The following is a 203,271-nucleotide window of genomic DNA, read 5'->3' on the forward strand; positions in this document are numbered from 1 at the left end:
CATGGAGCAAGGGAATTGCAGGCAGTTCCATCCCTTTCTATCAAACAGTAATCAGGAGGAGACCAAGGCAATGGAATCAGTCAAGGAGTTAGTGCTGCAGTCCTAACCAAATGTTGTGCCTAGAGTTTGAGCTCCTAGTTTTTCCTTGTTCCCTCCTTAAGTTGCCGAGGGTACCTCTTAACTTTGAGACCCTGATGCATATGTTGGTCACATCCTGACTTCACGGGGAGATGAAATCCACTTGGGAACCATCATCAGGTTTGAATGGTGCTCCAGAGACGGAATGACTCCGCTCTTGGCCAGTGCCTTGAATCAGGGACCACTTCCCGCCCCTTCAGAGAGGGCAATTCATTATGCCAAGGGGGTTGCATGGATCTAGCTGTTCTACTAAGAGATATTAAACTGAGGCAATGGGGTCTTGTTGATCCTTTCTGACAGAGCACATTCAGATTATTTCAAACAGTCACAGATTTACTTTAGAAGACTCAAGAAACAAAGTTAGCAGGCTTGAATCAAAGCAACAGAGTCTAACCACAGCTTGTTATCCCTCATATCCACACCCTCCTTGGTCTACAGAGCAAGATGAGCAATAGAGGCTACAAGTATTACCCTGGGACACATCTTCCCACAGCCCAAACCCTGTTAACTGACATAGCTGCTGAAAACTATATACGGTCTTATATCCCATAATACACATGGGGTGCGTTATTCCACTCAGTGCATCTACATTCACCTCTTCTCCATTTTAATAACCTCACTAGGGTCACAGTGACTTTAAAGATGTCTGATCAAACACAGCGGTGTCAGAATACTCCAACCTTATCAATGCCTTCTCATCACCGAGGCTAAACATGCCTATCTCAGTGCTTTATGGACTTACTACTTAATTAGCCAGCCTGCTCCCCTCCTTCAGGGGAGACAGCAGCCTTCCCAAGGCAGCATGTCAGGCTGTATTTTTCTATCACAAATTAGAAGTAAATCTCCCTGCCAACGGGCTGATTGATGGCATCAGTCTACTGTGCACAGCAATATTTTGCAGGGGACAAATTCAAAACGATCAATTGGAGATTCTTTACATAAAAGTTGGCTAAGCTGTGAAACTTTCTGCCACAGGACACTGTGGGTGCTGAAAATGTGTATGGGTACAAATGGAATAGGACAAATCATCTTCTTGGTTGGAGTAAGAAAGGGTCTTAGCTTCTGCCCTGTTCCCTCGAAAGATGAACATGTGCTGCAATGACAGGACCTAAGCCTTGGTGACCAGAGGTAGCCCTTGCTAACCTCAGATAGCGAGGCCTATCTGTAAGAACCTGACTGTGCAATATTCCTGTATTTCTTACTGAAAATATTTTACCTAGGAAAAGATTACAGAACCAGCTAGAGAGAGAGATCATGTAAAGGGCAAGGACTTTTTAACTTTTAATTTATATCTGTCATTTTTAAAATCCCCCATTACCCTGGGGTACAACAATACAATTGTTACAGAGCTCAACTGCTCGGAGATTGAAGCCAGCTGAAGCCAAGACTGTCAAAGTAGAAGACTTAGGGAGGTGACAATAGCACCGAGGTTCCTTTCCTTTTGCCAGAGGGACCACAGAGAGGCAGAGAAGCCCAAAATGAGCAGTGCTGTTGTGGTACACCTTCAGCAGTTGATGTCCATAGGAACCACAGTCTGCTTTTCCCCGCTCCTTTGCAGCCTAGCAAGTACATAGCAGAAAAAAAATAGGACCGCCAGAGTAAAGCACAATATACCTCTCTGTTTCTTTTCTTATATAGTGATGAGAACCATTTTTAAACAATCTCAATGACTCTTATGCTTTGAAATAGTTCCCTAGCAGCCCTGGGCAATCAGTGAAATTTATCAGAACTGGTGTGTAAAATCTGTCATTTTCCTTCTGATCCCCATGAAGTCTTGGATGTTATGGGAGGGATGCCTCCTAATCAGGCTCTGTGGCATTTCTACACCAGCTTCATCTGCATTCTGTATTTGTAATTCCCTAATACTAACTTGCTGAGCCACACAACAAATTCTCATCACTTTTTGATGAGTAAGCGGAGGACAGCAGAGGTGGAAGATTCATTAGGCTCCACAGTATGTCAGAGTAATAGCAAGGTGAACAATTTCTCTACATCTAGCTGATACAGTTATCTTGTTCGTATGATCAAAAGCTTGTATGAAGGAAAAATGACCAGCACTGTAACTTGATGTCTTTTTCTCCCCTTGACCAAATGCACAGGCACCCTTTTACAGCTACAGTGGAGTCACGGTTCAAACTCATACTTCTGCAGCTGTAAGATGCCTTGACAATTCTGCCACAACATCCCATTAGGAGGCTCTGTAAGACTCTCTTCTACTTCTCCAGAATCAGAAATACCCAGCTATAACAGAATAGCATGGAGATAGAAACATCCTGGAACTTGTCAGCATTTTTGTTAGTCTAAGTAGGGACTTTGTGCCACAGATCATAACCTCACTTGAACAGCGACATTAAAGAGCTTCCATTATTCATTGAAATTCCCAGGTGTCATTTACAACCAGGAGGCTGAGAACTCAAAACCAACCACCGAATTGCTCTGGGAAGCGCTGCTCAAAATAGGGTTCTAGCAGCTCTTGGAATTGCAGCTCAGCGTTCCAGGGTAGACAGTGCAGGTGCTTTCAAAGGCATGGCCTCGGGTGAGTATGAGGGAGTGCCAGAGGAAGGGTTAATTCACGCGGGAAAAGCAAGCTGTCACAGCTGACATCCGAACATCTCAGTCCATGCAATATGAGTAGCTGGCATGATTGCAGCCACATTTCCAGCTGCAATTTCACTAGGCAGTGTGACCAAGAAGTAATTCAATGCAGCTGCCAAGGTCTCTGGGTATTGATACTAAGTGATTATTCCAGGCTTTCATGCAACAGTTGCATTTCTCAAATGAGATGACAACAAAACGAGTCAGAAGAGTGAGAGTAGTCTCCAATTTTGGGCAGTCATTTGGGGGCTCTCTTTTATACAAGCTGCTTCCCCATTTGCTTAGGAATGTTTTTTCCTCTTAAACAATATATTAACTTCCCCAAGCCAATTTAACAAGTCTCATGTGATATGATGGAGAAGAAATCAATAACATGCTTACTTGACAATGTCTTTTGAAGGGCATCTACAGCAGCACATGTATGAATGTACAGTGTCAGGAGCCAGCACATGAGTACTGTCCCTCAGTAGGTATGACACATGCAGTCAGAAGCACTTCTGTTCAAGCACATACATGCACAAAATAGAGCTACTTTTCTGCCACGTCTTCACTAATACTCTTTCCAATTCCAGAGAGTAAGACCTCATACGAATTAAGAAGTCGCAAGTAGTGTCAGGTGCCACCAGGCTGAAGGAGCAATGCATTTTTTACACACGTTTACTTTAGAAATAATAAATTGCCCATGAAATAAGCCACTTCATTTAGCCTCTAGAAGTTCATTCTGAATATTCAAAAAACGCATACAGACTGGGAATAGCCGTTTCGGGCTTCCTCATCCTGCCCAGACCACTCTGGATGGCCACTCTGGAAAGTTTGATTGACACTGATGCAAACCGCAATGTTTTTAGACTGAGTAACTCTACGCTTCCAAAAAGTGGAGGAGCCTCATGGCTTTCTCCAAATGCTTTATGGGTACGAAGTGGAAAGAAATGAAAATGCTCTCCATGGTTTTCGTTGGTCACATGTGCAGAGTGCCTTTGCAGTGACCAGCTATTATCTACATGCATGTGGCATTAACATGAAGTTTCAGCTGTGTGTAATAATAGCTGCTTGTTAAATAAAAGCTCTTGCTTGTTATTTTAATAGTAAAAGTAAGAATTCCTGCTGTCTCATACAGAGACTTTTCAAATTCTGTCACATTCCTGAGACAAAAAAATTGCATAGGCAAAAGGCCTGAAGTAGCTGCTTAATGTTTTTTTCAGCTCTAGCTATGAAGTGTCATTGGAGAAACATAATGAAAGGACATCTTAGTAATCTGATTAATAATACAAATGCACAACTTAAAATGTATTCCTAGCTGCATGATGAAGTGGGCATAGTGAGCTCAAATTATAAGCAAATTTCCTATAAATATTCTTTGGAAAAATGGTGGTTGATTAGTCTCCTACTCTTGCCATGTTTGAAGAGCTGGACAGGAAATTCAGCACTGGTGGCTGCAGTGTACTATCCACAGTGTAGGCAGGACTCCTTGCTTTAACTACATGCCTGAACTATAGATTCTCTTGCATCATTACCAGTAGGGCTGTACTGCTCGCTAGATGTAGGTCCACATTTTGCCGGTATAAATTTAACTAAGGAAATGCAACAGAAAAGCTCTTATACACAGGTCGCATTTGAAAAGGAAGGACAATGTTCCCTTGAACAACGAGAAGGAAGCAATTACATTATTCAGTGCACTATTCAGTGAAGTTTCCATAACCTAACAGTAATAGTCACTGTGGCTTGATAAGGTTGCTACGTCATGGCTGCCAAATGCAATGCACACCAATAGCACTGAATGCTATAATTAATAATAAATGTTATTTATTCATAGCAATAAAAACATTAAATAAACAGTTAATAACAACTGGATTGATATTTCATCCTATGGCAGAAAACATTTCAAGTTTTACTTTTCTATTTTTTTTTTTTTTGTTATGTGACATAATCTTAGCATGTACGTGACCCTGTAGAAATTTACAAAAATAAGACATCCCTCTGATGTTACTTGCAGTCTGAAACCCGTTAGGTTAAAATGTGACCAAGTCTTTCATTGCACAGATGAAAATTTGCTTCACAGGATGCTGTTCAGAGCATGTAACATATAGAAGAACCAAAAAAACCCTACAAGTAAAAGGTGTCATCACATTCATATCAACTAATGAGGCTACTCATAAAACTAAAAGGGCTTAGTTCAGTGTTTTATTATTATTCACACAGTTACAGTTTCATAAGTCATAAATAATGGCAATGCAGAACTTGAATGGTGACATTTATCACGCAAGCAGGTCTATTCCTTTCTGCTTGCTCTTCAGATTTATTAAATAGATTTATCTAACAACAGTATCTATGCTTCTTTTTGTTCCCCCTCAATTTAAGCGTCGTGACATCCTGCATATTACTCTGATATACTTGTTAATCTCAGGTGTGTTGTGAGGGAGGAAGGCAATAAAAATCTATAGCTTCTCAGTCCACAAAAAGCGTGCCCGGTACTGCATTCATCCCACATAGGTCTTTATAAATAAGTAAAAATAGGGCTTTGTTGTTGTTCTTTTGTGTTTAATATTTTATGGTTTATGATTTTTCTCTCCCATCCCCATAGCTCATCAGTTCTGGATTTTTTCATGTTCTTTTGTGGAATTTAAAACGTCTGGTAATGCCACTTTGTTTACATCAGGGACCACAATATTTAATGGCTGAAATCAAGTTTTATCAATAGATAGAAAGAGTTCAGGAAATCTGTAAAAGAGAAAAAAGTGAAAAATCAATGCTCTTTGGTTGAATTCTCCTTTCAGAAACCTTTTTCACTTGTGAAGTTTTGAAAAGATCATTAAAAACATTAACTTAGAAGCAAAATTTTAAACTAGGCAGGTTAAATTAAAAGACTTTCACTTGTGATCAGCCTTCCGCACTGCAATTAGACGCACATATTTATGAAATCTTTGTCGAGCTGGACTCTACGTTAGTTGTTTTCTATGCTCTCAAATCAGACCAGCTTTCACACTTTTGAGACAGCACCAAGTATTATATCCTGTTGTAGCCAAGTACAATTATTTCTCTCTGAAAAATCTCATTGTGAAAAACAGCTCAGAAAGACTGCATTCCTTATGTTTTATTATTTCATCCTATAGTTTGTTCCTTACTGCCACGTTTCACACAAGTTTGAAACTAGACATAACAATTATAACAACGCACTAAAAATATCTCTATTTTAGTTTCAAGATAGAACCAATTTGGTAACTAAAAAAAGGAAATAACAATAAGTGGGGAATACAACGCAAGATGTCTTTCCAAACGTCTTTTTGTTGGCACATGAAGTATTCTCTTCCTAGTATATAATAGATATCTGTCACACATTGCAGAGATGGGAAGAGCGCTATGCATCCATCCCAAATTCCAGGAACAGAACAAATTGGACTTGCCAGGGAATGCCATGCATTTATTTGCTCGCTAAGAAAGGCGAATGCTTATGGCTTCCTTTCATTCCTACTGAGAGCCAGATGGTCTCATCTTGTAACTTTTATTCATGTAGTTTAGTATTTCCTTCCCATGGTAAAAGATGACTCCAAACGCAGGGCAAATTGCAGTATTATTACCACAGTGAAAACAGAAGTACTGTTTACGGTTCTAAGGACAGAAATGACAGCTTGAGTGGTAGATAAAATATTAATTTAGCACTTTTTCAGTAATAGCAATTCTGATCTCAGAAAAATAAAGTTGCCAGAATTTGCTGCCCAGGCAGAGGGTGAACATTCACATTTGGTAAACGAAGTAAGAATACCGAAGGCATTAGTATCTCAGCCCTGCATTTCAACAGATAAGAAATGGTGCACAACAGTGCTCCCCTGAGGCTGTAAGCACAAAGTATTGAATGTGCAATGTGAACCCTACCAGACATGCTGCAGAATCAACACTGACACCAATCACTGGACTCTCGAAAACTAAGATTAATATTCTCATTAAATCCTATAATACAGTGTCTGTATAATGGGAACCTCATTGCCCATTAGTTCCTGTTTACCAGAAAATAATGGTGCTTATCAGAAGAGACCACTTTGCCCTTAACTGGGAGAAGAAATTGTATAAGTAGAGTTTGCCTTATGTTCCATACCCCTCCCTCTCTCCTTCGACTGTACTCACATTTAAGGACACATTATCTTCTTGTTGATGTAAGGGGGTTATGTATGTAGCTACCATTAATGGTAATGAGAATTGCTTCTGTTAATCTGCCATGCGCTGATAGTAAGATAATAGCCTACTTATTAAGAATGAAGGCCAGAACAGGAGCTGCACTGAAAGTGAGCAGCATATTGTCTCTGTGGGAGTCATTTGTAAATGTTAACGGATTGCTCTGAAGTATCTACAGTTGATGATTAAAAAAAAAAGTTAGCAATGGTATATAACGTGCTCTCCCGACATTTAGCTCCAACCATTACAAAGCAGCTCCACATGCTCTTTTCATATCATCTAATATGCCTTCACCTTTAGAGAGTATTGTTGGATAGCAATTAATGGAAATCATCCTCTGCTATCAAGTGAAATGAGCGCTCTATGGTTTCATACTGTTCCCCACAGACCAATGCCTACAAGAGCCTGATCTTACAACCTTACATCATTTAAGCAGTCTCAGGTGCCTAGCCTGAGAGTTCACAGAAACTGCTTGCGAACTAAATGTGTGGAAGAGACTTACAGTGCTGAGCCCCATAGTTTGATACAATTCAGTTTTACAACCAACATCTGCTCAGAGAAGGCCAGCGCTAAAACATCAAGTGTCAGTTTTTCCATTTAGCACTGAACTGAATGAGTAAGTGAATATAGAAGGTAGAAGTTCACAGCTGAGGTTTCGTTCTGTTTGGCTTGCTTTGAAACGGACCCGTTCTTCCCCCCTCAAAGTCTGAGGGTTTAACGTTCTTAAAGGTATATTTTACCAAAAGTAGGCTTTTGAAATAAAAGTCTTGACCCAGAAGGAGTTTAATTAGTTTCAACAGCATGTCTGATTAGCACCTTCTGTTTAAACCCACAGATATAACTTTCATGTGAGACAATTCCACCCCCCCCAATATTCTCCAAGAAGTTTTTGCGGTTTTTCCCCCCACGTTTTTATGCATTACGACTCTTACCACAGGCGCCACGTTATCTTTTGGTCCCTCTTCACCCCCACAACCACAGTTCAGTAACGACGAGTTTCTCAGGTTTCCTCAACCCTCGGCTCTCGCCGCTACGCCCGCTCAGAAAACACCCCAGAGACGACGCGCACGAAGCACCACAGCTGCCGGGCCCCTGCCCTGCTCTATACCCCGCTAACTTTAAGCCCGTCTCATGATTTTGGGGGGCCTGACTGCTCCCTTCCGCCCTCTGGAAAAGCCCATCCCGGGGTTTCCCCCCCGGCAGCTGCCGGCTGCGGCTGGCGCTGGGCGGCGCGTTACCAACCTGCCTCTCCAGCTCTGACCCGACGGGATTTTTCTCTCACTCTGTCGCCGTGCGCCCGCGTCCCCCCGCTCCTGGGTCTGCCGGGACAGGCCGTATCTCCTATAGGGCCAAAAGAAAACGGGAAGAGATCAGCTTTCCCGCAATTTTGGCCTCCCCCCAGCCTCGGACCCCCTCGGCGACGCCGCACGGCCTCAGCGCCCGGCGGCCTCCCCCTCGCGCCTCAGCTCCCCCGCCACACGGCTCCGCCTCGGCGCCGCCTGGGCAGCGGCCATCCCCTTCCCTCCACGTCTCGCAGCCTCGCCCAGCACCTCTCCGCCTCCCTCCCCGCCAGCGTCGCCGTCCGCCCGGCCCGGCCCGGCCCGGCCCGCCGCCTCCGCCCGCCTTCCCGCCGGGCGCCAGCGGGTTAACGCCGGCACCCACAATGCCTCGCGGCCCTGCAACGTCGCCGGTCATGGCGGGGGCAGCGGCTGCGCCGTGAGGAGCCGGGCGGGACCCGGAGCCGGCGGGGCCGCGTCAGGACTGTCGCTGAGGCCGGTGCGTTACCGGGCCGCGACGCGGCTCCGCCGGCCGCGCCTGAGTTGCGCCCAGCCGGTCCCGCCGCCCGGCCCGGCTCCTTCGCACCTGTTGGGGCGCGGGCGGGGGGGGGGAATCTTCCTTCCCCCCATCTTCAGCTTCGGGGCTGCCTCCCCTCTCCTCAGCGTGGGCTGCTGGGGGGGGGTCCCGGCTCTCCACGGGTCTCTGGCCGCGGCGGGGGGGGGGGGGGGGGGCGTCCACCCTCCCCGTCAGCGAGAGGGGCAGGCGGCTCTGCCGGCAGCTCCCTTTGGGGAGGGGGGCGGGCTGCGTTCGTGGGGCCTCAGCTCGGCCTGGCCCGCCGGGGGGGGGGGGGGCTCGATTCCAGCGCCCCCCGCTCGTGTTTTTATGAAGGAAAATCCCTTAAAGGGAGGCAGGAGGTGCAGGGGGAGAGTGTGCCTAGGTGGCATGGGGGCGGGGAGAGCAAACGGCGGCGGCGTTTTGTCCTAACTTTTGTTCACAGTATCTTCCCCCCCTTTCTATTTTCTTTATCCCTCTCTCTCTCTCTTCTCTCTTCCCCCCAACCCCCCCCCCCCTTCTCTCCTAGAAAGGAGAAGCTGATGTGTTCCCTGTGAACCTGGCCATGTTCTGAAACCCTTCTCCAGGACCAATCTCAGAGCTGGGTGCCTTAGCTCAGGGGTTTTCTGGAAGAAAATCGTCAACCTCTCGTCCTTCGTGAAGTTTTTGGTAAGCTGGCAGTGCTCCTTAGCATGGAAAGGCATCGGATGGCTAAAAGCAGATTGAATGCTGCGTTCGTAAAAAAAAGCTGAACTATGTTTCCAAGTGAACCGTGCCTGCTCCGTGCAGATGGATGGCAGTGTTTTGCTCAAAACTTTTCTTCAGAGAAAAGGCCGAAAAAAAGCCTTTTTGCGTTGGTGAGACTCAGGGATACAGCAGGCACATGAAATCATGCTGATCATTTTGCATGGTTAATCTGCATAGATTGAACTGCAAAACTCTTTACAAGTCAGCTGTGTGAATTTGCTGTTACATCAGAGGATGAAAGTCCCTTTAGAGCTCATTTAAACTTAAAGTATGTAGTGCCGTATTTGCCGTATTTACTTACTTTTAGCAAGCTAAAGATTCTGAATGCAGATATTCATATAGCGCACATGTAATTTTTACTCTGCGAGCAGATTGTTTGGTTGGGAGATGAAAGTTTACGGTCCTGATCTGTCTGAACGTACTTGGAACCCTTATCCCGGAGCATCTGTGTTCCTCGGAGAAAACTTATTCCCAAACTGTGCATTCTCTTTACTGCTCCTGTCCGCTTACATTGGATCAAAACAACAATTTAAGGTGTCCACACACAGTTGTTTTCAGTCTTCTCTACCTGTGATCTAAGATGCAGCAGGGGTTCTGTGCCCAGTTAGCTACCACAGCTCAGCTGATGGATGGTAAACCATGATGACTTAATCACTTATGATTTTGTGGCCAAACCTAGTTAAAAATAGACTAGGCACCTTGGCCTATTGCTAGACAAGTCAGAATGCCTTACCTGCTGTTACAGTGCTTAGAGCTTGCCCCTGCCCCCCGCCTTCATTTCCAAATGATTTGTCACAGGGAGGATGGTGGAGGAGCAGAGAGAAAGGTGGGAAGCTGGTGGGCTTGGTTTCCTGCTCCTTTTCTTGGATGAAGCGCTGTGACTGAAGCTCTGCCTTCTCATCAGAAACAGTAGGAGGTTTGGTTAGGGAGGTTGGTGCTTCTGGAATAGGGCATATGTTCACATTATAGTTGGCCAAAGGTCTTTTGATGAAAGCTTTTCATATGAAAAAGCCGATTTGTTAACATGAAACTTATTATTGGAAGCTTTTCAGCTCTCTTCTGGTAGAAAGATAACCACAGTCATGAACAGACTTTCTTACTGAGGAAGAATACGTAGCTCTGAGCAGGTGATAGCTGTGGCTGCTGATGGCAGGAAAATTAATAATGGTTAAGGAAAATTCAAAGGCAATTGCCTGTTCTGTCAGCTTTGAGTTAAAGATTCTCTCTCTTTGTAAATACACAAATGGTCTGAGTATTGGCTGTTGTAGGATGGGTGTCTCTTTCTACCCTACAGAATACTGAAAATTCCTGGCCCATGCTGAATGGGAATGGGAAATATGTTTTCCTGTTCAGCTCTAGTAATGATCGTTTGCCATTGAGCCTGCAAGGCTTTACAGTGTAGTCAGTCTCTTATTCATTACTCCAAATGAAAAGCTGCTTTAACAACCTGAGGAAATGGAGGAAAAAATTGTAATAGTGCTTTAAAAAAAGAAGAGCAATAAGGAGAACAAATGGCCAGCCAAAGAGAGGGACCCTGTGGCATACGTCAAGCGTTGTAAGTCGTTATCAAAATACAACCTTGCGGAAGGCGAATTAGCAGACAAAGAGACGCGAACCAAACTGGCAAAGAGGAAGGCCCAAAGTATATTTAATTCTCTACCAACTGGTTAAGTTGTCAAGTTATTTACTTAATTTCTATTCAAAGTGAAGAGGGAGATTTTTCCCTTTTCCTACTAGTGACAAAAAGTAGAATCGAAGGCCTGGACTTTGATTTGAGCAAGTGTGTGTTACGGTTTCTGTTTAGAATACAAACGAGCACGTTTTATATGTAGTGATATCTCCCTCCTCACATGCATATGGGTAAGCCATATACAATTAAACACTGTTTTTGGAAAAAGTGTATTTCGTTAAACAAGGGGTTACTTGCCATGCTTTTTTTTACTTTTATGAAAGTTACACAATTTCCATCTGACTACTGATAAAAATAATCCCATTCAGTTTTAATTTGATGCAGGATGACTAGAAAATTTTGTTTATTAAGCATTAGTTATAGCATAACTTAGTAATATTTTCAGTTTAAAACACATACTTTTTCACAGATAATCTGTTTTTTAAAACACAAATTAATTCCGATTAAAGGGTGGCGTATCCTAAACTTTAATGATAAGTTTAACAATAAAACATTGTCCCTTAAACTACACAGAATTAAATGCTTGTCAGTGAAGGAGTGTATGCTTTAGATAAAAGGCAGTGATTTCTGCCACCAAAAATTCTTTTTTTCAACAGCAATAATATTTAACTGCAATTTTGAGCTTATTTCTTTCTGAATGATGTTGGCTTAGCTGGTGATCCGTATAATACTGTTTGCACTGTTTCATTGTAACACTGTGTTCTGTGGTTGTAGTTCATAGGAAGGCTGTGTTTTGGGTTAGAGATGTCTAATAAATAGATATTGTCAATTTTGTACAAATTTAGAGTTGGAATTTTCCTACCTGTAGAATCTTTCTTTTTAAAATAGTCTTCCTTTTCTGTTGAAAGATATGTTCTCCTGGTATCTTCTAACAGATGATGGTAATTATATGTAATACCTAATCCTTTACCTTCTAGAAGTATTGCATGATCGTTAATGCTGTTGATAATTTAAGGACTTAAAACTGTTTACTCAAACAGCAAAGTGAATAATTGTCAAAGACTTTCATAAAATTTAAAGTGTTTCTTTCTTCAGTTTTATGAAGGCTACATTTAGTCTGTACTATTTCTAGTCAGCCTGGCGACTTCTCTGTTTTTTACTGCATCTTAGAAGCTCCTTTTCTGGAGTAGAAGTCAAAGGGTTGCCTGTAAATAAAAGAGAAAAAAATGATGATATTTAAAGCTTATTTAAGCACTGTGCAACCAAATTAGCTGAAAACTTGAATTCATTGTTTTTTATCTAACCTGCAGTCTTGTACTGCATGCTAAATGCTGTATTTCTTTTGACCATGAATGTTTTATATCCTTCAGTTTTTCCAGGATATGTACTGAGTGAATCACATTGTTTTCTTAATGTGACTTTTATCTGTAGCTTGAAATTTCTCTCTGCTGCTATGTTTCATGCCTCATAAAAATGAGAATAAGGTGATATGATCCGCCAACCAGACATGACTTTGTCAGAATTTCAATTCTATTTTATGTAATAGGTCCCGATAAATGTGCTGTTTTCTTGGAATGTAATGGATAAGGAGACTCAACACTTCTGCAAAAACAATTTTTTTTAAATCTTCTAATAAAGTGCACTTTTAGCAGTCTGTTCGGTACTCTAAGTGTAAGAGTCTCTGCTATTCGTTGGTTAGGTCTATTCAGTTCTATGCCTATGATCCGTGGAATCGCAAAGGGTTATCAGTCTGTTCCAGCAAAGGTAGTGGATGGGTCGGAAAGCAGCATCAGTAAATGTCGGTCCTGATACCTCAAACACCGCAGCAGAATCTCCGTATTTAGCTTCCCTCTGCTTTTTCACGTATGACTTAATTAAACCTTGTCAGTGCATGAGGTAGGATGACTACATGTCAAAATGTACAAAGCAAATGGAAAAATAAAATTGTGGTGATGGTTTTTCTTGCAGTTGATTGTGATTCAGTGGTTTAGATTGTAAATGCTTTTCTATCGGTATCATCCCTATATCGTACTGAACATCTTATCTCTATCAAATCCTATAAAATGATTTAGTTTTGTGTTTTTCTTTTTCCTCCCTTTGTAGAACCATGGCAAGTCCAAGGACAAGGAAAGTTCTTAAGGAAGTCAGAGCACAAGATGAGAACAATGTGAGATATTTACATATGCTCTTGTTTGGATTAGTTTTATAGCATTGAATTTCAGTTTTGTCTACTCCAGACATACGTTGCTGCCCACTAGAGCTAATCTGTTTATAGCACTGGTGTGGCTAACTAATGGTAACGCATACATTTGGATATCTCGCATTTGTGTTAGTTTTAGTAACTTTAATTCATATTTGTATTATGATGCATGGTTGCATATTTGGCGCAGGTCTTCCAGAGAGTCTAGTAATGCTATAAGCCTTAACAGTTTGTCAAACTGTTAAGTGATGTCTTGGGCATAGCTTAGTATAAAATGGTCTATTTAAAGAAGCTTGTTTATACTCCACCTTAAATGTGATAGTCCACGGACAAGTTCATTTTAATTTATATTCATGCATTGATCGCTGTGGGTACCCACAGAAATTTTTTATAACCCTGTTTGAAATTGTCTTTATGGGGAGTTACACCTACAGGATGTAATATTAAACCCTGAATGGTGATTGCAATCATAAGAATGTAAGATTTTGTGTGTTGTATCAGTAGTAAAGATTTTTAAGAAAAGCTCCCTTTAGATTTGCTGTCATCTGTGGAGTTTACTGTCAAACCATAGTATGACTGAGTGCATGTTTCAAAGTTAGATGTTGTGTCTTTATTTTGCAAAGGAGGCTTTAAGAAGTCTATTGGGTTATTTTTTCCTCCTTAAAAACAATGTGAAAATGAAATCAAGATGACTTCTTTGCTGATTCATTTCAATTTGCTTGTCTGTGTTTTCTTACTGGTTTTTGGTGCCTGGTTCAGACAACAATTTTGTAATATGAGTCAGGCAGGTTAATGAGCATTTCTTTCCATGAACTATAAAAAAAAAAATATTTAAAGGAAGCTTCAGCTCTCAGGGAAGATGTTTTTGAATAGTGAGAATTCTAAAAATTCTCCATTCTGGATTTATTTTCTGTATGTAACATCTTGATGATTTGACTTTTTGAGTTGTGCGTTGAAAGCTTCACATAGATAAGCGATGATCGAGTGTTAGAGATAATTGTTTCTCTCTCACAGGTCTGTTTTGAATGTGGTGCATTTAACCCCCAGTGGGTGAGTGTGACCTATGGAATTTGGATCTGTCTTGAATGCTCAGGAAAACACCGAGGCTTGGGAGTTCACCTCAGGTCAGCCTTTCAGGCAAACACTGAACTGGGTTACCTTGGGATGTATTGTGGCTGTGAACAGAATGTATTGTTTTGGAAAGGCATTGAGTGTCCCAGTTCCAGTATTTCACAGGCAGTTTTGCTTCATGCTCCTCTCCAAAGTGTGCTTTGCTCTCTGTGTCCTTTCTGTGATTAATTTGGGCATGTGCTGCATTGGTATAGCTCCAGAAAGTAGTTCCAGAAAGTAACACCTCTATCTTCATACTGCGGGTTGTACTGCAGAATCCGGAAAACATAGCATTAGTTTAGTCCTCCTTCATTTGTGTACTTTTTTACCTTCCCCCCCCCCCTTTTTTTTTTTAAAAGAACCTTGTATAATCTTATTGAGAAAAACTAGTAGTACTAGAGCAATCTAAGATTTGAGCAAAAACAGTCATAGTATGATTGCAATATATTTCTGTAGTGTGTGCACGTGTATAAAACAGTTTTATTCCGTTCCAGAGATTTTTTTGGTAATATAAATGATAGCTCCTGTTTATTCCAAGAAAAATACTCAAATGAGCCAGGAAATTATGGAATAAGAACTATTATGTGTTCCAGAGACGCCACGGTCTATAATAGGGGCAGAACGTGGGACAGTTACTCAAATGAGAAAGGGAAAGAAAGTCCAGAAGGGAGATCACCAAAGCAAGGAGGCCATTCAGAAGTATGTGCTTTGCTTTTTAAAAGGTGATTTGAAGTTTCTTAGTGAGTTGAAATTGCCTAAGAAATGAGTTTGGAGCTATTCCATGTGTTATATGAAAGAAAATACAAAGTAGTGAAACAAAGGAAGATGTGATGAAGGGTGATTATTTAGGGACCGAAAGACAGAAATCAGTCAAGATACAAGTTTTATAGAGCCTTGATGAGGATGATGTCTCATTTATTTTTCTTCTATGACCTTGTATTGAAACATTAACAACAGGGCCCCCCTCCCTTTTTTTTTTTTTTAAATGTAGTTTAATGAGCAGTAACAAGAATTTATAGCCCAAAACAGAGCTGAGATGTTAACTGCAGTTATAAAGGCCCTCGAATGAGGTCATAACAGATGCTGCAGTGTACCTACTTAAGACAGTTGAGTTATCAAGTACCTAGTGGTCATTCTGAGCAGAAGCATGGAGTGAGGGAAGGGAAAGGACATGAAAGGGGAGGTATCCTTGGTGATCCCCTAAGTGTAACTGTGCAAAATAAAGGACATGAGAAAACTACAGAATAAAAAAGGTTGGGAAAGCTTTCTTTTGTATGATGGGTTAGGTCAATTTCCAGGCTTGTAGAAGAAAGCAGCTTTTTTGTCAGTTGTCTTTGTAGGCCATCTTCTTTAATTGCCTGTGTAGGCATGATTTTAGCTTGTTTCAGTGAGGATTTGACCTTCTTGTTATGAGGCTCTTTCTTTCTATACTTTGAGAGTGATTCTAACATTTACATACCTTCAGTCTTTGAGATGAGTTGCAATAATATCAGTTCCTACTGTTTTAGCAGGATATAGCTTAACAAGCTGTGGATTTTTTTAACTAATTTTCAGTTTCGTACGCTCTGTAACTATGGACAAATGGAAGGATATTGAGCTGGAGAAAATGAAGGCTGGAGGTAACAGTAAATTTCGAGAGTTCTTGGAGTCTCAAGATGACTACGATCCCTGCTGGTCAATGCAAGAGAAATACAACAGCAAAGCTGCAGCTCTTTTTAGAGATCAGGTAAATCTAGTTGTATAGCTACGTGCATCCTCATCCCCTTCTATCTGAAATTGTCCAGGTACTTCATTAAGTGCTTAAAAAAGAAGAAGGAAAAAAAAAAAGTAACAACCTTTTGAACCTTTGCAATGATTCTTGGTAGGGGTAAGTCTCAGAGCTACTCTTCTCAACTCTTGAGTTTTTTTTTTTTCTCAACTCAACTCTTGAGTTTTTTTTTTCCTTTAGAAACTTTCTTTTCAGCCTTTGGCTGAGGTGACTTAGTTTCTTGTTGCTGTAATTTGCTGTGACTAGTTAGACAGTGGAGCTGTCTTAATTTACAATCAACAGTTTACTATTTCAGCAGTACAGTCTTATCCAAAATGGTTGCTGATAAATTTGTATCTGGTAACAAAACGGTAAATTAATTTGCCACATACAGGCGGGTCTCTAAACAGTAAATTAATTACGTAATGGCATTATCATTTCAAGGAGGTTAGGAATTTGAAAAAATTGAATGTCAAAGTATTCGAACTTAGGAGCTTGGAGACTGTACAAAGATATTGTATTTTTATGCTGACCGTACCATTGAAGCGTTAAGAAGTTGTACTCTGTGCTCAATAGAGTACTCGCATAGCTTTGGTTTGTCGTCTGTGTTGTCTCTTTGCTGCTTTAGAAGTTGCTAGGTACCAGAGACTGCTTGTTGAAAGCAGAGTGTCTTGGTGAAAGCAAAGAATTCTTAAGTTCTGTACTGCGTAGGCCTTTTTAGTATTAAAAATGGTGAACTATGGAGTTTTTTGTAGTAAAGCCTTTGGAGAGATCACGTTTAAGTCCTTTCTTTGAAGGAGACAGAGAGAATGTTTTAGTGTGGTTATATGCTTTTGCCTGGGCATGATAGGATACAGCCACCTCCGTCTCTCCATTATTCTGTGATGAGTGCCTATATCCCGTTGTTAATCCAGCCTTTCTTCTTCAAACCTAACTTGCCTTTTTAAAAAAGTTGCTTACAACCACCTGAAATAAAAACAGTATTCAATTCAACATTATTAGCCTCAGATTCAACAAAATTTCAGTTTCCTTTGAAAACAAATGAATTGAACTTTGTAACTGGCGGTGAATTGGAAAATCAACTTGTTTTACAGGTTTAGTTTATAATTTGTGTGAAAATCTGGACCCCCTGACATTCTGCTCTTTTTCCTACCACGTTTAGGTAGCTACTGTAGCTGAAGGCAAGGAGTGGTCCCTTGAAACTTCTCCTGCAAAGAACTGGACCCCGCCACAGCCGAAAATGTCTTTCTCTTCAGCTCATCGGTATGTCTTCCTGTTATCTAATGTTAATATAGCCATAGCAGTATCAAACCCTGATGCTGGAATGTCTGTTGGTTTTATTTTGTTGATAGTGTTGTTTTAGCAAGCTTTTTTTTTTTCTGGTGAATTTAAGGACTCTGAGGTAGCAGAGCTTTAATTTCTATAATCAGTCCATCCCCCTTCCCCGGCCTTTCCTGAATCTTAAAAACTGTGGCAGAGACAAGTGAGCCGGAGCAGAGGGCAAGCCCAAGCTTTTTTTTGACTTCTTGCCTTGTAACGCACCTGAGATTAGTCATTGTGTCAGTTGTGCTTAGCGTGTCACAGACATGCCTTAAATACAATGCTGTTCCAGTTTATGATTGATTACCAAAGAAGTGACATTCTTTTCTGTATGGATTTAATTGCTAGTGGGGCATCAAGGCTAGAATGAAGCAGTCTTGTTTTTTCTCCTTTTGCATGCTTGTTTTTTATTCTTTGCAATAAAGAATCAAGCTAACTGAAAAAGCAATCATAAATCAGATGAACGAGTGCTTTGTGCCTGGCCATCATCCAGCAAGTTCAGTGGGCTTACTGTAGCCTGAGTAACACTGTCTGTCTGGGTCTACTGTTGCTTTATTCATTCAATACTCTAGTGGCTTTTAGTGGTTACATTAAAGTTCCCTACGTGATAGACCAAAGAAATAATCAGTTTTGCACCTGCTTTTGTGATGATACATGGCAAGCTGCAGTGCGGACCTAGTGGTTTTTGCTTTACATAGTTTGAGTGTTTTAAATCTTTCATTTCAGTAGTTCTGCTGGACAATCTCAGAATGCAACTGCCTCATCTGACAAGGCTTTTGAAGACTGGTTAAATGATGATGTCAACTCCTATCAAGGGTAATGCAGTATTTATTAACTTAACTTTTTGTGTGCCTTGTCCTCCGGCTCAGGCATAACCTCCTGGTCTACGCTACAGCTACATGGTGGTGATTTTGATTCACTCAGCCTAGGTAAACAGTTATATCTCATTTACTGTTGAAAAAAAAATTGATAATATGTGATAAGGGAGAAGATGAAGGAAGGTGCCTTTTAATGCCTTTGTGTAACAAGGAAATGTTTGAATAGTGCTGAAAAAAGGGCTTGTAAATCAAAATGTTGCTGTGGTGAGCTCCAAACTAGGAAGTTTTTAGTGTATATAGTGTAATGGCTTGAACTGGGATATTTGTAATGCTAACGCTAATTTCTTCTCTGTGCCTCTCCTACTCACGTTTTCATATAAGATTTACTTCAGATTTCTGATCTGAGTGATCTCTCAAACTACTAGAGATTTTAATTTGCATAGGGGACGCTTTCATTTGCAAGGGTTCACTGGTGACCCTTGGTGGTGGTATATTTTTATGATACAGATGGTTTTATATTTTGAATGCTAGGTATTTTTGGAATTTGCACATGCAGATATCAGCACTGCCAGACTTTTTCTTCTGAGTGTATTTTAAAGGCTATTAAACAGTTGTCATTCTTTCATGCTTGGTATTATTAGTTTTAATGAATGCATACTAATAAAGATGCTATTTATTCGTTTTCTTATGGTAGTAGCCAAGAGAATCGCTACGTGGGGTTTGGGAACACAGTAACCCCTCCAAAAAAGGAAGATGACTTCCTGAATAATGCTATGTCTTCACTGTACTCGGTAAGGAACTATTCTAAGCTTTCTGTGAACTGAAGCACCATTTTATGGGAATATAAATGGAGAGTACAAGCTGTAGACTGCAAGCAGGTACAGAGTGAATGTAGAGTAATAGTGGTATTCTCAAAGAGTGAGGAAAAATACTGGAGAACTTTAGAAGAAGAAATGAAGGGAAAAGTTTGAAACTTAAGCAGGTTAACTGGTATCCTCATTTCCTTATTTTTATGAACTGATATATAGCAATGAATTAAGATCTAATACTCAACAGGACTAGGAAAAAAAAGTAGTGACACAATGAAAATAGTTGCATTGATAACGCTGTGAGATTAACCATCTTAGGTGTGTTCAATAGAAAACAACTGAAATGTGTGCGTATATGGGTGCCAGAAGTACTGGGCAGTGATGAAAGTATTCTAAGTACTTGTGGTAGGACACGAGGAGATATCGGCATATGGCTGAACAGTTGTCACGATTGAAGTAGAGGTACTAAAAAATGCATTGTTTAAGGAAAATGGGAAAAAAGTCAGAGCTACTCAGGTGCATATTGGTGCTGTGATATGCTGCAAAGTAATAGGACAGACAACATTTGGGATTCAGAGTCGCTTTGAAATATAGAGGATTTCTACTGGTTTAGTGTCAGGAGTCTTCTGAAGAGTCTGAGCATATGATTTGGATATAGAAAGCAGTCTCTTTCTTACTGTCCATGGAAGTTGTTATGGATGTTTACTAATCTTTAGAGAAATTAGGCTTTGGAACAGACTTTTGGGAGGGATCAGTGGTGACCAAAAAAATGTAAATGTTTTCCAAATGTATCTGGTAAAATTAAAGAAAGGGTTTAAAAATGCTTGTAGTATCAAGGAAAGGACTCGTTTATTTTACCCATGGAGCCCTTTGCAATACTGTATTCCAACAGACCAGGGAGGCATGTGAGAAATACTGGGGTTTTTTTTATTATTATTATTTTATCACTGACACAATTTTTAAATACTTGCTTCAGTTATGGTAGAATAAAATCTGAATATCCACACCAAACTCCATGTTGTGTTTTTACGTAATAATTTCACTAGAACATAATAGAAAAAAGGAATGCTGAGCCATGGAATACTATTCCAAATGGTCCTACAAAATGCTTAGCCTGTATAGCTTTGCTGGATCTTTTCTAGGTTTTTCATCGATTGTGGGCCACAGAATTAAGGTTAGAAAATACATCCATAACCTACTGTGAATGTACTAAGACAGCAAAGGAGAGAGGACACTATTGTCTAAGTTACTGTCAACCATTATTTGAATATACAGTCTCACTGAAACATGATTAAAATGCCCTCTTGTGACCACAGATACATACTACAGTGTAATTTTAAGACATTATTATGGTGAAATTTATCTGCATACATAATTCATCCTGGTGAGGAAAACAATTTTCCTTCTACTGTGTATGATCATTTTTCCCACATATGCTATATATACATATGCACATTTATTTTCTGCTACTGCATATCAGAAGGAACGTTTTCTATAAAAGTCTCACTGACTAGTCTATCCAAATGATTTTGTAAAGAACAGATAATTTCAATTTAGGTTTGTTTTGAGTATCTTCAGACTGCACTCACCAAAAAAACTACAAGAAGTATCACTCTGCCATTTGCACATTGGTGACGTAATTATCATGGCAAGCTGAGGAGAGACTAGTAATGAAGAGACTTTATAAAGTATATTTTGCTAGTGTTTTTTTTTGTTTGTTTTAAGATGAAGGAAAAACATTTTTCCCTCTAGGTGGAATGAATAGATATGTGGAGTGTTTCATTGCTTGTGTGTATGCAAGTAAATAATGGAAGTTCATTGTAATATTGCAGTTCAATGAGAGACTAATGGTTCTTACTCTCACCAGTGGGTAGTTCTCATGACTACAGGACAAGTTGTACTGCAGAACGTTTTTACTTAATTTACCATGCATTCGTGAACGTTATGAATAATAATTGTAAACAGTCAATATTGAGTACTGCATTTTCACTTTCTTTTAAAGGGATGGAGCAGTTTTACAACTGGAGCTAGCAAGATTGCCTCAGCTGCTAAAGAGGGTGTAAGTAAACAAAATCTATTTCAGTGTAATTCTTGCAAATTCAAAGAGACTCTATTAATGTGATCTGAAATCTAATAGACGTATATCTTTAAAAGTATCACCAAGGCAAACTAATTTTTTTTTTTTGTATGTATGTCTTTGCCTATCGTATATAAAAACACATGCCCAGTGAATGCACTTCTCTGCCTTAACTGTGTCTCGTGTTTCTGGATTGGGATTTCCGTTAACTTGTCTGCTGGATATAAGCATTGCAAAAGAACTCAACTGGCATTTTTATACTGACTTTATAAATAAAAGAATTATTTTTGGAGCAGAAATTTGTCTGTGCCCAGTAAAGCCAAATCGCGTTTTTCAGCAGGAATTTAATATCAATTGACAAGTTGATGGCTTTTTCCTTTTCTTCCTTTGGCTTCTCTTGAACTGTGACATTTTATCCCCTCAGTTAGAAGGCTTGTTAGGCAGAGGCTGTACTAGGAAGGATGTTCTGTGAAAAACTAGGGCAAGGTCTCTGCACTGTGTGTTCTGACAAATTTGCGCACTTAGTTACATGACTCACTTATAGACTGAAACCAGAAGAAGTAAAAATTTTTCATATTTTAAGTAGATGATGGTGGAAAGAAATGAAGTAATTTTAGTGAAAATTACTATTTTTTTTTTTTAAAGTTCTACTTAGTAGTCTTCCGATCTTTCATGAACGTTAACAGTTACCTCTTAAGAAAGATACTTAAGTGTACATTATGAGGCATAAATTTTGATGCTCATTTGTGTAGGCTAACTAAGGTCTGACCTAGATTGAGGGAACCTTTCTTACGACACGGGTGAGAATGACTGATGCTTCCCAGGACAATCTGGAATACCAAAGCAATTAATAAGAATATTGCCCATTCAATGTGAAATTCTAGGAAAGGTCTATTCAACTTACAGGGTCATGCACCACTTCTAAATTTGTTTTTTTTACTAGGAATAAAGCCTATGGTTAATTTAAACTTTAATATATTTGCTTCTGTTCACAGGCTACCAGATTTGGATCTCAAGCAAGTCAAAAGGTGATTATAAATTTAGCTGTGCTTTACTGATAGTAGCTGGCTATAAATGTCATGCATTTACCCGCACCAATTGATTTAGATTTGATCATCAAGAGACCAATGTGTTTATCCTTCATGGTACATAATGATATTTTAGGATGTCATCTGAAAGAATTTAGATTTTATTTGCATGGAGATTACAATCAACTGCCATAAACATATTAAGCAGGAAACAAATAGTGGTAGTTCTGCTGTTTACATAACTGTAGGGGGTATTTGATAGGCAGTAAAATTAAATGCTTTAATTCATGTTTGCAGCCATAAAATATGCTGGTGATTTTATTTTTGTGAAGCTTGAATGTGGTCTATCTGAATTAGTTTTCTGCTCTAGGTTATTCAGCGGAATGCAAGCCATCATTCCATTGCTAAATCCTAATAGTATATTATAAATGTAATCTGCTTAATATTATTAGAGTTAACTTGCCTGCGTGTTTTTAAAAAAGTGACAACTATATTCTCTTTCAAACTAAGATAAGCAGAGAGACAGTCAGACCTGAATTATGCAGAGCTCTGGCATTAGCAAGATCTGTTTACATTGAAAACTTTTAAATTAAAATGCAGAAATCTATAAACAGGATTCTTCACGTGCCACTGTTCCGAGTGAGAGAGGGCTTATATATATTCATATATGTTATAGGGAATTTTACTCTGAACTGAGAGTCGTCTTGTACATATAGCATTAGCCTGGCATGCTTCCCCATAAGCATAGGATACAATTGCTCAAAACAAATACAAAACTGCAGGAGTTGGTGTTCGAACACCAACTGCCGTAGGATATCAGTATTCCACATAGCAAGCCAAACTTCCGCGTGTTTTGCAGGATTAACAAAAATGTCTTGTGTAAGCACACAAACCTGATGCTTAGAAGCTTTAGAATATTTGCTGCTTGGCTTATGTAAGAAAAGTGTAGTGTTCTACGAGCCATCCTTTTTCACTACGTCCAGCAGTTTGCTTTTTAGAAACTTGTCCTTCCTTTAGTATTATCAGCATTTGTATGCATCTGTAAATATAGTATGAAGTGTAAAAGCTCATCACAGCTACTGACAAGAACCTCAGCAGCATGTTGCTAAGCCCTGTTACTGTAGCTTAAATTTTGTTCCTGAAACATCTGATCTGTTGCTCTGTAGCACGAATATAACCTCTCTTTGATGTAATACGTTGATTAAAAGTGTATTTGATGTCCACTGGCCAAATGTATTCACTGTTTGTCTTGTCAGTAGATGTTAAAATTTGAAAAGGTTCATGCTACTTAACTTGCCTGAAAAAAATGCTTCTAGTTTTTTGCTAAAAGCTGCTTCTTCTACCTTCCTTGCTCTTTCTTTTTTGCTGTCTGGGTAAAGTTTTGGGGCTACAAGCAGCAGCCAGAGCCGGTAACGCCCTCACGTATATTCTCATGCATGGACTCCTTGTCACTGTTCGTGCTAAATATGTGCATTTGCTCTTGAGCTGTCTTTTTTGCCTTAAGTCAAATCTGTTTAGAATAATGTTGTGTGTTTCATACAGTAATGTTTCTTCAAACCTACTTTAAAATGGGTTAAATTGGATAGAGATATCCAAGCTCTGCACTCTCAGAAGGCATTCTGTACTTCTGCCCATGCTTTTCATAAGCACTGGTGATTTCGAGATCTCCTTTTGCATGTCTGATTCGGGAATGCTGTGTACCAAGAATTATACTGGGGTGTTGTTTGAAGGCAGACTCTGTAAGAAGTACCCCATTATGTAGTGTCTGTAGCGGTGGGTAAGATGCTATTCTAACTTCAACAACGATAAATATGAAGTGATTCAAAAGGGAACACAGTTTTATCCAAATCTCCCTTTTCTGCATTTACAAAACTATGCGATTGAGTAAATGGGATTATGGGAGACTTCTCCCTGATTCTAGCAATGACTTCACTTAGCACACCTCCACTATTAGATTTATTGTATTCAACTTTTTGTTAAGTAAGATAAGCAGTTAATTTATCACATTTAATAGACTCTGCTGCGTTATTTCTCATCTTTGGAAAATCCTGTTCAATCCCCTTTGTTGTTTTTCTTGAACACTTTTAGCCTGACTTCCTATGGAAAAAAAAACCTTATGTGATTTGATTTCACGTTTCTTACAAGGTTGAAACAGGGTTACCTTTATCCTTGGCCTTCTCAGATAGCTTTCAAATTGTTAAGGAGTAAAAATATTGGAGATAGTGGTAGTTGGGTAGAGGGCAGATCCTAGCAGCACTGTGGCTGAGGGAAGGACTTTTTAGACACCTGGGAATCTGGGGAGGAAACACGTTCACATATGCTCCATCCCGAGGAGGAACTCAGTGAAGGCTCGTACCCTAACCAATGGTAGTCAGTCACATACCATGCAAACCTGTAGGAAGCTAAACTTCATTAGTCCCTGTGCTAATGGGTGGTAACGGTGTTTGTCTTGCAAGCACTGGTTAGGCCGTTTGGACTAATCAGTGGGCTAATTTAGAAATTAATCAGTAGAATATATTTGCCAATTCTGAAGAAAAGCAACTATTACAGGCTTATTATGGTAGTAGGTAAAGAAATGATTTCACATGAAGCATTTGCAAACCCTGCTGTCCTTGTCAATATGATTATTTTATAAAAATCATTTTGTAATATAGACTATGGACTTGGGTTTTTGTAAGCTTGCCTCTGAAGTACAACGACCTTATGCATCTTTCTTCTGGATTGTTAGGAATATCTGAATTTCATTGTTTTCTCTCCCTGCAAACCTGGAGGCAGCAAAAAAGTTGTAAAAATCTTCTGTCACAACTTTGACTCTTGTGTATTGCCTAGAAACAGAGCTGGATTGCTGTTAATAGATGACATCAGCAGCCTTACAAGACAGAAGAACTGGTGAAAAATTGGAGCTGAAAAGGCCTAATCCTATGAGTAATCCCATTAATTAGAAAAAGTAAGGGTGGGAGAGGTTGATTTTTCTCAAACATTCAGCTGCAGATATTAGCAAAGAGCCCACCTTCCAGGTTGTTGCTGACTGAAACATTGCTTCTGCTTCCAGTGCAAGGTCAGACTTTGCTTGGGCACTGGGCATTTCCCCCAATCTGTGGCCATGTGCATCTGTTTTGAAATTTGTTTTCTTGTAATGTTTTCTGCAGCACTTTTCTGTATGTGCTTTCAGCTCATTCTGCTTGTACGAATCAAAGCTTCAGGCTTTATGTGTTTTTGGAGATACTGCTAAGAAACTCATCTGCAGGGAATGTTGGCTGTGTTTTTTTTATAAAGGAAAATATAACTGACTTTGTTTTTTGTTTTGCTTTTAAATAGGCATCAGAGTTAGGTCAGACATTAAATGAAAATGTTCTCAAACCTGCACAGGAAAAGGTAACTTTGGAACTAGTAAATTACTTACAGAACATGATTATGATGCCTTGGGGAGTGATTGTTTCCTCCCATGATAACTATCCAGTTTGTCGATGCATCCTTCCGTTTTTATATACTAGCACAGTAGCAGAGGGGAAACATCAAATAATTCAGTGTTAATATAGTAGGAAAGAAATGTTAATGGGGCATATTTTCCCCCACCAATCTTACCTATGTCCACAAAAGTCTTATCTCTTACTTTCTTTCCCCGTTAGGTAGTCTTTCATAGATATTGTCCTTTCAGTGGTGGACACCTTACATGGATAGAGAAATCAGTCATAAACTTTTTATTACTGATATCTTTGAGTATTACGTTCAAAGTGTTTCTCCCATCTGCCTACCAGTGTTGTTTTTTTTTAATTCAGCCCAGTGTCTTTGAGCCCCATTAGATCATCTGCTGCCACACCAGGGGCAGTAGAACTTGGAGCAATATGTATATTTAAGATGAATAGGGACAATTTATTAATACAAATAATATGTTATTGTAACTTTTATTTAGTATTCTTTCAAAATCTTATGTTAATCTGTTAATATCAAGGTTTTCATGCATTCATAAGCAAAGTATGCTCTAAAGTAACATTAGTCATTCTCATTGCTTTGTTGTTTCTAGGAAACCAAAATAGTCTGAAGTCGATCTTTTTTTGTCTTCCTTTTACAATTGTTAATGACCGCAAACATGTAGCTAATGGCACTTTCAACAGTACTGAATGGAGAGCACACATTATATTAATCTGGGTAAATATTGATCAGTGGTCAGCATAAAAAAGCAAGGCAGTTGGTCCTCCTAAGTGACTAATAATAGCTGATTTTTACCTGTTTTAGTCAAAAGATTCTCCAGTGTCAAATGTTGCCTTCCTGTTTCGTATGTTAAAAGAAATCACTCTCTACGTACACACGCGCACACACAACACACGCGCACACACACACACTGTTACATCTTACACATTTGGCATGGATTTGTTCTGTGCTTCTAGAATTTTTTGGATTAACTCCAAGATTTTGATAATACCTTTTCTGAGGATGTGGTGATCTTAATTACCTACATATCTTTTCCAAAATACATTGGTTTTGATAAAGCAGACTAATTTTGTTTTCATAAGAAAATCAATGCTATCACTTTGGAATATGGATTAATTTTCAATTTGAAAAGTATGATTTAATCACCTCAGAAAATAATTTCTTTTGCATTATATTTGTTAATTCAACTTTCTTTACATAGCATCTCAAATCACAGGAGAAAAGTCTAATTGGTTTCCTATTCCCTAGAATTATCCACAGTTTATTTTAGAGTGCTTAGATATATTATTTTTAGCATACATTTCATTGAGCTGACTTAGATTTTGTAGCACTATTTAATGAGAAATGTTGCACCCTACTTTAAAAAAAAAAAAAAAAAGGGGGGGGGAGGAGGGGAGAGCGTATTTCCCTTAGGATGTTGTGTTGCAAGTTCTAAATAAGTGTTACGTTCTAAAGTATGTATTCAGTGATGGCCTGGCACATGTGATTATAAAGTCACTTGCTTTGGAATGACTGTAGGTTATTAGCTGGTGAAGGACACCAAATTTCAGAGCCCTTTTAATATTTACATAAGCATTTATAAAAGATAATATAGATCCGATAGGCTTTTAATTTTGCTGCTTTTAACCTCCCCCAAACAGTTTTTTTTTTTTTTAATGCAATAAAATATATTCCTTATAAAAGTTAAATTTGGAGGGTTTTTTTAAGCCAATGTGTTTGATTTTAATGTTTAGTGTTAATGTAATGATACCTTCCTCAAACTCTAGATATTTCAGTAGAAAATTCCCATAAACATCAAAGGACTGAGATTCACCCCATTAGACAGGCTTTATGGATTTTATTTTCTTAGCCTTGTTATTTGAATTAAGTATATTTTGATTCACCTTTTAAAAATTTTTTTATTTTTAGCTCTTACCATAAGTAAGCTTGTTTTAAGGTGTCACAATACTTTGTTTTATGATTAATTACTAATACTTTGATTCATGTAGGTGAAAGAGGGGAAAATTTTTGAGGAGGTCACCGTGGGGGTATCACAGTTGGCCAGCAAGGTATGAAGTGGCCTGCTTGCCTTTGAGGAGGCCAAACACCAAGCCAGTCTCCATATTCCTAAGTTTTTTTTACTGAAAGAAAACCCCAAGGCAGCTTTAGTCTCTGCATATGTTGAACGCAGTTAAGTTTTGACATTGTAGTTTTCAATGTGCAATACTTGTGCTTTAGTATTGAAGAAGTCTATACAGATATGATGTAATCGTCACAATGGCTGCACTGATGTGAAGTTGTGAGACAGTTGGTGTCCCAAACACAAAAGGGAACCGTCTGCTAGAGAATATGGAGACAGCTTGCATTATTTTTGTACAGTTAAACTTACTAATGTTTTGAATCTTTCTTTGTCTTTGTTCTTTTGCTATCATTATTTGGTAATGTGGTAAGTGCTCTCTGCAGTACTCTGTTCTCAGCAACTGTAGAATCTAATGTGTGGTTTGATAACTTCTGTGGTATTACATAGGAGGGCCTATCTTTCTAGCGCAGTGAATGTCGACACCGGAAGCCGTATCATGTGCCATTTTAGTGTCTTACTTTATTCAAATATTTGTAACATTTAAGTTCTTACGAGGTCTTTTTTTACTTAAAGCCTGCCAACTTTTCTGGGACCCATCCTTAGTATTTGTGACTTAGAATAGTGACTTCCATTGATGTCACTTCAGAATTCATGTTTCTAGCACAACGCCAATCTGACATATCCCCAGACGGATTCCTTTAGCAGTCATATTTATTCTAGAACTTCACTTTTGGCCTGTTGCATGAGCACTGAAATAAAACTACTGAAAATGTGTGAAAGCAGTTTTGTAAAACAACTTAAATGTAATCTAATCGCATACGTTGTAATACTTCTTGGTAACGTCGGAGCACTAATACTGTCATTACGTTGCTTAAGATGGACTCTAAGTTCTTAAAAATTATTATGCTCTAGTAATTTAAAAGATCTAGACAGTCTTCCTAATCTGAATTTTTCATATTAGCACACTTTAAGTTTTTTCTGCTTACAAAAACATCCTTAAGTAGTTTCTCCTCATGTGCCTCATGTATATAGCTCAGTGACTGAGGCCTCTAACTTTTACATTTGACAGAGCATCCATACAAAGCTGGTTAGGAAACACATGGCAGTGCAAATCAGCTTTCAAACTAGTGAAAAGGTACTTTAGTGAGCGGAACTGGAGCTTATTTGATTTCAGAGCACCTGCTACTTACGTGCTGAAGTGGGTGCATCCAGCTGAAACAAGTTCTAAAAATGTAGAGAGTCTATTTCTGCTGACTCTGTCCGGCTTTTATAGTAGTGCACAATACCTGGGAAATACTACTATTATGAGTTGCTAATATTTAGCAATTTATGCAAGGAGTAGTTCCAGCATTTTTGTCAAGAAAGCTTAGGACAGAATTCAAAGCTGTTACTGACAACAGTGGGTGAAAAAGCTGAGCTTGACCTACTTTTTCACATCTTCCAGCAACACAGTGCTGTCAAATGTATTTTCTTTACATCAACCTTTTAATTCCTCATCAAAAATATTAATGCCTGGTGAGTGAAATTTTTTGATGAAATATGTTATCTTCATTTCAACAAGTGGAGGAATGTGTGGTGGTTTTTGCTGTTTGGGTGATTAGAGCAGATGTTGGTTCTGTCCAGATAAACAGTGTCCTTTTTCTCTAGGTTCAGGGAGTTGGAAGTAAGGGATGGCGAGACGTCACCACTTTCTTTTCTGGCAAAACAGATGATAATTGTGAAAGGTATTTTTTTTTAATTATTGTTTTCTCTGTCCCTTTAAACACATAGTTTCAACTCTTGTACGTTCCCTGTAATATAGGAGTTGCAGGTAATTTTTAAATCTGAAGAAATTATTCTGCCTCTTGGGACTACTTTGCTAGTAGTCCTTCTGTATGTAATACACAGGCATATAAAGCTCGACTCAGTCAAACTGTTTATTTATGCCAGTTGTTAAACTGAGAGTAAATAGAGTACTGCATCTATGTTTTGAATGCATGCCAAATGCCCCCCCCCCCGCCCTTACTATTTTAGACTATGACCAAAATCTGTGAATTGGAGTACAAGCTTATGCCGCTCTGAGCAATACATCTAGTTTTTCTGCCTTTATCTTCGTTTTTTGTTTGCGCAAAGGATAGTAGCATTATCATTTTCTTTGTTTATGGTCATTTATGTCATAACTGATTTTTTTCCTCCTCCCTTTTCTTGTCTCCCATAAAAGACCAGCTGAGGGAGACAGCTACCAGAACAGTGGAGGGGAGGGCTACCAGAACAATGCTGTAGATCAAAGCTTCTGGGAGACCTTTGGCAACTCAGACCCACCAAAAGCTCATAAATCTCCGAGCAGTGAGAGCTGGACGTATGTGGACAATTCCACAGAGAAGAAGAGCTCCGATAGCTGGGACGTGTGGGGTTCAGGAACAGTCTCCAACAACAAGAACAGTAACAGCGACAGCTGGGAAAATTGGGAGACCAACTGGGAAAACACAGGAGGGGAGAGCAAGACTAAAAAGCCTCCTAAGGCAACAAAAAAGGCATCTTCAGCTGATGATGGGTGGGATAACCAGAACTGGTAGAACTCTGTTAACCCTGTTTTGCACAGCTAGGGAAAGGAGGCTATGCTGGCTGATTGAGGGGAGAGAGTTTCACATACAGTTTGATTATCTTGGTTGACCGTACTGGTCTATTACTTTTGTGCTTCCTTCCCATTCATTCTCCTTTCTTCTATCCAAGTTTAGGGAAAAAAAATAGTGTCTGAATCCTGTTACTATGTAAAGATGGCTCTCCCATTTTTAAGAATAACGATAAATATAATCTCCTTGCACTATTGAAGCTGGGTACAGTAACTTTCTTAACAGGGAGGTTCACAGGAAAAAAAAGTGCAAGCACATTTTCATGGCACAACCTTGCATGTGTAGTTTTATAGGTCTTCATCCAGTCTTCATATAATTTGAGATGACCTGAAGTGTTTAATACAAACAAAGGAGAGGGTATATCTTAAAAAGAGAGCCATTAAATAAGCAAATTGCAGTTGCACAGTTCTAGTTCAATGCCTTATGGATTGCTGGGACCACATTACATCTGGCAATTCAAAATGGTATTTAAGATACTTTTTATTGGAGATATGTTTTTAAACTTTATGAGGTGTGAAGACTTTTAAAACTTTTCTCTCCTTAGAAGTAATAAAGAATCTAGAGCCAGATAATGACTTGTAATAACAGTGTGAGCTGCCAAAAGAGATTTAGGATGGCTCTACTTGCCCTTCTTACTCATTTGGTTAAGAGTTTACACAGTGCAGCTTTCCTCCACATGTAATGTAAAGCTGTGAAACTCTCCTTCTTTTTCTGTACTCCTCCCCCAATTTGAGTATTAGTAGAGTCTGTCTTTTCTGTCTGATTTTCTTCCTTCTACCCTTCTATTTCATCTGTCCTGATAAGTTACATCTTTCTTTTCTGCTGCTTATGGCCTTTTGGACGTTTACTTGGCAGCTTGGCAGTGTAGCAAACTTGTTAAAAAATACAGTTAGAAAAAATAGGTGGAAAATATGAGAACATCGGGGAGAGAGGCTGGCAGCAAGCCCCTTTCCAGATGAGTAGATGTCTGGATTTAATAGTCAAACTTAAATTAAGTAGATGTTTTCAAAATTAATCATTAATTTGTCAAACTGTATCTCTCTTTCTATTATGTCTTTCTCCAGATTTTCTTCCTGGACCTTGTTAAAGGAAACACTATTTTGGAAACTTTAGAAAGTTCTTGTCAGCATTAAGGAATGGAATAGGAGATTGTTATGTCACGGTTTTGACCCAACAAACTGGTTTGCATGACACACACACCATAACTTTTGTGGAAAAATTGGGACTCCTGCCTTTAACAGCAAAGGCTTCTTATGTATGCCTACTAGTTCTGTTTTGGGGGGTGGGATAAATAGCTGAAAATAATCAGCTCATTTGAAAACTGTAAATCATGATGTCTTTGTGTGGTCTGCTTTGGTACCAATATGGAGTTCTTTTCTGTGCATCCTGTAAATCTTAAAACATGTCCAAAAAACCTTTTACTTAAATGAGTTAATTGTTCAAGCAAGTGATCAACCTCGGTTGTCCAAGTTATCTCAAGTAATGCTTTATTTCTTTTCCCTTCACAGAGGTTTTCAAGTTTATACTAATAGTCAAAAGTCAAGAGGCCATATAATTGTATTCAGCAGCAAAGACAGAAAGGGAATGGTGAGGGAAATTGAATTACATAGTTTTTAAAGTAACAGTTTTTAAAGATTTACAGTCTGAGTAAGAGCATCTCTGTTTATATCCCTGAATTCTGATCTTGCAGAACCCCTGCTGTCTTTCTATTCATATGATCTTTTAGATGGTCAAAAAAATAATTTTCTAGCTTTCTCTAGCCTTCTCCTACAAAAGTTGGGATTTTTTTTTCTTTTTGCTTCTCCTGATAAAAGCGTTTCTGAATCTAGTGCAGTTGCAGGAGCCAGTACTGCTCATGACCCAAGCACCAGTGTAGGCTGAGCCATGCCAGTTGTGTGAAGCGTCCTTGCTGACACGATGAGCCTGTGGAAGTGACAAAGGCAGGAGAGATCTTAATTTTCAATGCTGCTTGTGGTACTGTTGGAAAACAAGGTTTACAGCCTGATATAAAACAAGGATTTTGTTCTATGTTTTCTTCTGTTCTATGTTTTCTTCTGTTCCAGATATACCTTTGTCATAGCTTAATTGCATGTCATACATGTAACTTTGTATTTTTATGCATACACTTCTGTTGCCTTATTCTTGTCATTTGTCTGCTGCCCAGTACAAAACTGTAAGGCATGTACCCTGAAGGCCATGGTGTGTAATTTATATGAATCGGCACTGCCAAATCCTTGACTGACAGTTAATCTTTGAAGTGTTGCAGTAATGGTGGCGGTGTAATGCATCTGACCGGTTGCATTATCTGACTGCTGATGTCTGTCTGAGGTGATGTGAAGCTGATTCAGCTTCCTGTGTACAAATTTATTACGGTTTCTCTTTCATAAACCTCCTGCAATAGTTTGTAGGAGGATAAGCTTTATTTCAATCCATTCAGTCAATAATACTGTGATGTGTATGTGTACATTCTCCTCAGCTGTGTGTTTAGCCTAGGAGAAAACTGATTTACTTGTACATCACTTGGAGCTGCAACTGGCATTAGCCATTTGTTTGTCGGATGGGTGCTTGTTTTCCCCTTGTTTGTTTTAGGATTTTTGTTTGTTCGTTTGTTTTTTGAGACTTCAGGTTCTGAATTAAACAGCCAGAGTCCTACTAAGGCAAATGTTTTGGAATATCGTTTTTTTTTTTCCAGTTAAGTAGACAGTGACAGAAAAGTTGCCTTCTTTAGGTACTGCTGTTGAGATGCAAGGATACAACTCCCAGAAAGGTGTTAGTGGAAGATACTGAAAAACAATGTAACTCAAGAGCTGGCAGAAACTAAAGCTGCAGTGACAAAGCTAATGTGTCTCAGTTTGACAGGTGAATCAACATTTTTGACTTGTCTGAATCTGAATGATTTACCAAGTCTTCCAGAGGAGATGATGAAATGAGGGCGTTTTCTGTTGCAAAGCCTCCGTTTATTTGATTTTACTCTTTCAAAGAGTAGATGACTAGGATGTTAGGACGTGTCTGCTTTGGAAAGCAGTTTGGTAGGATGTGTACAATCAGGCTGGATGTGTGGAGGGAACGTTTGGGAGTCAGTTTTCATTATGTACTGGATTTTCTTACCCCTTGCTTTTTTTTTTTTTTTTTCCCCTCCTGTCTCCTCAATCATGAGCTCTGTAAACAAAGGCACTGATTATAGCTTGGCAGAGCTGAAGCTGCCTCCCTAAAGGTGTGGCTTATTGATGAGTTTAATTCAGCATCTAGACAGGCAAGGCTCTAGTATTCCTGTACTTCAGTCCTGCACCTTTTAGTAATGCTTTTAAAAGTCATACAAGCAGATTGCTTGGAGTGAGGGCTGCAGGTGAAATAACACCTGGGCAATTGCAACATTTGGGCATTGCAACATTTTTCAAATTTCCTAGTGTTTCAAACTTTGTTTTATTCCTTTGTATGGCTTCAACTTTGGAAGACACAGAGCAGCTGGATTCCTGCCAATAGTCTGAAATCAGAGAAACTTCAAGACATTCAAATTGAGTGCCACTTGCAAAGGAGAAGAAGTCTTGGTGAGTGTTCCCAAGGCAGGAACTGAATCTAATTCTAGGAGTTAGGGATTATTTTAAAATGTTTCATTTTTGTCTTGAAGCCTGTTAATAACTATTGCATTTCAAGAAGTGCTTGTCCAACTCTTCCTTATGGTTGAGGTTTCAAGGATAATGCTGCTGCTTTTATTTTTCACTCCCAACTGTGTAACATTCCATGGGTTCATAATGTATTTATCAGTGTAATAATCTGTGCAATAATTTAACAAGTGTAGGTAAAACTTTTGTTGTTTAGTCCAGGATACATTTAAAGATACAGTGGTCCTCTTTGAGAGTAGCAGTCAACCAAGGTATTTCCGTTTTCACCTTGCTTTGGTGACATTAAATTCCACTAACTCTGTCAAGGAGGGCTTGAACAATTGGTTATTTAAACAGAAATCAAGAAACACTGTAACGCCCATTATTAGAGTTTTATTGTAATGGCTTAGAACGACCTCTTGAAGCCTCTTCTGCTTTTCCTGCCAACAGAAATTTGGTCAGTGTGGAATACTGTATCTTTAATTTTCCTGATGTGTTTTATGTGAATTTCACAGGAATGGCAATTCCAGTGAATGCTATTCATTGTTTTGTAGAGTGGTACTAGACTTGAATTGCAGTGTCATCTTTTGAAAGAACATTATAATAAAGCAAAGAGATATGGAGCGGAATGGTGTTTAGCCCTTTTTCAGGAGGCTTCAGTTAATTTTAAAGGCCCTAGGAAAAATCATCGATTTGCATCAGTCTGACTTGTCTAGAGTGTGACAAAGGCTGACTTATGCGGCCTTTTGGTTGGAGGGGTGGCTAGAATTGGCTCCGTTGGTTCCATGGAATTGGTCTCTCTAAGCAATGAAGTAGCTTAATTCTCAGTATAGTTGGATCATAGAATAAAGTCAAATGGGATGCTTCCTAATTAAGAAAATAGGAAAGTATCGCTACAGTATCAGCATGAAAATGTCTTGTTGGAGGAAAGTAACTGACATATTGATCCTTAACATGAAATTGCAGGACAGTCAAACAGTATAAATGTATGTTCTGGTGTGCTGTTGTCTTGCACATTCTTAACTGGAGGTCAGGGGTAATGTTATGAATCGTTCTCTGCCAGCGATGAAGGAGAAAGGAAGCCGCCAGTCAGTGTTGATGACAGAGCTGAGAGCAGGTATTTCATCTTTACATTTCATAGTCTAACTTTAAATGCCATTTTAAGATTTATTTAAGTTAGGAACAGTTTAAAACAGTATTGGTTGTCCGCTTTAAATAAAGTGAACCGAAATAGAAGTTAAGGTAGTTGCACATGGATTTATGCATTACTAGATTTTATTAGTTTGTCTGCAAAGGCACTTAATCACCATGAAAAAGCAAATTTTTAAAAGAATTTTTTCCATCCAAGAAACTAAATTCCTTTGAATACTTCAGGTGATGGTGATTCCTCATGATCAGATTCAGTTTTCTTCAATTAGCCAGTCATGTGATGATTCATCATTGCACTGACCTTTATGCAAATTTAAAATCTCTCTTACTATGTTATCGGTCAGCAGGGTTGAACCCTGCTTACCTTGTGCCAGTAACTGTAGTGGTTTTCACACAGAAAAGTGGACGTTTTGGTAACTGAACTAGTAGTATTCCACTGATGCGCCACGTCTGTTCTTGCCGTAACATCCTGTGGTAAGGGTTGCTGTGTGTATTGAATATAAAGCTTTTAGCAGGAATTACATCAGATAAGCAGGATATGCTAGTTTTGGAGAGAGTCTTTTAGGCCCTTTCTTCTGAAAGCATATGGAGGCCAGTTACCTAGAAACATAGAAAATACCATGAAAAACAATAATATATATTTGAAGCTCAAACTGAGCACAATCAGCAAAAGCTGAGAAGACTGTGTAGACCAGAAAATACCATACTCATTGACTTGAGGAAAACCAGATCACTACTACCATTATGACACCCATCTTACTTCTACTGAGTAACTTTGTTCCTTTTCAGCCGTCTTTTTGTGCTGTGATCCCAATTACTTGAGCAAATTCAGTTTCAAGCTGCCTTTACCGTTACATAGCTGCTTATATATATATGCTTTTATAGCAGACCGGCTCAGAAGAAGGCTGCTTGTGTCTCTTTGGGTTCACAGCCCATTGATTTTAAGGAATCGAATGGTTGTGCATTCTACGATTTTTGAGAGCAGACAGTTAGGAAGCATCCTGGATGTGCTGAATTAGTGGCAGACTTCATGAGATAGCGTGACTGCTTTCCTGAAACAAAGTCCCAAGCTACTAACTGTAAAGTGCTTTCCTGAAACAAAGTCCCAAGCTACTAACTGTAAAGTTTGGGGTTCACCTCTCATACACTATAGCTATGTCAGTAGTTTCATCACCATAAGCTCTTTCTTTTGAGATGTGCTTTTGGTTCTTCCCGGAGCTGGCTGGCTGGCTTCCATATCTTCCCCAAAGTGCACTGGCTTAGACCAGTACACAGATACCCCAGTACAGTATAGGAATCTAGACAGAGTGAAGGCTGTTCCCTTCCCCGCTGCTTTGACAAAGGTTTGCTGGATGTGGCTGTTGTGTGAAAACTGAAAGTTCTGAAAGGAAATTGAAATGGAGTAGGGTTGTCCTGTTTGGAAGCAGTAAAATTCACAGTTCCCACACAAGTGCAGCATAGTCATTCATCATCCTTTAAGTCACTCATCTGCAAGTAGGAAAAGATGTGTTGCCTGTCTGTTTTAGCTCCAGCTGTTGATGCTCTGCCAGCAAGAAGCTGTATGTCATCAGGAACACAGGAGAAGAATGGTCACTCTCCTCTTAATACTTCTTTTAAGCAAGAAGAAGCTTTTTCATGTGTGTGTGTGTTTTTTTTTTTTTTTTTTTTCTTGATCCTCAAATCACAGTTTGCCTCCAGGCTCTGAATTTCAGCAATGCTGCCAGAATGGCTGCATTTAAACTGGCCAGAAATGGAGAGGATGAAATAAATATCAAAGAGAGATATTTAGAGACCTCATTAGGAGAAGACTACTCATGCTTGCAGTCACTGAGTGCAAGTGGAAGAGACTGATTCTCGCAGGCTATGGTGATTACAAGGACTGCCAGGACTACAGTTGTGTGGTGCCTCACCAGGACTGATTGCTGCTCAAGCAGGAAAATCCAGTACTATCAGCTCTTCACAGTTTGTAAACTGATCTTTGTCTTTCCCTTTAAGCTCTGTCAAACTGTGTTCCCTCTGAGAGGCTGTTCAGCTTTGAGGTTGTTGAATTTTATGGTAGATAAATTGGCTTCTGCCAGGAAACACCGAAAGACTGGAGTGTGTCTGTCGGAAAAAAATGTTTCGTTCACTTCTGATTGAAGTGCTACTGCCTAGTATCTGCAGTATCTTCACCGGATTGCTCAAATTGTCTTAAATATAACCGTGTTTAACCTTGACTATATAGGGCCAGTATACACAGTTTATTCTGCTGAAAAGTATGTTTAATAAATGTAAATAGATGTACCAGACCATATGAGGGAGGTTATGATCAAGGTCAGACTTGGAATTACTTCTTCTTTACAAAAACCCTTCTGTGTTTTGTTACTGTGTATGCCTGTTATATGCTATAGTTCAGGAGCAAATTGCTATTTTAAATCTTGTTTTTACAAATTTCTATCGACTCCAGCGATCAGCTGTCACTTCTGTGGTGGACATCAGTACGGTGCGCTGGACTTGAATTGCAAATTCAATCCACCTGGACAGGGCTTTCCATATACCCCCAGCTTTGACCTGACTTTCCTATTGAAGTTGATGTGAGCTTAACCACAAGATTTGGTGGAAGCAGAATCAGTTCAACAGGCAGTCCTGAATACGATGATGTCTTATTACTCTGCTTTGTTTGTATTTTCTCTGAGATGCTGTCTAACCCTACTCAGACCAAGTCTAGATGATGTGGTGGTTACAACACTGACACTACTCTTGATACCCTATAGCCATACTCACCTAACTTCAATACAGCTACATTATGTAAGATGTTTATAGGTAATATGTGATTCAAGTAGGCATGAAGCTTGACTCAAGCTCTTATTCTTCCAAGTACAAAGAAATACTATGATTGCTTCAGGAAAGTTGGAAAGTCTTGAAAGCAAAACTGTACTGCAGTGGAATGTCTCCCTTTCCTTGGTAAATAGGTTTGTTTTAAGCAATTAGTCTATATTTTAAGTCTATTGTAATTAAAACTTTGCCTTTTCTATTTTGCAGAGATTGGTAGATGGTAGTAGGAACCAATTGGTAGATTGGTAGTAGGTAGTGGTTGGAAATGTTGCAGTAAAATGATCTTGCAGTAGGAGACATTGTCTTATTAAAAAGGAAACTGTTCACAGGGATAATTTCAACGATGATTCCCTCCCTGGAGTTTTGGGAGGGAGTTTTGAGAGCTCTCATGCTCACTGACATGCCATGGGATACTGCCCAAGGTTTGCGTTCAATCCCCTGCACTGCTGTTGCTCCGTGTTTTTACTGTATGCCTTGGCCTTTGTCCTGTATCCGAGTGCAGTCCTTCCTATTTATTCTCTAGATCAGAGGATGTGTGATGCTGCTCCCCCGTGATGTCTCAAAGGACTGCTTCTACTAAAGATGCTTATGTAGCTTATTTTGCGAGTTGCCTGTATAATCTGCATGCATACAGCACTTACCATTCAACTTGGGCTCCCAGGTGTTACTGCAGTGCAGACAATAGAGAGAACTTGAACCTCAAACCTCTGGCAAATCCCTTAAGCTTGCCCATATCAAAGAGTGTTTCTAAGCTGGTCACGGAACTTTGGTGTGGAGCACACAACACACAAAGAAAGTGGAATAAATACCTTTTGTGTAGCCTAGACTGCCAGCAATATCTGAACTAGGTAATTGCTGCAAAATAGACTTTCCTTTTTCCACATCTGTTAAAAGCATGTCTTATCCATGATGCTGTTTATGCAGAGCTTTTTTCATCTGTGAAAGACCACATACGCTCTTGGCCCTGCTTGTGATGCAGTCCAGAGGCTCATCTGTCTTTTGTCATTCATGAGCAGTCTCCTTCCAGAATCCCCAAGGGATCAGAGGTGAAACAAGTCTGCTGTACTTGGCCACCACTTTCAGAGGAATGGGAGATCAAGTAAGAAAACTAAAGGTGACGTGTTAAGGTGAAGTGTGTCTGAATATCCGTGGAAGTAGGAAATAATCATGCTGTGAATAGCCTCTTCATGGCACCAGCTCAGAACCAGTAAGTTCTCTTTGGGCCATTTACTATTTGCATTTGTAATCTTGGCACTAGCTAGGCTCTGCAGAGGGTGTTCCTTTGGGCTGAAACATCTATTCCAGATCAGACCTGGTGCATACCCTCTTATTTTGCACAGACTGAGATCAAGGCCTGGGGCAATGTACAAACTCATAGAAGATGCCCCTTTTGGGAGCTTGTAGTCAGAGTTCACGTTGCTGGTTAAATGGTCTCACTTCTCCATCCTTCCTCTAGAGGGGATTATTTTACTATGCACAGCTCTTGAAGGAAGCCAGCTTAAATGAAGGTTTGAATAGCTGGATGCAGGGTTAGAAACTTGCTTCTGCTTGTGTAGCTGCTTATCTGCAGTACTGTCCTGTCCTCGACTTTCGTGCTGTGTTAAGCCTGCATGATGGTAATTCACCGCCCCCAACCACACATACGTATCTCTTTGGTTTTACTTCCTACCTTGTGATTTTGGCTCTCATGTCTCTCTGGCTGAATGTACCCAGATGGATAAAGCCAGTTTAAAGTTCAGGCTGCAATAAATCAGATTCGAGGCTGCTATGTTAACACGGTTAACATCACAGGTGCTTTGTTGTTAAACCAATGTAACAGCCCTGTTTCATAAGGGAAGCAGTAGACTCTTGTGGCAGAGAAGCAGGGACAGGGCTCTTCTCTCCATCGCTTCTGACACAGGCCTGCCACAGCAACAGCTAACAATTCTTTTAAATGGGTTGTGATAGGATCACATGTAGCCTGCCAGGAGTGGCTCCTTTGGCTGTGTTTAGTGAACACTAATTGTAACATAATTAGCACGTTCCCATTGCAGCGTGAGACTGAAGATGAGTCCAGAAAGCACAAGACTTATTTTTTGTACTTCTGTTGGAGGCTTTCTTCTTGTAAAGTATTGGTTGCAGAATCAGCCGCAGCTCTTTGCAGCAGTTACAGGAGAAGAAATCATGTGGGCAAGACACTGCACTTGGAATCGGGACATGTTGCGTTGCAGTTGTGCCCTAGCGTGACCTTGAGCAAAGCACCCCTTTTGATGTATCGTGCTCTCTACCTTTCCACTCTGGTTAATCCGTTAATGCTCAAAGCAGGAGCTCTCTTGGTCTGTGTAGCATCTGACACAAGCCTGACCTGGGTTAGGGTCTCTAGGCCGCTTTGGAGAGCGGTGAATGCAGCGCTCCGACCTACTCCTTTGTGGGAGGTTTCTGTATCTAGCCTATAGCTAGACAGCAGGCTCCTCTGATGCCAAGTTGAAGACCAATCCTCTACCCTGTGACTGCAGGAGGCTGAGGCAGCCCTGTGTTTCTGAGTCTGTGGGGTAGAAATAGTGTGGTGAGGGAAGTGAACCTGAAGGTTGGAGCACAGGGGAAGCAGCATCAACAATTTCTTGGGACTTGTCTGTCATGTCAAGTTAATAGGTCAGTGTGTTGGGATGGAAAGGGAGCTGGAGGAGCAGAGATGCCTCTCCCAGCACCACTAGAGACCAGGGGCCCCCTGTCTCCCCGTCATAGTCACCTGCAAGATCTTAAGAAACATATTGAAAAGCCTTACCCTTAGAACGAACTGAAAGAATTAAACCCATCTGGTCTGCTGTGAAATGTTACACCAGGGCACTGGTACTGAAGGGTGAAAGTTAAGGACTAGTGGAAAGTTTTAATGTTTCTCCTGGCAGATGACAAGGAATGGGGAAGTGAAGATGATTAGGTGCTACATCTTGTTGCATACAAGTTATTTCTTTTGGTAGAGAAAACTTTAATTTATTATGAAGGTCATAGTACTTGGTGGGGTTTTCATAAAAGCTACAAGTCCTGAAGCAATGTGATTGTGGGAGGATTTTGTTTTTCAGTGTATTTCTTAGCAAGGTACAGTTCTATTCCTTGTAGTTCTGGAGACCTGTAGCTGAGCTGTAGTTGTTTAAAAATTTAAGGGAAGCAAAAAAGATCCCCACGTTCACTATTTTGAAGCCAGGCAGATTGTTTTGACTTGCATGTGGCTGCTTGGGGCTAGCCGTCCTTTATTTATGTGGAAAGAAGTAATATATATTGCACTAACACATCCAAATTTATTTTGTGGAACAAAATGAAGGACATTCAATGACATGAAAGTTCTCGGTTAGATTTATAACTGGCTAATGAGAAGTTGTTGAATAACGTGCTCATTTTCTGCCAGTAGTATGTAATAAATCTTCTCAAACTTCTCAGACCCTAATAGACCTGCTGTCCTTTCTCATTATCAGCTTCTATCACAGAAACAAAGGCTAGGCCAGATTCTGTACGGTGCAACATAGTTCTCGCTGCTTCCTCAGCGCAGAGCAGCGTTAAGGCTTATAAGACTCTTCCCCTGAGAGTTGTTGGATGAGAGATTCTCATGCAAGATGCCCCCTGTGTTGCTGATCTGCGATGTTAAATGCGTGTCCACGGTTGCTGAGTATGGAGGCATGTGCTGGGAGCTGGTCTCCAGCTTCCAGTATTTGTTGTTGTGGGGCAGACATCAATGAGTTAACAGCACAGAGCCCTGGGAGTGGATTGTGAGCTTTGTAGCCAAATATAAACTTCTTTCAGAAAGCAGCAGGGAGAGCCTGGCTTCCAAACAATGCCCTGCTTTCTACTGCGGAGCCCAGCTGGCAGGACTCCAGCCCAGGTTAAACACACCTTGCTCAGGACAAAGAATTACCCCTAGGGAAAATGGTCTCTGGCAAGAACAGCTTTCTGCTGGCTGGTGTGGGGCAGTCTCTTTTGTGCTGAAGAGGAAGCCCAGGCCTGACAAAATCAGAGATTTTATTGTGTCGATGTTGGCTGTGAAATGCTTTTTTGCTAAGCTGAATCAAAATCTGTGGTGGGGATGGGGGAAGGGATAGCTGATTGCCAGCTGCTGGCATTGCATGTGCCAGCTAGGAGCAGGAAAAAAGCTGAATCTCAGTATGCTGCCAGGCTCTCTTGCCTTGCATGGAATATTTCTGCAGTTCTCTGCCTGCTCTGCATGCAGACCCTGGCCTGCCCTGTGGAGGACAAATTTGAGGTAAAGGACTAAGGCAAACTTTGCACTTGTTGGCAAGGATGGCTTTGACAGTTTGTGGTGTCCCCTCTACTCATTTCTGATGTGCTGCTGCATAAAAGAAATACTTTACAGGCATTTTTTTTCCCTTTTGACAACTTGTACAGTTATAATTTAAAAACAAGCTCATATAGTTCCCTGCTGTGTTTTCCTCAGCCCTGGTTGAAAAAAAAAAAAATCAGTGGGTGCTAAAACTTCTGCTTGATGTTGTAACAATGTGGGGAGCTGAAAAATGAGATCTTGCTGTACCCAGAGGCCCCTCTGCCTTTTCTGAACATTTAATGAGTCGAACTACTTTCTAATCTATTGAAACAGAAAAATTTCAGAGACTTCAGTTCCTCTGGAGAGGAAACCTAGATGAAATGACTCTGTGGTGCTATATGCATATTCATTGAAGCCTTGGACTCCAAAACCATACTATCTATGAATAGCACCTTTCATCTGTGGATCTAGCTGATAACTAGTTAAGTCTAATTAATCCCTGCACGAATGGAGAGTGGGGAAGACATATCTAGGGATCATTCCTCCCAGCCCTGAAATGCCGTCATCTCTGGGGTGAAGTTTAACAGCAGCTTGCTGGGTATGTACCCTCCAGTGCCACACAGTGTTTTGGGGGAAAGATGTCAAAGCTGTAATGGACGTTCCTGAGGTTAAATAAGAACTTTGTGCTGTGAGCATGGGGCATGTTTGGCTCTGATTTGACATCTCTTTTCTCTTGAATTAATGAGATACCTAGGGGAAGGAAGGAGCCTCATCTCTTGCAAATGCTGTGTGTTTTTAAAAAAAAAAAAAAAAAGAAGAAGAAGAAAAGAAAAAAAAGAGAGAGAGAGATCATGACATTCAAACTGCTGTGCTAATGGAGACCAAAAGTTCCTTCAGACTGGACCTGGATCCTTCCTATTTTGTGGCCAATAATAGATGCCAGGGAAAGAGGGTAAGAAACAGTGAGTAACCTCTTTGCTAACATATTCTTTCAGCTTCCAGCCATCAAGAATTGGGATTTCCCAAGATGGAAGTAGCATCTGGATTATTGTGTTCAGACCTCTCCTCTGTGAATTTACCTAATCCATTTGTGAATACATTTAGACTTTGAGCCTTAATATCCTGTAGTGGTAAACAGCAGAATTCAATTTTATGCTTGTAAAGGGGGGAAAACGTAGTTTGTTTCAAGCCTACTCATTTCATGGGCTCTGTCCTGGTTTTTGTGTTGGGAGAGTGCCTACTACATAGTCACTTTTCCTGTAACAGGTGTGACTTTTCCTATTAGGCCTCAAATGACTCTTTCCTCTCAAGAAGTTCTAGTCAATTTATCTGTCCCTTGTCCATATGGAGATTTCATATCTCTGATCATCCTCAGGATCTCTTGGGATGCTCTTTCCAATTGGGTCCCCTCATTTCTGGGGTGAAGAGTCAGAACTGCATGGTACATTCAACCTCTGGAGGAGCCATGGATCACTGAAGAGGAGTCATGGTGATTTCTGCTTTTCCTCAAGGAAAAACAAAAGCCAGGAGTTCTCCTTTAGCTATCACCGGCAGTGGGAGACAGGCAGGACAGCTCCCTGAGCATGGGTCTGTGATCCTCAGCAAACTTGGTCATCTCTAGCTTCCTTGGGAGCTGGGGCACTGTGCCTTTCCTCTGCTTACCAGACCACATACTCTTGGGGGTTGATGAGGAGTGAGAGAATATATTCTCTTCCATGTTTCTGTGGCTTAAGGAGGACTGTTAATATCTAGCTTAAAGGGTACATTTTACAAGGTGATTTATAGAAGCAATAAGCTTCTTTCCCCCCACCCCCGTGTTTTCATGCACAAAGTTGGCAAGAGCTGCAATCCTTTACACTGTTACTATAACAGCAAAATATTCACTCTCAGCCTTGGAGCTTTGCTTGAAATAGTCTTTCCTTTTAATTTGTTTTTCAGAAAGACATTTAAAATCTGATGAATAAAACACCAGCAGGTTTCTCCCTGGTTGAAGTGAAGAATACCAGACCCAAGAGAAAAGCAAAGGGAGGAAATCCAGGTCTCTCTCCTCTGTGTGCAGTCAAGGTGTGGGGAAGTCGATTCCACTGCTCACGTGCTGTGATGAGAGGGAACGATGGGATGGGCAATTCTGAGGGAACTTTCCACATCGACACACAGTCACGCCCCAGCATCATGTTGTGAATGAAGGACGTTCCAGCACTGGGCAGTGGCAAGCCGTGCCCTGCCCTAAGAGCTCTTTAAAGGCCGTTTCCCTGAGGTTAGAACGGATACATCAGCATCAGCGATGTCCAAGTGGATCCCTTCAGGAGACAGCCTGGGAGCTGCCCTAAGGCTGTGGAAAGGCCTGTCAGCTAAGCCTGCCTGTGTTCACAAGGGGAGCCTGTTTTCCTGCGTTGATGATGTGGCATGATCAGCAAGACAGACAGAGCCAGGACGCTCTGTGAGGTGCCTGGATAGACGAAGCCTTGTTGATGCAGTCTATCGCTGCAGTTCTTTGCACAGCCAGACTGCAGCAGCTGTTTGACTTGGACAGGAGCACTGTGCCTGTGTGAGATTTGTTCAGCCCACTAGCTGCACTCTGCTGCTCCTTCATGACCAAAGAGGGCCACCTGAGGTGCTGGCTGGAGGAAGAACACGCTGCAGAGGTTCCTTTACCCTGTGTCAGCTGTTCCTTCTTGCTGTGCCTCTGTCTCTGCATGTGCAGAAATGTTTTCTCCTGCCTCCTTCTGTGCTCAGAATATGCTGGGCACTGGGTCACCTGGAGATGGATGATGCCTATCAGTGTCTTTCCACATGCACTCCCCAAATGTTTGCGCAGGAGTAATGAAATTACTTTCGGTGTCGTATGCCTGTTTGGCCCCAGGCATGTAGTGGTACCCTTTGGAGGAAGGCCTGTGCTTGCATTCCAACCAGTGGAAAGGACATAGGCATGGCAGAATAATTTTTTTGTGCAAATTTGTGAAAGCCTGATGTAGGGCTCTTTTATGGGGGAGAGAACCTAGAGGATATCTTCTGAAGTCAGCAGAATCAGCAGCCACCCAAGCAAGGCAGAAGAGAATGTGACTGAGCCCTTAGCCTTCTGCCAGGGAGCTTGGGGAGCTGGTGTTGGGAAGGTAGCTTTCCAAAAGGAAGATCAAGCAGTGCCTGCAGCCCTCAGCAAAGTGATTCTGCCACTCTACCCTGAGGAAAAAGCTGCATGACATGTACTTTACTTCTTATAAAGATGTGCCTTTATACACCTACAGAACAGTAGGCTTGTAAGAGTTAAGCCTCTCCTGGGATGATGTGACAATCCCCATCTGGCTTGGCAGGAATTAGCAACATCTGTCAGTGACCTTATCAACAGCTAGGTGTTACTGGGCCCTGCATCCCAACCAGAGCTCCTAAGGGCTTGCAAGGGGCCTATCTTCCTCTCTGAAATCTTTCTCTCATCACGTTTTAGGAATCAAAGAGGCCAGCTATTGCCATCTTGAATCTCATTTCTTATGACTTAGTGATGAAAGGAGAGAATTTCAATGATTTTTTTTTGGTGGGAGAGAGGTCAGGAAAGGTAAGGAAGACATTAGGGGAATAGACAGTCCAGGGTCAGCTCAGCCATGACATGAGGCGGTCTGTAAAAGCTCATCCTCCTCTGTTCACATGCCATCCGATAACCACAGACGGTGAGTAGTAATTTTAGACACTGAGCTCATTTGGGAGTGCCAAGAACATGTGGTTCCACTGCCAGCTTACTGCTCTTTCAGTGCAGAAGGCACACAGCTCTCCCTTTGATTTCAGATCTTGGCCCTCACTGCAGCATATAAGGCTTCTTGAAACGCTCAACCGAACTAGTTTGATTTAGTGGTATTATGGCATAGGGGGAGTATAAGCCTGGAAGGATTTGCTTGTGTAAGTGCAGCCCCCTGCTGTCAAGGACACTGTGTCACAGAACGTCTCTTGCAAACAGATCATGCTCTGTTTTAAAACCAGCTGGGCTGTGTGCTTCTGCGAGCGCTGCAGAGGATCGCACCAGACCCACGCTTCTTACTCTTGGGTGGTCAGCAACTTCCTTTCTAGACTCAGTTTTTTCAGGCCCGTTGGTCCTGTGTTAGCGTGTTCCTTAGCTTCGATTTCTTCTCCCCCTGGAGTCTGTGTGCTCCAGGTATTTTAAAGAGGAATTACATGGCCTCTTACTGATAGCGAAAGTGAGATAGGCAGAACAATTGCTGGGCACTGCCCAGTAGGCAGTGCTCTACCCGCTACAAGGGAGCCCAAAGACAGGGTTACTGTTCCGTTTAACAGACTGACAGCCCAGTCTCATTTATGTTAAAATGCCTTTGTACAGTGCTTTGGCATTACCATTGTCTTACCAATGTAAAAGAGTTTTAGGGTAAATAAGCTCCATGTTTCCTTTAATAACTAGCAGGGATTCCTGCTTGCCCAGGAAGCAATACAGCAAATTGTGTTACTAACAAAAGATTGAAACCACAGGAGGAAAGGAAGGTGGTTTGAGGCAGGATGCAGATTCCCTTGTTCAGCTGGGATACTCCTAACTGTATGGACAGCTTGCTCCCTGCACATGTTAGGTTTCTGTAGGGAAAGGTGTTACTTAGCAGGGTGGAAAGTATCAAAATCTGGGCTTTAGTGGCAGAGCTATGCAGCTCTGAGACATGACGAAATGTATTTCAGCTGCAGCCAGATTCCCAGAGAAGATTAGACCTCACTGAATAACTGCTGTAGGGGAGACCTAGACTCATGTCCAAGTGGTTTCTCAGTGCCCCTCCTTAGACTGTCCTCCCTTGCTTGCTTGTCAGTCACTGAGACATAAAATAAGAAGAGATCATTTATTATTGATAAAGTCTTAGCTTTTATTTATTGATAATTTTCTGGGTTCATCGTAATAATTCAGGAGCCCCACGGGATATATCAAAGACTCTGCAAACTAGCCAGGGTCTCCCTTCTCTGTTCTCTTACTCTGTGGCCGTGGGTGCCACAGAGTAATCCTGGCTGGTGGCTGCTGGGGAGTTTTCAGCCACCTCTTCCACCAGGCACTGACCCAAAGTTGGCTCTAAGGCACTGCTAACTTGATGAGTGCAGTACAAAGGCGCTAAGAAGCAGCTTTCCTGGTTTGCCATTCCTTCTCCACTGTGAAATATTCTCTGCTCTAATTCAGAGAATACTCCTCTTTTCTGTGTTCATCAGCCTTCAAACAGACTTGAGATGTTGGCTAACTAGCTGCTGGCTGAGGAACTGCTGCTAAAGCTGATCTGATCAAACACAGCATCTAGTTTACTGCTGCTTTGTTAGGCTTCTAACTGAAGCAAAGAGCCTTCTTAGCTTGCAGGATTTCCTTCCCTTCCCTCAACCCCATCTTCTCTGTGTTTTCTTTTGTTAGGGTTTTCTCCCCTCCTTTGCGTCTCTGGTACTCTTTGCTAGCCAGTATTTTTCACTCTGGATTTAACTAATAGTAATATAATTACATAGGCATCCAATGGCAACAACAGTCATTATTAACCAGCTCCATATCCCAGTTCCCCTGCCTGAACTGCCTGAACATTATCACTTCCAGGTCAGCTGGCCTGCAGAAAACATGTCTTGAATAATAGAAACGGCTAGTGGTAGTTGAGGCAGGTATCAGTGCCTGGAGGTAGATTTTAATGGCCAAAGCTAGTAGCATTATACAAACAAACAGCTTGGCATCAGTAGAGCCCCAGATTCATCAGTGCCAGCTCTTGCTAATTAGGTCCTAGTGCTGCCTATGTTTGATTTCAGTGAGCACAAAATTAGTGGCAGTAAGTCTTCACAAGACCCAGACCCACAGTTGTATTTAAGCCTCTAACTGCTATCTTAGGATATCTAACTCCTGTGGATTTCATGACGCTGCAGAGAAGTTAAATGATTATGCAAATGAAGGGAACTGCTAATCAATATTTGAATAATCGCATTATTTTTATTAGGTATGTACTTCCTATAGCGCTGTGAACTCTAGTAAGCTCTGATTCAGGGCTTAGGTCATTTGAAGGGCTTAGGCCTGAGCTGAAAGTCTGAAGCTGGGCTGCTGAGTTTACTGCAGAGCTAGACAGTGCAAAACCACATATCTGCTAACAGCTAAAGTTAGTAGGAGACTTGCATGAGGCAGTGAAAGCTGTACTTGGCCTTAAGATTCCCTCTGGAGTACTTGGTGAATTGGCTGGTTTTGGTTATACTCGATCTCTCTGATGCCAGCTCTGTGCACAAAACTCTTGACTAGGGACGTGTGACTTGCCAAACTGCCAGGGACTGTGCTCGTGCTTTAAACCTTCCCCAGCTGCAAAGCAGTCACTTCAGTTGTGTGATTTCAGTGATACTGGTTAATTTGAGAGCAGGAGCCTCAATGGATTTTGATTACTGGCTCTGAGTGGAGAACTTCTGTCTTTGTGCAGTGAAGGAGCTGATGACACGCAGTTCTGGCCATGCTCCAGTGGCCTTTCCAGTACAAACACAGATGACTGAATCAACAGTGAAGCTCTCACCTGCGCTAGCTAACATGGAATAGCAGCACCTTTTGTTTCTGCATCCAGAGGCATCTTCTGAGTCAGATTTCTGCCCCCTTGCTTGCATGGTGTCTGCATGCCTTGACAGCTGCATTGCTGCGTGTGTGTTTCATGCGTAGACTGATTGAGTTTGTTTTCTGCCAGTGGCACAGCTAAAGCGCCTGGCTGGATGCTGGTGCAGTCTGAATTTTTTATCTTCTGTTAGGAGTGATAGGGGAGGGCTTCAGATTGCTACAGAGAAGGGGGTCTCTACTAGGCAGGCTGTTTCTGCAGGTAGCGGGGATGCGGGCTGGCTCTAGCTTCTTCTCTTCTACAACCTGTGCTCCTCCACCCAACTTCTGTGGGGGTTGCTGCGATGAGGAAGGTCCCAAGCTGTTCTGAGTGCATTTTTTTTAGCTAGTATTGGCCATGGTGTTAGATGCAGCCCACTCTGGGGAGAAGGCGGCCCTTAGGGAAGAGGTGGGAACCAGTCCCCCATGCCGAGGCTGTGCATGAGAAAAGACACTTCTTGAAACCTTTGTGGGAAAGTAACAGTATGAGGGAGGGACTACTGGTTGACTTTGTTCATCTTGTCCCTAATCAGACCACTCAACCCACAACCTGTGTTTTCACAGAGCTTGCTGGAGTCATGTCTCATTTGCACACAGCAAGCAGAAAGGACACCATCTCCAGCTTGCTGAAAACCCAGCTCTGCCAACTTGCAGGAGCTGAGAGGGGGGCCTGGGAGACCTGAGGGTAGTGGGAGCTCTCCCTCCCCTAGGTAGAGCTCAGGGGCTCTCAGCAGAAGCCTTGCTGGAGATGTGCCCATGAGAAACCAGCAAAGCCGGGATCAGATTGCAGCAGGCTCCTCCTCCAGACAACAGAGAGGGAAGGAGAGGCGGGGAGCCAGGAGCCAGCAACTTCACACTGCCTACCTGCACCTTGCCAGCTGGGTAGAGGGACCGTGGTGGGGGTGAGCATCTTTGAAACCTACATCCCATGGGGTGTGCTGAGTCCCCCAGTACTCTCTGCTACTCAGGGCACATCTCCCCACCACCACCACCACCTGCTTCCAGCCTGGCATGGAAAGCCTGAGCAACAGCCTGAAGAAGAAAGCAACAGAGAGGCACCACAGGGCAGAAGTGATGATCGCTGGAGAGCAACTGAGGTAAGAGGCAATGGGACCCAGGTGTATCCCTTCTCTCCTCTAGGCTGGGGCAGGGGTGTGCTCAGGGTTAGTCCTTGGGACTTAGACTGCTTCCCATTAGCAGGAGGCTCAAGGCATTATCTTTGAGCGCTTTTGTCCCAAATGGTAATGTCTCCCTCTCCCCTTTGCTAGCTTATTCTCCCCGCTCCCACCTAACCAGAGGTGAACCAGTTCCTTTCCCTTGTTACCTTGTTCTTCTGCTCCTCTCAGCATGACTGGGGCTCACCTGCCCTTCACCTTCAGGTATCTGAAGATACCTTTTACTTTAGATAAAAACAGGTTTTCTGCTCCCTTCGCATCCTCCCTCAAACTTGGAGCTGGATGTGGTGATACTGAGCAGCTGTGGCAAGGTCTCTGGTTCTTGGCTGCATGGGAGCAGTACTGCCTGTGTGCAGTTTTGGTCTGTGGTTGGACTTTCAAAGATGATTCAGGAGGCTGTCCCGTGGGTGCCATACTCCTGAATCATTTTGCACAGCAAAGCATAGGGTCGTCTCTTTTGAAAGCCACTTTTGAACATTTGTTTTTTTGTTGTCCCAGTTCTTGAGAAACTTAGAGAGGTTTTTTTCATATGACCATGAAAATACATTCTGCTCTGCAAGAAAGCCTGCATGACTGAGAAAACATTTTGCTTTTCCTTGTGGATCTTGTGGGGTTGGAAAAGCAAAACTGCTTCTAAGTGTGTGACTGTAGGCTTTTCCAGCTCTTGAGCACAGTTTGCTTGTTTCCGTCTGGGTCCATTCTGCTTCATTGTAAAACGTAGGTAGCAACTGGGAAATAAATCTTTGAATAACGAGAAGAACCCAGAACAGAAGTTTGCTAGTGCAAGATTTGTAAAATTAGCTCTGTGTATCTATGTTATACCTCCTCAGTGAGTCATATTAGCCTCAGCTTCATTTATTTGTATCATAGTAAGGATTTATAACTACCAAATAAGGATTAAGGCTCCATCTTGCAATTACAGCCCATGTCCAAAGTGGCTGGATTTTAAATATGTAGTGATGGTCTGTTATCTTTCCCCAATACTGCTGTCCTAGCTCCAGAAATTAAATCTTTTCCTTAGGTAGCAACTGGGAGAACTGTTGCGGGGAGGATGGAGGACTGCATCAAACCTTTCTGCCTTTGGAAGATTTGCAGCCCAAATTATAAGCCAGGTTTACAAAATGAGCTTAATTTTCTTACAAGGAAAAGCAGTAGTCGATCTAAGAGTGAGTTGCCTCATTTCAGTAATTCAGTTCAAGAGGGGTAAGGTTATTACTTTTTCCATCCCATGGGCAGAGCGGGCTTATTCATATTTATTTTTCTGGTGTTTTGCCCCTCCCAAGTGACTGCAGTTTGAAAAGGGTCTTAGACCGTGGGCTAAAGGAGAGGGGGTCAGGTAGTCAGAGAGACAATAAAATTATCAACCCATGGGTTAAAACTGCAATCAGATCCGTGAAAGGGGAATGATCTGGCTTCCTAGTTCTTTTTACAGGACACCAGCATATCAGATTGCCTATCAGTCTGGTAGTTGTGTGACTGTAAAGAGGAGAAAGGGATACAATAAATCTGTTTGTTGAACAGAACTATTCTCCCTTACTGCACAGTGCCCTAGTTTTTGGAAGCAAGGGAAAGACACAGTACAAATGTTATACTCTTCTGACAACTGATACTACCAACCCATTTTTTCCTCCCAATATTTGTCTGGAAGCTTCACTTCTCTCTCACTGCCAACCTGAATGTTCCCTGAACCATTAAAAAGGATGCTAAAATCCTGAAGGAAGACAAGGTTTGTGCAGGGCAGGAATATCTTTCTGTTAGAGTGACTGGGACGATCTAGGAGAGAGAACCTGAAACAAGCAGACATGCCTTGTGGTGCACTCATTTTTTTCCCCCCAAAGTTGGAGTGCCTTGGAGTATCCTTGTCTGAGTTAGGGAGCTCCTAGAATCTCAAACAGTTTTCAGGCTGAGCCCGTTGCAATGAGAATGCATCTTGAACTGACTGGTCCTTTTCTGTTTGTTATGCTACGGTGAGCTTAATGCAAGTTATTTTTCTGGGAAGTATGGCGGGGGGGTAGGAAGGAAGCATAAGCCAAATTCAAGAGTGTGGAGACGAGCTGAGAGCTCTTGTTTTCAGTGTATGCTAACCCCTGAAACAACAACACTGGGAGACATGTGCTGTTTTGCAAACACCTGATTGTAGAGAGCAGACCCGTTCCGCCCTTGGGCGGCCTGGATTGCATCACACCGCTGACCTGCTCTTGAACACTTGAGCTCTTTGCCTAGAGAACAGCAAGTGGATTTCATCTAGTGCAACTGCTCTTTTCTTCAGCTGTATTTTGTGGGTGACGGATCCAAATGCCAGTGAAAGACCCCATGGTGTCCAGTGCTCATAGCAATGGAGAGGTGGGTGGGATCAATAATCCTTTTGCTGGTGCCTTGGCACGGAGCAGTTGCATCATTCTCCTTCGGGCTGGGCAGGAGCCTTTTCTCAGTGCAGAAAGATTGGAAAGAGAGCTGCTGGACAGCAAAGAGTTTAAAAGCCTGGGGAGGAAGGTGAAGAGAGAGACTCCACCCCCTGCTAGCTCCCTCTGTTGCAGCTCATCCAGCTGAAATGAGAATTACCTGAAGCCAAAGCACAGGATGCTGAATGCTTGAGCATCTCTCTGTCTCTTGCACTTTCAGGAACTTCAGCTTGACAGGTGGAGAGCAGCTGTGTTTTGTAGGTGATATGAAACTTCCCAGGGCTCTGGGTGTCAGATGGGTAGGGATGGGGAAACTGAGGCAGGGAGGCTGAAAGACCTTGCCTCAGGCAATAGCAGAAGGAAGCAGGACTAAATGTCTGCACTGTGCTCTGCAGCTTACCCCCTGATAAGCAATAAAGGAGCCGTGCAGGACTGCCCTGGGAGCTGCAGTCTGCCTGGCTTTTCATATGTGAATTCTGTAAGCCTTGATCAGCAAATAATGCTGCTGTATCTGTATAAAATCTCAAACATTTGTTTTCTCTACTTTCCACTTCCTGCCCTGCCTCCTCCCCACCATTGTGTTTAACCAAACAAACCTTTGCTCCATCTTTATGATTCTTTGGCTTCCAAGGAAGTTTGCAAATCCCTCTCAGTTTGGTTTGGCCAGAGGGATGAGTCTGTTCAGTGTCAGAACAGATTTCTGAGCCAGAACCAGCTGCGCAAGTGAGGGGTAAGGGAAAGGGTTCATGGGGGTGACCAGGAACAAAACAGATCATGAAGAAATCATGGGGATACTGGCTGCTGTGCATAAGGTCTGTGAGGGCCCATCAGCTTCCACGGACATGCTGCTTTCTAGTCTGCAAGAGGGAAGAGGAATTGGACCTTGTGTCTCTCCTCATCAGAAAGATTAAGATACAAATTTCTGCTGAAATCTTGGTATTGTGTTTGACAGAACTGCTGTGTCAGACTCTCATACCTTACATCTCCTGCTGTTTCTCTTTTTGTTCCAGACATACACTCTTGCATGAAGATCTCACTAGGTGTTCTGAGCATTGTATGTGTGCAGCAGAGAGCAGGAACTGGGTTCCTGGGTGGCATTTTGTAAGAGAGTCCAGTTAGTTTAGTTGCAACAAATGGCTTATCTGCACAGAGGTATTCTGGAACAGGTACTTCAAATTCAACGCTATCGTAATGTGAGTGTCTTCAGGTATAGATGAAGCCTTGTACAGTCTCTCTCCCAGGTATTTGTCATGGTCAAGTGAACCAGCAGTTCTTTAATAACTGCATTAAAAGCATTAATCATTCTTAGATGTAAAATATACTCAGTAGATTTATGTCTCAGTCAAAGAAACAAGAGGAAGGCAGGCTTTCTCCTGTGAAGAAAACAATTATGATTTCAAGTACTGTACAAAATGTTCAAAGGTGGTGAGTGATTTATTTGGATACTCAGATTGAGGCACTGTTAAATTAAGTGCTAAGGCTGTGATGCGCTGAAAATTGAGCTCACTTTAGATGCCTAATTGAACTGCCAAAGGTTGTATGCCTGGCCAAAATACTGGGCCAACAGAAGGTTTGGTGGTTCTCTATTGAACTCAGATCTTTGAATGAAGTGGGGATGTCTTTCTAGAAGAATCATGTAACGCAACTTGATGTGGGAGTCACTAGGTAAAAGTCCCTGGCCTACATTATTCAGAAGATCAGACTAAATGATCAGAGTGGTCATGTCTGGTTTTAAAAAGCCTATTAGTAAGTTTTCAGCACAGATGAAAATGAAGACTAGAAAGTAGGCTTGTACTTACTGAGATTTCTTTTTGAGGTTCACGTCCCATCTTCCTGTATGTACGTTTAAATATAAGAATGGAAACAAAACACCTTTATACCACTTTGGCAGGGCTGACACAGTCATGCCGAGCTCTCTCCTCCCTTCCGGAATGTACTTGTGTTTTTGCAGACTTGGAAGGCAGCAAGCGGGGTTTTGCTGAGCCTGTCTGCAGTGCTCGTTCTGCTGCACGGCCTGCATGTGCCTCTCTAGCAGCAATTTTACAGGTATGCTGTTGTGCCTATTGCTGCCTTTTACCGAGCATTTAACTGTAAAGGCAGGAGTAGAAACGATCCTTGTGATGACCTGTTTGATGACCTGTTTTCAAGGCTATTAATTTGTATTTGATTGCTGTGGCAATGTGAACTGGAATTAATATCCTTGAAAGATCCACTTTGACATTTGAGATGCTCAAGGTCTGTTTACATGGGTAGGAGGTGAAGGGAAGCTCGGAGAGCTATTCCCCACCAGCTCCTGTGGAGGTGTTCCTGCTTCACAAAGACGCACGCTTTGTGCACAGTGACTACAGCTCTGTGGGATTGCTCTGACTTTTACTGTATTGTTATACAGTAAAAGTAGCACCTTTTCCGTAACCAGAAGGCCTCTCGCTTCTCTGTGTGTCCTAGATTCAGACTCTCAGTTATGAGAGCACATGAAATGTGAACCCTCAGAAGTAATCAGGAGAGGAGCTGCTTGGGTTGCTCCAGCAGTGGACTTCCAAAACACCCCTGGAAGACTGACTGCCTTTGGAAAGAGAAGGGAAGGCCCGTGCCAAGAGTACGACTTGGCCTATTATTGGTGAAAGCCCTTTCAGACTGCAGGCACCACAGAGACACTTTGGGGACGCTCTTCATAGCAGAGGTGTGCTGCCAGCCTGTGTTAAAGAGGGCAGCTAGCTCAACCTAGAATTTGAATGGAGAGAAAAGGTAGGGCTCTTTTCACTTCAGTGAAAGTAGCTGTGATAAATATTCACATGCCTGGCAGAAGAGAAATGCAGAGGTGCTCCACTGAAGGAAAAATGTTCTGAGTCTTGTCTGTGCTGATTTTATGTCGTTAGTTACAGGGGTACCCAAAAAAGACACAATGCTTTCCTTTTTCCCCAGGAGTGTAGCACCTGCAGTAATGCAGCCAGAGAATCTATTGCAAAAGAAAGAGTTCAAATGAGCTAGTCTGGACCTTAGCTTACAGAGTAACACTATTCATTTTTCACTGGAAATAATCTTGTCAGAGTACAAATGTCTTTTGATGCAATATATAAAATATAATTAAGACAAGTGCAATTGGAAGAGAAAGGCAGGAGAAAAATGGTTTCTGGGTAACACCTTGCATTTATTTAGAAGATTAATAGATATCAGTTCCTTTACAGTCAGTCAGTGGCTGATCAGAAATCAGTAGGGGAGGCTTGATTCTAGTCAAGTATATTGTTTTCATAAAAATAACTACCTGGAAAAGAAACACTTACTAAGAAGTATCAGGAGATGATGTGAATAGTCAACATGTTCCAAAATGCAAAGTAAAAATCTATTTTAAAAAAATTCTAAATTTTTTAAGACGACTAATCAAGGTTAGTAAGGAACCATAATAAAAATAGAGTTTGTATTTGTGAAAACCTGGAGGAGACTGAGAAACACCTATTGACAGATTGAATGGAAACCACTTCTGGAGCCCCACTCCATGTGAGAAAGACACAAACGTGAAAGCGCACAGAGAATTATAGTACTTTAAGCCAGCGTAGGAAAATTCCCTTTCCCTTGCATCTTCTCAAGAAATTGGATGTGTTAGAGCAGATGCTTTTTCCTGCACTAAGCTTAGTCAAGAGAACAAGCCTCCCAGTGATGCTGTCTGAAGCGTTTGGGATAGTTTCATCTAAATAGGAGGGAATAAAAACAAGGGAAAGGACACAGCAAACAGGTAAAAGCTAGATCCAAGAGAAGGAACATCTCAGGTCAGGAAAAGAAAATCAATCTGACTTTCAATCCATGGCAAGTTCTGTGTCATAGTTGTAACAACAGAAGTGACTTAAACACTTGAATCCCGTGAGGTTTTTTTCTATTTACACTGCTGCAGATCTGCCTTTCAACAAGGTTACACAGAATGAGTAATGATATCTTTTCGGCGACCTTGACAAAGAAACAATTTGGTTACCCAGTGCAGCCTATCCAGAGCAAGTGCATGTGAAAGCAGCACACTGACCACCAAATGAGGAGTATTTTGTAATAGTCAGTTCTCATGTTTCAGCAAGGGTTTTATCCTTGTATTATTCTATTCTCTTTATTCTTCCTTTTGAAGAAGTAAAACGTACACAGGGAAGGTTTTGGCATGTAGAGAAGTCATAATATTGCATTACACATCCTTCCCTAAAAATTTTTATCTGGAAACATGATGATAAACCAGTCAGTTTCATTAGCTTTGTTTTTCCAACATAATTTATTGACTGGTTTATAGGGAGTCAGGTGAGCCACTCAAAGACGCGGGTGGGGTTATATCTTTCTGTATGTGAAGGACAAAATTTATGTCTCCTCTTAGCTGACCGGAAACAGTAAAGGAGAGGAAAATGAACAAGGACACAGAGACACTGAGCTGTGCGTCTTTCGGTGCCTGCTGCACTGATTCCAAGAGCAAAATGGCAAACTTTTCACGTGAAAACAGCATAAAGTTCCAAGACACTGCTGCTCCAGAGATGCTTAAATACTGCTTAATTCCTATCTTGATAAATGTTCATGATGGAATAGTTTTCAGAATGTATAATACATTAAAAAAACCTCCTCATTTTATTAATAGTGTTTAGTATTTTTATTATAGAATTGTATTATACTGTTTTTATTAATAGTATTCATTTGCTGAAAATCTTTTTTCCCCTTTTTCACAATATGTGTGTGTTTTCACCAGTAGTCTGAAAAACATGATGGAAACAGTATTTTTCCAATCAGCTTCTATTCAGACCTTGTGTGATTGTAGTCTATGTGTCATTGTGGGTAAAGATATACATATCTGTACATATATATATATATATTTGTGTATATATACAATCTTTATAGACTTCTGCTGACACTCAACAGCAATAGAGTACTTTTGGTTAAACATTTCTTATCTGTAACAAACATGCCTGTAATGTGGCATTCCCCCTTAATGATTGCTAAGGAAAGAAAGCATATAAAAAAAATTGACTGCATATGTTGACTGGGGGGGATGTTAGCATGGGGAGGCTGGGAGCTTCTGTATGTGCAGTTGAAGGGTGTAGCCCACCTGTCTGTTGTAGGGTGGGCAGTTCGTCTCAGGTAAAATTTAGGTGCAAAATGCTTGCTTGGCACTTGTGGGAATAAATTTTCCAGGTAAAAAAAAGTAAAACACTGAGTGTAGACTTGAGAATTTGAGGCAAGCCAGTTGAAAGCAAGATACCTCTTTCCAAAGATACTTAGGTACTGGCTGTACCTGAAATTTTTGGCCTAACTTTCAGACTGCTTTCCTTATGTCTCTGCACTGAAAATTCCTGCTGTGCTTTTTTGTGTGTGACTTGGAAGGTCTGTAAATACAGCAAGATGTATGTGTCCCTGAAAATCTCTGTTAAGAAATAAGAATTTTACTTGCTCATAGTAGCCAGAACGTTAATTCTAGCGATCAATGAATAAAGCTTCTTCACCCGGTCAAGGGTCATATCTTGAAGACTTCTGACAGCCTAGTATTCGTTAATCCTATAATGTAGAATAATCCACTATTATCTGTTAGATTTCAGGATATTTAGGAATTCTTGTATGGTTGCTGGAGAGCATAGTCCAACAGACAATATCATATATGATGTGAAGTACAGATAACTTCTTCAAAAATACTAGAAAGAACAAAAGAACTTGAAGCATTAAGTAAAGAAATGATCCAGTGATTAATGCCTTTGGTAAAATATACTGACTCAAGGCAGAACTGTGAATCGAAATGAATAATTTGAAATGTGAAAAAATTTGGAGTTAAGGAGAAGATATTAATTAAACATCTCCTCTCTGAATCTGCTGCACACACTGGGCATATTCCAAGGTTAGGATTTTGAAAATATGACATTGAAAATAATGACTACAGGGCAAAAGTTTGGCTTGTGGTTAGATCTCATGCAAAATTGGGTTAGCTTTGGCTTGAATACATAAGATATCTGTGCTTTGTGGCTTGCTTAGTTGTTAAAGTCCTTTCAAAAGTTAAAGCCATACTTACCTGAGTAACCTTTATTCAGATAAATCTTTCCATCAGTGTCACAGACTAGCCATTACACCAGAGTTTGCAGGATAGGACTCTTGCAGGTATGTTCTAGTAAACTGTCCCAGTGTGATCCAGAAAACATCGGGACTAACAATGGGATTGAAAGCCATGATTTCTCTGAGTTAGTGTGTGGTGTGTGTTCACTAGCCAGCACTAATGCACGTGCGTAGGACTAGTCTTGATACTGTGTGCTGTGTATTAGTGGGAATAGGAACACAGCAGGGTATGCAATTAGCCTGGCATTCGTCAGCTACACACAGAAACAACAAATACTCCCATTAACGTTCCCACCCTGAGCTATGACTAGGACTTCAGCCTTTGTCCAGGGGGCAACTACTGTTCTTGCTTGCATAGTCAATGGGGAAAAGAGAGCTAGGTACAGAACTGTGCCAAGAATATGTGCTATTATTTTTTATAATTTTTTGGCCTTTCTTCACAAGCTGCAGTTAGGTGCAGTGGTTTTTTAGAGGCTTGTTTAGAACAAAAAGACATGTCAGGTTCAAATCTGCTGCAGACAATTACAAAGCTATGTAGTGATAGTAGGAGAGAAGGAGATGTTGAAGGCTCCTTAGAATCAACTGATGTAGTCTTGCAAAGCAAAGAGGTTTAGTTAAGCCACTGGGCACTTGCCAGAAGTTCCAAATCATCAGTGGTTTCTCCAGGCTGGGTTGATACTGAGCTTTTAGACTCTGATGTCCCTGTAACTCCAGCTGTGTTCAATGGTGTTCTTTCACTCTAGGCTTCGCCTCCATGACGGGAAGCTCATTAAGGACAGACGTTACCACCTCCGAACATACCCAAACTGCTTCGTGGCAAAGGAGCTCACAGACTGGCTGATTGACCACAAAGAAGCACCTGACCGAGAGACTGGTATCCGCCTAATGCAGAAGCTAATGGACCATTACATCATCCATCATGGTTTGTGGCTTTTTTAGCTACCCCTAAAGTCTCCCCAGAGAGGACATCTGAGTGTCTGGTCACAGTGTTTGTCAGTCAGTCCGGGAGATGGGAGTAGTTAAGTCTCTGTTTTATGACCCTCCCATGGGTGAGGTCTCCCAGAGGAGCTGGAGCAAATACAAGGCCATACAGAACTGGATCTCTGTTAAGTTGTAGTGCTTTGGAGGATATCTCAGTTCCCTGTGCCACAGAGAAGATACTAGGGCTATGTACTGTTTATAAAAAAAAAAAAAAAAAAAAAAAAAAAAAAAGGACATCTGAAGTGTCTCTTATTTGAAAGCAAGTTCAGTAATGTCTGACCTGTATTCCCTGCAGCAAATGCATCCGCCTAAACAGAGCGGTGGATATTTTTACAGATGCTAGTCTTTGCTTATGTTTGTATCATGCAGAAAAGGAAGATGAATGATAGCGGATATTTCATGTGTGCACCAACGTTCATTTTTTTACCATGCCAAGACAGTGTCCCTCAGTTCCCCAGCATACGCTGGGGTAGGAGAAGTAAGGTGTGGAGTCCATGCCAGTCAGTGCAAAAGGTAGTCCAATCGCTATAAACTTGAGGCCAAAGCAATCCTACAGGAATGTATCCCTTCGAAACTAAATGTGTGTGATACCATTTTAAAGGCTTTCATTTGAATCGGATTCAGACAGCCACTGCTGAAGTCTTCCTGTTCTCTTGGTTCCTATGTGATGCTAGCATGGAGAAAACACTATTTATTGTGTGACAATTGTCCATATCAATACAGAGCCATGCTGAAAAGACCAGATGTTCAGCCAAGTCTGGGACGGCTTCCCTGCCTTGACCTTTCCTGCCTTTGACAACATATCTCCCACTCTGACAGGCAAGAGCAATGATTCTTAAATAAGAAGTCAATGAAGATTTCTTCAATTTTATCTTAATCAGGTTTTTCTGTGGATATATCAGGGCTTTAGGCCAAAAAATTTTTTGCTAATAAAAAAAGAAAATAAGTTTATGGGTTTTTTTGGTTTTTGTTTGTTGGGCTCTCAGAAAGAGCCACATGTCAGTGGCGCAGTGGGGGACTCAGCTTCCATGGGTCCCTTTGCAAAGGAAGCTGGGAGAGCATTGCCCTCCATGGGAAGGTTTGTAACTAGAACTGTCTGAGAAGAAACCTGCATACTCCCCTTGGCTGAGCTCTCTTGCAAACCTGCTTCCAAGTCTTCAGGACAAGAGAGGTGGTTACCTGAAGTTCGCTGGTAGTTTATCACAAGAGGATGCAACTGAGGACATAGAAGCAGATGACAGTCATACGAATTTCAACCTGATCTTCCCCTCCCTTCTACAGAGACCAGAAATAGCTGTCTTTACCCACTGCAATGCAAACATTTTCAGTTGCCATCTGCTACTTGCAGGCATTAATGCCCTTTACATTAAGGTACCTTGAATAAAAATAAGCTCTGCTGCTGTGCTTTATCGCAAAAGAATAGAGATGAAGCAGTTAGTTCTTGGTTAACCATTAACGCTTAAAACTGATTATTTTTCCATCTTTCCAGTGATTTCTTCACAGCCAGGCTGTTAAGTTCAAATAAATCTGTTAGTTATTAAACCTGTGCAGCACTGGGTACCAGTGCTGTTTTGATAGCTTACTGCGGACATGTCCCTCCTGTTCCTGTGATAATTCCTTGCAGAACACAAAAGTTGACTTTCTGACTCATCTTAGGACCATTACTTTTCATTAGTTCTATGGTAACAGGATGCTAAGTGCTTTTCAATTGGCTATCTAAACTGTTTGCACTCTTCTTGATTGGGATCCAGAAGGCAATAATTATCTCATGCACATCATTGTGCTGCTTCTTAATGATCTGATGTGGTTTGAGCTGTTCTATTACATGCTGGAAACACGTTGAAATTGGTCTTCAAATAGCAAAAGTATTTTGGCTTTCCATGGGCTTGGTCAATGTGTTCAGTTCTCACCTATCAACCAATTGTAATGACATCTGATTCATTATTCCTTTCAGTTAAGAAGATGAAAACTTTCACCTTTTAAAACAACTGTCTGGACCTCTCTCCTTGTCTGATGCAATGTTCTGATTTTGCACTATGAAGAGTATTCAGGAAGAATTCTGAACTCCAGATAATCTGATAGTTATTAGGACTGAGCTGGTCACCAAAAAGGGAATGAGGTTTTGCCAGTCTGTTCTGAAGAAATGAACAATTGTTACTTAAAATTTTCACAAGAACTGTCTTGTGGCTTTTGAATTTTTATATGCACATTATTTTAGCCAGGAAATATCTCTCTTCTTTTTCCCTTTGACTAGTTTTCTTTGTTTTTTGGGCATATTCTTACTTTACTCTTTTTTTACCCCTGAAACTAAGCAAGAAATATCTCTCTTCTTGGTTCAAATGGGCGAACCTGAAGAATGGCAGGACCTATTTGATAGCTGAACTGTGATTTCTGGGGGAGGGTTAGTCTGAGAGTCTATTGCGGTCAAGATTATCTCAAAAGTGTATCTCAAATATTTGCCCATGAAACACTGCATACACTTAACACCCATGCATCCACAGGTGGTGCACTCATCCCCAAGGTAAATGTGAAAATGAGACTTTTTGTATTGATTGAATTATTCCAGTTGTATGCACCTAGCTTTAAAAATTCAAAAGCTCCAGAGGTCAGCTTGCCATACAAATAAATTAGGCTGGGCTGGCACAAAACAGTGTGGAAAAGTTGAATGTGGAATGTCATTACACATTTTAATATACGAGTATTTTCAACACGGACAACGGTGATCTAATGGGGTTTTGGATGCAGTGTTGGAGGTCTGCCTCCCTCCCCCAAGTCTGCTTATGTGTGGCAGTAGCAGTTCTATTTTTTTTTTCATCTAGACCTAAACAGCAACATTTAAAAAAAAAAAAAAGTTTTAATGAGCATTTTAGTGACTGGATCAAAATGTAGACGGCTTTCCTAAGAAGTTTTTTACAGTGGGACTGACTTCTCCTGCCAGCTGGGCTGCAGGGATTCTTAAGCACCTAATTTGGGGACACGAGGCTCAAATGCTAGTTGTGGTGTGGGCTGGTTGCTGCACGGATGGCTTCAGCAACGTTGTGAGAGGCCTAGAGAAGGGTATCACACACAAACTTCCATAGCTTTTAACCTAGAGATAGCAGAAACTGCTGAGTCTGTGCTCTGTGTAGCTCTGTTGTCTATCTGTTATGGTCTGGTCTGACATCCAGGCTGTGCTGACTGCACCCTACAGTACTGTTGTGCTTGTTCTGAACTCCTCCTTTCAGTTTGTGATGAGCATTCAGACTACAAGGATGCCAAGCTGTTGTACCGTTTCCGCAAGGATGATGGGACCTTCCCTCTCAGTAAGGACGTGAAGGTGTTCATGAGAGGACAGAGTCTTTATGAGAAGTACGTGAGTCTTTTCCCTGCAAAATAATTCTTAGCAAGGGCTTTGGAAATGCAGTCTACTGGTTCCGCTTCTGCTGACACTTTGCACCTGGGAACCACCACTACAGCCAGCCTTTCTCTTCCTTTTGTTTTGTTTTGTACCCCATGCTGTAGCGTCAGGAAATACTGTTTCCTGAGTCCTGTCACAGCAACAGAATAGCAGGCGTTTTTGGATCTTAGAGAGGGAGAAGAGCTGGAACCTGAACTTGCTGATATTTTGAAGGACTCCTACCCAAGTGCGAGTTCTGGGTTCCAATACAAGGAAGGATCTAATTTGTAGTTAAAGTGCTGGTTGGGATGGGCCCATCCAGTGTCTGTTGCCAGCACTCCCACGAACTCCCTAGCTGAGTCACTTTTCCACCAGCACTTGGGAGTCGTGTCGCACTGAAATCAGCAGGACATAGGATCTTCAAGGCCCCTTGTGGACCTGGATCCCTGTACCTCACTTAGTCTATCTGCAAAATTTCCAGTGGAAACACCAATTCTCACATAGTAAGGAAAAATTCGTACGTATCAAGATGTTTGCTGAGAAACGTTTTGTTCTTGTTGATCAGTTACGATTCTAAATCCAAACCATCTTCACAGACATGTAACCAATCTTTTCATTAGACTGGGTTCAATGTTAGAGCTCACTCTATCTCCTTTAACGGCCTCTTAATATTTTCTTGATCCTCAACACTCTGGAAGTCAGATTTACAAATTAGCACTGAGGGAGAATTCCTTCTTCAGGCAAACAGAGAGGTGATTTCTGCTGTCTCCCTGCCCTTCTGGCAGAAATGCATCATTTGTATTTTGCTTTTGCACAGCTGTGGCAGAAGAAATGACTGGAGAAGAGCATCCAGCTCTTCTTATGACTGAGGCCACTGCACCCTCTCGTGGATGCACTGGGTTTAGTTTTCACACATGCAGCGAACAATGCACTTGTCTTTACTGAAATGCATCTTCTCCATCAATTTGGATTATCTAATGTCTGGATATACATTTGATTGCTTGTTTGCCTTTCCCCTGCAGTCTTTAATTGAGGTTCCTGCTGAACTGATTTTGCTGAAACTGCTTCCTCCTTTGTGATACAGATATACAAAACTGTCCGATTACCTTATAAAATTACATCTGTGCATTTTCTCCCTCCCTTCCCACTGATCCTAGACAGAAGTGTTTTGTCTGGAACAGTTTGCCTACTTCTCTTCGTCTTGCTTTGGCTGGCTTTATCTCCTGCTGAGCTCCTTGTGTAGGTAGGCAGGGCTGCTAAGGGTCACGGGAGCTGTGTTCCACCTCTGTGCCAGGCTGATCAGCATTGAAGATTCAATTCTGAAGGTGAGAGAGGAGAACTCTGTCAAGTACCAGAGGACGTTCTTGGGCTGTGAAATGATTGACTGGCTCATTCAGGAAGGAGAAACAGCAAACCGAAAGGAAGCTGTGGAGCTGGGCCGTGCACTTCTGGAGCATGGGATCATTCAGCATGGTGAGTGAAGGTTCAGGCTGAAGCAGGGAAGGAACGTAAAAGAAGAGCATAGTTATCGAGGCTTTGCTAGGAACAAATCCCCTTTCAGGTCATGCGACAAATGTTCGTCAAGTGCCCACTTGAAGATGGTAATGGATCTGTTTAGTTCTATGTTCGGAGTTCATGACCTTTGAAATCAGAGCAATCGGGCATCACCCACAAAGACTTTGAGGTGAAATTCAAGTTATTTCTCTGCAGTTCTTCAAAGCTTCAGGCCAGAGGCCTGGGATCCTCCCCTGGGTTTTGAAGGCTGTTTGTGAGGATGTGATGTTCAGTTATGCTTTGCTGGGGATCATAACCTTCTGCAGGAACTGAACTTTCAGTTCAAAAGGCATCGAGTCTTCCAAGTGTCTTGGGAAAGGGGCAGGTTGAGGTCTGTGACTCAAAGTGGCCTACCTCTGGGAGACGGCATTTCTGAAAAGGCTGCTTTGTTATTCCAATTTCCCTGTGGATAGCCATTGGGTTGGCGTTCTCAAACAATTAGAAAGATTGAAATATAGCATAAAGACATTAAAAATAATTAATTTAGGTCCCTCAATGTATTTGTCATATATTTTCCAGACACCTTCAGCCGCTCTCTCCTCTTCTGTTCTCTCCCAGTGTCCAACAGGCATCACTTCTTTGACAGTAACATCCTCTATCAATTCTGGATCAACTTCCGACGGAGACGTCGCCTCACAGAGTTACTCAATGAGAACTCTTCTCGTGCTCTGTCCGAGAGCCCGGACAGTCCCTTCTGTCTTCGCAAGCTCAACCCAGACCAGGGCAACACCAGCTTTCTTTCTGGTAACTGTGGATGTATTTGTGGAAAGGTGCGAAAGTAAGCCTGTCATGGCCAGAGTGAACAGGAGCCTAGAGTGTTGTCCCAGGCATGCTGTGAAGTAACCACCCATTCCAAGAATTGGTTTGTGGTGGATATTATGATGCTGTGGCAGTCTCTCCCCCAGCTGCCCATCCCTGGAAAATAACTTCTCAGATTTCTAACATTACCATTTCTAATAGTTAGAGGCTTCCTGTCAGATGTAAATTATTATTTCTTTTCCTGGAAGTGAGGTAATTTGTGTTTTGAAACAGGACGTTAACTCGGCTCTCAGTCCTGATCCAGTTATCTCACACACCTCGAATTCCCAACGACTAATGTGGGCTGTTAGGAGACAGGAATGTCAGACTGGAGTGGGAATGCCTCCAGTTCAGCTTTTAGAAGAGAGGAAAAAAAGAAAAAAAAATCAAGGCACAGGCAGAAATGAGCAGGAAAGGAAACTAAAAATGATCAAATTTAGGTGTGCGTGTGTATAGGTATGTGTGTGCATTTAAAGAGCTAGAAAATCTGATTCCTATCTTTCCGTTTACATGGACAGCAAAGAACGATTGCTGTAGACACAGACCATTCCCATATATATAAAACTCCTGTAACCTCAAAAACAGGGCATTCATTTTGTATTTAGGGTTCCACCGTGCCACACTACGTTGCTTTTTATCCCTGAAATCTCTTATTTAAAGCTAGCTTTATACTGTCTGTGTTCAACTACCACCTTCAGTGCATGTTTACCCTTTAGATGTGGGCCAGGCTGGTGGAGTAATTTTGTTATTTTGGACTAGTCTATTCCTTCCTCGGGTAATTATTATTTTTTTGCCTCTTTCAGTCCAGCCCAACAAGGAGATTAAAATTGTCTCAGCAGTTCGAAGGAGCAGCATCACTTCCCTCTCTGGAAACACCAATCCCTACTTCAGTGCTACTCCTACACTGGTATTCCCTCCTGTGGCTGAGTGCAACCCAAAATCAGGTCAGGGCTTCTGCGTTGCCCTGTCATTGCATAAGATATATCTAATTCCCTACGGTATAGGCTGGCTCAGGCCTTAAGTCCAAACCTATCCACCGTCCACTTAGTAATGTGCAAGAGGGGAGGGTCAGCCTCACCCTTGGGGCTTGATTTGAAAAGTTGTGTAATTATCTTGAAAAAAATTGGGAAGAATTCAAAGATTTCTATGTGCGGCAATTGTAGCTGATTCTAATGCCTGTTCCTCAGCCTATGGTAATCCCCTGCTTCCTTATGAAGCATGTTACTGTATGAAACCCTTGATTCTGATGGTATCTGTCACCTTCCTCTCTAGTGTTAAAGAGACCAGTCACCAACGAAGAGCTCCTGTCCCCTGGGGCCCCCTACATCAAGAAAACACTAACTGTAAGTGATCAGTATGAGCAGTATTGCTAATCTAGCAGTACTGAACTCTCTGACCGCTCTTTGATAGCTTTGTGTCTGCTGCTGTGACCTCTGAGTGTTGAAACTTTGATTGCACGTCACATCATCACAGCTAGCTAACTTGGCGAGTTTCAGTTGGTTGATATCTTCACATATTCTTGTGGGTGAAACTGGTGTTCACTCTCTGTAGCCCCTGCTTTAGTTTGATGTATATCGAAGAGGTAGAATTAGGAAAGAGAAAGTTTCCTGGGTGGGAAAAGTCCCATTTATATGTCACGCAGCTCCGTGCAAACTGAAGATTCAGTCAAGTCTCGTGATAGTTGAGACTTGGACATCCCTTATCCTCTCTGCCACAGAGAGTCACCTTTCTGGACTGTTTTATGCATGTTTTGGCTTTATGTTACAGACCAGATATGGAAGGCATCACTAGGTTTGTGAAGGAAAAGGGTCGTATGAAAGAGAAGTCAATGGGGACTATTTGAGGGCCACTCTGCTCTTTCTTATAATGGGCTGTATCTTGCCTGTTTTTTCATGAATGAAATAAATATTCTGCAAAATCTCCAGGAAGGTGCAGAAAACCTTAGTTTGGGGCTTTTGTTCCTCTAATTTATTTATAGAGCTGTACAACCTGATAGTGGAAGCCAGTCAAAGCAGGGCTGTTAGGTGTTGCCCTCCAGATCCTGTCATGCTTCTTTATTTTTGTGTAAGTGATCATTTGTCCAGAAGTGCCACACTCCCTACTTCTTGAACCTTTCCTATCCAGCTCCATCAGGCGAAATTCCGCGTGAGTTTAGGAAGTGTGGTGGCTGTCGTACCTTACTAGTTTGATGCGAGTGGGGTTACGGAAGGGCTGTGGAGCAGGTCCCTCTAACTCTGCCTTAGAAATTGATGGGGAGGATCAAGAAAAATAAAGCAGATAATCGGTGTGGGATGTATGAGGACAGGCCATTCATTCCCCTCCAGAACGCCCTTGCCCTGCCCTTCAACTCTGCCAGGCTGGGCCTTTCATGGCTCATTTCCTTCTGCTTAGTTGTGCAGTTGCTTTTATTTGTTTATATGGGTAATGCGGAAAGTGCTTTGAGAACTTGTTTTCTCTTTAAGTCACATCAGATGGCCAACGTATTACAGCAAACTGCTCTGACAAGCTGAGAATAGAGTGGGAAAAGTTGAAAGAGTGGATGTTTCCATCCTAGAAATGCTGTCCTATGCTAGCAAAAAGGCAAACACTGTGTGTGTGTTCTCTAGAAATGTTCTCAACGTGTTCTTAGTGCAGGTCCTGCATTTAACTTCATGTTGCCTGTGCTTCATTCTTCTGTACTTGCTGGCATGGCATATTAATTAGAAAGCAGCTTTGCAGATGGCAAGTAATTCTGCACCGTACGTGGCACAGAGCCCAGCAATATTCCATCATACGCTCCCAAATGATGGTAGCGTAGTGTCAGAGGAAGACACTACACTGGAGGATTAAATGTTTCTTAAAAATGTGTATTTTACCCAAACGTAGCAAGACACTGAACAAGGCAAGGAGAAGTGTTAACTATACCTGCAGATAGGGAATTAAACAATCCAGAAGGGCAAAGGCCCCTGGCATGCTGGATTTGCAGATGTTGCCTGTTTGAAAACCTTTCACAAACTCAGAGAGGCTAATCTCTACCCGCAGTTGAGCATGAGAGAGGAGAAAATGGAAGGGATGTTTTATTGTCAAGGATGTGCTCTGAAACACCGCACTGGCTCGGGTGAAAGAAAAGGTTCACCATAATAAAAGCAGAGAGAGACAGAAGAAACCAATCTCTTTGAAACAAAGGTTCCCAGGAGGAATTGGTGCCCAGTTGCCATGCTGAGAACCATCAGAGATTTGTAACTGTGGAGATATGGAAGGCTCACTGGTGCCCAAGTGTGTCCTCCCCCACCTGAGAGGCTGAGAAAGAACTGTTGGGTGACATTGACTATTGCTAATGTAACGGGAAGCAGAACATAAGGGTCCTTTTTCTTTTTTACTGGTCAGAGGAGCCTTGAGGCAAACCCTTCTTTTCCCTCCCGCTCATCACAGAGATTAGGATCTTGAGAAGAATTCTCCACATCGCTAGAACTGTTACATCCCCTCTATCCAGGTACTGCAGTTGGAGTTGGGTAGCCTGTCATTGCTCCATGGACAGGTGGGACATTCACTTGTGGAAGTGTTTAAGCTAATCAGTTAACCTTAGTTTCAGTACAGCAGGACCTCTTCCACATGAAGAAAACAAAACCCATTTCTTTTTTCTTTTTTTTTTTAAAGCCCTTTTGTTCTACTTGCAGATTGTGGGAGATGCTGTGGGCTGGGGATTTGTGGTCCGAGGAGGAAGACCTTGCCATATCCAAGCGGTGGACCCAGGAGGACCTGCTGCTGCTGCAGGGATGAAGGTATTTCTTGATCATGATGACTTAGCATGAGAGAGGACTTATGTTCTGCTTGAACTTTTCAGGCTAGAAACATCCTCTGATAATCCCACCAACTGCAACAGAGATAAATCTGATCACGTCAGCTCGGGAAGCTTCGATAACGCTGTGAGAGGCAGAGTGAAAGACATACTGTCTTGCAGGCAAAGTGTAAAGTGTGTTTCTGTTCCATAGCTGGGACTTGGCTTTTGCCAGAGCAGTTCAGAAACTGTGGGTAGCTAAAACATGGAGAAAACTAAGCTGTCTCTTTGGCAAACTTTAGAGCTGTTTTAGGTACGAAAAGCAGGGAATTCCCAGTTCAGCCCTAGTAACTATATGTAACTAAAGTGAAGCAGATCTTTATCATGAATCATGCGCTCTTACCACTCCTGCAATGTAATGTATTTTGCACTTGTCTGCTGTTAACAAGGTTGCTCTGTGCAGAACTGTTTTTTATGTTCAGGAAAGTTCAATGACTTTAAACTGATAATTTCCCCTTGATTTGACTCATCTAGTAATCTCCAGTATTGCCAGCTCAGGTGAAATGAACTGAGACCTAGTTTTAGGGGCGAATTAAAGAAATATGTAGTTTCACAGTTCCACTGTAAAAACCTTAGCAGCGAGGGAGTAATTTCTACAAGCTGGTATAACTCTAAAGTTACTTGGATATTTTGAAATAATGAGTCTCTTCAGAGGAAGAGTTTGACTCCATGTTTGCTTCAGGCAGGACTGGAAGGGGATGGGTGAATTTGTTTCGTTTGCCCAGGACCCCAGTTCATCTCTCCCTTACTAATCTGATTTGCTGCCACATTACCAAGCGTTAATATTGTGCCTCATTTCCATCTGTGAAATGAACCACTGCTCATAAATGAGTCTTTGTACTTTCTATTAACTCACTGTTTAAATCCCTTTGGTCCTTTTTTTATGATACGGTGCTTATAGCACAGTGATTATTAGCATAGCTTAGAGTGGTAATGCTTTCTGGTTTGTAGGATTTTGAAGCAAGTTATTTGCATTGCAAAGGCTGACTGTAGTTAGTCATGAGCAGTACTTGCCTGCACACGTCAGTCGAAGGTAACCAGCCCTTTGTCTCTCTTGCAGGTGTGTCAGTTTGTTTTCTCTGTGAATGGCATGTACGTTTTGCATTTGGACTATCAGACCATCAGCAGCCTCATCATGACAGGACCACGAACTCTTGTCATGGAAGTCATGGAAGCCATTGAGTGAATGAAGGAGTCTCTCATCCCACCACTATTTAGAAAAGCAGGACACTTCACAAAACAAGGATGGACTGTGGGGAGCGACCAAGCTTGATCTTTCACTCTGAAACGTTAGCCAGGCATTTTAACCTATTTTCAAATAAATACATTCTAATGGACAAGTCTTGGATGTTGATGGTGGTGAGATATTTGGCTCTACCTGATTTTGAGAGGGTCGAAACCCTCACAGCTTCTCTTCAGTGCCGGTAGGAGAGTTGAGTGCATCTTGAAACCAAGTCCTTAGAGCAAATGATTCTTTCCCTCTGCTAAGCTGCAAGTCAGGTGGTGCAAGCTGGTAAGTACCAAGAAGTTTAGTACCAAGGACGTGAGCATGGCTGAGCTCCTCCAAGTGCCCTGCATGGAGTCTACCAAGAACACAATGTGCATTCCAGATGGCCCAATAAGTCATACTGTCAATTGTGTCAAGAAAGAAGGAAATGAATACAGTGATGAGTTACCTTTCTTTATAAAGAAAGTCCAAGACTTCTGCTACTCTTGGCTCCGCCACACAGCTAGGAGTGGTTACTTTTTCTAGTTGAGTTTCTTGAAGAGACCAGACTGTGATTGCAATCTTTGCGATCTCCCCCCCCCCCCCCCACCGCCAAACAATTAAAACAATTACTTAAGTTCATTAGCAAGTTTCAGTAAGCAGCAGGGCAGAGGTCTTTGCTACCAACCTAGTGACAGCAGGCAGTGGGGGAAAGGAGAGGCGCTGTCTACCTTGGTGGTAGTGCTGTCATCTGAGTTCAACTGTATCACTAGACACTGGGAAATTCATGTGGGATGGAACGGATTCAAGTGAAAGCCACTGAAATCTAGGCCTCCTGAGCTGTACTGCTCCCAGAATGACTTCATTTAAAGGCATTACAGAATATTCGTATGTGGTCTACCCTGCAAGTGAATGAAATGTAGAATAACAGGTAATAACAACAAAATGGGGAGGTTTCTTGCCTTCCAGTTAGCAGAGCATCCTGCTCATAATTGGCCTACAATGTTGTACAGACAGCAGAATGATTTGCAGAAATCCTGCTTGGGGCAGGTCCCTGAATGCAGCTCTATTGGCTGCCAGCCAAGTCCTAGAAAGACTCTGATCACTTTGATTTGTGTTAAAATGGGAGCTGACTTTCCTGGAAAACCTGACGTCAGCTGTTTATTAGGTATGTTACATTACTGCTGACTGCCTTCTTTTCCTTGGTATAAAGGGATAGTTACTCTCCTAGTGCTCGTGCAGAGGTAATAGTCCTATTTGCAGTGGTATTACTGGAACATGATCCAAGCGAGATGTTTGAGTTGATAATCCACTGGGGTCCTTGCAGGCCCTGTGTGAAACCAGACAGTCTTGGAAGCTATTTGTCAACATACAATTGTTATTCCCAGCGATTCAGTGCACAAGGAAAGCAAAACACATCTATCTGCCTGTTTACTTTTTAAATTCAGTTTTGTGTTGCTGTATTGGGAGTGGGTGGGCTTCTCTGATGGCACCAAGGTTTAATCTGGAGTGTTGGGCTTGAACTAAAGCAAGACAAAGCCCGGAGACTGTACAGCATTGTTTATGTACCTTGGGAAGGATAGGGCATCAAACAAAAACCTTAACGTAAACACTGGAAGCAGCTCTAGATTTTTCTGACACGAACAGAGCATGCATTTTGACTCTGTGTCTTGACTTTCCTGAAAGTGAAATGCAGGAGATAACGTGGTCTTTCCTTTCTCACCTCCTTCTAGTTTTAGAGTAAACTATTGCAAATCTAAGCAACTATTAAAATGCAACAGGAATTACAGTAAAGGTAATTTGTGGTAATTAATGTAGGATAATAACAATTCTGTTTCCACAGACTACCAAGTGCTCTGTATTTTGCTTTAACAAGGTTAACAAGATTAAGTGTTTTGTTTTAGTGTTACCCTTTGGCTTTTATATTGTGGTACCTTTAAATACTCATATATAATGTAAAAGCTGCAGAGAAGTATATAATGTTTATAATAACTCTGCAAACATATTTAGAAACTATGATCTTTCCATCCAATTAGACAATTTAAAAGGGGTCTGTATTTCCTGTAGAAAGGCAATTGTGACTTTCACATCGCTCATTCTGTTGCAATATGAGAGTGATGCTGTCATTCCCGGGAGTACAGCTGAAAATCTGGTCTCCAGTTATAATGAGGAATGCTACTGTCAGTTGTTCCATTCTTGGCAACGAGGACAAAATCTTTTGAAAAATGTTTTGGCTCAGGGCTGGGTGGCTCTCACAAGCCCTCCTGGGGCTGGGAAGCACTTACTATTCGAGGTCAGAGCTGTATCCAACAGCTGTGAAATCTGCAGCACCATCAAGCTTCCAGTATATGATTCAGACTCTGGCCTTGCAAAACATACAGATGTGCTTAATTTTCTTAAACAAATGCAATACTATTTGCCTTCAGAGCAAACTCTGGCTCTCAGAAATATTTAAGGGGATGTGAATGTGGCCAAAGTGAATTTATTCCTGAGAGAGTGACAGTGGGTGGGAACCCTGACTTTTTGCTGCACTCTAGGAAATCAGTATGCAATTTCCTAGATAGAAATTTAGTATTTGGTTCCTCCTAGAAAAAACAGTAAAAGATGTTTACTGTGTTTTACAGAAGTGGGCTCTTCCTCTTTTTTTTATGTGCTTTATTTAGCTGCATGCAGCAGGCCATGCGTAGAGTACTGCTCTCTGCTACGTGGTGAGAAGGAGGTGGGGGAATCGCTGTCCCTCTCCCCCTTCTCTCCCTCCCCTTCCTCCCCTTTCCTAGCAGTCCTGACGTCTTGGAATCTCTCTAAATACGCTGAGAAGCAGACAAGGAGCCGACTTCTTCTCTCACAATTTAAGAATGTAGCTGGATTCTTCACGCCTCCCCGCTGACTTCAGGGAAAACACACAGCACTGCTCAGCAAAGGTTTGTGATTGATTCCCCTTTGGGGGCTGAGTTTGCCTGGATGTCACTGGGCTGGGCTAGGGGAGCTGTGTGGTTTTGGGGGGGGTGTGGATATTGACAGAACGGGGAACTTCTGCAGACTTTCGAACGAGGAGAAACTTTGAGCTAGTCCAGTGGTGCAGCTCAGCGCAGGGGCAGCTCCTCCAGTGTCATGTAGGGAAGACAAGGTCCTGCAAGTCTGATCCTTTCAAGGTGAAGTAGCTTCAAGACTCAAATTTACTGGAGGTGAGGTCTAAATGTCACCAGGACTTTTTTATAGAGAGTGATAAATTCTTTTAGCGTGATGGCTGTGGGAAATAAGAGTTTGACTAGTTTTTTAATTTTTTTTCCTTCTGTGGTTAATAGGTAAAACCTGGGGGAAATTTCAGCAAAAGAGGACAGTAATTGGAATAGCTTGTTAGCTTATGGCTGAAATTGCAGTTGTCTGGGTTGGTTTTTTTCCACCTGTAGGTGTGGTGTGTGTGTGTGTGTGCGTCAAGTCAATGTTTTTAAACCTGTCTGGGTTGTGGGGAGCTGCAAGTGCTCAGTCCCAAAGTGAACCTTGTGCATTTTTTTTTTTTTAAGATGATTGCTGAGATAATTGAGGATTTTGGTTCAATGGTTGAACAGAAACACAGAAGGCTTTTTGGAGAGTAAAGAAAGGGTTTGCTGAACATGTTTTTATCTGTTCTAGGTCCTTTAACTAGCAAAGCATTCAGGGAGTGTGGGACAGATTTATTTTCCATAGCTCTGGCAGGAAATCCTACTCTCCTAGGGTTGCTGGTTTCTTCTGTGTGGTTCTTCCATAAGAGTCTCCCTTCGTACATGGATCAACCTCAGGGGACCAGTCTGGTTTGGGCTGTGCTCACAGGCTAACTCCCATGTAGATTATTGCCTTTTGTCCAGAGGAGGCGAGGAACTGCTGTTCAGCTTCATTCAGTGAACGCTTCTGAACAGATAAACACCACTTAGTGCTGCACTGGCTTCTGCCAAGGCAGAAGGGGCAGAAGGCTTCATGCTGCTCACGTGTCTCGCGCTGGGTAGGCCACTGCTTCTGCCAGTGCTTCGTGGCAGACAGTGATGTGCTCTGGGATGAGGAGTGATAGAAATGTCCCCAAAACCATGAGCTGGCTTTTGTGGCTGTGGAGGGTGGAATTAGTTCATAATGCTCCAAAATTCTCACCTTCATTTGTGCTGATTTAAAAATGTGGCAGGGCTTTTCAGGTAGAAAATCTTTTTTTTTCTTTAATTGAAGCAACTATTTTAAAAAATTCCTGCATAAGTAAGGCAATATCCGTCTGGCTTACCCTCCAAATCCCCTCTGAACATGTAGCTGGGGCGAACGGGAAGTCATGTTCCAGCCCACTTTGGGAAGTGGTGTGTCCCTCCCACACCCAGTTGTCCAGGCCTGGAAATTCTTACCATATGCTCCATGTGTTGCTGTCTCCAGATTCTTTCCTTGAGCAAGTAACGGGAGAGAGGAATGAGGATGCAGGAGGTTCCTTGCCCTCCAACAGGGCAATGACTCTGTGGTCCTGGTGGGCCTTTGTCCATGGCTCAGCCTGGCTAGATGGCTGTACCAGCAAGGGCAGAAATGGATGGGAAGGGACCACAGACGCTCGGGTGGGGGCTTGGGATCTAGCAGGTATCCCTTGGGGCAGAAAGTACTGTGGGGTGTGGAAGCATACCTCCTCCAGCCATGTATCTTCAACCATCTGAAACAGGTGCATCTCTTTTCATCCCTGTTTTACAGGTGGGAGAATGAAACTTGGAGGGGAAGCAAAATATCTATGGGCTTGTCTCTGAGCTAGGAAAGAAACATCGCGTCCTTATTCCTTGCTTTAGCTGCAACACTGTAATAGTAAAGATTTACATTCTTGGGATCTTAACTTGGCCCAGCCTGAGCTGATACTGAATTCTTCCTTATTGACGCATCGGAGGTGGAAGCTTATGGCTGAATCAGACCCTACAGTAAGCGTGATTCAGTGTAGGTTGGAGAAGTCTGTGCATTCTTTTCACTGGACCTTGGACCCTATATAACCCTTGTTAATATGAAAAGGTCATATATAATCCAGTGTTTTGCCTGCAGCTGGCCTCCTGTTTGCCAGCAGATCCACAAGGAAGTTGCAAGGAAATTAAGAGCAACTTTGGCATTGCAAAATGATGAAAATAAACCTTATTATTGATTCAGGGAATTTTTCAAAAATGCAGACTTCTTTCTTGCTCGGCATAAGTGCCTGCATAACAAGGGCAGGCCTTGCTTTTCTGATACTCACATTCCTAAAACCCACCTGTAAAACGTTTGCTGTTTGTTATAAGCAATGACTTAATTTTATTAGCTGGGGGGAAAAAAGCAAGTGTTTCCCATGGCTAAGGGCTACAATTACACCGCAGTTGTTCCATATAACCTGATCTTCAATCAAAGAAAAAGAAATCCCCAGACTGTTTAGTGTGCATGTATGTGTCTGTATATGGGGGTAGGGTGGTTCTTAACATCTCTCTGTTATAACTTGCATATTTTTCCATTCAATCTTAAAACATTTTAGAACTCCTGATTAAAAACTTGGAGATCATGGCTGGATCATTCACTTGCATATTTATTTTTTCTTTTAATCACTAAAAAGCTGACATATTTGATGGGAAATAGGCATTTGCCAAGAGCCTCTAAATACCTGTCCATCAAAATGAACAAAACAGAAATATCGCTGCAAACTGCAGTGAAAGAAACTCCTGTATAGTCTGGTCTTGCCAAAAGCAATACGTCTGAATTGGGTAGCACAAAAATGACAGATGCCAACGATGTGTTGCAAAAGGCCAACAGCATATGTTTTAAACTCTGTTTATTGAGACTGAGGCAAGGGGGAGGCACTGTTTTCGTCAGCTAGGATGATTTTATGCTAGTGTAACTTTTCTGAGCCAAACTGAGTAAAGGTTAGATCCAGGCCAGTAAAGATAAGAGAAGGGCTTCCCTCGAAGTCAGCGAGCTGTAGCCTGAGTGACGGGTGTCTGTCCTTAAGCTAGCCAGCCCTGGGAATGCTGCAAAAGTTACTTTTCGGTTAGAGTGATTTGCTGACATGGTTAAGTCTGTAAAAATTACTTAGGTATTACTTGGAACAGAAGTTGTTCTGGAATCTCTATCACACCAGTGATTTGGCCCATGTCACTTATTTACATGATCGGAGCAGAACCCAGCGCTTAACTGTTGTACCTCTGTTGATCTTGTCCTACCAAGAAAGCACTGCCTGTCTCCAGGACCAAGCAGACTAAGGCTAGGTCCAAGCTTACCCCCCATCACCTATATAAATTCAGTTTAATATTGGCCCAAGGCACTGAACAACTGTATCAGAGACCAAGATCGTAAACTAAAATAGAGAAATCATAGGAAAATTCAATAGGTGCTTCTCAGTCCACCCTTACAGTACTATCAGGGATGTACAGAGAGCAGATTCCAACTAGTCCCTTAACTGGGGACTACAAAATAACAAAAAACCATGCCAGGAGACTTGAGTTCACACCACCCTCGGAAAGTCCCAGATGATTGCCACAGATGGCCCTGCAGAAAGAAGAGGGGATTCCAGGGCAGCAGAATTAGTCAAAAAAATGAAGGTGGCTTTTGATCTGGTTAAATGCAGCTTTACTTCTCTTTCCTGATGTTTGCCTTCATGTAGGTCCTGGTCACCATGAGGATTCACGCTTGCTTCTTTTTTGCCTGCCTGACTGTGGTGAGTCATGTCTGGGGCCGAGTGAGCAGCCAAGGTAAGGAACTTGTCTGTGGTTACTCTGAAAGTAGCACTGGGCACGATCCCTTAGGGTCTGGCTATCAGCTAGGCTAACCTTGTCTGTGAGGGCCACTTCTAATCACACGCAGAATTTCAGGGGGCTGCTTGGCTTCAGTGTCTATTGGTAGAAATCCAGACAGCTGGTTTCCACACCTAAGAGCAACAGGAGATCAGGGAACCCGTTTGGGGAGAATATCTTAATCCCTCCCCACCCTGCAATGCCAGTCCTCATCACTGGCAGCAATTCAGCATGCCATTCCCCTACACCAGGCGTGCATTTCTGTCTGTATAAGCAGTGAGGGATGCTTATGTGATCTGCAAACGGAGCTTGAAAAATGGTTAAAAAAAAAGTGATATTGCTTCTGTTAATCACTGCATCTGTCTTGCAGTCTAAAACTATTACTTTGAAGCAATATGTCAATATGTGCTGCAACATCTGGATCAGAAAGTACACAAGGTGTATTCCTTCTGTAACACGCAGTGCTCCACAGGTATCAGAAGTGAACAGAAAATACCTATAAAACCTTATCATATGCTTTCTGATGTTAAAGGTCTGCCTTTATCTACCTCTATATAAGGGTTTGGCAGAAGGGCTTCTTGACAGGTGATGACACTTCAGAATTTGCATCTCCATGTTATGTATCTTCCAGACCTACCTCAGCAGCATATCTGGACTTAACTCCAAATCATCGGGAGAGCAAAGTTACATCATCACATAGTGCACATCCAACACCAGGCAGAGAAACAGAAGAGCTTTCATGGCTCTGGGATTCATTTGCATCCAGAGCATAATGGAGCTTTAGAAGATGCTGTCCTTTCAGATCTGTCTGTGGACATTCTTGCCTTTTTAACTTTCGGGCTCCTAGAGTGATGGCTGAGGAGCTGGACCATATGTGTCCAGAAGAAGACAGCTCCATGTTTCATCTAACTATGAATTGCCTTCGTTGTTCCAAGATCTTTTACCATTTCTCTTAGACATGATTCTGGGACGTGATTTAGCCCCTAACCCCACTTCCCTATGTTTTCTTTCTTCCCCTTCATGTTTGTCTGGGGTGAGATGTGAATCTGAGCTTTGTTTTCCTAACATAGTTATTTGCTTGTTGGGCAGCCTGCAGGAAGTGTTCATGATGAGAGGTTAAGGCACAGATGTTGGGCTGGAACAAGCAAGTCCTCACTGCCAGCTGTTACTGCTCTTTTGGGTTATGACTTCATGGAAAAGATGGTAGGAGATGTCTGGCTGTCATACAAGACCGGATTAGGAACCCGAGGATTCCTGTGCAGCACACAGAGTTTGCCAGCACCGAGCAGGAAACTTTCGAGCATGTCTTCCTAAGCTTTTTTGTGACTAATGATAAAGAGAAAGATATAAAATTTCTAAATATTTTTCAAAATGTCAAAAATCATATGTCTGGGTTCTGTCCACACTGTGCTTACATCAAGAATATTACCCGTTCTTGCCTTTTCTTTCCTTCTGTCTCTTCTTTCCCCAGTTAATGTCCGTGCTTTTACTGATCCCCCTATCTGTTTGTATTTGCAAACAACATACTAGACTGTGTCACACTTCTACACTCAGCTCAGTGTTTGTGCCTTTGATTGTCCACTTTTCTTGCATTTGTTGTCAGCGGTGGGTCTAATCTATGTGCGTGCTTATTGCAGATGTATGTGCAGTTCTGGTAATCATGCATGCAACTGCGTGCATGTGGCCATTTTTGGCATAGTGACTGATTGGTAACCGTTTGGTAACAGATGCAAACAAGATGGGCATTTGAGTGCAGATTCTTACAGTATACAGGCAAAGGATGCACTCATTCATTGCACGTTAAGGAAGCCTGCTGAAAAGTCAGTTATAATATCGGGAAAGAGAGGAAATAAATATTCCATCCTTCATCCAGTGAAATGAAGAGATTCATATGAATAGCAACAGTGCAGCTATATTTTACTGAGGAATCGTTGTTTCAAAGAGTGACACGAGTTGAAGTATCTAGCTGGGGGTTAAAAGATCTCTGTGAAAGCTGGAGATGCTAAGGGAATGGGCTAGCCCTATTTCTTTTTCTTTTTACTTCCTTGTCTGATATTCTTTTTTCTCAGGATTTGTCTTTTTAATTTGTTGCTCCCTGCACCACACTGGTACAAGCTGACACCTAGGAGTTATGGTCCTGTCAAGAACTGTTATTTACTCTTTGTCAGATTTTCTTGTTCTTTCCTGTTCTTTCTTAAGCTGGTCCTTGGAGCTGCCTCTGAAATGATCTTCCTGCCAAAGTATGGAATCCATCACCTTGGGAATTTCTGTATTTCTCTATGGCCCAAGTCTACTGAGCCAAGTCACTGGTCCCTTTTATCTGTCTCCTGCCATCCCATTTCATAAGTGTGCACTCTAACACGCTCGCTGGATTCCACGCATAAAACATGGTGCAGAAAAGCTCTTAGGAATGATCCTCTCAAGATGTGTGGGGTGCAGAGAAAGCCACCACTTCTATTTCAAACTATTTCTTCTGTTTGCTGAAGTATATACTGAGGTCTCACTCAATACACCAAGAAACTCCTCTTTGCGTAGAGTGAAAGCTGCAGGTTTGACAGAGTAAATCTTGCTAGATTTCTTGGCAGAGGTGCAGGACTGTAGGAGTTGAAGTGCAGTGTCAGAGGATGCAGAACACTTTGGGGGGGACAGTGAAGGTTTCCTCTACACTGCAATTATTCTCGTGTTCCCAGAGGACACAACTCATGAGGCATTTTGTGCATGTGCATATGGGAAGAATTTCATACGTAACAGCACGACACTTCTCCTCCAGGGTCGGGTCGACTGAAGCTCACTGTCCTTTCGGAAGACAGGCTCCAAATGAAATGGAAAGAAACCGAAGGGAACATCAATGGCTACAAAGTTCGGGTAAAGCCCATGGCAGGTATGTGCTAATGGGCTGTATATTAGACCCAGCAAAGATTTCTATACGAGTTGGGGTCAACCCCCCAGTTTTTGGGGTGGTGTGTATCTTGGACAGCAGAACTTAAGTACAAGCCTTGATGAGTGTGATAGAACTAAGACAAGGGGAATTATATACTGCTTGTTTTTGTTTTAAGTGCTGATTAACCTAGATCAAAAATTTTGGTGGGCTGTGCATAGCAGTCTGGACGAGGAGCCTTTCTGGCCAGCATGAGAGCAGTCAATAATAGTACTATGTTAGCTTAGGTGTAGGAAAGGATTTTCAAATCACTCTATTGCAGATTCACAAGAAAGATCTGCAATTCAGTCCTCTTCATCCTACAGGGAATGTCTAAGCCAGAAACTGTTACTATTTGGGACTGTGTGAGAGAAGAGATTGGGAAAGGTTTGGTTGTTGGAGTCTTCTGTGGGAGCTGTTCCACTTCTGTAAAATTATGTGTTCACTGAATGCTCTTTTTCTCTTGCCTGCCACTACTGAATATTTATCCAAAGTGGAATGAAGGAAAGAAACAGATTCAAGGTGCTGTGGTTATAACTGGCTAGACATGGCTGTAGGATGTCACTGGCTCTGCTCTGATTCCCTTTCCTGTTGTATCCACTCTCATTAGAACCGCTGTGCCCATACTTGGCTCATCTGGGGATTCCTAGCTCCAGCTCCCCCTTCCACTGCAGGGACTCAGGACGGGAAGTCCTTGACCCTGCAGCGTGTGTACAGTAGCTGGGTTCAGCCTGTTGGCTCCCTGCCCTGGCAGGGCTCCAACTCTCCTGGCCTTTGACGCTGGCCGTATTGAAAGGACACTACATCCCTCGGCAGGAGCAGTAGTTGGCAGCAAAGGGGAAACCTTAGTCTCAGCTGGCATTTGGTTTTCAGAGAGCTCTGCAGTCACTGCCCTTATCCCAGTGAGCCAGAGGAGGGGAGCTATGAGCCAGGAATGCATACACGCAGAGCCATTGATAGGAGGACATTTGCTTCTCTGCCTGCTTTTAGCTCAGCCTGCACCTGTTTACTGAGCAGGAGCAAAACGTTTCTCATTCCTACCTTCCCCTGTTCCTCTCCAGGCCTTGGCGGTGGGTTGAGAACAGTGAGCATCCCGAGAATGCAGGGAATTCCCTTCCCGCACTCAGGCATGTGCTCCCTGATACATGCCTAAGGCTTTCCCTGCTGCATAGGCTGGGGAGCTCCATTTCTAGCTCTCCAACTAAGCACGAGCACAGGAACTGAGGGGTCAGAAATTCATCCGTCACCATAATTACAGAATCATGAATCTTTCTTAATCAAAGCATTTTAGAGAGCAGATTTGATTGTCTCTTTCCCTTCGTTTTGTTCCTGTGATCCCAAACTTTCCCCATATCACCTGGGATAGTCCAACCACCCCCAGTAACAGAGAGATCACTGTGCTGCATTTGGCCGCTGCTTTGAAGAGCTGTCTTGCTCCATCTGCTCCCTGACATATTAATGTGGAAGCAACCCAGCTCCCAGCTGGTCAGAGGGATCACAGCCCCAGGACAGCTTCCATGGGCCGTGAGGCATTGCTGGAGGTCCATGAGCCCTGCAGCACGAGTCTGACTCAGAAATACCACCACAGAGGCATGGTGAGCCAGATCTGAAGGTCTATGCCTGGACTCGCAGGCACCAGTAAGCAGAGGTTCTGCTTGGGCAGTGCTTCTGTGTGCCGCTGCCAAATGGCTGGCAGCTCCCTTAGCAAGTGTCACTGCAGCTGTAGCTAAGTGCAAATGCCTGTTCCCATAATGCAGGTACACTGGACGATCTGATCTGGATCAGGGCCTTAGCACCCATCTCTTCTGTTCTCCTCCCTCTTCCTTACAGTTGTGTCTCTCCCTACTCGCTGCTGTCACGGCAGCACCACAGGCTAATGAAGGAAGGAGCCAGAATGAGTTTCCTTTCCAGGTGTGAGCGAGTCTGAACAGACCTACCTGCCTTCATAGAGCAGTGAGGCTCATCAGGAGGCCTGGTGGTGATGGGAGTGTAAGCAAGGGCAGTAGGGAGCTGGAAGCAGGGCTGATTCCAGAAATGAGCTGTCTATCTGCAGACAGCAGCTGATTCTCTAGAGAGAGATGGGGCTTGCTGGGATAGATAGTACGGCAAGAGCGGCCAAGATAAGCAAGGTGAATCCCAAGTGCCAGCTAGGACCTTAGGAGAGGCAGAGCCAGTTCCTCACTTTGTCATGTGTGATCTGAAGCAAAACACTGGGCTATTTTCATAAGTGGTCTTTATGGCCCAAATGGGGCCATAATGGTAATGGCCCAACTTGACAGCCTCTAAAGACTGGCTTTTCAGAGGTTTAAATATCAGCAGCTTCTGGAGAAGGTGATGAGAGTCACACTAATGCTAGGTATAAATTGGTTTTCTGTTTTGGGCATGTATCAAGGATTTTAAAATACTTTCTCAACCTTGGACTGGAAAAAGAGTAAAAATCATGAAGAGATCCACAAAATTAAATAGGAAATAGTTGACTGAGGTTCCTAGACAGGCATTCTCTGCATTTCCACTGAGCTTTTGCTACTGTCAGCTTAAATTTAAACTCTAACAGGCTCTAAACTGTGGCTTCATCCTCCCTCAGGGGACTCGGAGCAAGAAGTTATGCTGAAAACCAAGACTCCCAAAGCCACAGTTGGGGGGCTGAGCCCTACCAAGGAATACACATTGCAGGTCTATGTGCTTAATGGCTCCCAGGAAGCCCTGTTTGCCAAAAGGAAATTCGTAAGTAAGTAGTGCGCGCTACTTTTCTTTGCTCCATTCAGAGAGCCCTTGAGGCGCTCAGAGACTTGGCTCTTCAGAGTTCATCCTCTGGCCTGTGCCCTGTAGATTGTGCTGCCATAACAGTGTCTGTTATCATTTTGTTTGGGAGGTTAGAAAGGGAGTAGTGAAGACCAAAGGGATGAGGGATGGACTGTGAAGCTCACAGACCTGGCTACTTTGACTCCATCTTCCTGTTTTGCTGTTCCTATAGTTGAGGAGCTCAAAAATGCATCCCAGACTAGAAATAACCGAAGAAACTCAGGAAGCATGTCAGAAAAGAATCTCACTTCTTCAGGAGGTTCAGCAGCCAAGCACAGCTCAGTGGCAGAGGCCACTCCACCACCCGTGAATGCAGTCCTGACGCAGACAGGTAGGTGCGCAGACCATTAGGGAGCAATGCCCAGGGGCGTGATGGACTGGTGCTTGGGTAAGGATGTGTGTGCTCTGAGAAAAAGGGCCATGTGTCTGATCTGTGTTCATACAGTGTCTCGCACTAGGCAGCTCTGAGCCAGAGCTTCTGCTGTGCTACTAGTGCAGGTAAGAAATGGAAATCTATTCTGCAGGGGGACAGCCCTCTTGGGTTTGGAATGGTCTTCAGATGACGACTCCTGTTTTTACGTCAGGAAGATATTTCCCAGTCCAAGTATCTTGTGGATTTGAGTCACAAGGGCTGTTCAGAGTGTTAAGCACAGCTGTCCCCCAGCATCACGTCCACCTTTTTCCATGCAATCCTTATCTTGTCCGGGGCATTCATTCAGTAAGACGTGGTGGTTCATTCTCGTCCCTCACGTATATCTCCTAACTACAAAAAACACAGTAAGCAGCCTAAGGTATTTGTCCCTCATCCCAGCCAAACTCTCCAGCCAGACAAACTACATCCATGCATGCCTGGGGCTGACAGGTATTCAAATTCAGCAGATACTGTCAAATCCTTTAGCTGAGCGCTGATCCTTTGAGAACAAGTTGTTCCATGAGCACTGGAGCTAAAGATGCCGATTTCCTAAGCTTTGTGTCCCAAGTCTGCAGCTGGTCTCCAAAAAGGTGTAAGCTCGCCCCTATGGCTGAGGCTTGTACATAACCTGCATAGATTCTCTTGTGCCTAAAACAAGGTTTTCATTTGTTTAAAAAGCAGTTATTGATGTTCTTGAAAGAAAGATCCACAGGGGCCATTATACATAAAGACCAAGATGTCTCTGAGTCCCTGATTGCTGGGGTCTGGAGAGTACACCTGGTATCAAATATCATGCTATGTTTTCCCTGGTTTTATATTTTATAGACATTCGTTATTCTTCAATGTCAAAGACAAAGGAATGAACAAACTTTTGATGTGATCGAGTACAGACTTTCTTATGTTAACTCATGAGCCGATATGCAGCCCTTCCTTCAGAGAGGCATGAATGGAGATCATATTTTCTGTGTAGCCACCTGTTTTCATAAAGCTTATTGGACTTTTATCTTCTCTGTATCCCCTACACTTCTGACAGATGTGGCTGAAATCAGCCAATGAATGCAGCAGTTTGCATGGGTGATAACACAGCTAGGGACAATGGGATTTTTCTTTTTGGAGCACAGCAAAGGACAGAACTGAAAAGAAAAGGCAGAAGGGGAGTCAGTCAAAGGTCTCAGGTGAAGCTGTGAGAAACCAACCCAGTGCTGAGGCCAGCGTGACAGAAGCAACAACAACAAGCACTAAATTACTGCAGCGCACTCCTGCAAACTCAGGGCAAGAGTCTCTAGGCAAAGAAAAACCCAGAAAGGATTCCTTGAGGAGAGGTGAGTGGGATCTCAAACACATTGCTCCTTTCACACTGTGTTCCCTAAGGTTGTTGAATACAAGCCTTCCAGCCCACTATCTGTCACCAGGAATAAGAATGCTGTTGATTTTACTTTTATTTGCTATGTCATGCTTTGGGAAGCTATCACGGATCACTGCAAAAGTTTGCAATTCTGCAAAGCATCACAAATTTTAAGGCAAACTGGAGTTAGGCAAAAAATTCCTTCTGGAGGGTTCACTTATTCGTTCTCCTCTATCCTTCATTCATGATTTTGCAGTTTACAGGTTTGGGTTATCCACTGAAGAAACAGAGCAATACCATATGATTCAGGTGGACTGTCCCACGCTGTGAGGGATGAATAGTCTGAATGTAGACTGTGAGTTTCTTATTCAGACTCTCCAGTCATTGTCTCAATTATCCTGATCTATTAGTCTGTGGAGGGAAAGAACGTTCTATGTTTGGGATGGAGGCAGCCTGGATTCAAATTCATATTCTTTTTTCATTTCCCCACTTATAAAATAGGATGTATAGCGCTCCCCTGCTCACAGCTGCTGCTCTCCAACATGGGCCGTAACATTACATCTATAGCTAACAGCTTTTATCAGTACAGACTGGCAGCAAACTCCTGATTGTTTCAAAGATTTCTTCCAGTCTTCAGAGGCCTACTTTTCACAAGTTAGAATTTGTGCTCCTGACACATGTTGTCACCTCCCCAGACTTCCGAAAGAAGCATGTAAGGGTTTGGATTCTTGAAGAGTCCCACCCAGCCATGGACCTATCCAAAGGGCAAATAAATCTTCAGAAGATGAGGAGTGCATCAATGGTGTTGATTACCCAGCCTGCTTCACATCCTGGACTTGTTCTTCATATTTCCCAGATAGCTGATCCATTCTGATCCTTCAGTTTTGTCGGTGAGAATATGGCAGGATAGATGTTTCACAGCACTTTTGAAGAGGACTCTTACTGGTGGAAATGGGATTGGCAAGCATCTGCATTTGGTCCCTGGACACCAGTAGGAAGCCATGGCTGTGAAAAAGAGATGGGAGAATAACTTATCTGCAGCCTGCTGAATCTTCGTGATCTTATCTATTCCACTCCACCACAGATGTAAAATCCCCCATCTGAAAAGTATTCAGGGAAGATGCATCTGATCAGCAACATGCCCTATCTTATCCTCTGTAAAGCTGCAGGCCTGGGGTGGGGAGAAAGGCAGGGTTGAGTATCTGTGATGCCAGCAGGTTTTTAGGAAGAGATTGGATTTAATATAAAGCCACTAAATAACTATAGCCCACAGGGAATCTTGTGGTGGAATGGAATTAAACAATCACCTGCAATTCTTTGAGACATAAAGTGAGATAAAAGGGAAGCACTAGACTAGGGCTGAGATGTAATCGAGCTGACAGTTTGCAGAGAGCAGTGCCTTGGTTAGGAGCACAGTTTCTGACAGATTTAACCCCTCAATTGCAGAAATGCAACTGCCCGCCATGCAGCTTCTTGGTACTGAAACCTGTTGCCCTTAGCTGCATATTTTTTACCAAGATGCTAGGATGTGTCAGGCTGGCAGATGGTCCAATCTGCCACCCAGACAAGGTTTTACACTTCATATTTGTTTCTTATCTTAAAACTCAAGCCTTTTTTCCCTCCTTTTTGCTCTTTCAATATCAAACGTTATCTCCCTCAGGTTCCCAGTTTCAGTGTGACACATCTGCAATGACTGATATCGTCCTGCTTGTGGATGGCTCTTGGAGTATCGGACGCAACAATTTCAAGCTCATTAAAGACTTCCTGAGCACTTTGATTTCCCCATTCAATATTGCCCAGGACAAGATAAGAGTAGGTAGGAAAGCTTCCTGTTTCCTAACCTTGGGAAATTTCTCTGGAAACACAGCTGTGTTTGAAGGAGCTGTGGTCTCTGTTTGTGTGTTCATATGCTACTCCAAGGAGCTTTTATTCTTCTAGGTTGGGGTGCAGCATGCCACTCTTGACAGCTTTTCCTGTCTGGTAGCAAGGCTGTGGCCTCTAGAGGCTGTAAAAAATAGCTGCACCATGAACAGAAGCAGTATCTTCTGAGCAGCACCAAGTCAGGCATTTAGGGAGCGCTTAATGCTGGGATACGTTTGAGGTTTTCTGCCTAGATATGATGTGGTGCTCACAGAATGATGTCAGTGCCACACTGGAGTTGCTTTGATTCAGAACAGTACTGCTTCCAGTTCTGAGTGACACTCAATCCAGCTGATGACATGGGGCAACCTGTGCACAAAGCAAGAGACCCTCAGAGGAGCTTTTAACCAAAAAGCTTTGGTTAAAAATTTGGCTCATCTCAGCTAGGGAGAAAACTGACACAAGTATGGAGTGGAAAGGAGAAAGATTAAAAAGAACAGAATGTATGTGGCCTGTGGAGACAGTGAAAATCCTTCCTACTCCTTGCAGCTGCTTAGTTTGACCTGGGAGCATTCCTGAATGATACTGAGACATTGTCAGCTACTTCAGAGCACCACTGCAGGGATAAGTAACACTGCACCTGGTGGGGCTTGAGACATAACCTCGTTGCCTCTGTGCTAAGGATCATGGAGAAAAGCGGAGCTAGAACCCAGTTCTTTTGGCCTCCCATCCAGCACTCTATTCACGATTTTCTGTCAGCCTCTCATGACAAGCCTGTAATCTTCTCCTCCCCAAATAGGTCTCATCTTGCAGCTTATGTTGGCTTGCATGATGCTGATAACTCTTGCCTTCCCCAGGGTTGTCACAGTACAGTAGTGATCCTCGCACAGAGTGGGATTTGAACAGTTACACTACGAGGGACGAGGTGCTGGAGGCAGTGAGGAACTTGCGGTACAAGGGCGGCAACACGTTTACAGGTAACTCCAGCCCTCAGATGTCTGCTAAATGGTCTCTGAGGCTGCAAGCCAGGAAGCTGTCCTTATAGGAGGATAATCCTCCATGGGGAACAAGGCCACTGTGTGGCAGGAAAAGAAAAGTTGAGGACTGTTTGTGATGCTCTAGCATACCATCCTTCTCTGCTCCTCCCTAGGCCTTGCTTTGACCCATGTCCTGGAACAGAATCTAAAACCAGAATCTGGTGCCCGACTGGAGGCAGAGAAATTGGTGATCCTCTTGACTGATGGAAAATCCCAAGATGACGCCAACCTGATCGCTCAGACCTTGAAAAACATGGGTATAGAGATATTTGCCATTGGTAAGATCACAGCTATTGAGGAACTATTAAGCTGTGGGAAAAGGCTAACCTATTTTCACTCTTGTTCAGATCGAAGGCTTTGATAGGAGCAACTTGAAGCTCTAAAACTAAGATAGTGGGCAAGACCTCACTGAGTTGTGGCTCATTTATTCAGCACAGGCAGTGTCTTCAAAGGGGATTTTATTTGTTTAAAAAAGAAAAAAAACACTAGTTCATATGAAAGATTTCACACCTCCCATCTATAAAGACCTTGCCAGCCTCAGGGACCTGTACCATGAGAACAATGTTTTCACATATGGAATTAGACAAGTGATATTGTATTGGGGAGGGCAGGGGAGCTCCTTTGTAATTACTGCCTCTCACAGCTTTCCATTTCTTGGCATAACAACACTGTCTGCTCTTCACTATCTGGCAGCAATAACGAGACACAAAATGGTTTGTGCAGCTCTGTCCTTGATGACTAAATGAGTCTGCTAGAGACTAATACCTGGGCAATAAAGTTACAGAGAAAACTCTCTTAAAATTGCATTCCCCAAAGCTTAAAGGGCTAATTTATTCCAGGAATACGCAGGCAAGGGTTTATTACGTAGGGTTATGTAGCTACATGGCTGGCGCTGTGATTTGTTTCACAGACTGAACGGAGCTGCTGAGCCTCAGCTGTGTATTCTGCAGTGCAATGAATTAATATTTGGGCACCTGAAATCACCTGAAGGTGTTCCTGGCTGGTGTCTTTCTCTTTCCTCTCTGACTAGAGGAAGATCATATCACTTGGTCTTTACATATCAGAGTCTGAGCTATAATTTCCAAAGTACCTTAACTTTCTCTGCAAGAGCATATAGTCTATGTGGGAACTGGTTTGAATGTGAACCCTTCCTGTACATGCAGTGGGGGCACAGCTTCTCTGAGCCGTGTGGGAGGGTGAAATCAGGGCTGTGCTTGAGTGTAATAGGTTGAGTTGTCATGTGATGAAGCAAAACGTCTTTAGAGGGTCAAGCAGTGAATTTAGTTTCCATGGTCCTGCCATTCGTGTCAGCACTGAATGCTGTGAAAAGTGAGTGTGAAGAAGGATTAAGCCTTGATCTGCTCTGGCCCTGGTGCTGTCTCTGAGCTGGGAAGCAAAATCCATGGTCTGTTGTGGGGCTTGGTTTGCAAAGGGTTAATGAGGATGAGGACTAAAAGGGTAGGGGCAAAGGATGCTCTGTGGTGATGAAGTTCTGCGAAATAAATGGTGTGCTTTTTATTCATCCCCAACTCTTTGAAATGCAATGTGATGTTCTGATGAACAACAGACTGGGGAATGCTGGCACCTCACAAATATAGAAATGTTTATCCATTCGCTCCTTTCCTCACCTATGCCAACTGCCTCTTAGGGTGAAAAATATCTGCCTTCCTGGTAGCAAAGCCTGCAAGTGATGGGGAGGCAGGAAAATACGAGTCTCCAGACCACAAAAGACCTTCTGACCCCACAGAGTTTAAAACCATTCCCAGGCTGGACTGAAAAGGCCAAGGCCATTCTCGGAAACCACCACCCTACTGGGAAGACTGGGAGGCTCTACTTGGAGAGCACAAGGATGGAAGCCCCATTCTGCCGCTGTATAAACAGCACATAAGCAGGGGGAAGGCCTGAAAACTGCTCCTCTCTTGGGAATTTTCTCAGTCTTGTTCTCTGCTCTCTGTTACCAGGGGTGAAGAATGCTGATGAGGCAGAGTTGAAGCAGGTGGCCTCGGAGCCACTGGAGCTCACAGTGTACAACGTGCTGGATTTCCCCCTGCTGAGCTCTCTGGTTGGCAGGCTCACCCGGGTCTTGTGCACCAGGATCAAAGAGAGGAAGAACGGTGAAAACAAAGGTGAAGTGAAACCTGCTGTGTGTAGGCTTAGCTTCCTCCCTGCTGGCCATGCACCTTCCTCACCACCAGGCTGGATTCTTTCTCCTACCTTTCCCTCCATGAGCTCTACCATCTTCTCAGTTCTGCCTATCTCTTCTCCTCCCATGCTGGTCTCCTTGGTCGGCTCTGTTGTTGCCCGACAATGCTCCTGCTGTGTCCCCTTGTCGTCGAGTTTCACGCGTGCTCATTATTTTCTACAAGACCCTTTGGATGTAGTTCTTCTCCCTTGCTTGACTGCAGACTCACTACTGTCTGTAACAAGCCACAGAGAGATATTACCTGTAATTATTTCCATTCTGCTGCTCAGTTGAGTTATCTCTTCCTGGACTGTGTGCCAGTACAGGCAATGACCATTCTTACCAGCAGTTCGGATGGCTCTTAGTGGCCAATAACAATGACAGTCTCCACTTTTGCAGTGAAGAGAGGGCTTATCCACCCACTTCCATTGCCCTGCTGTCAAATAAATGCATTGTCACCTTTTTCTTCTCAGAGTTTCTTCCAGCCAGGAGGAGGCAGAAAGTAAAAGGACTAATATGGGAAGACATTAGGGAGCTATTAAGGTGGAAATGTGGAGGCTGAAAGAGGAGAAAATAAAACATCTAAAAACAATTTTCCCCCACACTTTATTTTAAATGATGGATCTCCAAGGCATTTTCAAGTTAAAAATGAACAATCTCTTTCCTTTGCTGGAGAGCAGCTTGTGTGATGACCAAAGAGTGAAGAACCACTCCAGATGGTAGAGCCTCAGGAGAGAGATCCTGTGCATACTTTCATCTCTCTCTGCTCACAGATTGGCCTAAGGAGAATGGGAGAGTCAAACTTTTAAACATACTTTAATGCTCTGGAGAGTCATAGAGATACATTGACTTGTCCCTATTAATTTGTACTTGTTTGATACAATTAGATTGTTTTTTTGCACGTACAAGTTAGCCTAAAGTAAGATGGGTTGTTTAAAAAAGCAACTAAAATACCTTCTGCTTGTTCATTTTGACAAATCTTCAGGATTGAAGAAAGCTGGGCCATCTTTTGTATATAAAGGCAAAAATTCAGGCTTGTACTGAAAATATATTCCTAGCATCCATCAAAATACAGGACTTGTTCTCAGTGGAGTATTTATGTTCTCTGTATGCCTAGCTTTTTAATATTTATTTCAGAAGAGTCTGTAACAGTTTCTATACTCTATAGGGAAGAAGACTGTAACTTGATTTGAAAAATTTCACTCATATTTATGAGTCAGAAAGTACATTTGGCATGAGAAGATAATGTAAGAAAGTAACTGTTTTGAACTCCTAGGTAGCACTGTGAAAGATATCCCTGTGAACTCGAGTCCCCAGCTGAGCCCAACTGACCTTAAAATATCAGCTGTGACCTCTAAGAGCATGCACTTGACCTGGAATCCTCCTCTGACACCACCAAAGAAATACCGTGTTGTGTATTATCCATCTAGGGGTGGCATCCCCAAAGAGGTGAGAGGCCTTTCTTTGGACATCTGAGACAGCAGTATCTTCCAGGTGATGGCTGAGAATTTAAATAGACTTGAACAGACAAAGAGACAAGGATAGAAGTGCAATTATCACGGGATATCAGCTAAAGCCAGGTATGAAATTAAATGAACGCTGTAACTACACGTGTGGTCAGCAGATAGGATGGCAAGACAAAAGAGGAATAGGGATAAATATCATGTTGCCAGACATACTGCAAGACATTCTGATGCAAATTTTTGTCTCTTAAACAGTGTTATCCCCTCCCTAAAGCATCTGTTCTGACTAAGCTCAGTTATGTACATATTTGCCCTTCAGTTTTGTCTGTAAAGCATTTGCTATCACCATGGTATCATAAAAATAATAATTTGGGGACTACAGGCCAAAACTTTCAGGACCTTGCTGTTGTTGAGGTGGCAGGTACTGCCCTCCGTTCCACTTGTGTAGCGTCATTGAATCCAGGGCGGGGTGTTCAATGGACTTTGACCCAGGAGGAAGCTCTTATCAATTTTGCCCTTAGATCTTCAGCTGGGTGAGCAACCGTGGCTTGCAGTTCCCTGAAGGCCAGAATCATTGATGCTTTCCCACTGTTAATATGATTTCCTCTGATTGCTCAGCCTTTCAATATTCAGAGAAAATAGATTTCTAGTTTCACAGCTGCCATTCTTCTTTCTCAACCTGTGGGCGTTCAGCATCTCCCTTCTGGCCGCCGTGCGCTGAGCCCCTTCTGTGCAGCAAGGCTGACCCATGTCACAAGACTGGCTCCTTGTAAGCCCGTGGGGCGCTGGTATCACTTGGTGTGGACACGCCAGTACATTGAGCTGCCTAAGGATGCTGACCTACGATGGATATAATAAAACAGAAGAGCAAATCCAAATGCTTGATGGGTTTCCTTTGATTTCAGTGAGAGTGCTGTTAGAGCCTTGTGCTAGATGTTTGTACAGATCCCATCCTTAGAGGACAGGCATCCTTAAGGCCTTATCTGTTTTAGGGAGGGCAAGAGAGCCTCCCCAGAGATACTAACTGGCACAAAATTAGGAGGGCAATTGGACTTCATGTTTCTGGCCCAGAACTGCCACAGAGAAGTCACACCTGCTAGGGAAGGCTGGTTCAGCCATTTCTTTGCTAGAGAATGGCTGTTACCTCACCATCTTGACTGCCTTCCTTTGTGCTTTCAGGTGGTTTTAGATGGAGCAATCTCCTCTTTGCGGCTTGCCAACTTGACTTCACACACAGAATATCTGGTATCAGTGTTTGCTATTTATGACACTGTTGTGGGAGACGGGCTGAGAGGCGTCATCTCCACATGTAGGTCGTGAGTAGAGAGAATTACACTGGTGGATAGTTCTGTGATAGCTGTGAGAGCTCTTTATGACCATCTTGGGCTGGAGCCTGGCATAGTATTTTCCGCCCTTCCTCAAGTTCGGACAGTCTATGTACAACCGTCTCCATGCTTGGGAGATGTTCAGAACTTGGCTGGACAAGATCCTGAGGAACCCGCTCTAATTTGGTCCTGCTTTGAGTGGGGGCTTGGACCAGAGACCTTCAGGGGTCCCTTTCCACCTGCATCATTCTGCAGAGGAAAGCACTTGTTAAGCTTACCCTGACATGGGAGTAACATCCCTTGGTAGAAATGTCTTTCAGTCCCTTGCCCCTTTTTATCCTGGGGTTGCACGTTAATTAATCCTATTAACTCCTAAGATGGTTACTGCACTGCGTTAGATGCTGGCCAGATGTCCACTGGCTTACAGTAGCTGTTGCAAAGCCAGGACTCCTCTGGGGTTTGCCATAAACCTCATACACTGAGGCCATTCTCCTTGCGAGTCCCAATTGCTTTCCCTGCATTGACCGTTTGGCTTTGATGCGCTTGAACATCTGCGGGGAGGAGGGGAGGGTGTTTTAACTGGCTTATTTTGTGAGTCTTTCTGTCATGTTTTTTTCTCTCAGTGCCTTTGTCTTCCCCTCGTTCCCTGCGTGTCTCTGAGCTGAGTCACAACAGCATGAGGCTGAGCTGGAAGGCAGCACAGGGAGCTACGCAGTACCTGGTGCTCTGTTCAGCAGCCCCCAGTGGAGCAGAGGACTATACGATGGAGGTAGAGTTCAAAAGAGTAGTGACACCACTTTTCCTCTGTCTGGGCTGTCCTCAGTAAAGTTTAGGCCAAAATGAAACCCCAGCTCGGTATTACCAGTATGCAGGTGGGGTTTAAATGCTGGCTAGTTTAGATGAAGCAGATTTGAAACACAAAAACCTTTGGGAGAGTTCCAGTTACTTACCATGTGAGCTGTGGAGAGTTAGATGTAAACTCAGGGGCTGTCTGGGAAATAGGGGAGTTTGATTCTAGCTCTAATCTTTGTGAACTGATGTCATATATAAAACTATCATCATTATTATCAGCAATGTCTTTCATGGAAGATTTTTTTTTTTATTTTGTATCTGAAAACACATTATAAAGGAAGTCAATGCAGCTGTGAGGGTTTCACATATGGGATACTGAGGCCTGGGGAGAGAAGTGACTGCTTTGTTGGTCCTTGGAAGCCCAGGAATTGAACCCACATCTGTTGAGCCCCAACTGTAACTGCTGTATCCTTGAGAGTGTACAGAAATGTCTTTGTCGTAACCAGGCTTATGACACTGTAGAAAAATAAAATAGTAGTAGATAAATGGAAAATCTTTAAAAAACTTTAAGGTCATCCTTTTGTCTTGTGTGAATTTTAATAAGTTTTCTGGGGTACCTATACACTGAGAATATGAAGTACAAAAAAAGGCATTTACTGCTACTTTATCCCCTTCTCAGAAGGATGGGTTAGTTCCTTGCTTGTGCATGAGGTCTCTGCCACATGTACTCCATATGGCTTCAGGGAATATATGTTGGCTCTCTGACTCAGATTCCCCTCCTAATGGCATAGCAATAAGAACAATTGCAAGATGGTTTTCGTAATACAGCAATTAATGCTTGTACTCTGCTTCCAATGTACAGTTGTGTTTTTTTAAGATTCAGAACATTTGAATAGAGAACAACATTTAACATTGTTCTCGCATATTAGAACATTTCTACTGTTACCTGACCTACCCACTGTAAAAGTTCAATGCACTAATGCTGCGTAATGTCTACAAAAACAGTGTTAAAATGTTCCCAGCCTTTTATAAAAGTGTATGCCTTTGTATGTAGACTCCTAAAGGACTCCAGGGTGGATTTCTGCAGTAAGCATGTTGTAAAAAAAAAAAAAGAGAGATGTGTCTGTGCTCTGTTAGCGGCAGGTGGCAGCAATCCAGCTGCTATGGGTCTGCATGCAAGCAGGCAACTTTTCTGCAAGCCTGGCTTTCCATGTGTCTCTCAGGAAACAGGATCCTCACCTTTTGCTTAAAACGTCAACTTCTATGCACCCCTTTCATCCTGTCTTACTGTAATACATAAGACACATTACCTCCCAAACATTGCAGAGAGAGCCAGCTGCACTGCTCAGTGCAGCAGCCGTTTGGTGTATTTTCCTCTGGCCTTCATCCCCAAAGGGCTGTGCTCCATCTTGGGGAGGCAGGATGAGGAATTTGCCTTCTCTTTGCAAACTTTTGGAACTGTCTCAGAGAAGGTTGGATCCTCTAAGGGGAATCCTCGCTGCGGGATGTCTGTAAATGGAAGTGATTGAGGTGCCTGTTATGTTGCCTTCCTTTTTGAGGGATTTTCATTAAGGATGTGATTTTTGGGTACTGTGGTTAGAAAACAGCCTTAAACGTCATATTTTCATATTGTGGATGCTGCTGTCCTTCTACTTTCCCCCTCCCCTTTCCATTTTAATGAATTCCCCAGAAAAATCTCAATGAGATTTTCCTTAGAAACAAAGAATTATTTCCTGTTCACTGCAGATGAGGTGTAAGAGCCTTATACATCTGCAGGCCAGGGCAGGATGAAGTGATGTGTCCTGCCAATGTGCTTGGGTCCCTTAGGAAGTGAGGAGGCAAAGCGCTGATGATTGTAAAACGCCTGCCCAAATGGTCAAGTATCGCTAGTATAACGAAAAGGGAACTTGGCCTCAGTCTGTGTCTCTGTAGGGTCTTGCTTGGCCCTTGGTCTGTTGAGGGTGTTGGAGGGTACTCCAGAACTGAAAGGTACCCCAAGATGGCTCTCTGTTGGTAGGTGAAAGTGGCCCAGCCTGAGGTTCTGCTAGACGGGTTGTTGCCCAGCACAGGGTACTCTGTTGCGGTGTATGCAATGTATGGGGAAGATGCAAGTGATCCAGCCAGCATCCAGGAAACCACCTGTAAGTGTTGCTTCTTATTAAGATGTTATTAAACACTTAAGGCAGGAGAGATGTTAAATAGTGCTTCCCATATAGTTCATATGGCTTGTAAACAGACTCTCTCTTCCCTGCCTGATCTTAAGCAAATATTGTTCCCTGAGGAGAACTCTAATCACAAGCTGAGCTGTGGAAAGGAGTGATTTTCCTCTGGTAAAAGAGGCCTCCTGAAACAGTGTTTCCCAAGGTGTGTGTTCCTTGAGGAGAAAGGGGAATTATTTGGCCTGTTCTCCACCTAAGGGCCCGGTAGCCTTTCTTGACATCCAGAGGCATGTATGGCAGTGACATAAAGAGAATATTTTCCCTCGTGATGAATGAGCCTCTTAGTTTAAGGTGGAGCCCTCTAAGAGCAGTAGAAGGCAACCAGTGCCATTGCCTTTGTGCAGGCTTTGAAATGTTTGAGTGCTGTCACTAATTATTGTTGCAGTGGCCTTGAGTCCTCCTAGATACCTGAGTTTCTCCGAGATCAGCCACGCATCTGTTAGAGTCAGCTGGGAGGCTGCGTCTCAGGCAGTGAAAGCTCACCGTGTGACCTACGTCTCTAGCAGAGGGAGCGACACTGGGGAGGTGAGTCCTCAATGAACTCGTGGAAGGAAAAGAAATCGGGAGGTCAGACGCTGTTCTCTCCTCCGTCAGCTGCATGGTTCCGGGAGGGCTTACCTACTGGTGACCTTTTAACAGTGGTGACTCTGACATGGGCGCCTTTTATGCAGTTGTCCCCAGTGTGCTAACCCTGGGGAAGTTTATCTCCAGGCTTCTCTCCTAAAACTCATGTTCCTCTTCCCTTGTAGACTGAGGTTCCTGGCACTGCATCATCCACTGTCCTAAGACCTTTGTCCTCTTTCACCCGGTACTTTATCAGTGTCAGATCTACATATGATGAAGGCGACTCCCTTCCAATTACTGGCAATGTTACCACGTGTAAGTAGGCAACTGAAGTGCTGGGAGATTCAGAAGGCCTTTGGTCCCAATTGTGAGTTACAAAATTGGCTTTTGTGGATCCTAAATGGGATGTTTACAGACCGGTCCCAGCAGGTAATGACCAAAACCATCACATAAAACCCAGAGGACTGTTTAGAGGGTTGTTCTTTGTGTGGAATATGCCCAACTGTGTTATCTGTAAAATGAGATGGAAGGATTAAAGGAAGGAGGCAAAGAGAAAGCACACTGTATTGGTAACTTCTGTGTCCTTGAGTGCCCTCCTAGCCTTCTCCCCATTAAAGTACCAAAGTGATACAGGTCCTTTCCACAAATGAAACAATCCTCCTTAATTAGGGTTTTAAAAATAATTTATCCCTCTCTGTCCTGATGGCTGTTGTCATCTGGGTCTGGAGAAGTGAAAGACAGGCTGGTCTCAGACATCTGCCTGGTTGATGTTTTGTTCCTCGACCATCTGTTCCCTACCTTGGCTCTGACAAGCTGCTGTCAGTGGCTGAGCTTCAGCTTGTTTTCCTTCTGCATCTCTCAGTAAAGGTCCCCCCGCCGCGTGCACTGAAGGTAACTGAGCTCTCAGGAAACAGTCTCCAACTGCAGTGGGAAGCGGTTGCTGCTTCAGATGTGGTTGTCTATCAGATCAGATGGAGTACACTTGGTGGAGAGAAGTCTCAGGAGGTACTGAACTGCATATAGCTGGGGAGGCTGGGTTGGCCTTGTGCCTGGTTGATGGCTCTGAACTCACTTGTGAGAGTGGAATAAAGAGGTGTAAAACTATTGAGGTTAAGGGACTCAGGAAATTCAGTGGTTCACCACCTGACTGGAGGAGCCTTTGGAATAGAATAGGGTCTGTCCTGGACCTGACCTTGTTAAGCAGATTAGTCAACAACTTGAGTGCTAGAAGAGAGAGGAGCTGGGAAGGACTACAGGAGGACAGGGTTAGAGTCCTAAAGAATCCAGGAAGATTGGAGAGGTGTTCTCAGAAAAACTAAAGGATGAAATTCAAGATGGGCAAGTACAAAGTACCAGGCTTAGGCAGGAATAATTAATTACAGGTATACAGGATGTAGAACAAATAGCTAAGTAGCAATTCAGCAGAAAAAGATCTGGGGTTACAGAGAATCACCAGTCCACAATGTCAAGTTGCTGTGGAAAAGACAAACATCATTCCAGATATTTATAGCTAGAGGTATCACCTCTAAGATAGGTGAAGCAACTTCTGTTCTGCTCAGTGCTGGTAAGCGCTGACTGCTTTTCAGATACTGCTCTTCGAGAAAGATGTAGTTCTTCAGAGTTGGGCTGGAATAAGGGTGTACTCGGGCTTCTGTTTTCAGTACCTCTAAAAGGTACACCAGCACACTGTCAGTCTCATTTCAGCCTCTGAGCGTGGGCATGACTGAGCAACGATATGAACACTTGTGCCTTTGCAAGACAATTTCAGAGATACCTTGTATGGATGTCTTACAGGGTTAGGATGAGAAGTGATACTGAAAACTAAGCAAAGAGATTTCATGCTCAGGGTAGGTAGAGTACCTTGTATCAGAGCACTACATTGTATAGTAGTAGCTGCTAAATATAATTGGGCAGCAGTGCATGGGTATCTACTCAGCATTAATTAGGGCTGGAATTTTGCCACCGCTTAAATTTGTGCAACCCACAACAGTAGACTTTGTCCCCAAAGCCCGGTGATAGCTCATTTATACCTACAGGCAGTCTGTGAGCCAGACACTTGGATGGCGTGAGCAAGCTCGGGGAAGCCTGGGAATTCTACTGACTCATTTCTTCCCCCACTGCAGCTCTCCGTCGCTGGAAATGTGGCAACTGCCGTTCTGCCAAGCTTGCAGAAGAACATGGACTATAAGATATCCATGTGGGCCTATTACAAAGATGGTGCTCGAAGTGACACAGTTTCTGTTCAGCACAGAACCAGTAAGTGATCAATGCCTAGTGTCCATGGTTTAGGGAAAATACACAGGGCATGGGGCACCTCAGAACAGATCACAGACCAGCAGCTTGGATCTGGTTATCTCCAGCTCTGAAAACCGAAACCTAAATGTATAAAAGTGACCTGCAGTATTTAGACTTCCATCTTAGTGTTCTGAGTCTCTCCTGGGAAAAATAGACTGGGCACACGTAAGCAGGCCAGTGTATCTTGCAGGTATCTGGTGCCCTTGCAATGTACCTTGTGTAGAATACATTACTTTTTTCTCCCATTTTGGTATAGTATATTGATGCAAATGTGCTGGCTTTCTGTAGGGTGTTCAGCTGACTGGGTCACAGTGCTGCCTAATAAATGTTTCCTGTTAGTAAAATATTGTCTGTTAAGGAGGGTGAGGAATTCTTCAGCTACGTAATTGCTGAATCTCGCTTCATCTGAGGGCACTTATGAAAATGAGAGTGAATCCTGCAGTCACGCTCTGTGTGGAAGCACTGTCTAAATCTTGCTTTGTAGAGACAGGATATGAGGTTAAAAAGTGGCATTCCCCAAGGTCCTCTTAATTAACATTGCCTGTGTAATGGCTTTGTTGGCAGCAAATGGAATACGATTCATTCAGCAGTGGCAGTCCACTCCTTCTGCATCTCTCAGCTCTCAACATCCTTTGCAGAATAGACTCATGTAGGTTGGTGTTGAGTTGGTGAAGCTTAGATTAAATGGCAATCGTGGAATAAGAAGCTCAGGTTTTATTAATAATGAATAATAATAACCTTTGTTTATAGAAAGCTACCTCAGGACAAAAAAAAAAGACAAAAAGAAAAGAAAGAAAGAAACATGCCTACAAGAAAAAAAATGAAAGCATCATACAGCTATATAAGGATAAAGTGACGATTAGAATTGTTTAGAGGCTTCAGTAAACAAGCGTCTATGTTTTAAGGCAAGAATAAGAGAATGTCAGAGGAACCTCCCCAGCCCACTGCAAAAGGCATGTGATGGCACTCTTCTAGGCATATTTGGACAAGCCTCTCCTTGCTGGAGTTGGCACCCTAGTGGGACAGTGAAGGCAGTTTGACTTCTGCTTGTCGGCTGCTGTCCTTGTGCGTGGATAGGGATGCATTAGGGATATCAGTCGCTTCATGAAAAAAGCAAAATGTTCCAACAAATCGGGTGTGCATCAGGGCAGCCAAGCTGGAGCCTCATGCCTGGGTGCTGTGGCTCAGTTTGCATCTGCAGTCAGGCCAGTGCCACACACTTCTCAGAGCCAATATCTGCACATGCTATCAGTGTCTTTGGGTTAAAAGCTGATGAACAGCTGTAATCAAGCTGTGTTGAGCAAAAGCAAACTGTAGTGTAGAGGGGGATGAAAAGGCACTCTTCTTTCTGTTGTTGCTTTTATATTTTCTTTTCTTGGCAGTATCCCCATGCACAGAAATAGGTGAAGGTGTGAAATTCCTCTTAAAAATGCTTTAGTAGAATTTGCAAGAATACTGAAGCTTAAGGGCAGTGAGGGAAGTGAAATTCAGCAGGAAGTGCTGGTAACACATGCTTATCTCTTTGTCCTTCAGTCTCCCCTGTATACTGTTTTCTTGAAGGTTAAGGGGGAAAAAAAAGTCAGGTCAGAGTGATGTTCTTTGCATGCCGGTTTTGTGAAGCAGAGCTGTATTCCTCCCTTCAGGGTGAGGCGGGAACACCAAGTTTATTTTATTCAGGACCACTTTTCTTCTTGCACCAGGTGAAACATCTCATTTCAAGGTCAGATGGTTTATGCTAAAGGGATGCTGCAGAAATCTCACAGAAAACAGGGCCCTATCAGCAGAAACATCATCTTCCCTCCTAAAACCTGTCCATCATTGCAATATGTTGTTCTGTAGGCTTGGGCTAAGGCTTCTCTTTTTCTTGGCAGGCAGAAAATTTTTTTCAGAATTAAGTTTGATTTTTCCCCAAAGTACTTATGAACTCAGTTTAAGCTGGCTGAATAGCTTTGTCTGGAAAAGGAACAAAAGTTGGAGAAAGATTCATATGCTGCAGGTTTTTATCTTGTAGCTCCATGCTTAGTGTTTAGGTTCTCATGACGTAATTAAGTATTCAGTGGTCAAGAGGGACTGATAATTACTTCGGGTGTTAAGATGTGTAGCTGGACCAACCCAGGTTCTGTAAGTGCCTCACTGCTGTTGCTTCACTTTTATAAGTCTAAAAATTAATTGAAAACCTAGTGCCTAGGGGGGATTTCTCTAGTCACCAGAAAATGCATGGAGCACATATTTTGATTCTTAATTATGGCTAAGGGAAAAAAAACAAGTTTAGGATTTTTTTTTCCAGTACCCCAGTTAAGCAAACCTTTATCTACAGGCTTACCAAGACCCAGAGTAGGAACAACAGCAGACTGAGATATTTGCCAAGGATAACAAAATTGTTACAACAGAACAATGGAACACATGGTATCTTCTTGTGTCTCTGTTATATTTCGACTGAAGACTCATTTGAGTTAAGAGCTGTCCTTTCATTATGTTGGTATAAATTGTCTAGCATAACAAAGTCCTTATCCTTGACTAAAGGGTCTACACACTGCTATCATTTGTCACATGAATAAGTAACCTCCACAATCCTTGAAAAGGACACAAACCTTTCATGCAAACTAGTGGGAGTTCAGAGGATGCTACTTTGGAGAGGAAGCTACAGGGGCACAGAAGGGGTGTTGGCCAGTGATCCTTGGAAAGATCTGGAAGGAATTACTTTTATCCTTGCTCAGAAGCAGACAAGGACCTCTCTCATACTGAGGGGAAAAAAGAAATCTCACATTGAGGTAAATGTGTCTGCCTGTTCTCCCCTGAGCAGAACAAAATTGTCGCTATTTGTTCTAAAGAACAAAGATACTGGGATCTTTTTCTGCCACTGCATTTCCGAAGTAGCTCTCTGAGGCAGCGGTGATGTGACTGTCCCTCGGAGGATATGTTAGCAGTCTGTTGCGACTGGCAGCATGGTGATGCCCTGCAGCAGAAGGGCTCTGATGTGACTCTGGGACCGGGACACAAATGCAGGACCTTAAGGTCTACTGAATATGTAACTGAATTACAGCAGCATAATAAGATATTCAACCTCTTGGCTGAATTATACTATCACCATAAATGTTTGGGTATGCGCTCACAATCTATGCTTAGGTATGATAATCAGATGTAGCTCAAATATTACTGGAAAAGTTTAAAGTGAAGTGACATTATGTCCCAAGGAGGAGGAATCATGGCTCAGTGGAGGAATGGTTACCTGGTAAGCCATCATACCCCAGTTGTGTTTCTGAACCTTAGTTGTTTGCTAGCATGGGCTTTTCCAGGCAGAGAGAGAGGAACAAACTGGGCTGTGACTCCATCAGACAGATCCACAGCTGCAGGGTCATGAAAGAGAAGAAGTCCTTCAGCCTAAGCAACATCAGACAAAGATTAGTAAATACGGACTTAGGAAGTTTTTATTTACAAATAGCTGGGGCATTTTGAAATGTTACCTCTACCCACTCCCCATCCTCTCTGATATGCTTGTATACTGTCCCTTAGTTGCAAATTTTTGCCAGCAGAGCTGGCTGAACAGATCTCGTGACCATAGCTCATCATCTTCAATGCAAAGTCATCAGTTTGAATGAGAATTGTTGCCGAAGCTGGGCAGAGCTGACCTGGCTGACTTTGCACTGAAGTGAGTAACAAATTCCTCTAGCTCAGCTATGCAGGCAGCAGTCTCCAGCCTGGGGCTGATAAATGTCTTCAACTTCTCTCTCTAGCTTCCTAGATGAGGTCTTCTCTGCAGGCTATACATTGCAAATGAAAGGGATTGAAATGGGGGGAAGAGGCTTCAACCCATGGCAACGAAGGCAAAATTATGACCTATGTAATAATTGCAGATGAGTATTCTGATGGAGTGGGCTCATATTTGAAAATGTGTCTGTTATGCTAGTTAGACCCAAGAGTGAGCAGTCTGAGATTCCTCCTGTGGAGGAACAGAGAGCAAAGGTTTGAAGTAGTGGAAGGCACAGATGGTGTCCCCTGTGTCAGAGATGCTTCTTTCCTCCTGAACAGCTTAGAAAAGTGACCTTTCCCCTGGCTGTCAAATCCATGCCATCAAATTTTGCCAGGCCTGGGGGCCTTCCAAAATAAACCCAACTTGGAAGACTTCCCCTAACTTCCCCCTTTGTTCACTTAAACAGTCTCTAGCTTATCTCAGCTGAATGAAATAGCCAGTACAGATAGCAAAGATGCAGAGGCAGAGATATAGCCTAGCACTAAATCATAGTGCTATTGAAGCAACTTTTCCTTCCACACTTGCTTTCTGCTCCACTTTATCTTGTGGTGATGCACAGCAACAGCATCCAGCTTGATTCATCTGCCAGCAAACTTGGTTCATCTTCTCCATCTGAGATCTATTGTCTTTCCTTCCTGATCCCTGAGGTGACTATTTCTGCTCTGATCTCTGGTTAATAGTGCAACAGAGCAGTGAAGCATTCAGTAATAGGTCTGAAAGCAATGTTGTTGGCCCAGTTTAGACATCACTATCTGCTTGTTATGCAGTTCACCTTTAATCGCTGCTGCAGGTTCCCGGAGCCCACCCACCAACCTCTTCATTGACTCCGAGACCCCCACCAGCCTCCAGGTCCACTGGAAACCCCCTGATGGCCGCATACAGCACTACAAAATCACCTACAGCCCTGTTTCTGAGAACAGCGCTCAGCAAACAGTAGGTCTTCAGCTCCTTTGTAGGGGACAGGCTGTGGACTAGGGGGACATGGGGACAATTTCATGACTCAAGGAACTCTGCTCATGCCAGTAGGGTTTACCTTAGAGATAACTGGTTTGCAGGAAACCGCTTCCCCTGACTTGACAGCATGTTGCTGTGTGGCAGACTTTTGACCACTGGAAAGGGATTCTAGTTCTGTAGAGGAGCCAAACTCCTCCAGGCTTCTTTGCTAATCAGGTATTTGTGTCCACCAAAGCTGCTGCTGATGCAGCTTTCTCCCCTTTCTGAACCACAGTGGGGAATACTCAGAGGGAGAGGGGTAGAGGATAAATCTACTGCCCCTCTGACTTGCGGAGGTTAAGCATTAACCTTTAAAACTCAGGATTTTTCTACTCAGGCCCGGCCTGGTTGCTATGTCATAAGGAATTTTTGACCCATGTGAAAATGCCTATGTGGAGAGTATTGGGGTGTTTATATAGGGAACTGCTCTTCCCCTGGACACAGCCAGTCTGATGTCAATGCATAGCCAGGCTTCCTTGGTTTGCTTTTACTGTTGTCTGAACTAGATGAGGTTGCTGCCCTGAGCCCTGCTGTCTTGGGACTCACAGCTCTGTGTGACCCCAAGGTGCGAGTAAGAGCTGAAGAGGGAAGTCTGCACCAACGCTGGGCTCTTTTTCCGTCCTGCTGTAGATAATGGCTTCTGGCAAAAGCAGCAGTGTGACCCTGCAGTCCCTGCTGCCTGATCGAGCCTATAAGGTGACCGTTTCTGCTGTCCACAACACAGGAGAGAGTGAAAGCATGTCCACAACTGGCCGAACGGGTAAGTGAATGAGTCATTGTTTGTGCATTGTTCTTAACCCGTCATCCATCAATCCCAAGGCAACCTCTCTGGGGTGATGTCATTGCTTGCCCTGGACTGTGATTAAGGCCAGGGTTTTGCTAATCAGGGCAGACTGCTATCCCTGAAAAAAAAAAAAAAAAAGCCTGCCCTAATCTCTGCACTCCTCCTATGCATTATTTCTTGTTCCAGGATGTAATTCCAGGATAATGGAGAAGGGCTAGCAACCATACAGGTCTTGAGCTAGCTATCATGGCCCTGAATAACAGCACTCATGCGTGTTGTTTTCTCTTTCAGCTCCTGTATTGTTTAAACTCCCTTCAATACGAGGATTTGTTCCATCTAAAACAGAGGGTAAATCACCTGCTATAAAGTATTGCTTTAGTTTTTCCAATAACAAATCACATTGCTTAGTCCTTGCAAGGCAGGGAAGTATGGGTATATTGTGTCTTGACAGATGACTGTGGGGACTTATGCTATGAAAAGAAAAGCCTGAAACCATGCAACCTCTTAAAATCAGACTCGTTTAGTGAAGAGACTGATAGTATTTTTAGAGGATTTCTGCACAACTTGACCAAAGTGGAGCAAAGAGAATGATGACATGTTTTAAATTAAAATTCTGTGTAAAGTCCCTTATTAAATTTAATGAGCATATGTTCTCATAGATGATATAAAGCAAACTACGAAGTGGATTAGTGAGAAATGTTGAATTAACAAGGTTATAAAAAGCTGATAAGAAGCCAATATTAGAATACAGATATTGTTGCAGTAATGTCCTTTCCTATCTATTTGAAATGATTCTAAATGCAACTTCAGCTTTAAAACTTATTGAGGGAAGCCAATAAGGAAGAATAAAGCAGATCGGCTGAGAAAATTGTAGTTTGTAGCAAACAAAGAAAATATCAGATTAAATTTTCAAGTGGCTTATTGACAAAATCTACAGGTGTTCAGACCACAGTGCAAAAGTCCTGTGAACTTTTAAGTAGACATCAATGATCCCATAAGTTTGGTGAGCCTCTACAGAATTTAGTATGGCATATATGGCTATGATAGCTGAAAAGACAATAGGAGAGATATTAAATCCTGCATGTTTTACAAAGTAATTTATTTAAAGGAGCAGAGATATGTAATAATGTTGGGAAAATCACTGTGTTGTCCCCCTTTCTGGGAAATGTAGCATTATTTGTTATGCTATTTTTTCCCTTTCCAGGAACTGTAACACTAAATGTAATGCTATTTAAAAATGAGGTTGAGAGATGTATTTTTGCTAAGATGAGTCTCAGGTGCAAAAATTGGGATCGCAGATATGTTCTTCTATTTATGGCACCATTAAGGTGCTTGTTTCAGTAAAAGCAGTACTTTTTAAAAAGTAGCATTTAGATGTCTATAACTGAAGAGAAACATGCTGAATATGGTGCTGATTTAGTCAAAAGAAAGTGAATATTAAGTCTGGTGAAAAGCGTTATTTTTATTTGCTCATGTGATAGGCAAGCCAAGGAAAACTTTGAAAACATTTATGTTTGCATAAATATAAAGTGTGTATATATATATGTATATGTATATGCATATATATGAATAAATATAAAAGCAAGGTTCAATGCCAGACTCTGAACTCAGATGTGGAATAATGTAATATTGACTTAACTTTCCCCGTACCTTTTATTCCTCTGCACAGAGGACCTCTCTCTCTTTTGTTTCTGTAATCCCCTAGCAAGACTGTCTTTTTCCCTAATGTTTGTTTTCCATTTATTTTGTTCTTACAGCCTGCCCCACCATCAGCTCCCCTGAAGGCTCTGTGCGAGGTACAGTATCGTATCATGTCCCTAGGTGCTAGGTTGTGAATGCAAAAGCGCTATCTGATCTTGTCTATTCAGAAGTATGCAACACCTGAACAGAGGGGAAATGGTTTTCCAGTCCTGCCAAAGCCTGAGAACTGTAATAGGAAAATATCCTTTATCAGGTAAAACCTGAGACCTGTCAAATGCTGACAAAGACGACGACCTTGCAAGCTGAGGGACAGAAATAGAGACAGATACTGATCCAAACCGGAAAGGTTAGAGTATATTCATAGAATATGGAAGACATGGGTTAAATTATTGTTCTGCTAGAGAATTGACCCCTCCTGTATCCAGTGTGATTGCTCTTCTTGTCAGGATTTGGGCTGTTATTGTAAGAGTTTGTCTTTCCTGTTGGAACAAATTGATTTCATATGAATAATTATTTGTTAGGTGACAGAAAGAGGATGACTCTCTTGCTCAAGGCACTTTGAGGCATGGGACAGCATCCTCGTTTCCTTGCTCCGGTGAATATATAATGTTAAATATACACAACAGGATGAGTCCAGATGGGGTAGACAGCAAAAGGAGCACTTGGGGATGAAGCTGCAGTTGGCTGCAGGACACTGATGTTCAGGTTACTTGAATGTGCACCTCCCCAAGCTGGGTAGTTTGCTAGCTGCCAGGTCACGAGCTCCTCTGAGTGTGATGTCTTTCTGCCTGTCTGTATTTTTCCAGTACTGCAAGAACTTCCACAACGAAATATTCTATCATCTTTGCAAAAACTTTGGGGCTCAGGGTTTCACCACCCTCTAACTGGGGATTGTTTAGATGAAGGTTCCTGGTGGTTTTCCCCTGACTCTTGCTTTGCACCCTCACAGTCACCGTTACAGCTTCCAGGCCAGGAGAGAAGTCTTGGCTCAGCACTTATCTCCCTTCTCAGCAGCTTGGGTACAAACAGCCCTTCTCATACAAGTGCCATCTTTTATTTCTCCCCGACTTGTCTGTTGCTTCCATCAGAGGGGAAAGGCAGCATTTGCCTCCCATATATCACCCTTATGGCTGGATTTAGGGCTTCTGACAAGATGGTTTAATCAGGCCATGTGTGAGATTGCTTGAGGATTGTAATGCCTCAGGACAGTCTTCTCAAAACAAAATCTGTTTTCAAATGTTCTCTTTTAGTTGTGAACGTCTTCCCATACTGGTATTCCCTTGTCTTTTCAGCCTGCTGTGCTTCCATCCCCTCCATGTGCTTTGCCCTCCTCTCCCAGTAAAAGTTTGCACTAACTGAATTGATTTGCCCCTGCTGTCCCATCAGCTTTTGCTCTCAGCTGTTAGTGTTCAATACTGAGATTTTCACTGGCTTTAAAGAAGTTAGGCTTGAAATGTGTGTTGAATTCCAAGAGAATTTCAATTTCCTAACTCATACAGGGTCCTTACAAGAAAATTGCAGTCTATCACCAAGATCACCTTTGCATCCTAAAGTGCTCTCTGAAGTCCAGCTGTACAAACAGCTAAGATAACATGTTCTCATGTATCCTCTCTGTGCCACATCCCCTTTATACTGTTGGGGCTGTTGTATGTATTTTCTACCTAGAAAGCAAGTTATTCTGCCTATAAGTTGATATCACTTCCTTCCCAGAGAGCATGGCAACATGTGTGAGACTGAGAAACTGGCTTCAGCTCTGCTGTTACTCCTTGGGCAAGTCGCTGAATCTTATGCTCAGCTCCCACCACTTACCTTACCACTACCATGAGGCAGTGCATCGATGCCTGGGAAGCACTCAGCTTAGGTGTCTGTTAAAGCAACTGAATCGTAGAGCCACAGCAAACATTGCCTTCTCCTTCTCGAGATCCTCTTGGCAATGGCAGCAGGAGTAGCCCATTTCCTTATCAGCTCCCTGAATCCATTACACAGCAGGTTTACAGCATGATTATAACTGTGACTTTAGCTTCACTTTCAGTCTTTATGCTACTATATTTAATGTACGTTTTAATGTAGTTCCAGTGCCAAGACCATGCTTCAGAGATAAATAGCTCTCAGCAGGTAATTTCTTTTGACAAACTCCCTAGCATTGTTGGGAAATGAAAAAAATGCACCTTCTAGCAGCCCCCATACAAAATAATATCCCGAGCCAAACCACTACAGAAAATGGTAACTGGGGAAGCAGTGCGGAAATCCAGACTGAAAGGACCATATTGTAATGAAGTTGTAGCCCTTCTTGTTTCTAAGGAACTAGATATCTTCCTCATCCCAGCCTGCTGCAAATTCAGATAAACTAAAAAAAGAATCCCAACTGCAAGATCTTGTCTTAGTGAAAAGAAAACTGAAATGAGAAAATGACTCAGGGCTTTAATGATGAGCTGGGAAAGTGAGATGAAGTTGCATGAGCCAGAGAGGGGATGTCAAAGATGTCAGGGTAGACTCTCTGTAGACCGTATAAGGCAGGTCACCTCTGGGTATTTCATGAAAACAGAGAGAAATGGAAATGCTCATATTTTGAAGTTCTTTCATGATTTTTATGACTCTTGCATATGAGGCATTTCAGAGCAGAGATAATTCTTCCTCCATGCTAGCAATTACTGGAGTGATTCCATGTCTTTTGAAGATAATATTTTTGCATCAACTTGAAAAGGAAAAATTGTTTGAGTAACTTCTTTCTCATTTGTTTTCTAATCTGGAGATTTAAAAACAAAATTATGAAAGTCTGTGTTTGTTGTATACCCTTCTACAAGAGAAGATGTGATTACAGCAAATGTATGCAGAGGGTACAGGGGCACATTATTTTCCTTGGCTACCACTTGTGGTATATGCTCCAGGTTTCCACTGAGTTTGTACAGCCTGTGCTGATGTCTGCGCTGCTGTGGCCTTTCCTTCTATTGCCTTCTCCACGCTACCTAAAAGCTAATTCTGCATACTCTGCAGTCACACTGCTTTCCTGGGGAGAGGACAGAGAAATGTGCAGGCAGAAATACCTCCTTTCAGGTTTGATACAGTAGTTGAGTTTCCTTTATGAAAGATTTTACTTATTTTTAAATCTGTTTCATCATGAAACAACCCCACAAGTGTTGCCTGATTTGCTGGTCATGCTGCCTGCCAGCCGATTCACAGAATTACTCTCTGCTCTGAGAAGCCTTGATGAAAAATGGTTCAACTAGTTCTTTGCATTGGCATTGTCCACTTTTGTTTTCTTGAGATCCCAAGGGAACTGGATCTGTGAACACCTCAATTAAGCCAAAGAGGCAAATTTTCACCCTCCTTGGACCCCCTGTTTTCATACAGATCTCGAGTTCAGACTGACTGCCGGTTGTGCCAGTTTGCCTACCCCTTTATCTATGTTTGAAAACAGCAAATCCCTGTCACAACGCAGGGAATTCCTTTACAAGATATTTGCACTATTTTCTAACCATTTATTTTTCTGCTTTTCTTTGTTCCAGGATTTGATATGATGGAAGCTTTTGGATTAGTAGAGAAGGAATATGCCTCCATTAAAGGAGTAGCTATGGAGCCATTTGTATTCAGCGGTTCCCGTACCTACACTTTGTTCAAAGATATTCAGCTCACACAGAGAACCAGGTAATTTAGGAACATAGCTGTGATCAGCTTCATGTTGAGCATATGTCTGATGCATACACATTAGCTATGTTCACAACAAAGAATGGTCACTAATTTGTGCATGAATGATTCAGCTGCACTGGCAAATTCAAAATGAGATTATACAGACAGCGAGTCTTTAAACTCCGTGAGTCTGGAGTTGTCCACGAGTCTGATAGACTGAAAAAAATGCCAGAGATTATTTTTCCTTAATATATCAAGAAATTAACCTCTGACTTGTCTCAAGATGAACCAGAATCTGGAATATATCATGCAGAAGTTAATAGGACAGAATAGAGCTCATGGTTTTTTTTTTTTTTTCTTTTTTTTCTTTTGGCATGGCCAAAAATCTTCAGACTGTGAGTATGTTCCTTATTACAGAATCACTTTTTCCAGCATTGTTAGATACCTGGCAACAGGCTGTGAGGGATACAAGAATTATGTCATATATACTGATAATACTCTATTCTTTAGGCATTCTGTCCATAAATATGGACACTTCAATGATGGAAGTTTGAGGTCACATTTTCATCTTCAACCCTTTCTGCCAGCATCTCTGATTTGGAGACAGATACTTGCTTTTAGAAAATGTTTGGCTCATAGCTGCTCTCAGCAGGTTGGTCATTATTGATGAGAAGGATTAACCACTGAATCTGGGTTGTGACTTTACCTCATTTGTTGCATTGTAGGCTTCATCTCAGGGTCCCACAGGTTGCAGCAGGCCAACTTTTGGCCCAGGCAGCTCCAGAGACCTGTCATTTTTTATGATTATAAATCAGGAATGATTGACATGCAGTGCTACTTTGTTTTAAGCCTAATTACTGAGGCAGTGGCTCCGTTTAATCTTAACTACAGAAGCAAAGCTTCTTAGAATAAACAGAGTTGGGGAGATTCAGAGAGCTTTTTGGTCTAAGTACTCAGAAAATTATGGCCAGTCCTTTTGTTCAGCTAGTACATATGCCTTTCCAGTGACATTACTTCTTCAGAAACAGAGAGAGAAATAAGAACTTGACATTACTTATGAATCAGTCCTGAAAGATGCTTGATGAGTTGTGTATATGCCCATGCAAATGTGTGCTGTTTCACGTTACTGATGTATTTCAGGCATAACCAATTTGACCTTCCTCATTGCCTTGTATCATCTAAGTATTGCTTCTGCCCGGTGCTTTCTAACAAGTTTGGCACATGGCTGGGAGGAAGCTGGGTTGTGCCCGGCAGCTGGTGACAGCATTTGTTGCATGTTCACAAGTTCCAGAGCTGAGCCCAAATTTTGCAGCTGGGACACTGGGAGGATCCAGAGGGAGCTTTCTGTGGGTTATATGCTTCTCCCTGAAGGGCACTTCCACAAATTTCTGCCAAAGCTTAATGATTTACCCTGTACAACAGGATCATCATTCCTCTTTCTTGAAGAGGAGATTTGGGGGAGAACGGAGGATTGTTTTGGAGCTTGGCAGAGATGTTTTATAAGGTACCACTGGGCTCTATTTTGAAAAACATTAAGGCTGCCCACACTGTCTGTTCAGCATTCCCTGAGGCAGCTCAGGCAGCGGTGGTCTGACACTGACAACCTCACCTGCACCTCTGCACGGCATGAGGAGAAGGCCCTTTGAGGGCCTCATGGTGCATGCTTCGGCTTCAGCTCAGACTTTGGAAACATGAAAGGAATGCACAAACTAAGGGCCAGGTTCTCTCCTGATGTATCTTGTTCCATTGTCATGGATTGTGCCAGGAGAGAATTTGGCCTTGTGTTTCATTCCCACAGGTTAATCTTTTCTAGGCCATCATACCTGAGGAACACCACAGGCAAATCATGTCTGTTTGAAGGATGCTGCCTGCTGACATTTGTCACCTTAAGCCACTGATGCTTCCTCGGCTTGTCTCCTTGCAGCGACGTGCACCTCTTTGCAGTTCCACCTGAGCACACCATCAGCATCTTACTCCGCCTCCTGCCTGAGACCTCCAAGGAGCCCTTTGCTGTGTGGCAAATAACAGATGAGGACTTCCAGCCTCTCCTTGGTGTTATCCTTGACTGTAAGTTTTCATGATGAATAGATTAAATTCAGGTGTTTTTTATACATTTCTAGGAGCAACAGAACTGATTTCTTTATTTAATTGACAGTTTTGTTACTTTAATGTTTTTGTTACACAGCAGCAGTCATGGGGAAGCTTTGCTGCTGCTGCCAACATAGGACTTTAAATGTTTCTCAGTGCAAGTAAAAACTATGTTTTCATTTTTATTCCATCTATAACATATTCTTTATTTTTACATATTATTTTTCTTTTCTACTGCTTGGAAATATTTGATTGTGAAATATTAAGTCTTTCACCATGTTTAAGCCTATTTATTTATTATTGTTCAGTATGTGGGTGAAATCAAATTCTCTTTTAATTCTAAGTTGTTATTTGTCCTATTTTCCCTGTAGCCAGTAAGAAATCCTTGACCTATTTCAATCATGACTACAAGGCTGATTTACAGGAAGTCTCCTTTGACCAACAGGAAGTGAAGAAGATATTCTATGGGAGCTTTCATAAGGTCCTTATCAAGAGAGGGAGAAATGTAGCTCTTGATCTCACGCCAGTCTGAGAATATTATGCCAACAATGTATATTGCTCAAATTGAGGCATGATTACAAAAATGCTTTGCAACCAGGCTGCTAGGGAACTGGCAAACCTATTTGATATGCTGAAGGTATAACTGTAAAGAATTTGGGCTCATCCCATGTGCACAATATACGATTTTCACACATTGATTGCTTCTTAAAATGCATTGCACATTTATCCATTTTATAAAGACTAATGGGGATAGATAAATTATAGCCACACATTGTGACCATCATTTTTATGTGTAATAGGTGGTAGTAACGTGAAATGGCATAGAAAAAGTTATACAGAATGTATGCTATAAGCTTCCTTGTAAAAGATGAAGCTTTGCCATTTCAGTATGTATTCATACAGCATATATTTTCATACATACATTTTTCTAAAGATACAACTTCCCTGCATAAAACATGTGTTTTTACTCTAAGGGATGCATTTTATGAATTGTATAATCCTGTAACTCTGTCACCTTGATTATTTTTGTCCCCAGCCAATTCATTTTTGAGAATGTGTACTTGTTTCTTTCTGGTGTGATATGGTGGTCCCTGTGGTACATAGTCACAGAGAAGAGGTCAAGCTAGCTGTCAGCTGCACTGTCTTTTTTGGGGGACTTAGCTCGAAACCATAGCCATTCAAGAACAAAGTATGCAAGTGGTCCCTCTGTAACCAGGTAATTCATGTCTTCATGGTTAAGCCTGTGTAGAGGCAAAGCCTAAGGATAAAGATCCAAAATATCCCTGTAATTTATTACCTAGGAACAAATCCCTCCTTGCTTGGGCACACAAAGCTGGGCTGCCTTGACAGGATGCTGAGCATTGTCAGTGCTGGGGGCAAGTCCCACATGGTCCCAAAGGCTGCTTTTACGTATAGATTTGGTATTGTCACACCTCAACAGGAGCTGTTGGTACCGCTGCTCACTGAGGACAGAGGACAAGTCCAGCAGCACCGAGCTCGCAGGGTGGTCCCAAGGACAAGAGACAGGCACTGTTAGGTGTACACGGAGGAACAACCCCCAGCCAAGGAGGAGGTTGTAGCACAAGTGCCAGAAAGGTGGCAGTCCAGGAGAACATGAAAACTGAGGGCAGAGATGAGCTTGATCTAGAGGCAGGAAGGAATGAAGGGCAATAGCAGAGACTCAGGAGCTGGGGCTGTTTTCACAGTCATTGGCCACAAACAGCTTATTGTTTTTTGCAAATGCTTCCTTTTTCTTAGTGTAGGGCCCATCTGCTGGGGCTGCCTGTCGAAGAGGCTATGATTTCCTGCAGGGATGGCTGTCTGCTGCCCTGTGGCTCTGCCTTTCCAGTTCCTCTCTGGTTCCTGGCTTTTTACCATCCCTTTCCAGCCAGTAATACTGTCATCAGTCACTGCAGCACTTTCTGCCTGGGGTTTTTCAGCAGCGTAACTCCTGCAGTGCTGTGTTCCTGCCCACCTGCCACAGCTGAAACACTCCCAGGAAAATATAATCATCGAGGCACCTCTCAGCCCACCTTAGGACCTGAGAAGCTGCCCTTTATGACCCTGTTTCTGAATATTTATCATCTTAGCTAGGACTGATGACCTAAATTCAGATAGGGCAGCTCTAATTTAAAGAGGCAGAGCTCATTTCTAGCTTTTAATTCTGTTGTAACTTTATTTGTATTGTATCAAATATGAGCTAATGTCAGCAAGAAGCTGTCACCATTACTGTTGCCTAAATTTCCCTTCAATTTTCCAGTCAAGTCCAGTTGATAAAATTAGTGTCTTTTTTGTTCTGCCAGTGATACATCACTAGGTCTAAAAATGCTTAGCACTGCAAGTGCACAGATCAGATTCTCCTGCTTTTATAAATAAACTCAGCAAGGGGAGTGAAATAGAGATGTACCCAAACTAAATCGCAGCTTCCTACAGCCCTGATTTATGTTGAGGTTCAGATCTGAGTCCAGATTTTACACTAAAATCTCCTCCGGAGAGTGAATCACATCTCTCATCAAGCCAGACCCAGAACTTGAGCCCAAGTCCCACCTGGGGCCCAGTTCAAAGGAAAGCAGTTGCAGTGTATTTTGACCTTTGCAACCTCCTGATCAGAGCTTCCCCTTCCACAGGGTGTAGCCAAGTGCTAAGGGCCAGGATTTTGGTATTGCTGAAGGCTGGAGTGACATGAATTTGCTTAAGTGCCTTTCAGAAGGGTTTCAAAGCAGTGACAAATGCTGCATGGATTTAATGTCACATCCATCAGTCAGCCCATGCTGTACTGCCTGCTGCCTAGAAGGCCTGAATGAGATCCATGAAATGTACGTGTTTTGTGTTAAATATGCAAGAGAAAAATATCCCTTTTTTCCTAAAGTAGCAAACATCATCTCAATTAATGTCATGGATATTGACTTCAGTCACAAATTAATAACTCTGAGTCCAGAAGACTGCATTAGAAACTGATAAGAGGAAAGCCCTCAAGCTCCCTCAAGCCTTGGGTTCCCTTATCTAGTTGAAGAAAAGGGATTTTTGTATTGAAGTACCATTTTGAAGGGCCTCCCACAGTATGACTCAGAGACTGCTAGGGAGTTGATAAGAGTGGACTGAGATGGAGAGAAAAGAGGAGGAGGAGAGGTTTCCTGGCAAGCTCCTTCCCTTTCTCCCCAGAAATTCTAAAAATTAAATTTTTTGGATGTCTTAAAAACGAGGAAATTTTTAAAAATCAATTTTTTTTTTTTAGAATTTGGGATTTTGATGACAATTAAATGCTGGAAGGATGTAAAAAATCATGTCTAGCCTCGTGTGAAAGGCACCAAATTTTTATAAGGGTTGTTGGGTTTTTTTTTAGCCCTCTATATCCTCTCAAAGCAAAGGTACTCCACCCAAATGAGCAATGAGCACTTTTTGCCAGTATCTGTAGGCAGGTCCATTATTAAGCTAGTTCTGAAAACTGAATTACTTAATACTATAACTCCCAAAGAGAGTTGATGTATAGCAGGGGAATGTCAGGGAGGAGTGCATTGTTGCGTAGCAAACACACCATATATTGAAACCTAATCTCCAGCCCATATGGTTTTGATCCATTTGCTTATTAAAAACATGTCACAAGTTGTAAGAGCACTAGGTGTGGGAACTGAGCAGAAAGCCTTAGCATTAGCATTTAGAAGACGCCCCTGTCCTGTAGCAGAGGTCCAACCTGACTCTTTCCACCTGTCACCCAGGTGCATGTGGCAGTGAGCCATTTCAAGATCAAACTCTACCTGGACTGTAAGAAAATAGCAGAGAAACCTATCAACACTGTTGGTAGCATCTCCACTGCTGGCTTCATCATACTGGGAAAAGTGACAAGGACCAGAGGGCCAAGGAGTGGATCAGCATCGGTGAGACCCTTGGTGATGCATGTTTTTGGAAAGTGGGGAGCTTAAATATGGAGCTGGCTGGGGTGGGCTGAGGGAGAGAACTGCCATCTCGCATCGTTCTCTCTCTGAATGCCTCCTAACGCTGCTGCGGCACAGGACAGTGTGCTGATCCCACTGATCTGAGATTTAATGCGCATAGTGCAATGTCTCTCTTCCTCACCTCCTACCTCTGAGGTTTCTGATTAGAGGCAGTAGAGTATGAGAGTGTGGTGTAGCTGCCTTCAGCTGGGCTCAGAGCAGGGGGCATTGCACTATGACGCTACGTACTCTGGGGACTAGGGAAAATACAAATCCTGCCCTAACAGGCTGAAGATGAGTTAGGGGAGTTAGGGAATTGCTTCTAAATGTGAAGGCTGTGTACATCAACCCCTACCAAGTGACAACAGGAAATGCTGGTGACTGAGAGCAACAGGTCTGGTTGTGTCTCTAGTGTGCTTGTGATTGCGTATCTGCACGCAAATGATGGAAAAACAAACTTCAGTTTAGAGGCTCTTTGTCAGCTGCTGCTTTAAAAAACAAACCAAGCAGTGCCAGTCTGTGGGCATGCCTTTACTACATAGCACAGCACTGCAGAGATCCTGCGTCCTTACAAGAGGAAAGAATAAGTGAAACTGTGGACAAGATGTTGTGTCCTATGACAGCACAGTCCACAATCCTAAAGGCAAAAGCATCTGTACCTGCCATCACCTGGGAGTTTGTTGCCATCCTTATCCTACACGATAGGAATGTTAAGTGTATCCAGAAAAAGGGGCAAGTTCATTGCTCATAATGTGCTGAATGGGACTAGAAAACCACTCATGACTTATGTGATGCTTCTACTCATTGACTCTGCTTTTAGAGCTAAGAGTTTGGGAGAAAGTAGCAGTATCAGTTGATTGCAACTTCCTTGTGTAAAAGCAGCATAATAAAATCAGCTTGTCCCATGTGCCTCTCCAACCACTTGCAAAGAAAAAAGTAGAAGCCTGGGATATGCCATGGAAAAAATGGTTTTTGGAATTGTCTATAAGGTATTGGAGCAGTTGTATAAGAAACCAGGGGACACTGAGATTCAAGCAGTACTCATTTGCTAAATAAATGCTGTAGTAGTTTAGACTGATTGCAAGCCTGTCAGACAGCTGCCAAGGAGGAAAGAATCTGTGCTCACCTTGTCCCTCTGAAAATTTCCCTGCTAACAGCTTGGCTAGACAGATCTCGTAACTGAGGAAACGGTAATGAACAGCTTCATGCCTTCTCTACTTCCGCTGCCTTTCAAGCCTAGCAAAGCTTCACATCTTCCCAGCGCTACTTCCCTTGAGAAGACAGAGTGCCTCGTTTATTGGTTATCATGGAACCTTATTTAATTTAAGATGTCTTTAAATGCTGCTTGATCTACAGGGCTCATCTATATCTGTATGCTGCATGTCACACTCCCTTGACTGAACAGCTTACTCATTGTTAAATGCATGGAATAGAAGGAAAAAAACCACTAGAAATAGTATGAAGGGGAAGAAAAATCTCTCTGCTTCATTATTTTTGTCTAGCTTTGTGCAGTATGTGTTCCTTTGTTAATCAAAACAGGAAGATGTGGCAGTCGTGAGGGATATGGTGAGAAAGACAGGATGAGGGGTTCTTGGGAGGAGAATCTGTCTCCTAGGCATTGCTGCCACTTTTGCTCTTATCTCCATTCCCTTGAGAGGCGACAAAAGCAAAGTTTATTTTCACAGTTTGGTGATGCTGAAGCCCAATTACTTGAGGACCTGCCACTGCTGCAGAACTCTGAGTAAATTGGAAACTTGGCTTTTGCTGGAGTGAAGCTGCGTATCGACTTAGCAAGACTCAGAGACCTGAAGACTTGTAAATCACTCAGTGGCCAGTGACACTTTTTACATTATGCATTAAGCACGTCTACATTTAATATAGCTGCCCCTTGGAAAGGAGAGTATGCGGGGGCTAGAGGCTAGTTTGGTCCTGATCTTCCACAGTACCTAATACAAAGCTGTGAAATGCATGGCAGTTTATGAGGGCTGGGTGTCAAAGTGGGATCTGCCCCCCATGGTTGTCAAGGTGAGACCATGGGGCCATAGGACAGCTTTGTTTGCCTAATGGCACTTGAGACAACATGGATGAGTCCTGTCAGATCACCGGTGAAGGTTATTTTCAGTACCTGAAGGTGATTTGATGGACTAACTATGCCAGCACTACCTTCTTGTCAAATTCTCCTTTTCTCCCACAGTTCCAGCTGCAGTCTTTGCGGATTGTGTGCAACAGTTTAGGGGCAGAGGAAGACAGATGTTGTGATCTTCCTGCATTGGTAAGACAAAAGGGACCACTCTGCTAGTTGAGATGAAGTTGGGGATGATGAAACAAGACCATGCAGAAGGAGGTGACACGGCAAATGATTTTGGTAGACACAAAAGGGAAACCATTTTTTTCTTCATCCTTTGGGAATACCAACAGGATGTTTCTTGGTGAACAAAATTGTTTGTTTCAAAAGGCAAGGTAACTCCTCAAATCACAGTGCAGTGTATATCCTTTCTGTCATGAGCTCTTCTATGACAGCAGCCCCAACAACCATACAGCTTTGCTGCCACCCCTCAGCCCTGAGTTACAACATCCCCCTGCTCTACTATTCAAATTTTTTTCCCAAAACAGGAAGGAATATGAGGTTGAGTGCTTTGTTGGGCCTGTAAGCACTTAGCAAGGAGCAAATTATCTTCCAGTGTGCTGTGCAAATTTCAAACAGAGCTAATCCATAATTTTCTGCATCAACTTGTTATTTGACAGAAAAATAAAGCACAAAACTCTCTCAGTGGGCTGGAGCAAACTTCTCTTTTTCTCCAACTGAAAGACTGAATTTTGAAATACTGAAAGTGTTACCTGGGATCCATTCCGCTCTTGCTGTGCAGTTCCTCATGCAACCTTGGCTTGCCTTTGTTTCAGAGAGATGAAGAGACCTGCCCTACCTTATCTCCCGCCTGCACTTGTACGTCTGGCCTCCCAGGCTTACCAGGACCTCCAGGGCCCCCTGTAAGTCTATCCGTCTGTGTCTTCCTAGAAAGAAGTATATTGTACATGTTGGCATTGTTTCATGTTGTTCGGGCACCCAGAGGCAAGCCAGGTGTGAAGAGCTGGGCAGGTAAATGGAGAGAGGTCAACACCCTACTGCAGCAAGACTGTAGTGTGTTGGATGATCATGGCCTCCACAAGGTTTTGTTTTCTGTCTCCTATCTTGATCTCAGACCTGATTAAAGGGGAAGGCAGCTCTTCTCTGCTCAGCACAGACCCCAGAGCTTTGCCTGATGGAGTTTTGCTTCTTTGTGCGTATTCTTGGCTGTTTTTCAGAATAGCAGGTGAAGTCTCGGCTTGGCAGGCTAGCTCCTGCCCTGATGTCCCAGTCTGAGGGAGCATTAAGGTCCTCCTCTTGCCAGTGAAAGGCTGAAGTGGAGAGGTACCCTGCAGGTTTCCTATGGTCATGAGGTGGGGAGATGGCACTTTGGCAAGGCAACAGCTACAGCTGGGAGCAAGCAGAGCCTTTCCTAAGGCCACATTAATCCTCTTATGGGAGGAAGACTGACTGCCCTCTGTGTGTGCTGCTGCAGAGATTTTATGGATGAGAGGCTTTGAAACTCTTTGTAAATGGAAAAAAAAATTTTGGTTCCTCTGTTAACTGGGAGCCTTATGCAGACACTTGGCGAAGACTCTCATTTCTGCAATGCACAAGCCCACGCAAATGGGTGTCAATAAAGAATCTGGCCCTCAGCAGCTGATTTTATCCATCTGCCTTTCACCTCCCATGCAAAATGGACTACTTTTAACCACATATTTTGCATTTCATAGCTCAATGCACTTGGAGCATGTCTGTACAGATGCTTGCAGGGAGACCTCTGTTCAAAGTAAGCCAAGACTGCCCGTGATACGCAGCTGCCTTGTGCACTGCTCTGAGGCTGGGCCACGCAGGAGGGCTTTGGAGTGTGTCTGTGGAACTGGATTTGTTCTACACCCCACTGGCTCATGGGCAGGCTGGGTTCAGACCAGACTGCAAGTGTCTGCATAGGTGGGCAGTGTAAAGAGAAAGAGGAGGCTTTACAATCCTCTCTCTCTCCCAAACACTCTCTCTTTACAGAGGATATGACCTGCAAGAAAACCCTGAAGGAAATAGGGGAATATGGTAATAGTCTTTAAGGATATAACATGCTCTGGGATAAAGGGTGAACTCAGTCCTTTGCCCTATGCGTTACGGACAGAGGAAAGTCACCATGGGTTAAACGGCAGCAAGAAATTTTCTGATTGGACACTTGTAAGCAGTTATCCAGCGGTAAAGTTGGTGAAGCCCAGGACCAGGCAGTGCAAAAATGCTGTAGGATCTCCATTAATGGAGGCATTGAAGAGATTAAAGAACAACGTAAGTGGAGCTGATCCTGCCTTGGAACAAGCAGACAGACCAGAAGCCATCCCAGCTTCTTCCTGACTCCATTCCTCTAGGATTCACTGAGAAGCTTTTTGGGGGCCAGTGGTAACTTACCTGGCCATGGTTTAATAGCAAGGGCAGCCAGTTCAGTCCACAGCAAATGTCTGCATGTCTGAAGCGTGAATGGAAACATTTGTGTTTGCACATGGCAGCTGAGGGCTGAAATCCTGTCCACAGCAGCCACTTTCAATCATGCCAGGAACTTTTCTCCTGAAAAATAACCGTTTAAGCAACAATGGCCTCCTTGCTCAAGGGGAGATGTTTTAGATCATCTTTTTTAATACTGTGGTTTTACTGTGAAATCAGTTCCCCACTTTGCTAGGAGCAGTGTCTTGTTGCATAGTAATTATGTGCTCATTCCAGTGGAAGTTTAATTACACAGCACACTGTATCATCACATTATATTTCGATATACTAAGTGCATAATTACCATCTTGCATTGCCCTATGGTTTAAACATCTCTGCAGCACAACTCTTAAGAGCTGGGTTCTTTTGAGCATTAGAGAAAATACAGTTATAACACGTAACCTTATTCTCACACCATCAAACTCAGTAATTTGCTGCAGTTATGTGAGCACTCACTGCTACTTTTAAAACTCCAGTAGCTTAAAGTTAGCAAGATTTATCTCCCACCTTGCAGTTATCGCTCTTTCTTAACGAGTGTTTTTGAGCAGGCCAAACTAACTGCTGAAATGAGCTTCTGGGCATTTCTGAAAGAACCTTCAGCAAAGCTTCCTGGATGTACCTCTTAATCCAAATCCATTGTTATTTAGATTCAAGAATAGAAACTTTCAGATTAAGATGTCAAAAGTTCACACAGTATTAGTTTATGCCAGAAGATTAGTTTTCTCTCAGATCCAGCACTTATGCAGATGCAGAGCTAAGCTGGGTCTCCCTGGAGTTGGCCACTGTCCCTGATTTCTGCGTGTGCGTGTTCTGTCCGGAGGATGTTACATAAAAGAGCCTTGGCCTAAAGGGATGTAAACAAGAGCCCCTCTTTCTTTCTTCTCTGTTGCATTCCCATGTTCCTGTCTGAGCCCTTCTCCATTCATTGTCTCAGCTTGGCTCTACTGGTGGGAGGGAGGAGGTCTGAACAGATCGAAACTCCACCTCTTCCTGTGGATGATGGGTGCGGTGTATGCACTGCCTGTGGTGCAGGTGGCCGCACTGTTGTCTTTCCTGCCATTTTCCAAACTGACTGAATGGCTGATTAATTTTCTTCCTGTACCCTTTTTCTCCAAGTTCTCTAGGGCAAGGATTGTCTTTTCATTGTGTGTGTACAGCAAAAGGGCCAAGTTCTGTCCCCTAGGCTCTTTGTTACATCGAAATAAAAATATTATTATTAATAACAGCAGCTTTGTGCCTTGTTGGCAGGGCAGCCCTGGCAGGAGGGGACCACAAGGGGAACAAGGGGAGCCGGGACCCAAGGTGAGTACTGAAACTCAGCACTACCTTTGGCTTTCATTTACTTCAGGTTACCTCAGAGGAAGGATACAGGAGTGCAAACTCCTCCTTTAGGAGGAACAAACATCCTTTGCTGGATATGTTTGTTCCAGGTCTGAGCTTGATTCCTCTGACTCCTCTCCCTGTTTCACTGCACCAAGTAGAGCCCACTCAGGGCCTTAAGAACCAATGTGTTGAGGAGTACGGGATCACTTATTGTTAATGAAATGTTCAGTTAGGTTATAGAAATTAAGATGATGGGCCTGATTGAATTGAATTAATGCAATGTGATCAGCAATGTTCTTGGAAAGCAGCCATTCTGGAAAATGGTCAGTCTTTGTGCTGTGCTTGATCTAGCTGCCAAGCGCACCTAGGTTGGTAGCGCTCTTGGTCAAACTATTGCGAGGTGTGAACCGCCCAAGAACCACACAGAGACTTCAGGAACAGTTCTGAGGTGAGCTAAGGAATGACTGGGCTTCCTAAATGCGGGGAAGTGCAAGTCCTAACTGAAGTGTTAGCACATTGAAGTCACTGTTCTGCTAACCCATGCACAGCAAAGCCAGACCAACCTACTTCTTCCCTTCTTTGGGGGTAACCGCTCAGAAGAAAGCAGAGTTACAGGGGAAAACATTTTGGAGAGAAAATGACAATAGATGCAGATTTCATCTACAGATTAAGGAATGTTTTTCTTTGTTTTCTGACCATCTTGAATAGCTGGAATGATCTGCTGCTTGGGAGGGTGAATCCTGCTTTGCCAGGCACCGTGTGGCGCTTTGCCATTGACTCCTGTGGATGGGGCACTAGAACTTTGGACCTAAAGGCAAAGGCAGCTGAGGTTTCTAGAGATTCCCACCGTCCTGAATTCTCCATCTTGAATGCGGTAGAGGGATCGTGCTGACCCAGCTCATGTGGTGCAGCCTTTTCGGAGGATAGGCTCTAATTGCTTTTCTTCTTTATGTTTGATTTCATGTCTTTGGCTTTAGGGTGAACCAGGCCCACCTGGACAAGTGGGGCCAGAGGGTCCTAGCGGCCAGCAAGGCTCTCCAGGTTCCCAAGGGATCACGGTTCAGGGTCCTGTGGTATGTGATCTCTTCCACTGCCTTATTTGTCACTTATTCTTTGCATTAAGAATATATCTCACCAAAAAAAAAAAAAAAAAAAGTCATCCTATTAACATGTGGGCAGCTGCACTGAGAAAGATGATGATTATTTTTTCATGCTGATGAGGCCTTGGGCTTAGTTGTTCTGGCAAAAGACTTCTCTTATCCGGACTTTCCCTCATGTACCTTTAATGATAACAGCTCAGTGGAGTGTTCAGGCATTTCTTGGTCATCACTGTTAGGCCAGGAACGCAGGTGGAGGCGACTATGTGCATGTCTGTAACAGTATGGCAGAATTCCCATGAACATACTGTGATTGCAAAACTTCTTTTTAGTGCTTCAGAGAGCATGAGCAAACTGGGAAGTGGGTGTGGAACAGGCAGGATACTGTTTTCCTTAAAGGATGCTGCAGCATGCATAACTATGTCTTTCTGTTTTAATCCAAGGGACCACCAGGAATTAAAGGAGAGAAAGGAGATGCTGGAAGTCCTGGCATGCAGGTAATAGTAGACACCATTCCTTTAAATTGTCTTAAAGATTTCTCCCTTTTTCCTGGTAATTAATTTAAGCAAGATTGAAAAGCAATGGAGTTCTTACTGTTATCTGTTTTGAAAGTCTTTCACTCTGGACTGTCATCACCCCATCTTCCTGTGCTGGTCTACTCCTGTTTCCTAAAGTTTTAGGCATACAGTCATCCATAGCTTCAGTCTTCCAAAGGGGCAAGTATCCTACTTATTTCACAGAGCAATAAGACAGTCTCCAATAAGCAAGCCATAAATGAACTATAAATCAGCAACAGAGGTAGGAGGGAAAGTCAGCTTGACTGCCTGCTCTCTGCTTTGGTGTTTCCCAAGAATCCTCAGAGCAGAAGAGGCAGGAGATAGTGTCTGCAAAGCGCCTAAGAACTCTGTTATCAAAAGCAGTCTTTCAGAGTAGGGTGCAATGTAGGGGGAAAAGGGAAACTGAAGCAGTTGGTGGGAGAAAAAAGAGCCTATCTGGAAGCCTGGAGACAGTGCAGGTTAAAGATGGAATGGCATGGATTGTTCTGTTCCACAAATAACTCTTGTCTCTTTTTCCATCTTTCTTTTTTTTTTTTTATGTCCCCTGTTACAAAATATGAAGTAGAGAAATAGTAATCAGATGCCAATTTTACTCAGCAATTCTGGTTTACAGGGCATTCCTGGTGTGCAGGGAGCTCCAGGCAGGGATGGTCTTCAAGGTGCAAAGGTAAAATACCTCATCTCTGAGTTTTCAAGCATGGGCACCTAAAATCCAAATGTGAGTATACTTGCAGTGACCCAAAACATCCAGCTCTCCTTGTGCACTCAGTGCATAATTGAATTATGCTTTCACCAGGCCAAAGGGACTGGAGAAAAAGATATTGGGTCATCTCAGGTTTGGCCAAATTTTCATGACTGACCAGGTGGCAACCTTCTTGTCTGCTTGGCAGGTGTATTTTTACCCATTCTGGGCAAGCTCCTGTTAAAAACAGCATGTGGAGAAACCACCTTATTGCTTACCAGCTCTCTTTGAATCCTCTTGTTAATGTGTGACTGGATTTGGCTTTGCAGGGGGTGAGAGGACTAGAAGGCACAGCTGGGCCCCCCGGACCACCTGGACCAAGGGTAGGTACTTGTCCTGGGCGATGCAGTTGAAAACTCTTCCTCAGCAAGAGCCTGTGGTTTGTTGACAAGCTGTCATCCAGAGATGTCAACGTAGAACCTCTTCTCAGAGTATCTCAGGGTTATACCCCAGCACATTTTCACAAGTGCATCTCTCCTGGTGCTGTCAATGTAAGGAGTGATGCCTTTAGCTTCCCCTCTGGAAGATATCTTCTGGGGAGGCCTTGAAGCAGGAAGGAGATGAGTGCTTTACTGCTGCTGCTTTCCTGCTGCTACTTTTTTTTCAGCTATTGGGTGAGTTTAGGGTGTACAGGGGTTGTCACACTGAAATCACTAGCTGGAGCTGGAGGGCGCAGGCAGATGTGAGAGAATTCCTCAACCCCCATTCCAGTACCCATTGGATCAGGGCTCTATGTTGGCAGGCATATTTATACTCTTCTTTGTGCCCGCGATAGCAGAACCTTAAGATTTGTTGAGAAATTTGCATCCATCTGCTAATTTGAAGGCATAACACCCCTCCCAAGTTTTGTGAAATAGCTTCACTTCACATTACATAGGAAACTGAACCAAATGTACTTACAGATGATGGAGTATAGGGACCTGATAGTTACTGAGTCTCACTACTGGCTTATAATAAAATTTGGCCGTCCTGAATAGTGTACAGTGGCTATTGCTCACAGCTCTCTTTGTGTAAGACCCTCATAGTAGTTGTAGTTGGGTATTTATAGAAGCTAAGTCTGAATGCAGCTCATGACTGTGACTTACTCATCCTGGGGAGATGTGGAAGAGGCAGGATTGAACCTGAGCTTTCTAAATAGGAGGAAAGCACTATAGCCTTCACACCAGACTCTGAACACCATTCTGGTGCTATCTTGAAGGCTCCTTTCATTTTCCACAGGTCAAAATAATTGTTAATCATTAAGTTTAAACCTAACAGCTGGAAAATTGTAAAGGTAAATACTTCCTGTGTTTATTGTTGTTTGTTTTTCTTCCCTGTGTGGCTCCAAAGAGCACAGGCATTTCACAAAGAGGAGATCAACAGAGAATACACTTCCCTTTCTCTAAGCTACTGTTGCTGTTGCAGCAAAGCATTAGAGGCAAACACAGATTTTCAAAGAAAAAAACAACAGCATGGTATTAGCAGGCTGGAGAAAAGGATTATGCCCTAGGCTAAGTCTAAAATAATCTGAATATATAATGAAGGATCTGAAACCTGCAGGGTAAAAAATGCATTGCAGTTTGTGAGCAAAACTGAACTTTACTGGCTTGACCATACCTGAAACAGTAATAGGAAATGATGTGAACATGACTCATCCCTGGTATATTTTTGTAAACCTCATATTTTTGGCTGGATGAGGCACTGGCATAAACCTTAAAGACCCAACGCCCTTGCTGGAGTCCTCTGAACTCAAACTAAACTGGTGCCCCTGCAACCCTGGGGAGATGTAAGCCTCAAACAGGAAAAGAAGAATTTTATCTTCATCTTGTAATTAATCTTATAATTAATCTTATCTTCATCCTGTAATTAATGCTGCAGGGTTTCCAAGGAGTGACAGGGTCCCGAGGCAGCAGCGGCGAGAAAGGACCTCCAGGTGATGTTGGGCCAACAGTAAGTTTCTGCTTGTGAGTCTCAAAGGCAAAGGCATGAGATAATTCAGGGGAAACAAGCTTTTCCCACAGAAGGTCTCCCACAGAGCGTAAAGAATAGTTTTAATTTACACTTGTCCTTCTTAAGAAGATCTGTGGATATGCAAAGCTGAGGCTACTTGATTGTCGATAAAGCATTTAACAAATCCTGCTTTCCTTCATTCTCTGTAGATTTACAAGCTGCACAAAATCTAGCAGGCAAACAAATTTCCAGTGTGAGGTTCTAGACTAAATAAAGAACTAGTCAAGCCCGAACAGGACTAGCTAGCGTTGGGCTTTTGTGGGGCAACCTCAAGTCTAGATACCACAGTTATTTCTTGTTCTCAGATGTTAAAAAAAACTTAATAAGTTGGGAAAACTGTCCTAAGATAATATCTGAGGAATTTCTGCATCCTTGTTGATAGTATTTTATGGCATTGCTCCAGCACTTGCTTTATTTTTGGTGCCCTTAAAAAAAGAAAACAAAATATTCCTATGAACTCGAAGCTCGTTTAGTCATCGTCATGAAGTCAAGGAAACAACTAGAATGCTAGAAAACAAATGATGTGCTCCATGTCCCACTAATGTAACCTGTGCCCTGCTGAACTTTCATTCTCTTTTGCTCTTCCTTTCTCTAGACTTTTATTTTTCCTTTTGCTTTTTCACAGGGGCTTCCAGGTCCAAAAGGAGAAAGAGGAGAGAAAGTGAGTTTTTTGGGCACTAGGCAACACAGTCACTGTATCCTAGCCTCAAAAGAGTGGATGTGGTAATCTGCTTCACAAGTTATGCTTGCATATTTAGACCATTTTGGTATTGAATAACTTAATGTAGCTGTAATTCATTGCCTTTCCGTTCTCCTGCACTGGCTCTTCTGGTGGGATATATATAATCTCATAGGAGTCCGCAGCTGTTTATTGTCGGTAGTAGTAATGAAAAAAAAAGCCGACTGAAAATCCATTCTTTGCTGGGAAGGAAAACGCAAAATCACTTGGCTTCGCTCAGTTGTTCATTCTTAATGTATTGCGTAACAGGGGACTCATTTGTAATAAATCTCTGGCATGCTCATGCACAGAGCCGTTGGAATCTATACTACCTTTGAAGGTTATTTAATTGTGAGAGAAAATTTTTCTTATCGTGATTTTTGGTTAAAAAGAAACCCTGTATATTTCTGGGAGTCCAAGTCTCATTGCCGGGTTTGACTTATGTGAATTAGGCTTTAAGCGGGGGAGAGCTGTGCTGTGTAATGAGTTAGCACATGCCAGCTGAGCCCAGGTAGTTAACCATGCATGTGCTCTGAGCCTAACTCAGACACAGAGCAATAGGCACTGGCTTAAAGATGACGAGGTATTAACAGCCTGATGTGTCTTCCCTTACATTTGAGGTGGATTGAAAAGATGAACATTGCCTTTACTACAGCCCAGTTAACCCTATAAACTGTAGCAAGTTCAGTGTGCAAATCTGTACGGAAGTCCAGGGGACTTTGCCACCTGAGATGTTTTGAAAAGTCTATGCTTTGTTACTTGCCTGTTCCTAGACTGCTGTTATCATGAGTGGATCTGTGCATCCTTTGCACCTCCATATAGCTGATGGTTCATAAAATACACCTGAGAAAAGACCAAGCTGCTCTGCAGGTGCAGTTGTGGCATGCGCAGTGATATGTTTCCCCGTTTAGGATGGGGCTGAGAAGCCAGCATCAGTGGTTCACCTTCAGCTGCCCCCTTCAGTGGGTTTCAGATTAGACCCTCAGAAACTTTGGGGGTGTTTCATCAGGCCAAAGCAGATCTCTACACTGGAGAAGTATGTGAGCTCCTCTCCCCTGCCTACCTTTATAGCCAATAGAGAAAAATAGGTATGCTTAGAACATGATTCTCACCTGAAAGCAGAAAGAAATAAGTCAGAGGAAACGTGTCCTCTAGCGCCTATTACCCTTCCCTGCCTGTCTGGGTGCCTTGAGGATTGGCTCAAATTGCAGACATACACTCCCAAAACTATGTGAGATGAATCCTCCTTTTAATCTCTGAGACTTTTTGCAGATCTCCTTGAGGCTAAAAACTGCTTTAATTTCAAGTTAACGCCTCAGTATTGTAATTTTTAACACTGTTCTCCTTGCATTTCCACCAGCTTTTCCTTTTTGTATACTTACTTTTGCAATGAAACTGTTTGTTTTTTTTCCTCCCTTGGGTGTTGTGCCAAGCTTTTGTTTAATTTTGGGTGCGTCTGCACATTGATCCAGACAGAGATGTATGTTTTATAAATGGCTTTGGAGAGATGCAATGTTTTAGTTATGAATTTTCACAGATAGAGTCAGTGTTTATTTTCAAGAAATATTTTTGCATTTTTATTGCTTTTTCTTGCTCTACTAAAACTTTCTGTAGAAACCCCTGATATCATTTTTTCAGAATACAATAACAGTAAGAATCAATATTCATAAAAGGTGCAGACAAAGATAGCATATTGTAATATTTGATCGTATTAAATGTTTTACATATCACAGGATTTTGAGTTATAGGTCACACAATCTTAGAATCCTTTGTGATAAATTTGAAAGTGAAATTTATTCTCCTTTTTTGGTAGCTTCATAAATTACATAGATCCAGTCTAGCCCTTTTGATGTGCAGGAGAAAAGCAATTATTGACATTTCCCAATTAGAATTTTATGGCTTCATAGCTTTGTAATAAATAAATAAAGCTGCATTTCATAGTAATGAATATCTCTAACTCAAGCTGACAAGAGGAACGGGCAGATAGATATCCTGCATTATGATATTGATCTTGTTTTGATTACATTAATACTTCCTTTTTAAAAAAAATATGTTTCACTTTAGGGGGAACCACAATCCCTGGCCACAATTTACCAGCTAGTTAGCCAGGCTTGTGAGCGGATGATTCAAAGTAAGTATAACCAACCCAGCTCCTGAATTTGTGCTGCCTCTAGAGCAGTGGTGAGGCACGAACAATACTACAGGGGAGAGAGCCTGAAGCTGTAGTGATCCATAGAGCTCCTCCATCCTGCGCTGTGCTAAGCACCAATAAAGCAAGCGTCCCAGGCCAGCTTGTCAGCGCTACATTGTTTTTATTGGGTAGTTATTGGAAAAAAGACCGGTGAAGTATTACTTAGGAAATCCCTTTCGCACCTTGCAAAGACTACTTTTTCTCAAATGAAAGAGGTTCAGCTTGAAACTTGATCCTTTCAGGGAAAACTGCAGTGATTTGTATGGAATAAATGATTCACCTCATGCAACAGAAAAAAAAAAATGCGGGTGCCTGTTTTTGGAGACGTATTTAATCTGGAACGCTTAGCTCAGAGGGGTTCCACCTGAACGGAGTTGCAGCATGTGTTAAAAGCAAGAGGCATCGAATGGATCCCTCCTGAGATGAGGCATTTGTAGAAAAGTTCCTGTGCTGTGATGCACAAAGAGATGAAACAGTTTGCCCAAGGTCAGATACCAAAATCATGACTCAGCTGCCAGTCTTCCTCTTCAGCGTCTGGCTTTTTCAGTTCAGACTGATACCTTTTAGCACTACCTGATACTTTTAAGTGCCTTTTTAGACAACATCCTCTGATTTTGTCCCTTTTTCTGAGTTCCTGGCCAAGCAAATATTCATTTTCTGGCTTGTTTTCTCAGCTCATGTGTTGAAGTTTGACTCATTCATTCATGAACATGCAAGGAAACCAGTTCCTGTTTGGGAAGAAAAATTAAAACCGGGAGAACCAGGACCACCCGGTCCTCCAGGGCCCCCTGGGAGCAATGGAGAAAGAGGAGAAAACGGCATCCCTGGACAGCCAGGCAAAGATGGATATCCTGGAGAAAGAGGTATGAATAGAAGTGTTCTTAAGCATATTTTACCACTTATTTAATACTTTAACTAAGCACTTCAGTGCTGCAAGCAGTAAAAATATGTCATGAGATTATCTCATCTCATTCCTATTTTCCTCTTGGACTCATCACGATGTCGAGAAGAACCCTTTTATTTAGTGCTATCTACGTGAAGTGGCAGATGAGACAAACCAAAGTAGTTGAAAGTACAGTTATGCATATACGTATTTGTAAATATCGTCTTTCCATGAGGGCCTTTCCTAATCTTGTTGGAAAGCTCCAGCAGAGTTTTTACTGCAAATAGAGCAGCCCAAGTGAGATGGGTCAAAGGGTAGGGAGAAAACAAACGCAGCACACTCTTTTTGCAAGCTCTGCTTTGAGAAGAATGCCAGTTTGCTACCATTTGTATACTTGGGGGGATGGAAAATTTGATTTTAGAGGACTGGATGCTTTCCTTACAGAAAGGCAAAAGAAATACTCATATGGATGAACAGTGTGGCAGTGGACCGGATTACCTCTGGGTAGAAATGACAACGCTTGGCAAAAGCTGAAGGCAGGCGTGAGGCAACTGAAGTAATGCAGATGGTGGAAGTAGGTTTCTGGAACAATAGTTCCAACAACAAAAGCCTCACGTGTGACTAAAAGAAGTGGATTAATATAATCTCAAAATCCTGAGAATAAGCGAAGGTCGGCAACTGGGGGTTGAGAAAAGTTATTCAAAATAAAAATAGTGTCTTGATGCTTTCAGGGAAATTATTCCCTTAGACTGAAAAAGATATAGCATTTAACTATGGCTCTCAAAACAGAAATCCTGATTAGGCTGGCTGCCCACTGTGTCACACTAGATTTCAAACTTTGCCATTTCATATATCATTATGTAATAAAATTCACTGTAAGATGTTTTCAGAGGCTCAACACATTTCCAAACCTATTGTCTGTTTAGTGATGGAGGACCTAGATGCTCCAGAAAATGACGGTAAATTTAGAGATATTAATGAAACTAAGGAAACCAGCTGGAACATGCAGATGTGGCTACCAAAAGCAAAATGATGGAAGATTTTGAACTGCTGGAGTAGTCCTTGTATGTAAATTCAAAACAGGAGAGGATCCTGTTCAGAAACGTGTCTCAAATATTGATGCAAGTATGCAGTGGTACAAAAAGTAGCTCCAGTTACTGCACAAGAATGACTGTATGAGTGAATGATGGGAATATGTTTTGTTTGGATTTGAGGACATTTGTTAGAGGCTCAGGTAAATGTCAAAATAAAGTCGAACGTATTGGTTTCCGTGGTGGCCTAACACCTATAAATAGCTAGAGACCTGTTTAATCCTTCCCCTGGTGTTATTCTATTTTAGCTGTGATCTTTAGAACTTATCAAAGTGTTACTTAAGAGAAAAAGGAAAGTAACAACGTGCAGATGTTTCAAGCCTGTCAAGTGAGGAGATGGGAGGAGATGGGTCTCACTGAAAAAGACTCTTAAGGACAGAGCTGATCAAAGCATTTGCATCTTACAAATATGAGAAATGATATTTTGTCAAAATGCACATGTTTTGCTGAAATGTACTAGTTTTTGATAGCAAATTCATGAGAAAACTGCAAACCTAACTTAGCCAGTAGCTGGAGAAAGAGACTGTTCAGCTCTGTGATTTGTCTGAGCAATGTGAAGAACAGTGGGGAATGGACCTTATATTCAGGCTACTGCACTAACACCAGCATTATGAATTTCTCTGCAAAAAAATCTCTTTTTTTCCACCCATATTGGGCTGCAAGTCAATGCTGCTTGGAGCCTTGCTGCAATTAAATGAATTGGGGAACTGGTCATTCTGGAAAAGACAGTTGGAGATGGTAACAGACAGTTATGAACACTGACTGAGAGAAGTGATGAACCAGGGAGGAGGAACTTCAGGGATGAAATACAGACCTGGATTAAGAAGACATTTCCCTGTGGTCACTAGAGGAAGATTCAAGAGCAAAAATGTATGCCTATGTGTTAAACACCTGCTGATAACCTGGACTGTATAGGCTGCACTGTGCTTAGAAGGACCAGGTGTGTGTAGCCACAAACAGAGAGGTCTTCCAGTACCAGTAAATATCCACTAAACCTCAAACTGAATATACGGGTGTCTGATAATACTCAGGGGACAATTCTCTAGGCTGCCCTGTGGTGCACAGACAGAATTGAAGGAAATAGATGTTTGACTATTTTACCAAAGGCTGCAACCATCCTGTGCTTCTTAAACAGCAAAGAACAGCAGAGTGGGGAGACTGCAGGAGCTTTAATTCAGGGTGAAATGCAAAATGCAGGTAGGTGAAACTTGTCTCTTATCTGTAATTAGGCGCGCCAGGGCCCAAGGGTGAAAAAGGGATGTCTGGAGCCAGTGAAGAAGGAATCCAAGGACCCAGAGGCAGAACAGGTAGAGTGAATAAACCTCTTTGTATCAACCATGGGGTGATCCAGACCTCCCAGTTGCCAGATTCAAGGCATCACTCAGCCTTAGGACTGTTGTGGTGAGCAGACTGGCCTTCCCATTGCGGTGTTGCTGGCAGAGCTGAAGGCACCGATGAGCATCCTGGATCAAACAGCTTAAGGGTACTGTTAGCTGCTGCAATTCCTCTCTGCTAAGATATAAGGATCTACCTGTACCAAACAGCCTTCTCCCTTTGGTACACAGCTGCAGTGTGCAGGCTGACGTTCTCAGCTTCAGTGCCTACATACCAGGCAATGATGTGTTTTAATGACCTGAGGCATATCCAGGGAGTTTTAGTTTTCTGGCTTTGTGCAAGCAAGGCCAGACAGTCAAGTGATAGAAACTCGTTACAAATTGAACTCCTTAAACACATGGGCTTTTGAGTAATCTGTTAGGTTTTGGTGTATTCTTCCATCCTGATCCCTCTTATCTGAAATCAGTGGGAAGTTTATCACTGCCTTAACGAACCAGGCACTAACAGGGGAGTATGGTCAAACATATTCTTGTGTATACAGATTTTTATAGATGAGATGTAAAAACACAAAACCAATGACTTTGAGATGGAGCCTGGGATTAAGGTGATTTTCTGCGTTGTCACATAGGCAGACTTTGGATTCTCATAAACAGGCTCAATTTTCAGGCGAGCTGGACAACCGTAAAGTTAATGATAAGACTTCTAGTTACTGGGATTCAGAAGAGCTTTTTCCAGCTGGCAGGTCTAATTCTTCCACCAAAAAGAGGAAACAATACTCAGATAATTAACAGACACGTAGGATAGAGGCGGTATAGCATGGATGTTACACTCGACCAACTGAAGTAGATGCGCTACTGCTTATAATGCTTCTCCTTCTTCAGGCCCACCAGGAGAAATAGTGCTGGGGAAACCAGGTCCAAAGGGTTCCCCTGGAAACACCGGTCCTCAAGGTTTTCCTGGTGTCAGAGGGCATCCTGGACAGCCTGGATATCCAGGGGGTTGTGATATCTCTGGATGTTTTGGGACAGGTAGAAGAGGTAAGTCTTGACTATCTTAATGCAAAAGTTATGATTTCAGAACTGATCTCTTTGGTTGCTTCTGTTAAACTTAGGTAGAGTCCCTTCATCCTTCAGGCACTGTAAGTCCTGCAAGAGCTTCCTTTGTAAAGCAATTTGGATGATTAACATGCAGTTAGTCTATTCACATGGACAAAAGCCAGCTGAATTGGCTGCTCGGTTTCCACCATTCATAGATTAATATATTTAATTGCAGTAGCAGCTGGGTATAAGGAATGATCATGAGTGTATCTTCAATTCTTAACGTCCCCGGAGATATTTCAGTGGTGGATAGAGAGGACCGATATTTCGGTTCCTACGTATATATTTCAGAGAGGCTTGACTGTGCAAGGTTCCATAAAATAAAGAAAATCACTTGTGCTGGACAAAAGATTTGGAAGGGAAAAGGAATAACTGCACCCTCCTCCTCAGTACTTGAGACTGATTTATTCTGTTGTTCACTGGCATCATCACATGTTTCCATACACAGATTTCATCCCCTGATGGTTGATGCAGAGGCAGCTGAGGATAGTGCTTCGCCCTGGCAATCTCTGGGTGAAGGCTCCACATACTCCAAGAGAAGCAGCAATCTGAACACCAAATGCATTGTTTGTTTGTTTGTTTTTTAAATCTCCCATCGTTTCTGTAAGGACGTGTCAATCAAACACTAGAGGCACCAAACCAGACTGCATGCAGATGAGCTCCAGTCATCCTTGTCTGTTTTCCTGATCAGCATCAAACAACTGCAGCGTTCAAATTCACACTGTGTGTTGCACACAAAGCAAAGACACGGTCAGAGGTGCAGGTTGATAGACTTGTAAAAAAAAGAAAAAAAGTATTGAAATGCTCGGAAATAACATAGGTGATTTTTGCCGGTTTGTGGTTATTTTTGGTACATGTTACTGTGGATCTCCCAGTGTAGGCAAAAACAGCACCTCATACCCAAAGATGCAAATCCACTGGAGCAAAACTGTTTTCTCTGTTGGCTGACAGTGTAATAAAATCTAGCACCATTTTGACTGTTTCTGCTTTTGGCTCAGTGCTGATGGCTTCCTCACAGTGGCATTATGTACAGAAGCACCGCAGACAGCGTGATAACCTTTCCTGTGATGTGACAAACGCCACCGTTTAGTTGTGCTCTCTGGGGCTTGATATCTGCCAAGCAAAACCTTAGATCAGACAGAGCACAATCGTGTACTGAGAGGAGCCGGAGATTAACCTCCCGGCCTTTTCCATCTCTGCCTCCTGCAATCTTGCTAGCTACTTTACATTTTATCAGGTAAAATACTGAATAGCTCTGAGTCTGACTTCTACACATATGACATGGAGGTAATTGCCATTTTCCACCCTTCTCCTTGTGTGAGCTCCAGTCTAATATGTATTCACAACAAACTGAACAGATACTGATAAAACGCACCTGCTTCTTTGCATTGCTGCTTTATACTGTGCTCAGTTATGCTGGCTGTAAACTTCCCCTGCTGCCAAATTCTGTGAATGAAATATTTCATGTTTGTAAAAACAGGATGGAGCAAAAAGTAGCAGTACAGATTTTCAAAGATGCTAAGAGGCAAAAAATGGAGCACGATTCATATTCCTGTGCACTTAATTGGGATGTGCAATTTCTGTAGCTGTGTGTGGACTGGTAGCTGTGTATTCACATGGCTGTAGCCAACTTTTGAATTCTTAACTCCAAGTAAGTCCAGATTTAGAAATCAGACTGTCAAACGCCCAGTGGAGCAACATATTCCTTAAGAAAACTAAGTTGTTTGGACACTGCATCCAAACATTGTTTCTTTTTGTCATCAAGTAAAAATCCTATAGAATTCAGAAATTTTGCTAACGGCGGTTTCTGAACATACCAGACTTGTTCGGGAGTCATAAATCCTACTACAAGAGTCACGTAAACATGTGATTACCACAATCTGTGAGTATTTAAAGTAATTCTTGGCTTAGGCCATGTTATTTCTCTAAAAACTCCCAATGATGAATATTTTCAATATGATGTATTCCCCTTGGTAAATGCAGGGAAGTGCAAAGAGATACCACACTGATAGAAGTAAAATTTCTGTTCACATTGGTGCTTTGCAGACTCGCCTTACGATATCAAACAGAAATCTTTCCAGCTTAGATTTAAGTATCGCCACAGACAAAAGCTCCAGGCAGAAGAAAGGAGAGGTCAGAAGAGCTAAAATACACAGCATGTTGTGAATGCAGTAGTTAAAGCAGATGTATTCACTGGGATAGACCCCCTGCATACATGTTGAGGAGTTATATGTTTCCATTTGTATAGGTCAGAGAGCTTTTGATCTTTGTCTTTCCTATTCCTTGAAAACTAAAGACGTTCTGAAAATAGATCTAACAAACCTATGTTAAGTTGCATTCAGAATGTTTCTGTGTGTACCATTGGTTATAAAAGTCAATACTTGTGGCAACTCTTAAGCACAAAGCAGTGGGAAGAAAAAGCAGGGAGGTAAAAGAGGTGCTCTTTGCACAGCAGAACTCTAAAGTTGGGCCCATAAAACACTCACATACTGGATCAAATAAGTACTTTGACACATGGCATCAGCATTTGGCAGGTGATTCTGCTTCCGTTCTCATTTAAATCAGTGCAGCCAGATTCCCAGTCCTGAACTGGCTGTTCTGTCTGTGTAAAGCTAGTACCTGCAGGCTATTTGACATAGAGCTCTTTCTTTTTTCTTTATTTTTGAAAGTTATTAACATAGTCTCACTGCCTGACTTGAGATTTAATCTATTAAGTAGAATTTCAAGTGACATTAGCTTTTGTCTGATTGTTTCAGATACAACAGCAAGAGTCAGATTTTAACAAAACCCAGTCCCATCAGGGCTGTTGACTAGGAGAAAGATGACCTGCACAAACAATTTGTCCACTTATGTTCCTAAATTTTGCCCCGTGAGTGGTTTTATTTACTTGAAATCGTGGATGTTTAGTCCATCTAGTATCATTGATTCAAAACTTTCCCCTTGAACAGAACCTGGAAGTTTTGTGTGTTCACAAAAGCAGAAAAAATTCAGGAAAAATACAGGCATGAAGATCTGATGACAGAAACTCCTAGCTCCCATCGGAAACTACTTGTGAGGTGGTTAAGGTGGCAATTACACAGCTGGAGGAACTGGTACTTGCAGAATTTCGAGCTGCTCACCCAGATACAGCAACTGGCAACTTGTCGCTTGGCTAGGACGGTGCCCTGCCTGGGGTGTCCACGGTGGGCGGCTGTGCCTGAGGCCTGCTTGGTGCAGGCACCCATGTCTTTGATCTGCCTTCGTCCAGCCTGGAGTTGGTGTGTGCAACTGTAGATCAGCCCAGGACCGTGCAGGAATGGTGATGCTTGGCTAAAACAGGCAGGCAGGAGCCCAGTGGCCACCGTCAGCCGTGCAAAGTAGTAGGTATAAGACAATCTTTTTGCAAGTGGTTTGGAGAAAAACTAATTCTGCGGAAGGAACATGGGGCTTTTGGTACAAGCGATGGAAAAAGTGGAAGAACAAAGCCGTGCTGCTCTCCTTGCCCAGGTGGGAGGACTCCCTGCAGGGCATGACGAGTCCAGGGTGCTCCTGAGGAACAGAGCAGAGTGACAAGTAACGAGTGGTGCCACCTCCCTGCTGTTAGATGTCCTGGGCCAGCGAGGAACGGCGGCGTCTCTTTAGACTTAGCTACCCCAGACCCCAGACGTCCATCAGCAGCAAAAACTCAGCCACTCCTAAATGACCGCCACTGAAGTAACTGCCAGAGCCTCCCCTTCAGAGGCAGCCGGGCTTAGGACTGATGAAGTCCCCAAAATGTTGTGATCACTGAAGCCAAAGTGGCATTCCCTGCTTTCAGCACAAGCCCCCTGTGCTACCCCTGCTACGCTGGAAAGAAACGCTCGTCCCACTGTGTGAGACCGCATAAACTGCGATTATTTGGAGTGCATCTAAAGACATCTACATGACATAACTAGGAACCTCACTCATCAAGAAGCACTCACACAACAGTGCTGCGAGTGACTGTACGTGCAAGCGTGTTGTAACCCCATCACTCTGAATCCAGGAGCCTTTCCTTTGGGAGGTTTCAGGCACTGAGATGTCCTAATCCAGCATTAAACTTTGCACACTATTAAATAGCGAAAAGAGAACGTTTCTGTGGTTGGAGAAACATCAGCCCCTAATTAAATTGAACTGCATGACTGTGATCTGACTAGTATATATACATACCAGTTTCCGTGGAAAAAAAACATTTCTTTGCTTTTTTTGTCACTGCAAGGATGTTCAAAGCCCTTTGCAGCAGGTTCGTTGCGGCGTTTCACGGTGCGGAGCAGAGCAGGGGAAGAGCGCTGGGCGAGAGCAGCAGAGGTTTGCTGGGGAGGGGAGAGGGTGGATGCGGTGTTGCGGGGTGCTCCAGGCGGCAGGTACGGTGCGGGGAAAGCGGAGACGGCGGCATGCATGCTGGCCGCGGTAGTTGGGCAAGAGAGCGGCTTGCGGGGTCCCTGCCCAGCCCGAATTGCCCTTCCCTCCTCTGCCAGTGAGTCCTGAAACCGTCTGTTTGTGAATATTAGTTTCTCGTGCTCCCTTTGGTGAGCGCAACCTGTCATTTTCCCCGGCTGAACTGTTCTTTAGTACGCTTTGTACTTTTCTGGCCCAATTTATCACTTTTCATGTAAACTGCAGTTGAAAACAGTGCCACGCATTAGGTATTAAAAATTCCCATGCAGATCTTTTCCTAGCAGGGACTTTGTTCTCAAAGCTTTAATCACCCCAAATAAAGAGTTTGGCCATAATTTTTTGGGATTTAAGCCTGATTTCTTGATAAACCAGGAGTTTAACAAGTCCCTGAGAAATCCCACAGATACCTGCCGTCTCCTCGTCTTTACAAATTAATGAGATTATTTACCATCCCTTTTGCTGAGCCTTTACTAAAGTCCCTTGTCCTGATTTGCTCATTCTTACCACTGTCCTCATATAATCAGTGTTATAGAGACTTTCTTTTCACACAGTGAAAAGATACAATCTGATATCATTTCTTTAGCTTCTTATATCTTTAAAATTTCCATCCTCTCGTCCTGAAATTTGAATGAATTTGAATTTTTAGGCAAGTGAGGCTGTGATAGAAGATTCTCTCTTTAGCGCTGTACCTGTCTTATATATCCATCGACCTTTCTGTCTGTCTGTCTGTCTGTCCGTCTGTCTGTCTCTAGGCAAGTGGATTTCCTTGAGTACTGTTTCTAGATAACTGTCTAGAGAGAAACTTAAGCAAAAGGGAGGTGGTACAAGCTATGTGGATCAGCCCACAGAAGATGATATGCTATTGTGAGGAAGAGTCCCCCAAATGGCTAGGGCAAGGGGGGGTTACATAGCTTGTCCTAACAGCCAGCGGCAGATAGAGTACCCTGCGTGTCTTATGACTGGAAAAATGACCCAGACAAGCTGAGCATTATGGAATCAGAAGGAAGACAATGTAGGGAAAACTAGAAAAATGGTGGTAATTTAGGTTATTACAGTCAGGTTTCTATGCCTTTGTCCTTCTTGCCTTCATGATACAGTGGTTCTGCTGGGGTCAGTGGAGTTAGGCTGGTGGGAAAGTGTGAACCACTGTGGTGCCTTTGGGGTCTTTTGGTTCAGTTTTCCGTTTCCTGATCCTGAGCACCCATTACTTTGCGTTGCGTCTCTTCTAAGGCAGCTTTATTACCACCCTTGGTTCCTTACTCTTTTCCTGATATTAACTTGGCCAACCAAGTGATGGGAATCACTTCTGAGCTGGGAGGGTTACAAATATTAACAGTCTGACTGCATACATCTTTCTAGAGTGTTTCACATGCTAAAAGCTCTCTGTGTTTCATCTTAGCCATTACGGAGCAAGGGGGTTAGAATAGCAGAATTATTCGTTTTTCTATAGTTATAGCCTAGTTCATGTTCCAGTTTTATTCCAGTAAGGCTATTTCTGAGGTTTGTAGAGGTGGCTATGTTTTTAAGATTGTCCCGTTCCTTTCTTAAAGGACTTTGAGGATAGAAGCCTGCCTCTCTCTTCCATATCTTGCCTGATGCCAATACCACCAGTTAAAAAGCTGAGAGCTGAAAAAAGTAGTGTGCGAGTGAGCAGGCGCTCAGCAAGTCTTGCTGGAATGTACTTTTTCAAATCTCAGCAAAGAGGTGGCTGAAATGGGGAAATGCTAACGCCACATGAAAAGAAATGGGGTTGCCAGTTTATGAGAAATCTTACAATGTTAGCAAAACAGAGGAAGTCAGCGAGCAGCATTAGGAACCTCTTGGAGGCTTTTCAGCATTATCTGAGCTGCTCCCCAAATAGCAGTAGGATCTTTGTAACAGTTTTCGGCTGTTATTTCTCATCTTGTTCTGCCAAACTTTGTGACCCCACAGTGGTGCTGAGTCTTCAGGGACACATCATCATCCCTGGCACTCCTAATCATGCACTGCTTTTGAGGTGCTGATGGAGCAGAAGTGTGTGGCTCTTTCTTCCTCCTCTGGCATGGCAGGGCAGTGCTGCCAAGGCAGTTAATTGCGGTTTTGTGTTCCTGCCAGTCTGGCCTGCTCACTTGCTATAACAGTGCAACCATCCCCTGGAGGTGCTGGGGCTCCCGCTGTGTGCGCTGGGGTGGAACTGCTAATAACTTTTTGCAGAAAAGGTTGTGAGCTGAGATGGGCCCTTTGCTGTGCACAGCCTAAAAACGTACCTGCACATTCAAGCTGCCCACCTGCTCCGTTGTCATCACTGCTCGCAGGAGGAGGAGATTGCACAGGGAGCCAAGCATGGCTTTGGCTGCAGCCGGGAGCTATGACGCCTGTGACCCAGCTCTACCCAGGATCAGCATGCCTCCTGCCCTTGTGAATATTTTATCGATGCACTTGAAATGTGAAAAGCCACTGCCGAGAGTCCAGGCTGCCTCTGTGAGCCTGGCCTGCCTGGAATACAAGCTGTAATTCGGCCCCCTCACCGTGCCGAGCGCAGCTGTGGCAGGGCAGGCTGCAGCTGCGTTAGTACATTTATGCACTAGACCTTGAAGATGTTTGACTGTTTGTTTTCCTTTTGTTGTCATAAGCAAACTCAGTGACTGTGAAAAGGGATAAATTAGCATCTCCAAAGACTACGAATCTCTCTGTTCTGGAAACAAGCAGAGAACAGCCAGCAGCAGTTCAGACTCCCTCACCCCACCATGCCCAAACAGGTTCTCTGAGACCTGGCCCAAGCCTTGGCCAGCCTAGGTTTGTATGAGCCACCAGATTTTAAGCCCTTGGCTGAGTTTGTGAAGAAGGAGATCAGTTGCAGCTTCTTAGACGAGAAGACCAAGTGGGATCAGCAGGTCAACTGGGCTGATCACTACACTGATTTTAGCTTTGTAGCACTTGGATTGAATACCGTAACTTGTATTTGAAGTAAACCTCTCTAAATCATATTATTCCATTGAGCCATGCAGTATGACCCTGCTTCATGTCCTAGGGTATCGCATAGGAGTGCAACACATCAAACCTAACACAGGCTCTGGATTGTACTGGACCCTCTCTGCACTGCTTACCAGGCAGCTGCCCACCTCTCCTTGCATGTACTTTCCAAAGCTGCGTGCTAGCTACAGCTGCCTAGTAATAAACTTCATAGTGGCCAGAGAATCCACATATTTGGGAATGGTAGAAAACACTCTAATCTCTGTAATAAATTACTCATTAACAGGCTGTGCTGTCAGAGGTAATTGATGCAGCCCATATTGCTCCCTGAGCAGGTTAGCACGTGAGTGGGCTTGTCTGCACCGGCAAGGCTGGTGTCACTTGTTCATGCTGCCTAGGAGGGGTCAAAAACAATTCTGCTGGTACTTTGATAAAACCATGGGCCTTCCTTTCTCTCTGATTAATCTGTAAATCTGGCCTTCCCCAAAAGATGCTCTTACTGAAGCTGCCTATTAAAATAGCATCTTCTAAGTGGTTTTCTCACCAGTTGAGGCTGATGGCAGATTCAGACCCTGCTTGCCCATTTTTGTCTCTGTTGTTTAGTTTTACCGGCTGTTTGAAAGTTGATCAGCCCAGGTTGCCTGATCTCAGGGACCACCAAGCATGGTTTGATATTACCTTCAAAGCACAGGCCATGTCCTGCACAGGAATCCCAAATTTGGAACTTTATTTATAAAATGACACATACAGGGACACACAGTCCTGGACCATATCAGCTCGATGGGGCGAATTTACTAGACAGGGCACACCATGACCTCTGAAGATGAGTGCAGGTAGTTTGGCAGGGGCTGGCTGGTGCAAAGCCTCTGTATATACTGCTGTAGGGAACACGCTCATGCTTTCACATTGCTGAATATATGTCAATGAATGCCACTATGCTATGTACAAACTTGAATAAGAACTTTTCCCCTAACTTAGATGGAGGAGATGAAAATGGCTTGGCAAAATGATGAAACCTCAGAGAGTGTTCCCAGAGTGCTCCGGAACAACTCATATGCAGGCACCCGGTAAATCATTCAAGAGGCTGTCTCCATTCCTCTGCTCATCTCCTTCCAGGTGAACTAAAACCCATAGAGTGGGTTATACGTTCTTCTTTCTGGGGTTATATTTAGATCATTCCTGCCAGCCAGGGTGGGAGGAAGAGACCAACAGTTCCCAGCAAGCACACAATGATGAACATCCAGAGAAAGATTCGGTCAATGACCATTGCAACATACTTCCAGTCTTCCTTCACCTGGGAACACAGAGACGAAAGGCTGATTATTAATGTTTAATCAGGATTAAAACTTAGTAAGACTATTGGTGCTTTATTCCAGAATACAGTATTTTAATTTAGCTCCAGAGACAGCAGGGAAGGGAGGGAATCTCTTTTTCGTGCAGCAGTCCCGTGCAATGGCAAAGATTTGTTCTGGCAGCTATCTGGGGGACAGATTGCCAGACTCGGAGGGTGTGCATGCACAATTGCACACTGTTCACAACTCTCCATGGATGACACACGCCAGTGGATAATTAAGCTTGTCTACACACTCAGTCCCATTTTCCATGAGCAACAGCTGTAATTGGGTGGGTAAATGAAGCTGAGATTCAAGCTGAGGGGAAAAAAAAGTATTGATGTTCCCAGACTCACTTACAGATTAATGAAGCCAAAGTCTTTCTGAGAAGGGATTTACTGCTTTGACAGAGTAAGAAGTGAAAACGAACTAGGAAATGAAAGAAGTGGTCTTCCTCATCCTGTTTTTTCTCCACTTTTGCCTTGCTGTGGGAGGGTTTTCCAGTGATTGCTCCCTGGGGAGGTCTAGTACTCATTTAAATCAGCAAGAAAGAATTCTTGTAAATGGTGATTTCATTAAGTGAGAAACCACATGCATGCGAAAACCTCTCTTATTATATTGCTGTTATTAATTTCTTTCCCAGGAAGAGGACCGATCAGATGGCAACGTTTTAATTGATGCGGCTGTACCCATTATAATTTCCTATAAAGTACTGCTCTGTGATGAATAGCCCTGCCGTTGCCTTGAGCGCTGGGCTGAAATTTGGCACGCTGCCTTGCTCTTTAGGGAAACCATCTCGGAGGGAGCTAGCTCAAACCTCCCCGGGGTGAGAAGAGAAATGGCTCCTCCATTCCTCCAGGACAAGACTAAAATCAATTATCCTTAGAGATGGTTTTGCTGCTCCTGACTCCTCTGAGAGATGGAAGCAGAGGCTGCAGCGGCTGCGGGTGCCGCTCATCCTGGCTGTAGCTGCCTCCAGAAATACCCAAACTTCCTACCCTAGCTGGCCTGGCACCCTGAGTAAACGGTGGCTGCACCATGCCCCAAACCTGCCAAACGCACAGGGCTGCTGCGGGCATGGGAAGAGCAGCGACCATAGCGACATGACACTGCGGCACAGCTTCTCATCCACAGATATTACGTTTTTGTTTTAAACATAGTAAATAATGAGGGGATAGCCCAGAACATTTTTTAGCAGGAGGGAGCTGAAACATGATGTGCAGGAGACCTTGCTTCTTTTTTTTTTTTTTTTTTTTTTAACAATTTGCTGAATATGCTGGAAATCCACTTAGGTAAAGGAAGCAACGCAAGCATCACTGAATAGCCATTTGCAGCTTAGCTGTAAATGGTGTTTTCAGAGACATCTTCAATTTATAAAATATTAGGATCTGTCAAGCATTCACACAAATACTCTCTCCGAGCACAACACAGCGACTCTGTAAACTCGCCCAAAGTCTTTTCTTTCTTCATCAGTCATGGATGCGCCACCCAATTTATCTTACACCTTGTGGGTGGCTCACAAAAATCATGATGTGTCAGAGGGAGAGAAAATACACTCCTGGCTTCTGTGACAAATGTTGAGTTGTTTTACTGAGCTAATAGAATTAGTCCTTGTGGGCAGGATATGTGCATTTACCTCATTTTGGCTTGTTGAACCCTTCACAAACTAATCATGACCCTTCAAACGTATTTCCTAAGCACTTGTGTCCACTCTATGCCGTAACACAGACACCACCCAGCTGAAGCAATGCCAGCAAAATGCTCGCTTTAACTACGCCTCTGATTATTTGCTTATTCAGGCCTTTAGGTCATCTGGTCTTGCTTCAGCTCCCTGGCTCAGTAAGCAGCTTTGTAAATTGGGAAATAAGAGGAGAGCACTAGAGAATATGTAATACTTTCCCATAATTTGTTTTCTGAACTAACAATCTTAAATTTCAGGAATACGTGGACGTTTTCAAAAGTGTAAGAATCAGTTATATATTTCCATGAAATGGATAATTTTATTGCCTTTAATAACAGCATCAAGTTAAGCAGATCTTTACTATTCAGTAGCGAGGTAACCGAACAGACACTGATCCCAAAGCTTATTACCTTCCTATGGGAAACTATGTTGTTTTACAGCTCCTAGCACAGTGATCTATAATTACAGAGAGTAAAAGCAATAGTAACTTAACTCTCAAAATTCAAAGGAATTCTCTTATCCCAAGGATAAGGTCAGAGTGAATAATTTCCCTTTGCTGTGCAGGTTTTCTAATTTATTCACTATTTGCTGAGAGTTGCAGTGAGGCTCTCTCAATCTGATATTTAATATTCCTAGTGAGAAGGATGGCTAAGCAAGCTCTGGGTGACTGTATTCCAGGGTTTAGTGGCTCATGATATAACCAAAGAGTAAAGATTTGCATTTTACAATCTGCTGTCCAGCTGGGAAGTTGGATCAAGGAAAAATTCCTCCATTCTAGTGAAGTAAGATTTTGTGAGTATTTCTGCTAGTAAGTAAGTGCTAGATCACTCCAAGAAAAGACATGAACTAGAGGAGTTTCTCTTTGAGAAAAAAAGGGGGAATGGGAAAAGAGGAACAATCTGATGAGTTCAACAGAGATGTGCTTTCAGGTGTAAAGGCATGTGCATACTCAACCAGTCTAGAAAATGATGGCTGGACATACATCAGGTGTTTGTAAAACAATATCCAGCTTCAGACCAAGAGCAGAGAATGGTGAAATTGGAAATTATGGAGATGCTATGAAAAAACAGAGCAGGAGGAAAAGAAAATTATTATTATTTTTTCTGACTGCACAGTAGTATTTCTTTGACTGAAACTCTCCAGCAGCTCACGTGGAACACAATCTGCAGCGGCATCTCTGGCAACGTATGCAGCTGTCAACATCTGGCAGTTCTGATCTGTGTTTTGATTAGTTTTTAAGAAGCTCACTCACAACTGTTTTAGGGAAAGGATTGGGGCAGGAACCAGCTGACTCCTCCACCCCCAAATTCTTGAAATGTTTGGTAACACGCAGCTCTGGTGGAGCCTGTGTTTCTGCTTCCTAGTCTAGCACCTTCCATATCCTAGCAGTGGGACTAGGGCAGGAGCCCAGGAGTTTGACAGTGGCCTGAGGTGCCTCTGGGACCTCCGAGTAACAGCTGATCCTCGGGAGCGATAGCCTGCACCACAGATTAGAGCAGTCCCTAGTGGGGTTTATTATACTTTGTTAAAAATACACTGGTGAGATTATCCTGTGTTCCTGCCCCCTCAGATTTACTCTCTCCCATTTTATTTTTAAGCTGTTTTCAAAGATTTGCTATTAGAGTAGTCATGAGAGAGATACAGTCATGAGGACGATGAGGCTTTCCAGACTGCAGTGTTGGTGTCTGGTTGTTTTGGCTCATGTGTGACATGCAACTTGTCTTGCTTCTCAGTCTATAATTAATTTCTAATGGCATTTTAAAAATATGCTGGGCTGATTCAATCTTCTTGTGTTTCCCCCAGTGTGCCTTTTTATCTGTGTTGTTTGCAGATATTTCTGTAACAAACAACTGCTCCTTGCATTTCCCTTTTTTTTTTTTTCCTGAAGCACTTAATTAAACAAGCTATTTACTTTTAATTTAGAAACACTGCCCCTGTGGCGATGTTGCTTTAGAAAAAAGACAGACACTTCAAGCTCTGTTCTTATTCTGAGGAGGTGTATGTCTCTAAAAATATTGCGCAAGAGACAGCGAGCTGTGTCCAAGGGGCTGCAGCTACATTAGAGGTGTCTGTCGATGCATTTTTTGGAAACTTCCATCCCAGGAAGAAATGCTGCAGTCTGATTTTTAAGATGAAAGCAAATTTCAGAGTACTGATTGTTTTCCCAAGAATTTCCCATTTTATTAACTCAGCTCTGCTCCTTACAGTAAATTTGAATTTCATGTGATAGTATTTCCTTCTTCTCTCTCATTTCCATCCAGAAAAAATGTGCTCTCCTACTTGACATTATCTGAATCCAGAAAAAGAAAAAACTATAGACTCAGACTAGACTCAGCAATTGTTCCCCCAAGTCTGAAGCACTGAACTGCCTACAGTGCAACCCACAATTGCTGAGAAAGAGCAGAAAACTGTGGCCAGATGGGTACTCTGTCCTACTGTCATGCTAGAGTGGGGGCGTCTGCTTCTCTTTTATTTTCTGAGAATATTGCCAGGCTCCCCACGGCTTTGAAATGCTGGTGAGGCAATCTGGCGAACAAATGAGACAGTTTCATAGGACAGGTTGGCCAAACTGTTCCAGTGGAGCCTGATGGAATCCAGCAACGGTAGTCCTGGCGGTGGCCATCCTCCATTCACCGTCCCCTTGTTGCTGGGTATTTTGTGGGTGCTTTTGCCAGTGGGCTGGCGCCAAGGGTCTGGCCAGAGCCAGCAAAACTGCTCCACTTCTGCTTTTGATGTTTAGGGCTGTGAATAGCTTTCTCCCCAAAATAATTGCTTCATTTCAAGAGGGAAGAGCAGTGGAGGGTGTAAGAAGAAAGTTGGTGGACTCTGAAGACTGTTTTCATTTTAAGGAAAGTTGAAATGATGGATTACAAAGAAAGAATCCATGATGCTTATTGACTCAGTTCTTGTTTGAAAGCCCCAAGGAGGATAGCCACCAGAAGGAAGATCAGTTGAAATGAGAAGCATCCCTGGTACAATAGTCTTTCAATTGCACCATGGGAAAATGTGTGAAAAACAACTCAATTCCATGGGTTTACTTGTGATTACTCCTAGTGGAAGAGAGTAGAGTTTAGTTCCCATAGTCTTAAAGTACCTGTGAAGTGCCTTAGCCTCATAAAGCAAACTGGGCTGTTGACTAAGGAAGATGGGGATTCACGTCCCTTCTCTGCAACAGATTTGTTCTCTGAAATTGAACAAGTCATCTCATCTCTGTGTTTTGGCTCTCAGTCCTCAAAATGAGGAATAAACAGTTGCTCCCTCAAAGGGATGTTGTGAAGTGAAAGACATTAAAGAACACAAGCATCTCAGAGTGGTACCAAAGGATGCATAAATGGATAGTAGCACTTAATCTTTTGTTGTTCCTGCTTGTATAGCTAAGTGCTCAGTGCTGAGAAAAATGCAAATATATAAAGACACTGTTCATGCCCAAGAAGTCTTGCATAAAAGCACCGTGACTTACATTGACTGTAAATCTTAAGATAATCAAACTGTAAACACAGCTGAAAAAGAAATGCCTTTGCTGACTTATCCCCGTAGGAAAAGCTGGATACGACTTTTCTTTAATACAAGAAATCAGGTTATCTTGTGCCTTCCTTCAGAACTGCCATAATTAAGTAGCACCTGGTAGCCCTAGTGCTATGGGGGAAGAGTTATGAGAGGTGCAGAAGGACGTGATGCTTGTACGTGTATCAACATCTCCAGTGGAAGAAGTGCTTTGAGTCTCTCTTTCCTTCTCGAGCTTGAAGCCACGTTTACCCCTTCAGATGAAGTGTGAAATTTGGCTGACCACCCACCTTCCCAGAGACAGAGCCACCTAACAAGGATTCGTGTTATGCAGAGCCAAACGTACCCTGAAATGTCCCCGTGCTACTACATGCTATGCACATCCATAACCTGTTTTGGGGAATTTGCTTTCCCAAACTCAATAACCGGAGTCGATACTTAAGAGAAAACAGAGAATGTTAATTCCCTGTCTGTCTGAGGCTTGTCTATAAAGAAAAAGTCAGCTAAATTCCCAAGAGATGACTACTTTCTGGTTCTCTTTCTTTCATAATTTTAGCTGCCAGTTGGCAGACTTTCTATTCCCCAGTAATAGCTTTAGGGATGGGTTATGCCCAGCAATGCTGAGAGATGCTCCAGTAAGGCCCAGAGTACCTACAGCTCTCACAAAAGTCAGAGGCATTTTCAGATCTCAGCATCTCACAGGAGATGTTTAACAGTTGGTGAAGCCATAGGACAGACAGAGGAGCTCAGGCAGGTCAGGACAGTACAGTCAGCTTCCAGGGAGGATCCTGTTTCTATACTTTCATCTGTAGAAAACCGAAGGCACAGCTGAGAGCCGTGGTATGACCCAGTGTCCAACCAGCAGCATTGTGAATTGCTAACCCACCAAAGCTCAGATGTTAGAGCCATGTTGTAGCAATCAAAGTTAAAGTGCACCCACTGATATCATTTTGCAAAGGCTCAGGCTTTGGAGAGCCAAAGGATTTCTGTTTTCTAACAGGTTTTGAGCTCAGAAAAATTAATTCCCCCCCCCACACACCCCTAATAAATAAATGAAAAAGGAATGGGGAGGAATTACTGTTCTTTTTCACAACTGGTCCTACTAACATCTTTGACAACAACTTTACTCCTATTTTCTCCTGGAGAATCCTATTGCTTCAGCACAGCCCTGAGCGTGGTCCGGTTATGCTACCCTCCCGGTCCACAGCCCTACCACAACCCCAAGAGCAAACACTGTGGCTATGCCTGCAGTGACCAGTGGGTCCAGAGGCTGTGTCATGAGGTGGCAGAGCCTGCAATAGCAAGTATACAGTTTGTATAGCCGATAGGTTTGGTGGGTCTCCTTTAGCAGACTTACTCAAGGAGAACAGGCTAAATTAGCACACTTACTGAGAAATCTGCATCTTCTGCTCGCAGGTGGTCTGCAATATACTGAACTCCTTCCACCGCCAGCTTCAGGGCCGGGGACATCAACAGAAGATGTTGTTCTTTGGTGCTGTGCGTCTTGGCCCCTTGACCTGATGTGCCAGCGGCCTCATTCTTTTTGCACTTACATTTGCACTGATGGGGTTTGTGCTGGGGTTGTTCTTCATTTAGGTGGCACCGCTGGGATGCTGGAGAGCCACTGGATTGACCGTTGGTCTGGGACGAGTCCTCCTGCAGGTAGCAATACTGGATGCTTCGGGACCTACAGCGGATGCTACCTTCCTCTGCTTTATTGGGGCTGTACATCTGCTGAGCACTTAAGGATCTGCCTTTCGAGATGGATGTGGTCTGGGTGTCACTCAGAGGATGGCACGAGGACTGTGGTGAGGAGCTGGATACGTGAACAGGCTCTGGGTGAAGCACAGTATACTGGCTGGAAGGAGATTTGCAGACAGGTTGGGGCTTGACTGACTCCCCTAGATGGGCACAGAAGGAAGATGTAGGTGATGGCTCGTTACTCTGGCTGGGGGAAGATGAGGTAGTAAAGTTGGGTCCCATGTCAGTCTCGGACCAAAGCCTTGGTGTGTTGGTTATTTTGTGCATGGATTCAATGAGCTTCTTACAATTGTCTTTCACTGCAGAGGGCCGTTTCATAAAGAGGAGGCGTGGGACTATGTCAAGAAAGATCCTTCTCACCCAGTCAGGCATAGTGTGGGTACGTGGGGAACGATGGTGCACGTTGAGCACAAAGACAGTAATGATGATAGACAAGGTGACAAATATCATGGTGAAGAGCAGATACTCTCCAATCAGGGGAATGACCAAAGAGGTTGAAGGGATGATCTCTGTGATGAGCAGAAGGAACACAGTGAGTGACAGCAGCACTGAGATGCACAAAGTTATCTTCTCTCCACACTCAGAGGGCAAGTAGAAGACCAAGACAGTCAAGCAAGAGATAAGCAGGCAGGGGATGATCAGATTGATTGTGTAGAACAAGGGCAGCCTCCTGATGATGAAGGAATAAGTTATATCGGGGTAGATCTCAGTGCAGCATTCATATTTCTTGCTGTTGTAATTGCCCACTGCATTTATGATAACCCATTCCCCGCTCTCCCAGTAGTCAAGCTGGTCCACATGGCTGTGCATGCTCACCAAGTCTATCTTGGCTTTGTCATAGGTCCAGGAGCCAAACTTCATTTTACAGTTTTGCTGGTCAAAGGGGAAGAAGGTAACATCGATGCTGCAGGAGCTTTTATAGATAGCAGGTGGCATCCATTTAATTCTCCCGTCGTAGAAGAGGTGGGCCTTGGTCAGGTGGGTGACTGCAAAGTCACCATCAGCACTGGGAGAGATAGATATAAGATGAGAAAAGGAAATGGTGCCTTCAAAGCTTGAAAGTTAGGGATTACATTTAACAAGTACATTTAACAAATCTTCTCCCACCTAGGCAGGCAGAGCATGTGTACATCTGGAAAACCTCCTCAGTGCATACACCTGCCACATCTGTGTGCCACTTGAATGAGATGGTGACAGAGTTCAACTCTAAGGGTAATACCCCACAATGCTGATCTGCACATCATTCTCTGAGATGGGACACCATTTGTTGAGATCAGAGGAACCTCAAGAGAGATCTTCTAGGACACACAGCAATGCAGCCTGCCTTTCCAGGCTAAGAGGTGAAGAAAACTATTCCATCACATATGCAGAAAGACCTTAAATATGACAGCTGTGACAATAGTCTATCTTTAGACTTTTCTGGGACTTCTTAACTCTTACTAAAGAAATAGGATATATAGTGCCTGGCTTCCAAAAAATACACTTAGGGCATTTTCTGACATGCCTTTGTACTTGGCAGAAGTGAGAGGTACATCATGCACAAGCACTGTATCCATCCACACTAGCCAGTAGTGTTTTGAAATCTGGTGGCCTATGCAAGCACTGGATTTGCCTGCAAATGTCAAGCCTCACCTTGCACAAGTAGTCAGTCCCCTGAGGTGCATATGCATAAATATTCCTTGAAGCTCTCCCATAAACACCCTGGCAAGGGTTGAGTTTTCATTGCCTTAGAGAGGTGGGAGGATACACTATCAAGTAGTGTGGCTGTGGGCTATGCAGAATCAATTGTGACACCTGCTATAAATAAAACAATGTTGGGTAATCTTTCAGTCTGTTGCACAGAAAGCAATAAGAACTCCTATTAACAGGAATAACAAAAGGTAAGCTGTTGATTTCCCACTCTGGGAGAGAACTGTCTTTTACGGTGTATTCTTACAGGGACTATCCCAGTTGGGCTCTCTGTGCTGATATAAGATAAATATATAACAATCCAGCATTTTATATCAGCAGATTTGCCATTTATCAGACCATTTCCCAGGCAGTGAAAAAGCTATTCCATAAACAGTGCCATTTGTGTTTGGATCTGATTTTTGCAGCCGGGCAGCTAGGGAAAAATGCACTGATTTCCTGCAGTACCATACCATGTACCCACCACAGGCTGTTTCCAGCTTGTCATGGGGACTGGGATGTAAGTGAAGGAGATCAAACTTGGCGATAGGAATGGCAGGAGCACTGGGGATGTGAGGGAAGAAAGGCAATGGGGTAATGCTGTACTTGACCTATAATATCGTAGGAAAAGGGAGGGAGACTGAGAAAATCTGAGCCCTTGTACTGGCATTGGGATGCCCTGACCCTGAGACAGCCCTGTCCTTCATCTCCCTCTGCAGCCCCAGCCACAGCTCCGTTCCTCTCGTACATCCATTGCTCTACTAGTACAAATTAAATGTTTAACCTGCCACTTGCCCCGGTGTGTGGAGCAACAGAAAAAAATTAGCTCATTAATAGAGTCAATTAGCAGAGTAAGTAATTAGTGCCCTACACAGCTATACCATCAAGAAGCCCTATTTCTCATCTGCTCTCACTGAGGGGAGCATGTGAGCACTCCAACATTTGTTTAAACGCCAAGTCTGGGGCCAAGTCCACAAGCACCTCTGCAACAATGTCCATCCTCCGGGCAGCTTTTGGAGGATCTGCAGCCTGCATTAGTTTACACAGAGAGGCAATACTGAAGCATACAGGTGCGCACAAGCCCATCTTGTTCAGCTAATCATCGTGAAAGAAGCTGGATGTTCAAATCACAAAATTATCCCTTCACTTGAAAGTGAGCCAGATCCTTAGGGATGTAGCCTCTCTGTGTAATGATTCTCCGAAACTTTAAACATTCTCTCTCTCCTAACCCTGTGCTTTGTATTTGCAGACAGAGTTTTGGTATCTTCAGACAGACCCTGAACCAAAGTCCCTGGTCTGAGCAGCCTTAAGATGTGAATGACATTTGGATACAGCTGCAAATTTTTCATCCTGGGTGAATGTCCAAAAAATGCCGGTTGGAAAAAGCAGGGGAAATCTGGGAAACTGAACTCTTTGGAGAGCCATGCCTCTGAGTTTCCTTCTGCTGAGGGAACCACATCAGTAGAGAACTGACATTCCCAGTAAATGGGCTTCACTGGGCATGTTTGAACTTCTCACTGTGGCTCAGAGTAGAGATATGTAAGCAGGGTAAATTAGCCACGCTGCTGTGGATAGTTCATATCCCAGCCAGCTACACTGTGCAAAGGTAGTAGTGACAATCATCTTCACCATTTGTTCTTATTTATATACACACACATATACATATATATACACAGATGTATGTATGTATACATACATATATAAATAGATAGATATGTATGTATATGTGCCTAATTTCCCAGGCAGCATACCACCCACGCGGTAAGCATATGCTTACTGGATTTGAAGCCGTGCTTGCTGGCATGCTGGCAACGCAGAGGTGATCCTAGAGAGAGGCTTTCTTTCTGGGTGAACCTGTTCATTTTGACACAGGACGGCGCCAACCAGGTCATGCAGCTGTTAATGGTCTTTCAAAGTCTTTCCATATCTCCTCCGAGAGACAAAGTTGCGGCAACTGACTGCAAATGAAGCCTGGAGTTACAAGCCTGGGGAAACCCTATTTCCTTGCAGAAGGCCTTGTTGTGGGAAACCCATTCTCAGCCAAGTTACACGAGCAGCTCTGATTGTATATTGTGAATATTTCCTTAGACAGGAGGGTGGGAGATCTGATATAGTGGGACAGGGAAAATCTGTTTTGTAGTCATTCCTTTATAGCAGTAACACATTTTCATCTAATTCAATCTAGACCACTATGTTATGACAGTTGTCATGAAAAACCATTTGGAAGAATGAGCTGGTGAAAGGTAAACATCACAGCAAGAACTCTGGAGAATTAAGATAGTGAGGTTCTCCTGATTCCTGTGACCTGACAGCTTTAAATATCTGTCAGTAATAAAGTGCCAGAGCTCTTATATTTTCATGTCAAATTTGCACACCAATAAAGCGAGAAGGCAGTTGCTTGTTCCTTTTCTGATGGAAATAATTCTGCAGCCTTTGATTCCTTGTTTTGAGAATAAAGTCTCTTCTTCTAAGAACTTCTGAGCGTCTAAGGGTTCAAGAACAGCATTGTTTTACTGGCAGACATCAACTGTGCTTCATTAAAAAGCTTGCTGATGGAGATTTTTTTGCCAGTTTCTATTTCCCCTGCAGTTGGGAAATACATCATCTCACAAAATTAAATATGTTCAGAATGCATGTAAATGAGGCACACATTTATTTTAATTTCTGATTATACAATTTTAATCCAAGCACAGCTTTAAAAGTCTTAAAATTAGCTATATGCATATATAGATATAGCTAAAATGTCCCTCATTTAAAGCATTTTTCATCCAACAGCACTAACCAATACAGAACAGGGCACAAGATCTTTTCAAACAAACTGGTAAACATTGGATGCGGCTGTGACATTCCGATTAAGACATTCTCCAAAGACAAATTACAGAATTCTTTGTTCAGCAATTATTTTGTGCTGCCAAAACGGTCACTGCGAATTCACAGAATCACAGAATAGTTGAGGTTGGAAGGGACCTTTGGAGATTGTCGAGTCCAAAGCAGGGTCAACTATAGCAGGTTGCTCAGGACCTTGTCCAGTCAGGTTTTGAATATCTCCAACATCTTGGCTCTTTGGATACAAGATGGATGAGTCCAGCTGCATCTTAGGTACGTAGATGTAGAGGTCTATGTGGAGATATGTATTTGTGTACAGATGTGTACTTCTGTAGGCCCCATCTCAGTTTTGCTTGCTTCAAATGTTTTTAAATCATTGGTAATGGAAATTCCTATCATTCTTCAGTAAAATGAGCTTCTGTCTTAGAAACAGCGGTGCTACAATGAGAATCCTATGCTTATTTCATCAGACTGCTCTGAGCAGGGCTCGGTTTGTGCATTTTGCTTTGACGCCTCCCTTTGCCAAGAATTCTCATCAGCACTTTGGAGACAAATCTCTAGCTCTGTCCTGAGAAAAAAAGGTAGCAGAAGGCCTTGGATGCTCACTCAGCAACAGCCCATGGGAGAGAACCCTCTTACAGATTTCCTTCTTTCAGTTCCTGTATTTCTGGAAAGAGCTTGGGGGCAAATCTCAAGGACCTCTAGAAATAAAATTTGTCTCTAAAAGCATAGTCATCTAAATTCCCAGAGGAATCAGGAAAGCTTAAGTGCAAAGTAGCAGTTATGGGTCCTTTATAAGCACAACCTAGTACAAAATGACAAGATATGGTCTGTTGGGAAGAGTCAGTAAACACAAAGAAAAATGTAAGAATGTTTCCAATTCTTTTAAGGTTATACTAGGGCATTTTCTGATGTTTCTTTTCCAAATAGCTTTGGGATGAGTCAGGAAACCGGTGTCATTCTTTCCATAAGCCTCACTGGCTGCAAACACGGTAGTATAGTTCAAAAGAACAAGTCACTACAGTATAGTTTGAAAAAATGATCCACTTTCTCACGATTTTCAAAAGCTGCCTACCAGCTGATCTTCTAACCCAGTCCAGCAGTCCTTTGTGTCTGTATTACCACTGGGTGAACTCCTCAAGATATTTCCTCCTCCTAATTACAGAAACTTGTGCTTGAATGCTCTTCATGTACAATCTTGCCTTTTATTTATTTTTTGTGACCGTGAAGGCTAAAGCGGGAATTTCTGTCTGAAACAGCTAACACCAGAAAATATTGAGAAAATATAAATTCTGAAGTCTGAATATTCCCAAAAGCTTCTTCCCAGGTATTACAATCACTAGGCTAGAGAAGGGAAATGCTCCAATGCTATCGTGACTATCCAGTCGAGAACAAATCAGCAAAGCTCACATTTCAAATTTTCCTTTAACTACACCCAGAAAAACATGAAATGTGCTTAAAGTCCATTCATGAATGGGAAAAGAAGCCAATGTAGACGATTAGATAATTCATTTATAAATGATTTGATCATGTCTGTAGAGCCTTTACAACCTCAGATACAGAACAGCTGGCCTCCTTGGCAAAGAAAGAGAAAAAGAGAGGCTCTGTCATTTCATTATTAACTCGTATTCCTCTGTTATACATATGTTTTGTCACATCTAGTAGGAACTATTTACAGAGTCTTGGAACTTATCTCATCAAGCCTGAAAACTCAATGGCATATTAATTTCCCCACAGGATATTAATTTGGTTTTAGTTTCCTTATGAATGTTGACAACTACAAATACTCTCTAGGCCAAACCAGCCAAGTTTACTGATTTAATTTGGGCCTCTAGAGTGAATAAATGGAAGTTTTTGACAATAATGAGTTTAGATATGAGAATAGTTCATAAGGGGTTAGGTTTCCTTAAAGATTCAAATCTCAAATCAATTTAAATTTTACCATTTCTAAACATTCCCCAAGATGAAAACAGGAGAGGCATTAGCTTAATCTCCTAGGCAGAAGCTCATTTTTCCAAAGCATAGCATCCCAAACAGAAGTATCATAATTCTGCCAGTGCACCTCGTAAGCAGTAAATAAGTGACAGTGAAAAGCCTGAACAGTGCAAATGGCCAGTGCGGCCACCCTCTCTCTTGCACCAAGGTCTGCACACAATCTCGTTGCTGTTAGAGGCCTGGAATTATGTGCATGTACTTTAAATTCCCTGTAAACTATACATACATATCCATATACATATATATAGAGAGAGTGTGTGTGTGTGTATATATATATAGTGTGTGTATATAGATATATATATATATACACATATGTATGTATATCCATACATAACAACATGAGAGGAGATCCTTGGTAGCAACACCCAGGACTATGCACCAGCTTTTTGCAAAGCGTTCCTTAGGCATTTCTAGCTGAGACGCCTACAAAGACAAACATGGTGTGGTTGCACAGTCACTGAGCTGCCAGACAGAAGAGTCCGACCTCAGTGTCTTCACGCTATGCGGTGGCTGCAGGCCTTGCCTCGCATGCATTGTGCCCGCCATGCCATGCCCTGCAACCCCTCCAAAATATGAAACTTGATCGCTGGAGCAGTGCAGCTAAAATAATGACTGCAGCTTGAGGCGTGGCTGATAAGTTAGACAGAAGACCAAAGTGCAGGATGCTGATTGTACATCCTGAGACAGAAAACAGTCTACACAAGGTATATTTGACACTGTATGAAAGAGCATGGGCAAATGTAGTATTAAAGAGGTATAGAAGTAATGAAAAACCATTACTAGCTAATGGTTGGTGCTTACATACATGTTTAATTCATGGTTAGAGTAACCAATTAAAAATGCATGATAGACTCATGGCAACCAACAGCAGAATATATGGTTATTGATGATTAATATGGAGAAAGGGAGAGTCACAGCTTGGATTTAGATAGCTAGGGCGCTAGGAGGTCCAGAGCACAGCAGCAGAGCGGCCGAGGCCTTCTCCTTTAGCACTAGGGCCCTGCTTTCGTGGCCCATGCTCAGTCACCCGAGGAGAGCATGGTGAACCAAGGAGGGGTAGATGCAAGGCCAACACTTCAGGCCCTTGTGCACCAGCAGCAGCAGCTGAGTGGCTTGAACTATGAGGGCCCTATAGAGCATGGAGATTTGCATAGCACTTTGATTATTTCCTTTGGCACTACAGTCTACTTCAGCAGCCTCCAGAAGCTCCTAAAGTGATAATCTTTATCCTTGTCATTAATTAAGCAATGATTTCTCCACACAGAAGACGGGCACATTCAATTTCTCCAGGGGAAGCTGCGAGCGCCTTTCTTGGCTGCAATGTGAGGCACTTGTCATATAATACTTGTGCTCAGAGTATGTTCCTGTAGGGTAGGAAGGCCCACGTGCCTATAAATTAATCATTTCTATTGGCCTAATCTGTCAGAGGTGCTATGTGAGGGCCCAGTGATTTCCAAGAGGTTTGCAATCACTCCCCACCACTGAGGATCAGAGATAAGCCATTGGAAAAGATAACAATTTCAGTAGTCTCCAAAGCTCGCAATCCCCTGGACAGATTTCTCCCTCAGCCATTTTTTAGGAAAATAAAAGCAAAATCATATCAAACTAGAACCAGGAAACTGTTCACTGGAAATGGGTCTGCCTTCTGTTGTGAGTGTTTTCTTTGAGTGTTAGCCACATGCAAAGACATTTTTGTTTGATGCTTGCAACAAGTGTTTTCTCTGGAGCCTGTGCTGGGGAGGGAGGCTGGGGCTTTCTAGCATCCAAGGAGACTGCAGAGTTCTGATGTGATAAGTAAAGTCGAAGGAAAAAAAAAAAACAGAAAAAAAAAGTAGTCTTGGGATGCAGACACCCTTTTCAAGAATACCCACAGGCCCCAAAGGAAAGGAAGGGAACAACCATCTGCTCCCTATGAAGTATCCTTGTGGGAGACAGATTTCAAGCATTTGGGACTCAGGTACAAATACCTATTTGGAAATAATCCCAAAATTGTGTTGCGCTGACTTGAAAAACAACCTACAAGCACCCCTTTGCCCTAGCAGCTGCAGAGAGTTTATAATACCAGTATCAAGAGCCTGCCCTCACTGCTGCTAACACACGAGGTGCTGAAATGCTCTGCTCTAAGGAAACGCTATTGATCAGGGATGAGAGGCTGAGTAAAACATAGAACATAGCTTAGTACGAGTGAAGACCAAAAAATTAGTTTGCCTTAGTCTGCATTTGGAGACATGGCAAGTCTGATATTTTTCAGCATATTTTCCTTATTTATTCCCATCCTTCGAAAGCAGCTTTTCCAACTGACGGTAAAGAATTAGAGGAGGGCTGAAAGCTCAAATCCAACTTAGTTATGTCTCCAACATGCGAAAACAAAGCAATACCTGACATCACCCGCATAATTTGCAGTCCAGAGGAAGGATCAGCAGGAGAACCAAACCCTTGTGAAGAATACAGTGGTGTCATTTAAGGCATGTCTGGGACAGGTATTGCAAGAACCTACAGAGACTTCGACCAAAGATAACAAATACAATACGGAGAGACAGTTGCAACAATATCCTTGATGCCATACACTGAGCAAATGTGCCAGGACTAGGTTTGCCTTCCAGTTACCAAGCTCACACTCACTTGTTGTAGAGAACAATATCCGGCCTCCAGATGAGCTCTGAGGGGATTCGGATGGATGTGACATTTTCGTATTCTTGGGGGTCCCAGCGCAGCTTGTAGTCATGCCACTCCTGCCAAAAACAAGGCAATTGCAAAGCCGAGGGAGTTGGGATTGCAAAACTGAAAAGGAGCAGGGAAAATCACATATTTTGGTGTACCCACCTGCTTCACCCACACATTTGTGGTCATCATTTGATTCTTCTCATCCTACAATGCAAGATCAGATGTCTGTTACAGGAGCAGACGAAGTGGCCCAAGGAACTCGTGAAACTTCACTTAATTCATTAATTCATTCTTAATTCATTTCTGTAATCGTAAACTACTTCAGCAATAAATGTAAGTTCCATCTTGGAAATAAAAAGCAGATGTTTCTGCCATTTAACATGGGAGGGGGCACAGCTGTCTGATGCCACGGAACAGCTGAGCCTGCGCCTAAGCAATCTTGCAAGCAGACCGAATCAGATTTATTAGGATTTGCCTCAGTGTTGATAGATTCAACACTGGGGCCATGGGGACAGGCAGAAGAAAATGCTCCACAGCCTGGCTTTGTCCTCAGCGTGGAGGAAAGGGCTTGCCAGATAAATACATCCCTCCTCACGTTCATGTATACGCACCACGTATGGATTATAACAGCTTTATTTGCAAGTACTTATACTGTGAAACGTTACTGGTGCACACAGTTCTGGAAACCTGAAGCTCAACAGTATTTCTCATTGAACAAAATGCATGAACTTAGAGCAGCATGGATTGACTTCCACGAATAAACGCAAGTGGCTCCGCTGACACATAACCTTTTGAAAAATCTATCTGGCGTATACCCATGCAGTCCATTGATAGACTTTTCCCTACCTCTAAGCACAAATAGTATGAGAATGTAAAAATACATATATGCTTTTAAATAAAGTAAGGCAGATAGATACAACGCTGGCAGCACTGTAGTAGAATTCGTTACTACCTGCTGCTTGCCTTGCATGCCGATTACAATCCTTTTGTAAATAACCAGGATGAACTACTTGGGGCAGAGCCTAGACCTTACCCAATTAAAGGGTTACACCAGAGCTAAGCGCTTATTTTTGTGTTCGTCTCTTTTTGCTCGCTCTTTGGCCTGGCATTAAAACCAGCTCAGCTGACAGGGCTCCTTTGGACCAAACTGCTGATCATTACTCTCACTCTCACGTCAGTCCAGAATTAATTATGAATATCAGAAGCCGTGAGGTTCACGGGGCTGGGGCTGAACCTCCTCACCGTGGTTGTCTGAAAAAAAAAACTGATCAGAGATACCCTCATCCAGGGGTTTGGGACAGTGAGTGCTGTGGCTACCATTGCTCTCTTCCCACTGGGACTTCTGCAGTCTGGGACTTGCATCTAGGTTGCAAATCAGCTCTTTCCACTAGAGATGGTGGAAAAATGTTCCTCCCAACCCATTTCCCACGGAAAACTTCTTAGGTTTTCAACAAAGCATCAATAGAAATTTTTTTTTATTTCCCCTCCTTTGCTCTATTTCTTATCTTTCCTTTTCTGAGAATGAGGGAGAGCACAAAGGAGGAAAAAAAAAAGTCTTCAATGCTTAATTTTTGTCACAGTGTATCAGACCAATCAGGCAATTAGAAAATACATAGAGATTCAAATGAATAACAGAGGAAGAAAAAATCCAGCTACTTCTTTGGGTTTAGGCGGGAGATCCAGGAATGGCACTAGAGAAGGCTGCTGTGCCCAAGACCGCACCACTCCTTGGGCACACACACCACTACCACTATGTAAGGCAAGCATCTGAGGACCTCCACCACAGTTCCTGGACTGGAGATCCCAAAGTCACAGGTGCTATCCTTCTAGCAGCATTTTTCTCCCTAGCTGGATGCAGGTCCTTGGTGGAAATTCCTGCCGATTTTACATTTTGATACTACACCCGAGGGCTCTGCTGTTCCCCTGGCCTGGGCGGAGGATGAGGCTGGTCCTGTGGGTTTCTCTTGTAGGGGAATCTGCAATGTGCTATTGACTGCCTAAGCTTCAGGCTGCACAGTTCCCTTCTTCAGTGCAGAGGTGGCCCAGAGGACAGTAGGTGGTTTCCCAGCCGATGGCGATGCTGGACTGCATGGCCTCCTTTCTCAACATGAAGGCACCATGCAAGGGCCTGCAGAGATGGGACTTAGGAGTCCAGATGTGTTTCTCAGTGACTGCTACCAGACTCATGCCTTGATTCCCCCACCACTTTCATTTTGAGACTTCTAGTCTCAAAATAACCTCAGTGCCCTGGGGTGATTTAAGGATACAGAGGGATGCCACATTGTGCATTGATTTTTTTTTTCTCCCCCCAGCTTTTGTCAGCAGGAGCCAGGATTTGAATACAACTCTGATTTCTCTTTCACACTCTCTGTCGTTGGGAGCAGAATGTCAGGTCTCGCAGTCAGACCAGGGCTCACATCGAAACCGTGTTGCTCTCAGGACAGGGAGAGACAGTTCAAAGGCCACTGTGATGGGTGGGATGATGCATCAGGGACGGGGTTATCCAACAGCAGCGTGGGATGGGAGGGAAGGAGGCCTGTCCTGCAGGTCCGTCAGCCCCTCCACAGAACCACCTGCTAGTTGCACTTCTAAACACTGACATAATTTTAAAAGATTAATTCTTCTTAAGTACAACAGGAAAGGCACTACAAAACATGTGTATTGATCCCACTCTTCCAAGATTCAGCAGCTGCAGAACAGAAAGTCTCTCTTAAGCCTCCATAGTCACCGATGTCTCATTTGAGCTTTATTAATTATTCAAATGAAAACCATACAACTTCAACGTTAGCAACTGCAAACGGCTCTGGATCCCTCAGGCTTACGTAAGGGAGGGGGGGAGAATGGAAAATCGTTTCTGTATTGCACAGTTGGAGGCTAATGCTTTTGCATGTAAGGAGCTGTGACTCTCAAGACACTCGTGTGTTCGATTTCCCGACTCCTGGCTAACCTGGGCTACGTCTCCTCTGCATCTTGGGCCTAAAGCTGTGTGACAACGTGGCACGCTGCGCTGCTCTTTCGTCACTGCACGTTTGGGCTGTTCTCACACGAACGTGGCAGCTCCAAATCTTACTCTTTCCCGTATAAAAACCTGCCTCTCCGTTTTTCCCTTCTCACACAGAATGAGTCCCAATGACAAATTGAAGGGCTGAATATTTTGGGGTTCACCAAGAATGAAGGTCGTCATAATTTCCCACCACTGAGAAAGAGTTTTTGATCATCTCCACAGGCCAAACAGCTCCTGTGGCCTGGAGGGAACAGGCAGTATCCCTGCAACACTGTGTATGCAAAAGGTATTGAGGACAATTTAAGATTTCTGTTTATTGCTTTGGCTGTTTGAGTTATCCATGACTGAGGTCCTGGCACTAAGAAATCTCAGCTTCTTCAAGGGAGAAAACGAATGTTGCGGCCAATCATTCTTTCTAAAAGTTCTTTCTCCTGTTACATAAATTTTATGTTTCTATAAATAAATGCATTTAAATTATAAAATACATCTCATATTTATATAAAGCACTTCAGTGCATATCAGTCCATAGCACAAATCACTTTGTTTTGTGCATGGCATATGTAGCTTGAATATGTGTAGCTTCTACTTGAGCAAGCATTCAGGAACACTTTTGTGGCTAATACCTGCCAAATTGGCTAACAAGCCTCACAACCTCCCTTTGCACAAAGCTCTTTAGGCAAGCTCTGTCCCAGAGGTGTGCAAGTTACTGCTCCAATGAGCTTGTGTAAATTATAGTGTTAATAATTATGCTCAAATTCCAGATTAGCTACTTGCTTTTTCCTTAGCCAGTGCCCTCTGGCACTTACACCAGTCACTCCCATGCCCTGCTGAGATCCATCCCCCTGGGTTTGATAAGAAGTTCAGAATTTTCACGATAGTAAGTAAATCCCTGACCCGCATGATCTCAGCTGCCCGTTGCACTCGTGGCTTGCACTTACGACGTCGATGAGCTGGGCGATGGACAAGCCGAAGCGGACGAGGACCACATCCGAGATGTTGGCCACTGGGCGGGACCACTTGTTATACCCGGAGAAGAGCTTCTTCAGGAGCCGCTCCTCGGCGTGGGCTCGGGTCTCCATGTGGCCGCGGCCTGGGGGCAGGCGGGGTACGGCAGTGAAACGCGCACGGCAGTGCCACCCTGGTGACATCCCTCCTCTGCCCTGCCCTGGGCATCGCCAGGTGTTTTCACTGCCTTCACCCACCATGGCTAATCCCCAGCTATAGCACTGCTGTTGCAGGAGGGGTGATTACTACAACCACTGTAAAAACACAACATGGACCATCCTCCTCCAAAAGCATTTAAAATTTTTGGCGGCTTTGTGGCATGGCAAGTTGCTAGCTTTGAAGTCTGCAGCTAGGAAAGAGAGATGCTCACTTTGCTGTCATACAGGCACAAATTGGGGAAGCAAAGTAACCTGCTAGGGGTGCTAGAAAGGGCAAGACAAGAAGGAAAAAGAAGCCTTTCTCAGTCAAAACCTGTTAGGAGACAGGGTTCTCGGATCAGATTTACACATGGAAACTGAGATCAAACATACCAGGAAAAAAAAAAAAACAGACAAAAATTCAGCCCGCCAAACAAAGCGCCATAGTTGATCTTTCACAAATTGATTAGCTCCTCCTGGTTACCTTTTCGCCTGCCCTGAGTTATACAAAGGGATGCATTCGCTGAGCCCTGGCTGCCCTTTCTCTCCCGCCAGGGCTGTAGCTGGGGGACACATTAACACACTTGATAACAGGAGGAAAAGCCGAGCAGGGAGGCTGAGCCCCTGCATGTGTTCAGCCTCCCCTTCCCCATCACAGCTTTAACCATTTCCCCTGCGAATTAGTTAATAAGCAGAAAATAAAAGCAAAAACCAGTGCTTTGTAGGGGCTGGTATTTCGGGGAGCTACAGTGAAGGGGCAGGAGGATGCGTGAGTGGGGAAAAACCTTCCTGCAAACCACTGGGCTTCATAGCATGCCTTTGGGAGGGCTCGGGGAGAAAAGAGCTAAAGAGAAGAGCAGGAGTAAAACAGCCTCCTCAAACTTACCAGGGAAGATGCTGGCACACAGGAGAAGGAGGAGGCTTCTGTGAGACACTCGAAATCCCATGGTGGAGCCGAGCTCAGTCTCTAGAGCGCAGAGCCTCCCAGCAGGGCAACTTTTCCTATCTGAGTCTCCGGCTCCTCCACCTTTATTCCCCTAAACTGCTCTTTCTCTCTCTTTCACCTGCCTCTGGCAGGGGAGAATAGCCGATTCCCCCCTCCCCTTCTCTTCTGACCGCTTCCCGACTCTTCCCCCTGGAAGGATGCTCTTCGCTGGGACACGGACGCGCACAAGTACCTGCTGGAGATGTGCAGGGGCTGCAGCAAGCCCTTGCAGCCAGGCACAAAGTGCACAGCCCGCGCCGGCTCTCCTGCTCGCTCCTCTCCCTCTTTGGAGGGGGGAGGCTTAGCTGGCTTGTTGCTGCTGCCGCTTTCACCCTCCCCCCAGCCCTCTGGGCAGCCTTTGCTGCTAGTGGTCCACCACTGCCAACGCCAGTCCTTGGAGGAGCAGGCAGCCAGCGAGCGGAGTATGTTTGTATATTTAATGTATTTAGACCTGCCCACCTCCTGCTTAGGCGAAGGAGGAGGAGAGAGGCTGTGCGCTCCAGCAAACAGGCTGCCAGGGAGGAAAACTTTTAGCATGAGAAAGAAGGGGGAGAGCTGGACCCAGCAGGCCGCCAGAAGTGGTGTAATTTGGGCCACCTGTGCTCTTTATAGCACCTGAACGCCAAGCAGCTCTGCAGTCAATCGTAGCTGCTCATCAGGTGCTTTCCAAAATCAGTCCTGCAGACTAACAGGGTAGTCAGCGTGCTCGCTGTCCGGGGACACGTCTGGCCCGGGCGCATATCTTTGCTACGGACACTCACCCGTGAGAACAGGCCTCCACTGTGCTTGGTGCTGTGCAAATATGCAATAAAAACACACAGCCTCTGCCCCAGGCAATCTGCAAACTGAAGGTGCGGTTGAGGAAGGAGCTCACTTGAATATAGCTATTATCACAAATAACCTTGTTGAAGTCACGAAGACTATGGAGGAAAGCGTTGCAAGGGAAAAAGCACCCCAGCCCTCCATCTCACCTCCCTGACTCTGTGCGTGGGAGAGCAGAGCCCTCTCCATTCCGTTTTAAAACGAGCTTTGATATTAACACAATTATTTCTACACGGATAGCAAGTGGATTTCATTTTCAAGGAGGGGTAATTTTGCCAGCTGCAGAATTAATCAAAGTCTGTTCTCATAATACTAGCTACATATTTTATGTTTAATAATTTCCCTGCTCCCACAGAATCTCGAATATCTTCCACTAGATTAGATTGCTGGCTGCAAATGGGGAGGATTAAAGCAACAAGAAATTAGGTCTGTAGTGAGATTACGGCTAAAATCAGTGTAGTACCAAACTCGTCGCGTTGTGTCTCGTCTCATGTCTTCCTTAGCAGTTGTCAGCCTTTTTGCATTGCCCTCTTTGTTTTATTGGGAGTACAAATTTCTGTGTGATTTACTTTTGGTGGCAAGAGTTACGGGCTGAACACCTCTCATTTGCACCCATCCTTACAGCATCTGAGCACCTGTGATGCGCTATAAAAGTCTCTAGGGCTGCTATATTGCCATTAGTGTGGTGTGCCACTGCACCAAGATCACCGTGCGTCTGTAAAATGGGATTTGTAAAGACCACTTTTCGGGGGTTGGTACTCTGCACAGGTCACGCATTGGACAGCCAGACCCAAAGGAACCAAAATCAGGTAGTCCCTTTGGGAAATCTTGGCCTTAAATTACACAGGTATCCTTGACTACAGAGTGATTCAAATCCCACGAACATACTCCATCCATCTTCACCTTGCATCGTTTTCTGTGCTGGTGAGCAAGGAAGCTGGCTGGTAAATACTACCTTTAGATTAACCCTATAAATAACTTTGATTAAAAATGGATTTCCTTCTTTTGGAAATTAATCATAAATCATCATCTCCCATAAGTGAAAGGTTTATCCCTCACCTCCCTGGCCCTATTTTTATATGATATGGGGGAACGAGCATCTTTTACAGAGGTTTCTGTGCCTTAGGTGACCTTGTTAAATTTCGCTGCCGGTTTCTTTCGGCATCATTGGGCCATAACAAAATTTCCTTCGGTTCCTGGATGTGTTTGGAAGGCAATGTTTTCTACTGCTACTTGTGCTACGGACTCAGCCTGACTGGGACAAAAGATGCAATTTAAGGGTTTTAATGAATTTTTATTGTGGGAGAAAGCTGCAATTCCAGCCTGATCCTCAGGCACCCAGCTCTGAGCCTCATCGTTATTATTATCTTCCTTTGTTTGGAAAAGATGGGGATGATATGAGTAATCCAGATGTTCAAAAAATTCAGTCTGAACAACTCAGCTATTGAAGATTGAGCTAAACATAACAATGGCAGTACCCACCCCCCCCAGGGTTTTCAATGAAAGCTTAGACTTGGCCTTGGAATATCGAAATATGGAAAAAATCCCTTATCCGCAGAGGCACAGTGCCAGCCGTGAACTGCACGGCTGAGGAACCTGAGGCCTGGACGCTTTCTTTGAATTCACCTTCTCTCTCTCTTCATGGTCTTGGGTGCCACTGCCAGCTCTCCAGAGGAAGGCCTCGGCCCATGGTTGTTTTGCAAAATGTCATCTGCAAGTTTGGCTGTACAGAAATAGGATATAATAGCAACAATAATAATGATGATGTCTCCTCATAGTTTCTATCTATTTGGGCTTCATATAGGAGACGAAGCCAGTTAATGGGAAGTCTGGGAAATACTGTGCATTCAAAGCAGTTTTTTCTGCAGATCTGTTTTGTTTTTTTTCCTTGTCTCCGTTCCGGTGGTAAAGCAGATTTCTCTCTCTTGTTGCTGACGGCTTCGTCTTCAACAGAGACTTCAGGTGGAGCAGAAACAGCAGGAGGCAAACCAAGAGGAAAGGGGAGAGATCTCCTTCCAGTGAAATGCGCATTGCAATGAGCAGAGTGGAGGGATGTGCGAGGCCATTTCTGAAAAGCCCGGGCTGGATCTGCCTCCAGGGAAATCCTCGTGGTACTGCTGGCCTCCCAAGAGTGACTGATTTATTCAGATTTATTTCAGATTTTCTGTGGAGTGTCAGAAGATGTTGAAAGACACTTTGAACTGAATCAAACACGTTCACTGCACAGGAGGCTTCTGGCCATGGGGGGAAGCTGACACACCTGCCTGGGAGTAAAAATGATGGAGAAAAAGCAGGCTTAGGTGATGCTTATTTCCAAAGCAGTAGATGTGGTTATGGAGCCTCTCCCAGGTGTTTTAATAACAAGATATTATGTCTCTCTCCAGCAGAAGCTGAAGCACCAGGCTGGAGCTCGTGGTACAGCCCTGACCCACATGGACACGGCTCATTTTCACTTTCTGTTTTTCCGTGAAAAAAAGCAGTGACTTCAGAGAAAGCATCCCACATCTGAGCTGAGAAAGCTCATGTGGCAGGTGGCTCAGGGCTGTGAAAAACTCAGGTAAGTGGGGGATTTCAAAGCCTGCAGAGCCTTCCTTGTGCCGTTCACTACCAGCCACGGGTCCAGAGAAGATCACTCCACAGGTCCTGTGAAGGCTGCAGAGCTTTGTGGGTGTGGGGAGATGGGAGCTACATGGAGGGAGTCCAAACCAGGAGATTTGACTCTACCCTAAATGAACATAATCTTTGGGATGCTCTGAGTGCACCAAAATCCTGGCCCATGGCAGCCCCCACAGCTCCAGCCATGACGAGACTCTCCGTGGGACATGGCGGATAACACACTCGCTTCACAGCAGGGCACATTCACTAACGCAACCTCTCTCCCTCCTCTCTGTGAGCTGATTAGGATTTGAATCCAAGCGCAAGAGCTCTATCTAATGCATTAAGCTATTGTGTTGCCTTGAAATCCTCATGCATTACTGAGCTGGGAGTTAAGGGAGCTCAGCACCTTGCAGGATTAGCTCCATAATAAAGCTCTGGGGAACCTCAAATCGTATTTACCTCTAGGTAAATACCTCTGCCGTTGGAGAGAAGGGGGAATTCTCTCATCACCTTGCCATTGCTTTATCTCCTGGCTGGTTCCCACCTCTCTGCTCCACAGCTGTATGATGTGGTGGTGAACTTTCTCTCTGGTCACTGCTGTTTGGTGACAACAAGATGCAATAATGCAGATACTTCTTTTACTCTGTATTTTCTCCATTTCTTGTTTCTCACCCAGTCAATCAGACATGTCCTGTGGATATCTGAATAAGACTCATTATTGTTAAATGCACAAGGGAATTTGTAATTCTGGCTATGCTAAAAGCAAACTGTAATGGGTAAACAGCAGAAGACTGGTGAGGAGATAGGCGCGTGCTGACTGATCAATTATTCCAGCTGCCGAAACACTTGGTGTGCAGAACCCATGAGAAACAGCAGGTCGCAGTCCTTAAACTTGTGCCACATAGGCCTCAATCGGGATTTGAATACACCTAAAGAATTATTCCTTCTCTCATTATCCGTATACCTAACAAATTATGGTTTCCCTTGTTATCTGTATACCTAACGAATTATGGCTTCCTCTGTAGCACATGAGCAGTACCCCACGCTGTAGACTATTAATTCACCTTAAACCTATGCCCCCCTGAACCTCGCCATGGGCCGATGCTCTGCGGTGCCTGGGACAGCCCAGTCACTTCCCTTCAAGGTTCCTGGGGTTTCCCTTGCGGTTTGGGGATTTGAAGGTAATAAACATCTAATAACTTCACTCCAGAGCGGTGTCTCCTACCTCTGCGCATTCCAAGTGTCAGTTAGTGCCGTCAACACAAACAAAAGGAGCCAACCACTGAAAATGGAAGGGCAGCAAAGCAGCAAGTCATGGCCTCATTACAGCAGCCAGCCCTACAACTATTAGAGACTTAACGTTACAAATCAGATGAACCTCAATATCTTATTTGTAAAGGCAAGACATTCTTGTAAAGAGCACAGAAAGAGCGATGATACAGTTTTAGCTTCTCTTGAGATCCAAGAAGATAGATAGATTTTAATTTAGAGAACAGAAGCATGTCTCTCCAGACAAGTTTGTTCTCCAAGGATAGCTTTGGTTTCACTGCTTAGCTTTGTAGATCTAAATTAGGCTCTTGTCCTTCCTCACCAAAGGGCAAATGCTGCCCAATTTATTCACTAAAAAATTCTGGAGTTGACTGCTTGACAAATCTTTCCTCTTTTCTCCCCTATGATCAATGCTAGCTGCAGCTCACATCTTCCCAACCAGCGCAAACCTGTCAGAGAGCCTCACTGCTATGAACAAGGCAGGACTGTAGTGCCACTGCAGCTCAGATCTACCAGCAGGGGCTCAGCGATGCTCTCACTGTCCCTCCAGCCCAGAGAGCAGGAACTGGGAACTTCTCCAGCCACCCTGAAGGGGAATGAGTGGAGCTCCTGAGGTGCAACTCTCATTTACAGCTTTCGATTTTGGTGCATAGACAACATTTAAAACCTTGTCAGTGTCAGGCATCGGTGCCCAGAGCAGAGGGCGTTTTAGCCAGGGGTGGAGAGGACAGCAGAGCAATCCAGGCCTTCTGATTTCTACCTCAAGTGCCCCGATGTGATTTCTGCGTCAAGGCCCTTGCCTTGCCTGCTGTGATGGCAAGGATGAGGTTCGGCAGAAATGGACTCTGCTCCAGGCTTTCCTTCAGAAACTCTGGGCTTCCAGCTGGTGCTCACTTCAATGTGAATGTGATCTGTATCCTTTGTGCAAAAATCAGCATTAAAAGATGCAGTCAGTGCTGAAAACTTGGTCATAAATATTGTGCTTGGCACAAAGCTTTGCCCATAAATATTTCCTTGATTAACCAATAGGAAATGATAGCTCTTAAATCTCAATTACAGTTGAGTGGTGACTGGCTCACACTGCTTGGCACTGGGGTCCTGCCTTGCTTATGTGAGAAACAAGGGCAGCTCTCCTGCAACGTCTTTGCCTCTTGCAAGCAGCCCTGAAACGATGACGAAGACTGGCATTTCCTGGAGTTCCACACCTTTTTGTCCTTGTTGATTTTGGAAGTGCAGTGATGAAAAAGAAATACTATGTACTTTCTTAAGCTCAGTTCAAACGCTGTCTGCCGTAGGAGTTTGTAGAGACAGTTCTGTTCCAGCTTCTTAAGTTTCCATCAAGCCACTCACTGCTGGCTGGGTTCATTCGTATGTAGCGGATAGAGGTTCTTAGGAAGTGAATCTTTCAAACCACTGTCCAAAGTGGGGAAAAAAGGAGTTTTCAGGAAACCTATGGATTTTTTTTTTTTTGCTTTTTATTGTTTTGCTACATTAATGCCACCAACCTGTCCAGTAGATCACTGTGTCAAGACATTTCAGATCGCCTTTGGTACTTACTATAGAGTCTACACTCTGTAGTGGGGAGGGGAGGGAGTGTGTGTGCAAAGCATCATCTTTTTATGGATGCCAGAGAAGCTGTGGCCAAATTAATCATACAGGCACCTGATTCGGGTGCTCTAATGGCATTACTCCAATGTGCACCTAGGGAGATGGAGAATAGTCAGTCTAATAGCTCTAATAGCTCATCACTCTCTTGGACAAAGTCTGAATTAGGGAAAAAAGATCCTTTGCTCTTCACAGACCTCAGCACAATGTCTCTCTTTGAGCAACAAAGAAAGTCTGTCGATAACCAGGGAGGCAGCATCTGGGCGTTTGTCTGCATCCATCTCCCACGTTACTGTTACCTTTGGGCTCAAACTTTCCGTTCATTGAGACATATGCTTCTATTATTTTACTGCTGACTGGCCTGAGTTAGGCACCCATCTCACACTGATTTCCAAAAACTACACTATCTCCCCCTACAACTTCTTTTCCTGCCTTCAGAGCAAAAGTCCTGAATATTAATAACACACAGGCACTTACCTGGGACCAGATTCACGTACAGTCTGTGCGTTGTATAGCAGTTATTTACAGAGCTAAGTACTGCTCAGTCTGAGTAGAGGAACATAAGCACTTGTGTTTATGAGCGTAAATATCTTTGGAGATCTGGGCTGTCCCCTTCAAACTATGGTCAGTAAACCTCAGCAGCTGCTACATGCTCCTTAAGAACCCAGCTATTTTTTTGCACTTTTCTACAAAAAAGACTTGTCGTATTGTCTTTAGTCCTCATCCTGCCACTCTAAACATCCAAAAGAGATACTCAGGGCAGGGATATTTATACCTGTACTTCTTCTGATTTTGTCAATGAAGATGATTATGGTAGAATGACTACAATCAGCCCCTCCACCAACATCACATTTAATACAGAGCTTGGAAATAGCCTGAAGATACTTTGATGTATTTCATTCCCGATTCAATTCTTCTTTGCCTGGCATTGACTAACGTCCCATATGGCCTATTGTTGGACCCTGCACCAGCTGAAGGGAAAGCATGTTTGATTGACACTTGAAAATACCAAGTTGTGCCTTTGGGCTGGCTCAGGCTGAGGATGCTTTTGGCAAATGGAAATAGTCATGTCATTTTTATTCCACTGTTCAACAGGAAGAAGACATTTTCTACATTGAGCAATATACATAAAAGTTTTTTCTCTAAAGGGATAAAATATCCCTCTTTTGATCTCCTATAATATACTTCCAACTGGAAGTGGGTTTCAGATGAGACATTTAGCTCTGAATAAAACTTAGGGAAATAGAAATCCTTTCCTAGCTCTGGCATCTAATTAAAAATCAAATTGCCTCTTCCTTTGCAGAATGAAATCAGACTCTCGACAATGTGCTTGCAGTAGAAACTTAGAGGAATGGACACTGGCATATTCTTTTTAAATACCCTCCCCAAAAGCATAATGACATGTCTCTATCACTTGCTTTGAGGTCATCAGGACTTCCCAGACCATCAGCAGTAAAATGTATTCCTTGTTTCAAATGTAAACATTTTTCACTAGGAGAGAAAGGAAAAAGGACACGCCAGCCTATCCTCACAAAAGTAGATGCAGCGAAGTGAGGTGTAAAACAAAACCACTGCTAGTAGCAAAGCTTATGCTAACTTTAATAATATCTTTTGTAATCCCAATAAAAACATTTCAGAGCAGTCAAAGAGGAGCTAATTTATGGGCTGCAGCAAGATGCACAGTTTGTGTAAAGGAAGTAAAGATGCACATGGGTCAATTATCCCCACTGTCTATCTGGAAAGTGCTCACAATAGAAAATTTGCAGTCCTCAAATCTTCTTGGTCACGGTCTTGTTACTGGCAGAGGAACAAAATCGGACACTTGGAAGAGGAAAATGTTGAAATTGCAGACAGTTTGATTTTGTGTGGTGAAAATGTTGGTGGATGCAGGGCAGTTCCCAAGCGGGAGCAGCTGAGTTTGATCCTATGGCCCACATACATTAACATCCATATAACATACATAAACTCCTTGAGCAACACAAAGTTTTTCAATGGAACTGGCAGCAAACAGACAGCTTTATACAGCACAGATGAAAATCAATTAGCTAGAAAATCAATTATTTAGAAAATCAAACAGCCAGTATTAAAGGGAACAGATCTGCTAAAGGCCATGCCACCAGGACCTGATTGAGCAAAAAGACATTTTACTCTCCTTATTGAAATATTTCCAGCAAAAGGGTTTCCTGTGGCGCGTCCTATCTGCCAGGGAGGGATTTCTCTTCTTTATCCTTGAGCAGAGCCTTGGGCAATCACTGAGCAGAGCTCTGCTTTCTGCAAGGAAAAAAGTTCAGACCACTCAAAATATAGACAAAAGAAACCCCAAACATGAGTCATACCCCCCCAAAACCAGGAAGTTTTCTTAAAAATCATAGAATTAAAAAATATATTTGCGATTCTTTTCATTCCTCGTCCGCCTCTAACCTACAGGAAGCACACGCTTCACTTTCTGACCAAATTTTTTCTACAAGAAGACCCAAGGTTCTCAGGTACTTATTTAACTTCAGTAGCTGAGATTGTCAATACAACACTGCAAACCCTGCTATAAAATCCTGAGAGCTGGCAGTCCCAGGTTTCATCCCTTTGCTCAGCACAAGCGTGCAACCCTCTGCTACTGCTGCTCAGACACAGAGGCACTTTCCAAAAGCAGCCCGTTTCTCTGCTGTTATTCACAGAGTCGTGTCTGTTATTCATGAGCTGCTGGACCTTTTTAAGGGGAAGCAAGCTTAGAAAGCCAAACAACTGACCACATTTCAGCCTGGCTTTTTCTAGTTTGGAGCGTTATTTGCTGGAACTGTGGAAAACTACCTAGATTTGAAAATGCACACGTTTTGTTTTTGGAGTCACCTAGTTTTTTCTTTTCTTCTCCCCAAAAGAAAGAGCTCTGGAATTCATGAAATAGTATTTTGCTAGAGGAAATTTGCTACAAAAGACTGTCCAAACCATTGTTTTTCCCCTTTATTCACAGAAGGCAAACACAAATGTATAAAGTATGCAGGCAAAAATCAATGAGGCTTCTGAGAGGGGATTCACTGAGACTAGTTTTGAAGACAGAGAGCTGCTCAGCTCTGTTACAGCCAGTGACTCATAAGTCCAGCCCTCGCGTTTATTAAAAATCAAGTCAGGTCCCATGCAGAAATGATGTTATTCTAATATTGCAATCATTTGGCCAAGGTGTAAATTGCAAGGTTGCAAGGAATGGTGTTGCCTGAGGGGAGCTATCAGTTTTATGGAAGGGGGCAGGAGATCATATTGTGGAACAGACAATATGAGAGCAGGCAAGGGGCTGACACTGAATATTTCCATCAGGAGCCCAACTGCTGCAACCAAAGCTTCAGTCAAAGACAATTATTGCTAGGATACAAGAAAATCTGTCCAGAGCCATAGCAACAACTTATTGCGAGCAATTCCCCATATGTTCTAGGGGACGGTTCGTTCTGGATCAGCAACTCGACTTCTCAATGTTTATCCAAGACGGAAACATCTTTATCCAAACAATCTAGCTGGCATCCATGCAAATCAATTAATTGGGAAAGCAGATGTTTGCAAACACAGTCACTGCAAAGATTTCTGCTTAGGCAAGATCCGAGGGGGTCTGCAATGCTGCTTTTGAGGTGGAAGCAAGGAGCCATGCACATCCTTTTCCTTCATGTGCATCAAGTTGTGCAGCTCTAATAAGGCTTTCCTTCCCCATCGGATGGCATCGCTGTCTTTGGATGTTAGCCTGAGACTTCAGGGAAACACTGCACTAGTTTAACAGCACAAGAGCACCCTCTCAAAGACATAACGCTGGTATTATTCATTAGGTTTGGACACTTACTTGGTTTAACTAGTGCAATTCCTTTATGTGAAAGAGTCTAAAGCCCATCTACCATCATATTGGGTTCAGACTCCCTCTCTGGTGGAGCTGTTGGGTGGGTAATACAGCCAAGGCTAGAGGTGGCCCTTGGGCCAGGAGGATCACTCATGGGCAAAAGGAGGGTATGATCTCCACAGCAGCCTTCTGGGTGGCAGTGCTGGACACGGTGAAGATCCACACTGGACAGACAAGATCAACAGCTCGTAAATGCCAAGGCCTTAGTGTGGTGAAAGCATGTCAGAGGCAGAAACAGAAGAAATAAATCGGGCAAAAAGAGATTTTCGCAAAAAAATCTTCCCTTCCCTTCAGACAAACCTTCCAATGCCTTTTGGATCTCCCTTTTCTAGCATTACGCTTTGCTGCCTCCATTCTTTTTTTTTCTGAGGTTAAACTCTGGTCAGACCAGCTGTGATCAACACCTGATACGGCAGCACAGAGCAGGGTTTCCACAGCTGGGACGATACCTGTGTTAAGGGTTTCAGCTGTCACTGAAAAGGCCTTTGCACTTAGCAGGGACTGTCCTTACACCTGTCCTAACTGTGCCGGAGTGATCTCATGATTTGAGCATCTGCTCTCGGCAGGGATGAATGGCTGGACTCGTGGCAGCCCTGGACTCTGCTGCCTCTCAGCTTGTGGTCTGGGCTGCAGCTTGGGCTTGCTTAGCAAGGCTTTCCTTTCCACCACGGTGGCCTTAGAGATCTTTGCACCAGGACAGAAGAAAGCATCTGCTAGGCTGGTCATGTGCATCTGCATCTGCATGGTCAGCACTGACCAAAAGGGAGCTGGGAGGGCAATCTGTCATGCAGCAAGTCTTGCCGAGGTGAGGGAGCTGTGCACTTCTGGAGACCTTCCACCAAAGGCTGCAGCTGCAGCTGTTGCAGCAGCCAGAGATTTGGGAACAGACTGTGGGACAGGGACAGGGTTACAAATGCTCACCCAGACCTACTTTCCCAGGTTTGTTTCATTTCCAAAAGGTTTGCTGGCTCAGGAAGGCTCCGTACAGCTGGTGTGTCATCCACAAGACTCCCTGGAGCTCCTTTGAAAGCTCCCAGCCTGAGTCCTTTTAAAACAGCTTTTAAAGTCAAATTGAGTAATGTAAAAAAGAAGAATATTTGGGCAGAAAGAACTACTGTAGAAATCACCCCTGGCTCAAAAAGGCTGTCAGGGCTCAAAGACAGCGGAGAGCCCACCCCTGCCCGCCAGCAGCGATGCGCGCCCTGCCCGCGGGGACCTGGCGCAGCGGGTGCTCCTCTTGGCTCCCAGGTTGGGGACGACAGCTGTTATTGGGCTGTTGGGGAGCTGATTTGGGGTATTTTTTTTTTTTTCTCCCAAAACAGTCAGGCATTCATTGCTCACATAGCGATAGGTAACAACACTGTTTTTGCGCTGGGGCTTGACTAACTGCAGTTTAGCGAAGCTCTGGGCAGGCTTTGACAGGAAGAACCCACATACGAGGGAGCTGCTCGCTTCTAAAAAACGCTAAGTTGCTAGACGGAGGCCAGTGCAAAGATCACTGGGTACTAGAGAAACAGGAGAAAGGAATCGCTGCAGTCACCTTCTGCCTGTAACGCTCTCCACTGAGTGTGGCCTCACCCTGGGGCGGACAAATCCCACCAGCCCGCCCTGGCCGGTGCTCGGACGGGGCAGTGACGTGCTGGCGATGCAGGACATGTGTCTCTGTTGCCAGGAAAGGAAGGAGGAAAGCTGCGTTATGGCTGAGAAACAAGCCCCACGCTGCTGCTGTTGCTTGCTTCCCAGCGCAAGCACAAGTGCAACGATAGCGAGGATGATGATAACCTGCAGACAGGGGACTGGGGCTATTCTCACCTGATTACAGGTCTGCACGGGGTGGCAGAGCCGGGACGCACCCCCTGCTTTTTTCCTGGATCCTCGCTTATGGGCTGAGCTCAGACCTTCCCAAGACATGTCCTGCAAGGCCTGGGGGTGTACCACAGAGCCTCTGCCGGAGAAAACCCTGGGCTGAGACCCCATCCGCAAGCAGCTGGGCCACCACATCTGACCAGGCACACTCCAGCCGAGATGCACAGCACCACTGAGCAAGGCTGCAAGGATGACTAAAGGATTAGTAATCAGGTGAGGACACCCCGGCTGCTTTTGCTTTCTTTCCAACGACCATTTTGGCTCTCGTCCCGTTTTGTCCTGCAGCCCTGGCCTGCGGGACGGTTCGGAGGCAGCTGCGATTGTGCCAGCAGCAAAGGGAACAAACCAGCTGCTGGGAAAGAAAGGCAGGAAGGAGAATTAAAAAAGAGATAAATCCATCCCACATTTGCAAGCATGCAATTTTCAAACAGGGTTGCTGTTTAACAGCAATTACAGACACAGGAGCTTGGAGCAAAACAGTCTGTACCATCCGTGCGTGGGATGCTGCCACCCCAGGCTCCCGGGGGGAAAGTGAAGCGCTCACCTAATTGCCCTCAGCAAAGAGGCTGCTCAAAAGCCATGCGGGGGCTACTCTTCCCAGTTATTACCCTGCCTCCAGCATGGACAGGGGTTTCCTGACAGAAGCAGCGGAGGAACCAGCCTCGGTGACACATTTGGAGAGGAGCTGGAGATGAGAAGGTCCTAGCTTCTGATTTACATCTGTCATCACGGGGAGGATAAAATCAAGACACAGCTGTTCCCCACTGCCTTATCGCGTGGCCTGCCTGAAGCCTGGAGCGGTGCCCGTGGCAGACGGTGGGGTCTTAATGGTTGTGCCAACGTGGTCGGCATCCAGGATGCGCTGGCCACGCGCTCCTTCCGGCGCACGCTGCCAGCAAGTGGCTCGGTTTCCTCAGGCTGGCCCTCACCCCGTCTCCACAGGGAGATGGTCCCGTGGTCTCCTATTTTCGTTTTCTTCCTCCCTTCTCCAAGTCCGTTGTCTGTCGGAGGATGTTGCACGTGAGCAACGTGTGGAGAGCTGGCTTTAAGGGGAGAAAAAATGACAACCAGAAAGCCTGAATTAGTAAAGTGTGCACAAGGGAGGCTTTGTAAGTCTGGTTAGAGGTAATTAGAAATCCTCCAAAGTAATCTGCCAAAGCCTTGCTGAATATTTATTGCCCATTCAGGGACTGTTTGCAGGTATGCTCTAAGAGGAGCAGTAGTTTTTTCAGGGAGACAGTGATATATTTGTAAGGTCATTTTTTGCCTGAATTCCAGCATGCTGTAGCACTTATATGGTGTTCTTATTTCATTCCTTTTTTAAAAAAGTTCTTGGGACTTTCCTGAGAAGCTGATAAGAGATAACTTGACCTTAACACACAGAGTTTTGCCTGCTCGTTCTACAATAATTTGGAGATATACTGAGGAACCAAGGAGTTATTTATAATCCAGGCTATGCTGTTACACTGAGGATTATTTCATCTGTGAAGGCTTAGGAAAGCCACTGTGACCTGAATCTTTTGGGACAGGGGAAAAGTTTATGAAGACAAAGCATGCAAGTCAAAACAGCAATACACATCCGCAGCGAGGCAAGGAGGACTCACATTTCATTGCACAGTCATAGCTACCGCAGATGTAATAATGCTTATATGTTTGGGATATTGGCTACAAAATCATTAGAAGAGAGATGGTAAGGCTGAGTTTCTGGTACCAAAAGTGTGGGCTATGATTGTGCTCCCTCACCCTGGAAAAGGCACCTCGGGGGGCTTTGTTGGGTATGTTCAACTTGGAGCCCACCAAACTAAGGAAGGCCAGAGACTAAGCTACGGTTTCAACCAAAGAATCCACTACACCAAAACACCCAGTCTGTTGCTTTCTTGGCAGAAGAGTGGTGCATGGGAGGTCATGCCAATGGGTTGCTTCTTCCCTGCCATGGGAGCCAATAGCAGGAGCCACATGTGGGAAAGGCGCCTGGCTACCTCTGATCCGGGGCCAGGCCAGGGAAGGAGAAACGCACATTTATCCCCTGCCAACCACCCTGGCAGGGCATCTCGGCTCCCAGAAAAAGGCTACATTTGCTCCACCTCCACTGAAAGTCAGCCCCTGCATGAGAAAGTGGCTACTTGGGTGAGGAGGAGAGGGAGGGAAGTAAGGAAAAAAATTAATGTCACGACATCCAGGGAAGAACAGGGGTTGCTTCAGGGCATTTGCTATGTAGAGGATGGGTGGGATTGCAGTGACTTTTGTACTTTATTTTAAATGCAGCTGATGTGGTTTGGAAGTAAAGTTTATTCAGCAAAGCTGGTACTCATGCTACACACTAGCAGGACTGATATATAACAGTAAGCCACGTGCGATGGCTCCGCTCCTGTGACTGCAGCGCTGAAAGCATTTGGTGCATTTTGCTGTGCAACTCCATTTTAAATCATGGGACTCACATCTCTGAAACCACGCAGGTACTTTGAATATTCATTCCTCCCAGCAAAAAAAACATAGCCAGTGACCCCCTTCACACCTCCTGTCCTTCCAAGGAGGTCAGCAGAAAAGCCCACACACGCTTGTGATTACATAACCTACAAATTAAACCTCCTTTCCACGCTCACCTCTGGAAGACACACAAGATAAATATAGAGGAGGCAGTATCACAGCTAATTAAGCTCCACAAAGGTGAACTGCTGAAAGTTTAATTAGCTCCACAGCTCACTGATGTTCCTACTGCAAGGGTGTTTAATTTAAAGTCAGCTTAATCTGGATCTAATTTGCAATGTGTGGAGGTCCAGAGAGGTGACCAGTCTTTCACCTTTTATTAGAAATGGCACATCACCGCAAGCGGTAGGAAAGATCACACAATGACATCATTGGGGCTCTGCTGGGCAGGTGGCAGGGAGCTGCACGGGGGCACCGAGGAGGAGGAGGAGGAGGAAGGCCAGAGTCCACCTGAACTCATCACATTGCTTCAGCCAAAAACTGCTGAACTGGAGGTCTCCTGATTCAACATTTACGATCACCTTCCGCAGACAGAAATTCAGCACTTTGCCAGTTACTTGTCTATGAGTCAGACTCCTTAGCTGGGCAGACAGTGGCTATATAAGTGGATTTATTTAAATACACAGCAGTAAAAATAAACCTTCCCTTCTTCCTCAGTTTTAAAATCAAAATGCTATCTTAACTCCCTCTCTGTATGAGCATGCCATCTCCTCCTTTCTACCCATACGCAAGTTCTTACCCATATGCAAGCTCTTATCCCACAGAGAGACATAACTGGAAGCAGCTTGTCAAGGATGATTTTAAAATATTTTTTCCAAAGGCAAATCTTGTGTGTTTGAGGTTGTCTTAGACTTGAGTAAATATAATTATAATAACGTTTCTATATAATTATAATAACGTTTCTCCCATCTAATTTAATCTTATCCACAGTCCTTTGATTTCTGCTACCACAGGAACCTCTTCCCAACAGCATCAAACATTTAGTATTTTGGGTGAGACAAGTTTGCGCTTGCCTTGCTTTAAAATGAGCAGAACGTATGGCTTCTTTAAAAATAAGAAAAAGAGACAAACAACATGGCAGTGGAGAGGAATTACATAGTGCCTGGAAGAGAACAATTAATATCCTCTGAAGCTGAGTAAGAGTCACAAAACTCAGTTCGCTTGTGTCCTGGCAGGATTTTCTTTTTTGTAAAATAAAACATGTAATATAAATCAGCCACTGACACTTCTCCTTGGGGAGTAAGAGCAAAGAAGTGACATATGACAGATGGCAGGAAAGTGACAGCACGCTTTGCAGAGCTGCTCACACCATTTGTTGACAAGGAGCCTTTAAAAGCTTGAACAAAATAAGGTATTTTTGCTCATGCATTTAGCAGCTTAACTGCTTTTTATGGTAAGGGGGAGGAAGAGCTATTTAAAGTTTATGACAATTTAAAAAAAGCTCTAGGATGATCATATTCTTGAAAGTCTAAGTTGCCAATAAATGATAACACATTGGTATAACATTTTCTCCAGGATAAGGCTTGAAAGCTAACACAGGAACACAGCTTTACTCAAAAAATTACAGGTTTGTGTTTCCCCCAAACTTTTTTAGTAGGCAGCAGAAACTCTTTGAAGCCTGACTTCAAAAAAAATTATAGGCTATTTTCACTCCAAGAGGAGCGCTCAGAGCTTGAGCAATGAGGCTGAGCAAGAGGAAACTTCAAACGGTACCAAATGGGATAGGGGACAAATATCATGGAACTGAACTTCAAAGTCCAATCCACCTCTTCTAAAGCAGTTTCTCAGCAGCTTAAAAATGGACAGCACAACTCCTGCCTTTATTTACACGAGTCAGTTTTGCAGATATTTGTAAAGCCTTATCTGACTTAGGCAAGAATTTTAATATTTTGCCTTCCTGAATCCTCCTGCAATACTGACATGTAGAAAAGCAACCTTTCTACAGCAGCTGCCTTTTGGAGGTGGAGGTGTGCTTAGCCCATGAGCTTAGATCATGTTTGCTTTCAAATACTGTTATTTGTCTCTTAAGTCTAGATGTTAATGCTGGCAAGGAAAGAGCTGAATCCAGCACAGTTTATCTGAGTGTAACCCCGAAGCTCAGGGAGTTATGTTAGCTGGATTTACCTGTCACTTCCATCCGGGCAGGAACAGATTTGGGTCATCTCAAACTGGTTGGAAGATAATTCAATGACAGGAGGTCTTCAAGAGTTTTGTGAAATTTGCTTCTTGCAGACTAGATGAATGATTCATGTTCAGCGATGGTTACAAGTTCCTATGACAGCCATGGTAAAGCAGAGATGTCAGTCAAGACATAACTTCTCGGTCTAATCTAATGCCACCCTTTGCAGTCCTCTAACCAGATCTAGAGTTTGTCATCCTCCTCCCACTCCATCTCCCATGGACTTAAAGATGCATTTTACATATTTTACCTATTCTGAAAATATGGGCTTTGTTGGTTTTGCCGATAAAGCGTCTAGCAGGCTCCACTGTTGCATGCAAACAAAAAGAAGCAAGTTTGTTTCCAGCAGGACACCGAGATATTTTTCCGAACCTGTTCAGGAGCTCTAACTCCTGTCCACTTCTGTCCTCTAACTCCTTCCCCGCTCTTCCAAGGAGTTAGCCCACACCAGGGGTGCTTCCCAGGAGGTTTCTTTCTGATGAAAACAGCTGTACACAAGTCCTCTCTGTACTGAGCAGTCTTCTCACCTGATGGCTCAGTCCACCCTCACAGCCTCCTATCACCAGCGGAGAGGCTCTTCTACCCCTGACAGCCACGTTACATGCCATGCTGGGCTGGGTGTACTCCAGCAGCATCTCAACCCCACCACACGGCAAAGGGCTTCTAATGAAGCCTGCCAGCTACAAGAAAATCACCGTGCCATTGTCCTTAGCCCTCCTTCATGGTGAATACACATCACTACTTACTAATTGGATCTCAGAGATCAAAATCAGCCTTAACAGTCAACAAGAAAGCATAAATCCTTACTAGCAAACGGCCTGGCAATCCTTGTTTTCTCCAGCTGATGAAGTCAGGAGAAGAGCTCAGGAGGTCGTGACTTCTGGCTATGTTCAGATACACTTTGGAAGGCACCTCACTGCAGTGTGTTTTTGGGAGGAATGGACCATAAGGGGAACAAGGAGAAAAATGCCCTATGCTGTGCTCTGCTAATGTTTCAGCTCTTTTCAGAAGCCTGGGATGTTCAGATAGACTTAAAGAAAGTTCATGTTGTGATTATTGTTAGATCTGTCTGAGACCTGTCGGGGTTGCCTTTTTAGCACCATTTTACCCACCCAGCTTATTTGGTATGAGAGCAAACCAGAGATAAAACTCATTGCTTCGCCCTTTTCTTCTCTAAAAAAGCCCCAACAAATTGTTTAGATTAAGTTGGCTGACATAACCCACGCTGTTCCTCTGCTTTGGGAAGGTTTTGGAACAAATCTGTAGAACTATAAGGTATCATCCATCAGTTTCTTGCTTGTTATGAGGCATTAGGTTTTATTTTTGTTGAAGTCTTGGCTTTAAACCACGCTTCCATTGTCTGTTTGCTATGATTTAGCAAGGAATAAAACTTGGCAGCCCAGCCAGAATTTGAAGAGGACATGGGCAGCAATAGCTAAAGCTGGGTCCTAAAAACAGCTAAACACATTTCTAGCTGATCTCGTTTGACAATCAAGCAAGAACGGTGCTTGCAAAGCACCTGACAGTTTAACCCACAGTTTGTCAGAGCCTAGGCCTTAAGTTTCAGTTAATTGCCAGCGATAGATTAAGGCTGGTTCCAATGGTTTGGTTGATCTCACTGTGTGCTCGGCACTAAAAATAGGTGTTAGATGGAAACTGGCTCAGCTTCCTCCTCTCTCATGAGATGTGCAAAGCTCAAATCACAAGTAACTAAGAGCAGTCTCTGAAAAGAACATTTCTCAGCTTTCAGCAGAGGTCATTTGCATTTTTCATGCCTCTAGAAGAGAAAAAACTATTATCTAGATTTTTTTTTTAAATATAATATGCTCTGAGCTAGGGGTACTCAGACTGGACAGGGCAGTAGGACGATTTCACACCTGACAGCTGCATGACCAACCTCCTCGTGTTTGCGACATGAAGCAAGTTTCAAAACCGAGCAAATAGAGACAATACCTAGCAGAGGTATTTGACTGACAGCCTCCACCTGAGTAATCCCATATTCACACTAAGTCAGGAAGGGATTTGAAGTCTTGAGAAATCTGGGACCCTTCTTGTAGAAGGATCATCTCCTCACAGGATCTGCTGCAGAGCAGAGTTTGAGGGTAAAACTCCACCTCATTAAAAATGAAACAGGAGACTGGAAAGGCCTTGACTGGAAGGAATTCATTGAACTTGAGCAAGCAGTGCAGTCTGTCTTAAAAGGGTTAACAAAGCTTCACGTACTTATAGAAATGTGCATGGGAAAAGAGGGAGTCAGCTATTTAGAGTTAATAACTCTAATGCCTGCTTGGTTGAGATTACTGCACAACAGAGAGTTGCAGTTTTCTATATTGCAAAGATTTGTTATGAAAGCCTGGAGCATTCCGCATAGAGGATCTAGTTCAAAAAGATACAATAAAAAATAAGTAAATGAGTATGCTCAGATTTGAGCTGCTTGTTCAGCCTCTGCTGAAAAAGATGCCTAATTCTTGCTCCTGTTGTGTCTGAATTAACCGGTGCATTGGCTCAGTCTAGAGCAGACCAGTGCTCCCAAGTCCAGAGGGCTGGAGCAGCTGACAGGTAACCTGGCCCTAAGGAACAGACATTTTTACACAGCCCATCAGGGCTCTCAAGTGGGACAAGGGCATAGCAATGAGTTGCTATCCCCTTTCCCCCTTTAAAATATTATATTTTTATTCCAACAGTTACCTCCTTTTAAACCCTATAAAAGAAATGCCTCCCAGAGGAGGGACCCATCACCACAGGAGTGGGTCATAACCATCTACACCAGGGAGAGGTTTTCCTCCAAACACTAGCGTCTGTGAAGTTTCAGTGAACACCCACAAAATGCTCAGGCTACTTATTCCTTAGGGGCAGAAGTAAGAAGGAAATAGCCAGATAGCTTTGTTCTTTCTGCTGATTGGAAAGAAAAACTATAATCAAATTTTTCCATACTTACAGAATAGGAAGAACAAGGAAAATAGCAACCAACTCTCCAAAGGCTCCTCTAAGACCAAGTAAGCTCATCCTATATACCACAACAGGGCTGATCCTGCTGGCTGATATGCTGGGCACTGAGTGCCTATAGGATGGCAGCTAACGAGCTTGAGTTAATATTAACAGGGTGAATGTGGTAAGATGAGACTGCTGCTAGGGAAAAGGTGTCTTTTTCACAAGGGAAAATGGTAGCTGAAAGCTCAAATCTTTTATTTTTTTAAGTGCATGCTCATTTTCTTTTACTCAATGTATTAAAGATCAGGTAGAAGATCAAGCCGAGCTTTCTCTTAGACATAGCTCTATTCTCTTTCTCTTAATCTTCTAGCTAAGAAATGAAAAAAAAGGGGAGGACAGGACTAGAGAAAGGAAATTTCCAGCTTTGAATGGATAAAGTGAAGGTAGGAGAAGGCTGAAAATATGGAGTCTATCATTGTAGAGCTTTTTTTCTCCTCTCTGAATCCTTAATTCGTAGTACCTATTCAGAGGAGACTGTCTTTTCTTTCCTGCAACATTTTCTCCTCCAAAACCTGACTTCCAATATTTTCATTTTATTACAAACAAAACAAGGAGGAAGCAGACAGGCAGAGTTGCAGGTGGCTCCTCTCTGGCTGGGTTCATGCTGGCTCTCTGTGCAACATGAAGCCCCACTAATCTCCCCCTCTCTGTGGCTCTCCTTGCCCTGGGACTTCCCCCTGCTGCCTGGATGGATGTTTCTGAGAGAGGGGTGAAATCCTGCTCGAGTAATTGAAATAACTGACTCTCTCCCATGCTGAGCCTAAAGCCGATCAGATTTCAGTTTTTCCTAATTTTCTCAGTTCTTTCCTTCGCATCACTGTGGACTTTTCTCCAGGAAGCCTGAGCTCCCCACTACATGTTTGGGGTGCCAAGAGCTGCTTGGTCCTGAGCTTCTCTCCTTACCAGGGCCTCCCTAAGGCCTAAATGATAGAGGGGAAGGGATGGTCTTGTGCTGGATTATTTCGGCTATTATCAAAACTAGTAGCTGAGGACAGGTAACAGTTTTGGATCCAGTGCTTCACAGAAGGCATGATAGGTGCTACACCAGATAGATGTAGAGTCTTGATATACCTTAGCCTGTAGGGTTAAAACCAGCATCTTTCTCCAAAAGGCATGCCCTGCGCTGACATTTTCCAGTAGAGAACGGAGGAGATGTGATGTGATTTACTGCCAAAGCTTTGCTGACCCATGGGGCAAAGAAGACCGTCAGCACTTGCAGATAGATGTTCATCAGATCAGACATCTTTCCTAGTTTTGCCTTGTCAAACTGCAGTTTCGCACTCAAGAAGACTCCTAAGCCTTGTAAGAGCCATCTGAGCCCTATCCGTGCTGCAGCAGCTTTGATTTAATTCACTTCTACCTTTCCCTGAGAGCTGAGATAGCCGTTCATTAGAGAATTGGCCCTGCATCAGCAAGCCTTGGCTGGAAAGCGCCTGCTGGCTTCCTGCGCTAATGTTGGTGAGGGCTCAGCAACCTTGACCACGTGCGACGTTGCCGTGAGCAATCCTCAGGCTGCGTTGCTGTGGCCAGAGGTGCTTCGTGCAATGGGTCAGAGCTGTTTGCTCCATCCCTTGCTCAGTGTCCTGCTCTTGGAGACTTTGTAGGTGGTGCATGTTATCTGTTGCGCTGCGACCAGAGAGGGGCTGTCCCAGAAAACGTCTCAGTGATTTCTCCAGAACGGACGAATACATCTGACCTTGGGCCCTTCAATAAGCTCAAGTTAGATGCTTTCATCAGAAGGCATCATTTATAGTAGTCACTGAATCAAAATTGTGCATCTCCTTTTGTTTTCTGGTTGCTTACAAGTCCCCTGTAAAAAAAATTTATTTTTCCCTAAGAATATAGCTATTTAAAATTATTTCCTACTTCCTACTTCCATCTTGCAAGTAATCTGGGTTTGTTCTGGACTTTTGAGACCTCTGCAAGCAGGCTGACAATGTACTCGAGGCTGAGTGATGCCCCCTAGATACCAGGCACTCGCTGCGCTTCCCTTCCCAAGCCAGGCAGGCATCATCTGTTAACACAGCTCTTACCTGAATGATAGTAAAAACTAATTGTTTTATTCATGGAGCTTTTGCTACAACACCCAGCAGATATTCTTGCCACTAAGTTAGTTTGCTGTGCAGCTCTCTGAGTGTCGTTAGGAGGAGGGTTGCGCAGAACTGACTTCCCTAAGTACCAGTTTTCTGGGGGCTGCCTGACCAGCAAATGTGAGGGGCTTTTGTGGTGCCAAACCTTCCCGTGAGAGTGCATTTGAGAAGAGGCCGGTCTTGCTCCGCAATCAGATTTATCTTCCTGTGCCCAAAGGTCAGAGCACTCGAAGCGATAATGAGCCTGTGTCTTGATTGCAGATCTGCCACTGGCTGCATCGTAGTCCCTGATGGAGCAATTATCCTTTGTAAATAGAGTGAGTGTGTCACCTATTCCTTAGTGTGTCTTCTCACCTTTAAATGCTTTTTTATTACTCTCTCTTCTTCTTCCTTGATATTCAAACTCTGCATAACCCCGTATGTTAATTGTTGTACCCAGAAATAATTAAAATCGTGGAGAAATTGGAATTCTGAATCTTCTCTTGCTTCTGAAAACAGAGGCCTGGGTGCTGTGAGCCTCCCCACCAAGGTGCACACTGCTGCCCTGCGGCCCCGCACATGCCTGTTTTTGTCCTGCGTGTTCCCATCGGTTAGGCGAGTGGGTGAGTTGTCAGGGAGATCGCAGCATTTCTCCCAGTTTTTCTTCATGCACAATAGGCTTTCAGAAGGGCTGAAAACCTTGACCACTGTGACATTGTGCTGTTGAGTGCGGCTCATCTCCCTGGTGCTAAGGTGTGCTGTTTGCCCTGACTTTCCCCTGGGACGTATGAGGGTGAGCTGCAGCAGTGATGCCACCAGCACCTGAACACCGGCAAAGGTACACAGCTGCTGACCAGTCTTCCTCTGCCTCCTTATCTTAAATGGAAGCATGCAGGGTGAAGAGGGCTTTATTTCTTTTTTTCTAATCCGTGTGTGTGTCCTCTTTAGAGGGTGATAAAAACAGTTTACAGGTTTAATCCACCAGTCTGCTCCTATTGCCGAGCAAGATGCTGCCTCTCTTCTTCCTTCTTCAGCAGATGCAGTAACCTCAGGGCTACCTGCACATCTCTTTCCTTCAAATCCTCTCTTTTCTGCTTTCAGGGAAGAGAAGATATCCCTTTTTGTAGATGTCATTGCCTTGCTTTCTCCAGATGGTATTGCTGGTGTGGTCTTGCAGTATCAAGGCTAAGGGCCGACCTCAGCCGATGGATTGCCCGTAGTACTCGTTTGTTGGAGCTCTGACAATTAACATTGGCTGAAGATCTGCCTGAAACTTTATTGTCATAAATCCTCCTTTTCCAGGATTTAGAGTAGTTACAAAAATTGAAAATTTTCTTTTCTTCGTTTGCCTGAATAAATGAATATGATAATCAGTTATCCTCACCCTTTTTAAAAGTAATTACCACATCTGTAGTACTTAACCACCTATATCCTTTAATTCTCCTTGAATGGTAATGATTTTAAATAACTTTTCCTGAACAGTGTATTTCGACCACAAAAGCATTTCTCAATCATGATTGATTTAAAACTTGTATATGTGTATGTGTGTATGTGTATATGTGTGTATATATATATATGAAATTATCTCCCAACTTACAGAGAGACTGAGATAGAAATGAACTGACTTTGCTATGATGTCCCTGCATTGCAAAGCTAAAACCAAAATGCGCCACTTGTTGTCCCGGTCCCCGTGAGCGAACGAGTTATCACAAGCAGTGCTTTGGGGTTCATGATCTTCAATGTCAGTCAGAGCAGGCAAAACACCTGGATGTCAAGTGAGCAAGTTTAAAACCACCCTGTGATCTCCATGAAATTTCTGAAATTCCAGCTGGCTCCCCAGCCAATGGCCCCACCTTCAGTTCTAATTTTGCAAGCCCATTAAGCTTCAGGGTCTAATTTGTACAGCGTTAGAGTTCTCCCATTTTCTCCAACCACCTACAAAACCGCTACTAAAAGCATGTGGGTACTGGGGCACGGGGAACCTTGCACAGGTCAGACTGGTGCTGGACAAGTGGCACAGCCTCACATGACCTGGGACAGCCAGGGTCACCCGACGTGGCCATTACATCACAACTTTTTCTCTTACTCTTGATGCTTGGCAGGAATCAACCCCCAGCTGAAAGGAAAAGACTGGAAACTATTTATCTGAATAGGACAGATCCAGCCATGAAAACGATGGTTTTGTCTGGAAAGAATAAAGAAACCTTGACTGGATAGGAGTCACCTCCTGCCATTGCTCCACTGCACCGAGCAGTGGAGATGAGCAGAAGAAGAAGGGAAAAGTAAAGAGACTGGAGAATGGAGGGAGGAACAGGCACCAAGGACAGAGCCATTAAGTTCCTAGGGGTGGGATGCACTAAAGGAAATATGTCCCACTTCAAAGAAATGGGTGCATTTATAGGCAGGAGAAGAACAGAGTCTCAACCCCTATGCTTGTATCCTAGCAAGAAGATACAACGGGAGGCTGCAAACACAAACTAAAAATTAGCATTGATTTCAAGATGACAAATATCAGCCTGCTCTTGAGCAACACCATCAAAAGAAAAAAGTTCAGTGCATCGCCTTCCCCGCCAGCGTGCCACACGCTTGGCTTGCACTTGCTGCGGGGATAACAACTCCTTGTCAGGACTAATTCTGCAATGGGAGTGACAACCAGTTAGGGGCTGAGTGGTGTCATTAGGCATTGCTTGCACTCTCTCTAAGCTATTTTTGCTTGCTATTTACACCATATTGGCTTTGAAGACCTGCAGGAAGCTATGGGGAGGAAGAATGAAGGGAGAGGAGGGAATGCAGTGGGTTATCCGTTCCCAAACCTCTCTAGCAGTGTTCAGGTGGTGGCAAGTTACTACAGACTTGAGGAAAGACTGACTTTGGGGGTGGTGAAGAGAAGCATGTGCATGAGAAGTGAGGAAGCAACTCCAAAACTGCCCTTGGTTACAATGTGCAGGTCTCCTGAGCTCTCTGGTGGTCCTCCGAGTGTCTGCGTGTGTAAATGAGCCCACAGCTACAGATAGGAAGGGAGCTTTTTTCCCTGGACACCAACGCTTTTGATTTCTCGTACGGACAGAGGATATTATTTTACTGTAAATTTTATGTTACTTTAATTTTAGAGCTAAAAGTACCAACTTGCTCCGGCTTTTCCTTTTTTATACATACACACATATATATATATATACACACACACATATATATATATGTCTTAATGGGCTGTTCACATTCTTTGCACCTCAAAACTCAAACCAACGTCTCTTTAATTTACCAGGGACTTGCAGCACCACCTCTGAGCATGAACGTCAAATGACGCTCACGGCAGGCCAGCATCACCTTCCTTCCCGCTGCAGGGTGGCCAGCAAAAATGCCACTTGATCCCTGTGATCGGAGAATTGGCTGCAGGTGTCAAATGGTATTAACCCCCTGTTGAGTCTCTGTCATCTATCAGGCAGCTAATTTGTTTTGACAACAGGTGAAGATGTTTCCTCCCCTTTCCTCCATGTAATTAATAACTTTTTTCAACAGTTACCCTGAAAAATAGCTAAGATAGTTGAGATGAGTGAATGCAAGATTGGGGAAGATGGTTAATCCCATTTAACTGTATGACATATGTAAGCCTTGGTGCAATAATACAGTCTTATGAATCATGTTTCCACAAGATATGAGGGAGTTGCACAGGTTTTATATAGCAGTATGCGTTTGGAGCAAAAATCCCTCATGCACTTTACCTGGCTGGCTCTGCAGATTCCTGCAAACACTGTACGTGCTGCTGCTTCCTTTTTTTTTTTTTTTTATTTGGATTCATTTGCATGTACAATTAGTGTGGCTGATGTCGACAGGAGCTATTCTCAGCACAGGGCAGGCACGCTGGGATTTTTAATAAATACACATATGTTAGACAGAATTCATGTGAATCAAATATTTCAACTCTACTCTTGGTAAAACCAGAAGGCGGTAGCAATTTTTTTTTTTTTTCATTTGTCAGATGAAACTTGTTGTACAGCTGTGCAGTGCCGAAGGTAAAGGGTGGAAGGGAGAGTCTGGGCTGTTGTAACAGTCCCAAGTTTTCACACGGCAATAATAATTCATGGCACGGACATGCTGGGGACAGAAACCTGAGGGCAAGTCAGTCCTGGGAGGGCACGGGCACGTCCTAGGTGTGTGCAGTGTGAGGTCCGGGTTTACTGCAAGTGCTGACACGTGTGATGGATGGGCAGGAAGTAAGTGCAATGATGGATTGTGAAAGCAGTCTCGACTGTGGAAAGAAGAATTGCCCACGTGCTGAAAGGAGAAACATCCAGGGTGCTGCAGGGACTGCAGCCCTTTCTTGGTGCTGCTGGAGCTGTGCCAAAAGACTGTGTTTAGGATCTACGTGTCAGAGAGAGGCTGTGTTGTCCAATTTCTTTTCTGTCTCCGGAACAGTGATTGATTTACTGACCTTGAGTCTAGCGACTCGCCTCGTGAGGAGCGCAGAGCTTTTCTTGTCCCCCAGCTCTTCAAGTACGCTCTTATCTTTAAGATCTCTTTTCATAGGTAATCCAGGGATCTAATTTTAATTCAGTACAAAATAACAGTTATTGGAGTTATTATTATGCAATTATTGGAGAGTAGAGGTGGAGTGGCAGATTGTGGAATTTTATTTGCAAGGAGAATTACTAAAAAGTCTTCTTTGACCTTCAAACCGGGCCTCCCACATGTGACAGATGGACAGGGAGCGAGGCTCTTCTGGATGCGCCAGGCTCCCCAAAGGTCCTGCCGCAGAACTCCAGCAAAAAGCAGGAAGGTCTGCAAGAAGCACCATCTCGTGCCTAAAAGTAAAACCAATCTTTGTTTTTGCAACGGGTAGTAACCAAGTCTGTGCTTTAGCTATGGAGAAAAAAACAGCAAGGAAAGGGGGAAAGCATGATCTACGATCGTCCTCCCAGAGTGCTGCCCATCCTGAGCCCCAGCCCTGCTGCATGCACTGAGGGAGGACGGCGTCTCCAGCACCCTGCTGCAGTGCTGGAGACTTTGCAACCGCCTTTTCCTTCTCCTCGCTGTCTTCCCCCTTCTCTTCCCTTTTCTTTTTCCCTGACTCCTTTTTCCCCCTCTCCTGTCTCTCCTCCCCACCCCCGATCTTAAGTCATCCTTCTTTTCATTCCCCCATCACTCTAAATCCTTTCTGACGTCTGAGCTTTTGTTCTGCTGCCTCCTGGCCCCTGCTGGGACCTGCGCTGCCTTTTCTGTTTACACGCATGTCTCTACAAATTGTGTGTCTGGTAAAGCGTAGAAAAAAGCCCCTCTGAGACCCGTTTGCTTTTTGCAGAACAGACTGTCCTTTACGGCAAATAATGAGTCAGCAGCGCCGGGGGAGAAGGGCTGTGTGCACCCTCCAGCGAAACAGGGGTGTGGGACAGGTTTCCTGAGCAGAGGAGCAGCCCGGGCTTTCAGCTGGATCCGTGTCTAGGAGACTGCCTGGCACTAGCAAAAACAAACAGCAACTAGGCAGGGAGCTGAGAATGAGGGGAAATAATTCAACAGCATAAACTGCGCTTGTGCTTTGCATCCCCCTCTGCAGGGATGCATGATGAGGCTGAATGACAAGCCACCCCGCTCTTGCGCTTGCCTGCATTCGCCATGTGCACCTTGAGGCACAATCCCATTATAAAAAGATATTGGAGCACTTTGAACCTTCAGCTGGATGTTCTTGAATGGCCAGTTGCCAATGTGGCTCCGGAGACCAATTTAGGAGACCCTTTTCCCCGTGCCATTTTAACTTCGAAAGTAACCACGGCTCCATCTTTTAGCATTGCCCACTTGGACTTGTGGCCAGTTTCGCGCCGACTCCTGCCGTTTCATTTTAAGCAAAAGGAATCATAAAACATTTATCCATTTTTGGAGGAGAGTGTAGAACTTGAAAACAAAATGCAACATGTTTCCATGCCCCTTGCTCCCCTAAATCTCCAGACTGGCCCCCTCGCTCTCCTTTGGGAAACAGGGAAGTGGCAGGGGCAGTCTTGCTCTCCAGGAGTCGGGATTTCTTTGCAGGACAAGGGAGTGGGAATCTGCCCCAGTGATGATCCTGGTGACACTGACGTCCTCACCTTTCTATCTGTCTCCAAAGTCACCCTGGCCATCCCTGCGTCCCACCTGCCTCATCAGCTCTGCTGGGCCTCCCGAACATCAGTTTTGGAGACAGGTGAGCTGGTGGTTGCACACTTTGTCCATTCTTCTCTTATTTATGCTAAAAGATGTATCAGCACACCCCGTTGTCATGAATGCCACCTACTCATTGCTTTCTGTGTGACTTCATTGCTCTTGGCCTCCTTTAAAGACAGATTGCCCCAATCCTGCTGTCACCAGCAGAAAAAGGGGAGGGGGGATTCTCGGGAACCCTGTGCAGGGATATATCGGGCACGTGCTGATTTTACCTACACAAGGTAATACCAAGCCTGTGGGAGGAGACGATTAGTGGCACAGATTGAAAAGGCTCCCCGCTGCGTCTAATCCGGCTGTTGTCATTCTGCCGGGGCCGTGAGGCCCGAACGCTTCGAGAGCGAGCTGGCTGCAAATGTCTGTATTTTGTGGGGTTTATGTCAATCATCTTCTGACTTTTAATTTGAATAGTTTCTTCTTTCTTTCTTTTTTTTTTTTTTTACTGTATAACATTGGGCTTGGCTTGGGCCGTGGATAATCTGTGCTTAGAGCTTTTTGATCCATTTTCTGCAAAGATTAAAATAATCTCTCTCTCCCTTCCCCCAGCCTGTCTCGCCACACCAAAGAGTAATTATTTATCCCCTTGGCTCACCTCACCTCCACCAGGCCGCCGTTTAATACCGGTCAGATGCCAGGAGCACAGCAGTCAGGTCGGGCTCTGTGCAAGGGTGCGATATGACACAGCAGCAGACAATTTGAGGCAGCAGAACAAAAGGACCGAATGCCTGCTTAAGTGAACTCTTTGAAAACACTTTTTTGCGGATTGTCTGCACCTGGGGCCAGGCAGAGGCCAAGATGACCCTGGCACAGCTCAGAGCAGTCCCCGGGCTGCTCTAGTTTGCTGCAGCAAATTGCTCTGCCGAGTTGTGTTGCTTTCCAAGGCTGCCCTAAAGTCAGGCACTAGAAACGACTGGGTTTGGTGCTCAAGCTAGGTGAATGCCACAAAATTTTAGGCCAAGTGGAGCCAGAAAGCTTGCACAGGATGATAAAGGCAATTGGAAATTTCCCATTGGATTTATGACTCAGAATATTTTCTTTTCCATTTCCCCTGCTCCTCATTTCATCTTCAGAGAGCCTCCTCTTCCCATACGCCAGGTCCAGGAGGGTAATTTGTCTGCTCACGGCTTGTGGAGGCTGTTTGAAAAGCTGCTATTAGTGAAGAAAAGGTCTGGCCCTGTATTTGCAGCACTTCCATTTCTTGGTTTTGCTGAACCTCTTTCTTCATGGAGATTACACACTAATCTTAATTAGGAAGTGGAAGAGGAAAAGAAGGGCTTTTTAGCCTGCATTATTCAACTTTGATCTGACTCGTTCCCTTTCATTGTGGAAGAAAAACATTTCAAAGCCTTCCAGCAGCCTCAGTCTAATGGCATTGACCAGAGGCACTGTCAGTCTTGCTGGAGAAGAGAAAATGCAGGGTTATTAGCAGTTTCTCAGACAGTCTAATAATGCCTTTTTTGCAGCTAGCTCTGATTAGGCATATTTTTAAAATTTGAGGTCATGTGCATTTCTTTAGGTGATTCTCATAAAATGAGATGCTTTATTAGAATGTTAAATATTTTAGTTAACTTTTTAGCCAGTGGAAGAGTAAGACTCGTGGTCTCTTCATTTAGATTTCAGGGGCAGTTATTAAATACACTTTAATGCACTGACTATTTTAAAAAACTCTAGGCTTCTTACCCTTAAAAAGGAGCAGGGTTTCTACAAGTTATTTACAAGGTGGGCTGAGCTACATAGTCCCATCCTGCTCTCTAATATTTGTCTAACTAGTATCACAAACACAACCAGCTTGAAGGGAGAGTCTTTTGCCATCTTTTCTGGCAGGTGATGTTTGCATTAAATCTGTAAATCTAGTGACAGAGGATGGCAGTGTGTTGCTTGGTACCCCTGGACCCTGTCACCTTCTATAAAGGAAATGCTTAAAACAAAACAGGTCATCACCACCACATCAAGTTAAGCCATGGTGGGGATCTTCTTAGCTACTCTAATTATTCTGTTTTTAAGTGTAGATGGTACAATGGAGACTTACTGGCTGATGTCTCTGGTGTTGGTGCTCACATTTCGTGCTTCACTGCTTTAGTAGCTCTGATGTCCTCGTCACCAGGCTGGCTATAGCCTTCAGCAGTAATACATTGTTAGCATCCTCTTTCTCGGCACCAGCAACCCAACATCAATAGACTCATATAAAGTGTTTCAGTTCAGACTACTGCGTTCTTCCTCTTTCTTGTTAACTGGCGTTGTCAATGCAATGCACTCACTGGCCTGGGAATTGCACTGAGCGTGGGATTTTGCTGTGAAGTTACTGTCAGAGAGAGGGGGATCCAGTGACATTTCAGTACACTTACTCAAAACTAAAATACGTGTTTACTGCAAGATGGAAAAATCCAGGTTTCGCTAATTTGTAAAACATGGGCCTTCATCTAAGATTTAATAATGAAAAAGAAATACAGATTCGTGCTCCTCTTTTTGAGCAACCCAAATAGGTTCTCAATGGCACCTCCCACCACCTCAGCAAAATACTGTACAAGGGACCGACAGTAACGGGCAATATCCCTTGGCTAGCTCCTGTTCAGAGCTAGCAATTCCTGTGGACTTCAACAGAGGGAGAACTGGGGCAGCTCTGAGCATGTGTAAAAGTCTTCATTCTTTCTCCTGGAAAGAAAAAAGTTTTGCAGTTGGCTAAACTTCCTCAGTCCCTCAGTTCTACTTCTTTCACTGAAGATTCACAAATCTCTCCTCTCCTCAAATGCCAAACAGTTATTCCTTGCTAAACAGCCCAAGCAATGAGGGCAGTGCTGTTTCTCCACAGAAGAGATTTGCCAGTAGAAAGGACCACCACAAACTGAGCAGGGTATGGGAGGAACCAAGTTCACTAACCAGTCACTTTGTCCACTAGCTGCCCTTCTTAATTACAGTTTACCCATGATTATAAGTATAATCACACATAATAAGCAGGCAAAGCAGTATCCTCCGCTGTCCAAAATGTGGAGTATCTCATGGCTCTAACCCTAGATCTTCCATCCCTGCAAAACGGCTCGAGAGCTTCCTTGAGGAACAGGTTAATGCCAGTTTCGGATCTAGGGATACTCAGGCAGAGTTGCGAGGCCGAGAAAGAGGCCAGGATCAGCCATCTGAGCAGGTGGCTGAGGACCTCCTAGCAGGATGGCTGTGTTGGCAATTGAAGGATGAAGCCAGTTCATGGTGGCTGGGGCAGATCTGCCCCTAATGGACTGTGCAAAAGTCCAAGTACTCCAGGATGGTGCCGGAGAGACCGGAGCCAAGCTATGCTATCTGCAGTGCCTTCAGGGCCTGCTGAGCGATGCCATGTTGTCAGTACCACGTCTCTGCCACCGCGTGTGAGCATGTCACATGAACGCATTCATTGTGTGTGTAGAGCCAGATCGGATTTGTCTGATGTCCCGAGAAGCCATTAAGCTATGTATAATAAAGTGATTCTATTGGTGGTTCAAAGGACGTAGGTTACATGAATCAATTATCTCTTCCAAAAAGACCATGAGTTCTGACAACCTCTTCTTTCTCTTTAACATGACGCAACAAGAGGAGAGATAGGGAGAATCCTCATGTCGTGCTGAATTTTACATTAGCTCCTGCAGTAATGAAGTACAGGAAAATTAACCACATTTTTAAGAATAACAGCAGAGATTTTATATTTAGGAAAGGGCAGCAATGAGGGCTTCTCAGTTTAGCCAGGCTGAAGAAGGACCATTTGGCAGAAAGGAAATTTCCAAGTTGTAATGATGAGGAAATAATTGGCAACGGGAAATGTTTATCCTTGAAGAATTGCCTTGGGGAAGGGGAACCTGTTTGCTCGACTCCGGCGTGCTGGCGGATGCAGCGCTGTTGCACTGAAGCGCATCAAGGGAGCAAGAGCGGCTGGTGGTGGGGTGGAGGAGAACAATGCAAGAAGAACAATATTTTCTCCATTTCACTTCCCAACCTAGGAACAGTTTGCAGTAGGTTGTTCCAGTTCCTGAAGGCACTCTGGGCCTCTTTCCTACATTTGCCTTTGGGACAATTTTTTCCCTTCCTCAGTCCTTGGACGTTTGGGGGAAGGGGTCTTCCTCGCCCTAACGGTGGGACAGTTGTTATTCAGGTCTGTTATGCACAGGTTTCTACGTTTTGCTTCAATGAGGTGATTTTTTTCCCTCCCCTGCCAAACAAGGTACATCCAAACAGGGTTATATCTGAGTGTCTGTAATTCAGCTACCTCCTTTGATCCCGTCAGGATAGGATGCTGTCCCTCTCCTCTGCCTTCCTGATTGCCTTGTTAGCTTCTCATTATATCTATCTGTCTTTATCGGTTTCCATTTTTCTTGAAGTATCATTTTGATCATATCACCCGCGCAAACCCTTTTCCTTGTCATGCCTGGCATAGGTAGGGTCAGAATGATACAAATCAGTATCACATCAAAGTGATACAAATCAGTGTCAATTCCCGTGAAAATGATGAAATTCAGCTGCTTTTTGACAACCTGTGGATGCAACTGAGACATCTTCCTGGAGCCGAATAAGGTTTTGACACACCTTAGATAGTGCATATCAAGGTGACTCAGAGCCTGTGGAGGTGGGAATGATGGGTGGTTGTATATAAAATTTTACTTTTTCCTTTATTTTCTTTGCTTAAAGTAAAAGAATGAATCCAGATCCTTTTCCAATATTTTTCTCCCCACATTGTAACTCACCCTCCCAGAATGGTTTTTCCTCCAAGGTGGCAAGAGGGGCATCCTTCACTCTAAAATATCCCCACAACGAGTCCAGTTGTTTCATGCAAACCTGTACCACCCAACTCAGTCAATCCACTGATTCTTCTTACCATGGGTTGGTCAGGACTTAGGCAGCCGTGTTTAGAAGCTACCTAGCAGATTAAGACTCTAATCGTGTGCCATCTGCACTGAAAATATGCCAGGGAGAAAGGAAAAAGCCCGGTTTAACGTTCCTGAAGGAGATGCTGGTGGGTGTCAGGGAGGCGTCCGTGGAGCAAGCCGGGCTCCCGGCGCAGCCGCTGCCGGAGGGGGAGCCCTGCGGGCAGGCCAGCCCGGGTGCGAGCCTCCGCGATGGGTCTGGTCCTGGGGCACGTTTCAGCTGAGGCTGAGCCAATTTCCCCCAACAGGCACTTCGTCACCCAGCGCCGCGCCGCCTTCAGCGCAGGAGAGGCAGAGCTGGTTTTGCTGCATGAAACCATTGCCACTTACCGTTGAAGTGTTCAGTGAATATATTCTTGTTTTTCCAGACTCTTATCTGCCTTGTATAAACTAAGCATTGGCATGAATTGACATTTCAGCTCTGCTGAGGAAGGTGTGAGATGCAGATTATACCACCTTTGTCTTCTCTGCTGCTTGCCATGACGCTGGTGGAAGCAGGCATCTCGCATGCACAGCCTCAAAACCCTTTTCTTCACAAGGCTTGCCTATCTACAGCCTGAGATTCAACAGAAAACTACTGCTATTATAGTGTACAACCTTAGGTGAGAATAACACAGTGCTAAAAATAAGACCTTATTGTCCGGACAGAGTCCTGCGAGCTCCTTTCTCAGAGCACAGAGCAAACTACAGCGCAGCAACTGGCACCCTTGGGAGAAAGGCTGCAGCCTCCCTCCCTCCCAGCTGAATGGGGCCAGCTGAATACCAGGACCCAGAGGTCCTTTTCTCTGAGAAGAGAGAAGGATGCTCTGGGGTCAGGGCTGAGCTCAATAAGAAGTGCCCAAGGCAGGTACCATGCCCTTGGACCTTGCACCTTGGTCCACAAGGTGGAGATCGTCTTCTGCTTGTCATGGCCTACGATCCTGCAAAAAATGGCTGTGAATTAAAATCTATCTTTTGTTTTTCCCGTGTTGTGCTTAAGGAAAGACCTACAAGCCAGGTGTCTGAGATAGGGGCACTGGGGGTGAGGTTGCGGGTGAGGGTAGGAACGACGGAGAGGCACCGACCGCAGCCAGCACCTGTGCTGCTTAGGGAGCAGACATGGACGGGAACTGTCGATGGTCAGAGGCTTGATCAGAGAGATCGGCATCTCTGTCTCCAAAGAGAAGCAGGAATATGCACACAGACCTGGGAGCTGTCACGAGCTGCCTGCTTGCAACAGATAGCTGTTCTGCTAGATTACTTTGCGTGACCAGACAAGGCTTAAAGGATAAAGGTAGAGGCTTTGTATTCGGGTGAATTAATGCGCTTTCAAAAACTGAGAAAGCAATGATCTCAGCTGGTGACTTTCTCCAAGCGCTCACCGCAGGCAGGTTTTCCCTTCCATAAACTGGCATTCTAGTGGATGAGGGAGGGGACCTGCCCTTTTTCTGGTGTGGGTTTTTTTTCTTTTCACTAAAGGAAATATTTGGCCTTTGGACAAAACCCTGATGCCTCCTTCCTCTGCCCTACCCCACCCAAAAGATCTCAGCATCTCACAGCCTGGAGGACGGCTGGGAAAACCCTGTCATTTTTATTTTACCACTGGGGAACAGAGGGTCAGAGAAGCAAAGTGACTGATCAAGATCAATCTGTAGCAGAGCACAGTCTCCTAGCCTCCAAACCCGAGCCCTAACTTGTGGATTGTTGTTGCTCCGTTATGTCTTTAGTAAGAACAAATTTGGATCTGCAAATCAGGCTACATTTGTGCTCAGTGCAGCATGAAATCCTCTAGTATATGCTACATCTCTGGAGATTTGAGCTGCTTGTATGCAAGATCTGGCTTTGAGTTCTGGCTCCTGATTTTAATTTCCTATTGTATACAGGTGCTTGGCTCAGAAGCTTGCTTTGCTGCTGGTCCCGAAAGCTAATTCTGAGCAAACGATACAAAAGAGCTATTGTAAATGTGATAGCTGAGCGCTGGGAGCTAGTGTCAGCGTCTCAGCTGATTGTAAACTGATAGAGCTCCCTTGCTTAAGTGGAAAATTAGCTGGAAAAATCATTAAAATATGGTAGACATTTTCTTCAGACTGTTCTAAGGACTGCTGTTCCTTGATGCCTTCAAATAAGAGCTGTATTCCCTATGCCCTTGTAATACAGAGCATCTGTCTGTCAGGGAAGGACCTGACTCCCTGCTATGTACTCTCTGTTCTGTTGTAATTAATGCAGAAGGAATGTTTATGGGATTTGGGCCCTTACATTTAATGAATGTTGGACTTGTGCCTCCATTTCAATCAAGCACGGGACTGGTTATTATTAACGTAAGACTTTGGATGCGCACAGCTCCTTGCAGCTCTAATGAAGATACATCCCTTTCCCAGAATAGTTTACAAACTGCGATCCTGCAGCCACTGATTACGAGGAGTGCCTGGTGGGTAAAATATTGCAGAAAACTGTGCTGAACGTGCTGTAAGATGACATAACTTTGAAGAACAGTAAGAATTGCCCCGCTCAGTGTACGGTTGTAGTGGTAAAGGAGTTGGAGACCAGAGGGTTTTTCTTTTCCTTTTTGAATGACAGGATGGAGGTGAAGCTGAAACTTAGGAGATAGCAAGGAATGAGTCCTGGACAGTGAAGGACCATCACCACTGGGATGGCTCCACCGGACTGTGATGAGCTAATTTGTTCCAGGCATCTGGGTATGGAGGCCCCTGATGTTTTGCTATGTGCACTCCCCATCTATCACATCCATCAGCAAGTCTGTGGCCTGAGACAGCAGCTCAGGGCCTTGTTTGTCACAGTCTTCCATCCTCGTGTGTCCTTTCTGCCCTTCACTTGGCCTAAGGCAAGTAATGTATGGATCTGTACCTTCATGTGTCTCCAACTGCAAAATAAAGATAGTGCTATTTCTTGCTGACCTGGAGAGTTTTCAGGCAAGTCACATCTATTATATATCTGCGCATCTCTCTGCACAGTGGTGCATGATGTCAGTTAGGGCTTTTTGGGTGCAAAATAATACAAATAACAATTGAGTGAGAAAAATAAGGGAAAAAAGAACAGTTAGTGGGAAGGGCAGGGATTAATTATACAGTTAGAGATTCAAAACCAGGGCTGGCCTCATCCAGCGTTGGCAACAGTCCTACTTCGAGCTGGAGGTTGGATTAGAGACCTCTAGAAGTCCTTCCCAGCCAACACTGCTGTGATGCTATGATTACTAACAAAGTTGGCACGCACTGAGTTTTATTACTTTTGAATGAGAGCAAATAGGTGAACAGATATTTTTCTCGAGATTCATGTCTGGACTGCTGTGGAACAAATATCCTTGGTATTTAATTTGTTGCAAGGCAGCTCTGCAACCAGATACCTGAAGGTACTGTTTAAACACAGTCTGAAATGATGGGACAGATGAGAGGTTTTTGGACTCCTCTGGATGGCCGTGTAATACTGTGGCTGTGGCATCAGTCCCAGCAGCCAGTGCCTGCAGGGCTGAAACGTCAGTTCATTGGTTACTTTTGGAGGTTTTAAGGTTAGATATTGTCAAGCTAAGTTTTCTTCTGTCAAAAGTTTTTCTCCTCCCATGCACTGGGAGTGAACTTCTGCTTTTGATTCTGTTCCTTGGGATTCCCTCAGAGACCAGGTCTGTTAAATGCAACGCTCCAAAAAAAAAAAAAAAACCCCACTCATTTCAGCACTTCAGTGGTTATACAGAAGGGGCCCATATAAATTGCAATGTCAAGAGAAGTTACCAAAGCATTAAATTCCTTCTTCATCCTGACTATACTGGAACTGATTCATTTTCATGAGGAACGTGTGTACATGGGTGGCACTAAATCCTTACACTTTTTTTCAGTTTGCACTGAACACCCACACGCAACAGTTGTTTTTTCTCCAAGTGAGACACTGACATTTGTTCCTGTGCAGTTTTGCAGTAGCAGAAGGAAGTGGTGGCTAAGTGAGTTATTGCAGTAAACTTCCTTACAAAAGAGTGAGAAAATAACCTTTAACTTCCAGTCTTGCAAATCTGTCATCATTCTATGAGTAAATAGGGTAGGCTCTGTGCAATCAGAACCTTATTTTCATCCATATAATCTGAATTTTGTTTTTAAGTAAATGATGGCATGAGTAAATCTGGAGGTTGATTAGAATTTCAAATTTTTTTTAATTTGGGAAGAATTTGATGGAGAGAAAAAGCAATAGATCATCTTCTGATTCTCTGCTTTCATGGAGACTAGATTGCAGGTGTTTGATCAGCTGTGCTATGCCTTGCTCTTACTGCAGAATCTAAGCTTGGACAGAAGTCGACCACTTGTTCTTATGTACCTTTGAGAAAAGAAAATGGCTTGATGACTCCAGACAAGCAGAAGACTAAAGGAAGACCAGCTTCTAAGCCACAAGCTCAATACCTAGGAATGGGAAAGAAAGATTTGGAATATGGAGTACGCTTAAAATGAGCCCTTTCTCCAGCCCACTGTGTTTATGACAGCTGTGCTTTTCTTTTTGGCAGGAATCTCGGCAGAGGGCAGGAGGGCAGTGTTATCCTTTCACTGATCTCATTCAGGAATGGCACATCTTGGAACATCGGGGAAAGCTCCCAGGGACAACCTGGTGTCTCCAATGCTCCTATAAAATTGGTCTATGTAGCTGCGGAGAGGGGTCGCAACAGAGTTAAAGAAAGAAACGCAAACTTCATTTCAAATGCAAATACCAAGGCAACAATTTTCATTAAAAATTAGCAGCTCTGAATGTCAAGGAAAAAGTTCTGCAGGCTTCATCTGCCTCATTTCAGGCAAGGTGTCCAAATGCAGGCAAGCTGCTATTTCCGGAAGTCTGGGCTGGAAACGGAAAAGTTGTCTAGTCATTTGTACTCGTTCTGGGAGCACCCTTATAAAACCAGCCCATGTCCCCAGTCACGGGACAGTAGGACCAGCAGGAGGTCTTGTGTGCTTGCTCTCACCTCTGCGGTGGTAGGGGGAGATGTTCAGCAGTGTCAAAAGGCTGTAGTCTGAAAACTAGCAGGACAAGCACGATGGATAGGCCAGCACCCACATTGCTTTTGGAGTGGAAGGTTCGAGAGTCTTGCCTCACTTTGTGACCCAATACTTCACCCTCTGGTTGAGCATTCAAAATCTCTTAATTTTTTTGTGACAGGATTTCAGAGTAAAAGGAAAAATAAACGTAGCTTTCAAATGAAACAGAAGCTGATGCTATCTCAACAGTTTCAGTTGTCCGCTTGCCAAGCTCTGCTCTGGCGCGAACGGGTCTCTTCCATCTGGTGTGTATCTCCAGCTTTCTAAATAGAAGTTCTGTCCATGTGATCCATTTTCTGAAACAGAAAACTTTATAGGTCGTGTCTAGCAGCTCACTGTCCCTGTCCGTCTGTTTCTTGGCTGTGCAGGAGGAGATAACGGGTTTCCAGCACAGTCCATCAGCATTGCATCGCAGTGTGGGGATGCCGTTGAGCACACAAGGCTGTGATCCCACAGGAGATCTCTGGGTGCTGCTCTGAAAAATTTAACCTCATGCGGAACAATATCTATGGCATACAAAGAAACCAGGAGATGCAAGATGCTTGGTTTCTCCATGACATCATGCTTTAACCTGGAGAACTGCATTTAAACCTTCCAAAAATGATACCCAATTTCTGTTGCTTTCAGTCATGCATCTTGGCTAACACTAGTTAATAATAGTTGTAACTGTTGTTATTGCATACATATTTATACACACACACACACACACACTGCTTTATAGAAAAGCAAATTTTCACAGAACTCTCTTAAAAGAAGTTTATTACTGAAGAAAGACTGAAGGCACTGAATAACATTTTCTTCGAATTGTCTTATTCAAAACAAAGTGTCCGAGAACTAATAACCAAAGCAGACATTTGCTGAAAATCTAAACCAATTATTTTTAAACTCTGCTCTTGATCAACTTATATTAATGCACTATTTTATTCTCATGAGAAATTGTAGCTTGTGCTGACTGTATTTGAACAGTTTGATTGCTTAGATAACTTTTTTTGTCCGCGTATGCCCATTGTAAGCAAAGATTTAATTGACCAGGCAAATAATAGTATGACAGTGACCTGGCAGGACTCTGTGTCTGCAGCTCTGCAGAGGGCACAGAGCTGGGGCTCTCAACATCTGAAGAGCCATTTAGACTTTGTCTAAGCTCTCGTCAACATGGGAAATTAATGAGAGTATCTCCAGCAAAATGTTTCTTTCTGTCCTTGCAGCGAGCGTCCTTGGGCACACCCTAAAGGAAGCTCACTCAAATGTAGATACAGCTGGCAGCTGGGTATACGAGAATTAACAGAGGGCTGGATGGTATTTATTTATTGTGTATGCCCCCATTTGCTGCTCCAGCAAAGGAGACACGCTGGAGAATGAACAGAGATGTGATTCTTCAGCAGTGGAGAGCAGGCCTGCCAAACGCGTGTGATGCTGTTATGCTGGCATTTGATTTCTGCACAGGGAACTCATTAAACGCTTTAAAGAACTCTTGTAAAGAAAGCAGCTTCTTGTCTAAAACCCCAACCAAAGGGAACAAGTCTGCGCCTACGAGGGAGAGGTCACAAGCGGGTTCGGAACTTTCTTCACAAGCCCTCTGGCTGTTTGCCCACCTGCCCGTGAACAACAAAACCTGATTTTCTTTTTTTCTTCTATTAGAAACACTTTAGCCAAAGGCAAGAGAAGAGAACTTCTCTTTTTCCTCTGCCGAAATTGTTCCACACAAATAATGCCTTGTGCAAAAATGAGAACTAGAGCCCAAGGACTCATGAGAACAAGAATTTCCAGTAATCTGATATAAATTTCATCAGCCACCACATCTGTGAGACACCTGGGAATTTCTCTGACTGAGCCTTAATACATCTTCCATAAGCAGAAAGGTTTTAAGACTTTCTCCAAAGCCTTGTGAGTAGCAGTCTGCATGTTGCTTTCAACAGACTCTGGATGTACAGATGCCTTATCTGGAGGAGCTACCAAACCTGGTCTATGGTCAGTGATGATCACTAGGTCACCAGTCCATGCACGAGACTTGTGATACCCATCATATACCACTATCTACTAAGGGTGTGTCTGGGTTTATTAAGTGGTCTGTGAGCGGTGCTTGGGAGCGTCTTTGTTGCTGTCCTGCAAGCCCCATGCAGCGTGGGAATGGTGCCCCTTGGCAAAGCCCAAGGCTGTGCTGCTTCTGGGGAGAACGCTGGGGACCCACCTGACGTGGGTCAGAGGGTCTGGGAGGTTATAATAGGGGAACTCAGCAGCTCTTACCCACAAGAGCAGCTCTCGTTTCCAGTGGAGGTGCACCCATTGTCCAGCTGACAGCTGAGAGTCGTGGCAGACAAAACCGGTGATCTGAACTCCTTGTCCAGGTGGCTGAAGAAGACAAAAGAAATCATTTCATGCTGCCCTTTGGCATAAATGTCCCATTACATTAAAGAAACAAGTTCTGCTGCTTGTGTTTTTCCCTCCTGCCTGCATCAGCTCCCCTGGCTTTCCACTCCTGAGCAGCTGAAGAAAATTGCCAGGCTATAATCAAGATATTTTTCAAGTGAGTCAGACTGTTAAATAAATGTGAAGGTCACGGGGCTGTTTCCCCCACCTCCCCTTTGTGAAATCCATTTTTACACAGATCAATATCTGAAATTGGAGACTGAAGGAGAAAACAGACTTTGGGAAGCAAAGCTTATCTACTTGAGAGCAGGGCAAGAACATGACCCTCCCCATTGTGTTTTATTACGGCACAGAATTTATCATCCCAGGCCAAGATTGGCTTTTATGTCATTCTTCCACCTGCTCCTTCCCTCTTTTATTCCTTTTAGTGTCCCTCCGCTCTTCCCAATGGAGCAAGAGGGTGGGTGGTTAATGAAACCCAGCACTTCCATTCCCCTGCCTACAAGAATCATCCCAAATGGCTTTTCGCCTTCCATGGTGCAGGGCTGGGTGTAACAAGGAGCTGTGAGAGCAGGTTGCTACCAGAGTGGCCTGAGACCCAAGGAAGACCCAGAGAGTTCACCCCTCTGGCCTGGTTTCTGATTACTGGAAATCTTGGAAAATGAAAAGAACGGGAAAGGTTCTTTTTTTCTCCCTGCTCT

General features: G+C 43.4%; 4 protein-coding genes and 1 long non-coding RNA gene across 28 annotated transcripts; 3 read left to right on the forward strand and 2 right to left on the reverse strand.

Annotated features, from left to right (window-relative positions):
* Positions 1-4,519: 4,519 nt before the first annotated feature.
* LOC138061549 (uncharacterized) lies at positions 4,520-8,965 on the reverse strand. Of its 3 annotated transcripts, none has more exons than XR_011135377.1 (3): positions 8,764-8,965; positions 8,143-8,241; positions 4,520-5,451 (listed from the first exon to the last, which is right to left on the reverse strand). It is a non-coding gene; the product is annotated as an uncharacterized lncRNA (long non-coding RNA). The 3 variants fall into 3 exon arrangements; XR_011135375.1 differs by lacking the exon at positions 8,764-8,965 and adding an exon at positions 8,451-8,555; XR_011135376.1 differs by lacking the exon at positions 8,764-8,965 and adding an exon at positions 8,381-8,465.
* ARFGAP1 (ARF GTPase activating protein 1) lies at positions 8,539-34,861 on the forward strand. 13 transcript variants are annotated; one of them, XR_011135373.1, is made up of 16 exons: positions 8,539-8,676; positions 9,260-9,399; positions 13,211-13,274; positions 14,322-14,431; positions 15,972-16,143; positions 17,327-17,427; positions 18,211-18,300; positions 18,997-19,093; positions 21,114-21,170; positions 22,184-22,216; positions 23,596-23,625; positions 25,535-25,591; positions 27,637-27,696; positions 29,355-29,431; positions 29,908-31,906; positions 33,774-34,861. XR_011135373.1 is itself a non-coding variant. In XM_068912867.1 (15 exons), the coding sequence occupies exons 3-15, from the start codon at positions 13,215-13,217 to the stop codon at positions 30,260-30,262; spliced, it is 1,296 nt and encodes a 431-aa protein (XP_068768968.1). In that variant the 5' UTR covers positions 8,539-8,676; positions 9,260-9,399; positions 13,211-13,214; the 3' UTR covers positions 30,263-32,981. The 13 variants fall into 13 exon arrangements, 12 of the variants coding, with proteins under 12 accessions (XP_068768968.1, XP_068768967.1, XP_068768970.1 ...); XM_068912867.1 differs by lacking the exon at positions 33,774-34,861 and having other exon boundaries at positions 19,000-19,093; positions 29,908-32,981; XM_068912866.1 differs by lacking the exon at positions 33,774-34,861 and having other exon boundaries at positions 18,214-18,300; positions 29,908-32,981.
* On the forward strand, positions 33,751-70,258 carry LOC104141538 (DEP domain-containing mTOR-interacting protein). 4 transcript variants are annotated; one of them, XM_068912880.1, is made up of 11 exons: positions 33,751-33,867; positions 34,888-35,038; positions 49,664-49,792; positions 59,073-59,251; positions 62,535-62,658; positions 63,981-64,159; positions 64,799-64,984; positions 65,842-65,982; positions 66,311-66,381; positions 68,695-68,799; positions 69,916-70,258. In XM_068912880.1, exons 3-11 carry the CDS (start codon positions 49,707-49,709, stop codon positions 70,039-70,041), a joined length of 1,197 nt encoding a protein of 398 aa, XP_068768981.1. In that variant the 5' UTR covers positions 33,751-33,867; positions 34,888-35,038; positions 49,664-49,706; the 3' UTR covers positions 70,042-70,258. The 4 variants fall into 4 exon arrangements, with proteins under 4 accessions (XP_068768981.1, XP_009669177.1, XP_068768983.1 ...); XM_009670882.2 differs by lacking the exon at positions 34,888-35,038 and having other exon boundaries at positions 33,780-33,867; XM_068912882.1 differs by lacking the exons at positions 33,751-33,867; positions 34,888-35,038; positions 49,664-49,792 and adding an exon at positions 53,579-54,318 and having other exon boundaries at positions 69,916-70,257.
* Positions 70,259-72,422: 2,164 nt separating this feature from the next.
* Positions 72,423-137,172, forward strand: COL20A1 (collagen type XX alpha 1 chain). 6 transcript variants are annotated; one of them, XM_068912531.1, is made up of 41 exons: positions 72,423-72,445; positions 72,843-72,983; positions 76,670-76,757; positions 79,570-79,680; positions 82,301-82,444; positions 82,691-82,849; positions 84,052-84,252; positions 85,936-86,091; positions 86,993-87,112; positions 87,286-87,450; positions 89,134-89,298; positions 90,631-90,803; positions 91,997-92,126; positions 92,766-92,911; positions 94,952-95,075; positions 95,539-95,678; positions 95,903-96,032; positions 96,580-96,722; positions 97,841-97,973; positions 102,554-102,696; positions 103,387-103,516; positions 103,832-103,888; positions 105,298-105,336; positions 108,748-108,886; positions 110,793-110,935; positions 111,328-111,437; positions 114,673-114,831; positions 117,083-117,160; positions 117,790-117,876; positions 120,692-120,745; positions 121,744-121,839; positions 122,307-122,360; positions 123,034-123,087; positions 123,432-123,485; positions 125,020-125,091; positions 125,777-125,812; positions 127,934-128,000; positions 128,735-128,923; positions 131,264-131,341; positions 132,251-132,406; positions 132,915-137,171. In XM_068912531.1, exons 3-41 carry the CDS (start codon positions 76,682-76,684, stop codon positions 132,926-132,928), a joined length of 4,425 nt encoding a protein of 1,474 aa, XP_068768632.1. In that variant the 5' UTR covers positions 72,423-72,445; positions 72,843-72,983; positions 76,670-76,681; the 3' UTR covers positions 132,929-137,171. The 6 variants fall into 6 exon arrangements, 4 of the variants coding, with proteins under 4 accessions (XP_068768632.1, XP_068768631.1, XP_068768633.1 ...); XR_011135321.1 differs by lacking the exon at positions 72,423-72,445 and having other exon boundaries at positions 72,747-72,983; positions 132,915-133,703; positions 135,223-137,168; XM_068912530.1 differs by lacking the exon at positions 72,423-72,445 and having other exon boundaries at positions 72,747-72,983.
* A 3,348-nt stretch (positions 137,173-140,520) lies between these two features.
* On the reverse strand, positions 140,521-162,434 carry CHRNA4 (cholinergic receptor nicotinic alpha 4 subunit). Of its 2 annotated transcripts, XM_009670977.2 has the most exons (6): positions 162,276-162,434; positions 161,186-161,337; positions 157,403-157,447; positions 157,202-157,311; positions 147,719-149,096; positions 140,521-141,107 (listed from the first exon to the last, which is right to left on the reverse strand). In XM_009670977.2, exons 1-6 carry the CDS (start codon positions 162,334-162,336, stop codon positions 140,982-140,984), a joined length of 1,872 nt encoding a protein of 623 aa, XP_009669272.2. In that variant the 5' UTR covers positions 162,337-162,434; the 3' UTR covers positions 140,521-140,981. The 2 variants fall into 2 exon arrangements, with proteins under 2 accessions (XP_009669272.2, XP_009669281.2); XM_009670986.2 differs by lacking the exon at positions 162,276-162,434 and having other exon boundaries at positions 140,889-141,107; positions 161,142-161,214.
* Positions 162,435-203,271: the final 40,837 nt, after the last annotated feature.

This window comes from Struthio camelus, chromosome 18 (genome assembly GCF_040807025.1).
Source record: "Struthio camelus isolate bStrCam1 chromosome 18, bStrCam1.hap1, whole genome shotgun sequence".
NCBI classification, from domain to species: domain Eukaryota; kingdom Metazoa; phylum Chordata; class Aves; order Struthioniformes; family Struthionidae; genus Struthio; species Struthio camelus.

Coding starts and splice junctions, on each gene's coding strand:
- ARFGAP1 (XM_068912867.1), top strand. CDS start 13,215: ATGGCAAGTCCAAGGACAAGGAAAGTTCTTAAGGAAGTCAGAGCACAA. Junction 25,592..27,636: donor TCAAACCTGCACAGGAAAAG/GTAACTTTGGAA, acceptor TGATTCATGTAG/GTGAAAGAGGGGAAAATTTT. Junction 27,697..29,354: donor TATCACAGTTGGCCAGCAAG/GTATGAAGTGGC, acceptor CTTTTTCTCTAG/GTTCAGGGAGTTGGAAGTAA.
- LOC104141538 (XM_068912880.1), top strand. CDS start 49,707: ATGGAAAGCCTGAGCAACAGCCTGAAGAAGAAAGCAACAGAGAGGCAC. Junction 49,793..59,072: donor ATCGCTGGAGAGCAACTGAG/GTAAGAGGCAAT, acceptor CTTTCACTCTAG/GCTTCGCCTCCATGACGGGA. Junction 66,382..68,694: donor ACATCAAGAAAACACTAACT/GTAAGTGATCAG, acceptor TTCTACTTGCAG/ATTGTGGGAGATGCTGTGGG.
- COL20A1 (XM_068912531.1), top strand. CDS start 76,682: ATGAGGATTCACGCTTGCTTCTTTTTTGCCTGCCTGACTGTGGTGAGT. Junction 87,451..89,133: donor TATAGAGATATTTGCCATTG/GTAAGATCACAG, acceptor CTCTGTTACCAG/GGGTGAAGAATGCTGATGAG. Junction 123,486..125,019: donor CCGGACCACCTGGACCAAGG/GTAGGTACTTGT, acceptor TTAATGCTGCAG/GGTTTCCAAGGAGTGACAGG.
- CHRNA4 (XM_009670977.2), bottom strand. CDS start 162,336: ATGGGATTTCGAGTGTCTCACAGAAGCCTCCTCCTTCTCCTGTGTGCC. Junction 157,448..161,185: donor TCGCCCAGCTCATCGACGTC/GTAAGTGCAAGC, acceptor CTTGCATTGTAG/GATGAGAAGAATCAAATGAT. Junction 141,108..147,718: donor CAGAAGATGCAGATTTCTCA/GTAAGTGTGCTA, acceptor CTGTGTTCCCAG/GTGAAGGAAGACTGGAAGTA.